Here is a 280,911-nt window from a genome sequence, read left to right on the forward strand (position 1 = left end):
GGAGTGATAGACGGTCACCGCTTTGAAACGTTTAATGAAGCAACAGATCTAGAGCAGCAGTTCTCAAAGTATGACCCTGGACACAGGGGGCCATGTGATCCTAGGATTTTCTTCATATATTTCAACCCCCAAAACATATCACAACAGATTGAATGCAGAAGCTGATAGGACAGTCCAGACGTTGAAGACATTTGCAAAAATGTAAGACAATGCCATTCTTCTTCTTAAGTACTATTTTTGAAAATGGTTATTTTCATAAAATATGTTATTTTTGTTAACATGTAATACACTTACTGTTGTTATTTTTGAAAGAACTAATAGTTTTTAAATTTCTAAGTTTTAATTTCTAATAAAGTAAATGCAAATAGATACAACTCATATAAATAAAACCTCCTTGAGGCCCTCAATAATTTTTAAGAATAGAAGTATTCTAAAACCAAGGATTTTGAGAACCACTGATCTAAGCAAAATGTCATCAATGGTTGATAACATCTGAAGAAAGGCTTCGGTACAACTTACAAAGTATCTTGCCTAAATAAAACCTGAATATGATCATAATACCAATTTATAGGAAAAACAAGAATAAAAGAATGTATTAAATGACCCCACAGGGATGCAACTGAAAATATCCTGACTGTGAGAAACTCTACAAGACAAATGACCAGATTTCTTTAACCAAAAATTGGAAAGTGGGACTTCCCTGGCGGTCCAGTGGTTAAGACTCCATGCTTCCACTGCGGGGGGCACGGGTTCGATCCCTGGTGGGGGAACTAAGATCCCGCATGCTGTGTGTGGCACAGTCAAAAAAAAGAAAATTGGAAAGCATCTACAACAACAAAAGGAAATGGAGGGCAAGCGGGTAGACCTCATGCTGTGTTCTTATCACAATAAAGTAATAAAATAGAACATAAAATAAAATATTTTTTAAAAAGCAAATGAAGGGGAGCCTGTCTTGGGATCAATTAGAAGAGACAAGAGACATATCAACCAACAGCTATGTATGGACCACAGATGGATTCCAGTTCAAACAAACAGAGGGGGTGTTATGGACAGAATGTGTGTGTCCTCTCAAATTCATATGCTGAATCCTGAATCCCCAAAGTGATGTATTTGGAGGTGGGGCGTTTGGGAGGTAATTAGGTTTAGATGATGGAATGAGGATGCAGGTAGGGTCGTTATAAGAAGAGGGAGAGACCAGAGCTCTCTTTCTCCCTGCCATGTGAGGACACAGAGAAAGTGTTGGTCTGCAAACCTGGCAGAGAGCCCTCACGAGACACCAGATCTGCCAGCACCTTGATCCTGGACTTCCCGGCCTCCAGAATTGTGAGAAATGTCAGTTTTTTCAGCCACCCGGTCTGTATTTTATTAAAGCGGCCCGAGCTGACTAAGGCACCAGGGGCCTTGAGGCTGGGGAGATTAGAAAGAACCTGCTAGCAGAGACAACGCTTGCTCTGCGTTTTGAAAGATCAGCAGGAATTATTCAGGCAAAGAATGTTCCAGAAGAGGTACAAACTATCCTCATTCAGGGAACTGCAGTAGTTCAGTGAAGCTGAAGTGTAGGGAGCATTGGAGAGTGGAGAGGTGAGAGGGTGGGATAAGCAGGGCCATACCATGCAGTATGTGAGCCCCAGATCGGAGAGACGGGGTCAGCTGTGTTTCAGGAAGAGGGGCTGGGGTGCATCCCGCCACCCCACTGTGCTCCATCTCTCTGACGCCTGGCCATGCAGGGAACAGCCAGGTCCACATCTGGTCACGGTCACTGGTCACAGCAGACTGGGCCCATGTGACATCTGGCCATTGTTATAGAACCTTCAAATGGTGTGGCATGAGGCCCTGGTGGCATGCGAACAACTGTGCCGAGAATCCTAACCTTCAAGACGGGTGACAGTGTGCTTATGGCAGTTTGGGGATCAATATGAAATAATTATGCTGGAGTTTCAAGGTGATACACCAGGGGACTAGAGGCTTGATGAGCCCTCACTTGGGGTGTCCTATAGAACCTCCTTTGCGACAGGCTGACAGGTAGCCACCAACTGGAATATGTCCCCCAAGAACCAAGAGAGGAGCCTGGAGGAGCCGTATCTCACCAGCAGGTATCCTGGGAATCCTTTGCTGAACGTGGATCCTTCCCACTGGACACAGTAAGTTGCATGAGAAAGAAGTGTCTGAGGGTCACCTTCACCAGTCCTCGGTATTGCAGGGCTAATGTGAAGTGGTGGAGTGTAAATGGAGAGGTCAGCGAGGCAGTTACTCCCAGAGAGAACAGCCGGTGACCTGCGTGAGGGTGCAATCCTGGAGATGGAAAGACCTGGAAGGACTGGGAGCTATTTGGGTGGCCTGAATGTGGGGCAAGAAAGTTCTCCCAGGTTAGAGTGAGGTGTACCATTCATGCGAGGGGGAGCCTGGGAGAACGAGTGGGTTATGGATTTTTTAACATATTGGCTTTGAGATTCCTGTGGGACCCACACGAGGCTACTGGGAACAGAGATCTGAACCTCAGGCTGGAGATCCACTGAGAGAGACAGATTTAGCCATCGGCAGCCTCCGGTGGGTGGTGGTGGGGCTCTGGGTGATGTTCCAGAACACCAACCATATTTATTTTGTGAGGCTGCTGTTAAAAATTACCACAACTGGATGGTTGAAAACAACAGAAACATATTCTCTCAGTTCTGGGGCCAGAAATCAAGTTGGCAGGGCCCCTGCCTCTGGAGAAGCTGGGAGAAAATCTGTTCCATGCCACTCTCCCAGCTTGTGGGGGCAGCCAGCAACCCTTGGCCTTCCTTGGCTGGTATGGGCGTCACTCCAATCTCTGCCTCCGTCCTCTCACTGCCACCTCCTCTGCTGTGTCTGTCTCCTCTGTGTCTCTTATAAGGACACTTGTCACTGGATTTAAGGCCCACCAGGATGATCTCCTTGTCTCAAAATCCTTAACTTGAGGGGATTCCCTGGTGGTGCAGTGGTTAAGAATCTGCCTGCCAATGCAGGGGACATGGGTTCAAGCCCTGATCCGGGAAGATCCCACATGCCGTGGAGCAACTAAGCCCGTGTACCACAACTACTGAGCCTGCGCTCTAGAGCCCGTGCTCCGCAGCAAAAGCCACCACAATGAGAAGCCCACACACTGCAACAAAGACCCAACGCAGCCAGAAATAAATAAAATAAATTAATTTTTAAAAAAATCCTTAACTTGATTATATCAGGAAAGACCCTTTTTCCAAGTAAGGTAACATTTGCAGGTTCTAGGGATTAGGACGTGGGTGGACATATCTTCGCGGGGGGGGGGCCACCATTTAACCCACTACACCAGCCATTAAGGAGAAGAAACAGGCAAGAACTTGGTGAGTGGGAGCTCACCTGGACCCTGCGGGGCTGGACCTCGAATGCCGCAGGACTGCAGAGGGACCCACTTGGGGATGGGAGAAGGCGGGAGTGGATATTTCTGGTTTGTTTGCTTTGATGCTACTTCTGCTCCTTGGATTTATTTCCTTTGGTGTTTCACAAAGTCTCTTTTGAAAGTTCTAGTCTGTCTTGGCTGTGTTGCAAAGAAACTGGTTGTTGGACCAGAGTAACAGAGGGGGCTCAGCTCACCTGGGCCAAGGTGGTGTCAGCAGCCCTCAAAGGGAGACACTGGGGGAAAGGGAATGAGGGCATAGGCAGCTCCTTGAGGCCAACGGGCCTGCCCTCCTGGAAGCCTCCTCTCAGAGCCGAGCCTCAGAGAGCCAGGGTTCTCTTCCATCAGGGAAGTGGTGTCCTTTACACAAGGCCTCCAGCCTGGGAAGCCTCTGGGCGCCGGTGGTGCTGATGGAGAAATACAAAAGGCAGAGAAGAGGCAGGAGTTGGGTGGGCTGCGGAAGGGAGGGGAGGGAGGTGGAGTCCAGACTCTGCAGGTTCCGGCTGCCCCCCGTGCCCGGGGAAAAGAGCCTTCTAGACCGTGAGCCCCAAGAAGGCTGGGAGAGCCCCTTCCCCACCCCCGACGTTAGCCAGACGGAGGGTGGGCCAACGTGGCCCTGCGCCATGAGCAAGCGGTCCAGCGTGGCGTGAGGGAGGGCAGGCGCCCGGGCCAGCCCCGCCAAAGTTCTCTCTGAGCCGGAGGCTGGAGGCAGGCGGGGGAGGGGCTGACACTTGAGAACCTGGAGAGAAACGGACGGCCCACCTTCCAGATCGCCCCACCCCCACGGTCGCCGGTCGCCAGCCAAAGGATATAATAGTGCCGGTCTGGAGGGCGATTGTTGCGCGAGTGAAATTGGCTGTTGCTGTGAAGCTTTTAACACACACCTACTCAGTGGTCACTGATGGTATTAACTAATGGTCAGTGGTCGTAAGCACATGGGAGGTGGCAGTAGACTGAGGTGGCTCGCAGGGAAAGTCGAGCACCTCTGCAGGGACAGGGTGACAGGAGCAGCGGTGTGGGGGATGGCGCTGGGAGGGTCTGGGGTGATAATCCATCTCTCTGAGGTCCCCCCCTACCTAGAAAAGTGGGAGTTCATGTCCTGAAAGCAGAGAAGCCCCTTGAAAGAGGAATATCTTAGTGAATCTCACAACTCAGGTCATGGGGGCATCGTCCAAATTAGTGGGTACCCTAGGGGAAGACCCGTTGGTTGGATTCTGATTCCCCAGGCCTGAGAGTGCTTTCCAGAAGAACTTAGGGAGGAGGTGCCACGCCCTTCCTTACCTTCCAGTTGCCTGTCCTCAGGAAGTTCTGCTTGGTATCTCTCCGAAGGCTCTCGTGCTGCAGCCCTGGCAGATGCCCTGTGTTGGGCTGGGAGACGTAGGCAGAGGGTCTTTGGGGGGCAAAAAAAGAGACAGACAACAGAATTGGAGAACTCTGCCCAGCTCCATGGTGACAGCTATACACCCTTGGCTTTGGGGGGCAGGCAGGTGGGGAGGTGCCTGCCCGCCTGCCCCCCAGGGACTCAGTCTCTGTCAACTTCAAGAGCAATTTCCTTTATTGCCAGCACCATTGGCTGGAACCCTGGATGAGCAAATGAAGGTTGGAAGCAGGTGGGCACAGTTAATGCCTGTGGACGGCTTTATGTTCTCTCAGTGGTAAACAAAGATAATCTGAACTCTAAACAGCTAGTCCAGGCTGCCCACGCAGTCCTCGCCACCCACAGCAGCCCTTGCTCAGCAGATGATGGGCTTGTTTGTTTGAAAGACGCCAGGGCCCTTCCTTAACTCTGTCCAGATTCAGGGCGGTGGAATCACAGGATTCCACGAGGAGGGGCCGCCCTCACCCTGCCAGGGCCGCAGCTCTGCGAGGAGGATCCTCCTGCCACTTCCCGGCCCCTCACCTACTCCAGCCTCTCGCTGCCCCGCAAACAGGAAGTCCTGCTGTGCTGCAACCGCCACGATGATCTTGTGACACCCAGAGCCTCCAGGCCAGACTGGCAGAAGGGGTAGAGGCACCTGGGCACCCCAGCCCCGACTCCCCCGACATCTGCTGGGCAGGGTCTGCTCCCTCTTTCTGCTGGGCCAGGACTGGCTGGGCTCCTGCAGCCTGCGTTCAGGAATATCTTAGTGAATCTCACGGCTCAGGTCATGGGGGACATTGTGCAGATTAGTGGGTACCCTGGGGGTAGGCCCCCTTGCTCGACTCTGATTCCCCAGGTCTAAGAGTGCTTTCCAGAAGGACTTAGGGAGGGGATGGCACGCCCTTCTCTGCTTTCAGGACCTGAACTCCCACCTTCCTAGGTGGGGGGGCCTCAGGCTGCTTACTGCCCCAACTCCCTTCTCCCAGACCCCATGGCTCCGAGGGCAGGACACTGTCATAGCTCAGCAGGCCTTTCCAGGGGCCGACAGTGCAGAGCCCCTTAAGGGCACCCTGCAGCATCCGAGGCTGACCACATGGGGGTCCCAGGGCAGGGCCCCCACTACTGACGCCTGGAAGTAAGAATACCCATTCCTAGCTTTTGAGCACTTACTATGTATGTGCTGAATTGCCTCTCATACTGGGGCTCACACAGATTTAAGGTGGGTCCTGCAGGAGAGGTGGTCTGGGGGTGGGTCAGGAAGCATTGAGGCAGAAGAGTTGGCGTGGGCAAAGCTGAGGCAGGAACACGGGGTCTGGGGACCTCTGGCCAGGAAGGGGAGTCAGAGCAGGCCCTCAGAACACAGGAGTGGACACTACCCTCCCTAAAACCCTCAGGAGGGGCCTGGAAGCCCTGGAATGGCAGATGAGAAGTGGGGTGTATTAAGGGGTTGCAGTATTGACAACCTTCCCTCGGGTGGAGGTTTCGAAATACCTGAAGGGTGATTGAGGGTCATAGTCTAGTTCCATCACTGGGTGTTACTAACCAGCTGTTACCTTGGTCATGTCATTCTGGTCGCTTAGTCTCAGTGTTCTCATCTGTAAAATGGGGGCATAGGTTGGGGCAAACTAAACCACTAGTCATTTTTCCAAATTTTTTTAGCATTAGAGCCTGGAAGCTTTTCCTTAAAGGAGGTCTTTCTTGGGAGGCTTAAGAACAATGGATAAAAATGGAGCTGTGCCAACTGACAGTGGGAGGGAGAAGCCCAGGGTCTGATCAGGTTCCCCTCTTGTGTCTGCCCTGGGAGGCTGTTTGACAATCTCTGGGTTTGGTATCTGTCACGATAGCGACTCCATGGTCGTGACCCCACCCCACGATGGTCCCCTGACCCCCACCGCACATCCCCAGCTCAAGCAGGTGACCCCGTCTTCACGCTGGCCTCTCCCGGTCTGTTGCTGGCTTTGGAAGAGGGACAAACGCCCTAAGTCCCAGTCCTGGAAAAAGAAGGAGGAGTTGGCCCGGCCCCCAGTCCCCTGGCATTAGTACTGAACTGTCCGTATTTCTGTGCGCCCAGAACCCCTGCACCCCGGAGCAGGGGAGGGGAACAGCCCTCCAGGGACCTAGGATGTAGTCACAGGACCTGCCCAGCCTCCGGAGCCGCCCTCAGCCCTGCCCCCAGCAGACCCTGGTCCAGGGGCAGTTGTCCGATCTCCCAGGGCTATGCCCGAGCACCTACTACATACACGACTGGCTCGTTGGCATTTTTGACACTGTGTGTGGCTTCTGTGATATGAACCAGTAATGTTTTAAATTTGCACACCCTTTGACATATACATATATATATATTTATCAAAATATATCTTTTTAAAAAAATACAAGGGGGACTTCCCTGGTGGTGCAGTGGTTAAGAATCTGCCTGCCAATGCAGGGGACATGGGTTCAAGCCCTGGTCCGGGAAGATCTCACATGCCGCAGAGCAACTAAGCCCGTGCGCCACAACTACTGAGCCTGTGCTCTAGAGCCCGCGAGCCACAACTACTGAGCCCACATGCCACAACTACTGAAGCCCGCGCCCCTAGAGCCCGTGCTCCACAACAAGAGAAGCCATGGCAATGAGAAGCCCGCACACTGCAACAAAGCGTAGCCCCTGCTTGCCGCAACTAGAGAAAGCCCACATGCAGCAACAAAGACCAGTGCAGCCAAAAATAAATAAATTTAAAAAAACCAAAATATGAGGGACTTCCCTGGCGGTCCAGTGGTTAGGACTCCATGCTTCCACTGCAGGGGGCACAGGTTCATCCCCGGTCCTCGGGGAACTGAGATCCCGCATGCCACGGGGCACCACCAAAATAAAAAATAAAAAAAAAGAATTTGTGTAATAGCGGGAAATTGGAAACTGCCCAAATGTCCTTAAGCTGAGCTTGATAAATTAAGGAATAACCATAGGATGAAATACTGCAGCAACTAATTGTCATATAATGTAATCTTGCCAAGAGGGAAAGCTTACTCAGTGAGAAAAGTGAGGTACAAAACAGTACATACAAAATGGTCTCTTTTTTTAAATTATTATTAAAACAAAATGCACGGTGGAGAAAGACAGGGCGAGCCTGCATTGGGTGGTGGTCCATGGGTGGTGATGGCGGCTTTCTGGATTCCTCTTCGTGGTCTTCTCTGTCTGCAGTCTAGGGGTTACTTCTATGATGGAGGGGCAGCAAACATTAGTTTTAAAAGAAAATTAGAGAAAAAGGAAAAAAACAAAACCCCAAAGCCTCCAAACAAATTCTGCCAGGAGGCACACCCATGGGCCTGGCATTTCTGTGGCTGCCCTCCCCTCCCCTTTTTCCTCTGCTTCTGTGTCACTCAGGTAATGTGACCCTCCTGGTGAGGAGGGTCTCCATTCCCTGGGCTCCTCTTTCTGAGGCCAGCTGCTGTTTCCTGGGCTCAGGGCTCAGGCCTGAAGAGGGAGATGCTGCCTCAGGCTGTACAGCGAGCCCAGGCCGTGGCTAAGAGGAAGATCCTCTAGTTCAACACTCACTGCGTCCAGGAGTTGGACTGGGTCTGCAGGACCTTCTGAGTTTGTGTGGGCGGTCCTGTCTGCCAAGGGCTTCTTGCCCTTTGGTTAGTTATCCCGTAGTGAGACACTGGAGATGGCCCCTGGCCTTCAGAGACAAAGAGGAGAAACCTATTTCAAGGGTCTCCCATTCCTGTGCCCTGTGCTCAAAGCTCTACATAGATCACTGAAGTTAAGTCTAACGTTCCTATGAGGGGGATAAACTTTTATCCCCATCTTCCAGATGAGGAAACTGAGGCTCACAGAGGTGAGGTAGCTTGTTTCAGGTAACAGCAGCCACAAAAGCTAGCAGACGCTCCTAGCCGCTGGCAGGGCTCAGCCCCAGTCTCCCAGGCTTGTTCCAATGGGGCCAGGTCTTACCCCCTTTCCTGGGTCAGGAAGGCAGTGGGAGGTCCCTTCTGCTGCCGCTCAGCTGGGCCCCCGGGTGGGACACGTCTGACTAGGCCCTCTGCTCCCAGGCCCAGCGAGCTCTGCCATAGGTGGGTGGGGCCTGGGAGCCTGGCCATGCACAGGCTGTTCCTGCTGCCTGCCCCTCACTGGGTGCAGAACGGACAGTGTTTACCCCTTTAGGGCGTGTGCCCAGCTGCCCTTTGGATGGGCACCAGCCTGTTCCAGTGTGAAGAAGGGTCTCCCGAGAGGCTGTGGGTGGTGTGTGGCCTGGAGGCTCGGGTTTGTGTTCCTCACATCACGGGGAGCCGGGCCCGACCCCCCGTACTCCCTTCACCCTCCGGGGTCTCGCCTTCCCAGCTGTGTGGACTGCCCTTTGGGGCATCCTCAGCAGCGGTGTTCTTCGCTGTGCTGTCCAGCGTCACCTAGGAGGGCAGCGGGTGTGTGCAAGGGGGGCCGAGGGGGGAACGTCTGAGACAGACAGCAGAGGACAGGAGGGCAAGATGGAGACAGAGCCAGCAAGAGCAGGCAACAGAAAGATTCAGAGAGGCTCAAGGAGAACACAGGGGACACCCACTGGGCCCAGCAGCTTTGGGGACTGGGGGTGCAGTGGGGGATGGAGGCCAGGTGGAGTTGCCAGATTTAGCAAATAAAAATATGATTCCCAGTCCAATTTCAATATCGAATAAACAATGAATACTTTTGGGGGGTATAAGTATGCCCTATGCAATACGGTTGACCCTTGAACAACACGGGTTTCAATTACATGGGTCCAGTTACAGGCAGATTTTTCTTTCCCTCTTCTTTCTGCGGTACGTGGGCCTCTCACTGCCATGGCCTCTCCCATTGCGGAGCACAGGTTCCGCACGTGCAGGCTCAGCGGCCATGGCTCACGGGCCCAGCCGCTCCGCGTCATGTGGGATCTACCCGTACCGGGGTACGAACCCGCGTCCCCTGCATCGGCAGGCAGACTCTCAACCACTGCGCCACCAGGGAAGCCCTACAGGCAGATTTTTTTCAATAATAAATCCTACAGTACTACACCATCTGTGGTAGGTTGACTCCTCAGAGAACCTCAGATATAAAGGGCCAACTATAAGTTTTCATTGGGCAGAGGGTCGGCGCCCCAACCCCCAGGTTGTTTAAGGGCCAACTATATTTGGGACGTATTTATACTAAAAAAAAAAAATGATTCATTGTTATCAGAAATTCCAATCTGACTGGCATCCCCTGTTTTATCTGACAACCCTAAAGCCAGGGCCTCTGTTTTCTTCAGCTGAAGAGGCCACTCAGAAGGCACTGAATTGCTCCCTCTGGCCACTGACCCCCAACTTCACACAGCCGGGAAAAGGCCTCCCTGTCCTGGGACGCGCTCAGTCTCATGGGGGTCAGGCCTTCCCTCAGGGTAGGGATATGCTGACCCACGACAGGGCGCTCCCTTCAAATGCCGGCTCAGACTCAGAAGCCACTTTACCCTGACCTGTGACGTAACATCCTGAGCTCCCAGAAACCATGCTGTGGAGCCCAGGTGGGCTGAGGTGGGTTCCTCAGGGATGAGTGGCAGCAGATGGTCTGGTGCAAGTGCCCAGAGGATGCGCAGCTTCTGCGAAGGGTATCCAGGGGCCCAGGCATGGGCGCGGAGACCAGGGAAACACCCCAGCCCACACCAGGCAGTCTCTCAGGACAGCATAGAACACCTGGGCTGGAAGGGAGTTCCAACTCTGCTTTAGGCATGAGTGCCCGGAGGCCCAGAGAGGCCGTTCTGGGGGCAGAGCCCAGGCCCCTTGGCCCTCACAGCAGTGCTTTCCACTGCGGTGTGGAGTGTCACCACACCACTGTGGCCTGTGGCCATGACATATTACTGCCCCTCGTGGGGATCCAGCATTTTCTACTTAGCAAAACAAAGTTCTCTCCCCTCCTTTGTCTCATTTGGGGTGCACAGCCACCCTAGATGCCGATGGAACCACCAGCATTGGCCCTGTTTTATAGATGCAGACCCCGAGGCACGTATATGAAACTAGCCCAAAGTCTTCCAGAGAGGTGGTGGTAGAGCTCCAAGTAGAACCGGAGCCATCTTTGCTGCAGGCAAAGTGAGGAACCCCAGGGCAACTTGTTGCTCATTCTTCAGCCAGTCTGGGTAGGGACCCAGAGAAGTTACCTAGCTTCTGTAGACAGAAACTCATGTTAATGGGCATGCTTGGATGACGGAATATTTTGTGTATTTGCAAACAACTTCACCCAACCCCGAGAGTCTTGGTAGATTCCAATTCACGCAAGAAGGGACTCTACAAACTTCAGAAACATAGCAGAGGTGCCTCCGGCAGCACCTCCACTGCCCCTCGCTGGCAAGCTGAGCCCCACCCTGCTCTCTGCGAAGGTGTGGGCTGGCCTTGGAGCCCAGGGCTCTGAACTCCCCACTGCCTGCCCGGCTTGAATGGATTACTTCTGATCCTCCCCTGCACCTCAGTTTCCCCACCAGTGAAGTGGGTGGAAATACGCTGTCATCTCAGGCTCGTAGGGGCCCAGAGTGATGCCCTGTTTGATTACAAAGTGGATTAAAAGTCTTGTGTACTTGATACAAGTAATTCTATCCTGTACATGGATAGTTTCATTGAAAAGCAGCCTCAGGTGGCCTTTCACCAGCCTCCCTGCCCCTCCCTTTAAGCCCCCATGGAATGGGCTGTGAAGGAAAGAGAGAAAGATGATAGGCTCCTCCTGGTGCCCTGAGGTATCACTGTTGCTGTTCTTTCTTGCAGAGGGCTCCCAGGAAGACCCAGGGGGGCTGGGTGTCTAGGCCAGGCAGGCCCCAGTTCATACCTCGTTCCTCCCAAGCTGGAAGCTTGTCTCTCCCAAAAAGGGCCATAATGGCTGGACAATGGGCTCAGAGCGGAGGGCCAGGGTTCCTGCAGAACACATGGAGGCGCTCAGGTGCCCAGATGCATAGCCCAAGCTCAGATCTGGCCTCTGGCAAGACCTGGTCCCCTCCTGTCCCCCGGACATCTAGGTAGAGGGAGAGTGTAAGCTGCCCCAGGGGAAGCTGCAGTCCTGTTGCAAGGCCACCCTTACTCTGTTCCTCACAATGCAAGTAGGAAGGACTCAGCTGAGGCCCTGAGGTTGGTGCCTAGGTAAGCGTTCGGTCACCACTACATTAGCTGTTGGTTCGGTGTGTTTCTGTCCCCCTCCTTCTGTGAGGGTTTTGCTGTTCGTTTTCTGTGCACAGCTCTTCTGCTGACAGTCTTTCATCATCTGCTCCTTCTGGAAGCAGGCCTCAAATCAACAAGTGCATAAATGATATGTATCCTGGTGGTTTTCAGGAAGTTGAACGTTAATGGAGTAGCATTCCCATCCCCACCATGACCACCATCTCCCCCTCCCATAATGCTGATACCCAGGCCTCTGGTGGCCTTGACCAGTCCAAGCCGCAGGCTGCAAATAGCTGTTGTGTGCAGCCCGCTGCCTGCACGAGCTGGAATGGCTGGGCTGGCCTGTTTGATTTCAAATGGATAGAAAGACTCCTGGACTTCATACTTTGGAGCAGAGTGATACTCTCCTTCGTTATGGCTGATGCTGGATTCGGAGACACAGCTCTAGAAGAAAGTTTGAAACTCATAGTTTTGTGAGCAGTGACTACCTTCACTGGCATAGTTGGCGAGATGGGGCCAAGGCCCGTCTGGAGCTCAAGATGTGGGGCTGCCTCTCTGCCCACTGGAAGCCAGAGGGTCCCTCCAGGGATATCCACACTCACTGTCACATAATGGCACTCAGACAGACTTGGTCCAAGTCCTGGCCCCACCCCATCCTGGCTGAGAGACCAAATTCCTGAACCTCTCCAGCCACAGTTTTCTCATCCATAAAATGGGCATAATAATGCTAACCTCACACAGCTGTGGGGAGGAGTGTAAAGCGCCCACGCAATAAGTGTGATTTCCTACCTCCTGGGTTTTTAAATAAATTACAGATCAGAAAAAGAAAACATGTTCATTAACAAATGCCATTTATATATTCAACAAACATTTAACAAGTGCCTACTATGTGCCAGAAAGGTACCGTTAGCACCTGAGCTCTCAGACAATTGCGGGGTGGTGCCTGAGCTTGCAGGTAGGAAGTACACACAGGGACACATAGCCTGTGTGGTCATGAGGCATTTTGCGTTTGGATTTTCATGAGGGAAATGGAAGGTTCAGCAAATGTGACAAGAGTCTTCAGGAGGAATTTCATGGTTTTCTAACCTCTAGACTGAGGGCAACCTGAAGCAAGATGTCCAGGAGTCTTCAAGGCAAGGTCAAAGCCACCATGTTAAGAAAACAGTCCTATAAATGTGGCTCAGCGAGAACTAGCTTGGGGCTGGCTGGGGCCTAGGGCAGATGGCCTGAGTAAGCCCCTACTGAGGCCTCCAGTAGACTCGAGTGGGGCAGAGTGGATTCCTGGGATCCTGACAGCCAAAAATCTAGGGTTCAAGTTTCAGCTCTGCCACTCACTAGCTGTGGGACTTGAGTGAGCCAATCTCCTGGAGACTCAGTTTCCTCATTGGTGGAATAGGGTTGTCCTGAGAATCCGATGAGATGAAGTGTGTAAAAGCTGTTTGTAAACAGCCAAAGTGGCATTATCGGGCTTGGGAGTGAGAAAACCTGGGTCCGAGCCTTCGTCTGCCAAGGGCCCTCTTAGTGAACTTGGAAAAGGCACAGTCTCAGCAAACCTCAGATCTTCCCATGCCACCGAGATCTGAGGAGGAGAATTCTGTAAGCCGTGATCTATCAGGTCGCAGTCAATCCGTGGCCCAGGCGCCCCAGGTTTCCCTGGTGGCTCCAAGGTGCCTGGAGCCCTTCACTGTGGCGCTGCACTCAGAACATTTCCTCAGTGTAGAGAACAGATCTGTGGTTTCCAAGGGGGACACAAGAGTGAGGGAGGGATGGATTGGGAGTTTGGGGCTAGCAGATGCAAACTATTGTATACAGAATGGATAAACAACAAGGTCCTACTGTATAGCACAGGGAACTATATTCAATATCCTGTGATAAACCATAATGGAAAAGAATATGAAAAAGAATGTATATATAACTGAATCACTTGGCTACACAGTAGAAATTAACACAACATTGTAAATCAACTATACTTCAATTAAAAAAAAAAGAAGAGGAACATTTCCTCAAAACACAGAGCCAGGGAGTTCCCTGGTGGTCTAGTGGTTAGGATTCGGCGCTTTCACTGCTGTGGCCCGGGTTCAATCCCTGGTTGGGGGGAAAAAACACAGAGCCAGGTCCTTGTTCCCAGCCCCCTCAAAACTTACCCGTCCAGGCCAACAAGCACATGAAAAGATGCTCGACATCATTAGTTATCAAGGAAATGCAATTTGAAACCACAAGGAGATGTAGCTTCACACCCTCTAGAAGGCTAAAATGAAAAAGACTGGCCAATCAAGTGTTGGCAAGGATGTGGAGCCACAGGAACTCTCAACTGGTGGCAGCACGTTGATAGTTTCAAATTGCCATGATGGGAGTACTCATACCTCAGAAACCAACAGAGGCTGCAAATCAGGGCTTCCCTCCATTCCAAAGAGCTGGTTGTTAAACATTTACCAGCATAATTTCTGATGGAAACATGCCCATAAAGAGACTTGTACATGAATGTTCATAGTAACATAGTATTCATGATAGCCTCAAATTGGAAATAACCCAAATGTCCACCACCTGGTGAATGGATGAACAACCTGTGGTACATCTAGGCAACGGAATATGACTCAGCAATAGAAAGGAGTGAACTAGTAACACACATAACAAAGTGGATGAATCTCAAAGGCATGCTAAGTGAAGGCAGCCAGGTTCAAAAGATTACATATCATAATGGCATTTAGATGAAATTCCAGAAAAGGCAAAACTACAGTGATAGAGAGCAGATTAGTGGTTGCCAGGGGTTGGAGATGGGGTGGGGGTAGGGAGGCAGAGGAAGGAGGTTGACCTGGAAGGGGCATGAGGAAAATTTTAGGGGTGATCAAAATGTTCTATATCCTGACTGTGGTGGTGGTTACATGGGTGCATATTCTTGTCAAAGCTCATCTAATTGTATGCTTAAATTGATTAATTGTACGAAAATTATACCTCAACAAAGTTGTCCAAAAAAAACCAATACCAAGACTTACCCATTCTGTGTCCCACTGCTTTAGGTCCCTCTCTCTGCTGACATATATGGGATACTGTGGGTTCATGGGCTGCAGGACCAATCTTAGGCAAAACTCCTCACCTGATGTCTACAGGATAGGCCGATGGGAAAGCGATTCTGAAGCAGGAGATGTACCTCAAGTTACACCTCCTCCGAGGTGGGCCAGGGCCTGCTGGAGTCAGGGAGGGCAAGACTGGGCACAGGCTGCTGTCCCTTTCAGTGGGCGTCCTTGCCACCTTCTGCCCCCCACATGAAGTCACTAACCTGTGGAGCTGACTGACAAAACTTATGTTTCCCCCAAAGCCTAGTGGAACTGAGACAACTGGGGTCATTGACGCTAGAGGAAAGATGATGGGAGGGGGGTGAGGGCAGGGAGGGACCAGGACCATGTCATTATTTACCACGTGTGCTTAGAGGGTTAGCATATGGCAGATAATAACCAGCTGTTCTCTGTCGGTTCCAGATGGATTCAGAGAAAAATGGCCTTCGTTGGTAGCATGAAAGATTTAGGTGGGCCACAGTGATGAACTTCCTGAGAGAGTTCTTGAGAAAGTGGACACGTGTGTGCTCACTCACGTAGGTGCGTGAGTGTGTGAGGGTGCATGCGTGTTGTAAAACCAGAGCAGGGGAAGCAGGCACTGGGTGTACATAACTCCTTTCTCTGCAACATTTTAGGAATTGGAAAGACCAACCTCATTCTGAAATGAGCCTGGGTCCCTCTGGGCTGGGGACAGAGCGATGGCCTCAGACCCTTTCTCTAGGTACCTTGGAGGGCAATTAGCTAGCTTGTCCATCAGTAAGACCCCCAAACCAGAAGTCTGTGGAGCCAGATGGGTACTCACTTCCATGGCCCGACCCCCCTTCCAGACGGCCCTGTGCACTCTCTTCCCCATTAGTGCAGAAAAGACCATCCATCACCAGCAGGGATGGTGATGTCACAGCTGCAGGCCTGCGAGTGCACAGGAAGACTGCTCCAGCCCCTCCAAGGTGCTAAATCATTCATGGGGTAGAGAGCCTGGGTGGCAGGAGATTTACTGCTGAGGAAACACTTTAGGGACTAGTGGAAATCAATTCTTTAAAGAGATCCCATCAGCTAGCAGGTGGCCTAAGGCTGAGGCTTGAGCATGTGATAGGGACCCAGTGAAGTGGGAACTGGCAGCGGGCGGGGGCAGCTTCCCAATTCCAAAGCAGAGGATGGAAGGGAGACCAAGGCTTGGGGCCCAGGGTAGGTCCAAAGCAAAGGCAGATTCCCAGCACCCTGGGGCGGGGGTGGTGGTGGTGTAATGGGAGGGCGGCTCTCAGATCTCCAGCTCTGGCTCACATACTCCTCCTGTCACCCCCTATGGGGCTTCCGCGCCCGTACCCACAGGGACTCTGCAGGTCAATAAGACAGAATAAGGAACATTGTTGGAATGTGTTTGCTGAGACGCTTGGCTCTTCCATCTTGGACTACCTCATCCCAACCAGTCCCTGCCGGAAGGGGAGTTCTAGGCCAACTTTGGTTTCTCTGAAGTGGAAGTTGGAGCATTCCCTGGCATTCATCTTCTTGTCTCAAAGAGAATGTGAGCTCCTAGAATGCTCAAACAGTCTGTTTTATGATGTAGAATTCCAGGACTTGATTCAGCTCCTGGGGTACCATGTGTTAATTTATGTGACATCCAGAAGCAGCCTGGGACTCCTGCTGCCCCACACCATGCAGCACACAGTGGGAGCTTCATATCCAGCACAGTAGGGCTCTTCTGGTCCAAGTCCAGCCCAGCTCATTTCTATAGCCACAGCATACTTCCTCCATGTGTCTGTTTTTTTTGGCTGTGTTGGGTCTCTGTTGCTGCGCGCAGGCTTTCTCTAGTTGTGGTGAGCGGGGGCTACTCTTTGTTGCGGTGTGCGGGCTTCTCATTGCAGTGGCTTCTTTTGTTGCAGAGCGTGGGCTCTAGGTGCGCAGGCTTCAGTAGTTGTGGCACACGGTCTCAATAGTTGTGGCTCGCGGGCTCTAGAGCACAGGCTCAGTAGTTGTGGCGCATGGGCTTAGTTGCTCCACAGCATGTGGGATCTTCCCAGACCAGGGCTCGAACCGGTGTCCCCTGCATTGGCAGGCAGATTCTTAACCACTGTGCCACCAGGGGAGTCCCCCTCCATGTGTCTTGAAAAAGAAAAACGAAGGGATGAAGGAGAAAAGGAACAGTATTTTTAGATCAGCTTTGGAAAAGCAGACATAGCTCTAGGGTTTCCTTTACAGATAATGAAACTGAAGCCTAGAGGGGGAATAGACTTGTCCAAAGTCCATGAGATGGGAAAATGGAAAGAGAAAAGACCCCCAGAAGTCATGCTGAGCAGTTTCTACCTCCCTTGAGATGACCTTGGTCATCGCTAGCTAAAAGGGGTGATGTAGAGCAGGCAGCTGTGATGGAGAGAAAGAGACCGGGACAGGTTCTGGTCTTGTCCTGCTGCCTGGCTCCTCTGCAAGATGGGTCTCACTGTGCTGCAGGGGGATTCCTGTGGGACCCTGGTTGTGACTGCACTCTGTACCCTGGCTCATTTATTCACTCAAACACATATTTATGGAGGGCCTTCCAAGAGTCGGGCATGGGGATACAGCAGTGAACAAGACAGATGTGGCCCTTGCCTTCCTGAAGCTTGCATGTTATGTTACCTGGGACTAGTGCTAAAGGCCGGGGCAGGTAATCTCCCCAATCCAATCCACCCAAGGAGGCTGGGCCCAGCCCTGATCCAGCTCTACAGGGTGCTCATAGCAGCTCCACATCCTTGCCTCAGGCCAAAGGCTGCTCCCTACAGTAGGGACCCCACAGTTTTCAGGGCAGGGCTTCCACTTACTGTATAAGCTGCATCTTCACCACTTTGGCCAGCCCCTCCCTCAGCTGCCCTCAGTCTCAGGAGGGCCGGTCTGAACTGGTTCCCACATGGCAGGAGCCAATGCTGGACTCTGGTTCTAGGTAGAGCTTTGTGTGAAAAGCAGACTCCAGGAGAATCAAAGAGATTCAGGAATTCCTGATCTGCCCAGTCGCTACTCCCCACAGCCCTGCATCATCTAGGGCAGGAGGGAATCTTGGCTTGCAGCCCTTGTAGCTAGGGACCCAAGATACCCTCCTTCTAGACATCCCAGCACTTGCTTTGTGCCCACCACCCCTCAGGTTTGTCCCCAGGAAAATCTCTGCAGCTTTGCAGGACCCCTCAGCCCCCCGCCCTTGGCTAGATGCCCAAGCCCACCTAGGGGACCCGGGTGTTTCTGAGGCCGGGAGCTCCGGCGGGCGGTGGGGGGGAGTGCACCCTCAGTATTTCTTAACCACTGTTCTAGGAGTTCTCTCTGGATCCGCCCAACTCAGCCCAGAGGTAGAAGCCCCCAGGCAAGCAGCCAGAGAAGTGTGCTCTGGTCGCGGCTCTGGCCCCAATTAGGGGCCTAGCTGGGTCTCTGATCCCTCCCGTGAAAAAACTGAGGGGTTGGGTCAGACAACCTCCACAGCCCTGGGAAGGTCGGAGGGGACGCGCGGCAAACCAGAGGGACCCCAAGGCCGACAGCGAGTGTCCGCGAAAATGCGGAGGCTGAGAGGAACCCGAGCGGGGGCCGGCTGGGCGCAGGGCGTCCGGGAAGCGGCTGCGGGGAAGCGCGCACCGCAGGGAAAGGGCCCAGGCGGTGCGAGCCGGGAGACGCCTCCCGCTAGGAGCGAGAGAGGAAGGACGCCGTGCCCCTGAACGGAACGCCTCGCCCCCTCCACAGCTGTCTGCGAGCTGGGAAAAGACCATTTCGTGCCCGTGCAGGTGCTCCGGGCTCTCAACCAAGAAAGGCGGACAACCTGACCCCCTCGAATTGGGGTGGTGGCTGCAAATCTAATTTGGGAGGACGAAAAAGAACTGTCCCCTGAACAAATACTTTGCAACTTCCAAAGCGCTTGCAAAAAAACATTTCGTTATTTGATTCCCCCAGCAGTTCTCTGACTTGAACAAGCTCCCAATTTACAGTTGAAGAAACGTTTAGAAAGGTCAGGCAGGCGCCTAACAAACACAGACGTGTTAAGTGGTTAAAAATGCAGGTTCTTCTAATTTGAGACAATTAAATCCTCACTCTTGGAAGCATCCCAAAACAGAAATACAGGTAAAAGCAGTATGCCTGGTTTGGGGGCTGAATTATTCAGTTAAATTCTGCTTTGGACGTAGGAAGTGAAACATAGCCCGTGGCCAAAACCATTTCTGGGTCATCGACCTTTGGATAATCTGCTGAAGGCCTCGGGACCCCTCCCCCACCAACTGCAGACACAATCTCTCACAGAACCTCGGAGTTCCCGAGCCCTGGAGACGTCCCCGGGCCTCGGATTGGGGTGGGAAGCTAGATTTCTAGCCAGGAGAGACCCTGGCCGAGCTCTGGCCCACAGGGCTCCTCTCCAGGGCCATGAACCGATTTTCTCCCTCTTTTCTCCAGAAGGAAAGTGCGGTGGGTGTTCTCAGCTTATTTCGCAGAAGAGGAAACCGAGGCTGTACTCAACCCCAAGCGGTGAGCTCCCACCCAGTGCTCGGTCCCCTATCCCCGCCAGCTGCCTCCTCCGCTGACTCCGGTCAAGGACACCTCTGAGGTGGGCGCTCAAGCCTTGGCTGCCACCGGGGCCAAACTCAGCCGGGGTGTCACCTGGTGGGAAGGTGGGAGACGGAATGCTGCAAAACTGCACTGGCCGTGCCCGCTAGCTCCCCTCCCCCGGTCGCCCTCGCTCTGAGCACGCGTTCTGCACCCGCATCGCCCCGGAGCCGAGAACCCCGAGGCGCCCGCCCCGCCCCCCGCCTCTCTCCGCCCTCCGCGCCCCAGTTCGCTGTCTCTCGGGCTCAGCTCTCTCTGTGATTGACTCCTCCAGGCTTCAGCATCCCGAATCAGATTTTTAAAAAACCAATTCCTGCAGTTTCTTTTTTAACTGAAAGTTTAATACAAGCATGTGGTAAACACATACACTTCAGATAGTCCAGAAAGACGTACAGCAGAAAGTCCCCTGCTCTCTGGTCCCCGGTTCTCCTGCACGGAAACCACCCCTATTTGCTGTGTCTTGGGTCTCCGGGCAGAGGCTTTTTGCGCATAAAATAACCGACACCTAGACACCCCCTCATTTATATTTTTACACAACCAGAAGCCCATGTGTCCTTTGCGTTTTTCACTTAACATCCAGGATATTTTCCAGAATATATAACGACTATATATTTTTTCCTCACTCTTTTTAAAAGCTAGATAGATTAATTTCTATGACAGGATCGCTTTTCACTTGTCTATTTTTCTCGTTGTTTCTCCATCCTTTCATTCACTCCCCGCCCCCAGCCCGAGCTGAATCTTGGGGGTTCCCCGCCCTTTGAGAACCTTACAGAGACATTGTGTTGCTCGAAGAAAAAACGCACAAACGCACAAAGACACCGTTTTTCGAAAAATGTCGGGGGATTAGTTGGGTTTCGAACACCCCTGCGAGTGTCGACCGAAGCACATCACATCTAAGATTCTAGAACAAAGCCCCGAGGGCTGGGCCTGGGCTAAGATCGAAAGACAGCGCGGCGGCTCCGCCAGGGGACTGGAGCCCCCGGCACGTGGCCCTGGCGTGGCGTGGGTGGTGGTGGTGGTGGCAAGATCTCGAGGGGCGGCACCAGGAGCCTGGGATGTGGCGGCGGGGTGGGGTACCGGGAAGGCATCCCACAGGCCGGGATGCAGGGTCCGCGCCAGTGATAATACGGGGTCTGTAGTTGGCAGAGATCTACGGGTCACGAAGTACGCGCGTGCCTACACGTGCATTCTTTTTCTTCCTGAGAGGTGGGAGTCACTCTAACCATTTTGCAAATGGGGAAACTGAGGCTCTGAGAAGTGAAGTGAATCACTGAAGAACGCCCAGCTGGTAACTAGCGTGCAGGAGGACCCAAAGCCGGGGCTCGGTCTCACTGGGGAGTACTAGTTACGCATGTCATGGGGCGGAGAGCCAGGGTCAGCGCCGGGACCCGACCAGTCCGAGCGAGGCTAGTGACAGAATTGCCCCTGTCAGGGCGGGTCTAGGTGGGGGTGGGAGGCCTGCCTCCCACACACCCCGCCTCCCAGCTCTGCCTTGTAGAGTGGGAAGAGAGCGAGAGGCCAAGGGTTGATGGATGACCTCTTCGCCCAACATCTTCAGCACAACGGGAACTGCCATGGAGGGGGCGAGGTTGGGGGTAAGGGAAGCAGAGTGGGGCAAGGGCCAGGAAAAGAACTAAGATGGCCAGAGAGGAAAGTCGAGACGCCAATAGAAGGAAAAGCCGTGTCCGGGGTCAGAGCTAAGGGCGCCGAGTCCTCCAGGTTGGAGTAAGCAAGGCAGTCCTTCCTAAAAATTTAGGGGTCCTTCCTAAGCCCGACCCGTCGGGGAACCCAAAACTACACGTCGCGGATGCACGGCTTCGGACGGAGACGGATGTCGGTGGCGAAGCGGAAGGAGTCTCTGTAGGGGGGCGGACGCCGCCGCGGGCCAAACAGACGTCGGACTTGATGAGGGAAGGCAGGAAACGGGCGTAGGGTGCGCGGGACAGAGCAGCAAAGTGAGGACCTGAGGTCGGCCGAAGCCACCTCCTCCCCCGCCTGCGCCCGGAGCCGAAAGGGATCCGGGGTATCGGGTCCCCAGGGGCCGCCCCTTCACCGTCGAGGTCCAGCTCCGGTTACCGGCCCGGCCTGCTCCCTAAAATATGTATGAGCACTTGCGGGTGCAGTTTCGCTGCCCCTCCCGGAGTGGGGCTGGGGGCGTCGGGGTGCTCGGGGAGCCACGGGGGGAGAAAGCAACGCTGGCTCCTGAGGCCGGGGCCGTCTCGATTTCAGCCGCGCATTTAAGAAAAGGTGGAAACTGGATCCGTCTCGGCTGCGCCCCCGCCCTGCCAGCCCCGACGGCCGGACCGCGCGGCCCGGTGGCTCGCTTTGCGCTGTTTGGTGTCTGGTTCTCAACAGCAGGTGAATGGGCTCGGGCGGGGCGCGCCGCGCACGGGAGGCGGGGCGCGCGCTATAAAGGGGGCGCTGCAGGCTGCGGGGGCCACTCGAAGCCGGCAGGGCCTGCGCTCCCGCTCTGCGGTCCCAGGCACACCGCGAGCTTACCACCCAGCATCCTACAGTCCTCGGGGACCAGGTAGGGCGCGGATGGGGACTCAGCTAGGGAAGTTCAGGGCGACCTGGCTGGGTGAGGGAATGCGTGCGGGCCGGGGAGGGGTTAATGTGGAGCCAATCACCTCCCCGCTTTGGCCTGTTGGGCCCTGTGCGTTGCCCCTGATCTCCCCAGTCCCGGCCCTGGCGCACTGCGCCCCATCTCTGGCTGCGCTGAGAGCGACACCGAGGCTGCGCGACTCGCCTGGCCAGCGCACCTGGGGTGGGGGTCTTGCCTCCTCCTCTGGCTGCGACAACCAGGGCTGGAGCAGGCCCCACCCAGAAGTCGGACCTATTGAAGGGTTCGTATCCGCACGAGCACTCTCGGCCCCTCCCGGCACGGAAGGGGCGGAGGTGGGAAGGACCGTAGACCTCCACCCCCATCCCACCACCACTGCCTACTCCCGTCCTTCGCTCGAGCCCAGGGCACGGTGCTAACGGTCTTCCATCTTAATACAAGAGACCTTTAGATTTGATGGGGCACCGGCCAGGAACCTTCATCTTTAGGGGCTTCTCAACCGCCAGACATTCAGGGGTCGATCGGGAGAACTAGGAGCTAAACGGGAGGAGGTCGGATTAACGTTTTATTTTAATCTTGTTTTGTACCGTGGTTGCCGTCTGGGGCAGCCAGGCGGGACTGAGACAGGGAAGGGCGCCCAAAACAGCAGGGGGTGGGGGCGCACGGGTGCTCAGGATGCTGGGGAGGGAGGAAGAGGCCACCCCAGCGCTGACAGCCCGGGAGTCTCCTAGCCCCTGCCCCGCCCCTCGGAATGCTCCGGCTGGTGTCCGAGCGAAGGATGGCTGAAAAGGATCTAATCCACGCCCGCGCCCCAGCATTTGCCCGCCCCGCCCCCTCCTGGGGGAGCCATTGCCGCTGTGGGGGGGAGGAGGAAGGGGGATGGGAACGGGTCTGGGGGCGGCTCCCCTCCCCTCCCCCTTCTGGGACAGGCAGCCTTTGTTCACGGCGGCGGCAGTGGCCAGACACCTGTGGGGCCGCAGAGCTGCCCGAGCGCAGGTGGGTGAGGCCGTGGCGTAAGCCCCTCGTACCCACTCCAGCCCTGCGCCCCCGGCGGGTCCACTGAGACAACTCAGCCTTGCGCACCTTTCTGCGGGGGAGAGTGCGGAGATCCGTCCAGCGGCCCCACAGTGCGTCCCAGCTCCAAACGCACTTCCCTTCCCCCAGTCCAGGATCGGATTTCCAAGCTTGCTTGCTACGCTACACACACCTCGGCTAGCTCCCGGCTCAGAGGGCGGTGGGGTGGCAGGGCGCTGGGGCGCACCTCGGCCAGCTGCACCCCGGCCTGAAGGCAGGAGGCAAGGAGAGAGGGCGGACGGCAAGACCCCTTGTGTCCGGACCCGGACGAGTTGGGCGAGCAGGCGGGGCTCCCGGCGTCTCCGCAGTCTCTGTCGGGCGTTCCCTGCGCTGTGCACCAACCGGAGCCACATTCAAGGTGAATCATCCCGGGCCCGCCCCCTGCCCCTCCCCCGCCTCACGGTACCTGAGCCAATGGCGCGGCGCAGGGGGCGGGCGGGGCTCAGGGGGCGGTAAACCCTCCCAGAGTCATTATCTCTGCACTCGGCGTAGCCCCTGCACCTCTGTGCCGGAGCCTGCGAGCCTCTCTGGCCTCGCCGTCCAGGGCACCCTGCGCACACTTTTCCTCGGGCTTCGGGGCCCCCATGCCTCTCCTACCCTACCCCGCCTGCCGCGCGGAGGCGGCTCCTCCTCAGGTGGCCGGGCCGGGGCCTCCCCCAGCAGACCTGTCACCCGACACCCAGGAAGCGCGCGGCCCCATCCCGGCTCCTCTTTGTTCCCCCGCCGGGCTCCGCGCTCGGGCGCCGCCGCCTCCAGCGTCGCGCTGTGGAGGTTCGGGGCGCCGCCTTCGGTGCGGCCCGGGCGCGCCTTGGGTTCCGTCCATTGGCCCGTTCCGAAACAGGGAACTTTTTGCCTTGTTTCTCCGGTATGGACTTCTCGCGGAGCTGGAAGGCGGCGGTGCGCCCAGCCCGGAGCCGGCGCAGGTGAGTGTCCGGGGCGGGGCCAGGTGGAGCCAGCGCCGGGAGAGGAAGAGAAGGTGGAGGCGGGCGCCCTGGGGCGAGCAGTGCTAGAACCCGAGTTGCGGGCGGGTGGCCGGGCGGGCAGGGGCTGCCCGGCGCGGGCGGCCTTCGGGGATGACGCGGCAGTGCGGCCTCCTGGCTCTCGCGCGCCTTCCGGAGTCGCCCACGCGACCCCGAGGTCCCGGGTCCCCCAGTGGAGATTGCTGTGAGCCCAGGGCTGTGCCCCGGACTTGGGGCGGCAGCGCGGCTTGAGGGCGGCTGGTGTTTAGCGAGGTGCTGATCGGCGCGGGCCCGCGCACCTCCCTGGGGAATCGAGCGGGGGTCATGTAGGCTTTTCGCCGCCCTGGTGGGCTCCGGGGGAAGCGCAAGGCTGAGAGGAGGGCTGCAAACCAGAGCCGGGAGGGAGTTCCTGCTCTGAGAATTAGTTTCTTCAGTCCCTTCTCAGGGCATCACTGCAAGTCGTTACCACTTTTGTGGCCCCGGGGTGGCCCCGCCCAGTCTCAGGGGGCAAGCAGTTCTCGGACCTTCTGCTTCGCTGCCACCCATCCTGGGAGCCTCGGAGAACGCGGCTGAGACATTCTGCCCCCTTGCCCTTACTCCCATCCCTGTTTGCTCTAGGAGCACCCGAGGCCCCTGAGCTCTGCTCTGGGGTGGGCGGCGCGTCTCCAGCGCCTCACCGGTGAGCGCATCCTACGGATTGCGCTGGGAAGGTGCCGCCCCGGAGTCTGGGATCGCCCCATTCCGTGGCCCCCTCCAGGCTGAGCCATTCACTCTCCCTTCCCCCAGCCCTGGCATCCCTACGCTGTGTATAGACGTACCCTCCAGGGGCTGGGGGTGCTAATACTGGCTCAGAGAGATTAGGAACTGGAAGCCGGCGGTGCCCTAATCAACCTCTCCCCACCCCCATCGCCACCCCCATCGGTTAGGTGAGGACCGAGCCTCTCTGCATTCTGCCCGGCTTTGCAAAGCTCTTGAGGATTAAAAGCCCGATTTTCCTCCTGGGGGCCAGGTGGCGGATGTCTGCATTATACTCCTGGTTCTCGGGCGAGGGGGGGGTGGTCACTGGGCTCAACCGGGTGCGCACCACCCTCTGCCCAGCCCGCAGTGGGCCCAACGGGCACCGAGTCGGCAGGTCTCCCAGCCGAGAAAGAAATCTATCCTGTCTGTGGACCGAGCGCACCCAAAGGAACGTGGTGGCCCCATGCCCAGCTCTTAGCTGCAGCCGGCCAGCACATTCCCCGTGAGGTTGGTTCTCGGTTCAAATTCTGGCTGCTGACCTGCAGCCTCCGCCGCTTGTCTCTTTATCATTCATGACCGCCCCTTCCTGCACTGAAGACCCTGGCCCTGCTACTGGGAGGGAAGGGGGAGCCTCTGGAGTCGGTCTTATGCAAAGAAGAAAAAATTCCGGGGTACCAGTCTCGCTTGTAAGAATTTTGTTTATGCCTTTTCCTCTACGAAGTGGGTGAATGGGGCGCAGTGGCTCCTGGCTTGAGCCCACACAACTCCTGCCACCGTGTTAATGGTGGGTGCACTGGCGTCCAGGACAGCGAGGAAAGCAGCTTTGGGCCCCTCCCCTGCGACCTCATGGGGAGAAACGGCGGCAGGTACCGCATCCGTGGCATGTCTGGGGGCCCCAAACACTCCTAGCCTCCAGCCCCTTGGACCTCGGGGACATTCGATGGAGACCCCGTCGCTGCCGGGAGCGGGTAGCGCAGCTGGGATCCGGAACTCCAGAATCACTGTATAGAAGTCAAGGGGAGAGCCTGGGGGCTTTAGGATGGTCAAAGACCCGGAATCTCGGAGGGCTCAGCCTCTTGACCTCTCAGGAGCCCTTAGCACAGGAGGGGAACATGGGACCTGCTCTGTGCTCCAGGGCACCTGCGCTGAGAGAGGGAAACCTCTAGGGGAAGTGAGACTCGGATGTCAAGAGGTCCTAGTACAGTGCAGGATGGTGGGGCTGAGACCACCGGGGAAGGGGTTTGTCAGCAGAGACCTTGTAGGGTGTGTAGGATACAGGAGACCCTCAAGTATTTTGGGCAGTTTGCTGGCACTGGTGTCAACCTGCCCCCCTCACCCGCCCCCCCCGCAGGTCAGCTCTCCTTTTGACCTGTGCCGGCCCTTGGGTGTTCTTTTCTTTGCCAGGAGCTCACTCACGGCCAGGGTGGGAGATGGGGACCAGCCTCCTCGGGGACCTTATCTTCATCTTCCCACTCCCAGAAGTGGATTTCTGTGCCTTTGGATTTCAAGGTCAGGGCTGTGTCGTCCCCCCCACCCCGCCCCCCAGGGAGGGAAGAGGGGGTGGCTCCGAGGACCCCCTCAAACCGCAGTTTTCCCTCTTGACTTTTCAAATGAGATTTTTGTTGCTTACGACCCTCCCAGCTCTCCTTGCCCCCCCATTTTCCACAGAGCGGGGAGATCCTGCTTTCCCGGGGGCCAGGCCTGAGCCCACCTTAGTTGAAATTGGAGACGTACTGCAGGGCCCTGGGGCTTGACCCCAGCGGGGGTGGCAGTCGCGGCGCCACCCAGGCACTGCGGCACTGGGGCCTGACGCACTCCCGTTAGCAGGGGTGAGGCAAGCGCAGGGGAGGAGCCTTGCCCAGGTCTGCGCTGAGAAATGGAGGCTGGAAGGGGATTTGGCCTTGTAAGCTGTTCTCTGCAAAGATGAGGAAAACGGAGACCGCGTGTCTCCAGAGATGCCCCGTTAGTCAGGAGAGCACCTAAGAACCTGGGGACCTGTTATGGCGCCCTTACCTGTGGTTGCTTTTACTTCCAGGGCTGGGGGGAGCAGGATCCATAACTACAGTCCTCTCCCCAGACCTCTGCCTGCTCCTTCGTTGCCTGGTGCCAGGCTAATGCCCAGTGTTGCCCCCCAGAGAAAAGAAAAAAGGAATTCGGGGTTCTGTTTAAATACCCCAGGTAAGGCTTCTCATTGCTTAGAGTGGAGGCCTTGGGAAAGAGCTCCCGGACATTTCTCGAAGAGGGTCTGCATCCCCTGCAGTGGAGTGGCCTGGGTTCCTATTAACATGCAGATTTGTGGGTGGGCCTCCTAATCTACATTTCAACGGCCCCTTGCCTGAGTCTGCAGGTTACACCCAGGGCGCCGTTGAAAACTACCTCCCCTGGACACACCGTCTTTGCTAACAAAGCTTCCCCAAACCCCCCTCCCGCCCCCCAGGCTGGGAGATACCCTGTCTCTTCTTTTCTTTAGCAGAGTTCAGAGTTGTAGTGGGGGAAACTGAGACAGACTGCCAGGCAGTGACTTCTAAAAACCTCCTTCCCACCGGGCTGGGCTGGCTTCTGGAAGACCAGAGCCCAGCAGTGGGATGTGTTGAGGCAGGACTGGGGAGTACCTGGGGGTGGGGAGGGTGAAGCGTAGAGCAGTGATTTGGGCCCCCCTGGGCACAGGTGACAGGGGCAGAGTTGGGTGAGAACTTGGCGTAGGTGCAAGCCGCCCTGAGGTCACTGGGAGAAGCATTGCCAGGGGTTTTCAGGGTTTCCAGACCAGACAACGCTGGGGCTCTTCTAGCCACTGTGCCTCTGGGCTCCAGGCTGCCCCGGAGTAGGCTGAATTACTGCTCTGCTGAGCCCCCAGCCCTCTGCCCTGGGCACCAGCTCCCCTGGGGCCGACCCTCTCTCCCTTCCTCCGCCTTCCCAGGGCGCCTGGCACCAGAGGCAGGAGCCGCCACAGTGACTTCTCTCGAGGTAGCTGCTCTGGCAACCACTGATGCAACCTCTCCTTGCCCCTCCCTCGCCTCTGCTTTCCTCTTCTGTTCCCTCAGAGCCAGCCAGAAGCGTCTCCCCTTGCTGGAGGGCAGCTGTGCCTCCAGCTCCCTCCGTGCTGCCTGCCTGGCCGTGGGTCTTCCGGCCCACCTGCCGTCCTGTCCTGGCCTTCTCCTGCCTCGGTCCTAGCCACAGGCCAGAAGCAGAGATGCCCAGCCTGGGCAGTTCACGGTCTGATCTGGTTTGGGATGGGAATCCGGGGAGCAGCAGGTTTGGTTTGCCCCCTGGGGCTCTTTCTGCCATTACGGGGCAGGCTGGGGATGGAGGATGGTGGAGACCAAGGCCTCTTGGAACAGGACTGCTGGTGTCTATGCTCAGAGGCCAGGAGAGGTGCCCTGGATGTCCTGCTGGTCACTGTTCGTTCGGGTCCTGGCGTGACGGGCAGAGAGGAGGCTCTGGGCAGCTGCTGGCTGCTCTGAGCTGGATTTACTCCATCCCCAGCCTGAGCCAGGGTGGGCCGGGGGATGGGGCAGGGGCTGTGGTGGGCTTTCAGGTCGAGAGACAGGAAACACCTTGATATGGACATCTCCCCCACCCTTTTCAAAGCCAGGCGTTCGGCCCTTCTCCCCTGCTGTCATTGTCTCCTCAAAGGTCAGCTTGCGCTGAGTGGCTTGTGAAGGTGTGGGCTGCGGGGGCTGCTAAGCAGGGGTGGGAGGCTGGGCCTTGGGAGCGGGAGTCTCTCCACAGGGTCGGCAGGCTGGAGAGTGCGACTCCTGTTCTGTGTATGGCACTGGTAGAATTCACTGTGAACAGTCTCAGTCAGTGAATTACCGAAGGGCCATAAACAGAGCAGAGACAGATCGGCGAGTGTCTCGGGAGCACCTCACCCCACTCTGGCCTCCCCAGTGGGCCTGGACGTCGGAAACGGGCTTCTTCCAGGGAGTGCAGGGATGCTTAAGATACCTACCCCTCCAGCGGGTCCCCAGAGGGTCCGCACCACTACCATCTGCTTGGCCGATTTTGGCACTAGCACATTTTTGCTTGTGTCTCTCCGCTCTGAGCAATCATGTGCAGTGCCAATATGGGAGAAGCGGGATGCTGCAGCCTTTCACCTCCCCCCGCATCTTGTGTCCGGGCCCCAACGCTCCTTGCTGTCTCCCTGGCCCATCTGGCTCAGCTGCCGCGAGGGCCATGGCCGGTGGGCAGCCAGATCGCCTTACACTGCCTGGGGCCACAGCAGAGCTGGAAGCCCAGCAATCTGAGCTGGGCCAGCAGATGGGGCTGCCTGCGGCAGTGGAGGGGGTGGGTCACCATCTGTAGGGCCAGCCTGGGTGGTGCCATGGGTTGGAGAGGCTCAGCTCGGCTCCCAGCACACCCTTGGGGTGAGACCTGGGCTCAGGGCCGGGCCTTCTGCTGCAGGAACTGAGGGAGGCAGCTCCTGGCACTGGGGTGGCCTTGAGATCAGGCTGGGTGTTTGCGGGGGGCTGTTGTCCCTGGGGGAGCGCCTGCCATGGACTGCGTCATCTGGATAGCGCTAAGAGCAGGGTACTTGGTGAGCTTGGAGTTGGAGTGTGGTTCAGGCCCTGCCTCTGGAAGGTTCTGGGACAGAGGCCAATGGTCCCCTTCACACACCACAGACAGGAATGTGGCTCCCTGGCTCCCTGGGTAGGGGCTTTGATTATTGAATCTTTGCTGTCGTTGGTGTATCAGGTGACATCACATAAGTCATCTCGTTGATCTCCACTACAGCCCTAGCCCTGTGGGGTGTGGGATTTTTAAAGTCATGTTACGGACAGGGTACCAGGCTCTGAGAGGGAAGGGCCTGGCTGAAGAGCCCAGTCAATGAGTGGTACTTCAGCCACCAGCCACAACGTGGGTGGGGTCAGCCCCATTGATGGGTTTTGTGCTGTGGGCCCCCAAGGCCTGCAGGCACCTCAGCTCTTGAACCTATCGGCCTGGGCTCCCGAGGATGCCCCCAGACAGCAGACATTGAGGCTGAGAGGCCCGGACCCAGGAGGCCTGCCAGCTGACCTGGGATACTGAGCACCTGGGAGCTGTCGGGCCTGAAGTCACTGTCCCTGTCCCTGACGGAGCTGCTTCTCCGTGGAGGGGTGAGCCTCAGGCAAGGGCTGGTGACTTAGTCTGTATCAGCAAGAGCCAAAATAAGAGGCAATTTTGGTTTCTGGGCCAGGGAGTGGTGGGGGGAGGATGCCTAGTTGAGGCTGTCAGTGGAGGACAGCTGGATCCAATGGGCTGCTCCCAACCGCCCCTCAGGACCACCTTGGATGGGCCAGCCCATTTCCCTGCCTGTTTCCCAGCAGGGAGGAGCCCCTTCCTAGTTCCTCCTGGGTGTGGTGATGGTAGTGCCATGCAGCAGTTCTTACGAGCCCTGCAGAAAAAAGGAGCTGTTGGCTTATTTCAGGGTAGACGGGGAAGGGGACTTCTGCCCTGGTTAGCTGCCCCTGCAGCTGGATCTCCCCTCTGACAGCCCAGCCCCACACGGGGCGGGCTGGCCGGTGCTCTCCCTGTCTCTGCTCCAGGCCTAAAATGGCTGACCTGCCGGAGAGCTTCCCCGCCAGAGCTCGGGGCTCTAGGTCTGAGGGGCAGGGAAGAAGGGAGTGACCCCTGGCCAGCAGGGGCGTTGGAAGCCCACTGGGTGCGACAGAGCATCTCTGGGACTTCTGGAGGGTGGCCCTTGCAGCTGCCCCTCAGATCCCGGGTGGTCTGCAGCTGGGCTCCAATTCTTCCCGTGGCTTTGCTTCTGTGCCTCACACCTGCCCAGGTGGGCACCTTTGCTGAGCCCTGCCTAGCAGGTGCCAGTTAGGGGGTGGAGGGACCAGTTCTGTGTCTCCAGCCAGCCTCCATGCCCTGCTGCCTCTGGGGGCCCAGCTCAGGGGTCCCCGGGGAAGACCGCAGGCCCCAATTAGTTTTAGTCAGCCCCTCACTTCTGGCTTGAGAGATGAGTTCGCCCACAATAGTGATGACCCCAGGATGGGACCCCTGTAGCCGGCTCTCCTCCCCGAGATCAATTTCCCGGCAGTTTGGGGTGGAGGGGGAAGGCTTTCCTTTGCCTCCCCACCCGTCTGTCCCGCCTTTGTTCCTCACCACCCTGTACAATGGGGCCTGAATCCTTTGCGTGTTTCCCAGGGGAAATGGGCAAAAGGTTTTACCCATTCAACAGGAACCTCGGAGTCTGGGAGATGTTTAATCCATCCAACGCCCTGTGCCCCACAGGAATTCCTACGGTCTGACTTAAGTCTCTCCCGCTGCAGCTGAAAGCATTTTCTTGTCAGAGTGGGAAGGTGTCTGGGAAGCACTTTGCTCTGGTTTCGGGTGTTTTTCAAGAGCAGCCGCTCCCGGGTGTCTGCCTCCCAGTGCGGGGCCCCTCGCCCGGGGGGCTTGGAGCCGCTGGAGCTGGCAGCTCCCTGGAGGGGCTGTGTGAGGTGGATTTTCCTGACTCCCCGCCCTCCCCCGCACTCCATTTCCCTAGGCAGTCCCGGCCATTATCCCAGTCCCTGCCCTGGCTCCGCGAAATGCGATCCGGCTCCATTGATTGCCCGTGGGGGCCGCAGTGCTGCCGGGCTGGTGCGCCCGTGGCTGAGAAGGCCCCCCTCCCAAAACGGCGTCCACAGGCCCCAGGCTGCCCTGCGGTGTGGCCCCTGCAGATGGGAAGGGCGCGACCCTGCCCACCTACACACTCTTCTGGGAGCCCCCGGGGGAGCCTGCCTCCTGGCCGAGTCGCTGCCTGGGCAATTCTCTGGGACCAACAGCCCCGTTTGCTCTGGTGCCTCCAACAGGGCTACCCACGCCCACAAGCCGTGCCCTTGCTCAGCGCTGTGACATTCACCATCCAGCAGATTTCTCTCCGCAGGGGAGCCTCTCCCAACAGGCAGGCCCACTGGCCCCGCCCGGAGCTACAGGCACCCCTCCCCAGAGGGGTATCTGTCCTGGTGAGTCACAGCTGAGGATGGCCTGGCTCTGTTGTGTGCATCTCTCTTCTTCCCAGTGGCGGGGCTGCTGTCTCCCGGCCCCTGCGGAGGGCCACAGCCCTGTGGGATGGAATCGGCTGCTTCTCCAGCCTGGGCTTCTGGTTTGGAAACAGGCCCACCTGTGATTTGGTCTTACTGGCCAGGGGCCTTTAGGGCAAATAGATCCTTCCAGCCTTGGAAGGCTGGGCTGCCATGTGGACTAAAGACGTGAGGACCTAAGGGGCTTCAACACCCCTTAGGAAAGGACCTGACTACATCTGGGGGATGTGGGGCACAGGTGTGTGCTGTCTTTGGGGTAAGTTACCTGGAGGCCTGAGGAGGTGCTACTTTGCGGAACCAGACTGCACTAACCCTCCACGGTGTATGGAATGGAGGGGCTGGTGTGGGTGTATGTGGCGGGTTCCTTGGTGTACATGGAATGCTGTGTACATGGGATAAGCTGGCTCTGGCCTGGCCCATTCCTGCCACTGACTGGCCAAGATGAGCGAGGTCAGTGCACCCGGAGGCTACCCTAGCCCAGTCGTGGGTGGAAGGCCCCGCCCAGGTGTTCACGAGCATCCTCAGGGAAGAGGCGGCAGCAAGTGGAGCGAGTTGCCTCTTCGGGGCTTGATAGGGAAGAGTATTATGTACAGAAACTCGCCTGCCTCCCTGCGGAAGGAGGGACTGCCATGGAGGGGTCTTCCTGGATCAAATGGGCCAGTGACACGGAGTGCCTGGTAAACGGCAAAGCTCTGCCACTTTAGCTGGCTCTTCTCTAGAGCCCAGGCAGAGGACTCCCAGGTTTAGAGAGGTGCCCCAGTCCCTGAACTCCCCCCACCCCCTGCGGCACACCTGTCCCCTGCTGAACCCCTTGCTGGTGGCCTGGAGTAGAGATACCCGGCCTGGGGTTCCCCCGAGAGCAGGTGGGCATAGCCTCGAGGCCTGGGCTGGGTCCTAATGGCTGCCCCCTCCATGTCCCCTCCATCCTGTCCAGTGGGACTGCACAGGGACTGCGAGGAGAGGGAGGGACCGAGGAGGGGCTGGGCTCCCACACCAGGGCAGCCACCAGGAAGAAGGACGTAGTGACGTCGTCCTAGCTGTGGGGAGGGTGCCTCCCTCCTGGCCCTCCCTGGACCTCACTAACTGTCCCTGTCTCTTCCCTCAGCACAGGCCTCGGCCTCCCCAGCCTCCGGGGTCCCGGGTCTGCCGCCGCTTGCCTCCCACTGTTTTTGGCAATGGTAGAACTCACACTGGTGAGGTATTGGGATCCGGTGGTTCTAGACTTGCCAACTATGGTGCGAGGGCTCAGCAACTCTGCAGCCAGCCGCCGAGGGAGGGCCCACGCGCTACCAGGACCTGCTGCCCCGCTGGGACAGAGGGGACTCGGATCCGCAGACCACCGGGCAGTGGCAGAGGGCAGGTGCAGCTGGAAGTGACACTCGGTGTTTCCCTGCATCCCCCTGAGGTCACAGGTCTCTGAATCAGCGGGAAAGCTGTTCTCTGGCCCTTGGAGCTACTGAGAGAGCTTGCGGTCCCGGCCGAGGTGAGGGGGTGGGTGGGGTGCCGGGCTTAGGAAGGAGGGAACGCTGGGGTTCCGGTGCCCTCATGGCTCTTCTAGGTGATGAGCCTCTTCGCTCTCTGCGTCGGAGGCCCTGTTCAGGGTGGGCTCTTGAGGCCCCTGGGGAGGATCTCCTCTTCCACACTGAGAGCAGGTCTTCCCATTGGGCTGTTGGCTGGGGGTATGATGGCAGAGGGAGGGCTGGCTGTCCATCCACAGGCATCCAGTAATCTTCCTGAGGCAGTGGAGGGACAGACGGATGGGACAAAGGCCCCCGAGATGTGATGTTTAAGCGGCTTGCATAGGTACGGGACTGGCTCCTTGTGGAGCTGGTGGCCCGTGGGCTGGACCGCTGCCTCCAGCTGCAGCTCTGTGCTGGGTGGATGGGCTGCTGATGCCTCAGAGTCTGGTAACAAAGCCTGCACCTGCCTTCCCAGAGCCTGGTTGCAGCAGGAGCTCCTTGAGACAGACCACGGGGTCAAGGACGTGGCTTGGGTCAGGATAGGTGGGAGAGTGGGGTGAGGCGTGGCTGTTGGGGAACCTTCTGTGCCTACAGAAGGCTCGGGGGCAGCTGGACTAGAGCTCCAAGCGTGTGCGTGCGCGCCTGCCTCTTCTGACTCACGGGGAGCCATACAAATGCAAAGTCCTGCCCCCCTGCTCCCCAGCTCCAGGCCTGGCCAGCCTTCCATTTCTGGGAAGACCCCATCCCCTGCAGCTCTAGCTGTCTTTCCCTCTCACCTACCCTCAGAGGGTTGTCAGAGGTTCCAAACACTGAGGCTGATGGTGGGCATCGCCAGGCAGCCCGCTCTAGGCTTGCCCTGGTCCATGCAGCTGCAGCCTTTCAGGAAGAGATGGGCCGAGTGAGGAAGTCTGAGGGAGAAGAAGGCTGTTGAGCGTGTGTCCCCCAGAAGAGGGCATTGAGCCTATAGCTCTTAAGAACGAGAAGGGGACTGTCCTTTCGTAGGAGTTTAAAAACCTGATAAATTATGGCCAGGCATGGGGAGGTCGTGGGTTTGTTCCTTGTGCCACACGTTTATTAAGCACTCACTGCGTACCACAGTGTACAGCTGGAACAGGCAGTGTGAAGGGTGTGAGGGGGCACTTGCCGGGATGTGGGAGCCCTGGAGGATGAGGGACATGGAACTGGGATGAGGGAGAGGAGGAGGAAGGGAGCCGTTGGAGAAAGTGCAGGTTTCCTTGGGGACCACGCCAGGCTGGAAGGCAGACCATTGTTGAGGGCCTTGGAGGCTGTTTGTCCTTGAACCCGAGGGCAGTGGGAGCCGTGGAAGGCAGAGAGAAGGGATGTGATCAGGTGTGTGATTTGGCAAGATCACTTGCAGTAGGCGGAGGTAGAATGGAGGGACGAGACGGGCACGGGTCCCTGGTGAGGGCGCTGATCCGCGTGTTGATCTGAGGGGGAGATGGTGGTCTGGATGAGTGGAGGCGGTGAGGTTGGATTGGGGCGAGAAGAGTAACCAGAAACAGACCCCTTGGGAAGGCGAGTGAGCGAACATGGGTCTCCTGCCTTAAACGAGTCTGTTCCTAAGCCTGTGAGCGGCGAGGCGAGGGTGAGCTGTAGTAATAACACCGCAGGCACCTTCAAGGGGCAGCCCGTGGTCCGCTGGGCGTAGGCCCTGTGTGGTGCTCCAGGGCAAGCTCTGGGCTAACGGCCTGATGAGAATAAATTATCATCAAAGCCAAGGAGGTGGGCAGAGCAGGAGGTCAGGGCGCCCACATCCAGCACTCTGGGCCTCTTTCCTGCTCCAGGGAATTTTGAGGCCTGGAAGGGCAGACAGGAATGGGATTATTCTGGGGCCTTGGTGGGGAGTTGAGGAAATCGGGGGGTGGGGGGCTTTGGGCAGATTTAGTCAAGGTGAAAGCGACCCACCTTTGAGCAGCTTATTATGTGTATTTTCGTGATTTCAATTAATCCTCACACTCAATGGGCCAGCCGGGATCAGGGTGGATGAAGCGCCTTGACCTCAGTGAGGGGCAGGGAAGCCCACCCCTGGCCATCTGCCTCCCGAGGCTGCGAATGAATGCTGCTTTGCATGCCGGGAAGGAGCTGCCGTGGGCTGTGGCCCCTTTAACCGCTGCAGGGTCCTGCCCTACCCTGGGAGCCATGGTTGCCGGGGCGATGGAAATAGCCAGGGCTGATGGAGGGGACCTGGGCACCTGGGCACTGTCACCACTGCTGCCTCCCAGCCTGTTCCCCAGACCGTCCTCAGCGCTAATCTGACCATCGCACCCCGCCCCTCCCCCACCCCAGGATAAAGCCAAGCGCCTTACCTGGTTTACGAGGCCGGCCCCCTGTGACCTGGCCTGCCACCTTGTCGCTGCTCCTGGTTTCCCTTCGTGCTCAGCTAGGAGGGGAGTCCCCGTGGGGGTCTTGCCCCGCCCCTCACCTTTGTCGGTGTCCTTGAATCTACATCTATGGTCTGGCAGTGACCCAAATGCCCGGGACTCACCTCTTCCCCAGTCCTAGCCGCCTCACTGAAAGCATCTGCTAGCAGATCCACTTCCCAGGCCCGAGCCTCACTCATACTTTTATGCCCAGGGCCGGCAAGGTGTGTAACAAGGCATGTGACAGGGAGGCCCTGGAATGACAGGGCATTGAATTGTAGCTTCCACACTCTGCATGACCTTGGGCACCTCCAGGATCCTGGTCACCCCAGAGCCCCAGTTGCCCACAATTGGAAGGGACACTCATGGCACAGGTAGCCCATCAGCCCCCTTAGGTCGAAGGGAGGTGCTCCAGTGAGCCAACTGATATTCCTGTTGGACCTTAACGGCAAAGGGCTGGGCTCGCTGCTGGAGGGTGTAGACGGGGCCTGTCCTGCCATATACAGCTCAACTGGGGTGGTAGGACAGGTACAGTAACAGCCATGTAGATGGAGGGCAGGTCCGTGCAGTGGAGATGGTAGGAGGCACTGGGCCCAGAGGAAGGAATGGCCCCCAGGGCAGGGCTTTGAGTAAACGCAGTACCTAGACTGAGCCTTAGAGGAGAGGATCACATGGAGAGAGAAGCGGGCAGCAGTGGGCTACAGGGGGACAAAGCCATAGCCAAGAGAGGCCAGAAGAGTCAAAAAGGAGTAGTGGGAGATGAGGCTGAGGAGCCCTGGACTCACCCCTCAGAGTCTGCTCAGCCTGGAGGACGTGATCCTGTTCTCACCACAGTCACTGGCCACAGGCTACCGTCAGAGCATGTCATTGACACAACCAGGACAGGACAGAACAGTGGCCTCATGGGGGCAATTTTTGCCCCGCTGGGGGACACTTGGCAGTATCTGGAGACTTGATTGTCACGACTGGAGTGGTGGTTGCTACCAGCATCTAGTGGGTGGAGGCCAGGGATGCTGTTCAACACCCTACAATGCACGGTATAGCTTCTCACGACAGAGAATGATGGGCTCAAAATGTCAAGAGAGGTTGAGAAACCCCAGTACGGAGTGATAGATGAGAAGCACCAAGTTGGCATCTGAGAAGAATAAGTGTGAAACCCTATGTTTCAGTTAGAAGAAAAATCAGTTGTACAAGGGCAAGAGTGGAGGAGACCAGACTGCTGAAATGAAGGTGGAAGAAAGCACTGACGACTCTGGTTAACTACATATTCATCTGGGACGGCACTGAAGGAGGGACTGCAGCAGGTCATGTGGGCGTGGTGGGGTGGGAAGGGGATAGGGTGTGTGAAAAGACCATATCTGTGCCTTGGTCAGGGGCTGGTGCAGTCTTCAGAGCATCTGCATCAGAGATCTGGATAAGTGACAGTCCAGGGACCCAGGTTCCCATCTGCAGACTGATTACTTTAGGGCTAGCTCGTTGATACATTTAAAGAGGTATTAAAAAAATATATTTTTTAATGCAGTTTTTTTGGTTTTCCCTGGGAGGGTCCTTCAGGAAATCTAGTCCACTTTATAATTAGAAACAGCTCACCAATCTCTAGGAAATGTCGGAACTGGAGATTTTAGCTATGAAAAGGTTTGGGTGGGAATGTGAAGGCTGTTTTCAAGTATTTGAAGGCATGGAGACCTTCACAGTTCTCTGTGGCCCCAGAAGCAATGGGTAGACTTTACAGAGTAGCAGATTCTGTTTGTCTCACAGAACTTCCTGACTGGTGTGTCGGGCTGTGACTTAAGACGGGTTAAGTCCCCATCTCTGGAGATGTTCTAGCCAAGGTGCTGGGGGGCTGCAGGGGATGGCAGCCTTAGAGGGGGCTGGACCAGATGTCCCTGTTCCAAGTGTCAGTTCAGGCTTAGGCTGGTTTCTCAGTCAAGGTGGGAGTGGGGGGCCTCTTGCACCTCCTTAAACTTCCCGGCCACAATCTAGGCATTAGTCAGCTCACACACAGCTTTTTTTTTTTTTAAATAATACTTCTTTTCTGTTTTTATTTATTTATTTATTTATTTATTTTTTTCGGTACGCGGGCCTCTCACTGCTGTGGCCTCTCCCGCTGCGGAGCACAGGCTCCGGATGCGCAGGCCCAGCGGCCACGGCTCACGGGCCCAGGCGCTCCGCGGCATGTGGGATCTTCCCGGACCCGGGCACGAACCCGCGTCTCCTGCATCGGCAGGCGGACTCCCAACCACTGTGCCACCAGGGAAGCCCTAAAGGAGGCTCCCTCTTTTGAGGGCAATACTTTGTTTTTTTTGGGATCTTCCCGGACCGGGGCACGAACCCGCGTCCCCTGCATCGGCAGGCGGACTCTCAACCACTGTGCCACCAGGGAAGCCCTAAAGGAGGCTTCCTCTTTTGAGGGCAATACTTCTTTGTTTTTTTTTTTTTTTTTGGCGATACGCGGGCCTCTCACTACTGTGGCCTCTCCCGCTGCGGAGCGCAGGCTCCGGACGCGCAGGCCCAGCGGCCACGGCTCACGGGCCCAGGCGCTCCGCGGCATGTGGGATCTTCCCGGACCGGGGCACGAACCCGTGTCCCCTGCATCGGCAGGCGGACTCTCAACCACTGCGCCACCGGGGAAGCCCACACACAGCTTTTTAAATGTGTGTAAGTGCTGTTGTGATGAACAAACTACAAACTGATTGAGTTTTGCATTCATGGTGGCTGTATCTTTTCTCAAACACCAGATACTGGAAAGTTAATTGCTGCAGTGGTAGGGCTGGTGGGCTATGGGGTTTTGATGGTGGCTCGGTCCCATATAAGGATTCTCAAAGCTCCGCTCTAAGTGTTGGCCGAAGCCTGACTTGAACCTTCTGGGAATGAAGGTCTCCCCCTGCACTGGCTCCACTGGGGTTTCTCAGGGTGAGAGGCCGGCTAGAAGAGGAGGCAGCCGGCCTTGGGGAGGGCGATGGAGGTGGCAATGAAGGCTCCCTCTTCCCAGTCTGGGCCCCCTGCCCAGCACCATTAACAGAGACGTTTCTGGAGGGTCTTATTTGTGTGCTCCCCTGCCCACCAATGTTATCTGCCCTGCCCTGCCCTGGAGGTCCCTACCTTCTGCCTCCTCAGCTCTCCTGAGAAGGCGGCATGGGGGCAGGATGGGGGCTGGAAGTCTTTAGGACCAGAAGAACAAGGACAGCTTCCTGTGGAGATTATCAGGGGAGGTGAGATGCAGGCAGAGGCGCTCCTTGGGAAATAGAGCCCTTCGTTGCCACGGATGGACCGGCAAGTCTGAGGTGTCTTCTCTTTATGAAACCAAAGGCATCTTGCCTTGGTGGGTTTAAATACAAAGCGGTTTTACTTTCTGCAGTCATTGCCTTTACGATGTTCTGTTGACTCTCCCTTCTAGTTCCTTAATGAGGTTTTGAGTGAATTCCATAATTTTGTAAATACGGTCCATCATTAAGTCCAGACCATTTGAAGCTTCAGTCTCAATCCTGAGTTCAACTTCACCCTCTTCCATGCTTGGAGGGAAGGCAGGACCTGCAGTGTTTGGGGTGGGGTGTGGTCCAGATCCTCCAGGATGGGGGGGGTGGGGTGGTGGAGCGTGGTTGGCAGGCAAGGAGGACGGGAAAGGAAAGGCAGAGATCCTGTTAGCTATAAGCACTTTCCTCAAGACCAAGGACCCCAATAGCTCCTCTCCAGTTCCCTGCAGGTCTTATACAGACTGGGGAGGGACCAGCTGGGGTGGCAGCTGGAGGCGACAGGGCTGTTTTTGCCTCTTAGTGAGCCCTGGTGGAGGAGAGTGGCTCCTGTGATGGGTGATTTTCAGCATATCACTATGCTGACTCCACAGTTGGCAAATGTGTGGCCTCCTTTTATTTGGTCTTGATTTATTCTTTTTTCTTATTTCACTGCATACATCCTTCATGTAAAATGCTTCAAATTATTTTTGGAGAAAAGTGTTAAAAAGAACCCCTTTCCTTTGGGGATGACGATAACGTTCTGAAATTGGATTGTAGCGATGGCTGCGCACTATTGTAAATACACCGAAGACCCTTGACTTGCGCACTTAATAGTATGTAAATTATATATCATTAAAGCTGTTTTTAAAAACCTCGAGGTTATTGGGGATAGCGGGAGTGGGGAGATGGGCACACAGTTACTCAATGATCCCTAATTTTCGGACTAACGACATTCAGACTCAGGAGGATCTTTGGTAGAGGCAATGAGGGGCAGTGGGAAAGCTGTTATGACCCCAGCTTCATTGTTCCCTGGTTGCTGCAACTTCAGTGGAAATGACGGCAACTCCCTTTTGGTGGACCCATATTCCAGCCCCTATGGGGCTTCTCTACCTGTGGGATAGGCCCCCACCGCCCATTCCCCACAGCCGGGTTTGGGTACCCCGCCCCATCCCTGATTAGCCCGGAGACAGACACGTGACCTCAGCCGGCCAATCAGCTGTGCCCTCCTCCCTGAGACCGCAGCTCCCTGTTGCGGGGTGCGAACTTGGACAGACCGAGGACACCGGTCTGTCTTTGTCAGGCACCTCTGGGATTTCTGCTGTTCACAACCGGAAAGGTTTTGATCACTAGTGGGCACCAGGAGCTTTCCGGCATCATCTCATTCCGTCTGCGCAGGCGGGCGGGCAGTGCCAGGGCATGGACAGCACACTGAGGCCAGGACTCACAGCCAGGATACTCCACCTGGACCAACCCAGCTCACGTGGCTCATCTGTGGAACAGGAGTGACACTAGACTCAACTACTTCATTGGGAGAAGCAAGGGACTCCACTTTACGTTGGTGATAGGGTCCCCAGAAATGTCCATTGTCCACGGAGTTTAACCAATGTTTTGTATAGATGACAACGGTGGGCCAGGATAAAGAACCCTATTGTGTGATTAGTCTCCCTTAACTTTTCTCTTGTGAATTAAAAAAAAAGAAAAAAAACCCCGCTGTCTTTAAAAATAGTTCTGGGGGGACTTCCCTGGTGGTCCAGCAGTTAAGGATTCGCCTTCCAATGCAGGGGATGTGGGTTCAATCCTTGGGCAGGGAACTAAGATCCCATATGTCGTGGAGCAACTAAGCCCGTGCGCCGCCAAGTAAGAGCCTGCGCACCGCAACGAAAGATCTCGCATGCCACAAGGAAGATCCTGCAACTAAGACCTGACACCACCAAAAAATAAAAAAATCCCAGCAGGATTAAAAAAAAAAAAAGTTCTGGGGATTTCCCTGGTGGTCCAGCGGTCAAGACTCCGTGCTCCCAATGCAGGGGGCCCGGGTTCGATCCCTGGTCAGGGAATTAGATCTCGCATGCTGCAACTAAAGATCCCACATGCCAAAACGAAGATCCCGAGTGCCAACTAAGACCCAGCGCGGCCAAATAAACATTTAAAAAAAAAAGTTGTAATGAGAGCCATACCTTTCCAAGAGTGGGCTTCGTGCTAGAATCATATTGAGACAATGCTTAAAAAAAAAAAAGAAAAAAGCGTAATGTGACTGCTCACGCCCAAGAATGTGTTCAAGCACCAGCAACTTCACTGCCTTTCACCCTTGGGACAATCTCACAGGGCCAGTTTTTCTTAGGAATAAAATCAACATTATTTTACATCAAACAGTGTTAAAACACTTAACACTGGATTTTTGCAGAAATATTTTGAGTAATGAGGATGTGTGGGAATGGATGTTTTGGGTTCCGTGGATTTTCTGATTAAGGAATCACTGAGAAACTAAGGTCTCTCATTCGATGGGATGTACTGGGCGCCTGCTGTATACAAGTTCCTGTGTGTGTTTGCGTGTGTGCATGCATGTGCCGAAAAGGCCCAGCCACTGGGAGGCTGCTCTGGGTGTGGCAAGCCCTGGGCAAGGACCACAGCCTGTCCCTTACGACCTGCTCAGAAAACACGGACCACTGGGAGAGGCTGCACATAGGCTGAGCTCAGGACTCAGCTAGAGGTTACTTTAAAAATGAGAATCCAGGGACTTACCTGGTGGCGTAGTGATTGGTTGAGACGCTGCGCTTCCAATGCAGGGGGCCCGGGAACGATCCCTGGTTAGGGAACTGGATCTCACATGCATGCTGTAAGAGTTCACATGCCACAACTAAGGAGCCTACCTGCCACAACTAAGACCAAATAAATATTAAAAAAAAAGAGAATCCGGATGTGCAGGCCGTTTTCTGTCACCTGCCCCGAGTGGTTGGCACAAAGGGCAAAGCTTCTAAAGGCAGACATATCAGAGTCTGACCCCAGTCCTCCATTTACTAGTTCTGCATTTACCTTGGGAAGTTGCCGAGTCTCAGTTCCCACACCTATAAAATGGAATCAAACCTCCATCGGAGGTTGTGGAAAGGATTAGAAATAAAGGCGTAAAGCATTTTGCATAGTGTCCTATGCAGAGCAGCCATTTAGTAACTGATAATTGTAACTATTAGTTTCTTAAAGGGTAAGTTCAGAAGAAATTTGAGTTGAGACCCAGTTAATTTAAGTTACACCAACAATTTTACTTATAAATGCATTAAATTTGGGGGACTCTTTCTAGCTTTCTTCCCCAAATATTAAATAAGCTACCTCTTAACCTCTCTGTGGTTCAGTTTGCTCATCTGTAAAGTAGTGACAATAACAGTACTTTGTAAAAACTAGTAAGTTAATATATAGGCAAATCTCTTAGAACAAGGCACATTGTAAGGGCTGTATAAGTGTTAACTATTATTATTGCTACCATATAAACACTCTTAATTGCAGATAAGCCATAGTTCTCATAAACTAAAGCTAGAAACGCCTCTGAACAGGGCTGGGGGCACAGGCCTGTCCTTGCCTTATAAGTTGGCGCTGGATAAGGCCCGGGTTCTCGGGGGATCCTCATTCCCCCCCCTCTGCAGATGAATATTATCCCTGTTCCTTTGCCTTTCCCCTCCCAACTCTGCAGAAATACACTCCAGTACTCAACAAATATTTGCTAACAGGTCAGCGGTTTTCAGGAGGGAGAAACTCAAATTCAGGGTGGGTTGGGGACTCATTCAGGGGCCCAGCAGCACCAGGAGCTGAACAGCAGGTGGAGAAAAGCCTACGTTCTCCAGCTATTTCAGGGTCCAGTCCTAACGCCATATCTCCCCGCTCAGTGCACCTCCTTCCTCTGTGCTGCCTCCACCGTCCTGAGTGGATCTTCTCCAAGAGCTGCCAACCTGGAGCAAACAGCAGAGGCCAGGTGGGAATGCACTGACGGGTGCCCCTGACTCTGGCATCTGAGCATGAGCTGTGCTGAGGCCACAGGCTGGCTTGGGCTGATGACCTGGGCAGCCCACAGCCCACTGAGATGGAGGTGAGAGCAGAAATGTGGGCTTGTCTTCCTCACCCCACGTAGCCTCTGCTCCAAATAAGCTTTGAAGTTTCCCCTGATTGGTTTTGGTGCCGACACCAAAGGGAGCCACCACGGGCCTAGTACAACTCCATCCATAGCTAAGGCTTTGGGGGCATGATAGAGGAGGGGAGAGGAATGGCGGCAGGTAGGGAGGAAGGCGAATGCAGGAGCAGGCCCTCTTCCACCTGAGAAGCGGCTGGAGATGAGCCTTGCTTGGGTCTGAGTGAGGCTAGCGCGCATTGGCAGCCTGAGCTCTTCTTACAGAGCGAACAGTCCCTTCTCTTCCCTGCCCTTCTGGTTCTCCTCGGCTCACTTATCTGAGTTTGGAAGACTCCAGTGGTCACCAGCATTGTCAACAGATCTTCTCAAATGCAGGACTTAAAGCCAAGAATTGCTAGCCCAGTATCTTGGTTTCGCTGAGCACCAGATTCTTGTCTGCAGCCTGGGTGATAAACTACTTAATGCAGAGGACCCTTAAGGAGATAAAATGAGATAATATAACTCACCCTGCCATGGCACTCTGTCCAGACGGCACCTTATCACACCGGGCTGCTGCGATCTGTTCACACGAATATCTCCTCATCTCCTCCCGTTTCTCAGGCAACTGCCATGACTTATTCACCTGGCAGTGGTAGGCATTCACCAAGTTAAACAAAACTGACCTACAGGCCAGAGCTGGTCTACAGGTGGGTTTTATTTTGCCTGCAGAGTATGTAAAGGAGTTTTGATTTGTTGTTGAAATCAGGAGATTCATACACAAACCTGGACTGCCCAGTTTCTCTGGAAAATTTAAAAGATGGGGCTTCAGGGCCCATGTTCCTCCCGCTTGGAGACGATCTGCTAGCACTCAGGAGGGGCTGCTCCCTTTAGACAGATGCTCTCCACTCTGTCCTCTCCATCACTCCTCCTCCTCTCACCACTGAATGGCTTCCACTTTACGCATTGATTCCACCTGCCTGGTCCCTGTAGGCAGCTGAGTTCGCAGCTCCTGCTGGTGGTTTGGGCAATAATGAAAGCAAAGGTCTCCACCTACCGCACCAAAGAAAGTTTCGATACATGCTTGCTGAAAAGGCAGCATCTGGGTCTTGCCAGGCAAACAGAATGTACTACACCTCTGGAGAGAGGCCATCCCCACAGACGTACTCTAGACAACCCAGCTGCTCCCTGGGTGGCCAACGGCAGTGATGTTTGGTTCATCTGGCTGCCATCAATCCTTCCTGGGGTCCACCCTCTCTGGTGACAACAGGTGATGACGTGCCATTTGTTCAAGAAGAGAGGGAAAAGGTGGCACTGGCTTTATCGAGCCCCTGTCAGGCAGCAAGGAAAACACTTCTGGCCTTCACATGCAACTGTTCTAGTCATTATCACCAGGAAACCGACCCAAACATCCAAGGACAAAAGGAAAGAAAGGGGTGGCGGAGGCGGCAAGGAGCGCATCACTCCAGGCTGAGGCTCGCAGTGGGCACGAGGGGCACAACGCGGAGAGGCAGACTCAAGGGGCTTGGAAGGGCCTGAAGCTGGGGCTGTGGCAGGAGGCACGGGCGCAAGAAGGGCAGCTGCCACATTAAAGTAGCGAGCTGTGCGCGAGCCCAGGGAGTGAGGGCCCAAAGAAACAGTTAATGGCTTGGGGCTCCTACTTCAAGAAGAACAAGCCACTGCAGTAGTGAACAGCACTCATGTGGGGAGGACACAGATGGACGGGCACCACCACCCACCCTGATGTTTAATGTGGGATGCAGTTAACCCCTAGAAGGGGGACTCCGGAATAGAAGTTTTCAAAGTAGATCCCCCTAATCCCCCAGGACAGCATTTTACAAAACTGATTCAACAGAGCTGCTCTGGTGATGGGGGACGGACAGGAGGCCCCAGCCTCACCCTAGCACTCCCCTTACAGGGCTCCACAGCGCCAAGGAGCACAGTTCAAAGATCACTGAGCTTGAGTAAAAGCACCTCTGCCTTTTACAAAGCAGAACAAGCCTCCCCGAAAGAGAATTCCTAAGAGGCTAAGTGTTCCTACAGAGATGAACAGTTCCACTTCCTGTTGCCACTTTGTTACTATTTATTGAATGAGGCAGTAATAGACAGAATGGAAAACGACACAGAATCCATGCTCTGCTACTGGGGTCTTGCTTTTCTTCTTCTTCTTCTTGGCAATTTCTCAAACTATTAGGAGGTTATTTCACCACAAAGGAACACGGACTTTAAAGCCCCTGGACAGTTTCACAACGACGATAAAAAATAATAATTAAAAAAATAACAAATTGTAGAACTAGGGCTGTTTTATGTAAATTTCCCCTCCCTCCCCCATTACGTACAGAAAAAAACATACAAAGAACATTGGATAGTTTTATATAAAACAAGCAAATACAAGAATCTGAAACTTTTCTCAAAGGCTGAGCAAGATGTGAAGAATCTTTTAATGTCGCATTAAAAGAAAAAAAACATTAAATACACTATCACACATGGGGGGCCCGGGAGGAGGGAGGAAGAGTTGTCCCTGTACTCAAGGAGCAGAGATTTGGCCTGTCAAAGTCAGGTGAATTTAGCCGCTGGAGACTTGGGGCTTGCAGCTGAGAAATCACAGAATTTAGTTACAAGAACACCCAGACCAATCAACACCTGTGAGAAGGAAGCTGTGCGGGGACCCAGGCCCAGCAGGATGCACCTGGGAAAACTGCAGGGTTCCTTCTGAAACAGGGCCTGATCCAGGAGTGCAGGAAGCACCCTCAGCCCTCTCTCTCTAACTTCCCCCAGCGTGACGGCCAACCTTCCACGAGCCAGGTGCCCCCGTCAGTTTCAGTCTCCTCTGTTAAGCTACAGAAAGTTACAGGAAAGGAAAAAATTGCTCCCATTGGTGTAACCTGGTCTTTGAAGATTTTTCTCTCCCTCCTTCCTTTCCCCTTCCAACCCCTCCCACCCCCCCCATTCTCTCCCCACCACGCACACACTCACAAGCACACTTAACATGCACGCACTCCTCAAACCCTTAATACTTCTGTTACCTTCAATTCATATACACGACCAATTCAGGACTGACCTTAAAACCAAAGTGACATGTTAATAGTCATGAGATCAAGAAGGTTTCCTCAGGAGGGGAGGAGATGGGAGGCTGAGGAAAACCCTCTCACCCCTGCCTGGGAGTTTTAAGGACGTTCACTTGCCCGTGGCAAGGTCAGCACCTGGGCCAGCCCGAGGAGCATCCCAGCTGCCAGACCACGAGGCCCTGGACCCTGCAAGCACAATTTCTGGACCTCACCCCATTCTGGAACATCCTTCCTCAGGCAAGTCCAGCAGGGAGAGTTCTGGGTGGCCACTGGGAGGCAGCTTTGGTGAAGGGCATGGTCACCTCTGCCTGAGTTTGTCAGTAGCTCAACGCATGACCCTGGTATGAACAAAAACCGGTGGCTGTGTCTGGCCACGTACCCAACACCCACTAAACTGGGTGAATTATTTTTTCCACAGCTCACCTTGATCTCATACAGATAATTCCATGCGGGTTTCATACATACATTATATATATATATATATATATATATATATATATATATTTATATATATATACATATACATATACATACACACACACGTATACATACACACATATACATACACACACACATATATATACTTTATATATATATGTAAATGCGTATATCCATATGTACACATATACATATATTCACACTCACACATACAAACACGGAACTATACACACGTTTTCGCAGAAAGAAGTCCTTGCCACAATTTGGCTTTTTGGGGACAGTGAAATTGACAACGCAGTATCTTGTTCCACCAATCCCAGAAAATCAAGAGTGGTGCTTTAAAAAAATGCAATTCCAAAATCCGCTGCCTTTCTTCCTTTTTAAAAAAAAGGTTAACAAAACTTTTCTTCCAAAGTCGAGAGACTTAATTTCATTTGATTGCACCTCTGCAAACGTGTAAAAAATTTTGAAGTAGACTAGAAAACGATGCCATGATATGGCTGCATGTCACTGTTCCAACGTCACCACCTCCACAGCCTGGCCGTCCATGGTGACTGCGCTGTCCGATATCCTGGTGGTCACAGGGGCCATGGCCACCTGCACTGGCCCATTGCCCTGGGCGAGGCTGGTTACCACAGTCTGGTACATGCTCACAGGGATCTGGACCAGTCCTGGGGAGACAAGGGGAGACGGTTGGTGGGGATTGGGTGCAGCTTCCCAGATGCTGGCTGGACAGGGCAATGAGCTCCAGCCCTCAGAGTATCACTGTCTGCAGCCTCAGGTAATTGCACACCCACTGTCCAGGCACGAATACAACCCTTTTCTCACCCCATTTTAATTCTTTAAAACAGACTATCAGGAAAGAAAATTTGGAGAAATTGTAGAAACATGACTCAGAACAGGGCCTCCCCAACTTGCCAAGAGATGACCCTGCCTGCCGGCCTACCTTCAACTTTAGGAAGCATACACAGGCCCATCAGGTGTGAATTCTCCTCTCAACAAGTCCATCTCTTCTGACTGCCTTCTTCTCCAGGAAAGGCCACCATTAATTTTCTCTGATATTCTGCTACACTGACTTCTTCAACCCTCTGGCTGCCTATGCTCGTTTCTCTCAGCTTGAAAAAACTTCTCCCTCAATCCTTTCCTGTCTTCTGGCCATTATCCCTCTCCTCAGAGTCAGCTTATTTAAAAGAGAGAAAAAAAAAAAAGCCTAGGTAATTAGTTTTCTGATATTAGATTTCATAGACCAGTAAAATTTTTAAATACGTTCTGGGGTCAACTTTAAAAAAAAAAAAGACCTCCAACTACCTCCTAATATCACTATTATTTTAGAAAGGAGGGTTTAACAGAAAGAAAGGAGGAAGCAAATAATTTCAGAAAAGGGCAGTCCTCCCTAAGAAAGGAAAGTTGATAATTTTATATAACATTAAAAAAAAGATTTCCAATTAAATAAGACAGAATAAATGCACATATAAAATTCCTCTTCCTTCTAAAATAAAAATTATAGTGAAGGAGGAAAAAAAGATATAAATGAGGGATGTCAACATATTTCTGGAAGATGCAAAGCAAACGTAAAGGGGTTCTGACTTATCAGAGAAGGGGAAGCTGCAACTCCTGTGTCCCAGAGAGCTCAGGACATGGAGGCTCAGCCACTGCAGAACGAGAGGAAGAAGCCAAAAACAGGCGTTAGCTGACAGCTTGTATTCAACTGACTGGACCAGCGGGTCCCACCAACCCCAACACCCAGACCTTTGTTGACAGGACATCTGAAGTTCACCCACTGTATTGAGAAACTGACCCGGGGAGGCTGCAGGGAAGACCTACGGTGACATCTGGTGGGTGGGGAGGTGAGGGGAGGGGGGTGCGGAGACAATGAAAAACCTGGCTTGCGGCCCTAATATTTACCACCCCAAGGCCTACAGGCCACCCAGCTCTGCCCTGCATACCCCAACTATCAGTGTTTCAGTGTTTCACTCTTAGGGAACACAGAGGGAACAGAGACGATGTGGGGAGCAGAAAAAAACAAAAACGAATGCCCCCAAACTCTAATATCTTCAGAGAGAAAAGGCTTGTATCATAAAAGTGGACAGCTTTATTAAAAAGGAATGAGAGAAAACTTCTTTAAAAATCAAATAGATGAAATCCATGCCACAGAAAGATCAGAAGGTTAAGTCAAGGAAATCTAGAGAGCAGGAAAGGTTAAAAGGTGGAAAGCAGGAGACCTTAAGAGGTCCAAGCTCTGATAAAAGAGAATTCCGAGACCAGAAAAAACAGAAGGTAGGAAATCATCAGACATGTTGTAAGTAAATTTCAAGAACTGAAAAATGTGAGTTTCAGATTGAAAAGGCCCACTAGGTGCCCAGCAGGACAGATGAAAAAAGATCCAGACGCTAAGACACAGCTTTGCAAAATTTCACAACACCAGGGATAAAGCAAAGCTCCCAAAAGATTTAAGGAAAAAAAAAAAACGTCATATACAAAGAACTGGAAATCATAATATTGTGGGACTTCTCAAAAGCAAGCCTGGAGGCTAGAAGATGATGGAGCAATGTTTTCAAATGTCTGAGAGAAAATGCTTTCAGCCTAGAATTCTCTCTCCAGACCATATATGAAGTGACACCCAGGTCAGTTAAGCGTGGGGGCAGAATAAACACATCTGCAGACTTGTACGGGCTCTAAAAATTGGCCCGCCACGCACACTTTCTTTCGAAGCTCTGAAGGATGTACCCTACAGAAACGAGAGAGAAAACTTAAGAAATAAGTGGCCGTGGGGTCTAGGAGACAGAGAATCCACTGTAGGGAGCGTGGGGGCAGCAGGAGGGCCCAGGAAGGGGGCTGTGCAGCACGTCTGAGAGGACAGGGGGGAAGTGGCATGAGCTCGTGGGATAAAGTACCTCGAGGGGTCTTCCAGAATTGGGTAGAACCGGTGATTACTCCTTAAAAAGTAGAAGAAAAAAAAAAGCAAGGATTAACCATACCCACTCGTCTTGGCAGTGAACAATTTTTACGTTTATAAAATTTTATGTTTCTAACATTATAAACATAGAAACTGAGTTATCAAAAATTGATAACAAATAACGTCTCAACTCAAGACTATTGTTTAGAGCAATAAAGATACATACCAGAAAAAAGAGCATGAAGTGTTGCCCTTGGGGTACAAATATTTTTTTTTAAAGGCTTTTAGTCCTTTTTGTCATTTAAAACTATATATCACTTTGATGAAAATAAAAATTAAAAAATTTTAACAGAATATTTCCTAATGCAAAAAAAAATCAAACATAAAATAAAATGTTATTTTACAATGTCAAATTGTATCTAATTGTTTTTTAGGGGTAAGTGTTGCCAGTTTAGAAATAAGTATTCTATGATGCAACCTGAAATGGGGCTTGAGGTTCTGCTTTGTCGACATTTTTGGAAATCCAGGCTCACCCTGGTGTGTGTTAATGGAAATGCAAGGCATGGCCCACCATCCTCACACTTGAGACGCTGGGACCTAAAAGGAGGAAGGAGGAGGCCAGCTCAAGCAGGCTGAGGGGCCACGGCACGCACTGGCTTCAGAAGGCTGTCGGGTTCAATTTCTTTCATCTAGCCCTTTGCAAATGGCTCTTACATGTCTCTAATCAATTCCTCTTTCCGTTCACCCCCCTTCCTGCCACCTGTTATGTTTCTATAACTCGTCATTCCCCAACCTCAAATTTTCAAATCCCCTGATGTTAAAAAGGTTCACAAAGCCTATAATAAAGTTCAAATGTTGGGTATGGTATTCAGAACCTCTTGTGATTTGTCCAGTCTCATTTCCCTTACTCCCTGTGCTCTGGGTATCACCCTGGACTATTCTCAGTTCCCCAACATATTGGTCACATTCCTTTCTCTGGGCCTTTGCTCAAGTTGTACACTAACTAGAATTCCCTTACTGCCCACTCCTTCCCCTTTAAAACCCCTCTTGGAAGCCTATCCCAGCCCTAGTCAATACTGATAGCAGCCTCCTTGGGGTTCTCAATAACCACTCGACAGTGGGGTATAATCTGGCTTGGCCCAGTTAATGTATGTAGATAGGCCTTCCCACTAGACTGAAGGCTCCTTCAAGGCCAGGCTTGGCTCTGGTTCATGTTCTATTCCCCACAGTATGAGGTACAAGGTGTGCCAAACACTGGCATCAACACGGCCTCAAGGGCAGCAGGCCAAGGGACTCTATTGTTGGCCTCGACCAACATGCAGCTGGGCTCTACTCCCCAGTGTCTAGACTCCAGGCATGGGCCTGAGTGTATCTGAAGACCAAATGACCCCCTTCCATCACCCCAGTGTATCTTGATCATCTTCACTTTCATCCTCTCTTCTGGTCACAACAGAAAAAGTTAGTGAAATAACCCAAAATGCCCTGTGGCAAAACCAGGACACCTCCAAAGAACCCACATGTTAGTAAACAGCAACCAAAACCAGAAGCAAAGATCAGTCTCATTTCACTGTTGTTGCTTATGGGCTTGATTCAGTTCCAAAAGCTCCAAGCTTGGGGAACAAGTTACATACTTTACAAATACAGTGAATACTATGGGTGGGGAGCTTCTTCCTGACTATGAGCGACCGTCCTGGGTTAGTGATGGGGTGGAGAGAACCTTGAAGAACTGTGAGACTTAAATCTCTTCCACCCTGGCTTACGATGTGTTTGGGTTACCTAGGGTGCGGGTCCATGCCCAACACTGTTGTTAAAACACTTTTTAGTATCGTGGAAGATTTTCCCCAAAATAAAATGGAGAAAGGTTCAAATGCAAAACTACAACACTGCTATAACCAGAATGATCTTTTGAACACAAACTGATCTTGTTGAACTCTTTTACAATTCTTCAGTGGTTTCCAATGGCCTGTGTGGGATGTAAAGTCCAGATCCCTTTGCAGGTATTTCAACCCTTCACATCAGCCCCTGTTGCTCAGTTCAGCCTGGTGATCCATGAATCCTCACCCACTGTACATTCCAGGCAGGTGAACTATTTGATTGAGGTTCTCTCCACACACACCTCCATGGTGTGCACACACTGTGACTTCTGCCTGGAATGACTGTCCCTGGCTTGTTCCTCGAATGGGCTTCTATTCTTCCTTCAATAGTCAGCTCCAATCTCTCCTCCTCTGTCTTAGCTCCTCTTTCCCCAAGGGCCCACAGCACTTTGCACTGGCATCCATGGAGGCAATGGTCATATTCTTTATCACTGTTTGCATGTCTTATCTCCAAGGAGACTGTAAATTCCTTAAGGGAGAGATGGAGTCTCCATACCTGAGTCCCTAGCGATCAGCAGGTGCTCAGTAAATGTTTTCTACACTCATGAATGAAACCTGCCTTCTGAGGTTTCACAGGTGTCCTCGCCTAGGGACTAAATGACTGAAGTGGGTGAGTCTTCAGGTGATCAGGCTGTTTCAGAATGGGAGCTCTCAGTCCAGAGAAAGCAATACAAAAACAACTACACTCAGAGCTCATCCAAATAAAACCATTTTTAAAGATTTCACCTTCTGTCCTTCACCTCACATCAGGGAAGGAGTAAATTTGACCTCTACAACTGGGTGATAAAATGACTCCCATACAAAGCTGTCTCGAGAGTGAGTGACTGGTGACAGTGACTACATATCTAAAAAGCTTCTCGGAGGTAGAAATTCCATATACAGGGTCATTTCGTAACCTCTAATGCCTTGAAATCCCAAGTCCGTTATTTTCTACATGCAGTTTCAGTCTACCTCTACCTTAAATAAGTGCATTACCATCCCATTGTGGGGATTTTAGAATCTCTCTCTCACACACACAGCCATTCTGACATGGGATTAGATTAAATCGACTCAGTGTCTCTGACCTAGCAGCCTTTATGTCTGTGGAAAGGGGGAGGGGGCTAGAGGCTTGGAAACCCAGCGTGCACTAAATCGGCGGCTGCCCTTGGAAGAGAGATGATTAAATGCTGAGGTTCAGTAATCAGGCCAGGATTGTCCCTGCATCTGCTCAGCCTGCCCCTGATTAGCCCTAATCTAGAAGGCGTATGTTAATCTAAGCTTGTATTCGGGGTCATTTTGATTGATTAGGCAACAGGAAGCCCCTCCCATTCTACTTTAAGGACTTGAAGTTCCCCTTCAAGAGAACTTCCTAGTAATAAGACTAGCACAATCCTAGTAATAAGACTCTCCTGGCATTTGTGCAGCACTTTTCAAAGCCCTCTCACACCCACTGCATATCACTAGATTTCTGCTAAGACTCTGTAGCAGTAGGCAGGGCAGGTATTCTTCGCTTTTGCAAATGATAGGCAAGTTCCTTTGGCAGAACTACGGACTTATAAAGGCACGTACTTAACAAAATCCTGAAGATTTTAGTACCCCAATCTCTAATACCCCCATCTTTCAAAGCTATAAGAAACCTTAGAGTTCTTCAGTTTAGAAAATCTAACCCCCCTTTTCTTTAAGTTCAAAAGTAAACAGATAAAAAGTTTACTTAAACAAAACAAAACACGGACTGAGAGAGACTGAGTGACTTTTTTCCCCCTCAAGATGACCGAGTTTGTGGTAAAGTGAAGCATCTGGGAGCCTTTGCACGCACTAGTAAGCCCTTACCATCGAACACTATGTCCAGCAGGGACCCAGAAGGGAGAGGACTACCCACTTTGGGCTCACTGCTGCCTCGCCTCTCAGGCTTCTTGGTAAGGTTTACAGAATTGGCCAAAATGGAAAAAGAGGCCAAAAGAGACTCAGGAACTTCACGTCCCAGCACAAGGATTTCCTTGTCAAATAGCAGTCAGCCCCAAACCCTGGAGGAACTGCTGACTCCAGCACCACATTCCCCTGTAAAAGAAAATGAGACCTGACCCTGCTCTGTTTTTCTACCAGCTGGGTATCATTCTTGAACCCAAATGGTCAAACACACTCCTCCCACTCTTCTCCCACCTCAACAAGTGGCGATTACATCCTTCCAGTTGCTCAGGCCAGAAACTTGGAAGTCAAGCCATCTTTGACTTCTCGTGCAATTCATCAGCAAATCCTGTCAACCCTCCTTTCAAATATAAACCCAGGATTCAACCACGCTGACTGCCACCATCCTGGACAAACTCCTATCCTCTCTTGCCTGGACTACATTTTAGCTTCGGCCCTGGCCCCACTGCACCCTGTTCTCCCCTCCACAGAAGCCAGAGGGATCTTCTAAAACTTCCACACGAGGTGATGGACATGGAGGCACATTCTGAAAATTCAGACATTTGCTTGGCCTTGTTTTCTGCACAACAGGAGGTCATGAGGTTCTGTAGTGGTCTGTCTCTGATGGTGTCACCAGGGGAGGCTTTGTGGTAGACCATGGGCACCAATGAGAGTAAATTAAAGGTTAGTGTCACAGCCTTGCACACTCTGGATTTATCATTCATGAGCTGATCTACTCTATTCCTGACCCCTCGTGAGGTAATGAGTTTCGTCACTTACCTACCATGTAATGGATCTCTCTCACACACGCGCGCGTGTACACATACACACGCACACACAAACGTATGCGTATAATTGGAAGTTACTTAGGGGAATTAATTCATTTTTCCCAAGACTAACTTCTTTTAGTATTCTGAGATTTGATGAATAAATCTATACAGCACAGTTAGCTAAATCTTCTTGAAATATTGTTTGGCAGTGGCCACCCCACCACCTCTCCCTGCCTTTTTGGCGGCTCTCTACTAAAGGAAAAATAAAGTCCAAATAGCTAATAGATGAGGGATTACACCAGCCTTTCCCATAAATACTCTATATTACCCCTTCATCACAACCATATCTGTCCTCTCAGTATACCCTAACCATCAGATGTATTTACTCAGGCAGATTCCTCTGGCCTAGAATTATCCCTGCCAACCTAGGTCCTGTTCAACAATTTCCCTGTCTTTCAGGGGTTCCCCTAGACACAACAGCCCACCAGGTTCTCTCCTTCAGGGGATTTGACTGCCTCACCATTCATTCGGCACCAGATCTTTGCTAACCTGTTTCCAAATAATTCGGTTTTCCCTATACAAATCTGCTTACTTAGATTGTTGGCAGGACTATGTCTTTGAATACTGAGCAACCTGAACATAGTAGATGTTAATAATTGAATATGACAATTGATCATGTTCTTCATGATTTTCAGAAACTTGATTACATTCCCATTAGCCTTGGCCTCTGCAGCCTGAAGAGGCTTAGAGCCTTTTACTCTGCTCCAGAATGAGTAGGATTTTCTCCACAACATTATTAAGGTAGCACAGCCAAATGCCGTATGGTAGTTCAGGTGCATTTTATGTGAGGGTAAAATAGAAGGTTTTATTTCCATTAAAGGCTTCCCAGGCAGAAAAACCTACGTGTGAATCCTGGCTCCTTCACTTACTGGCTTGTGAGCCTCACTTTCCTCATACATAAAATGGTCATTACTAATTTCACAGCGTTGTTGAGAATTAGATGTGCTGACATAGATAAAGTCTGGCACAGTGCCTGGCACACAGTAGGTGTACAATAAATGTCAGCTGCTTTCAAAGATGACTTTGAATAAGAGGTTTGATGAAGTCTGGCTAGGGTCACAGATGGTAGACTAAAGCTCTCAGGAAGCAGAAAGGAAAGCAGAGACAGCACAGATCTCCTTTCAGCAGCAATTTGCTCCTGCCAGGAAGCACATCATTCGCCAAAGGCCTTCAAAGATGTAAAGATTAGAGATAAAAACCATGAAATCAGGGCAGATGGGCTGGCAGGCAGCTTCCTTTCTGAATGCAGCTATGGTCAGAACAGGCACTGGAACTGCACCATGACATATATGAAATAGCTGCTGATTCAGTGCATCAGTAAATAAAAAACCTAGGCTAAACCATTAATCAGTATTAAGAATGTTAAATATATGATCAGGGACAGTATGATATGATATCATCATGCTGATAAACTTCTAAACCCAAAAACTAGTAACACAGGCTAGAGCCCAGTAGAGCACAGAGCTGCAGGCCTAGTCAGGGTCACCCAGAACCACAGACTGCCCTCCCCCCACCCCACTCCATGACAAGATAGAGCAGGACAGACGGCCTGAGGAAGAATGGGCCTTTCATTTGCCCTCACAATCTGGGAAACCTTTGGGAATTGTTGTTTGCTGTAACTGAATCTTTCAGCCCAAAGGCCTTCCAAGTTGGTCATGGAAATATCTTTAGCTGGAAGAAAAATATTGATAGTTGTGAGAGAAAAACAGCTAAACAAATAAATTATCAAATAAACACAACAGTTGGTGGAAACGCAATAATTCTTAAAGCCCAAAGGAAAAATTCACAATGTAATGCCTTCTGTGGCTTATGGACATGAAAGCGAACTGTATGTATCAATATTAGGAAAATGCTGGCTTAAATGGGGAACCAGAAGACTGTGACTGGAAGGGATCAGAATAAATAAGAAATGAAACCATGTATTGTATCACCTAAGTCACTTCTGCAGTTTTTAAAGAGCCATCGAGGGTATCTATAAGTGTTTTTAGGGATGACAGGCAGGAGGGAAGTCCTTTAAAAAATCTTATCTTCAGGTCTGGAAAGAAGTTTACATCAGTGCCTGACATCTCAGGAAAGCCACTATTATATGAAGAAAAATAGGCATGTTGTGTTCTGGTATAGAAATGGGAGAATATGAAGGGAAATCAGGTAAAGAAGCTAGTGCAGTAGGCAGGTGGCAGGCAGATAAAGAGGCTGAGAATAACAAACATGGACCAGATGGAAAGAGGACAGACGAGGGCGAGAAAAGGAAGGTCATGAAAAGAATGTCGATATCAAATGAAAAGGAGCTCCAGGTAACCCTCATAATAGTAAGACAAGGGGGAAACAGAAAAAGCATTTCTCTCCCAGTGGTTCTGTTTCTGTTATATTAGCTGCTTCTGGGACATTTAATCTTCCTTTTCCGTGTTCTTTAAGTCCGTGGCTTTTGAGGGCATTTGAGGGATTTATGGATTAAAATATGTATTACATCTGGCAAGTACTGAATATTCTCATGAAGCCAATAGCAGCCTCACAGGTACCCTGGTGTAATAGGCACTTCTCAGCATCCAAAGTTTTCTCCCCTCTCTCTGGGTAGGACAGTGTCACTGTGTCCTTAGCCTTGATTTTGCAGACCACCAAGAAAATCCTCTTGCCTGTATCCCATAAGCCAAACGTTAAAAGTGAATTCATTTTTACTTTATTAGTGAATGTATTTCAAAACATATTTTGGAGATATAATTTCACAATTCCCTCTTGAAATTACTGAAGTGCCCAAGAACATTAACGAAATCAGGGTTTAGTGCTTCAGAGTTCAGAATCACCATGGTTTATATCCTGGAGACTGAACTCCCAATGTGAGATTGAACAAGCCGACTCCAAGGCCTGTTGTCTGACCAAGAGGGCTTTAAACTGAAAATGGCAGGAGAGGAAAGTGTTCAGCTAAAGCCTGTGGGACATGTATATGCTAGGGAGGACATCTGATTAGAGATGTACAGAAAAGGGCAGGAGCTATACAGTAAATTTCCAGAGATCACTGGCAAGGGAGGTAGGGAGAACACCCAAAGTCTCCAAAGTCTATGTTGTGGACAGGGTGTGAGCAATATGTGAAGAGCTGATATCTTTAAACAGGAAATAGAGCCCACATGACAGAAACCTCAGGAGAAAGCTACCAAGCTGTTTAAGAGTTTGCAATAGTCACATGTAGAAATGAATACGAGGGCCAATCAGGAGTCATCCAGAGTTAAGAATGGAGTGTTATTTATTTTTCTGTTATTATTTTCAATTTTTTTATTATGGAAAATTTCAAATAGGCGCAAAAGGAGAGAGACGAGGGTAAGGACCCCCATCCCCAGCCCCATGTGCCCAGCATCTGGTCCTTGCCTCCTCTATCTGAACAGGGAAAGATGGAGGCAAAAGGCTTCCAAAGATGCTCTCCTGATTCTTCAAGCCCTCACTTAGCCCAGTCTGTAGAGCACCATTTAGAAAGCAAGCAAACAAACATCACTAGAACTTTCTAAGAGCATGCAAAGGGCAGAATTAAATTTGCTTTAGGCAGTAAGACACCTGAAGACAGCATACTGGAAAGTGGAAATAAACAGTTATGGGGTTTGACGGTCACAAAGAAAGAAATCTATCTTATAAACTTCATTTTAATCGATTATTTATCCTGCCTTTCCTACCTGGACTGTATTTAGCATAACCAAATTGTTAATGGGAACAAGTTCTTTATAAAAGAATTCCAGCTAATAAAGGCAGAAGGAATAATAACACTAGAGAAATCACTATTTTGAAACTCTTGGTGAAATAATGGATCTACACAAAGTCATCAATGGTTACTAAAACCATTAGGTGATCGGGTGATGAAGAGTGTAGAACAGAGGAATCCCACCACCCAGGCAGGATGCAGCACCTGGAAGGGTATAGCCTCCTAGTTACTCCACCCTCTAGCCGCTTCCTTCCTTCTGCAGAGATGAACCCCCTGTGGCGTTCTGTCAGCATCCACTCGCAATGGGCCATATGCCATACAGAGGCTTGACAGGAATACAGAACTTTTAAAAAGCACTGAGCAGGAAGGGCCCCCAGAAAGTGGTGTGGAGAGGCAGCGGCAGGAAGACTGCCTCCACCCACACCCTGGTGCCTGGGCCACAAAGGTGTCTCTGACATCCACCTGTGGAGGTTTACAAATCCTTCGGCAAACATGCCAGCACAATGAGCGCCGATGATGCACATGTGTCTAAAAGCAGATCTTACAGTCGGCTCTTAGCTGAGCCAAAGGCAGGAGAGGTCATTTCCTCCGCACCACGCCGTTACACTGGAACTTATGATGTGCTTTTCTTGTAGCAGACTGACTTTCTTTCTTTCTTTTTTTAAATATCTTTATTGGAGTATCAGACTTACTTTCTAATTATGTCTTCTTTAAGCTAATATGAAAACTAATTTGTATTCCTTAAGAACACAGCAGCTGGCTGGGGGTGAAGGAGATGGGCCAGGCTTACCCTAGCTTCCTTAGAGAAACTGTCCAAGGATTTAAAATGTGTCATGGGTCATCTGCATACCAGATAATCTGTGTGTGGCAACTAAGAATTGACTATGTTTACATTTATAAAAGTGACAGGCCATTTCTGTCTCATAGGGCTGCTCTGAGGATAAGCAACATTATATTTATATGATTTAAGTTCCTGAGAAAAGAGGTACTATTATTTCATACAGGTTTTCTCCCAGGAGTCAAATCAACCATGTAGTAGCTACTAGAGGCAGACAAATGGAAGAAACAAGCTTAAAGGTCCTGCCCTTGCTCCCCAGAGGAGCTGAAAATGGAAGATGCCACCAGCTCAGTGCTCCACTCCCGGGAGTGTTGTTCACGCCCCATGTCGTGCACAAAATGAACAATCCATATACACGCTCTTGGCCCCTGAGTGTTCACACGCCCTCTTGTCCATGAGAAGCTCTGTTTAATGAGAAAAGAACTCTCAAGTCAAATAGTAGGGAGGGATGTGAAAGCTTAAGGAAGGGAAGGCCAGGAAGCAAGTCAGCTGTAAGTGGGCATTCCTAAAATTAAAGTCCTTTCTCATGGTTACAATTCATTATTATCATCATTATTATTGTTTTATGAGGAGTGAGCAGGGGGTGGGGAAAGGACATGAGATTCTTGGAGGAAAAATAATTTTAAGGTGAAAAGACAAAACTTATAGTCAAGTAACATGGCTGGAAGTTGTTCCAAAAACATTCAGGCAACTTCCTTTTCCCCCCCTTCCAGCAAGCCTGAAATTCAAAGTCCAAGGCTCACTTAAGCAGTCAAGACATTTCAGGAGGTACAGACCAATCTCTGAAACAGTCCTGTACACAAGAACTCACTGTGAAGATGGGCACACTGTATTTGTGCACTGACAGTAAGGTGGCTATAGAGTACTTGAAACGTGGCTAGTGTAACTGAGGAACTGAGTTTTTAATTTTATTTGATTTTAGTTAATTTCAGTTTAGAGAGCCAGGGCACAGCTCTAAAACCTTCCCAGAGCTTCCAGTGAGCCAACTCCACACCATAAGCATGCTTCAGTTACACACACACTGTAGAACATAAGTGTTGCCTTTGTTTAGATGGAAACTCAATCTGAAATTGGATGCTCTGCACTTGCCTAAAATATATTTCCCTGGCATTCCTCTTATTTATATCACAGGTTTTTTCCTTTGCTGCCCTACCCCATCAACTTATTTTAACATACCCTACCTCCTAGGCTTGTGGGTGAGAAAATTTATCAGCATTTGAGAGTACTATAGTATAGCTATACATTATAGCGCTACAAGTAGTAGGGAGAGGCTGGGCTGGGAAGAGTCAGAGAATTGCTGGACGCCTCTTTAGTGAGCCAATCTGATAGCAGTGTCTTTGTAGTCTCGCTCAGAGCAGTGTCTCAGTTTCCATATTTAGACCCCTTCAATGATTCTCAGATCCATTTGCTAGCTTTACAACGGAAAAGATGTTTTTACCAATTCTACTTTTGAAAATCTCATTTAGGCTCTGAAAATCTCTAAATTGGGGCCTTTCTAATAATGAAGATTTGGTATAATTATAATGTCACAGGCAATTGTGCTGACAAAGTAAAACCAATATGTCTCCTTGCTGGGCCTTTGCTCTCAGTCTGACCAAGAGGAGGAGAAAAGAGGCTTTGTCAGGAGCAGATACGCAGTGGGAGGCGCCGGGAAAGCAGATCTGCTGAATGAAGCAGGTGCCACTTAGACATTCACTTTACTGACTCCGACCACAACCTCCCTTTCATTTGATAGCCTGCTCTTGGCAGGAGGATGGGGAAAGAGCATCACACAAAAAGGAAGCACGTTCATCCTGTTCAGTTTACTGCCCTGCTAGGCTGCTGCTGCGGGGTTCTGCACATTTGCTCTTTATGAAGCAAACGGTAGAGCTGGGAAGTGAATCCCTGTATTTATACAGGTAATCTGAGAGCCAGAGGGCCCCAAACCATACTGGCTGAGCTGTGCAAGCTATTAGAGTTAATAACAGTGTGCTGACATTCCTTCAAAATCCTAATGGAAGCATAAGTAAAAAGAGGAAAGTTCCCTTTACCCAAGAACCTTAAAAACTTTATTCTGTAAGAATTTTTCCTGTTATGATATTCTGTTCTTGTGTGAACAGTGATTAATCCCCTTTTTACATGCTCAATTAAAACCGTTTTTTCATCCACATATTGAATAGAAATGACTCCAGTTAAACTTGCCCAATTATGGCTCTGGATTTGGTATGCAAAAAAAAAAAAAAAAAAAAAAATCCCTTTACAGAATATTACCTGCAATGACAGGCACCAAGATTCTGTCTTGGTTACAAGGAGCTGGAATCATCTAAGACCAGAATCTGTCTTTCGAATACAAAGACTCAGAAAGATCTGGGGACCTAAAGGGAAGGAGAATGAGATAACGAAACATGTAACTTGGCCTTGAGGACACAGGGGATGGAGAGGATACCATGGTCAGTGGTATCCATCTGCCTGATGGCAGGCACCTTCTTGGGAATCTCTGCTCTGAAGCCCTGACCTGAGTCCTCTGCCCAGAATATCCCTGGCTTGTCAAGTTTCCCCAAGCTGAGAATACCTGATACAGTCAGACCAACCTGGCTTCACATGTGTGCTAATTCCCTCTGGGGCCCCGAGGAGCCAACTCTGAAGACATTCAGCTTTCAACATGTGAAGTATCTAAAAGCATCTGAAAGACATGGCCATGGCTCAGATGAGTACTAAGAATAGAGACCAAAGTATAGTGGTCATTCCATTGTAAAGGCCCTCTTTTTCTCTGCAGGGCCTAGATTAGCAATTCCTGGTATAAAATGATAAATGCCTGAGGCCACCCTGGTGTAGTGGAGACGACACATCCCCTCTGGACTTCCAGACTCTGCAAGGAGAAAGATGAATCTAAACATCACGACACATTTTTTTTTTTTTGGCCGCACCACGCGGCTTGTGGGACTTTAGTTCCCCGACCAGGGATTGAACCTGGGCCCTCGGCAGTAAGTGTGGAGTCCTAACCACTGGGCCGCCAGGGAATTCCCCACAATGAGAGCTATTCTGGAAGGCCTTTTGGACTTCAGGAGGTCACAATGAAGGGAGTAGGAAAGGAGGACAAGCTTCTATGCTGTGAAAGGGCTGGGTGAGTAACATACATAGGGCAGAGAACTGTAACCCCCTTTGGGCTCTAGAATCAAGAGCCCCATTACACATCTCCATGTTCCCATTTCTCAAAAGCAGCCATGTTTTCTTGTGAAATCTGGAATTCACCCAATGGTAATGGCTTCTTTCAGCCTGTAAGCCACCAGGCTCTGGATATTTAATTCTTTTTGGGGTCATGATAAATCCATTAGAGCACCTGACCTGAAGACAGCTGTAGGTGAGAAGAGAAATTTGCACTTGCGGAGCATCCAAGTGGAAATGGCCAAGTGGCCTAGGTCATGAATAAGGCGACGAGGAAGTGGGTGTAGGTGTTGCCACTGCCTCCTGGCTCAGGTTTTCCTGCTCGGAACTCTGCAGTGCACAAAAATAGGCCAGTTCTTCTTGCAACCCTCTGCCCAGCTGTCCACTGGCTGCGGATTACTGTAGTCACGTGGCAGTTTTTTAGCAAAGGCTGGCTGTCTCTGTGCTGAGGTCACTGGGAAGGGAGGCTCATGACGCATTTCTGCTGCCCTCCCCTGTGCAGAGGGGCACAACTTGCCAGAAGACTACAGTATTCCTGCCACAGTCTTTAGATTGGCGCTGTCCAACAGAGCGTTCGGCAACGATGGAGATGTTCTGTATCTGTGTGGTCTATTAGTAGCCACTAGCTACATGTGGCTATTTAAATTTAAATGTGAATTAATTAAAATTAAATAAAAAATTCAGTACCTCAGGCCACATACGGTTATTAAGCACTTGAACTGTGGCTAGTGTGACTGAATAACTGAATTTTAAATTTTATTTAATTTTAATTAACTTGCATTGAAATTCAAATAGCCACATATAGCTAGTGGCTACTGTATGGGACACACTTTTATTTTATTTTATTTATTTTATTTTTAAAACTTTTTGGCATGGCTTGCAGGATATCTTAGTTCCCTGAGCAGGGATTGAACCCGGGCCCCAGCAGTGAAAGCACCAAGTCCTAATCACTGGACTGTCAGAGGATTCCCGGGACACACCTTTAGATCTTGGGTTTTGATGCCATTTACTTATTGGCTTCTGTTAAGATTCATCATGACACTGACTTCTAAAGTGAGCAAAATATGGCTATGACCATTCTTCAAAACAAGCCTGCAAAAACAGTGAGCCACATCAAGTAATAGTTTAATCAGATAAACAGTAAAGATGATTTTCATTTGTTTTATACCTTCTTTACTTTCTTGGTTGGGTGGATTGGCAAGATGGAGTGAAGGGGGAAAAAGGGAGCCCACAGAGGCAGTAGAAACAGTCCTGGAGATCTGGGTTTGGTTTCCAGTTTCACTATTTAGTAGCTGAGTGACCCTGGGCAAATCCTAGCTTTAGCTGCCTCTGCAAAACAGGGCTATAAGCTCTGTTCTACCCACCTTACTGGGTGAAGGTAGAACAATGCAGACTGCTTACTTAGTCAACTGCAAGGCAGTGGTAGTAGTAGTAGTAGTAGTATTGGTTAAAAAAAAAAACACAAAAAACAAGAAAGGAAGAAAAGGAAAGGAAAGAATGTAGAAAGAAAAGAAAAAGATGAAGGCCCTAAATAATAATGCTCAACGCATACAGTCAAAAGGCAAATAAAGAGCAAAACTGAAACAGTTATTTTCCCGGTATGACATCTACCAACATGCTTCTCAGAACGAAAACTTCATCTCAGGAGAAAAGTTAGCTGGCTGAAATGGGGAAAACCCTGTCTGCAAACAAAGTGTGTTTCCCAGAGCAGCCCGGGGAGGACAGGCTGTGAGGCGTGCTGTTCCGAGCGCTGCCCTGGCTACTGCAGTTCCCCAGTGTGGCACCGGCTTCTCAGGCAGCCTCAGATGCAAGTCCCGTTCATGCACTCAGCCCTTACCCTTCTTCTTTCTGAGCCACAGCTCAGAGCTCTCCTTATCTTATTTGTTCTAAGAAGTAATCTTTTCAGGTCTCTGAGTATGTCCCACTCCCCCTCCACTTAAAAAAAAGACATGATTCTGAAGGGGAACAGTTGTATTACAGATGAACCTTCATGTGCTTTTTCTTACAGAACAGGCAATGCCTCAGCTTGGTCTGACTGACACCATCCTAGTATCTTAGCTTCCCTTCAGGTCTCCCTGTCAGTGGAAAAGAGGGCCATTTACTTTACAGGAGGGTGGCCTGCAAACCCAGAGTGCCATAGGCGCTGCTCTCTAGGGACTGTCAGGGTGCGGGGCTTGCAGCCTGGGACTCTCAGCTCACACTAAACACTGGTGCTCAGGAGCTGCCTGCTTCCAGTCCCGGAGGCACTGAACTCCCCGTCTTTGCATTAAAGGTACAGTATCAAAGAACACAACAGTTCTTTTCAAGCTATTATCATGCTTTAATGGTGACTGAATATGCACATTTACAGTAAAACTACACTTAATACCGTGGACACATTTCCTAAATTAATTTAATATTTACATCTCCACTGACTCATTTAGGAACAAGTCCTTATACTAATGTGTCCAGAGAATGAGGAAAAGGGAGAATGAGAGATGTATTTTATAGTTTATCAAGATGAAGACTGGCATTTTCTCTCTTATTTTTAAAGAAGAGCTGGAACAGAAGGACATGCTGTAAGTAATAATGGATGATGGTGGTGGTGATAATAAGGAAAAAGTGAAAAAAAGTCACCTTTCATGATGGAAGTTGAAATGCTGCTGGAAGAGAACAGCAGCCCTGGCCCAAGGAGAGTGATATAACCAAATGCAGGAGCCATTAAACAATATCACCTTCAATTTCCTTCACTCAAGCTTATAGAAAAGGCTATGATCTATTCCCATTTTTACAGTATTCATCTCTGGAGCATAAGTTCTTCAACTGCATAAGGTAAGCATTTAGATCTGTCCTAAAGACAGGAAAGCAGGGTCTATGACAGTACTATGCACTCTGTACAACTTAACATATCTGGGGCAATGCTGGAGAAGAAAGTGATGCTGACAGCTAATAATAATTTCGTGTTTACGATGGCTCTATAGCCATCGTACGATGCCAAGCCCTATGCTAAGCACTTCACAGGACTCATTTTGTTTAATGCTCACAACCACCTTATGAGCATGGAACTATCATCATCCTAATTTTACAGCGAAGGCTCAGAGAGGTTAATGTGCTGAACACAGAGCTTGGTAGTGGTGCAGCTTTCAGAGTATCCATCTAGGTCTGCAGGTCCTCCCATCTCCCTTGCCCCTCCTTTTACTCTCAGTGCCACACCAGATACTCACAAAGTGAAATGACCCTAGCCACACTCTCTATAGCAGAGGTTCTTAATTTGGGGAGGGGGTGGGGAAATGGGAGCTCTCTCTGATCTATTTGCACATCTGATCAAAGCTGTGGACCCCAGAAAAATATAAAACTTTTCTGCAGAATTTCTCAGGGTCCACAGACCCAGGTTAAGGATGCCCTAACATTCGTATAATATACATAAAGTAGGTTTCCACAGAAAATTAAAACACACACATGTTGCCCCCTTCAGGTCCAGCTGGGCTTACCTCTTTATAATAAGTACAGGACAGACCTTTCAGCCATCCCATCTCATTTGGGAGGCCTTGCAGGATAGGAATGTGTGTTCCTCATGCAAGGGCCCCACCCAAAAGTCCTGCTCCCTTATCTGAACTCCATGTTTCTGTCCTCATCCACCTACTCTTTTATCCCCCTTGTTAAGAAGGCCAATTTTTTTTTTAAAAAAAGGCATTCCAATGAGCATGGTTGAGATTAAATTCAACTTGGAAAACATATATATATATATATTTTTTGTTTGTTTGTTTTTGTTTGTTTTTGTGGTACACAGGCCTCTCACTGTTGTGGCCTCTCCCATTGCGGAGCACAGGCTCCAGATGCACAGGCTCAGTGGCCATGGCTCACGGGCCCAGCTGCTCTGCGGCATGTGGGAGCTTCCCGGACTGGGGCACGAACCCGTGTCCCCTGCATCAGCAGGCGGACTCTCAACCACTGCGCCACCAGGGAAGCCCCATATATATTTTTTTAAAGTTTATAAAAAGGTCAGAGGAAAACAGGGAGGTGAAAGTGATAACATGGTCAATGTGAAAAGAAGATAAAGTGTTTTCTCTGAAAGAATCTGAAAATTGATTTAGTTTGATCTGGCAATTGGGATGGGTAATAAAATGTACATGTGTTACACAGTGCAGCAAGACTGAGTGGGGTCTTTGGGTTATAGGAAATTTTATATCTACGAACCTTAAGGGGGAACCTCAGCAGCAGGACCGTTGCCAGGGCCAGGCCAGAACAGAGAGGGATGTATGGCACTGAAAGAAATGAGAAGGGCTGCTCTTTCTGTGAGTATAATGTGAATGCCCTTGTAACCAGCTTCAATTTTTAAACAGACCAGCCCCCTAGTCCACTTCTCTTCATTCAGGGCATAAGGAAGGTAGCTGGCCCCCGGTCTCAACCAGGACAGAGCAGGTAGTGGATGGTCTCCAGGTGTCGGACAACAGAGAAAGATGTACTTTACGAACGCTCTGGGGAATGAAATCAAGGGCTGGAGGCAGAGCCAAGGGGAAAGCTTCAGTGAGTAGCAGGGGAAGCAAATTAGCCAGTCAACTTGCTCTAAGCAGAAATGTAAACTCCCCTGAGCCCTTTCCCACATTCCCCAACCCTAACACCTCACTCTCTATTTCCCTGGAAACAGGTGGGGAGGCTGAAAGAGCCCTGGCATAAATTGAAGGGCAGTAGGAGGGCTTGGGTAGAGGATTCTAGAAGGTGAGAAAATAACTCTTCAGCTGCATTTACTCCCTTCTGACCATCATCTACTTCCGCCCCAGACAGTGTCCCCTCGTTCTAAACAGCACCCACCCGGGAATTCCCTGGCGGTCCAGTGGTTAGGACCTGGTGCTTTCACTGCCGGGCCTGGGTTCAATCCCTGGCTGGGGAGCTAAGATCCCACAAGCCGTGTGTGCGTGCCAAAAATAAAAATTAAATAAATAAAAAATAAACAGCACCCACCCATCCCTCTTATGTTCACTAAGTGCAAAGTAACCAGCTCACTGAAAATACTTAAATCTGACGGCCAGCTGCTGACTGCTTCTGTGACTTCCGGAACCAGAGAAACACACAGACCTATAGGCTTCTCCAGGCGAGCAAAGGAAAGCCTGTGTGTGCATGTGCGTGCATGCGTGTGCAGTGGGTGGGGATGCTAGCAGGGGAGCACTTGGCATCAGAAACCACCAGAGGATCCCTACAGCCATGAGGAACAGCTGGGGCAGATGGGCACTGTGGCTAGACCAGACAAAGGCAAGTGGCCTTCAGCAGAGATGGGAGAAAGGCCCTGACATTTCCAAACTTATTTGTTCAACACTGGGAGACAATCATCACGCTGTATTTGTGGAGTCCAGACAGAAACAGTTCCCATCAAAGGGAGGCAGCAGAGCAGAGCGGTTTGGAAACAAACTGCCTGAATTCAAATTTCACTCTGCTACTCTCTGTGTGAACCTGGTCAAGTTACCAAAACTTTCTGTGTCCCAGTTTCTCCATATGGTAAATGGGGATAATAGTGTTTACCTTATAGATATATTCTGAGTTTTAGATAAGTTAATGCATGTAAAACACTTAGCAGAGTGCTTGCATAAGCAAGCATTATAGAAATGTTTGTTAAATAAATAAAATTAATGGGACAATGGGACTGAGAGACAGAATGCAAGGCTAACAGCAGAAAAGAATGCTATGTCCTACCTTGCAGTACACCACAAGTGGGCAGTGCCCCCACCATCATCTTTAATACAAAAATGAAATTGAAGTTGGGGAAAAAAGAGAAATTAAAATTTCAAAGTGCAAGAACTGAGCCTCCATAGAATTCTGCATAAACAGAATGGATGGCCACAATTTCTTAGTCTAGAAAGATACATCCGGTTTGGTCTTAAGAGAATGAACATGGTTGCAGCAGGGACAATGTATTCTCCAGCAACAATTACTGTCCCATTATTCAATTCACTGGGGCAGTATTCAGAGCACTTGTCTCCTACTCCTGGTCCATCTTTGTCATAATGAACACTCCCCATGTCCCCTGTTCCAGGGAAAACTGGGGCAGAAGGAGAAGAGAAGCCTCAAATTAGTCAATTTTAAAACTTCTTAGCAGTTCTGCTAACAGGCTTGGTAGGATTTTTTTCTAGGATGAGGCTTAATTTTTCCAGATGAACTTAAAAATTATTGTGAAGTTCACTCTGCAAAAAAACTCTTTGGAATTTTGATTGAATTTTTTTCAAATTTGGAAATAGGCCTTTCACTAGCTGCTAAGAATAACATCACAATAATAAAATATTACAGTATAAAGAACAGAACAAACAGATGAATAGAAACAAAAGACCCCCACACAAGACCTTACACAGTCTACTTAAGAATTCTGCATAATAAAGATGAGATTTCAAAACAGTTTTTTTTTTTTTTTTTGGCGGTACGCGGGCCTCTCACTGTTGTGGCCTCTCCCATTTTGGAGCACAGGCTCCGGACGCGCAGGCTCAGAGGCCATGGTTCACGGGCCCAGCCGCTCCGCGGCATGTGGGATCTTCCCGGACCAGGACACGAACCCGTATCCCCTGCATCGGCAGGCGGACTCTCAACTACTGCGCCACCAGGGAAGCCCTCAAAACAGTTTTAAAAGGATGGATTTCAACCTTTTTTATAGGATAAATGATGCTGGAATAATTAATTATGTAGGGGAAAAAATGATTCAGAGTCCTACCTAATGCCATATACCAAAATAAATTCCAGATATTTTATAGTATTTAAAATGAAAATTGAGTCCATAGAAGAACGGGCATATAAATATTGATCTGACTTGGGGCCTATGTAAACATAAAGGTAAAAAGAGAAACAATTAAGGAAATAAAAGTGAAAGTGGGACTTCCCTGGTGGCGCAGTGGTTAAGAATCCGCCTGCCAATGCAGGGGACACGGGTTCGATCCCTGGTCCAGGAAGATCCCACATGCCGCAGAGCAACTAAGCCTGTGCGCCACAACTACTGAGCCTGCGCTCTAGAGCCCACGAGCCACAACTACTGAAGCCCGAGCACCTAAAGCCCGAGCTTGGCAACAAGAGAAACCACTGCAATGAGAAGCCCGCTCACCGCAACGAAGAGTAGCCCTGCTCGATGCAACTAGAGAAAGCCCGTGTGCAGCAACGAAGACCCAATGCAACCAAATAAATAAATAAATAAATAAAAAATAAAAATTAAATAAAAAGTGAAAGTAACAGAAGTGAAATAAAAATAAACAGGGAAAGCTTGCAACATATACAATAAAGGGATTACATCTTTCTCTTATTGATTTGGAAAAACTCTTCATATGTTAAAGACTTCAGCAGAAAAACAGGTGAAGAACACGAATAGACAAATACAAAAATACACATGTGTAGATAAAATCATGAAGGAAAAAGTAAAATTATCTATCACTAATATTAAAAAATGCAAATTAAAATGAAATACAACTTATTGCCTACCAAATAGGCACACACACACACAAAGCAAATTATGCTAATATCCAATTTCGGTGTAGGGTAACGAAGCAGGTTCTAAACAGTTCTATTGTAAGTATAAGCAAGTATGAGCTATGTAGAGAACAAAGAATCAAAGGTATGGACAAGATTATCAACAATAGGGAATTGGTTATTATGATGGATAATATGATGATATATTAGCAAGTATTAAACATATATTAGCAAGTATCAAAAAATATTTAACCACATGAAAATGGTGAAGTTATTTCAAAATAAGTTATGAAATAGTACAACATGATCTTAATTAGGTTAAAAAACCTTATGAATGGGGAAAAAAGGCCATATTTTAAAAACTCAACAAAAACAAACCCTCAAAATATTAACATTCTATGTAGTGGGATCATAGATGATTTTTATAATCAGGACCAAAACAACCAAAACAAACACCCCCAGGAAATGCTATGCTCCCCTTTTTTCTTGTGGTGTTGTCAGAAAAAGTGTCAGCCATTTTAGAAAATGTTGATCCTTTCTCAGCAGCTCTGGTACGAAGCTTGATGGACAATAATTGAAGCAGATGATTCCCATTACCTTTATTGATTAACTATGAACTTCAATTATTTGTTTTGTTTTCCCCCTATCTAGCTTTTTTCATTATTTTTTGTAGAAACAGGAAGAAAGCTGAAAGATCTGTGGATCTGGTTCCCTAGAGAATTTCTAACAATGGATGGCAAGGACGGATAAGAGGTGAATATCACTTGAGAGTTCTTCAACCCGTGTGAGCCTGCCTTCATTGGTTCTGGAGTCCATTAGCAAAGGGAGTTCTAGGGTACAGAGGATAGCAGAGTAAAAGGAAACCAATGGGCAATTTAAAATTGTTCAACCTCTTAAGATGTGTTGGGGGGAAAAGCAAGGGATAACTGTTAAAAAGAAAAAGAAAGAAGAAAGAAAAGAAAAGGTAAAGGAAGGAACTCAACCAGAGGCCTTTCCCAGACTTAGGCATTTCAAAGAGAAAGGCACCTGTGAAAATCTCTGAATTGAACCAAACCATGAAACACCATCATAAAAGACCAAAGACTCAATTACCACTATTAAAAAAGGGAGAGACTTCTGGGAAGATGGCGGAAGAGTAAGACGTGGAGATCACCTTCCTCCCCACAGATACACCAGAAATACATCTACACGTGGAACAACTCCTACAGAACACCTACTGAACGCTGGCAGAAGACCTCAGACCTCCCAAAAGGCAAGAACCCCCCCCCCCCACCACGTACTTGGGTAGGGCAAAAGAAAAAAGAATAAACAGAGACAAAAGGATAGGGACGGGTCCTGCACCAGCGGGAAGGAGCTGTGAAGGAGGAAAAGTGTCCACACACTAGGAAGCCCCTTCGCGGGCGGAGACTGCGGGTGGCGGAAGGGGGGAGCTTCGGAGCCTCGGAGGAGAGCACAGCAACAGGGGTGCAGAGGGCAAAGCGTTAAGATTCCAGCACAGAGGATCAGGGCCGATCGGCACTCACCAGCCGGAGAGGCTTGTCTGCTCCGCCGCCGGAGCGGGCGGGGCTTCGGTCGGAGCTCAGGGAGAGGACTGGGGTTGGCGGCGTGAACACAGCCTGCAGGGGGTTAGTGCGCCACGACTGGCCGGGAGGGAGTCCGGGGAAAAGTCTGGACCTGCCGAAGAGGCAAGAGACTTTTTCTTCCCTCTTTTATTTCCTAGTGCGCGAGGAGAGGGGATTAAGAACGCTGCTTAAAGGAGCTCCAGAGACGGGCGTGAGCTGCGGCTAAAAGCGCGGACCCCAGAGACAGACATGAGATGCTAAAGCTGCTGCTGCCGCCACCAAGAAGCCTGTGCGCAAACACAGGTCACTATCCACACACCCCCTTCCGGGGAGCCTGTGCAGCCCGCCACTGCCAGGGTCCCGGGATCCAGGGACAACTCCCCCGGGAGAACGCACTGCGCGCCTCAGGCTGGTGCAACGTCACGCTGGGCTCTGCCGCCGCAGGGTCGCCCTGCACTCCGTGACCCTCCCTACCCACCCCGGCCTGAGTGAGCCAGAGCCTCCAAATCAGCGGCTCCTTTAACCCGGTCCTGTCTGAGCAAAGAACAGACGCCCTCCGGCGACCTACACGCACAGGCGGGGCCAAATCCAAAGCTGAGCCCCTGGGACCTGTGAGAACAAAGAAGAGAAAGGGAAATCTCTCCCAGCAGCCGCAGAAGCAGCGGATTAGAGCTCCACAATCAACTTGATGTACCCTTCATCTGTGGAATACATGAATAGACAACGAATCATCCCAAATTAAGGAGGTGGACTTTGAGAGCAAGATTTATTATTCTTTCCCCTTTTCCTTTTTTTGTGTGTATGTGTATGCTTCTGTGTGAGATTTTGTCTGTATAGCTTTGCTTCCACCATTTGTCCGAGGGTTCTATCCGTCCGTCTTTTTTATTTTCCTTAATAATTACTTTTTATTTTAATAACCTTATTTTATTTTACTTTATCTTCGTTCTTTCTTTCCTTCCTTCCTTCCCTCCTTTAGACAACGAATCATCCCAAATTCAGGAGGTGGACTTTGAGAGCAAGATTTATGATTTTTTCCTCTTTTCCTCTTTTTCTGAGTGTGTATGTGTATGCTTCTGTGTGAGATTTTGTCTGTATAGCTTTGCTTCCACCATTTGTTCCAGGGTTCTATCCATCCGTTTTTTTGTTTTTTTTTTCCCTCTTAATAATTTTTTTTATTTTAATAACTTTATTATATTTTATCTTACTTTATTTTATTTTACTTTATCTTCTTTCTTTTTTTCCTTCCTTCCCTCCTTCCTTCCTTGCTCCCTCCCTCCCTCCCTTCCTCCTTTCTTTCTTTCTACTTCTACTAATTCTTTCTTTCTACTTTTTCTCCCTTTTCTTCTGAGCCGTGTGGACGAAAGGCTCTTGGTGCTGCAGCCAGGAGTTAGTGCTGTGCCTCTGAGGTGGGAGAGCCAACTTCAGGACACTGGTCCACAAGAGGCCTCCCAGCTGCACATAATATCAAATAGCGAAAATCTCCCAGAGATCTCCATCTCAACGCCAGCACCCAGCTTCACTCAACGACCAGCAAGCTACAGTGCTGGACATCCTATGCCAAACAACTAGCAAGACAGGAACACAACCCCACCCATTAGCAGAGAGGCTGCCCCAAATCATAATAAGTCTACAGACACCCCAAAACACACCACCAGACGTGGACCTGCCCACCAGAAAGACAAGATCCAGCCTCATCCACCAGAACACAGGCACTAGTCCCCTCCACCAGGAAGCCTACACAACCCACTGAACCAACCTTAGCCACTGGGGACAGACACCAAAAACAACAGGAACTACGAACCTTCAGCCTGCAAAAAGGAGACCCCAAACACAGTAAGATAAGCAAAATGAAAAGACAGAAAAACACACAGCAGATGAAGGAGCAAGATAAAAACCCATCAGACCTAACAAATGAAGAGGAAATAGGCAGTCTACCTGAAAAAGAACTCAGAATAATGATAGTAAAGATGATCCAAAATCTTGGAAATAGAATAGACGAAATGCAAGAAACATTTAACAAGGACCTAGAAGAACTAAAGATGAAACAAACAATGATGAACAACACAATAAATGAAATGAAAAATACTCTAGATGGGATCAATAGCAGAATAACTGAGGCAGAAGAACGGATAAGTGTCCTGGAAGATAAAATAGTGGAAATAACTACTGCAGAGCAGAATGAAGAAAAAAGAATGAAAAGAACTGAGGACAGTCTCAGAGACCTCTGGGACAACATTAAACGTACCAACATTCGAATTATAGGGGTTCCAGAAGAAGAAGAGAAAAAGAAAGGGACTGAGAAAATATTTGAAGAGATTATAGTTGAAAACTTCCCTAATATGGGAAAGGAAATAGTTAATCAAGTCCAGGAAGCACAGAGAGTCCCATACAGGATAAATACAAGGAGAAATACGCCAAGACACATATTAATCAAACTGTCAAAAGTTAAATACAAAGAAAACATATTAAAAGCAGCAAGGGGAAAACAACAAATAACACACAAGGGAATCCCCATAAGGTTAACAGCTGATCTTTCAGCAGAAACTCTGCAAGCCAGAAGGGAGTGGCAGGACATATTGAAAGTGATGAAGGAGAAAAACCTGCAACCAAGATTACTCTACCCAGCAAGGATCTCATTCAGATTTGATGGAGAAATTAAAACCTTTACAGACAAGCAAAAGCTGAGAGAGTTCAGCACCACCAAACCAGCTCTACAACAACTGCTAAAGGAACTTCTCTAGGCAAAAAACACAAGAGAAGGACAAGACCTCCAATAATGAACCCAAAACAATTAAGAAAATGGGAATAGGAACATACATATTGATAATTACCTTAAATGTAAATGGAGTAAATGCTCCCACCAAAAGACACAGATTGGCTGAATGGATACAAAAACAAGACGCATATATTTGCTGTCTACAAGAGACCCACTTCAGACCTAGAGACACATACAGACTGAAAGTAAGGGGATGGAAAAAGGTATTTCATGCAAATGGAAACCAAAAGAAAGCTGCAGTAGCAATTCTCAATCAGACAAAATAGACTTTAAAATAAAGACTATTAGAAGAGACAAAGAAGGACACTACATAATGATCAAGGGATCGATCCAAGAAGAAGATATAACAATTGTAAATATTTATGCACCCAACATAGGAGCACCTCAATACATAAGGCAAATACTAACAGCCATAAAAGGGGAAATCGACAGTAACACATTCATAGTAGGGGACTTTAACACCCCACTTTCACCAATGGACAGATCATCCAAAATGAAAATAAATAAGGAAACCCAAGCTTTAAATGATACATTAAACGAGATGGACTTAATTGATATTTATAGGACATTCCATCCAAAAACAACAGAATACACATTTTTCTCAAGTGCTCATGGAACATTCTCCAGGATAGATCATACCTTGGGTCACAAATCAAGCCTTGGTAAACTTAAGAAAACTGAAATTGTATCAAGTATCTTTTCCGACCACAACGCTATGAGACTAGATATCAATTACAGGAAAAGATCTGTAAAAAATACAAACACATGGAGGCTAAACAATACACTACTTAATAACAAAGTGATCACTGAAGAAATCAAAGAGGAAATACAAAAAAACCCTAGAAACAAATGACAATGGAGACACGACGACTCAAAATCTATGGGATGGAGCAAAAGCAGTTCTAAGAGGGAAGTTTATAGCAAAACAATCCTACCTTAAGAAACAGGAAACATCTCGAATAAACAACCTAAACTTGCACCTAAAGCAATTAGAGAGAGAAGAACCAAAAAACCCCCAAAATTAGCAGAAGGAAAGAAATCATAAAGATCAGATCAGAAATAAATGAAAAAGAAATGAAGGAAATGATAGCAAAGATCAATAAAACTAAAAGCTGGTTCTTTGAGAAGATAAAATTGATAAACCATTAGCCAGACTCATCAAGAAAAAAAGGGAGAAGACTGAAATCAATAGAATTAGAAATGAAAAAGGAGAAGTAACAACTGACACTGCAGAAATACAAAAGATCATGAGAGATTACTACAAGCAACTCTATGCCAATAAAATGGACAACCTGGAAGAAATGGACAAATTCTTAGAAAGGCACAACCTGCCAAGACTGAATCAGGAAGAAATAGAAAATATGAACAGACCAATCACAAGCACTGAAATTGAAACTGTGATTAAAAATCTTCCAACAAACAAAAGCCCAGGACCAGATGGATTCACAGGCGAATTCTATCAAACATTTAGAGAAGAGCTAACACCTATCCTTCTCAAACTCTTCTAGCAAGGGAGGAACACTCCCCAACTCATTCTACGAGGCGACCATCACCATGATACCAAAACCAGACAAGGATGTCACAAAGAAAGAAAACTACAGGCCAATATCACTGATGAACATAGATGCAAAAATCCTCAACAAAATACTAGCAAACAGAATCCAACAGCACATTAAACGGATCATACACCATGATCAAGTGGGGTTTATTCCAGGAATGCAAGGATTCTTCAATATACGCAAATCAATCAACGTGATACACCATATTAACAAATTGAAGGAGAAAAACCATATGATCATCTCAATTGATGCAGAGAAAGCTTTTGACAAAATTCAACACCCATTTATGATAAAAACCCTCCAGAAAGTAGGCATAGAGGGAACTTTCCTTAACATAATAAAGGCCATATATGACAAACCCACAGCCAACATCATCCTCAATGGTGAAAAACTGAAAGCATTTCCACTAAGATCAGGAACAAGACAAGGCTGCCCACTCTCACCACTCTTATTCAACATAGTTTTGGAAGTTTTAGCCACAGCAATCAGAGAAGAAAAGGAAATAAAAGGAATCCAAATCAGAAAAGAAGAAGTAAAGCTGTCACTATTTGCAGATGACATGATACTATACATAGAGAATCCTAAAGATGCTACCAGAAAACTACTAGAGCTAATCAATGAATTTGTTAAAGTAGCAGGATACAAAATTAATGCACAGAAATCTCTGGCATTCCTATACACTAAGGATGAAAAATCTGAAAGTGAAATCAAGAAAACACTCCCATTTACCATTGCAACAAAAAGAATAAAATATCTAGGAATAAACCTACCTAAGGAGACGAAAGACCTGTATGCAGAAAAGTATAAGACACTGATGAAAGAAATTAAAGATGATACAAATAGATGGAGAGATATACCATGTTCTTGGATTGGAAGAATCAACATTGTGAAAATGACTCTACTACCCAAAGCAATCTACAGATTCAATGCAAACTATCAAACTACCAATGGCATTTTTCACAGAACTAGAACAAAAAATTTCACAATTTGTATGGAAACACAAAAGACCCCAAATAGCCAAAGCAATCTTGAGAACGATAAGCGGAGCTGGAGGAATCAGGCTTCCTGACTTCAGAATATACTACAAAGCTACAGTAATCAAGGCAGCATGGTACTGGCACAAAAACAGAAAGATAGATCAATGGAACAGGATAGAAAGCCCAGAGATAAACCCACGCACATATGGTCACCTTATCTTTGATAAAGGAGGCAGGAATGTACAGTGGAGAAAGGACAGCCTCTTCAATAACTGGTGCTGGGAAAACTGGACAGCTACATATAAAAGTATGAGATTAGATCACTCCCTAACACCATGCACAAAAATAAACTCAAAATGGATTAAAGACCTAAATGTAAGGCCAGAAACTATCAAACTCTTAGAGGAAAACATAGGCAGGACACTCTATGACATAAATCACAGCTAGGTCCTTTTTGACCCACCTCCTAGAGAAATGGAAATAAAAACAATAATAAACAAATGGGACCTAATGAAACTTAAAAGCTTTTGCACAGCAAAGGATACCATAAACAAGACCAAAAGACAACCCTCAGAATGGGAGAAAATATTTGCAAATGAAGCAACTGACAAAGGATTAATCTCCCAAATTTATAAGCAGCTCATGCAGCTTAATAACAAAAAAACAAACAACCCAATCCCAAACTGGGCAGAAGACCTAAACAGACATTTCTCCCAAGAAGATACACAAACTGCCAACAAACACATGAAAGAATGCTCAACATCACTAATCATTAGAGAAATGCAAATCAAAACTACAATGAGATATCATCTCACACCAGTCAGAATGGCCATCATCAAAAAATCTAGAAACAATAAATGCTGGATAGGGTGTGGAGAAAAGGGAACCCTCTTACACTGTTGGTGGGAATGTAAATTGATACAGCCACTGTGGAGAACAGTATGGAGGTTCCTTAAAAAACTACAAATAGAACTACCATATGACCCAGCAATCCCACTACTAGGCATATACCCTGAGAAAACCATAATTCAAAAAGAATCATGTACCAAAATGTTCATTGCAGCTCTATTTACAATAGCCCGGAGATGGAAACAACCTAAGTGTCCATCATCGGATGAATGGATAAAGAAGATGTGGCACATATATACAATGGAATATTACTCAGCCATAAAAAGAAACGAAATTGAGCTATTTGTAATGAAGTGGATAGACCTAGAGTCTGTCATACAGAGTGAAGTAAGTCAGAAAGAGAGAGACAAATACCGTATGCTAACACATATATATGGAATTTAAGAAAAAAAAATGTCATGAACCTAGGGGTGAAACAGGAATAAAGACACAGACTTACTAGAGAATGGACTTGAGGATATGGGGAGGGGGAAGGGTAAACTGTGACAAAGCGAGAGAGAGGCAGGGACATATATACACTACCAAACGTAAGGTAGATAGCTAGTGGGAAGCAGCCGCATAGCACAGGGAGATCAGCTCAGTGCTTTGTGACCGCCTGGAGGGGTGGGATAGGGAGGGTGGGAGTGAGGGAGACGCAAGCGGAAAGAGATATGGGAACATATGTATATATATATATATATATAACTGATTCATTTTGTTGTGAAGCTGAAACTAACATACCATTGTAAAGCAATTATACTCCAATAAAGATGTTAAAATGAAAAAAAGAAAAATACTGCAGCCAACTGCGAACTTCAATATCAGAAAAAATTAATAAAAGCACAGCCAACTTTAAAAAAAAAAAGATAACCGACTTAAGGGGGGGTGGGGGAGGGATGGATTGGGAGTTTGAGATTAGCAGATGCAAACTATTATATAGAGAATGGATAAACAACAAGGTCCTACTGTATAGCACAGGGAACTATACTCAATATCTTGTGATAAACTATAATGGAAAAGAATATGAAAAAGAATGTATGTATATATATTATAACTGAATCAATTTGTTACACAGTAGAAATTGACACAATATTGTAAGTCAACTATACTTCAATAAAACAAATTTTAAAAAATAAAATTTTAAAATAAGAAGAAAAAAAAAAAGCGAGAACATAAATGAAATAGAGTAATGCTAGTGCTTGAGTAGTCTCTTTAGTGTTGGGGTGAGATAGGGTCCAGAAAAAAGAAGTCTTCAGATACAAGATCTCTTGTCCAGTCTGCCTTGGTAATTTGGAATTTAAACTTCTGCCATGAAGGTATCATTATCCTTAACTTGAAAACCACTGACCTACACTGCCCCAGCCATCTCACATTGGTTACTGTACTCTGTCAAGCTTCACACACAATGGTCCTCCATCCCCTCTAGTTCCATCCCAGAAGATGCTGAAACTCCTGCTTCAGGTCGGAACAGGTCAATATCCGCATTGTTCTTAGAAGAGTCATCTGCTAGAAGGATTTTTATTTAAGCCATATTTTGGAATCTGGGATGTATTTTTTTCCCCAGTAGTGTCTGTTACCAAATAGCACCTTGTTCTGCTGTCATCTTCCTGATAATAAACTCTTCCTGATAATAAATTTAGTCTACTGGCAGATACCATAAGCTTGTCATGACAAAAGTGACAAACAATGCCAATAGGACACAATCTGAAAGAATAATGAAAAAAGAACCCTTGAAATTCCAGACAGATGAACTAGTTGGTTAAATGAGCATATTTTGGTTCCAAGTCCCAGAGTAAATCCTATAGCACTCTGGGTAAAAATGCTAGAAGGCAGAAAGAGCATCAGAATTACCTGGATCATATCCAATATTAGATTCATCCTCTGGATTCCCAAGGGATAGATGACATGATATGTGCCTTCACCTAATATTACTAGGATAAGGCACAACTCAACAGTCTGATTTGATATAGCACCAAGAAAGTGGTAAATCCAACTCTCAAGTCTGAGTTCACACATGTTGGCAGGTCACAAACTAGGGAATGGTCTGCTTTGGGGAACCACTGGCTTTTTGGATGTAGATCATAATTTTCTCTTATCACAAATGCAGCCAACAACATGAAGTCAACACAACTGATTCACACAACCCAAGCTACTGAAAAGAATCAGCTTCCAGGAATCAACAGTAGTGGTATGGTTGACCTTTATCTCATGGCTGAATAGATCTACTTGGCGGGAGCCCCACAGAGTCCTTACACTTACCTATAAATTCATCTACCTGAAAAGGTGAGGCTAGGGAGGAGCCAGAACTATAAAGCTTCTCCTCACCCGGACAGGTCAAGACCACTAGAAGGGATAACAAAGTCTCCCATCAAACCCACACAGGGAATTATTTTTAGTAGTTCCATAGTGAATAACTGGAATTGCACTTCAGAAGAATGTCACACAGTCAGATATCTTCTGTTCAAGGTAGATGAGGACTGAAATGAGGAATAGAAAAAAGATAAGGAAATAGGGGTAGGATTCAAGCTCAAGAGGGAGGTTTTCCTTAATTCCAACTATGGTCCATTTCACCCTGGACATACATGGCCCTTTACCTTGCAGTGTTCTGGCTAAGATCAACTTTATCTCTATTTGGGTTAGTTCATGGAAGCCCCTAGCGCTACAGAAAAAGCAGGCTGTAGTTTTAATATGTGATTTTTTGTTTAAGAAAATGATTCTCAGAAACCACATGGCTCTTTACATTTCCTGTTATTCTTCTCTGGGAGACAGAAGTGCTTTCTTCTCCCCACTTTTGAAGGAGGATGCAGCATTGTGTCTTTCTTCAAAGACTTTACCAACTAACACGTTATTTAGTTGTTAGGGATCTACCCTAAAAAAAGTGCCAGGCCTTCAGCCACTAAATGCCATTAAGGAACAGTCTGCCTAAATAAAAGTATGTCATTATCCATCCTCTTTCCAGGACTTTAAACTACAAATCTCCAAAAACCATAGAGTAGTTAATTTGTCCTACTTAACCTAATTATATGTATATTTTAAAAGCTTAATAAACAGTCACACAGAGTCTCACAGAACAGGACTGGTCTTCCTCTTTGACTCAGACTTTTGAGGCACTTCCCAGGCAGCTCAAGACTTCGTTACTGACTCCCAGAGCCTGCTGAAGTAGATCCAAAGAGCTGGGCTGGAGCTGTAAATTTTTGTCATCATATTTCTATGAACTTTATCCCTCTTGTTTATTCAGGATATCACCAATATCCAGGAAGTCAAAGAGCCGGGAAAGAAGGGCAGGGTGGTGGCAAGTTATTGGCTCAATCCGGAGGTCCTTGGTGAGGCCACATTTAACAGGAAGCAGAACCCAGAGCATCAATCAGAAAAGCGCCTTTATCACAGCCTGCTGGCTGACCTTGTGGTGAGATGGTGGTGCCCTTCTCGAGATAGTCAGAACATTCCTTGCTACCACAATGCACTCGCCCACAGGAGAGTCTCAGCTATAGTAAAGGACACTGATCTACCCCATGGGAGAAAATGGACAAAATGTACCCCACGGAAAATTTAAAAATCCCTCTCAGCAAGTACTGTCACAGCAAATAGTCACTTTTCAAATAAGTCATTCAGTTAGGTAGCCATTATTATGGCTTTTTTTCCCTCCCAGGAAACCCCAAGTCTCCTACTAGTGAAAGGAATCAGAGGCTCCTAGAATTTTCCTAGGTATCAATTGCCTACCAATATAAAAAAACTCAAATCAAAGTTCAACCTGATTCTGAAGGGTTTGTTGTCAGTCATGTCATGAAGGTTTAAGTGGAAACAGGGAAGAAATTCAATAAAATATTTATGCTCTCTTACCATTAGCATCTTGGACTCCAGTAAGTGCTCCGACAGCTGCTGCGGTTTCCCCAGACAGGACTATCTGTCCCCCCCCTTGCAAGGTGGCCTCAGCCAGGGTGGCGACAGCATGGGCGGCAGCTTCGCTGTGGGTATAGAAAGAGGAGGGGGGAATTTATGAGTTGAATAAAGGTATAGCACTGCAGCAAGACAAACCAAACTTTCAACCTTTCCTAGGATCTCTCCACTGACTCCATGTTTGTGAGCCTACCAGCACATAAGGCTATTGACAGAATCAGAGCAATTTTTAAATGATAATAATAAATAGCTAGAGAAATCCCAAGTCTTTCACGTTTATACAGCTAATGTGAGATTTTCTTTAAACCTAGGAAATGGGTGTTTAAGGACAGAAGGCACGCATTCCCAGTCCCTTCTTTATCAAGATCAATTGAGTGCCTGTAAGCCATAGTGGAAGCTCTGATCCATATTCAAAAGCCATTTTGGTTGTCAATCACAATGTTTTCTTTTTCTCTTTTCTCTTTACGGTAACACAAGGCAGACCATCTGAAACTGCCTTTTTGTTTGTTTTTATTTCTTTTTTGTGGTACGCGGGCCTCTCACCGTTGTGGCCTCTCCCGTCGCGGCTCCGGACGTGCAGGCCCAGTGGCCATGGCTCACGGGCCTAGCCGCTCCGCGGCATGTGGGATCTTCCCGGACCGGGGCACGAACCCGTGTCCCCTGCATCGGCAGGCGGACTCTCAACCACTGCGCCACCAGGGAAGCCCTGAAACTGCCTTTTTATAGCTAAGGATGGATGATAATGTGAGGAGTCAGCAACCTGGACTTGCTATTCAATTAATATTAAATAATAATTCTACTCAATACTCTGCAATAACCTATATGGGAAAAGAATCTGAAAAAGAATAGGTATGTGTATATGTATTAATCACTTTGCTGTATACCTGAAACTAACACAACATTGTAAATCAACTATACTCCAATATAAAATAAAAAATTTTTAAAAGATACATAAAAATATATCAAATAATAGCAATTTGGTTTACATCCATGATTCCAAATACAAAGTAATGGCTGACTAATATCTTGCAAAGTTCAGCCCTTCCTTTTGCTTCATGTACACGTAGGCAGAACTAAATTAACACTTAAAAGTTTAAATTATCACCAGAAGCCCAAAATCCTTGACTCTACAAACAAAATGAAATAATAAACCTCCCTTCACTGCAAACCAAACACTCTGCAGAACAGAAAGATATTAGCCATCTATTTATAGTAAACACTATTCTAGCAGTTTGTATCCCATTTTTCTTTTCCTTATTGTATGCTTTTACTATATGCATAAATACCCACTTTTATTGATTCGATGATGATACAAACTATAAAATGTATTACTGTTTCATGTGCCAGCAAAAAAAGAAAAGTTCCTGGGCATTCCCTGGTGGTCCAGTGGTTAGGACTCCATATTTTCACTGCCAGGGCCCGGGTTCGATCACTGGTCAGGGAACTAAGATCCCCAAGTCCCACAGCACAGACAACAAAAAAGTTCCTGACAATTGTAATCGTAAGATTATAGTTTACCATCCAAACTTCAGAGATGTTAAAATGTGGAAGAAAAGAAAAAAAGAACCCACCAGATAAATTCATCACCTCTCCTGGGAAAGTACCAGGTACCACTCTGCACAGTTACTGAGGGAATATCAAAAGTGGGCATGGAGAAAAGGAGGTGGCGTCATTTAGTTTATCAGAGGTGGACAAAGTCCTGGGTTTGACATCGAATAAGCCAGTTGATTCAGCTTTGTTCTGAAGCTGCAGACTTTGCCACAACTATGGCAGTCATCTTGCAAAAACAAGCTGTAGGGGAGGATGGGGCGGGGGGCAGCTGTGGACCGTTTAGGGCAAACGTGTCACGACTGTGGGCAAAGCAATGTGTACCAAACTTAACAGCGTCACTTTCATCTAAGAGAGTCAGCAAACAAGTAAAGCAACTGACATAATCATTCTTCTGGGGAAGACTTCTTGGTCACTATAAGGATGTTAGGAAGCAGTTTAAGAAGTCCAATGGACAGAAAAGTCTCATTAAATAGAGAATTCTCCCCTTCTTGCTAACTTGCCTTGCTTTTTAAACTGTTATGTGTGTGTTTAAAAAGTTATTTTTCTCTGATAATAAAATGCATGTAGAAACTTGTAAAAATTCATTAAGTATAAAAGAAAATTTTTAAATATCATGCAGAGATAAGAGCTATTTTCCTTCTAATCTTTTTTTTTTTTTGCGGTATACAGGCCTCTCACTGTTGTGGCCTCTCCCGTTGCAGAGCACAGGCCCTGGACACGCAGGCCCAGCGGCCATGGCTCACAGGCCCAGCCGCTCCGCGGCACGTGCGATCTACCCAGACCGGGGCACGAACCCGTGTCCCCTGCATCGCCAGGCGGACTCTCAACCACTGCGCCACCAGGGAAGCCCCCTCCTTCTAATCTTAAACACAACTTTAAACAGATAATCAGGATCATACTGTACACACAGTTTTATAGCCTGCTTTTCTTACCTAACTTGGCATTTCCCCATATAAATATTCTTTGACATTTATTCAAAATAATAAGTTAAATGTAAAACTGCTGATTCCCCCCACCCCCTTTTCTAGTTGTTCAGCTGTGGTAACTTTTAATTTCCAGGCTTCCTTTAACTTAGTTCAAGATCATGATTACATATTTCAAATTTATTTACTTCCTTTATAAAAAACTTGGGGACGGAATTGAGGTTGAGCAAAAAGCTGAACAGAATCATAGAGTTTCCACGCAGCCCCTTTAAAAGCTAAGATCAATCTCTGTGCTAAAACGTACTTCCGATGTGATACCCACAGCCAGTCATTCCATAGTATCTGTAACATGAATTCAGAGCCAAAGTGGACCCTGGATCTGGAATTACTACTAAGGCTATTCTTTACCTTTTACAAGGTAGATTTTAATTTTAGGATGCTTTATAATTATTTGAGATAGTAAAACGAATGATTATTTAGTGCCTAGACCCTTAACTTTTAATATTTTTCTGAGAAACTTGTGTCAAATAATATTACCAGCCAATTCTGCAGTGTTCAGCTATCACGGATTAACGATAAAAATATTTAACACTCTGACCTGAGACTTCATGGAAAGCCAAAAAGGATATTCTTTGGAAAATGCTTCAGCTGTGTGGTATTTTGAAAAAGAAAGCTGGTATATGAGAACTGTTTATATGGAAATAGGAGCTGTGTTTACAGGTTACCTCAGCAACTGCTCATTTCCCCACTGTTTTTATCACAATCTACAATAATCTTATTTCTATGACCATCAAAGGTGACGTCCTGCCACTCTTGGACACATGCTTGCAGGGTGAAATTTCACAGGCTATGAGGGGGAGAGCAGCCACCCAAGCCCTGACCCGGAAGAGTCCCTGTATCCAGTCATACCCATTTTATAATGTCTGAAGCTCTAAATATTTGAAGTCATTTTCTTTAGTGCCTTTCTAAAATACGTTATGCTGGAAGAAAAGCTGTGAAGCAGCACAACTAAAGCAATCTGGGATGCCAGGGATGAGGGGTCCGACAGGGATGACAGGTCCACAGGTCGGTGAGGTTAGTTACTGCATGCCCTGTTCAGGGGCCAGGGGCAAAGCAGCAATGGATGGATCTTTTACATGGTGCAAAAGACAATGGTGACGCCTGTGGTCAGCAGACTATCATTCCCAAGCCTATTCTAACCATTAGACTTCATGGGAAGTGATCAAACTGTACTGCGAGAAAAAGGTTACCTTCACTTAAAAGGTGAGTAGGGATCAAAATGTCTCTAAGCTACCACTTAGCAATTTTTCGACAAAAGTCATTTCCAAACCAGTTACAAATGAGAAGTTTCTAACAAGCTCCCCCCCACCTTTTTTTCTGTCAACGTTTTATCTGCAAGGGTCCCACCTTCACCTATAGGAAAAAGAGGCACTTGCATAGTCCCTGTCCTCTATTTCCAGAGAGGCTTTCTGATCTAGGTTGTCCATCCCATGTTACTGGACAAATAAATACAAGTTCATATATTAAAGCCATGTTTTATTTTAGTAAGATCTCTAATTTTAAGTCAATATTTTCATTTTAAAAAATGGTAAGAGTTGGGCTTCCCTGGTGGCGCAGTGGTTAAGAGTCTGCCTGCCGATGCAGGGGACACGGGTTCGTGCCCCGGTCCGGGAGGATCCCACATGCAGCGGAGCGGCTGGGCCCGTGAGCCATGGCCGCTGAGCCTGCGTGTCTGGAGCCTGTGCTCCGCAACAGGAGAGGCCACAACAGTGAGAGGCCCGCGTACCACAAAAAAAAAAAAAAAAAAAGGTAAGAGTAAGTTTTTCTTTAAAAATATGATTCACTTCTTTTCTTTAAGCAAAGTCTCTTCACAGCAAAAGAACAGCAACTCTAACTTTCTTGAGCATTTGTTTCCCCATAGCACTGAGTCACAGCACTACACACAGTAGACACTCAGTAAAAACTGTCTTCCTGTCAACAACATCACATAAATTTCTACCAGAGCAAATGTAGATTCAGTCTACCAGTATTTATCATGTATCTGTCTCTATGTGCAAGGACTGTACTGGCTTTGCAGGACTTGTGTAAGAGGGAATGTAAGTCTAGGACAACTTAACCAACGACCTGAAACTTCAAATTAATCACTGTATTGCAACAAGCAAATGATGATTTCATTTCCTGTCTGGTTGTTCAGGGTGAACAGGTCTGAGGTGTGACGCTCTGCTTTTCATTTGTCCACTTTGATTCTCTCTCCATCTCCTTCCTAAAAGTGTTAATTTATTCTGTATTTTGAAAATAATTAAAATTAACTAGCTTCTAGATTTTTAAATGACAATTTCTCCATACCACTTTTGGGTATGGAGGGTGGGCTACAGGTTGTCTGAGCCCAGGGCCCTCATTCTAACTTGCTATACAAAATTCTTTTAACAGCATGGTTGAAAAAAAGGTCTGTCCTGCACCTGTCCTGATCCCCTTCCCCCTCAACAGTTGAGAGAACCCCTCTGCCTTCTTGTTCTCCAGCTGCCATTCCATGTAGCCTGCCTCTCTCTCTTTGCTCTGCACCCACATCTGCTGTCTACAGTGCAGCAGAGGTGCAGGTGATTGTTAGAGAACCATGCTTGTTCCATCTGCACCTGAAAAAGAGAGGCTGGAAGGGAGCAGCTCTAGGAAATCGTTTTGTTACCACAGGAACAAAGTACCACGCAGTGTACTTTTCACTAAGACGACTTCCAGCAACGAATTCTTTGGAGAGGCTGGGAATGGGTCTCATCCCATAGAGAAGCAAACACAAAGGGCTTGTGTCTTAAGTCCAATCCTCCTGACGTTAGACAGTGGGTTACCGCTCCTGGAATTAGAAGCCCATGATGTTCCCCTAGTAGCCTGCTATAGTCTAGTCTTCACTGCCAGGCTTGGTTTCTTCACCCTCAGCAGAGGCTGCAACACACCATCCCCCAACACTCATCGGGGTGTTGAACTATCTGATTGCAAACAGATTTCAACATCTCTTTACTCCTACATGCCACAGTGAACCATATTCTCCTTCCTTTGGAGTAAACACTGTAGCCACCTCAGCTGCATCTGAGTGTGTTAACAAGCCCTCAGGGGAAACCATTACCCTCCTTGCCTTTAGAAATAAGCCCTGGTCCTTACACTAAAGAGAGCCAGAATGTGCCTCATGTTTTCCACTATGTACAGGGTTCCCAGGACACTCCCACTTCACTGGAATAGCAAAGGTGCTGGCTCGATGAAATGAAGTTTTTCTGGTATTTGATGGTGGCCTTTTAGACCCCATGCTACAGTGAGGGGTTACCGGACCAAAAGGAAGGAGGGTTTCACTCTGGCCATAGCTTTCAGGAAGTTTATCTGTGTGTCCTCTCTCAAAGGTACAAGTAGGATTGAGTCAAAGTGCAAGGAATCAAATAAGACTTTCATGTTACTGAAAAGTGATATGGTTCAATGGGCTAAGAAAAAAGTTTCTATCCCAGGTCACTCAGGGACTCACTGGTAACTCTGGAAGGAGGAGCGTTTGTGTATGTTTTAGTTTTTTATACCTGACCAACCACCAAGTCCTTACCATACTTCCTTCAAAATCAGTCACTTTATCTCCACTCTTACTACTAGTTTCCACGCCTTTGACAAGTCATACCTGGACTGCCTCTTCTTAACTGGCCTTCTACTTTTAATCTCTTCTCGCTGTAAACAATTCTAAGTAGACAAATTTTAAAATATAAGTTAAATGATAATAAGTATAATTCTTGAAATGCTAATTACAGGCCAGACACTTTGACGAGACTTTTATATACATCATTTCATTGAATCTTTATGATTCTACATGATGAAAGTTATCCTTATTATAATGATGATGAGACTAATGCTCAGGGGTTAAATTTCTCCAGATCAAATGGCAACTAAATGGCAGAGGTAGGATTCAAACCTGAATCTATACGACCTCAGAACCCTCTTCTCAGCCACTATACTATACAGCTTGATGGAAATCTTCTGTACATAAGCCTATCAAGGCTTTCTAGTGTCTACCACAGCCAACCTAAACTTCAGCTGATTTTTACATTTTGGAGGAAGTGATCCCCTTACTCTGAATTCCTACTATGTTCATAGTCTACACCATACATTTGGACAGTAAATACACTCTGAGTAATATGTTTGCTAAATGTTTTACTTAAATCAATCTCCCCATTCACAGTATGATTTCTTTTAAGGCAGACATTATATCTTAGAGCATTCTTTATTTACAGCCTTACCCAGCAGAGTGCTGGCATGTCGCAAGAGTTCAAAGACTATTTGAGGCTAACAGCTGCTGCACATAATGTTAACAGCAACCTTACCATATGCTGGGCACTGAACTAAGGATTTCACATGCATTGACTTTTCCCATTCTCACAGCACCCCTACAAAGTAGGCACTGTTTTTACCCCCCCTCCCCCATTTTACATAGAGGAAAGCCTTGGCACTGAGCTCAAGTAAATCACCCAAGGTCAAACAGCTAGTAAGTGACAGAGCTGGGATTCAAACCCAAGTAGCCTGGCTTCAAAGCACACACTCTTAACCATTAGTTAAAAGGTCTGGGTCCATTGAAAATAAAATTGTGTAAGCAATGAACAACAAGAATAATAATATGGGGATGATTTTTTTCTGTCAACAACGAATAGAAGGAACCAAGCACGGAACAAAACAATTTAGTTTTGGAAATTACCTCTTACTAGAGTATTCCATTCTGCAGTATCCTTCCTAAACATATCTGAAGAAAAAAAATTCAGTTTCTCCCAATAATCCAAAACTTATTTTATTTCGAAGTCACTGATAAGCAAGGGAAACAAACCTCCTGAAAGTCAGTAAAGTCGGCTCCTGACCAGCTAAAACATGGATTAATAGCCATAACAAAAAGCAGTTTCTTAGTAGGATAAAAGGAAATCAATCCTGAAGCTTCTTGATTTTTTATTACATCCTTTGGCCCCTTTAAAAACACAAAGTACTTACATCTTGCTGCTTTTGGTCTGTTAAGGAGCACAGAATAGGATAAAGCAAAAGGGACCCATGTCCCTTGACCAGAAGGCTTGAGCTGGAAGTCAGGCTGGACTGGTTGCTGGGGATGGGATAGGATGGGAATGCAGTAGGTGAGGGCTGATTATAAAACAACTTACAGTATCCTATGGGTTAAGGGTATTAAGTTCCAAATGCCAATTGTGACAAACTGAGGTACAACATTTCTCTTTACATCTGTATACAGGGACAGATTCGACCTCCTCTTTTATCGCCCACCCCTGCCTCCACCTGTTGAGTGCCATGGTGACTGTGGCTCCCTGCTGCATCTCCTGAGAAGCTGCCACTGCAGCCTCTGCCAATGATGCCACTGCCTGGGTAGCCTCTGATGCTTGTGTCGTCTGGATGGTCATCTCACCTCCTTGTAACGTGGCCCAATTTTGTTCCACCTGAGGCAGAAAAGGACATGATAGTTAAAAAATCAAACTCACAAAAGGATTATGATTTTTAAAAGTCATTTTTCTAAAAAACTGCTACGTGCTCAGCCAAATACATACATACTTTTAAATTAACATGAATTACAACGTATAGAACAGGGTTTTTAGCATATCTTTGGTGTTAAAAAGGGGGGTATTAGAATATATATTTGAATTTGCTTATATTTGCGTAAAGAAACTCTGGAAGGAGTTTCACACAAAAGAAACCATTGAAAATATTTTCCTCAGTGTGTGCAGAGGGAGTTGTTGTGGGAATAGGTTGGATAGAAGGCAGAAAGAAGATTTTCCATTGCATCCTTTTACATAAATTTTGAAATATCTGAGTCATATCAATATAGTACCTATTCTAAAATTAAAGTTTCTGAATAAATCATAAGTATAATTCTAAAAAAATTCAAACTGTACCAAAGGGAATATAATGCCAGTACTCCAGACCCTTCACCCAAAGGCCACTGTTGTTACCTATTTCTCTATTTCTCATGCATCTTTGCAGGGATATTCTCTTGATATGTGAGCATATTTACACATACACATACACACACTCAAGAAAAATGGCAGTACTTGCTACATGCTTTTTGTACCTTGCTTTTTTTCATAAACAATACAGCTCTGAAATGATTTTACTTTGGAATGTATCAAACTGCTTCACTCATTCATGATTCATAATAATGGCTGCATAGCATTATATTATATGGATACACCATAATTTACTTAACCAGACATCTTTTAATGGGCATTTAGGTAGTTTCCAGTGTTTTGCTATTACAAACAGTACTGTGATGAATATCCTTATACACTAACTTTGTATAGTTTATGTGAGTCTACTTACTGAGTAAATTCCTAGAAGTGGAATTATATATCAAAATTATTTTGTATTTTTATTTTTGATGGAAACTGCCAAATTCAGTAAACAATTTTTTTAATGTAGCAAAACCTGCTTTTCTTTTACTGGGGAGGAATTATGAAGAAACGAAACAAGCAACAAAACAAACAAACAAAAACATACTATCTGGTTATATAGAGTAGATTAGAATTCAGCTTTTCTAGATCTAGAACAGGGTTTCTCAACAATAGCACTATTAACATTTTGGGTTAAATAATTCTTTGTTGTGAGGTTTGTCCTGTGGATTGTAGGATGTTTAGCAGCATCCTTGGTTTCTACCCGGTAGTTGCTAATACATCCTCCGCAGTCATGATAATCAAAAATATCTCCAGACATTTTGCCAAATGTCCTCTCTGAGGGGTATAGGGGTTGCCCCGGGTTGAGAACCACTGACTTTAGTACAATGCTTTGCCATTTAGAGATTTTTTTCAGTCCTGGATACCTGAATCTAGCTACTTTAGTCCATTTTGCTCAATAAATACTGGTTAAGTATCCCCTCGTCCCCCGCCCCCACCCCTCCACCCAAAACCAAAAAGCAACAGGGGTAGTGAAAGCAGTTTTTATTCTAAAATACGGTAGGTGATAAATCAAGCAGCTCATGTATACTATTTCTACAGACTCAGGTCTCAGGATGTTAGCTGTGTTTACTGGAGCTCTTTCTGGGGCCCAGTGAGTGGTAAACTTGTGCCTTCATGTTACTGTGTCCCAAAGAAAGTGTCACAAGCTCTAGGAGACACAGATACTTAAAATGCCTCCCGCGGGACTTCCCTGGTGGTGCAATGGTTAAGAATCCGCCTGCCAATGCAGGGGACACAGGTTCGAGCCCTGGTCCAGGAAGATCCCACATGCCGCGGAGCAACTAAGCCCAAGCCCCACAACTACTGAGCCTGCGCTCTTGAGCCCGTGAGCCACAATACTGAGCCCACGTGTCACAACTACTGAAGCCCACGAGCCTAGAGCCCGTGCTCCACAGCAAGAGAAGCCACCGCAATGAGAAGCCCGCGTACCACAACGAAGAATGGCTCCGCCCACCGCAACTAGAGAAAGCCCATGCACAGCAACGAAGACACAACACAGCCAAAAATAAAATAAACAAAATTTAAAATAAAATAAAATAAAATGCCTCCCGCTTTGGCTCTACTGCTATACTTGGATTGTCACAGTGCTCCTCCAAATGTTTGTCAAAAGCTCCCCAGAGAATGAGACATTCCTTTGAGCTACATTAGTATTCGCCCTGAGTTCTTATAGACAGTGGGCTGTGCCAGCAAGCCTCCAGGGCCCAACATTAAGAGCCAGAGATACCCTACCTCCTTCCTGTAGAGCTGCAAAGTTGCCCACTCAGGAATTCACGAAACTCTTGCTTCTTAAGGTATTACCTCTTTGATCTCATTATTCCAATGAGCATCACTGCAAACAACGCCACTTTAGATGGCAAGTTACACTGCCAATCCATAGATGGTTGATGATTCCACTCAGAACACCAGCTGAAGCTGGCCAGCCCTGTAGCATTTTCCTCTTTCCAGATCTGCCCCTCTATATTTCTGCCCATCCCATTGCTGAGTATGGCCTAGTGCAGCTCTCTCAAGTACTCATACTCTACGGCAGCAACTTAATACATATACATTCGGTTACAGCTGTATTTGTAGTGAAAATGGTATTAGAATGTTGCCATACACAGTATACTTTAAGGAAGTTAGATTAATGGATGGTGATAAAGGGTGGAGAAGTGGGAAGAAGCAGATGAAGAGATTTCTGTTCAGAGTAATGACAGGTAATAAATAAATCAGCTTAAGTGTTAACGCTTCTTTGGAATTTCCTATTCTTGAGTCTCAGTGCTTTAGAGTTGTGTTTGCTTGAGCTCTTGCTGTGCTCCCTTTCCATCTTTTGGGAGCCACTGTGTGGTTATCTATGCCTGGATGTCACCATGTCCCAGAGAAAGGCCACAAACTCTAGAAGGGAAAGATATTCAGAAGATGTACAGTTAGCTTCTGTGCTTTTCTGAGAGAGACCCACTACAGTGAGGCCCTTCAAACTGTGGCTATCCTTGTCTCTCTTGCTATCGTGAACCACCTTGGCTTTTCCACACTTTCACACTGTGATGCACTGCATGTGATGCTCCCTTTGAGAGGAACACAACTCCCATCCTTTGCTTCCTGTTCACCCCTCTAGTCTGAGCTCAGGTGAGATTAGAGCCAAGACAACTCCACTTAAAGACAACTCCCTATAGTCCAAGGCTCAGGACCTCTCCTCTGGGTTCCACAGTACCCTGGGCTTGCTTCTACTAGATCCTTATCTGATTGCCATTTTCTCTGATGTGTTTTTCTCTACCACCTACCTGTGTGCTCCTTAAGAGCAAGAATGGTCTTTTTTTTTTTTTTTTTTTTCCAGTACACGGGCCTCTCACTGTTGTGGCCTCTCCCTTGCGGAGCACAGGCTCCGGACGCGCAGGCTCAGTGACCATGGCTCACGGGCCCAGCCGCTCCGTGGCATGTGGGATCCTCCCGGACCGGGGCACGAACCCGTGTCCCCTGCATCGGCAGGCGGACTCTCAACCACTGCACCACCAGGGAAGCCCAAGAATGGTCTTTACTCTCCTCTACCTATAGTATACATAGTGTCTGGCACAGGGCTCAGAAAGCATGTACTTAATGGATAGATGAAGAACATGTTCCTTTATTCAGATCTCCCTACTTGCTCTTCAGCATACCTATATTTCAAATAAACTGATATTCAATTGATATTCATAAATTGATATTCAAAAAAACCCCACCTAAAATAAGCTGTGCTACTTCAAAACTGTTACATGTGTTGATGGTTCAGTTTAAAATTCATGTCTCTAATGTCTCTGTACTTTGGTTTCTTCTTCTAACAGAAGCACATGTCCTACTATTATCAGATATCATTTCTCTTTCAAATTTCAATTTTTCTGACACATAATGCAATTAATATCACCCATACCAATTGGTGGTCTTACCACAGAATAAATTCTCAAATCCATTTGTACTGTAAATATGCCATCAAAATGGAAATTGTGTATTTTGAAATACATATAGTTTATTTCATATTATTTTGAAATTCTTTCCTTATTCATTTCTAAATGTTTATGTAATTTGTTCTGTGTCCCTAATTAGTTTTAAGTTGCATTAGGTTAGAGATTCTTTTGGTTTCTTTATAACTACTTAGATCATTCGATAATCTCAGCACACAGAGTACTCAGAGTTGGGAGACCATTTTATTACCAGAAGAGACAGGCCCACAGAAGGTCCTTCTTATAAATGTAACCAATTGCAACTGGATGTTAAATGCAGTATGATCTAATGTAAGAGCTCTCACTGGCAAGGCTAGGATAACAAAATAACCTTAAAACTTCCAGAAGTATAGGTATTGTTTATTTTTGTAAATAACTTTCTGTTCCTTGGAGAAACAATGCTACATACAGGCAGTAGGATGTTTCTACTGAGGCACCTGATGCAATGCTTTGTTGGCTTGATATGGTCTTATCTGTCCCAAGTCAGTGAGATATTCTAATTACAGTCCTCATGGCTCAAAACTAAGATGCTGACAACCATGTCAACATCTAATCAGATGGCACATAGAAGCAAACTATAGACTCTAAAACATTTAGCCACTTTCTGAGACAACCTATGCTTCTTTTCTTCATATTTTTGTTTCATTGTAAGTGTGGGGTTAGAATTTTTTTAATCTGACTGAATCTGGGTATTAACCAACAGGTTATTTGTATATATCATTCACACACTTCCACACGATGACTTTAAAACGACATCAGTGTGCTGGAAAAGCCATAGATATGTGACTAAGATTTTTGTATCCTTCATATTTTCCATGAACTTTTGGATACATTGGTTGTGTGAAGTTATTCTGTAAAATGGGTTTCAAAGAATTAGTCTCTAGAGAAGTGTTTAAGCAACTCAAAGTTACTTTCTTTAAAAGAGTACCCAGGAAACATTCAGTAGGGAGATGCCTAAATAACTTTGAGTCAAAAAGTAAAAAGTAACAAATCCCATAAATGTACCCACCACTGTCTTTGCTACCTCTTTCACACTTCAAGGAGTGTCTGTCCTCTAGTTTTAGTGTTTGGGGACTGACGAATTTTCCCCTCAGCTAATCCATTCTCTTTCATGATGTTTGTATACCTTTAAAAGTAAATCTGTTGACTTCTACCTTTCTATACTGGAACAGCAAAGGATAGCTCCTGCCCCAAATCTTCCCAGGCTCCCTCACTGGAAACTCTCTTGAAGCTACAGACCACTTTGCAGCCTCTCTGACAGCAGGAACCACAGTTCATTTATGCAGATGCTTCTCTCTCCCTGAGAGCAGGGTTCCTGTGTAAATCAACGCTACATATCTAACACCTCAACTGCAGCACAGCGGGGGGGCTCAACACATGCTGGCTGACAGAAGCCTGCTGTATTTCTCTTCACCTTGCTAGCCATGACCGTGTATCAGTTCTCTCCCTTTCCTGAGATGCACAAATGATAGTGATTTTGTGGTGTTCTGAGTGGAAATATTCCATGGTTTTGAACAAGGGTGAGATAATATTTTTAGCTTTATTTCTGATATTGCTCTTTGACATTTGTTGACTATTTTTCAAATTTCAGAAGTATAATCTTTAGGTGAAAAGTCCACAGTGACTTAACGAACCCTTTCCTGAACTTCACTAATGGCTCAGAGCTTAGACAACATTTTTCTAATTGCGTTACCCAGCTTCAACACTTACACTGTGCCTTTGGGCAAGTCACCTAACCTTTCAGTTTCATCATGTATAAAGCAAAGATGATAACAGAACCTATACTTCCTAGGGTTGAGGAGTGCTTAGTTTACCGAGTGTCAATAAAGGTTAGCTACCTTCCTTTAAGTTAACATCCCATAATTATCTCAGTTTTGATAGGGAAGGATTTTCCTGTTCCTTTTTTTTTTTTCTTCTGGCCGTGCCACGCAGCTTGTGGGATCTTAGTTCCCTGACCAGGGATTGAACTCAGGCCACAGCAGTGAAAGAAAGCGCTATGACCGAGTCCTAACCACTGGGCCTCCAGGGAATTCCCAGGAAAGGATTTTCTTGTGAAGTCTTTTCAAAGGCTCATTTAAAATGCAATAAGTCATGTCTACTGATTTACAAATATATATATCCCTTCAAAGAATGTTTTAGTCAGCTTTAGTTTTAATGATCTGATTTTTTTCATAAAGTCCAAAGATTAAATTCTTTGGGATTCACAGCATAAAAGTACTAAATCCTATGTTACAAATATACAATTGTAAGTTCCTGACAGTTATGCCTGAATCGTAAGGATCCATAAATTTCGATTGTTATAATTAACATACACAGGGTAAGCTACTTCACAAAACTGACATGGTGTGATGTCTTAAACGGTTTAAATAAATCAATGCTACAGACGTGTAGGCTACTTACAGTCTCTTCATCTTCTGGACCCTCCCTCTCCCTCACCTATATATTTGAGTATTTAAGTGGAAACAGACAGAATCCTTTCTTACCTCTCCATCAGCCACAGCAGAATAATTCACTTGGGCAACAGTGACTGTGGTTGGCAATTCTGAAGCATCAGCCAATGTGGCTACTGTTGCCCCCGTACCAACCTAAAGAAAAAACATGGAAAGTGATGTGTCAGTGGATGGATCCTCCAACCTCTCCTTTACTCAGAAGTTAAGATTCAGATAATCCCAAATTCAGCAGAGGTAATGATTAATATGCCTTGTAATACGAAATGAATTACTAAAATCACATCTCAGACACTAACATGAGTTTCAGAGTTTTACTTCAACCATATAAGTCACTATGAGAAGCCATCATGTTTCATCATTGGTGCCCAGTGTCAGTCAACCAACTTTCTACTCTCTCCCCAATCTGAATTTTAGACGCTCCCTCTATCTACCAACAAATTGCGTTTCACCTCAGAAGTGGTAATTCAGAAGGAATATTTCCTGGCCACTGAGCGAGTGAAATGGTAAAAAAAAAAGGAAGCCATTTTTACAGTGCTTTGATTTGGAAATGTCTAGAAATGCTACCTATAGCTTTGTATTTAGCAAAATGCAAACAATTTAAAATATTATTCAAAAAATAGAGTTCAGGTAGGAAGATCTTGGGGAGCTGTATAAAATTAATACAAGAATTTATATAAAGACAACTTTCTTGGGCTTCCCTGGTGGCGCAGTGGTTAAGAATCCGCCTGCCAATGCAGGGGACACGGGTTTGAGACCCGGTCTGGGAAGATCCCATATGCCGCAGAGCAACTAAGTCCGTGTGCCACAACTACTGAGCCTGAGCTCTAGAGCATGCGAGCCACAACTACTGAGCCCACATGCCACAACCACTGAGCCTGTGCTCTAGAGCATGCGAGCCACAACTACTGAGCCCACGTGCCACAACTACTGAAGCCCGTGCGCCTAGAGCCCATGCTCCGCAACAAGAGAAGCCACCACAATGAGAAGCCCACGCACCACAACGAAGGGTAGCCCCCACTCGCTGCAACTACAGAAAGCCAGCACACAGCAATGAAGACCCAACGCAGCCAAAAATAAATAAATTAAATAAATTAAAAAAAAAAAAAAAAAAAGACAACTTTCTCCAGTCTGAGGTGAGGTGCCCACTGATCTGCCTCAGAAATCACAATCTGGTAACCAGAAGGTTTACTCACCTGGATAAGCGAGACAGTGCCATCAGGGTTACTAAAGGTCTGGACTACAGTCTGTGATGGTACAAGATGGGCTATACTGTGTGTGGTTGTGGCCTGTGTTTGTGTTTGCTGATCTTCAAAAGCATACAAAAGGTCCTCCCGCCCATGCTGTTTATAACAGTTTTTAACTATGGTCCGTAGTGCCTGGGTCCATGAAACCTGTCATCAAAAGACCAGAAAAGCACATTAAGTCACAAAGAAAGTTGGTTATTCAGTTCTACTGTGGAATAAGCAGCTGCTTATTTATCAAACCAAACCAAACTTGCATGGAGTAACTCTCTCAGGATTATTTCCCACAGACCGATTTGGACATAAAGAAATTCAGCACCAAGTACCAACAATTTCACACTGGTTTCCTTCCTGATCAAAGTCGGGTTTAACTTTTGGGTTTTCCTGAGGCCAACTGTTAAACTTCTCACAGAAGAAGGTTACTCTTTCGTCAAGAGTTTCATTTAAGATTTTAAAAAATATTTATTTATTTATTTATTTGGTTGTGCCAGGTCTGCTGTTGCGGCACGCGGGATCTTCGTTGCAGCATGTGGGATCTTCAGTTGTGGCATGTGGGCTCTTAGTTGCAGCATGAGGGACCTAGTTCCCTGACCAGGGATCGAACCCGGGCCCCCTGCATTGGGAGTGTGGAGTCTTAACCACTGGACCACCAGGGAAGTCCCTTTATTTGAAATCCTCAGTAGATTTTTAAAGCTAACTGAAAAAAATGAATATGCAGAACAAGTAAGGGAGGACACCTGGTTTAGTCTTTCTTCTCTTTTAAAATATGTTTCATTATCAGCAGACTTCACTAACTTCACATCTCTCTATATTTATATTTTCAACAGTGATGCTTGCTAATCAGAAATAAGGACATTTCAAGTCTTCAAAGTGATTAATACCTTTTACTTCAAGTTTCGTTAGTTTTTCCAAGCACCTTATAAAATTAAAACTGCTCCAAAAGGCAACTATGTAGAGAGAAGTGTAAATTCACAGAGCCATCCCAAGTCTTTACAGTGATGGAGTGATGAATGGGAAAGGCTATAAATCAGAGAATATCAAACCTCTTTTGGGGGATAGGTTTGACTATTACACAAATGTTTTTAGACTTTATAGCATAAGAAGTAGAATAACAAAAATGAGGTGGTTGATTCAGAATGGAAAAGCAATAGGAAACTCAGGCCAGAGGAACCCTCACCCTCTGCTTTTGCTCTTCTGTGCGGACATCGCTCCGAACGTTTGCCCATGGGATATCTTCAGGCCACCAGATGGGCTTGCAGCTTTCTTTACCCCAGCCTGGTTTTCCCCGACCTGTGGAGTACTTCAGCATCTCTGGAATAAATGCCCGAAGCTGGGCCTGGAAAACAAGAGTGTGGTCATCAGCAGTCATGAAAGACGTCTGGGATGTGTTTGTGCCTCCCAACAAATTCTAAGATTATAAAAGAGAGCCTTCCTGGAGGGTTATGGAGAGCCCCAAAATGTGACTGTGAGAACCGTCTGTTTCTCATAGGTCACTATAGCTCCATGGGTGATGGAGAATTATACATACGTTGGTAAAGTACATCTTAAGCTGTATTTCATACACTTGCTCCTATAAGATCAAGAATATCTGCCCCCATGTTTGATTTCCGCCCCCTAAGGTACTATTGATGCTATAGCTTATTTCCCTTCTAGAACGTCCATGCATTTATGGTGTCAAGGTCAACATGTTGTTCTGGAGGTAGTAATCAGAACAATTAGATGAGAGAAATAAGAGGTGACGAACAGATAAAATCACCACTATTTGTAAATGGTATGACTGTGTATCTGGAAATCCCCAGAGAATAAAATGAAAAAACTACTATAAACAATGAGAGTTTGGTAACATGATTGGTCACAAAATATATGAAAATAAATGGGCTTTACTTAATAAAAAGGGAAAATAACCCTAAAACTCTTCTAAAAAGTTTCTAGTAAGATAGTCCAATGTCTATGAGTCTGACATATAGATATACGTAATGAAGCATGTGTTGATCTTAATGAATTTCATTCAAATTTATTTTACAAATCAAATCCAGACCAGACAGATGTTAAACCACAGAAACAACTACCTTTCTTTATCTCCTGGCATGGTAGCCACGCTGTGTGTGTATACTGGGGGAGAAGGGGAGCCTACTTTGTGAATATTCTCAATTGCTGACAATGATTTTTGGCAAGAGAAGCAGTTTATCAAGTTATAATCTTCCTCCTCAGACCTACTGCTTTCCTTTGAACCTGGTGGTCTATAGTATACCAGAGATAAGCATCCTTCATCTAAGAACACACTCATAGTGCCTCTTAAGACCAAAAGGAGAGGACAATTTTAGCATGAGTCACACGCAAGGACACGGGCTTGTAGCCGTAAAATAGAGAAAGAAAAAAAATAGAAATGGGAATACTTAAGTATTAATGAGTACAGCAAAACTTGTATTAAAGAGCCTATTTAAATATCAAGTGTTCTCATTTAAATACTATTTTACCAGAAGATGACAGAAATTAGTACATAACAGGGAAGCATGAAACCAAATCAGTAATGTTTACCTAATAAAGATAGTTCTTGCTGACTGTACTTACATTGTTAATTCTTGCCCCAAGCCTGCCATTTCACCTCCTTCTAAGTACCCCCCATCTCCCAGACAGTCTCCTGCCTGCAGGATAGGGTATTATATACTCCGTTATATATTTGGCTCTGTGGCATCAAGCAGCAGGCTAATAGAAATGTATCCATTTGCAAACCCAGGCTATCAGCTGGCTCATGAGGTCACTTCTTCAGTTATTTTAAGAAAGTGCATCTCAAAGTCATTTTTCCCTTTATCCTGGCTTCCTGGGAGTGTCTTTTTCTAGCCTCAGTTATATAGAGAAGGAAAAGGCTTAGTCCTCACACACAATATTTATATTTCTTCATATAAAGAAATAATAGCTTTCTCAGATGCATAAACAAAATAAACTCATACCACAGACTTTTATAAGTCTTCCTCTTTCTTTTAATCCCATTACCAGTCTCCAAAAGGAGAGTTCTTTATATCCACGCCCAGCAGAGTGAGGAAATAATGAAATAAGAAGGCCAAATATCTCTAAATTAACAAAAAATGAAAGTTTTTAAAAGATGTTTTATGTGCTAGAATTTCTGGATGGGAAATGTTTCAAAGCCCCAGGAAGAAGACAGTAGAGGCTAATATGAGAGGCAGGAGAAACGGAAGCAGCACAAAGGAAAGGTTACTTCCACAGGCAAAAACCTCATTAAGTTAAAAAAATGGGCCCAGAGTGAAATTAATAAGTTCTAATTCAGAGTCAGATCTTAGCTTTTTAAAGTACTAACTATCAACTGTACAAAATTTGCCCCTACATCAAACAAGAGGCAAAAAGCACTTTCTACTACAAAAGTTAACTTTTCAAGACTGCACAGTTTAGAGATGAAGGACAATCTTTGCTTTTAAGTGCAAAGATAATGTGACTTCACTGAAAGAAGCAATTTTCCACCAGATTATTTTCATACTGTCCCAAATAACTAGTGCTAATAAAGGGATATTAATAAGGGTAAATGAGCTGTCCAGTATAGAAAGAGTTAAATGATTCCTTTCCAGAATTCAGCACTGTGCTCTCATTACCAGTTGGATTAATTACTGGTCCTGGAGAGTTTTGGAAACCCAAGCTACTCAATGCGCTTGTTAAGGAAGGTTTGTCTTTAATCCGCAGGGGAGACAATCAACAGGATCAGCAAAGGTAAAGCCTATCCTCTCCGGCTATCCTTTAATTGGGCTGCAACAAGCTTTCCCGGCCTCTCATTCTAATTTAGGGCTCTAGATGGGCTTCAAGTGCCCGGCGTGGTCAGTAAGCCCACCTCAAACCAGCAGAGAGTAGAAAATACCACTCCTTCCAGGGCACACTCAGCAAAGAAAAAAGATATTAAATTCATGCCAGTGGCAATCAATAGTAAAGATTATGTGGAAATCACAGATGGTTTAAAAAAAAGATTTTCTAAAACTGAAAGTTTTAATCTGGCCAAAATGAAACAATATTTCTTACTATGCTAGAAATTTTCCACTTGTAAATTTTGTTACTCTGCTGTCCAACAATGCATTATCCTTATATATTCCCAAGTACCCTTCTCCTCCCATTTCCTCTCTCTTTGCTCTGCATGTACCCGAGATGAGGAATTTTGAGGCTCCAGATGTCCATTTAGGTTCAGTAACCAAGAAACGGCCTTTCAAAGCAAAATGTTTGCCAACTCCATATCTACTGAAGAGATCAGAGAATATGTAACAGATTTAAAGAGAAGGTAGCTAAAATCAAACCACACTGAAAGGTGATATTTTCTATACCCTACAGGAAAACAGCAATGTAGCAGGGAAGGAAAAGTGAAGAATTTTTGGACTGTGGCTTCATAACTGTAATTTAAAATTATGAACTTCCAGGTTGACAGTCCCAATCATACTCAAATGGATATTTAAAGGGCATTAGAAAATAAAAGCAAAATGATTTTTTTGCTCACTTTTGGTAATTATTTGTACCACTGACCTCTGTTCACAGAGATAATGAAAGTGGCTTTCCTTACTAGAAACACCAATCCTATATCCCCATGTTCGGTAGTAGTGCTAGCAGAAACACTGGTTTCTCTTAATCGCATTTTCCCATAAAACACATTCCCATAGAAACATGGGAAGAGCAAGTTTGGAAGGAAAGATAAAATTAGAGAATTCAAGGGACAGCCAATGAAGACACTCCTCTCTCAGGCCAACACTTCTGCTTCTCTATCTCCATACCCCATCTACCCATTACACTGTCTCCCTCCCATTAATCAAAATGCTCTTAAAATTCCACCCTCTCTTTGAAGGAGTCTCAGATTAGTCAGTTTCTGCTACCTTATCCTAGTTGTACTCTTTTGTATAAAAATTTAAATAACACAGATGAAGTCAAAGCTCTCTTTTTGATCTACCCTTCCCCAATCTAGTCACCTGTCCAGAGGCATCCATTTGATGAACATCCTTTCGTACAGGCCAAATTCTATGCATTTACATAAATACATGCTGGAAAGGCAGTTTTATGTGATGAAAGAAAACACACGTATTCACATATTTTAGTATAACTCACTTTTTCTACTCAACATTTTGCCATAGAGATCTTCTCACAGTAGTACAACTAGAATAATCTCATTTTTAAAGAAACAGTTGCTTAGTATCCACAGTATAGATTTTTCCATTTTATTTAACCATTCTCCTATTGATAAACTTTTAGGTTGTTTACAGTGCTTGTACATGCTTCTTTGAACACACCTGTGAGTATTTCTGTAGCAGAAAAGTGGAATTGCTGGTTAAAGTGTATATGCATTTTAATAGATACTGCCTAACTGTCCTCCTAAAAGACTTTGTCAGTCCTATTCCCACCAATGGTACAGAACAATACCCATTATTTCAAAACCTCCCTTCACACATTAAAAAAAAAAAAAAAGCTTTAAATCTTTAATTTGTTTTCATGTTTTTCCTTCATTTTGCTTCCAAAAGGAAATGAGAGCATAGCTCTGTCACCTGTATATTGTCCACAGCCTCTAGGCTGGGGCAGGTCCTGACCCCTGCCTGCCGGCTGCCTCGAGGCCACAGGGTGCCTGGGGGTTCACGTGCAGCCCCAGGGGTCGCCTTCACATTTTTTAATTACCCTGCTTTCTTATTTTGGCTCATCGGATGTTAGGGAAATGATTTAATTTTCATTACCAGTGAGGCTGAGACTCTTTTTATGTTTACTATTTTTCCTTTTTACAACTGTTCGTAATGCTTTGCTTATTTTTCTAATTTTCTTATTAATTTGAAAGAAATATTAATCTGTTCTAGATATTCTGTCATATAATATGCAACTACTTTTCCCTAATCTAGTTCTGTCCTGAATATGGAATTTATATGCGTGCTCCCTGCTCTTGGTATTCCTGAATATACCCCTCAATTATTTTACTCTCAATATATGCTGCGTTCTATTATATTCCCTTAATCTCATTCTGCTTACCTAAAATTTACAAAATGTGGAATGGCATCATATACATCAACCTTTTTTGATCATTTCAGACAGTAAGAAAAGCCTACTCTGCACATAGATTCTGACACAACAGTAGGAGAAACAGCTGGGAACTGTGATCTACAACAGTGGTTCTCAAAGTTGGCTGCACACTGGAATTGCCCAGGGAGTTTAAACACTGCAGAAGCCTATATCTCATCCCCAAAGATTCTGACTTAATTGGTCTGGAGTGTGGCCTGGGCACTAGGATTTTAAGTTCCCCAGGTGGTTCTACTGTGCAGCCAGTTTAAGGACCACTGAACTAATTTAAATACTTTTTATCCAGCCCTTCTTCTTTAAAAAAATTTTTTTTAATTGTAGTAAAATATACATAACATGAAATTTACCATTCTACAATGTACAATGTATAATTCAGTGGCACTAAGTACAATGTTGTACAACCATCACCACTATTTCCAGAACGAATTCATCATCAAACAAAAACTCTGTACCTATTAAACAATAATTCCCCATTTCTACTTCCCCCAACCGCTGGTAACATCTATTCTACTTTGTCTTTATGAATTTGCTCATTCTAGATACCTCATGTAAGTGGAATCACAAAATATTTGTCCCTTGTGTTTGGTATATTTCACTTAGCATAATTTTCTACTCTTTAGGTAGAAGAGGCCAGATCTATGCTTTTTCAAAACAAAACAATACTCAAAAAACCTAAACTGATAACTGATGAATGTTTTCTAAGTAAAACATGTCAATCCCTGTGAATAATTTCTTTCAAAGAAACAGTCGCTGTGTTGAGTGCTTCTGAAGGTTTCCCCTGAAAACTTGTAAAGAATTTCTATCCTGTTGCATCATCACTCCAAGGGAATATTAAAGCAACGAAGATTGCCCCAGAGAGAGTAACAGGAGGGCAATAAGTTCAAGGGAGGAGAGGAAAGGGAGAGGCGGAAAAGGAGTGGATTTTAACCAGTAATACTGGACTGGTCTTTCCAGAGATATTTTTTCTATAATTATATTCTTTGCCTGGATCTCTTCTAACACAAAGTCCAAAAAGATTAACAACCTCCCAAGAACAAGAGACTCCCATAGGACTCAAATGTCGTAAAGAACATAACTGATTTTCCACTAGCAAAATCATAATTATTGCTTAAAGACTCTATAAGAAACAATACAAGTCCTTTAACTCAAAATGTAGTCTGTCGTAGAGAATGGACTTGAGGACACGGGGAGGGGGAAGGGTAAACTGGGACGAAGTGAGAGAGTGGCATGGACTTATATACACTACCAAATGTAAAATAGCTAGCTAGTGGGAAGCAGCCGCATGGCACAGGGAGATCAGCTCGGTGCTCTGTAACCGCCTAGAGGGGTGGGATAGGGAGGGTGGGAGGGAGACGCAAGAGGGAGGAGATCTGGGGATATATGTATATGTACAGCTGATTCACTTTGTTATAAAGCAGAAACTAACACACCATTGTAAAGCAATTATACTCCAATAGAGAGGTTAAAAAAAACCCAAAAAAGTGTAGTCTGTGAGTCAGCAGCATTGGCATCACCTAGAAGTTAGAAGGCAGAATCTCAGGTCCCACTCCAGTCCTACTGATTCACAATCTGCATTTAAACAAACAAGACTCTCAGGTGATTCCTATGCATACTGAAGTTTGAGAAGCACAATTTAGCCCATCCTCTGGTCTCTGGTCTGAAGTATCCAAGAAAATTTTGCTGACCTGGCTTTCAAAATCTCTGAAAAAGATGACTTCATTATTTCATTGTAAATGCGATTGCAGAATCTATACCATATTAATGATTTCTTCTCCTAAGCCTTTTCTCAACCTCCTTCAATTCTTACACAAAAGAGGCAGACAGAAATGGGATAAGTTCTAGCCACTAGCCACTATTCTTAAAGGTGCCTAGAAATTCAAGTTTTCATTTTTTCACTAAAAATACTGCAGAGCTATGTGTTTTTTACCACATACACCAAAAAAGACTTTCTCAGAATCAAGATATATTTATAATAGTAGAAACAGAAGCTTTTCAGGTAAACATTTTATTTACTCGTATAGAATTACACTTTTATCAAAACCAACAAGCAAAACACAACAAAAACCACAACTACAGAGCCGCTTCCTGAAAGAATCAGGACATTCAGCTCACACAGAATTTAAGATACTATGTTATATGTAACTTCAACCTGTTGCAGAAGACAATTTTGATAGTTGCTGGAGCAAGTCAAGAAATTCTTTTACAACAGTTAACTGTCCAGTGTAGATTACCAGAGATACTCAGTCTGAGCGATGATGGCAGTATAGTTTCATTGAAAAAAAGAGGGAGAGACAGTAATGGGGGCAGGAGGAGAGAGAGAGGCAGAAGAAAAGCACTGCCAGTATGGACTCCACCCTAAGTTCTATTTGTTTGTCACTAGCTTGCTTCATAGGTTGCTTCCTCTCTTTATGCCTCAGTTTTTTAATACATTATGACCTGTATTGGCCACTTCACTGCTGAGCAAAAAAAAAAAAAAATCTAGGTTCATTAACTTGCTCTAAGTGAAAAATGGGTGAGAAATGGTATGTTCAGATTATTCAAAAGTTAATATAGGTAACGTATATAACTAGTATTAATAATTAGTAATAACATTTGTGTAATTCCTTCGTTTTCAAAGTACTTTCCAATATAACATCTCATTTTTTCTTCCTCCAACTCCATAAGGTAGGAGGGCAGGTATTATTCTCACTTTCATAAGATGAAACTGAGAACCAAGGCTACTATGTAGTAGAACGGGGATTTAAAGACTAGATCTTCCAGCTAACTTCCTAATTTGTAAAGAATTAAAATAATGGGACACATAACTTTAGAACAATATTGAATATAATTTACTCTCTTTGGATGATTCACAACTCATCTTAGGATTGTATATGGAATTATACTTGTAAATTAGGGTCATCAATATAAACATTAGTTATCTCCATAGCATTCAGTGCAGATAAGATGATTAATAGAGCTGTCTGGTTAACCCAAAGTCCATCTCTATTCCAGTGCACTTTTATAATTCTGGAATTTTATCACTTCAAGGAAGTCATGAATTATCCATATGGTTTCAACTCTAGAATTGGTGTCCACTTAAACTTACGTTGTCCTTTATGGCTACAGGCCATATCTGAGCTCTTCTTCCTTGACTATAATAGAAATTACACACACACACACACACACACACACACACACATTCTCTCTCTCTCTCTCTCACACTGGAGAGCAAGGTTTAAATGAGATACTCCCGTAAAGAACTTAGTGTTGTGCCTTCCAATACGCAGTAGCTACAGAAGAGAAAAATAACAGAGAGAGAGAGAGAGAAAAGAGTTGACATCTTCACTGGAACATTAAAAAATCATTGGACAAAACAAAGCAGAAACATCAACAAACTTACACTTTAAAAAATTCAATTTGGGGTTTCTATGGTTATAAAAGAAATTCATGCTTATTAGACAAAACACTGAAAATCACCCATAATGCCACCACACATATATAATCACTGTTAATATATTGGTGTATATCCATCTAAAGTTTCACACACACTCACACACATACAGGCAAGTTTCGTGTGCATGTTTTAAACAAATGAGATCAATTAACTCAATCTTGAATTCCCTGGGGGGGGGGGGGGGAATCTAGCCGTCCCCGCCCCAAGTAGAAGAAAACAAACAAAAATAAAACCCTAAACCCCTCAAATTAGAGTACATAAGAAATGCTATTTTATAACTAGTTTTTAATTTAATATACCACAGTATTATTCTACTGCAATAGAGAGCAAATCATCATTTTTAGTGTCTAATATTTCACTGCACAGTCACTAATAGTCTCTTTTTTGGGCTAAACTGCTCTTCTTTCCATGTAAATTCTAAACACCACTATTATAATTTATTCAATCACACTGTTCTCAGACTTTCCTACTGTAAACAATGCCATGAGCATACATCTTTGCTTACTTGGAGGGCACGACATGCACATTTAAAATTTTGCCAACCTGCCCTCTGGAAAAATTGTACCAATGTAATTCTATTGATGATGCTTTATATTGCCATAACCTTGCCTATCTAGGTTTGGTTTGAAATAGAACCCTGCTTTTACTACCATTAATAGTGAAAGGCTTTAGGATCAATAAGTTTAAAAAAAAAAAAGGTGTTTTGCTAACATTAAGAAGAAAGCAAATATTTAAGGCAAACAAAATAAAACACAATTAAAAAAAAAAAAAAAAAGGGTTGTGGGGGGAGGAACCGCTGGATCCGACTCCTCAGAAATTCCTGTTCAGCTGGAAGCTGGGTTCTTCATCACCCTGCTCACTCCTCCTCACCATGTTTGTTTTATTTGTTATGCATTATTTTTTACTCGTCATCTGCGGTGAGACGGGTAAGGAGGGAATGTACAACAATAAAGAAGATGCATCCAACAAGACGCATCCAACAAAGTACCTCTGAGACCGACTCATGACTTAGTATCAGCTTCCCTTGGATGTACCACTGCACCAAGCTCTACTGAGTGCATATTTCATAAAAATGGAAAACAATAGTTTTAAATGTTTTACCTCCAATGTGAAATTAAACTGTTTGCTCTGACTTCTGTGACCATCCCCAAATTTTCCTAATTATCAGTAGCCATGATTTAATATAATAAAAACCTCAGATTATTTCGACCTAACACGCCAAATGTGACAAAGAAGCAAAACATGCCCATCGCAGGAGAGTTTACCTAAACATAGTGTACTCCTTCTCCTTAATGATGACTCCTTACTTCTGATTAAGTAAGCTTCTTAATCAGAAGCTTAGTTAGCTTTAGATGTACTTTCTATCTGAGATACCGAGTAGATTCTGTACATTAATCAGATAAGATTCACTTTATGTTTTCTTTAACCAGTCAGAATGGTCCTAGGGATAGAATAACAGCAGGTATGAAATGACAGGAAAAAAGTTTGGATAACGCTTTCCTTCGGAACCATTATCCAGATACTTCAAGTGTCCACAGAAAGATCTGTGAATCCAACAATCAAAAGATTACAATTCAGCATTATATTTCTAAAATACTGCATTACTTCAAACCAAGTTGTTAGTTCAGACTTAGGTAAAAATAAAGCGCCATCTCCTGAGCTGCAGCATCAATGTCTGCAGTGAGTGAACACCCACTCAGGAGACTTGTGACCCAGTTACCCACGCCCTGGATTCATTTCTGCTCTGCCTCTTAGGTCATTTACTGAACAGATATTGACTGAGTACTACAGTCACCCCTAGGTATCTGCGGGGGATTGGTTCCAGGACCCCACCACAGATAGCAAAATCCGAGGATGCTCAAGTCCCTTATATAAAATGGCACGGTATTTGCACATAGCCTACACACATCCTCCCATACACACATCCTCCCATACACTTTACACCATCTCTATATTACCAAGATACCTAATACAATGTACAAGCTATGTAAATAGGTGCAGCACTGCAAATTCAAGTTTTGCTTTTTGGAACTTTCTGCAATATTTTCCCCCCAATATTTTTAATCTGAGGCTAGTTGAATCCACAGATGCAGAACCCACGGATATGGAGGGCCAACTGCATTTAGAATACAGATATTATCTGGTGCCAGGCAGCTGTACTGGACAGCAGTGAAGAACAGAACTAAGCCCTTGCTCTCAATTCTAGCTGAAGAGACAGACCACACAGAAGTATAAATGTTAACAAATAAGATAATTTCAGGTAGTGGTAAGTGTTACAAAGACAATAAAATAGGGGATGTATTAGGCTGTAACTTGGTGGTGAGGAGAAAGCTTCATTAGATGGGATAATCAAGAAAGGCTTGTCTCAGGAGGTGATATCTGAGTTAGACTTTGAATAAGATAAGATCAATCATGCAATGAGTTGGGAAAACAATGTTTCAGGCAGAGGAAATAGAAAAAGTAAAAGAAAGAGCTTGGAGTATTTGACAGGAAGAAAGAGGGTGAGTGTGGCCAGAGCACAGTGACTGAGGGGGAGAATGAGAAATGAGGTTGGAAGAGGCCAGGTTAATATAGGGTCTCAGAGGCCATGGCAGAGTCTAATTTGATTCTAGGAATAGTGGAAAGCCATTAAAGGGCTTAAACAAGAGGGTGATATTACCTGATTTAAGTTTTTTAAAAAATCTCTGGTGGCTCTGTAGAGCGTGGACTGCAGTAGAAAGGAGATCAATAGAACTGATCACTGGAAACAGTCCATGCATGAGATGCTAAAGGCTTGGGCAAGGGTGGTGATGGGAACTGAGAAGAATGGTCAGATTCAGAACACATTTCAGACATGAAATGACATGACTTGCTAATGAATTAGATGAGGTTTGTGGGGGAGTGAGGGCAAAACCAAGAATGACTCCTATGCTGGGACCTGAGCAACCCGATGGACCGTGGTGCCATCAGCTGATATGAGGAATACCAGGGGAGGAACACATTTGGAGTGGAGAGTGGGGGCAGTCAAAGGTTCTGTTTCAGGCATGTTAGGTACTGGAGATCTAACAGTGGTATAAGCCGGGGTACAGATAGCATACGGATGGGATATAAAGCTCACAGGACAGGATGAGATTACTTGGAGAAAAACACATAGAGCCCTGGGACTTGCCAATATTGATCAGGTGAGAAGAGGAAGAGGAGCCAGCACAGAGCTGAGAGGGAGCGCCCGGTGAGGCAGGAGGGTATTCAGGAGAGGGTGGGGTACAGAAGCCAAGAGAAGAAAGTATTTTTAGAAGGAAGGAGTAATCAACTACGTTAAATGCTGCTGGAAGTCTGAACAAGATAAGGAAAGAAAACTCACAACTGAATTTAAAGCTAGAAGTAGTAATAAAGAAATAAGGTAGAAAGATGTCATAAAAAAGGCATTTGATCTTGATCAAGCTATCACTTTTAAAGTTAAAAAACTTATAAGGGACAGTCTCAGCAAAATCCCTGAGGTATGTTGATTTATCAGGCTGAGTACATTTTGACTTCCCCTCTCAAAGGGAGAGGAGGAAAGCAATGACTCAGGAGGGTGTCCTTCTGAGTTTTCCATTCTTATTCCCTGGAGCAGCGAGCCTTCCTTGGCAATAGTGTGGTGGTATTCAGAAGTTATATGGAAAGAGGAGCAGCTCAGCCCAAAAGAGACTGAAAGTTTACTTGTCCCCCTGATTGTGATTCATCAAAGTCCTGACAGTCTCCTGTCCAAACCAACTCCAGCTAAAAGTTTCTTTATCTAACCCAAGGGCCCAAGTGAAAGGAAAAAACTGCCAACAGAAGTAGAAGACCATATCCACGCCCTCGGCTGGAGCATTCTCCTGGCACTACATTTTCTTTTCCAAGGCTGCTACTGTTTCACTATCAGACTCCAGCCTGTGTCTCACTCTGGTGGTATATCACTGAGGACAAAACTAAAAAAAGTGATCTGAGGCCCGCCCACACCTGTGCCACCTCACTCCCTGCCCCTTACCTGAGTCATTTTGTCCACAGAGACTGGAATTCCATCGATGGTGAGAGGCGGCAGCTCTGAGTTAACCTCCTGTGGCGCAGGGGCGTGCTCTGCCAGGGCAGACTCCAGGTCTTCCAGGATCATGCTCTTGTACTTACGGACCTGCAGGGAATTAAGGGCAGAAGTAAACAAGATGCCCAACAACCAGGGAGGGTTGGTGCCAAGCAACCAGAGAGTGGGTGGGGTGGGCCTCCCTCAGCCATTGCAGAGCCCTAAGAACAAACACGTCCACAGCTAGCAGATAAAAATACCCGCTGGCCCCAAAGACATCACATTGTACAGAATTAAATGAAAAGATGATGAAATTACAGGTAACAATTGTAGAAAGAAGCCAGAGGAAAAATCTTTTACAGAAATACCGCTCCTCAGTTAAAATCACCTTTTCTCCGTAAATGCTGGCCCCAATACCTGTTCCAGATCTAACAGGAATGGCATTCGTTATTCTGCATTTCCCAGGCCATTTGATAAAACCTAGCTGTGGCAGTTAATTACCAAAATCATTTTCAAGATCACTGAGGACTTATGTCTCTGAAACTCTAAGAAACTTATTTGAAACTTTCCTATGCCGTTACTTTCCTACAAAGCTAGACTACCAAACAAATAGGAGATTCAAGTGTACAAGAGGCTGCACTGAAAGGCATCAGAGAAAAAAAACTAGCTGGGTGTCATAGGTGTCACTATCAGTAAGGCCCAGGGCCAGAGAGAGCACCACAGGTCAAGTCCTCCTCCTTTCTGGTACTCCCTGGTGACAGAGGTGAACTTCAAACCCATGTAACTCTGACAAGCCCAGGTCTGAAGCAGATACTGTTACTGACTCCATTCCTTCCACTGCCAGTGAAAGGTCTCTCAAAAAACAGAACTTAACAGCAGCACATTGTACATGTACACATTCTTCTATCATGAGCAGAAATGGCAGACAGACACTGGATCCTACCACCACCAATAATGGGTTCATTCACTTACAAGAATACACAAGGGGGATGAGGATACCTTTGGGGATAACAAAGAAGCCATGGAATTATAGAAATGTGACAAGATGGGATAGAAAATTAACTTGCTTTCAGGGCTCAGGCCATTATCTTAGGGAAAAAAAGGGTAAGAGAAAATGAGGTTTACCCAGAAGTTATGACAATGTCTGAGTCCTGGGTTTTCTGCTAAGTGGACTGAACTCCAATCACCACACACTTCCTTATAAATATCTCACTATGAAGATTAAAAGAGAAAGATTCCCATACTCAACCTCAAGCATATGGAAAAGTAAAAATTATTGTTGGCTATGATGTACAACTTTTACAGAGTTTTCCTAATAGATCAACCATAAAAGTGATGAAAGAAAAATAGTGCAAACATGTAGCATCATTATTATCTCTAGAGATTCAGTTTTACCCTGGTTTCCAATAAAAGAGAAAGTTTCAAAAATTACTGCTGATATATTTATTGTAACTAAACAGCTGTGTTGTCATGGCATCTTTAAGGATACATATTTTCTGATTTCTAGGTTTCTATATCCTAAGTAGAGTTTTTACACTACCAACTCACAGAAAAACTGAGTAAGCCTAGTTTATGGTCTTTGAACTTTAATGTATCAGGTTAAATCATTATATTAGTATGTATTCCCATAGTAGGAGTGAATGAAAATAATATAAGGGTAAATTTCATTGTGCAGAAACACCTGGCATTCAAAAACAAAAAATCATTAGATTATTACTATTATTACATTATTAGCTAGTTTGAAACAATTTCAGCCATTTGTATGGGTCAGCAGAATTCTAGGAATTCAGATCCAGGCATTTTGCTAAACTTACCCGTGCTATATAATTCCTTAAAAAAATCTTGATTAAAAAAAAAAAAAAAAAGAAGCTGGTAAAGCATCCCTCAGAGTAATTTACAAATTCAGGTGTGAACACAATATTCCTAAGTCTGCTTAGTAAAGTTAACTAACTTTCCCAGAATTAAAAAGCTAGGGCTTCAATTCTACCTGATCTATCAATCCTGAGATGAACCCCACCACCACCACATTTATCATTCCTCTGAAATTGGAATACATGTTACAATTGCTGTAGACCAGGTGTTATGGGGCATAGCAGTCACTGACTGCACATATGTGAACATGGCTGTTATCCCTGGAGGCATGACTGTAACCCCTGGCCTTTAAAATCAACAAACCATTTAGCACCATTTCAGAAAGGAATGTGAGTCTTGGCTGTTGTCTGATAACTTCCCCAGTGATCCTTCTGGTAAGACCAAAAAGCACCAGCATCAAACTTGTCGCAGCGTGGAAAAAGTCTCAGAGACAACAGTAGAGCTCTTTTTAAAGAAATGAAGCACCATCCATGCTCTTGATGGCACAGAGGACAATATTACATGAAACCACACATACAATGATGACTCTGAAACAAGAAGTAATCCAGAAGAATTGGACTGTGAGTGTGAAAAAGTTTCAGGAATAGCTAAAAAGAAATTTAGAAATAGGAAATTTATTTCACTTACATTTTCCTTTTCATGTATTTACAAAAGCAGTATGATTAAAATCTGTATCTAAGTAAGCCTGAAAGAACTCTTTCAATAAGTATAAAATAAAAATTCTAAGTGATAATAAGCATTGTGTCAGAGTTTGTCATTTTTTCTTTTTTTGGTGCTACATAAATAATGGTGCATCTTATAATTGATGGTATCAGGGAGATGATGAAATACAGGTTTGTTTGTTTTCCAACTTCCACCTTCTATTCCGAAAACCACAGCTAAAGCCTTTGTCACTTCACACCAATGTCGCTGTCAACTAACTTGTTTCACAATTAAGGTTAAAATCCACTTAAAAACAAAATCAGCGGTCTGCCTACCAATCTCTCCTCCCCCAATTCATCCTCTATACTGCTGCCATTTAAAATTTCTGAAACACTGATAAATTATAATCAAATACCATTTACTGAACACTTGCTATGTGTCATGCACTGCATACATTATTCAATTAATTCTCACATAATTCTATAAAGAAACTACCATTATATCCATTTTGCAGATAAGAAAATTCAGGCTTAAGTAACTTCCCCAAATTATATAGCTAGTATATAGGAATATAGCAGAAAATCAAACTAATTTTTACGTAGCTTCAAAGCCTATATGTTCAGCCACTTCACTATCATTTATCTTTTTTCTCAAAAATACTCCTACAGTTCCCCACTTCTTATAGGATGAAGTCCAAACTTCTCAGTCTTGCATTTCAACTGTTCTGATCATTCCCTACTTTCCCAATACTCTCCACCAGGGCCACCACGTACAGCTGTGCATGCCCAGCTCTGAGAACTATGTGAATAGCACCCTCCTGAGTTCCCAGCGCATAACCCAGAGTCCTACTGGGCAGCTTTGCTCACCATCCTCCCTCTTTAGCTGGCCATCCTCCTCACTAACTTCTGCATCTAGCAAGTTCTTTTGTCTCTGGGTCTTTAATTCTGCTTCTTATCCAAATATTATCCATCTTTCAAGGCCCAACTCAACTAATTCTGCTTCTTATCCAAATATTATCCACCTTTCAAGGCCCAACTCAACTTCCACTTTCTCTGAGAAAACTTCCCAAGTGTTCTTGCCATAATTATCTTACTCCTTTAAACGTCTACAGATTCAAATAATCATGTGTCACTTACATGTTATTTCCAGGCTACACTGTACACAACTAGTGTTATGAAATCACTGAGCACAGGAACCAGGCCTTTTGTTTATTTTTAAAATATATATTATGAAACATTTCACATATTCAGACATGTACAGATAATACATTAACAAACATCCTCATAATTAACAGAGATGAGAGCGTTTGGGGTGTTTACAGGAGCCATTAGAGTTCTGGGCACAGAACGCGCTTGTTGAGGATTTAGGAATTGGCTGCTACAACCGTAAGGTCAATGGGCCTTTAGTGAGGTTGCAAAAACAGTCCCAGACAAGATATGATTATTTTGCATACTCAAAGCTTTTCTGGATAAAAGAGGAATCTTCAGGAAGGTCTCAAAATAGATTTTTAATATTTTTTATCTATGAGCCCCTCTGAGATTAAAAATACATTGTCATCTGAGGTATATAACAAAGAGATGCTCAAGTGCAAAGCTGCCTTCAGACCTGTGATCCTGAAGCATGCCTGGCACAGAGCCAGGCCACAAGCTGTGGCCCAAGAAATCTGTTGGCTTCATTCTGTTCTCTCTTCAGTCCTAATGTCAGCCTCTTCCCTCTCCTGTCTCAGTCCAGATCTCAAGTTTTCCCCTTGCCCCCTGGATCCCTACTTTTGAACCTTGAAACCTCAAAGGACTTAGATGGATGGAATCCTTATCTCGTACTTTGTATCTAACAGTGTTAGTTATTTGTTGAATAAGTTAATAAACAAACAATATGGCTTTTCCTTTACTACTTTTTAAATATGCTTCCACATTTCATGTAACTTGAAGCCATTTTTTAAAAACCTATCTAAATAAGTGAATGACTTAAAACAAGAAATCATGAGAGTATTGGAAAGGTGGAATTAAACAAAGGCAGAAGGATGACTTCAAAGAAGCTGGTGATAACCCCAGAGCTACCTCTTGCTTCTGTGACTGTGACTAATATCTGTACCTTAGAACTGGTTAGTCATACCCAGAGTAACCCCATCTAAATGCTATGGATTATTGACTCTGAGGAAAGAACTCCACCTTCAGAAACTCCCATGGTTCTTCTGAAAAAAGATGGAAATTCTCTCTGTCCCTCAATAAAATTTTTCTAGGCCTATTCTACAAAGCTCATAAAAGTATGTGATAAGGCAGTAAGCCACCAAGACAATGTCCTTAGGGCACAGCAACTTTAAAATCTACCATTTGCCAATGCCTTTCATGCCAGTTCTCTGTAAACATTACATATAGGGGAATGATAATAAACTTTAATTAATTTCTACTGCTCCCCAGTGAAGTTGGTATTATCCTTATTTCACACATGAGGACACTGAGCCACATATAGGAAAAATCAATGTGGGAAACCACTCAAGAAATCAAAGCCTAAACAGAGTTTTCACAAAAGGGAAGTTTTTAGCTACATATGCCCACTCTAGTTAACATCAACCCATGGGCAGGATTGAACTAGCCTGTCTAAATGTTGATAACTCTATGTGTTACTATGGGAGCCACACCTTCATTCACTAAGAATGATACTCAAAAAGACCAATACGTTCAATGGAATTATTCGGGAGGTCTTTTAACTTGCTTTGTTTTAAAGAGCAGAGGCTTAAAAAGACAAAAGTTTTAAACTGCAGAGGACATTAGATCTGAAGGTAGTAGATCCCAAGCAGCTTAGCGAAATCTTAAGTTTCTAGGTTAAGGAACTCTCATTCTCCATCATAGTCAAAGGCCCCTGAGAGTTTGCCTAATTTTAAGTTATTTCACTACCCCCATGTTACATATATAGACATGGCATATGTAATCTCTGAACCAGTAGCTTCTCCATCCAAAAAATATTTATTATTCATTTGTATGCTAGGCACTGTGCTAAGGAAAGGGCTGGGGACAAAATGGTAAGCAAAGTTATCAGTCACAGTGCCCCACTGTTGTATATATTCCAATCTAGTGGAGAAGACAAACACAAAAATAATCACAAAAATAAATGTGTAATTACAAACTGGGACAAGTACTATAAAAGATGACACAATCTAACTTAATAGATCTTTACTTCTCAAGATCTCAATTTTGATCCAATGCAGGATCAGAATTTAGAAACCAAATCTGCATTCTGAATTTCTGAGTGCTGCCAAACATTTAGGATGCTTCATTCATTCAACAAATATCATTGAGCAACTGTTCATGGCAGGCACAGTACTTGCACTGGGAGCACAATGGAGAATAACGTAGATCCAGTCCCTGCCACCTTAAGAGCTCACAATCTAGCTGGGGACAGACATTAATCAAATAATCACACAAATCGGTAAATAATAAAGCATCTATAATAAGTGCTCAGAGGCGCTGTGAGAGTCTTGGATAGAACAAGGGGCTTTAATCTGCACAGGGAGGTCAGAAAGACTTCACAGAGGAAGTGTCAACTGAGATGAGTTCTTAAATATGAGTCAAAGTTTAATAAGGTGAAGAAGGAGGTAAGAGAGGGCAAATCAGAGGGAAGAGCATACACAACAGCTTTGTGGAGGGATGAAGCAAGGGAGTGAACAAAGACTGTGGTTGGAGTAGAGAGAGAAGCTGGGGAATGGGGCAAGATGAGGCTAGAGACAGGTGGGAGTCAAGCAGAGGGCTCCTGCCACCGAAAAGGGAACTGGATGGACACCAAGATTGGTAGCTAGGGTCATGGCAATGGAAACAGAGAAAGTGGGCCAATTTCAGAGATATTTAGGAAATGAATGGAGAACAAAGTAATAGATGGGGTGTGGGGTGGAGAAGAGGAGAGGGAGGTGCCAAAATGGCTCTAGGTTTCTGCCTTGAGTAACTGGATGAGGAGGACAGATATTGGAAACAGACATTAATTTCTTTGGTTGGGGAGGAGAAGACTTTAGTTTTGCTGAACTTGAGACGCTATTATATATCCAGGAGGAGATTTTTCTCTTTCCTATTCTCTTTCAGTCAATCATTTGAAAGTATTTTTGATAATGTCTGTTTTGTGTTATTTGCATCTTCAATATACATGGAAATGACTTTCTCCCTTAAAAACTACATACAAACATATGCACATATAGATGAAGTTTCTCTCTCTTACTTCCTACTCTCTTTCACCTCATCACTTACTCACCCCCAAGGTTCTCTGGCCTCTTCTCTTGGTTCTGCAGGTCTGACCAGGAGGAGCGAAAGGGAAAGCGACCTTTGCTGTTCAGTGGCACCAGAATAATGACCGTTATACTGCCTCTTTCCCTCCCCAGAAAGAAGCTAGCAGTAGCTATAGTGGGTGGCTTGCTTATAGCAACCATACTGACCTTTCACAGAACTGGGAAGAACTGGAAGGTATATTTGTCCCCCTTTAGAGGAGTGGGGGAAAGACTAAGAAAATGAGATTAAATTTGAAACTCCATATTCAATATCCTAGACAAACCTATGGGAGATGTTGGGCCCTGGCTCTACTATTCAGAAATTGGGGAATCTTGGGCAAATCACTTAACCTCTCTGAGCTAGTATTCTCATCTGCAAAATAAATACCTACATCTCAGCGTTCCTGTCAGGACTACTGAGAATATAAATCTGCTATACTATACAAATGTTAGTTACAACAATCCTCTGCACTCAGCAATTTCATAAACATGTAGAAAATGCAGATTTACTTTTAAAGTAGGATCAAATTCTGTATGGTTCTATTAACCTGTTTTCTTCACTTAATAATTCATCATCAGCATCTGAAAATATTAGAAAGATCTATGTCATCATGCTTAATGGAGTGTAGCAGTCCTATCTATGGATGAGCCATCGATTTATCTGACCAACCCCGTATCTTTGAACTTTTAGGTTATTCTCAATTTTTAAAAAAATACTATAAATAGTACAGTGACTGATATCTTTGCTCATTTAATCAATTATTTTCTTAGGAGAAAATTTCAAAAGGAAGCTGGATTAAAAAGTGTACACTGGGGGCACTTTTTATCCCAGTTGCCAAAATGCCCTCCAGAAAATTACACCAATTTACATTGCCTGTCTGATATGCCAACACTGCAAGTTATATATCTTTTTCCTGTTTGCCAACATGAGCCATGTAAAATGACTTTTTGTTTTAATTCCCATTTCTTTGAAAATTTCTGTGGTTGTTAAACATTTGTAGTTTCTCCCTTTATTTATGTTCTTTTGTCTTTGGGTATTTTAAAAAATATAATTTTTAAATGAAAAAATTTAAATATACAGAAAGGTGGAAAGAACAGTAAAATAAATGTCTGTACATCCACCACTTAGATTCAATAGTTGTACATTTTGGCATAATTACTTTATCTGCCATCTATACACACACACATTTTTTGGGCTAACCACTTAAAGTATAGACTTTGCAACACTTTTTAAAAACATATCTATCTATCTATCTATCTATGTATTTGCGCCAGATCTTAGTTGAGGCATGCGGGATCTAGTTCCCTGACCAGGGATTGAACCCCGGGCCCCATGCATTGGGAGCTCGGAGTTCTTTAACCACTGGACCATCAGGGAAGTCCCAATACTTCTTAATATTTCAACATGCATCTTGGAAAAATAAGGGCATTCTCATATACAACTACAATACAATTATCACAACCTGCAAAAATAACGTACTTCCTTAATATCATCTTCCAATATCTGACCCATATTCAAACATATCTTTGGTTCTTTTTTATTCATTAATCTGTTCCTATTTTTATTGATTTTTGAGAGCTCTTTTTATACTAAGAATGTTAATCATTAGTTCACTCCTTACTGTGTGACCCTGGACAAAATACTTAAGCTCTTAAACCTTCAATTTCTACATCTGTAAAGCACAGATAATAACAGATATATATATACATCATAGGGTTGCTGTAATGATTAAGTAAAAATCATAATGTGCTTAGCAGAAACAGGCACATTGTAAACACTCAGTAAATTGTAGTTGTTATTTTGAAAAATTTTTTTTCCAGTTTGTTGTTTTTGTTTTTGTTTACAGTGGCTTGCCATACATCCCAACTGTGGGCAAGGAGGTAATATGGGCAGAACACAGTATGGAGAAATAAATGAAACCCTAGAAAATATAAGAGAAACCTCAACACCACCTATTAAAAGACCCAGTAGGGACTTCCCGGGTGGCACAGTGGTTAAGAATCCGCCTGCCAATGCAGGGGACACAGGTTCAATCCCTGGTCCGGGAAGATCCCACATGCCGCGGAGCAACTAAGCCTGGATGCCACAACTACTGAAGCCCGCACACCCTAGAGCCCGTGCTCTGCAACAAGAGGAGCCACTGCAATGAGAAGCCTGCGCACCACAGCGAAGAGTAGCCCCCGCTCACCGCAACTAGAGAAAGCCTGCGCACAGCAACGAAGACACAACGCAGCCAAATAAATAAATAGACAAAAGTTAAAAAAAAAAAAATGGCCCAGTAAAGTTTTCAATCCCCCTTTGACAAATTTGTAAAATAACTGACAATCTTGAATCTGAAATCCATATTCCAAAGATGAATGGCCCTACTGAATTTTAATTTTCCAGAGTTCCCAGCAGCCTCCAGAAAGAGGAGCAAGAAGGAATATTAATGATGGCTTCAGGTAGGAGGACAAAATGCAAATATCAAAATTTTAATAATGTTTAATGAGATAATACATGCAAAGTGCTTATAACATAACCTAGAACACAGCATTCAATAAATGTTAGACATTATTACAAAATCCAAATCATTTCTTTTACTGTTGTTAATATGAGATTATGTGGAATACACTGCATAATTGATTATGGTAAACATGAGCTCTGATTCTTTAATACCACACTGTGTACTGGTATATATATAAGATTAAAGAATATTCTGTACTTTGAAGGTTTACCAGAAGTCACCCCAAATAATCAGAAGCGTAGTGTCCCTTTGAAGGATATGGTTTAATTACTTTTTTAGTTTTGTACATGTTTATTATCCTACTGAGGTTTAGATATATTTTCGTTATTTTATTTTCTTACTGAATTATCCACTTAGGATTTTTAATTTAAAAGAACAAAATTAATGCATATCATTTCCTTACAATGTTCAATCTATTCTTATCTGCAATTATAACTCTTATCTCACTTCTAAGACTGTATATTTTTCTTCATCCTTTTTCTCAATTAGCATGCTAGAAGTTTTTCTATTTCATTGGATTTTTCATAGTACCATTTCTTGAATGTAACAATTCTACTTCTGTTTACAAAATCATTAATTTCTTCCTCATGTTTACTTACTCTATTTCTTAGACTTATTTTCTTGTTCCCTTTCCAGCTTCTGGCTTTAGATGTAGTTTCTTTTCCTTCTTGTGTATAAAAAAAAAAAAATCAAGGCAATAAACATTCCTTTGAGCATCAGTGTAGATCATAATTTTTAAAGTTTTTTAAAAATTGTTTTTAAGTAGTCTGCAAATTAAGTTGTTTTTTCAAATTTCCATGTGGCTGAAAATTCCTGTCGCTCTTTTTTATATTAAGTTCTAAATTTTCTATACTTTGGTCAAAAACATGGCCTGTGTAATTTTCTGCATTTTACAATTTATTAAGATTTTCTTTGGGGCCTAATAATAACATATGGTCAATTCTTATAACCCATTCATGTAATTTTTCAAATATGGTATATTCAAAAATATATTTGTAAGATATCAATGTTAATATATCTATCCTTTATATTAACCTTATTAATTCTAATATTCAGATCTCTATGTTCTTATTTATATTTTTCTTCCTTGATCTGACAAAGATAGCAAAGCCTCCTACTACCACTGTAGTTTCTTTTTATTTTTTTCTCCCATTTCTAACTTTTTGATCTACATTCTTTGCTTTAATGTTACTTGAGACATAAACTGCTTATCAACACTAGAAGACCTATGGTTCTCAGTTAATACTCATCTGTCTTGAGAATCTGGCTTTGTCTGATATTAATGCTGTGATCCATGATTTATTTTTGTAGGGATTTGTCTGACATACCTTTGCCTGTTATTTTGCTTTTAAAATTTTAACACCTTTACTGAAATATAATTCATATACCATACATATTAGTTTCCTATGGTTGCCACAAAGTATCACAAACTTGGTGGCTTAAAACAACAGAAATTCGTTCTCTTAGTTTCACAGGCTCAAGCTGTTGGCAGGGCTGGTTGTTCTGGAGGCTCTAGGGGAGAATCCATTTTCTCATCTTGCCTAGCTGCCGTCTAGCACATATTCCTTCACTCTTGACCCCTTCCCTGCACCCACCCTCTTGCTTCTGCCAACACATCTCCTACTTCTACATCAATCTCCCTTTGTCTCCCTCTTATATAAAGACACTCTGATTAGATTTAGGGCCTACCTGAACAATCCAGGATAATGTCCCCATCTCAAAAATCTTTAACTTAACCACACCTGCAAAGTCCTTTTTGCCATATAGTAACACTCAAAGGTTCCAGGGATTTGGATCTGTATATCTTTGGTGGCCGTTCATTAATCAGCCTACCACACACACCATACAATTCACCTGTTTAAAGTGTACAATTCACTCTTTTAAATATCTGTAGGGTCATGTAATAAGCATTATCATAATCTATTCCCCCTAAAAGAAACTCCATACCTACTAGCTGTCACTCTCCATTCCTTCATCCCCCTTCTCCAACCTGGCAACCACTAACCTACTTTCTGTCTCTATAGCTTTGACTATTCTGGACACTGCACATAAATGAAATCATACAACATGTGGCCTTTTGTGAATGGATTATTTCACTTAGCACAATGTTTTCAAGGATCATCCATACCGTAATATTTATCAGTACTTCATTCCTTTTTATTGCTGAGTAATATTACACTGTATAGATAATACAACTTTTTTTAATCCATTCATCAGCTGATGGACATTTGGGTTATTTCCACTTTGTGGCTATTATGAATAATGCTGCTATGAACACTGTTATATATTTTTGTATGTAAGTTTTGCTGCAATGAACACGGTGTGTATAAGTTTTGTTTTCAGTTCTCTTGGGTAAACGTAGGAGTAGAATCGCTGGGTCATATGTAACTTTGCTTTTAACATTTTGAGAAATTGCTGAAGTTTTCCAAAGCAGCTGCATCATTTTACATTCCCAACAGCAATGTATGGGGCTTCCAATTTCTCGACATCCCAACACTTATTATTGTCCATAATTTTTCCAACACTTATTATTGTCCATCTTTTTTATTACAGTCATCCTAGTAGGTGTGAAGTATTTCATCGTAGTTTTGATTTTCATTTCCCTAATGATTATTTATAAAGTGCTCATGTGCTTCCTGGCCATTTCTATATTTTCTTTGGAGAAATATCTATTCAGATTCTTTGCCATTTTAAATTGGGTTAATTGTTTTTTGTTTTTGTTTTGGCCGCACTGCACGGCTTGTGGGATCTTAGTTCCATGACCAGGAATCGAACCCATGCGCCCTGCAGTGGAAGCACAGAGTCCTAACCACTGAATCACCAGGGAATTCCAGGTTAATTGTCTTTTCATTGTTGAGTTATAAGAGTTCTTTATATATTCTGGATACAAATTCTGTATCAGATACATAATTTGCAAATATTTCCTCCCATTCTGTGGATTGTATTTTCACTTTCTTGATGGTATAGTTTGCATCTACTTTGAACATTTGTGAGTCACTGTAAGTATGTCACATAAATTAAATAGAATTGGGTTCTGATTCGGGTTGTTGTTGTTCCAATCTAAACGTAAATCTTTATTTTTAACAACAATATAAATATAGTATTTATATTTATGGTTTATAACAGAATTAATTGGTCTCACTTATATTCCTTTGTTCTATACTTTGTGTTTTTTTTTTTTTTTTAATTCCTCCCCTTATTTTCTATCTTTTGTGTATAGACTTTCTTTCCTCTTTAGTGGTCTGGAAGACATATTTTGTCTCTAATTCTACTGGCATTTATTCTTTAGCCTATATTTATCAAGTGTCAGTCAACAGAAAAATATCTCCTGCTTTTTCTCAGTTTAGGCTATCATATGACCATTTTTTTCCTGTTTCATAGAGTGTAACTTTTTGTATTCTATGGAGGACTCCAACAGTTTTCTAACACTTTCTTTTGAATTTTTCAGTGAGTAATTTTCAGAGGTATTTTTCTGAGTCTTTCAGATGAGGCTTTTTCATAGATCACATTATTATTAGTAATAGTAATACTATCTAAAAATTTTAATACTGAAGAAGACATGCCCAGATTTCATGTTTGTCAACTACATGAGGGCTGCCTGTTAGGTACCATTTTGCACTAGAAGCCATCTACCATATTCCTGTAAGAAAAGGTCCTAATATGCATCCTATTCTTGGGCCTCGGGAATTTAAAGGAAAACTCAAAACAAAACTCAAAAATGTTAAGAAAGAACTACAACATCTGTGTGTGTGAAAAAAAATACACTAAAATCTCAACTGATTACTAATTCTGAACTCTTGAAATGTCTGTTCAATGTGGGAGATCTAATAAATGTTATTGTAAGCTAATAAATCTTATCCTAGTAAAAATAAAATGCAATTTAAATCTGGACAGATCATCATTCTACAAATGATTCAAAGTTATTTCAGCCAGAAATGAGTAGTTCACATAGTATAAGTATGCAAGGGTAAAACACTATTTTTATAAAGTTAGCTATGGATAAATATATAATCAAAATATTCAACTATATTTCAAAATTGAAGCAGTGTTAAATCAATTCTTTGAAGAAATACAAGAGATTTAAAATATGCAACTCAGACTTGCCTGGTGTTGCAGTGGTTAAGAATCCGCCTGCCAGGGCTTCCCTGGTGGCGCAGTGGTTGAGAGTCCGCCTGTGGATGCAGGGGAAACGGGTTCGTGCCCCAGTCCAGGAAGATCCCAGGAAGATGCCGCAGAGCAGCTGGGCCCGTGAGCCATGGCCGCTGAGCCTGCGTGTCCAGAGCCTGTGCTCCTCAACGGGAGAGGCCACAACAGTGAGAGGCCCGCGTACCACAAAAAAAAAAAAAAAAAAGAATCCGCCTGCCAATGCAGGGGACATGGGTTCAATCCCTGGTCTGGGGAGATCCCACATGCTGCAGAGCAACTAAGCATGTGCACCACAACTACTGAGCCTGTGCTCTAGAGCCTGCAAGCCACAAATACTGAGTCCACGGTACCACAACTCCTGAAGCCCACGCACCTAGAGCCCGTGCTCCGCAACAAGAGAAGCCACCGCAATGAGAAGCCCGTGCACCACAACGAAGAGTAGCTCCCGCCCGCTGCAACTAGAGAAAGCTCGAGTGCAGCAACGAAGACCCAACGCAGCCAAAAAATTAATTATTTTTTAAGTTAAAAAAATAAAATAAAATATGCAACTCAGATATCAGTGATCAATAAAATGCTCCCAGGTTTGCCTCATGAAGTTCACATCTTGAGTAAACACCATTTGTTTCTGACATAATCAGTAATATTCTTACAAAATCTTGCATTGGTTTCTTAAAGAACACAATGTCATTTTTTCCATTGCATCTGATGAGGTAAAATACCTTGTTATGGAAAGTAGAAACAGAAATGATCTTTTTATTTTGATCTGCATAAAGGAGTTTGAAAACCAGGCCCAACTCCAACCTCTGGATGAAGGGAAGATAGAATACTATTGTGCTAGACTAAGGATCAAAAAAATATGAACAACAACCCACAGAAAACAAACGGTATCTGAGAACACAACTCAAGTTTTCTTACCACATTCTCCAAAGGTGCTGCACCGAACACTTTAAAGACAGGGTTGGGTTTGGAGGGTGAGATACAAAGGACAATAGCTTGCTGTCCTACTCGAGTAGTATATTCATCTAATGTGGCTCGAAGTTTCCTGAATCAGAGAATGAAAAGAAACAAAAACAGTTAAAGAAGGTAGAAATTACAGCGATACAGACACAAGATTTACTTTGACTTGGGACAATTTATTCTGATTAGATATGTTTCTTTTACCTGAATTGTGAAAAGGAAGCGTGTGAGGTTTAATATCCTGTTCAGCAGAAATATGCGCATACCTTTGTCCTGAAGACCCACGATTAGCTCACTGATAGATATAAGGGTCTACCTCAGGTTTACCTCAGGACACAGCCATGACACAATGCTGAACACAGCGAGTATCATACTTCCTGATCTCATCAATACCAAAGGGGTTTTCTCTTACTGCTGCAAAGATTAATGCTGAGATATCCTCTTATAGACTTTATTATATCAACTCCATGTTTAATGAAGGGGCCTTAAATCACCTGCTTCTAATTTCTTTGACCGATATAATCATTGTTTATGTCTTACTGACATAATTTTATCCAAAAATACTACTTCAAAAATGTTGCCATTTGCAGATTTTCATTGTGATATAAACAATAATTCTTAGTCCCGAAGTATTTTACAAATGAGGATGGAGTAAAAGAGCTTTTTCAAATATATCAACATTGGATGAAAGAGAAACACTGTCCTTTCCCTCTGAAATCATGGGAGATTAAAGTTCTACATCCTATAATTCTTCTGGGAACTTGGTCTACCCTTTCAAGGGACTGGTGAGTCATGCCAATTCAAATGAAGCAAAGCCAACATATCACAAGAAAGTTTTCCATCTTTCTCCAAAAGCATGCACTATTGTGTCTATGCCCATTATAGAAAAAATATTTCTATAAATAATACATTCTAATTCCTCCTGCCTGTACTATCATTAAAGGAAATGGAATTTATCATTAAAGGAAAGGAAATTTTTTGGCCCATCTAGTGGTATATAACTTCTTTGCTGAAAGCTACTGTTAAATACTTTCTGGATTTTCCCTTCAGTTTCTTACTTATGTTCTTAATATAGACTATATTTTCCAGCTTTTGTCACATATCATTTACATGGGCTGGCACTCTGAATTCAACATTCCAGTAAACATCTTAAGTATTTGGATATAGTATTTAAAACACTACAAGAAGAAACTTCTGGAACATTTTATAGACTAAATTTCTTATCATATATGAATACATGTTATGCAACCTGTCAAAATATTAAGTCCTCCATGCACCACATCTGTGTAATAATCTTTCTTTGCAACCTACAAACTCTTCAGAAGAAATAAAACTGAGCAAAGGACCACATACCAAACAAGAAATTTGGTGGCATTCCTTGAAGGAATGAAGATCGAAAATATATTCACTGTCTCTAATTCCTCTCTTCCCATTCTGTCTTGAAGACACTCCAGTCCTTTCATCCTTACTACTCCTTTGAAAACACCCTTGTCAAGTTCAATCATGACCTCCATGTTGCTAAATCTAATGGTCAATTTGCATCTTACTCAACCTGTCAGCAGCATTTGACAGTGCTGATCACATGCCCTCCTTCTTGAAACACTTTTTGCACTTGGTTTCCAGAATACCACTCTCTTGGTTTTCCTCCTGACTCACTTCTTAGACTCCTTTGATAATTCCTCTCATTTCTCTAACCCCTAAGGGGTAAAGTACTTCGGTCCACACTCATTCCCTAGGTGGTCTCTTCCAGACTCATAGTTTCAAATACTACCTATGTGCTTGTATCTTCAGCTAAGGTCTCTCCTTTGAATTATAGACTCATATACCCAACTGCTTATTCTGTATCTCCACTTAATGGTTAAGAGGTATCACAGACTTAACGTGTCCAAACCAAATTCCTGATTCTGCCCTACCCTCACTCTCATACTTGATCCTCTTCCAGTAAGTGTCATCTCAATCCTTCCAGGAATCAGACCAGAAACCCTGAGGTCACCCTTCACTCCTTTTTTTCTCTCACACAGCACATCCAATCCATCAAGGAATCATATTGGGGTTACTTTTGAAATACATCCAGAACCTGACCACCTCTTGCTGCCTTTGCTACTGCCACATTGGTTTTTAAGACACTGTCATTTCTGGCCTGGATTACTACAATAACCACCTAATTGGTCTCCCTGCTTCCATTCTTGTACCCCCAGAGACTATTCTCAACACAGTAGCCTGAGTGATACTTTTAAAACATAAGCCAGATCATATCATTGCTTTGACCAAAAGTCTTCATTGACTTCCTATGTCACTCCGAGTAAGAGTCAAAGCCCTTATATTGGACCAGAAGATGCCATGGTGTGGCTCTCCACTACTACTCTGACCACACCTCCTCTCATTCTTTCCCTAGTTGTTCCTCAAACATGTCTAACACATTCCTTCCCACTTCAGAACCTTTGCTCTTACTATTTCCTCTGCCCAAAAAGTTCTTCCCCTAGAGATCAACATGGTTGCCCTTATGCTTACTTCAGGTCTCTGTTCAAAGGTTGGCTTATGAAAGAAGACCATTCCTATAGAAAAAGAGAAACTACTATATCCCCCCTAATCCCCTAAACCTTTCTATTTTCCTTACTCTGCTTTGTTTTTTCCCATAGCACTTTCATCATCTGACGTATTACATACCTGTTTATTTTCTTTTTTCCTCCACTAGAATATAAGCTCGTTAAGGGAATTTATTTTGTTAACTGTTGTATTCCCAAGGCCTAGAACAATGCCTGGCACATAGCAGGCATATAAGTTTTCTCTGAATGAATTAATGTGATACTACTCATCTGTTAATCATACTTCTAGTTTCATTTATTTATCTTGCAAGAGTACTTTAAAGTCTAATTCTGTCATCAAAGAATTTAACTTGGTGTCCCTGGATGAACCTAATAAGGTATAGTCTAACTCTGTCATCCACTCCATAAAGTATTTGAGGAACAGCAACAATATGAGAAAGGAAGCCCTCACCTAAGCAAACGTGTTTGCTGTCTCTTCCGGATAGACGGATTAGACTCAAACACATGAGGCCGTTTCCGTTTCTTTCCTGTTGCCACAGCAGCAGCAGCAGCCATTCCCACAGGACCTGAAATAAGAAGGGATGCGCTGAGATTAGGCAGAGCCTGTTAGCTATACAAGGCAGAAAACAATTAGAGGTACAAAAAAGTAGCACTTATTTCCTCATATGTTATCAATAAATATAGATACTCCTGATATCAATATACTTCACCACTGTTCAACATGGATCATTTTTTAGTTTACCATTAAAACTTACAACAAATCTTTTTAAAAAGTAAATGACTTATACTTCCCCGCCACACACCAGCTTGAATTTTTATATAATGTGTTTTTTTGTTTTGTTTTGTCAGCATACCCATACTGTTAAGGCAATATTCTCCAAGGTGCTAGATGAAATTGCAGCATTGAGAGGAACAGTTTGCCAAAACAAAAAAGTCGCAGATTTCAAATTTCGTTTCCATCCCCGTGTCCCTCTATCCATTACTCCAAGAAACTGCCAAGTTAAGGAAGTCAGAGAAAATCACTCATACCTGGAACTCCAATACCACCACACCACATATAAGAGAAATATCTAGAAGGATACCATCTTAATCGGAAATTTTTTTTTTCTATATCTGAGAATTATGCCCTAAATGGAGCTGTTGACCACAAGGTCATGTTGATGAAAGCATCCTGGCAGGAAAGAGATGAAAACTGTCCCACTCTAAGGAAAAAATGTTAATAAAATTTGGTCTGGTTTGCCCTGAAACTAATAACTGAAAGAAAGGGTAGGCGCCTCAAGGAATTATTACAGTCTCCGATTCATGCAATCTCAACATATCAAGGGCATTCCTTTTTTTAAACAAAACAAAAAACCCGACAATCCACCTTCATCCCTATTTGTGAACCTGTAAAAGGCTTAAATGAAAATTAGGTTTAAGTGCTCACGTTATCCTAGCATATACGTTCTATAAGTGGCTCAATTAAAATAGGCCTCCCTATTTTAATCTAGATGAGCCTCTCTACATGTTGTTTAGTAGTATACTCAGTCTGACTTAAATAAACTCCTCTAAAGAGCCCCAAAGTAATTAAAAAATAAATTAATGCCTTTTACCTTCCTTTCCATCATAAACAGCTGGAAGAGGAAAAAAATCTTATTGATGCATTTTTTCCAACATTTAATTTTTTAAAAATTGAGGTAATAACACTTAACATGAGATCGACTGCCTTAACAAAATTTTAAGTGTACAGTACAGTACTGTTAACTATAGGCACAATGTTGTATAGTAGATCTCTAGAAACGTATTCATCTGGCAGCACTGAAACTTTATGCTGTTAACAGCAACTCCCCATTTCCACACCCCAGCCCCTGGCAGCCACCATTCTACTCTCTGCTTCTAAGAGTTTGAATATGATACCTCATATAAGTGGAACCATGCAGTAGCTGTCCTTCTGACCTGGTGTATCTAACTTAGCATAATGCCCTCAAGGTTCATCCATGTTGTCATATACGGTAGGATTTCCTCTTTCTTTAAGGCTGAATAATATTCCATATATACATACCACACTTCCTTTATCCATTCATCTGTCAATGGACATTTAGGCTGTTTCCACATCTTGACTACTGTGAATAATGCTGCAATGAATACAGGAATGCAAATATCTCTACGAGATCCTGACTTCAATTCTTTTGAATAAACATCCATAGGTAGAATTGCTGCATCATATGGTAGCTGTTATTTTTAATTTTTTAAGGAACTTTCATACTGTTTTCCACAGGGGCTGAACCATTTTACATTCTCACCAACAGCATACAAGGGTTCCAATTTCTCCACATCCTCGCCAATACTTATTTTTTGGTTTTCTGATAATAGCCATCCTAACAGGGGTGAGGTGTTCTCTCAACTGTGGTTTTAATTTATATGTCCCTGATGATTAGTGATGTTGAGCATCTTTTCATATACTTACTTTTTGGCCATTTGTATGTCTTTAGGGAGATGTCTATTCAAGTCCTTTGTCCATTTTAAAATCAGGTTATTTGTTATGCTATTGAGTTGTGGGAGTCCAACATTTTATTATTAAAACTTTAAAATATATTAAAAAAACTTTAACATATATAGCAAAGTTGAAAGACCTTTACAGTGAACATTCATATATCTACCACCTAGATTCTACCATTAACATTTTAGTATATGTAACTATCCATCTTTCTACACGTTCATCAACCCATATTGGGTTTTTTTTAATGCATTTCAAAGTAAACTGCAGTATGATCCCCCTAAATACTTCAGTAGGAATATCATTAGCTAGAGTTTAATATTTATTCACAATTTTTTTCTTTTGAGGTAAAATTTACATATTACAAAATGTACAAATCATTCAATAAATTTTCAAAAATGCATACAACTATGAAATCCAATCCCCTACTAAGATATATAATAGTATCATCACTACAAAATTTCTCTCATGTCCCTTCCCAATCAGTTCCCACGGTACCTCCCACCATAAGAACACAATTATTGTTTTTTCACCCTACGTTAGTTTTGCCTATTCTAGAGCTTCAAATTAATGGAATCATACAGTGTCTACCCTTTTGTGTAAGATTTCTTTCAATTAGAATAATTTTTTTAAGATTTGTCCATGTTGTTATATGTATCAGTAGATTGTTCCTTTTTATTGCTGAGTAATACTCCAGAGTATGAATAAACCACAGTTTATCCATTATTCTACTGATGGTCACTTTGGCTATTTCTAGTTTTAGGTATTATGAATAAAGCTGCTTAACTAAATTAATTAATTAATGCAGTTTAAATAAAAATCCTCATTTTTTTGTGTGGAACTTGATAAAGTTATTCTCAATTTTAAATGGAAGTGCAAAGGCCTAAGAATAGCCAAAACAATTTCTGAAGATTTTAAAAAGGAGGCAGAGGCACTCATCCTACCAAGTATCAGTAGTTACTATAAGGCTACAGTCTTTAAGACAGAGTGGAACTGACTGAAAGATAGACAAATAAACCAACACAACTGACTCGAGAGTTCACAAACACCCTTCTGTGTCAGAAGACAGAGGTGGGAAAAGGATGGATAATTAAAAGTATGGTGCCGGAGTAACTGACTGTCTGCATGGAAAAATAATGAAAGTAGATTCATACATCATACTATACACGAAAATAAATTCCAGGTGGATTAAAGGGCTAAATGTAAAACAAAAACATCAATAAAACAACAAAAATAAACTTTATAACTTCTACAATAAACTACTGGAAAGTATTTATAAACTCAGGGTTAAGAAGAACTGCTTAAACAAGACTCCAAAAGCATAAACTGTAAGGTAAAACACTAATAATTTCACAATAATATAAATCAAAACCTTTATGGACGAAAAGAAGTAACAAAAAATTGGGGAGGGAGTGGGCAACAAACTAGGAGATAATTGCAATACATATTACCAAGAAAACACTAGTATTAAAAAATATCAATAACTGTTTAAAAAAAAAAGACAATACATTTCGAAAATGGACAAAGGAAATATGCAAAATAAGAAAAGTTAATAGTCAATAAAGTTCTGACATGATGCTCTATCTTGTCTTCCCTCACTGGCTGGAACCTCTTGCTCAGACAAGCAATTTAAACCAACACTGAGACACTGCTTCATACCCATCGGACTGGCAAAAATGAAAAACAATTGACAATATCAAATGTGGTGAGGATGAGAAGCAACAGGCACTCTAGTACACTGCTTGTAGGAATGCAAATGAATAAAACTATTTGGAAAGACACTTGAGATATCTAGTAAAGTTGAAAATGTGCCTATCTTTGCCCTCCAATTCCCCTCCTGGTTATACCCTCAAGCAGTGTTTTTGTTTTGTTTTGTTTTTTTAAGCAGTGCTTTTCAAACTGCGGATTTCCACCTGTTGGTGGCTCATGAGTAGTTTTTGTTTCTGTTTTTTTAATAAAATGGAATAAAGAGATTAGAACACATGAGAGTGTGTCACTTGCAGGAGGAGTAAGTATTGCTTCATGAGAAATTGTTATTTTAGTTATATGTGCATCTGTTTATTCTAGATCACAATGCATTACTGTGGGACACTGTCAAAAGAACTTTGAAAACCAAAGCCAAGAGATCTCTCAATGTGTACAAGAAAACATATAAAATAATTTTCATTTGCAGCAATTGTAAATACCAAAAAATTATAAACAACCTAAGTGTTCTCCCAATATACAACATACTTAGATAATGAATGGAATACTAAATAACAGTCAAAATGAAAACATCTAGCCACATTATCAACATAAATGAATCTCAGAAAAATAATACTGAATGAAGTAAACACTGTTAGACAAAAAATATCAGAGTGATACCATTTATATACAATTTAACACATGCAAAAACAATGTTAAATATTGTTTACTGATAAAACACATACAAAAAAATATGAAAGACATGTAAGAGAATGATAAAGACCAAATTCAGAATAGTGGTTACTTCAGTAGAGAGAGAGAAGGAAACAGGATTAGAAAAAGCAGTAACCAGCTACCCCTCCTGCTCTGTTTACCTTACACTTCATTATATTCTTCAGAGCCATCAGTGCTTTATGAAATTATTTTACTTTATATTTGTACCCTTCTCTCCACCACTGGTCTGTAAGCTCCTTTAGGAGCAAGCTCTTGCCAGTCTTTGTTCACAGTATCTATATATAATAATATAAGGCATATAATATTGATAATTCCTCAATAACTGTTGAATGATTCAGTGGTAAATCATTTCTACCAGTTGGGCCTCAGTTTCCACATCTGCCACATGAAAGGGTTAAAGTTCTTTTCTAATCTTAAAACTATGACAGTGCAGTACAGTAATGTCGCAAAACTGTGCCTCAAAAGCATCTTCCATCCTAGGAAAGAAGTTGAACTGGATTTATTGTGTTAGGATGCCCTCTTCTGGGAAGTATAAAAATTTCAAAACAAATATTTCACAAACATTTTATGTGTGTTTTGTCACTAAGCCTTATTTTTAAATTCACCATTACAGAAATACACAATAGATAACACCTGATAGGAATAAGTTTATTTTCATTGCAGCTGTCTTCTTCACCTTAAATACAGCATAAACTAAAAAAAAAAATGTAGTATTTTGGCCATTTCTGATCATTGATTTCCTGTCCAGCTTTTCCTAAGTATCTTCTAACATCAGTGTTCCTTATACAATATTAGACCCATCCAGGCATGGTCTACATGTAGTCTTCCACACAGTGCTAAATATACGATGTAAATAGCAAAGAGAATGATACAAAGTATCACTCAGCTTTAAGTCATTTAGAGGCCCAGAAGAAAACCTCAAAACCTGGGCTTCCCTGGTGGCACAGTGCTTGAGAGTCTGCCTGCCGATGCTGGGGACACAGGTTCGTGCTCCCGTCTGGGAAGATCCCACGTGCCGCAGAGCGGCTGGGCCCGTGAGCCATGGCCACTGAGCCTGCGTGTCTGGAACCTGTGCTCCGCAACAGGAGAGGCCACAACAGTGAGAGGCCTGCGTACCACAAAAAAAAAAAAGAAAAGAAAAAGAAAACCTCAAAACCTTAAATTGGATTAAGATGATCCAGGATTGCTAGTGCCCTCAGGCATTTGGTAGACGCAAACAAAAATCCTCTCTAGAGGCGGATAATATTATTCTAGTTCCCAAATTATTTCTAAAAATGGTTTTCCAAACACACACACATCCAGCATTCATCCAAATATAACCAATATGTGAAGAGAAAAACCAACATGAACAAGAAACAGCACTAGTAACATATCACAGGAACAGACCCATAGGCACTTCAGAAAGTAAAATGACTAAATGGCCTGTAAAATCATAACTCTTACTTTTCTCATAGATATTAACAAAAAAAATATTTTTTCTATAATAACTGAAAACTGTAATACTGCAAATTTGGGAGGGAGAAAAAAAACACTAGAAATTCTAAAACTAGAAAACAAAACCATTACCAAAACTAATAACTCAATGGACAGACTTAAAATCACCTTAGACATAGCTGAAGAAAAAAATTAATAAACTGGAAGACCGTCTGCAGAAACTACATAGAATGAAGCATGAAGAGACCAAAGGGTAGTAATACAGAACAGAAGGAAAGAGACATAAAGGCTTCAATATGAAGACTAATATATTTAATTGGAGTCAAAGAAGGAAAAGAGACGGAATGGAGGGGACGCAAAACTGAAGCAAAATGTATGGCTAAGATTTTCCAGAATTGATGAAAGACATCAATCCAAAGATTCAAGATGTTTAAAGGAACTGTAAACAGAATAAATGAGAAGAAATCCAGAGCCAGCTATATCACAAAAACTAAAGACAGAGAAAATCTTAAAAGCAGTGGAGGAGGGGTCTGTGTGGGAGATAACCTTCCAAGGAACAGCTGTTAGAATGAAAAAGCTGAATGCTCAAAAGCAAGAATGGAAACCAGAGACAGTGGAATAGCATCTTCAATATGAGGAGAGAAAATAACTGCCAACCTAGAATTCCACACCTAGGGAGACCATCCTTCAAGACTGAAGGTTAAATAAAGACATTCTCAGGTAAGCAAAAACTAAGAGACTTTACTACTAGCAGAACCACGCTGAAGGAAATAAAATGGTATCTTTAGGCAGAAGAAAAATTCTCAGAAGGCAAGTGGGATATAAGGGGGAAAATTAACATTGACTATGTATAAAACAAAAATAATGTCATATAGGGCTTAAAATATACAAAGAATTAACACACAGAACAACAACAGCATATAGGTCAGAAGCAGGGGAATGAAATTCAAGTGTTCTAAGAAACTTGCATTATCCCTAAAAAGAACAAAAGTACCATTTACATAAGACTCTGAAATAAGTGAAGGGTGTATATTTCTAGGTGTACCACTAATAGCAAAAGTATGCATAACTTCCAAACTAACAAGAAAAAAATGAAACAAAAACTTTTCAATCACTCCAAAAGAAAATTGAAGGAAAAGTAAACAGAACAAGTGAGACAAAGGGAAAGCATATAGTAAACATGATAAATTTAAACCCAAATATATCAGTGATTACATTTAATGTAAATGGACTAAATGCTTGAGTTAAAAGTGAAGAGTGGGGACTTCCCTGGTGGCACAATGGTTAAGAATCTGCCTGCCAATGCAGGGGACACAGGTTCGAGGCCTGGTCTGGGAAGATCCCACATGCTGCAGAGCCACTAAGCCCGTGCACCACAACTACTGAGCCTGCGCTCTAGCCTGTGAGCCACAACTACTGAACCCGCATGCCACAACTACTGAAGCTCACGCACCTAGAGCCTGTGCTCTGCAACAAAGAGAAGCCACTGCAATAAGAAACCCATGCACCACAACGAAGAATAGCCCCGCTCGTGGCAACCAGAGAAAGCTCGCGTGCAGCAATGAAGACCCAATGCAGCCATAAAAAAAAATTAATTAATAAATGAATGAATTTTTTTAAAAAAGTGAAGAGTGCTGGAATGGAGGAAAAAACAAAACCAAAGTTTTTATCACTAATAGTACATGAGCCTGCAACTTAAGTCTCAGTGTAATACACGTACAAGTTATAAATTTAAGGCTTAAAAAGAAATCATGAAGATATGATGACAATAAATGTGAGTGCCTGTATCCTAGGTTCTTTCAGATAAGCACAGTATCAGAGTTAAGCCAAAAATGAAGAGCTTCCAATACAAACATTACCTGCAGCAGCCAGATGGGCTGTTACCTCATCAGCCGCTGTGGAGTTGAGTATGTCTGAATCATCATACGAGGTGTCTTCAGGAGAAGAAGGTGAGTCTTCATCAGCACTCAACATACTGTGTTCAGTGTAGGTAGCCACATGGACCTGCTGAACTTGCTGCGCCACTGCATGGGCTTCTATGGTAGCCATGTGTTCAGTTTGGGTCACTCCGTGTTCCTCCATGAAGATCTACTGTCAGAAAAAAGGCAAAGAACAGGATTCAGTGTGTAATATATTCCAATGCTTAAAATAAGAGATATTTTCCTCAAGAGCAGAGGAACTCTGACAAGCCTTTGATTTTACTACATACCTCACCACACCAAGTCGTAGGAAATGGGGAGCATCATTCCAATGACATAAAAATAGAATATTTTCCTTGTGTGAAACTATTTTGATAGTTTTTTTTTAACCAACTGTGTGATTTTTATTGATGGGCAACAACTTTATACTCCTAGCTATCACTAACTGTGTACAATTAGAGACGCGGCATCGTAGAAGAGCAGACAGCAGAATTAGACAGCAGACGCAGGGAATTATCAATCTTCATTATTTTGCCCATTTTTCATTATGTGTACACAGAAGCACGAATGCAATTTGAAACCTTTTAATGGCAATAAAGTTACAATCACCCACCTATGTGACTGACATCTTAACTCCAAATATTTGATCTGCAATGTGTACGTAAGCAGCTTCTCGTCGCACAATTATTAAAATGTATTTTTCCTATTAGGAACCAGCAACTTATTTTTTGTGTTTGTTTATCTTTTGAAGTAAGAACTATTTCTTCTCTGATAACTGGCTCATTTTTATCATTTATGAAAAACTAAAGGCTGGACTTCCCTGGTGGCGCAGTGGTTGAGAGTCCGCCTGCCGATGCAGGGGACACGGCTTCGTGCCCCGGGCCGGAAAGATCCCACATGCTGCGGAGAGGCTGGGCCCGTGAGCCATGGCCGCTGAGCCTGCGCGTCCGGAGCCTGTGCTCCGCAACGGGAGAGGCCACAACAGTGAGAGGCCCGCGTACCGCAAAAACAAAACAAAACAAAACAATACAAAAAACTAAAGGGTGAGGGAAGAAAGTGTGATGGATTACAAATTTTATTTTTTTAAGGAAAGATAAAATTCATTTTCACAAATTTACAAGTGTTGCTGCTGGTGCAGGATTTATCCTACTATGCAGTTGGACTGGGAATCAAATGCAAGTTCCCCTTCTTACTCAGGAACGGCATTATTTCGTAAATGTGGGTTTTTGTGTATTTGCTTAAATCAAGTGACAGTCTGTCTCAACCAGATGGAAATTCATTGTGCTAATTTTATACCTCAAGTCACAAAACAATAAATATCCTTGATATTATATATAATGATAAAAAAGATATTTAAAAGATCCTGGTGACTAGCATATGACATTGTGGACATAAAAACAGTAAGTAAGGGCTTCCCTGGTGGCGCAGTGGTTAGGAGTCTGCCTGCCGATGCAGGGGACATGGGTTTGTGCCCCGGTCCGGGAAGATCCCACATGCCGCGGAGCGGCTGGGCCCGTGAGCCATGGCCGCTGAGCCTGCACGTCCGGAGCCTGTGCTCCCCAACGGGAGAGGCCACAACAGTGAGAGGCCCACGTACCGCAAAAAAAACCCCAAAAAAACCCCCCAAAAAACAGTAAGTAAAATACTTAACATTTTCTTTATATTTCAAACACAAATGGGAGTTAAACATTTTGTCCCCAAAATGTGATTATTGAAATTGGTTTTTCTGCTTATAAAACTGTGTTTCTTATAAACCATGAAATGATGCAGTAGCAAGATAAAGGTTTGCTCTCCTAGTGTACTTATGATCTGTCCCCTCTTCTTCCTCCCTAACCTACAGAGAAGTATATTAACCTTAAAAATTTTTTTGAAGCATACGTACATACATATGATTTAAAATAAAAAGAGGTTCGCAATACATGTATTATTCTTTGACAATATATCTGGACTTTTTTTTTTTTTTTTTTGCGGTACGCGGGCCTCTCACTGTTGTGGCCTTTCCCATTGCTGCTGAGCACAGGCTCCGGACGCACAGGCTCAGCGGCCATGGCTCACAGGCCTAGCCGCTCCGCAGCATGTGGGATCTTCCCAGACCGGGGCACGAACCCGTGTCCCATGCATCAGCAGGCGGACTCTCAACCACTGCACCACCAGGGAAGCCCTATCTGGACATTTTGACATGTCAAAACATACAAATCTACCAGACCTTTCTAAATAGCCAAAGAACACTTCACTGTATCGATGTGCAATAATTATGCAACCAATCACCTACTGATATATAGGAAAGCAGCTTTCAAATTTTTGGTATTGTAAACAGCAGTGAAGTGAACATCCTTTTATATCAAACTATGCATACTGGTCCTCAAAAAACTTTAAGAAGAATTACCATATGATTCAGCAATTCCACTTCTGGATGCTATGCTGGGAGAACTGAAAGTAGGGTCTCAAAGGGCTATTTGTACACCAATGTTCATAGCAGCATTTTCACAATAGCTAAAAGGTGGAAGCAATCCAGTTATTCACTAACAGATGAATTAGTAAGCAAAACGTGGACATACATACAATGGAATGTTACTCAGCCTTAAAAAGGAAGAAATGGAAACTAGGAAGAGAGGGGATCTTCCTCAAATTGATAAGAAAAAATCTACAAAAAATCTACAGCTAGCATCATACTTAATGGTGAGAAACTAGAAACTTTCCCGCTAAGATGAGAAACAAGATAAGGATGTCCCCTCTCATCACTCCTTTTTGACATTGTAGTGGGATTCCTAGCCAATGTAGTAAGACAAGAAAAAGAAATAAAACTGTCTTTGTTCACAGATGACATGCTTGTTTATGCAGGAAATCCAAAAGAATCAATAACAATTAAAAAAAAAACCTGGAACGAGTAATTATAGCAATGTTGTAGGATACAAAGTTTATATACAAAAGCCAACTGCTTTCCTATATACCAGCAATAAACAATAGAATTTGAAATTAAAAAACCACGATTAACATTTACATTATCAACCAAAAATATGAAACACGTAGGTATAAATCTCACATAACGTACAAAATCATGAGGAAAACTATAAAACGTTGATGAAAGAAATCAAAGAACTAAAATAGACAGATATTCCAGTTCATGGATAGGAAGACTCAATAATTTCAAGATGTCAGTTCTTCCTAACGATCTATGGATTCAATGCAATCCCAATCAAAATCCCAGAAAGTTATTTTATGGATATTGACAAATTAGTTCTAAAGTTTATATGGAGAAGCAAAAGACCCCGAATAGCTAATACAATATTTTATTTTATTTATTTATTTATTTTTGGCTGTGTTGGGTCTTTGTTGCTGCACGTGGGCTTTCTCTAGTTGCAGTGAGTGGGGGCTACTCTTCCTTGCCGTGTGTGGGCTTCTCATTGCAGTGGCTTCTCGTTGCAAAGCACGGGCTCTAAGTACATGGCCTTCAGTAGTTGGGGCTCACGGGCTCCAGAGCACAGACTCAGTAGTTGTGGCACACGCAGCATGTGGGATCTTCCCGGACCAGGGATCGAACCCGTGTCCCCTGCATTGGCAGGCGGATTCCCAAGCACTGTGCCACCAGGGAAGTCCCTAATAAAATACTGAAGGAGAGGAATAAAGCTGGGAGACTGACACTCCTTGACTTCAAGACTCACTATAAAGCTACAGTAATCAAGGCAGTGTGGTACTGGTAAAAGAATAGACAAACAGATCAATGAAACAGAATAGAGAGCCCAGAAACAGATCCCCATAAATACAGTCAACTGATCTTTGACAAAGGAGCAAAGGCAATACAATGGAGCAAAGATAGTGTCTTCAACAAATGGTGCTGGAATACTGGACATCCACCTGCCAAAAAAATGAATCTAAACACAGACTTAACACCTTTCACAAAAAGTAACTCAAAATGGATCATAGACCTAAGTGTGAAACGCAAAACTATAAAACTCCAAGAAGATGACACAGGATAAAACCTAGATGACTTGGGTATGGTGATGACATTTTAGATATGACACCAAAGGCACGATCCATGAAAGAAAGAACTGAAAAGCTAGACTTCATTAAAATTAAAAACTTCTTCTGCTCTACAAAAGACACTATAAAAATAATGAGAAGACAAGTCACAGGCTGGGAGAAAATATATATATTTGTAAAAGACACATCTGATAAAAGACTATGTTCCAAAATACAACTCTTAAAACCGAACAATATTGAAAACAAACAACCCAATTAAAAAATGGCAGAAGACCTGAATAAGACAGCTCACCAAAGAAGATACACCTATGAAAAGTGTGTGAAAAGATGTTCAGCATCATATGTCATTAGATAATTGCAAATTAAAACAATGAGATAACACTTTGCACCCATCAAGAATAACTAAAATCCAAAACACCAACACCAGCAAATGCTGATGAGGATATGGAGGAACAGAATTCTCATTCATTGCTGGTGGGAATGCAAAATGGTACGGCCACTTTTGAAGGACTGAGCCTCAATTTCCTCATCTTTAAATTAGACATCCATCTCTGAGGATATGGTTTTCTTAATTGTGTGCAAAAGATTTTGAGTCAGGCATCTAAAAAGCCTTTCTTTATTCTATTAATTCCAACGGCTCAAATACCGCTCTCTAAAACATTAAAATAAGGAAATTATAGGGAACCAATGCCCCTAACATAATTTTATGAGAGTGCACAAAATGGAGAATGGACCCGACAATGATTCCTCTGAACAGATATGAAAAGCAAGATGAATGCCCGGGCAACATGTAATGAACTGTGATTCTAAACATCACATCCAAATAAAAAGGCATATCTGTCTATTATCTGGAACCAGTGATGTTCAGCAGATTAGTCAACACTCCATTTAAAAAAAATCATCCCCCCAAACAATAACATAACATGGTAGCAATTTTACTAAAACCTGTTTCTTAGCCTGGATCATCACCTGGGATGCAACAAATACTTCATCTAAAGGTTCTTCTTTAATATATGATCTATAAGGGATCGGAGGAGGGGCAGTTTTGTACAGAGGAGTTCCTACTATTGCCATTATCGACCAGCAGGCGTGGGACTAAAGATAATGGAAGAGAACTCAGAAAAACAGATTTTCTGGTCAGGAGCACGCTGGTAGCTATAGTCAACAATACCTAAGGAGCTACTGGAATTTGGATAAAATATCTAAGGGTGCTAAATTTAGTCTAATCCACACATAATGAGATTAAGTGTAGAGTATTTTAAAAATCAAAGTTGGAAGAGCAGTTCAGGATACCCAATCAAGGTATAACTAAAAGTAAGAGAAAGCCTTAGTCTCATCAATAGCATTACCATATCAAAAGAAAAGCTGCAAGAACAGCCTAGCGGAAAGTCTCAGAGCAAGACAGTGTCTACAGCCAAAACGAGGGACAGGAAAACCAAGAGGCTCAACTTAATTCCTAGACATGTCCAGAATCTAAATTTCATAACTAGGATAGAAATTTTACTCAACACAACAGCCTTTCCCAAAAAAGCCTAAAGCCAAAGACAATATTTGATTCTCGGGCAGACAACGGGTAATAGGTCAAAATTTCACCAGAGCAGGAAAAACTTTAAAACAACTGCACAGGGGCTTCCCTGTGGCGCAGTGGTTAGGAATCCGCCTGCCAATGCAGGGGACACAGGTTCGAGCCCTGGTCTGGGAAGATCCCACATGCCGTGGAGCAACTGAGCCCGTGAGCCACAACTGCTGAACCTGCGCTCTGGAGCCCATGAGCCACAACTACTGAAGCCTGGGTGCCTAGAGCCCCTGCTCCGCAACAAGAGAAGCCACTGCAATGAGAAGCCCGCACGCCGCAACTAAGAGTAGTCCCTGCTCGCCGCAACTAGAGAAAGCCCGCGCGCAGCAATGAAGACCCAATGCAGTCAAAAATAAAAAACAAACAAAAACTGCACAAGAAAGTTTAGAAATAGTCTTGCCAGTTCAAGTTTAGAAATAGTCTTGCCTTGAGTGAGGCTAACTTCCTAATTTGGAGCATCTAAAACTAATTTATGACTGCAATCACACAATATTTTTCATTCCAATGTTGATAAAATTTATAAATGTTCATTAATAACAACCCAAGAAACCCAGTTAATAATAATGCTTTTATACAATATGTGAGAAAAACAAGCTTTACCACACAACTTCATAATGACTTGAGTGTGAGTGGATGGTTTTGTGAAAACAATATTCTAAGTTCACTGAGGGCAGGGCCTGGGTACATAAAGTCTCTATGAACAGCAGCCATCATAATTTGTTCCTTAATAAATGCTTGCGGGTAACTGGCTGCACATTGTACTTAGTAAAGCTAGACCCAGGCAATTACAGTTTCCACAATTCTCCATTAAGGTTGTGCTGGCCATTCATCTCATCTCTCAGCTTCCAAGCCCTCTATTCTATACTTGTTCTGAACTGCTCTATAGCCATCTCTGGGTTGGGTCAGCCAACCTTATTTACCAGACTTGTCTGCCAGCTTCACGTTAGGTTTAACCAAGGGGAGGCAACAGGTTAAGATGGGAAGAGGCGGGGAGAAGAGATTTTCTTGATGTTTTCATTCTTATTAAAGTTGCTCCAACAAGAGAGGACAGCCTCATGTGCCGACTCCAGCTGTGTCTCTTCTCCCCTGCTGGTTGAGTACCAGCTGCCTGGCATCCACGTGGAGGTGAGATTACCTGCTGTGTGGGGGCCCCTCCGAACTCCTAGGTTCTTCTATTCCATTCCCCCAGCCCAAGGGGTGGTTATTAAAATCTGGATTACTTTTGCTCTTTTAGTCTTCCAACACCTGTGTAACCAATTACATTCTCTGAAGTACCTCACATGGTTTACTGACTGATACAAAGGGAAGAAAATATGTACCTTTCTTGAAATTACTCATAGAGTGCTGGTAAGCAGCAAAACTTTACATTGATTTATATAAGTCAATACAATAAAATGTATTGACATTTTTATACTATCAGTAAAGTGATTCTAAGGACATTTTTATGAGGCTACCACTTGGGTTTGTTTCCATATGCCAATGGAAGTTGAATACAAAATCTTGAGTTTGATTAATCATTAAAAAGAGGCTAAGTTAGAGAGTATAAAATGCCTCAGGAAGAGAGAAATGGGACACAGAAGTGAGAAGAGGGTACAGACAGAAAAAGAAGTAGGAGATATACAAAAAAACTTTGATCTGTTTATGAGTCTGTCTTACCTGCTCTTTAAATAAGATACTTAATAAGTCTAACATTCCAGCAAACCACAAAATCAACATCACAGTAATAAAATAAGTGCTTTTTTATGGAAATAATAGTGACAAACAATCACAAAAAGATTTTTCATATTATTCAATGAATATACTGGGTCTGGTATTTGGACAAACCAAAGAAAATTGTGGTAGCAATGGCAGCTTTGACCTTCATCTACCACTCTAAGTTCTTGGCAGACTATATGGAGAGATCTATGCATATCTGCTGAAAATCAATAGTAGGTACTAACTATAATTTCCAGTGTGGCTTGAAGAGATTTAGAGTTTTGTTTTCTTGTTATACAACTAGGCCCAAAGAATCTAGTACAAGAGCATGCCAAGAGTATGCAAAGTGTCCTCTCCAACCCACCTCATTCCTGCTTAAAGGCTTATCCTCACTTCCATAGCAGGGTGGTTAAGAGTGCCAACTCTGGAGCCATAGTACTGGATTCGAATCCTTGCTCTGCCACTCACTACCACCTTAGACAAGTCCCACTTGACTCCTATGCTTTCGTTTCACCACATAAAAGGGATTAAAACAGGACATGTATATTATAAGTGCTAGATAAGTGTAACCTATTACTAGTAGTAGTACTATTCCACATAAAGACAGATAAAGCATAGAAATGTCAAAGGGAAAGTTACATGGGAGAAAAAATGCTTATAAATTGGGAGAAAAAAAATTTATACATTGGGAGAAAAAATGCTTATAAATCACAAACTAGGAGTTTTGACCATACAAGGACCTGTATCAGAACATAGTTATTTTCTGAAGTACAGACCCTTTTGAGGATGTGTGAAAGCTACAGAACTCCTCCCTAGAAAAATGCATATACACACAAAATTTTCCAAAATATTTCAACGTTCTTGGACTCAAATCACAAATAGGTTATTTCATGATGATATAGCTATACCAAAGCTGAAACACTAGAGGGTGCCACAACCAAAGAAAAATGTAAAGAAAGCACAGGGAATTTCAAGCTGCTTAAAATTCTTCAACTGGAATAAACATCCTTCCACAGAAAATAGTTAGGTGAATCTACTTCACCAAATACTTCAAAATACATCAACTCTTCTATAGGCTCTAGATCAGCACTGTTCAATAGAAATTTCTGTGATGATGGAAATGTTCTAAATTTGCACTGCGCCAAACAGCAGCCACCAACCAATGTGGCTACTGACATGAAATGTGACAACTGCGACTAAGGAACTACTTTTTTAAATTTTACTTAGTTTTAAATAATTTTAATATAAATAGCCACATGTGGCTGTGCCTATCACAATGAACAGCAGCTCTTCTACATTCTAGTTGTAAGTTTTGAAATTACTTGCTTCTAATTGTTGTTAAAGAAATTTCTAATACAGTAGGTTCATACAATATTTCAAGCAAATCCATCCCTTGGTGAAAATTCAACACTGCAAAGATAGGAGAAAAGGCTGTCCGTGTCTCTCCCTCACCCTGCAGGTGTTCACAATCAAAAGTAAAGCTTTCTTTTACTGATTATAGAAACCCTGCCTACCCAATTCCCTGACTGTATTTCTTAAAGACCCTGGGTTAAAAGAGCTTAAAAAAAAAATAAGTACAAATTGATAAAGTTAACTTAGAAGGCTTTTGCCTTTAAAAAAGCCTTTTCCAGGACTTCCCTGGCAGTCCAGTGGTTAAGACTCTGTGCTTCCAATGCTGGGGGCGAGGGTTCAATCCCTGGTCGGGGAACTAAGATCCCACATGCCATGCGGCATGGCCAATAAATTTTAAAAAATAAAATAAAAAAGTCTTTTCCTTAACAAATAAAAAAATCATATTCGAGTGATAATATCACCAAGGGCTAAAGGAGCACTGGGAAGAGAGGACTACAAGGACATCGAGTAGGTACCATGATGAAAAGGAGGACAGGGGCTTCCCTGGTGGCACAGTAGTTGGGAACTTGCCTGCTGGCGCAGGGGACATGGGTTCGAGCCCTGGTCCGGGAAGATCCCACATGCCGCGGAGCAACTAAACCTGTGCACCACAACTACTGAGCCTGCGCTCTAGACCCCGCGAGCCACAACTACTGAAGCCCGCGTGCCTTGAGCCCGTGCTCTGCAACAAGAGAAGCCACCTCAATGAGAAGCCCGCGCACAAAAAACGAAGAGTAGCCCCCGCTCACCGCAACTAGAGAAAGCCCGCACGCAGCAATGAAGACCCAATGCAGCCAAAAATAAATAAATTGAAAAAAAAAAAAAGAAAAGAAAAGGAGGACAGAGTCTTTAGCCAGGAGTTCGTCAGGTGCCACAATGAAAGGAGACTGCAGGCTGAGGCAACAGCTTGTGAAAGCACATGGCGCAGCAAGAGGACATGAATGAACACCCAGACTCAGGAGGAGTCTGGGGACCAAAGGAACAGCTCTCAGCTGCCTTTACACCAGAATCTTTCTTTACACTGTAATTTAACCTTCTAAAAATAAAGTGATTCTAAGAACACTGATGCTGACCCACCTGCCAAAGAGAAAAGTGGTCTCCACATTACAGCTTACAACCCTGTGTCTGTCACAGTGCCCTGAGTGAGAAGGTACCTAATGAATGTTGATGACAATGATAAAAATGATTAGAAAATGCATTCTCAAATATTCAGATGCTTATTAACAGCTACAAATATAAACAAAAAGCAGGTGAGTTGCAGAAGCTATCCCTGGATCAGAAACATGGTGGATAGGAAGTTTAGTAATGCCTAGGCATTTGCAAATGGGTAAGAATGCAGCTGGCTCTCTGCAGAAAAATCATTTCTCCACAGCTGCTCCCCAAATTACCAAAAAATAAGGAGCTGTCATGTGATAGCAGGATTAGAGGCTCCCTCAATTTCCATTAAGGAAAAATAACACAAATTGCCCCAAGACTCACCCCTCAAGCTCATGAGCACAAAGGACACTTCTATTCAAATCCTGCTTACTGTGAAATGTAGCATTGTTGCCTGGCTGCTTCTGTGGTGGGCCTCAATCCTGCTGGATTTGCCTTTACACAACCAACATTCAGTTAAAGCTGTTTCTTAGATTCTTCAATACCTGATTTTTCTTTTGAGATAACTGAACTAGGATAATATTTCTGGATAATATTATGAATGTATAAGTGTCAATACTATGGATCTAGGAATCTCTGCAATTCAATCATTCTCTCATTCATTCCACAAATATTTACTGAATTCTTATCAGGTACTCCTAGATTAGTTTAACATCAGTATTCCAAGAAAAACTATGACTGGCAATTCTAATTTTTTATCTTTAGTTTAAGAAATGTATTATCATAAAAGTGACACATGTTCTTTTTGGGTAAATGAGAAAATACAAGTCAGAAAAAACCAAAAAAGAAACAGAAATCACCACCACCTGAGATAGCTACATTACCAAATTAACAATTTGGTATACATGCTTCTAGCATTTTCCCCCTGAGTTTCTTAGATGCTTTTTTTTTGAAACAAAAGTGAAGCTGTTGTGTATATACTGTTGTAGAAATATTTTAAAATTTAATATAGAACAGAAATTTTCATGTTATTAACATTTTACATCATTTTTTAATGTTTACAGAGCATTCCCTATAAAAATGTACAGTAGGTATTTTACTAATTCCCTAAAGTTAAATCATTTAGGTTGTTTCCAATATTTCACTATTATAAATACCACTGTGATGACAAGTTTGATATTCAATAAATATCTGTTGAATAAATAACTTTACTAAGTTAAGTCTTTAAGTACATACCCAATTATTTCCTTAGCTTTTAAGAGACATAAAACTTTCAGTAGGTCTTCCCTGGTGGCACAGTGGTTAAGAATCCGCCTGCCACTGCAGGGGACACGGGTTTGAGCCCTGGTGCGGGAAGATCCCACATGCCAAGGAGCCACTAAGCCCGTGCGCCACAACTACTGAGACTGCGCTCTGGAGCCCGTGCGCCTAGAGCCCGTGCTCCACAACAAGAGAAGCCACCGCAATGAGAAGCCCGTGTACCACAACAAAGAGTAGCCCCCGCTCGCAACTAGAGAAAGCCCTGCGCAGTAACGAAGACCCAACGCAGCCAAAAATAAATAAGTTAATGAAATAAATTTTAAAAAAAAAACAAACTTTGAGTAATCGTATAGTTATGATTCTGGACATGCTATTATAGCAGGCACAGAAAGGTAATGTGGTAAAAACAGTAATCTAAACATAAAGGTGAGCACATAATACTTGGGGGATGCAAGACAAGATAAAAATATTAACCTTAATGATGTAAAAGTAGAGTATGGCTCCCAGAAGCTGGAATATAGAAAGAGGGTAGTGCAGGAGCACTTATAATGCCATTCTACAAAATGGCAAGTTGAGAAAGTTTAAAGTTGGTGGATCAAAAAATAAAAGTTTATCATTTATAATTATAAAGATAATTATTTAAAAACTTTCAAAAAGAATATAAATATCAAATAATGGGAGATGGAGAAAGGAGGGAGCAGAAAAAGTGACTTAAATTCTTATTTTTCATATCAAAAAAGTCCACAGATATTGTGTAAAGTTGATCAATCAAGAAACAGAAGTTTACACATACTATTAAGCTTTATGGAAGTTAATTCCAAGAGAAGCTAAAAACAGAAATAGTGAAATGGCTTTTTTCTTTTTTTTTTTTGCAGTATGCGGGCCTCTCACTGTTGTGGCCTCTCCCTTTGCGGAGCACAGGCTCCGGACGCGCAGGCTCAGCGGCCATGGCTCATGGGCCTAGTTGCTCCGCAGCATGTGGGATCCTCCCAGACCGGGGCACAAACCCATCCATCGGCAGGTAGACTCTCAACCACTGCGCCACCAGGGAAGCCCAGTGAAATGGTTTTTAAAGGTGGTCTCTGGACTGTAGGGCTAGGGATGGAAAGGAAAGAGAAAAGGCAGGAGACATTGTTTTTTTCATCATCAACTCTCCTCTGCTATTTAATTTGTTAGGAAGCACAAAGAATACCCTGATAAAATTGCCTGAAAAACCTGTAATTATTCACTTTGGATCCCCTAACTATATATATATCTTCTTACCTTGATAACCAGTCAGACGCAGCTGCTCACAGAGTTTTCCTTTAACCAGAGGCAAACTTAAAATGCCTAAGACCTTGGAGACTACCTAGTCTGATTTTCTCATTTTACAGATTAATTTGAGACCCAGAAAGACTAAGTGAGTTACCCAAAGTCACAGCTCTAGTTGGCGGCAAAACCAAAACTCGAACCCACATTCCCTGCCTTTTAATCAAGTGCTCCAACAGCTCCATCAGAGACCCACCCTTTGTGGGTCTCTAGCCATTACTGGCTTGGGCACGTTAACTTCTATCCCACACTATCATGTGTATATCTTCAACCCAAGGGTTTAACTGAGGGGCCAGTGAATTTGTATTATAAAATAACATGCATACTGAACTGCAGTGATTTTTCAAACTGCCCCTGCAGTAACCCATCCCAGTCCCTCTAACATGCCTTCCGTTCCCTTCACTCTTCAACCCTCACCATCACTGCCTTAGAGGATACAGCTGCTTTGAGGAATTGTTCCTATAGACTGAGAGGCCTGACAGCATGCTTCCCAGCCACAGGAATAAATGCAACTCATGAAGTTGCCAAAAAACAATGTCTTTTGAAGCTACTATCTTCTGTGAGCACCAGGGCAGTCAAATTATTTCATGTTTTTCTTCACCCATATTACATGTGTTTATCTAGCTAATCACACACTCCCACTTCCAATAGATGGAAAGGGAACAAAACTTTTTTTTTTAAAAAAAAGGAGGACAAGGGACTGACTTTTTTTTTTTTTAAATGTAGAACTGCGCTCACATTTTAATGTTTGTAATCATTATACCATTTTATAAAAATTATTTTAAAATGAATTTTAAATGGTATGAAAGTCCATTTATATAAATTATTATTTGTATAGATTATTATTTACATAAATTTAGAAACAATAAAAAATAAGTATATGCAGAAGAGTCAAGATCTAAAAACCAAAACCCCGGCTTCCGTGGTGGCGTATCGGTTGAGAAGCTGCCTGCCGATGCAGGGGACACGGGTTTGGGCCCTGGTCCGGGAAGATCCCACATGCTGTGGAGCAACTAAGCCTGTGCGCCACAACTACTGAGTCTGCACTCTAGAGCCCGAGAGCCACAACTACTGAAGCCCACGTGCCACAACTACTGAAGCCCAGGCGCCTAGACCCCGTGCTCCACAACAAGACAAGCCACTGCAATGAGAAGCCCACTCACCGCAACAAAGACTAGTCCCCGCTCGCCACAACTAGAGAAAGCTCATGCACAGCAACAAAGACCCAACACAGCCAAAAATAAATAAATTTATTTTAAAAATAAATAAATAAAAACCCAAACCCCAGTATTGACTGTTTTTTCCATAAATTGTGCACAATTTATGGACAGCGTATGTCTCACTAATTTAAAATAAATAACACTGAATGTTTAAAAGCATGCTTTCACACACATGGAGCTGTGCATAATGGGATCAGCGGGGCAACAGCAATACAGATTAATATTGAAAAGCAGGCTGAGCAGTGAGCCTAACACTTATCACTTCCTGGTTTACTTCCTGCATTTTACTTCTGATCCACTGTGAAACTGAGGGCTAAGGGACACATACATACAGTTTGATGGTGGCAACATCAATTGAGGCTTTTAAAAAAGTCAAACAATGTATATGAAAGCACCTTGTAACTGCAACATGCTAAAGAAACATAAGGCATTATTTTACTGTATTTTATTGTGGAGCAAGAAAGTGATGCAGAAGAGGAAATGATTGCTGCATCCATCCAGCATTTGAGTACCAGGATCTTAAGGGTTGGACCATAAGCAGCTCCAGGTCTAGTCAGAGAAAAACCATATAAACCAAAGCAGCCCTTCATACCTGTTTTGACTGGTCTGCAGTGTTTTTTGTTTGGTTTTTCAATGTGAATGAATTGCCAACATTTTAAAATAGGGAAATAAGAGTAAAAGTTCCAGACTTCTGACTTCTCTTGAAAAATCAGGAAGATCTGGGGACACCAGTAAGCAGTACTGTGTTAGAAGCTTGGGCTGGAGAGTCAGTTCTGTCATTTGTTAGTACGGTGATACTCAACCTCTCTATGTGCTTCAGTCACCCTATTTATAAACTGGTGATAATGTATTAATACCTTCCTCAAAGTGTTAGTGTGAGGATTAAATGAAATGAAGTAATTAAGTAAAGGACTCAGCAGAGTGCCCCGCCACCCCCAATAAATGCTAATTGTTATTATCATTTCAGATTGGCAACAACTGACTGGCTAGAGGGAGAAGAACATGCTCTTATCAACAAGATAATAGCAACAAAGACTCTACAATGCAATGTATAAATGCTAAGGAAGAAAATTACAGGGAGAATGGGGCTCAAAGGAGAGGGATGATAATCCAATCAATCAACAAATATTTAAGAAGGCATACAGATGGCTAAAAAGCACAGGAAAAGATGCTCAATCTCACTAACTGTTAGAGAAGTGCAAATCAAAATTACAGTAAGGTATCACCTTACACCGATCATAATGGCCATAAAAAAAAACCTACAAACGATAAATGCTGGAGAGGGTGTGGAGAAAAGGAAACCCTCCTACAGTGGTCGGTGGGAATGTAAATTGGAGAACAGTATGGAGGTTCCTTAAAAAACTAAAAATAGAGCTACCATATAATCCAGCAATCCCACTCCTGGGCATATATCAGGAGGAAACCATAATTCGAAAAGATACATGCACCCCGATGTTCACTGCAGCACTATTTACAATACACATGGAAGCAACCTAAATGTTCATCAACAGAGGAATGGATAAAGAAGATGTGGTACACATATACAATGGAATATTAGCCATAAAAAAAAAGAACGAAATAATGCCATTTGCAGCAACATGGATGGACCTAGAGATTGTCATACTGAGTGAAGTAAGTCAGACAAAGACAAATATCATATGATATTGCTTATATGTGGAATTTAAAAAAAGGGTACAGATGAACTTACCTACAAAAAAGAAATAGAGTTACAGATGTAGAAAACAAACTTATGGTTACCAGGGGGTAAGGGTCGGGGAGGGATAAATTGGGAGATTGGGATCAACATATACACACTACTATATATAAAATAGATAACTAATAAGGACCTAACTGTATAGCACAGGGAACTCTACTCAATACTCTGTAATGGGGGCTTCCCTGGTGGCACAGTCGTTGAGAGTCTGCCTGCCGATGCAGCGGACACGGGTTCGTGCCCCGGACCGGGAAGATCCCACATGCCGCGGAGCGGCTAGGCCCGTGAGCCATGGCCGCTGAGCCTGCGCGTCCGGAGCCTGTGCTCTGCAACGGGAGAGGCCACAACAGTGAGAGGCCAACGTACCGCAAAAAACAAAACAAAACAAAACAAAACAAAACAAAAACAAAAACAAACTCTGTAATGGCCTATATGGGAAAAGAATCTAAAAAAAAAGGGGATACACGTATAACTGCTTCACTTTGCTGGACACCTGAAACTAACACAACATTGCAAATCAACTATATTCCAAAAAAAATTTTTTTTTTAAATTACTGAGGACCAGGTTCTAGACAAGAGACACAGTGGTAAGCAAGAAGGCAGAGTCCCACCTCAAAGAACTTACATTCTGGAGGAGGGAGCCATGACAATAAAGACATAAAGGAATAAACAAGAATTTCTGGAATTGACGTGCTATGCAGAGGATAAAATAAGGCAATATGATAAGAAAATGCCTGGGGAGAGGGGTGGTCTCTGATGAGGCACATCTGATTTGCGACCTGAATGGGTGAGAAGAAGGCAGTCACAGGAAGAGCCTGGTAAAAAGGGAAACGGTGGAGGGAGACAAGATTGGAAAAAAATCACATAAAGCCTTTGTAGGCCTTGGAAAGGAGTTTGGATTTTATTCTGATCAGGAAAGATTTTACGGGAGTAGCTATTTGAGAGGTGCCGCTGGGAGCTGGGAAGGAGGGTGGGGTGGAAGTATTCGGAGCAGAGGAAACAGTGTGGCATATGGAACATGACTAAACATGGAGTACACCAGAGGTTCAGCTAGGGGGAAACCAGATGGTGGGGGCCTATGTGCTGTGCAAAGTAATCTGTACTTCATCTTATAGCTCAGTGGTACTTAATATTATGAAGATCCGTTTATAACAACGGAAGGAAGGAAGGAAGGAAGGAAAGGAAGGGAGGGGGGAAGGGAAGGAAGGCGGGAAGGGAGGGAGGGGAACCTCTACTACATGATAATTGTATTTATTCAGAAAACCAGATAATGAAAAGAGTACACTATAAATTACTTAATTTATTTAAAACTCAAATGTAAGCAATACTTTTGAGAGACAGTATTATCTACTCAGTCTACAAATAACCACAGGTCACAAAAGCCCACTGCTATAACCCCTGGCCACCCTTAGGGTACTAGGTTATAGGATGAAGCACTGCTAAAGGTGATAAGGAGCAAACATTCCTCCCAGCTGTGTGAAGAATCGCTTGGGAAGGACTGAGCCTAGACTGACTAGTTACCAAACCAGTCAGGTAACTAATTCAGTGGTCCATGAGGGAGCACTAATGGGGGCCTGAACTAAGACAGTGTGGTGAAATATTTAGGGGGTGAAAATGGAAAGGATTTAGTGAACAACTGGATGTGAACAGTGAAGGAAAGGTAAGTCCAGGATGATGCCAATGTTCTGGCCTGGGTTAAAGAGTGGCTCATTAAACAAGACAAGGAATAGTAAAAGAGCAGATTTGCAGAGGACGACAGTGCGTAACAATATTTATATGAACTGTCCAATGAGATACCCAGATCTGGAGCTGTGATGCAGGAGCCTGTGATGCAGGTGTAAGTTGATCTCCATCAACAAGGAGATGGTAATGAAAGCACAGAGCATGAATAAAATTGACCAGGAATAATATGTAAAATGGGACGATAAAAGAAGCAAGGAAACTTAGGGATATTCAAAGGAGCATATAGAGGAAGGAAAAAAACAACAACGTGTGAACACAAATGAGAAGTTGGAAGGAGAAATGAGAATCAGGAGATAGTAAGTGTCATGGTAGGCAAATGAAGAGAGAAGTCAACAATATCAAATCTGGTGGAAGAAGAATTGAGATAACGACTTGCCAAGAAATTCAATTCATTCATTCATTCATTCAATACATACTTAAAAATCACCTACTGTGTGTCAAGCATTGATGTAGACACAGGAGACAGCAATGAATAAAAAAAAAGTCCTCCCCTTCTTGGATTTTACATCCTACCAGAGGGAGATAAACTAATCAAATATATACATAATATTTTAGGGAGAGGAGAGGTACGGACAAGAGAGGGTGCTGGCCAAGAAATGCCTTTCTGACAAGATCTCTCAGTTCACATCTGTAGGAGTGAGGGAGACAGCATGAAATACTTGGGCGGAAGAGTATCCAAGGCAGCAAGAACAGCAAATGCAAAGATGCTGAGACAGGAGCATGCTCGGTGTGATCAAGGAACAGCAAAATGGCCCGTGTGCCTGAAGCACCCTAAGCTAGGGGAGAAGAAGCAGATGAGGTCAGACAGTTTAGCCAGGATCAGGCCTGTGGGACCTTGAGGGCTACTTAAGACCTTTGGATTTTATTCTGAATGAGATGGGAAACCCTTGGAAGATTTTGAGCAGGGGTTAAGATGTAAACTGATTTTCTTATTTACATTTTTAAAGGGTCACCTGGGCTGCTATATGAGAGTAGACTGAAGGGAGGAAAGGGTGGGAACGGGAAGACCAATTATAAGGCTACTTTAAGATGAACATGGCTTCAGGACTTCCCTGGTGGTGCAGTGGTTAAGAATCCACATGCCAATGCAGGGGACACGGGTTCGATCCCTGGTCCAGGAAGATCACACATGCCACGGAGCAACTCAGCCCGTGAGCCACAACTACTGAAGCCCGCACTCCTAGAGCCCGCGCTCCACAACAAGAGAAGCCATCGCAATGAGAAGCCCACGCACCGCAACGAAGAGCAGCCCCTGCTCGCCGCAACTAGAGAAAGCCTGTGCGCAGCAACGAAGACCCAATGCAGCCAAAAGTAAATTAAAAAAAAGATGAACATGGCTTGGACCAGGGTAGCAGCATCAGAGGTGATAAGAAATAGTTAGATTCTGCATGTTTTAAAGGTACAGCTGCCAGGATTTCCTGACAATTGGGATGCATGGTAGAGTGAAAGAGAGAAGTCTAAAAATGACTCCAAGGTTTTTGGTTTGAGCAACTGGAAGAACTTAATAGGCATTTACTGGGATGGGAATGAATGTCAGAGGAACAACTGAGATGCCTATTTTTTTAATATATATATATATATATATGTATATCTCCACGTGGAAATGTGAGTAGGATATTGTGAATTGGAGGCTTAAGTTTTCTATTTTTAAAACTGCTTTTAGATGCTTTTAAATGCTTTTTAACATTTGTTTTTGCTCCTTTTTGGAAGAATATAATTAAGAATTGCACTTATATTCTTAGAAATATTGAGGTAAACATTTATTATTTAGGTTCATTCACTTCTGGACAAATCAGCTATAGAAGTGCCACTATTACCCTTTCTAAGGTAACAATGTAACACTAGGTCACAATTATCTATCATATCTCAGATTTCTGTCAAACATTTTTCTTTACGGATGTCAAAACAGTCTATGAAAACAAGATAACTAAGTTAAAGTAACTATGTTGGAGAGATTCAAGGATGTGCTCTATAAATTACTATATGAATACTCTTTCTTTCTTCATTTTCCTTTTCTTTCTTTCCCTGATAGCTGTAGTGCAAGGAGAAAGAGGCCAGAACTTGGAGTGAGAAATGCGTGGTTTTGATTTCTAGTTGCATAATCTTGGAAAATCATAAAATCTCTATGAGCTTCTGATTGATCATCTGCAAAACTGACAAGGATGATGCCTGCCCCATGGGTTAGTAATAGTAATAATAGCTAACACTTATTGAGCCTTTACTATGTGCTAGGTGCTTTTCTAAGTACCTTTACATATATAATCACATTATAATGTATAATGTAATCCTCACAACTCTAAGAGGTATTATTATCTTCACTGTCATGATGAAGTGAGGCACAATGAGGTTAAGTAATTGCTCTAAAGCAAACAGGAAATGAGTGACAGAAACAAAATTTAAGTCTTGTCAGTGTGCATAATAGTGATTTACAGTTTATAAAACATGTTCATATTTTGTTTGTGTTTTTTTTAAATTTATTTATTTATTTATATTTATTTTTGGCTGTGTTGGGTCTTCGTTTCTGTGCAAGGGCTTTCTCCAGTGGCGGAGAGCGGGGGCCACTCTTCATCGCGATGCGCGGGCCTCTCACTGTCGCGGCCTCTCCCGTTGCGGAGCACAGGCTCCAGACGCGCAGGCTCAGTAGTTGTGGCTCACGGGCTTAGTTGCTCCGCGGCATGTGGGATCTTCCCAGACCAGGGCTCGAACCCGTGTCCCCTGCATTGGCAGGCAGACTCTCAACCACTGCGCCACCAGGGAAGCCCCATATTTTGTTTTTAAAGGTAGGTACAGCACAGTATTAGAATGATCAATGTGAAACAGGTCCAAAACAGTCAAATATCATCAATTTCACATGGTTCAACCAAAACTATTATGCTATAGCCACTTAAAAAAATGAAACATGAAAATGTTTTTTAACTGTAAAGCACAATGGAAGGTATCATTTTTAAGCAACAATAAATAGAACCACACTAAGAATTAACACAATTGTGAAAATGAAAGTAGTATGAAAGGGAACAGACAGTAAATACAGGAATCTGTTCAAATTACACACCACTCAATGATGGATAGTCAATGTGAAGTCCGTTATATATCCAGCCCAGGTTTCCATTTGCAGCCTTGGTATTTTTGAGGATTAATCTTCTGAAAGATATGGAGACAATCTCAAGCAGACATCACCTTCCCCATGGCACTCATTACCCCCCGATGTAATATTTATTTACCTTTTTAGATAGTAAGTAAGCTCATGGGGGCAAAGATTTTTCTGTTTTATTCAATGCTTTATCCCACCACCTAGAACTGTTCAAGGCTCACAATAATCACTCAAATTTGTTTATTGAATGAGTGAGAAATTAGAACTTTCTAAGCTGGACAATAACATATGAAATACATTTTAAGACAAAGAGTACTCAGAGATTTTGTAACGTAAACAACAACAATAAATAAACCTTTCTAAATAGTATAATAATGGTCCCTACCATAAACACTTCAGAAAGTGTCAGACATCTAAATTTGAATAGTACCTATTCAAAAATTAAAATCCCTATATTTACTTTGTGAGTAAATTAAAACAAAGTATATCTTGAATTACTTCTAAAATTAAAATTAGAATAGCAAATAATCAAAGTTTCAGGCATAGTAGTAAGAAGGAAAAATTATCTTAGAATCCTGACAAGGAAAGGAAGTTAGAGAAAAGTAAAAAAGCACATGTGTTTCAAGAATAAAATTTACAAAGTGGTTGAATATAAAATTAAAATTCCTTAAAACTGGGAATAACATTTCCATTTTTGAATTTGTTTAACCTGTACAAGATTTCCCTAAACTTAAAAGGGGGAGGAAGAAATGCTATCCTAAGTTTCTAATGAAATATAAGCTGCTTAAATAACATTTACACTATATTTCCTGTTCAAAAAAAAAAAAAAAATCACCAAAATTTTTCCATGACTATGGAAATGTTACATCCATTTAGAATAAGTTATTTGAAAAATTACAGAGCACTACATAAAGAAAAAATAATAATCATCCTATAAGAATAAAAAACATTTTCCTCACTACCAATTTCTCAGTGTGATTGTTGATAAAATTCTAAAAATCAGAAGGGGAAAAGGGACCATCAAATGTAATTTACCACAAATATTTATCAGCAGCCACTTAGTCCTGACCACAACAGACGTCCTGCAGCTAGCTGGCTGTCAAACCACCAAAAGCTGCTTGTCATCCACCTTCCTGGCGCTTAGAACTAAGCTCACTTGGGTCAAAACAAGTCAACTACCTTTCTCATCAGTAGTAATATACTGGAATAAAAGTATAATTCTGTCTGCCAAGATTCTGTTCTTAAGAATAGTCTTGTAACTATTAAAAGGGGACATTAAATTAGAGCTATTGAAAAGGGTTATCTGCATCTGTAGCTTGACTGGGATAATACTTCTGAGGTCTTGATGTGTAATCAAACCAGAGGAAAGAGAAGTAACTGGAAAAATCAACAAATATCATAACCCCCAAAAAGAGTGAATAAAGAGTAAACTATCGAAAAAAATGCATATGCCAGTAGTAATATGTAAATAAAAGTAGGTTCATACTTTAGAATAGATTCCATGTATTGTGCAACAAGGAATATTCACACTGAGTATAGTTACAAATCATTAGTCAGAGAAATATTACATAAGTATTAAAGGATGAAGTAGACTGATGTGTACTGACACAGAAAATGTCCACAATATACAGCTGTAAACTGGGGAGAAACCCAACAAAACAAAACACCCCAGGTTATAAAATATGCTAGAATAAGTGTGGTCTCATTAAAATAAACAAACAAACAAATAAATTACAGATATGGCTATGGAAAAACAAAAGAATCTAGAAAGGTATACTGAAACTGTTAAGAATGCTTTTCTTCTGTGCATAATGGAATTATGAAGACTTCTTGTTTTACAGATTTTTTTTCTCCCTTTAAAACAATAAGCATGTAGTTACTTTTATAATGAGGGGACTGGAGGGGTGGTTAATCCCAGATCTGGGAAAGAAAAGACAAATAGTATAATAAGCCCCTCTACCCCTTCACCAAATGAAAAATCTGAGGGTGACCTCTAAGCTCATGGAATCAGAGAGACTCATATAAAGACCATCAAAGCTGCCCAATGTCCTCTGGGTACTCTTTCTTTAAAAAGAATCCTACGTAGAACCTCAAAATATAAGATAAAAGTGGAACACTTCTTATTGAAGGAGCTGGGGAATGCTGACAGCTATAGGCATTCATCCCCCTCACCTCCTGCAATACCCTCTGAGACTCAGGACTCCACAGAGCACAAGTGGAAACTCCCTAATTAATGCAAGTCTTCCATCGTGCAGTTGGGAAACTGAGACCCAAGAATTAGCCTCCTATTAAGATATCTGCCTAACAGACAGGCTCCAGGGTTATTTTATATACTAGGCATTATAGACACAGTCCTTGGGGCCTGCAAACTTTTCAAATACATACAGAAAAGTTTAGAGAAAGCTGAAAACACAAAAGAACTGGCTCCAAAATACCAAAAGAATGAATAATCAAAATTAATAAATGTCCAAAAAAAGAAAAAGAAGAAAAATAGATATAAAGCTTCTTTATATGTTCAACATGAAAGCACACTACAGCTCCCTAGTGGCTCTGCAACTGTACATGTTTTTCTATTATCTGAGGTTCCTGTTTAGCTATACATATCCATCAAAGTAACACAAGCTGGCATCTGCCACTGAGAAAAAGAAGTGGAAAAAAAAAGCAATAATGGAGAGACATTGTTTTGGAAACTGCAAAGAGACAGAAAAGATATGTTAATCAAATAGGTGGATAACTAGAGATTCAAGGGATAATGAAGTCTGTCCTCGGAGGGTAAAATCAAATTCCAAAAAACTCAAGCAGCTAAAATAATGAGCAAAATATCACAGGATAAATTTTAATAAACATAAACATAATATTCTGAACTTTGGCTTAAAAAAACCCATTGCAGAAGAACATAGGATGGTGAAGACTGTGTCATCACAAGAAAAAACAAAACAAACAAAAACTCAAGGGGTGCTGGAAATAATATGGAAATAGTATGGAAATAAGCACCATGCCAAGCATCATACGTAAAATATGGATAATGAAAGCATCAACCTGATCACACTTGTATTTACTGCTTGGCACTACACTTTTTTTTTTGAGTAAAATGTTTTTTATTCTTATCTGTTGATTAGAAGAAAATGAATAGTAATTTTAATATGGGTGTGAAAGGATACTCTACCTGCACTTTACCCTCCCTTCCCTTACTACTCAATATTCACCACTGTCTCTAGGTCAGGAATTATATCCTTTTTGGGATTATGTTTTTAAATTGTCATTTTGGGAGCATTTATATTACCTCAAGACCCAACTTAAGAACTAGACATTTCCTGTTGTCATTGTACTTTTTAAAGCCATAGATTATATTTCACTGGGACTGTGAAAAAGCCAGTATTATAAAGAATAGTTAGAAAAATATATATGTCTAAACCTAGAAAAGAAAGGGCTTTAGGAAAATGACCTCTTATTACATATTAAAGAATTATTATGAGGAATTATAAATATCATGTGGCCCCAATAAGAACAAATAGCCAAGAAGTTAGGGTAGACAGGGCAGAATTGTGGCCAATATAGATCATTCTTCTAACAGGGGTGTGAAAACAGCAGGTTGCCAGGAAGCAGTGAGCTCTCCCATCAATAGGTATCTTCATGGAAAGCAAAGACAACCACCTGGGGGCATGGGAGAGGTGGGCTTTACACATATACTAACAAGCCAGCATGCAGAAAGTAAGGGAGCAAAAAACAAAACAAAACAATACAACTCTAAGATTCTGCACCAGGAGATTTTGAACCACGGGGTCCACAAATGTGTATCAGGAAGACTGTCAGGTGAACTGGATACATACCCCAAAGAAGATTTGATACAGTTCTTGACCTTCATCTACTGAGAGAGTATAATCTATTGACACATAATTTTGCTGCAGTTTGGGGTATGTACAAATGTACACACAAACAGAATTACACAGATACTATAAAACAAGCTTTAACTAAAGGTTTTGTCCTCTTTGAGAACTGTAACAGCAGAAACTGAAAGGTCTTCCTAGAGAAATGTAGGGAAAAAAACAAAACTCTTCTGCTAGCATAGACTTAAACCATTTTAAATCAGTTTCCTTATTTTTAAATTATAAAGCAAAGAAGGTTTTATTAATGTACTGCTCCTCTAATCCCATCTTGGAAGATCTGTACAGTGAAGCTAATCATGCAACAACTTTACTAAATGCTGCAATCGTAACCATCCATAACATGGTTATGGGAAAGGGTTTTAGTTTTGTCTTATTTGCCTTTTATATCAGTACACTAACTACCAAATGTAAAATAGATAGCTAGTGGGAAGCAGCCGCACAGGGAGATCAGCTCTGTGCTTTGTGACCACCTAGAGGAGTTGGATAGGGAGGGAGGGAGGCGCAAGAGGGAGGGGATATGGGGATATATCTATACATATAGCTGATTCACTTTGTTATACAGCAGCAACTAACACAACAATGTAAAACAATTATACTCCAATAAAGATGTTAAAATAAATAAATAAATAAAAATAAATCACTACACTATTCTAACAAGCATAGCTCTCTCATTCCCCAGGCCAAAGCAAGGAGAAGCAGTAAGGAAGAATAAAGAGTAAGAACAATAAGGGAGAACAAATAAAACAAATAAATAAAAGAAAAAGCAGACAAGAACAAAGTGCAAACAGCTGGTATTATTTATGAAGGGACAACCAGTCCTAAGACCTCAATTGCTTGTAAGGGCATCATCCTATCATAGGACAGGCATTCATTCCTTTACATACCTGACAAATGTGCTTTTGAAAAAGCATAAGCAATGTAAAAATACATATGTCAGTCACTTTGGAAGACAGTTTGGCAGTTTCTTACAAAACCAAACATACTTTTACTATATGATCCAACACACTCCTTGGTATTTAGCCAAATAAGCTGAAAACTTATGTACATGCAAAAACCTGCACACGAATGTTTATACCAGCTTTATTCATAACTGCCAAAACTTGGAAGCAATCAAGATGTCCTTCAATAGGTGAATGGATAAACAAAATGTGGTATATCCATACAATGGAATATTATTCAGCACTAAAAGGAAATGAGCTATCAAGCCATGAAAAGACAGGGAGGAACCTTAAATGCATATTACTAAGTGAAAGAAGCCAATATGAAAATGAAAAGGCTACATATTCTGATTCCAACTATATGAAATTCTGGAAAGGGCAAAACTATGGAGACAAGAAAAAGCAGTGATTGCCAGGACTGGGGGTGGAGATGGGGGAAATGAATAGGCAGAGCACAGAGGACTTTTAAGGCAGTGCCAATACTCTTCATGATATAATGATGGATATGTCATTATATTAATACATTTGTCCAAATCAACAGAAATATACAACACCAAGAGTAAACCCTAAAATAAACTACAGGCTTTGGGTGATTATGATGCGTTAATGTAGGTTTATCCTTTGTATATAGGAAATCTCTGTACCTCACTCTCAATTTGTTGTAAATCTAAAACTGCTCTTGGAAAATGAAGTCTTAAAAAAATGAAAAAGAAGCCTACAATGACTATTTGTGTGCCGTTTACACCAAAATACTAGGTACTGATTATAATTTTATCTTTTCTTGGCAAATAAATGTCATGGTGGAAAGCACTGATTACTGAACAGTTCTGAATTTCTTTTGACCTAAGTGCCTCTGAACTCCTGTGCACTTTTAGTTAGACCTTTATTAGCATACCATTCCACTGGGAGGAAGGAAACAGGAACAGCATGACACAAAATTTGAGACAAATGCCATCACAGGCTACTGCTGGCAAACATTAGCTCCATCAAATTATTATTTAAAGTGAAGAAGGAAAAGTCATAGGCATTTCTCTCACCAGGGACAGTGTTAGGAAAGCTCCACCAGCAACAGTCTCTTCATTAGATGAAGTTGACCCACCCCCGATTTCTTCAGTCTTTCCCCACCACCATGCATCCTATACATTCAAATGTATTCAACAGTATATAACTATTATTAACTATACATTATGTATATTATATATAAATTATATATTTACATTTATATGTAAATTGTAAAATATATATACCATAACATAATATAACTATAAAGCTATTCAGCATTATCTAACTACAGGTTATGATGATTTAGTTTGGAGGAGTTCCTGACTACACCTGAAAATCCCTGTACCCCACCTCTACCATGGAACATTGGTGTTTGACATATGTATTTTTCCCATTAATATATTTTATTTTTAGAGCAGTTTTAGGTTTATAGAAAGCTGAAGCAGAAAGTACAGTGAGTTCCCATATAACCCCTTCACCACTTCTCCCTCTCCTATTAACAACCTGCTTTTAGAGTGGTAAATTTGTTGCAGTTGATGAACCAATATTAACTAAAGGCCATAGTTTACATTAGAGTCCACTCTTTATGTTATACAGTCTATGGGTTTTGACAGGTGTATTATCACGTACCCTCCATTTGAGTATCATACAGAATGGTTTTACTGCCCCCAAAACCCCATGCTCCCTCTCTCCCTTCTCCCAAACCCTGGCAACCACTGATCCTTTCACTATCTCCACAGTTTTGCGTTTCCCAGAACTTCATAAAGCTGGAATCATACACTATGTAGCCTTTTCTGGTTGGCTTCTTTCATTTAGTAATATGCATTTAAGATTCCTCCACGTCTTTTCATGGCTTGATAGCTAACTTCTTTTTAGTGCTAAATAATACCCCATTGTATGGAGGTACCAGTTATGAATTCTTTCTTTCATGGATCATGGCTTTGGTATTGTATCTAAAAAGTCATCACCATACTCAAGGTCATCTAAGTTTTCTCCTATGTTATCTTCTAAGAGTTTTATAGTTTTATGTCTTACACTTAGGTCTGTGATCTATTTTGAGTTAATTTTTATAAAGGGTATGAAGTCTGTGTCTACATTGATTTTTTGGCCGGTAGATATCCAGTTGGTTCCAGCACCATTTGTTGAAGACACTATCTTTGCTCCATTGTATTGCCTTTGCTCCTTTGTCAAAGATCAGCTGACTATATTTATGGGGATCTATTTCTGGGCTCTCTATTCTGTTTCATTGATCTGTTTGTCTATTCTTTTACCAATACCACACTGCCTTGATTACTGTAGCTTTATAGTGAGTCTTGAAGTCAAGGAGTGTCAGTCCTCCAACTTTGTTTTTCTTTAATACTGTATTAGCTATTCTGGGTCTTTTGCCTCTCCATATAAACTTTAGAATCAGTTTGTTGATAACCAGAAAATAACTTGCTGGGATCTTAATTGGGACTGCACTGAATCTTCAGATTAAGTTGGGAAGAACTGACATCTTAATACAATTGAGTCTTCCTATCCATGAATATGGAATATCTATTTTAGTTCTTCTTTGATTTCTTTCATCTGAGCTTTGTAGTTTTCCTCATATAGATCTTGTACATATATTAAATGCATACCTAAATATTTCATCTTTTTCATTTTTAATCAAAAAGTTAAAACCAAAAAAGTACTTAATGTTTAAAGAGATAAGCATCAAAATCTGATAATTTTGTTTACTAGAAAAATCTCTCAGATAAGTTTAAAAACATGTTAAACAATACTACCTAACTCTTCCCAGATATCACTTACACAGTGTTTCCATACTAAGAAATATGCCATCAGTATTCGATATAGATAGTAAATTTACCAGGTATATGTGGAATACCTGGTATATGTGGAATACCTAATATGGAAAGCTCATTTTCTTTTCTTTTTCAACTAAAATACGATTACAGCCCTTATGTGGCTGTTTTGCAATTTTATGTAATCCATAAAACTGTGTCCCATTCATATTAAAAGGTACCCAGAAAATACATAAACTTAAGTGGGGGGGGGAATCAAAGGAAAAAAAATTAACTGTGGTATCTCTGGATGGCAGAGCTACAAATTTTTTCATCTTCATATTTTCTTTTATTTTCAAACTTCTCTACAAAGATCATATATTACTTTCACACTCCATTAAATCAAATATTATATAGCATGTAAAATGAGTAAACTATAACTACATGCCTCAATAAAGATTAATCTCGGGCTTCCTTGGTGGCGCAGTGGTTGAGAGTCCGCCTGTCGATGCAGGGGACACGGGTTTGTGCCCCGGTCCGGGAGGATCCCACATGCTGCGGAGCGGCTGGGCCCGTGAGCCATGGCCGCTGGGCCTGCGCGTCCCGAGCCTGTGCTCCACAGCGGGAGAGGCCACAACAGTGAGAGGCCCGCGTACCGCAAAAAACAAAAAAACAAAACAACAAAAAAAATAAAGATTAATCTCATATAACTTTAAAAACATACGAAACAATATGATATCTTTCCTATGGATACAACACATAAAGGTATAGTTTTTCTGTTTTTGTTTTTTGATACAGGGGAAAGGTAAACATCAAATTCAGAATAATGGTTACAGCTGGGAAGGGAAAGGATGAGGAAGGAATGCCCAGGAGGCATTATTATCTGTGATTTTTTTTAAGTTGGGTAGAAGATACATGGTATTCATTATATTGTTCTATATCCTTATTTATGCCTGAAGTATTTAACAAATTTTTAAAGGTAGCAGCTATAGAAGTCATACCAAAGTAGTAGTACTTAACCCTAATCTCCTCAAACTACTTAACTAGGATATGGTACTAGAGGAATAATAGATACAAATATATCTTCCATAAAGGATAAAATTCTTTGAAAAATTTAAAGTAGGAGTCCTGAAAGTGGGTTTTCATGTGTATATTTACAAGCAAATAACAATCTGAAATCTATATTCCATAAAATATCTGCAGCAACCATTCCAATCTGTGCCTTGCACACAGAGTTCAAAATTAAATCTGTTCAGGAAATGTAATAGATAAATTATTTTTAATTTGACCTTATTTTACATTTCCACTTACAACTCTGTTTGAAAGCAGACATTTTACTTTGGTCAGTTTTAAAACAGTATTTAGTCTTTTAAGGATGTCATAAAAATAACCTTATTTTTATGACATCCTTAAAAGGTGACTGGTATTTTCCAGTTTGATTTTACATGGTTTCTAACCAGGACATGGCACCTATGACAAGAAGCACAAGTGGCTCTCACATAGTAACACACCCCTGTACTAGCTGAATCCTCTCATGCTGTTACATAGGTATGATGATGACCAAAGTTTAGGTAATGCCTACCCTACCCAACTTTTTGGGAGTATCCATTGTAAATTGAAGTAATGACCTTCAGGGACAAAAGGTAAATTCACAAGATGTTTGAAGGAACTTCTTAAAGTAGACTCAGTAACTTTTAACATGAAACAAAAAAACTGTGTGGTTTTGATTGTTAGAAATGCCTTAACTTATCTCTTACAATCTTTACTTGAAATAGGAGTAAAAAGTTTTTTAAAAGTTGGGATTGGGGGTGGGAGTAGTGGAAGGCCTGGGATGGTTTAGAACTAATACTGTTCCTTCCCATTTCCACCCCCAATTTACTACCCATTCCTACATCCTAGCCCTAAACTAGAAATAGACTGTAACAAACAAATCACTTGAAAACAAGAGGAGGAGTATTATTTAACAAAATTTGAGATTATCAAAATGTAGCTAGATGAACTGAGGCTTAACACACTAAAAGAGGGTATATCACACCATCTTATCACCCAATTTCTTGCCCCAAAAATACATAGTAGGGTATTAACAGGACAGGTTTCCTTAAAGAGGAAAATGACTACCTGGGTCTGCAGTTTATATAGACCCAGGACTTTTAGTCACTATTCTTCAAAAAAAGTGATTTGTTTTTAACATTCACTGTCAGTAACTCTTTTTGAAAAGACTTTACTAGATTAAGCACAACCCACGACCTACTGAAATTTAAATGAGATGTTTGCTTTTCAGATAAGATCCATCTTACTTGAGGATCCTCTCTTAGACCGCTACAAATTAAAGGACCCAAAAAGTAGAGGACTCATTAACAGAAACCTAACAAGGCTGAAATCGCTGGCTGTGTAGGAACTTGTACATGTGTATCCTTTTCCTGTGCATTCCTGAAATCAGTTAGTTCTAATTTCAACATCACCTTATTTGTAGTTATTTCATCATTTGCATTTACCAAGTATATTATCATCCACATTCCATTAGCTCAACTTATTCTCACCAATGTCTGTGGGAAAGCTGCCTGATCAAGATTGCTTGGATGGATGTAGGCTGCTACATAATTTTACTCACCAAGTTTTGTCCTGTTTAAATGTCATCAAATCACATTCATAAAACAAATATATATTGAGCACCTTTTCTGTGAAAAATCCTGGATCAGAAACTGAAGGGGGATATGTGGGGTGATTAGTCTAACCCTCAAATAGCTTACAGCAGCAGTTCTCAAAGTGAACCTTATAACCCTGGGAATCCCTGTGATTTCTTCAAGGGATCAGTGAGGTCAAAACTATTTTCATAATAACTAAGACATTCTTTGCCTTTTTTCACTGTACTTATATTTGCACTTAGAATGCAAAAGCAATGGTAGGGTAAAACTACTGGCATCTTAGCACAATTAATTAAAGGCAATGGCACCAAACTGTACTAGTCATCATTATATTCTTCACCTTCATGTATTCACAGTAAAAGGAAAGAGTCAATTTCATAATTTAAGAATGTGCTGATGAAAGAGTAAAAATTATTAATTTTATTAAATCTTCACCCTTGAATTCATGTCTTTTTACTATTCTGTGCAATCAAATGGAAAGTATACATACAGCACTTCTGCATTCGGAAGTGTGATGGCTATTTCAAAAAGCACATAAACCATGCTTTGAGTCGCAAACTGAATTACCCACATTTTCCCCCAAGGAATACCATTTTTACTTGAAAGAGTAGCTGACAAACTGTATGGCTATTCAGACCTGGGTAACTGATAGTTATTTTCTCAAAAATTAACAAAGTGAGCCTATCACTTCAAGGAAAACAACTGAGAGCATTTGTTGTCAATGATAAAACTGGGTACTTCAAGTGATAATTAGAATTTTGGAAAACTTGTATCTGCCACAGTGAGCTTGATAGCCTTCCATTCTTAAAAGTCTTTTCTAAAAAAAAAAAAAAAAAGTCTTTTCTGATGAGATCAGTGGTAGTGTTAATGAATGTGATTTTTGTGTCAACATTTAGAAGATCTGCATAACTCAGTAAACTAATATTTTCCAAATGATCAATGTATGATGTTACAAAATTATGCATGGATTAAAAGATCCATTCAAAGTGCATGATAAACCAATAGATTTTAACATAACAAAGCACAGATATGGTTTCAGATTCCACATTGCAATTCACCTTTAAGAAATTAACACTGCTGAGTTTTCATGTAATATCAAAGAATATCATCCACAGTAATCTAAAAAGGTTCTTAAAATACTCTTCCCTTTTCCAAACAGATCTTCTTATACTTTAACCAAAGCTGTAACATACTGCAGCAGACTGAGTGCAAAAGCAGATAGGAGTATCCAGCTGTCTTCTAACAAGCCAGACACTAAAGAGATTTGCAAAAACTGTAAAACAATATCACTCTTCTCACTAAATTGTTTTTGTTTCAGAAAATATAGTTTTTTGTTTTGTTTTGTTTTGTTACGGTACGCGGGCCTCTCACTGTTGGGGCCCCTCCCATTGCGGAGCACAGGCTCCGGACGCGCAGGCCCAGCGGCCATGGCTCACGGGCCTAGCCGCTCCGTGGCATGTGGGATCTTCCCGGCCTGGGGCACGAACCCGTGTCCCCTGCATCGGCAGGCGGACTCTCAACCACCGCGCCACCAGGGAAGCCCGGAAAATATAGTTATTTTTAATTAAAATGTTTCATTAACTTTAACATGTAGTGGGTATATTATTTTAAAATTAATAAACATTTTTAAAATTTCTCAGTTTTAATTCCTAATACAGTAAGTATCAAAAGTTATAACCCATATTAACAAAAGCTCTTGAGTCCTCAATGACTATTAAGAAGGGTCCTGAAACCAAAGATTAAGAACCACTGGCCTGGGACTTCCCTGGTGGTCAGTAGGTAAGACTCTGCACTCCCAGTGCAGGGGGCCTGGTCATGGAACTAGATCCCTGGTCATGGAACTAGATCCCGCATGCATGCTGCAACTAAGAAGTCCATGTGCCACAACTAAGACCTGGCAGAGCCTAAATAAATAAATAAATTTTTTTTTTTTTTAAAAAAAGCACTGGCTTACACTGTAACAAAAAGGAGGAAAAAAAACCCCACATATAATAACCCAAGGTAGACTGTCCATCAACAGATGAATGGATAAAGAAGATGTGGTATATACATACAGGAACATTACTCAGCTATAAAAAAGAATGAAATAATGCCATTTGCAGTAACATGGATGGACCCAGAGATTATCATACTAAGTGAAGTAAGTTAGAGAAAGACAAATATCATATGATATCACTTATATGTGGAATCTAAAAAATGATACAAATGAACTTATTTACAAAAGATATACAGACTCACAGACTTAGAAAACAAACTTATGGTTACCAAAGGGGAAAGGTGGGGGGAGGGATAAATTAGGAGGTGGGGATTAACATGTACACACTGTATATAAAATAGATAATCGACAAGGACCTACCATATAGCACAGGGAACTCTACTCAATATTCTGTAATAACCTATATGGGAAAAGAATGTGAAAAAGAATAGATATATGTATAACTAAATCACTTTGCTATACACCTGAAACTAGCATAGCATTGTTAATCACGCCCTATACTCCAATATAAAATAATAATTAAAAAAAGAGAAACATTGGCTTATACTTTAACAAAAGAGGGTGAAAAAAAAACCCCACAGATAATAACCCAAGGTAGAATGTTATGGCTACCATAGTCCTCTATTCTTGAATTTTCTAGCTCTTTTTAAACTAGACCTATATTACCTACCTGGCTCTTGAAATAATTTATTTCGACTTGCTGTCAATATAATCAAAATGAGTAATTCACTTAGCAAGCATGAAAAGGCCTCAGGCAACACCAGGATGATGTTTTAAACCAATTTCATGAGTTTTTCTTCAGTCATTTTCTAAATAAGTGGTCTGAATTAAAACTGGTTTTATTTCCCTGGTATAAACAGCCTATAAAGAGAATTCTTTCACAAAGAACTATATAATATACAACTCTCTTCGAAAGGCATCCCACACAATCAAATCAGTAATAGAAAGCTATGAAATTTGGTTCCCTGTCTCTCAACAATAGGGTAAAAAAACTAGAAATCCTACACTGGTGCTGAGGGTCAGGATACAAAACGTGACATTCAAAAACAAACAAAAAAAAACACTTTCTAGAGGACCATATGCACATAAGCAATCATTTGTGTTTTTTAAAAAGGACACACACACACACACACACACACACACACTTTTGCTTACCCTACCTTGAAGATTACACAAGAAAACTGATAGTGGTAGTTGTTTTGGGGGTGGGAAACTGTGGGAAACTCACTTTTCATTGAATTCCTTTTATATTGTTTGATCATTTAACAATGTGCATGTAATACTCTAAAATAACTATTTTAAAAACACCATTTCTACATCATCCATTTCTCCAGTGTTTTATCTCAAATGAAAATTCCAAATACTAGCAGATATGGAAATAATTAAATGCATATTTGTTAAATAAGCAATGGACACATATCTCATATACCTGATGGCAGTATCAAAAGCAACCCATCCATCAACCTGGAAGTGATCAGCCATTGATTACCTGAAAGGGTATCTAGTGATGCCATCCATCTGCCCAATATAATTGATATAGTTGCTACTTCAATGGTAACTCTCTTCCTTTTTATATTCACCCCAGCGTTTGTTTTAAGAAATGTTCTCTGAACAACACCAAAGTAGATAGTTTGAAGATTCCTTTAGGGAATTCCCTAGCGGTCCAGTGGTTAGGACTCTGCGCTTCCACTGCTAGGGGCCTGGGTTCGATCCCCGGTCAGGGAACTAAGATCCCACAAGCCATGCAGCACAGCCAAAAAAAAAAAAAAAAGATTCCTTTAAACCATGCAGCAACATTAAATTCAGCATAAATTTTGCTCCCATTATGCACTAGGCACTATGATTTGATAATGTAACGCTTATAACATACAATGTAATGTGAAAATGTACACTTGGTTCTAAACACCTAACTACACAATAGAAGTTTAATAATTACACCAATGAAAAAGAAATGGGTTTTAATCAATTCTAAATTTAATGAGGTAATCTTATGATGTGGCTACAAATAAACATAATTCAAACTTGGACTACATTAATCATAGTGGCTATACACTGCCCCAAAAAACAGAAAAAAATGGACCCACTGTAGTTTGTACTTATCAGACCAGTTGCACTTGTGCTGGGTTCTAGGCCACGCTTGATATCTAGGGGCCCTGAGAAAGTGCAGTAGGGTCAGGGTAGTTTGATAATATGGAAGGCAACATGTAGAGTTAGTTACCATGTGTCAAGTACTTCACCTGAATTTTCCTTAAATCTCCTCATATCAATGATACAAGTATTATTATCCTTGTCTTAAAATTAAAGAGATTCAGGCTCAGAGAGATTAAGCAACATGCTCAAGGTTGCAAAATGCTAGGAGGTAGCATTATCAAGATTTAAACCCAGGAGCCCCTTTAGTGGGTTGAATGGTGGCTCCCAAAAAGATATGTCCACATCCTAACTCCTGGAAACTATGAATGTTATCTTATTCGGAAAAAGGTTCCTTCAGATGTAACTAAATTAAGGATTTTGAGATGAGGAGATCATCTGGGATTATCCAGGTTGGTACTAAATCCAATGACAAGTGTTCTTATGAGAGTGAGGCCAACAGAGATTACAGAAGAGTAGGAGACAGTGTGCCCATGAAGGCAGAGACTGCAGTGATGTAGCTACAAGTCAAGGAATGCCAGCAGCCACCAAAAGCTGTAAGAGGCAAACAACAGATTCTTTCTTAGTGCCTCCAGAGTGATTGTGGTCCTACAAACACCTGATTCCTGACGTTTGGCCTTCTGAATTATGAGAGAATAAATTTCTGTTGTTTTAAGGTACCAAGTTTACGGTAACTTGTTGTAGTAGCCCTAGGAAACTAACATAGCCCCCAAACTCTATCCTTCCGGCATATCTCATTACCTTTCCAAGAAGGTTTAAGGATCTCGGGATATTTAAACTAAAAGAGAGATGACTGAAAGGACTTTATTTAAAACAAAACAAAACAAAAAAAACTATACTTATTTTTGGAAGTCCTAAAGAGCAAAAGTGAGACCAGTAGGTAAAAATTACAGGGAGAAACTTCAGTTGAAATTAAACTTTCTAACCATCTAAAAAAGTATTAAAGACCAAACCGAGTTTCAGTAGTTAGTACCCACCAAAATGATTTCCTATCACTGGATGTGTTCAAGAAGACTGATGACCATGTAACTTTGGGGAGCTGAGCTGGCTTAGATGACTTAGAATCTCTTCCCATTCCCAAGTTCCTAAAAATTATAAAATATTAGATGCTACCACAAAAACCTAATAATAAGATAAAATATTACAAGTGAATTTTGCAAGGTTTCTACTATCATGTATTCAAATAAATACTATTAGTTAGTTATGTGTCAGGCACTGTGCATGGTGATGGACACAAACATGATGTCTACTTTCATAAAGCTTACAATCTGGTGGGAGGGACAGACATATATCAAGTAATATATCAACAAATGTAAAATGACACGTATAGACATAAATGGTGAAGAAAAAGTATAAAAATAAGGGAAATGTGGTAAAACTTCCCTGAGGAAATGATGCTTGAGACTTGAATAAAATTTACAAGATTTTACCAGATAAAAGGGAGGAAAAAGCTTTCCAGGCAGAAGGAACAATAGGAAAGGTCTAATGGTTAGGGCAGCATGTTCGATAGAAAATGAGTCCAAAAGGTAAGTACAGCCACATTAAAGAGCTTTGTCTTCATCCTAAATGTGGGACATGATCAAACTTGTGTATTTAGAAAAGATCAATTAATTCTGCCTGCAATGAGGAGAATGGATTAGTGCTCAGCCAGAGTGGATGCAGGTGGACCAGTGATAGGTTATTTCAACAGTCCAGAAAAGAAACAATAGCAATCCAGACAAAAGTGATAATGGTGGAAATGAAGAGGATAATTTGAGCTTATTTAGAAAGTTAAACAGGATTTGACAATATGGAAAGACCAAGTTTCTGTTCTGAGAAAACAGATGAAACGGTGATACCCTTCACTGAGGTAAGAAAGAATGGAACAGGGCCAAGTTTGAAAAGGGAATCTCATTTTGGGATGAAGTGCATCTGAGGCATCTGAGAGGTGTCAATTAGGCCATTGGATATGAAGTTCTTAAACTCTGCTGGCAGGCCAAATCTGAGTATACATATTTACATGGAACAGCTGCATATTCTTTTACCTTTAAGGGAAAACAATTATTGTTATAAAATAATCATTATTCTTTAAAAAAAGATAATTTCAAAATTGTGCTAGCCTAAAACACAAGAATCACTACCTTACCAAAGACCCTAAATTAATACTAACCAAAGATTACCTATTTAAAGGACATTAGATATATACCACTCATTTAGCTACAAAATGGATTTCTTCAGAATGAACACAATCCATCTTGGTGGATTCTCAAGTTAGGATTAGTGACTGCTCTCACATCTTTCAAACACAAAAACTGAAAAAAAAGTTTGAGGCAAAAAGTTTGTACTTTTTATTCCCAGATTGTCCACCTCTCCCTATGTCTGAAAGACACTGACTTAAGCATCTTAATTGTCAAGTATAAATGATAACGTTTTTCTCCTGGAAAAGATTCTAATTTTCAAAGTAGAAGGGAAGAGAATAAACAAATCAGACTTTTTTTCTTCCAATACATACCTCCGCAGGCTTTGTATTATACTTAGATGGAAAATGACTAGACTACTTTAGATATTGTGATAACTAAGGAAATATTTACCCTAGATTTGTTTCCATGTTGTATAAACAAACAAACTAGCTACCAGAAAGATTAAAGACAGAACTAAATGAGTAGGCAATAAAATTGGATTATATTACTAACTTTTCTAAAGAAAATCTACTGCACAAAATCTTTGAGAAAGAGCCAGTCTTCTTTTTTTTTTTTTTTGCTGGCCTCTCCCATTGCGGAGCACAGGCTCCGGACGCACAGGCTCAGCGGCCATGGCTCACAGGCCCAGCCGCTCCGCGGCATGTGGGATCTTCCCGGACCGAGGCACGAACCCGTGTCCCCTGCATCGGCAGGCGGACTCTCAACCACTGCGCCACCGGGGAAGCCCAAGAGCCAGTATTCTTTACATAAAACTAAAATTATATATATCACATACTTCATTGAGGCAGAGGATGAACTAGACTACATAGCATTTTATATTTATATATTTATATTTTACGTACATAAAATCTTTTGAACTCCCCACAAATAATGCTTTAAAAAAACAAACAAACAAGCATTTTTAACACTCCTGTATTATATGACAGCTGTTACTAATATCAATTTGCTCTCAGTGGGAATATAACAACTCAGAAGGTCCCAGGGTAAAATAAAAGACTAATAATACTGAGACAAACTTGTTTGCTTTAGAAACTATCCTACAAATAGGCATCTTGGCTCATGAAGTGTGAGGGCAGAGTGGAGAAAAAGCAAGTTAATATGTGAATGAAACTGAGGTTAACCCAGGATTTAGCTCTCATTCTTCACTAAGTAAGCTTTCATAGGCAAGCCCTTCCGCCCTTACTCCAAGTTACCCTTACCTCAGCAAAACCACACAGAGCATGAAACAGAGAGTAAGCATTTCCTGGACTAATTTGTATTTGGATAGAAACTTTAATATCTTTTATATTTCATTAAAATGGATTTATAACTGCCCCATTAAGAATGTTTCAGGGCAAAAATAGACAAATCAAACACCCTTAGACATTTTTGGTTCAAGACAATATACAGAGTATTATTTTATATTATCATATACAGTATATCCATGCACAGTGTGTGTGTGTGCATGCAAGTACATACATGTACACTTAGGAAAATATCTAAAACCATATAATTAAAATATTGTTAAATATGTATGACTGATATACAATTATTTTAAATTTTCTTCTCTTCGCTTTTCTATAATAAACACATATACGTACCTTTTTACATTAAGAAAATATATTTGTTGTTTACCATGTCATAACACGAGACTCAGAACTAATTTTAGAAGGAATTTTTATTTAGAAGAAACTTTACCATTCTGTCCTCTTCATTTTTCAAATGGGGAAAAAGGCCCAGTGAGGATAAGTGACTTGCCTGCCCAAAATCTGATAGTTGACTCCCTATGGCCATAATTATATTATTCATACTTATGTTTATTTTTTCTAATTATGAAAGTTAATGCATTTTCATTAAAAATAATCTGAAAAATAATGAAAGCTATAGGAAAGAAAATGAAAATCACATATATGCTTATAAACCAAAAATAACCATTGATTTGGGGGATTTTTTGTTTCCTTTCTAAAAATTTTCACTACAAAAATAATACATTTTCAATGTAGAAAAACTTTAAAAATATAAAGATAAAAATTAAGGAAGAAAGACAAAAATTTTAACACTCAATCACATAATTGGTGATACTGGAATTGTTTCTTTAGACTTAGTTCCTAAAGCCAGTTTGGGGTCAACAGACTAGTTCTATGATGGTGTTTTTATGTAGTAAACCCTGGTTGATTCTTTAACTTGTGATTATTTTTATATAAAAGATCTATTACTGAAAATTTTATTTTACAATTGTTTAATGAAAGACAAAGGACTAAAAAAAGGTGAACAAAGAAAATACTCCAGTTCTATTTAGGGACAGATTTAGTGAATGTAAACATAATCCACAAACACAAGCCCAATTGCAAGCTGCATAACACAAATTTTCTTAAGATTACCCAATATGTTTATTCATGTAATTCTTGTATTTACCAATACTTTTACAGGGTAACCTATACAGTTGCCAACTGGCATTAATTACAGGAAAAAAAATGAATTATGAGCAAATATATTTATAAAAACAAGCAAATCAAACTCATAAATTACTGAACCATCATTAACTCAATCAGCAAGACATTTGAAAATATTCATTTTTATCTGACCCTTTTAAAATTTCTACCTTCTACATATTTTATAATGTACATAAATGTATTAGTACAATAACAGGAATACCATTTATAAATAAATGTGATTCAGAATGTGTGCTCAAAATTTACTTGTAAGGGTGACAATAAAATTTGGAGATCACTGCCCAGAATCCAGGGCCTAGCTGACAAAACTGTCTCCTAATGCAATTTCAAAGATCCGAAGATTAGAAGAAGAAAGTAAAAATGACCAATTATCTAAAACTTCATATGAAATATTTTAGGAATCAAGTAAGTTCTAGTATGAAACATTATTAAATAATCTGCTTAAATTTCCAGATTGTGGGACTTCCCTGGTGGTGCAGTGGTTAAGAATCTGCCTGCTAATGCAGGGGACACGGATTCAATCCCCGGTCCGGGAAGATCCCACATGCCTTGGAGCAACTAAGCCCGTGCGCCACAACTACTGAGCCTGCACTCTAGAGCCCGCGAGCCGCAACTACTGAAGCCCGCACTCCTAGAGCCCATGCTCCACAACAAGAGAAGCCACGGCAATGAGAAGCCCACACACCACAACGAAGAGCAGCCCCCGCTCGCCACAACTAAAGCAAGCCCATGCGAAGCAACCAAGACACAACACAGCCAAAAATAAATAAATAAATAATTTTAAAAATCCAGGTTTTATCAATGGCTTAAGAAATGTGAACACTAGCAATCTGTTACCATTATATAATTTTAGACCTCAAAACATTTCATAATTGTCATATTTCACATAAACCCTATAAGACAGGCCAATGGTATTTTCATTTCATGGTCAGAAAAATTAAGCAAGGAGAGAATAAATGCGTTGTCCCAGATCACTGGATTGGTACATGTACCTTTTAGAAGTTTTCCGAAGTGCATATAAACAACTACCACCTTAAAAATGAATTTGACTTTGCTGTACACCTGAAACTAACACAGCATGATTCAACTATACTCCAATATAAAATAAAAATTAAATTTTTAAAAAATGAATTTGAGTGCAGTCTAATGAACCATTTAGCTTTCTTTCAAAACTCACTTTCTCTTTAAAACAATAGTAATTTGATCCCCACACAAAGCCTATTGTATAGAGTGCATGAATAGTCATATACAGTGTGAATTCTGGAATATAAAAAAGCAAGGAATTCAGATGACTTGACAAAATCCTGAAGCTGGTTAAGCTGTGGTTTGGCATCCCTCCCACCTTCCTTCTGGTGCTCCTACTCCTATCTCCGAAAGGTACCTTACATCTTCCCAAAGTTCCTCACCCCAGACACCTACTCAAAGTTTCTTTCCCTTGCTTGATCTAGCCCAGTCAGGATAACTGATTTCAGCCAACTGACACAACCAACATTTGACTTAATCATTAACATTACCAAAAAGGCCCTTGACTTTTCTGTATGTCAACAACCCCTTGAGAGGGTCCATAAAAGTTAAGGACCCTCTCCCCAGAAAAATCATATAGGCCCACACAGTAGTTTTCAAACTATTTCAAGATTCAGGATCACACAGCCAAAATACATCCATGAACCCCAGAACTATAAAACCCAGGTTAAAAAACCCTGCACTTAACCTATAAATATCATAAAACTTCAAAATCCTTCAAAAGAGATTATAAACTTTAAAGATTATAAACTCAAATATACGATACTATATATACTCAAATACATAAACTCTAATTGTTAAAATTTAAGTCATCTCCCAAAGTTTTTAATGTTGTAATTCCCATGAGAGAAGGAGAGTAACAGGACCTATTTCTAAGCACGGGTCATCTATTAAATTGTGTTTTAAGGCCCTACCCCTATATTCAATAAGACTCCAGAAATCTATTGTGTTTATCATGATTCATGGCAAAACAATACATACATATACACACATAAACACATTCAGAAAATTTACTTTATTTCTTAATTGCCAAATCCAGTTTTTATCCCAGTGAGCTCCGTAGTATTTCACATTGCTAAATCCTGTTAAAATTCCATTAATCCCTATCCTCAGCTTCTTCAACTCTATACCATTTATCTTATCTCTTCAGCCATTGTTTTTCAACTTCCTTCACAGGCCTCTCTTCTTCCACTTGACCTTCAGATATAGATGCTACCCAAGGTTGCCTTAGTTGTTTCCTCACTCTTGATATTATACTCTTTTGCAGTTTCTATATGACATTATGCCAATGAATACAAACCTCGTAATAGATCCCCTCTTCCCCTTGAGCTCCAGTCCAAGTCTTCAGGTACCTAACCTATTTTGACATATCTTGATTCCCACACCTAGCATCATACCCTATTACCTTCCTCCTCAAATTCTGTTCTCCCTATACATTCCCTACCTTATTAAAGGCATCATCATCCTCATCCATTAACCAACTATAATCTTTAACTCCCCCATGCTCTTCCCAATCAGGCCACAACCTCATCAGCTTCATTTTCCTCTACTCCCCAAGTACAGCAAAATCTGCTTGCTTTCTAAAATCAGACTATCATTCCCTTCATCTAGCCTCTTCTTTTTCATCAGTAAAACAGCTACTCATCCTTCAAAGTCCTACTTAAGCAACCACTACATGAAAAGTCTTCCTTAACCTCACTTACTCTCCCTGTATCACTCACCCCTTCCCCCAGAATTCCCTCCCTCCTTCTATAATCCCACACCACTCTTTCTTTATTTTAGTTCTCAACAAACTGTATTATAGTTAGTTGCACCCTTATCTTTCTCCGCTATAGACAAAGCCCACGGTTTATTTGTTACTCTTGCACCTAGAACATGACTGGAATATAGTATGTCTTTAATCAGTGTCTGGTGAATAAATGGCAAAACTCCAGAGTGAGGACACACTTAAGGTTACTTCTCAGTGGAGGGTACGCCTCATCCTCTTTTGAACATAAAACTAATTAAGTCCCCTAGTCTCTAGCTCCCCATTTCTAGTCCACTGCTTAGTTTTAAGCAATGTTTCATGGGAACATTTCCTCACTTCCTCTTGTTCTTTGTAGGTTTAGCTGCCAGCCTAACCATATTAGCATTCAGTGGCAGCAACAAAACAGACTCTCCAAGTTCTAAAAAGTAGACTTTACAACTACCAACAGTAAAATATAAGCTCTTTTTTTAAAATGGTCTAAATATTTATGCATACATAGTTCATTCTTCATGATTCTGAGAAAGGCTTGTCATAGTTTATCCAATAGGCACCATTTAAGAGTTCTGAAGAAAATGTCCACCTAAACTGTCAGCCAAACTTTTCACATTCGTAACCACAGACATCAGCATACATGAACTAATCTAAATACTGTGCTTATATACTAAACAATACACTACAAATGGCAGACACTGTATATCACCAAACTGATAACCCAAACGAAAGTAGCTCTTTTAGCTTCTTTTAAAAATACTACATCTCCAAAATTCCAGCGATCATCCCAATCTGTAAAACTAGATTCTTTTACCAGTATCATCTACCCTTTCCCCCTCTCCTCCCCACCAACTCTCCCCCAACACCCCCCCCACACACACACACACCCACACCCCCCCACACACACACCCACACACACACCCCTCCCTTACTAGACATGGCTTCCTCAGAAATTATCTGATGGCTCGGGAGCAGTTTGATAACGAAGGCTACCAAGTCTGGAATTCTGGAGAAGATTCCTATGGTCGGTTTATTATCTAAGTGACTGCTGCTGATGACAATACAGATTGACCTCAAGGATCACACATGTGGTAGGCCTGCCTTAACCACCCCCTAGTTTTGCTTTGGTTGTTTTTGTTTTGGGGGAGGGGATCCTTTTAAAAATATACTAGAATATCTCTATGAAGTTGTATTTCTGATTTTTCTTCAGTTCATATAAATGTTCACATTTTAGGACTAAAGACCACATGATGAAATCTTTTTGAAGCTTCAGTTACTAAACTGCACTGAGTGGGGTTGAAATCATTTTAGCCTAATTATGAAATGCACTGCAGAAAAAATATATATATTCCAAGGTATATATAATCCACTTATTTTCCTTGAGCAATCAAAAATTCTGTTTATTTTCTAAGTTTTGTCCTCATTACATCAAAATAACTTCAGACAAAGCATTCTTGTTGCTCCAGGATTAAAAGTTTCCAATAGCTCAATGTGGTTATAATCTTCTGGAAACACCTGAAATTGATTTGTTTCACCTCCTTTACTTTTTCTCTTCCAGCCTGTTCTCCTTAGTAAAATATTGATGGATAAAAGCACTAGCTGAAAAGCCAAGAAAGTGGATAATCCACTCCCTAGTTAATAAGGAAGGAACTATATGATACATGATGCTCAAAATTTAACATGTATCCAGAGCCTAAAAAAATACTGATTGGACTTGGTCTAAATAAAATGTTTCTAAAATAAACTTAACAAGTGGGTTTCTTTGTCATTGCTGTTTTACTAAGCATTCATGGAAAATTATATTTGGGTAAGCTCAGGCTGAAAACACTAGCTTTAGCTCTCAAGGAAAACATGAAAGAACAGAGAGAATTTCCTTCAGTATAAAACATTTTCTTAAATGTTTTTTACAAAACCAAAAATTGATATTTACCTGTAAGACTGATTTTCCAAATACTATTTATATATGTATTATTAAGCATCACACATAGATATACATAAACGTCTAAATTCAAATATCGAATTTCCTGGATTAATTACAGCCCCAGAGAGAGTAATGCCAAAACTTTTGAGGTTAGAGCAGACACTTCTGAGACTCAACAACCCACAGAGCTCCCCTTTACCCTCCAACTTTTCAGAGTGGCACTGAGTAGATGAACAAGCCCACTGCAGCGTGAAGGACTGGGCTTGCCTAAAGATATCTGACAGAAGCTGAACCTATGCAATAACTTCCTGTTCTCCAGAGACTGGAGGGTGTGCTTCTAAAGGCTGACAGTTTACAGAACTTCCAGAAACCAAAAAATCAGCATACCTTTTCAAATATTTGTGAAAAAATTTTAATTTCAATAATACTGTTCATTATTATTATTCCCCAACAAACATTTACTGAATGCCTTATTACATATACAGAAAGAGGTATAAAAAATTTAACCCCAGGGGCTTCCCTGGTGGCGCAGTGGTTGAGAGTCCGCCTGCCGATGCAGGGGACACGGGTTCGTGCCCCGGGCTGGGAAGATCCCACAAGCCGCGGAGCGGCTGGGCCCGTGAGCTATGGCCGCTGAGCCTGCGCGTCCGGAGCCCGTGCTCCACAACGGGAGAGGCCACAACAGTGAGAGGCCCACGTACCGGGAAAAAAAAAAAAATTAACCCCAGACTACAAGGAGCTTAAATTTCCCTTAAAAGTCACCATTTTCTATCATTTCACATAAAATACTTCTTCAAGTAAGTCTGCTTGAACCTATGATGTATAGGCAATGCAAACTCAGATATTTAAATCATGGGAAGTTGGTCTCTAGCTCCCTAAAAAATTAGAGATGGATACATAATTGTGACTTAATAAAACCAAAAAACCGTACAATTTTGGGTTCCATTGGAGTATACATGAATTGGGAGGGAAACCTGAAATCCTTTCTTTAATTCCCTCTATATCTGGACAAGGGCCCTCGTTATCTCCTACTCCTATAATTACTTCCCTAAATCTGCTGAATTTCCTTAAAACCTGGTAAGAAAACTCCTGTCTTGGGGATAAGAAACCTTTTTTTTTTTCCCCCCTAAATGAGAATATACAAAGACTCCCAAGCAAAAAGTAATTTTCCTCATGTATACTGAGTTTGAGATGGGGTGGGGGGAGGAGGAAGGCAGGCAGATGAAATCAAAGGACCTCAAATAAAGATGAACCAAAAGATAGTAAACAGTAATTCTTATTCTGATGGACCTTGTTGAAAGCCACATCTAACTCCTGTCAAAAAAAAAAGCCCCACAAAAAAGTCTGCACACAATTCTGGACCCAAGTTAAGAATAGTTATACTACATTACATTTACATTTGATAACTGTATGTTTGCCTTTGCACTCATAAAATAAGGAAATTACACTCGGATGCACAGGTGGAGCTAGTCATATTTTCACTACCTATGCAATAACACATCAAGAACTTTCAAACACAATTCTAGGGAGTCAGGCCACTACTGAATTAAGGGAAGGAAAAAACCCCAGCATCTCCAAAGTCGCCCCTCCCCTGAGTGAGGAACAACTCAATAACTTACTGTTCAAGACCAAAGGAAAAGGAATTTTTTTAAAGGTTGGGCGAAGGTGAAATGGGGAAAGGATCACTGTGAGCTGTGACAGCAGATGATGCCCTCGACAAAAGGTGTAAGATGTGCATACCCATTCTCCCGCAGAGCTGACAGTCTCACTCACACTACCTTTCACCTTAAGAGTTTCCAATACATTGTCTCTACACACTTAAGAAAATGTGAATTTTGCTCTGACCACAGAAAGAATTAAGCACAAGTGACATCAGCTGTAAAGTAAGCAATTAATATATGCTAATCTAATGTTTAAGAAGGGATGGATACCAGGCAACAGCTCCTCCAACTGGCTGGATATCATTTGAAGCCCCAAAAATATTAAGATTTTTAAACAACTTCAAGTTCTGATGGGCACAAATAGACTGTCGAAACTTTAGGACGTACAGCAACGACACAACAGGTGAGAGAGGTGGTGGACATCATCGCCCAGTTAAGTGGATCACATGCAAAGGGCAAACCCTTGAGTTCCCCGAAAGGCTGGGGATGTGGGCTAATACCCATGCACAAGGCCATCCAGAGCCCCTGTCGTTCCAGTGGCAAAGGTTCAGTTCCTTCCCGAGGTCGTGCCACTCCCCCTGTCCCTCACACAGGGGACCACCACCCCAAGCACAGGAAGAACCGAGCCCCCTCCACGGGCAGCATCTCTGCTAGGGAAGAAAACACAATGTCGCTCCTTATTTCTGCGTACAAAAGGACTTTGCGCCCTCCTCCTCGAACCGCCGCCGCTGCCGCCTCCTAACTTGCAAGAAGGTGGGCAACGCGCCATATTCCAGCGTCCCTCAGTCTACCTGGGTAACAAGCCCACGCCACCCCGGCGGGAGGGAAGCTTCGGAGGTTGCCCGAAGAGCCAGCCTCCTCTCCCGCAGGAGACAGCAGCTCCCGCGCCCCGGCCCAGCCCGCCGCGCCGCGCCGCCCGCGGACCAGACCCGGGAAGGGCCAAGGAGGCGAGCTGGGAGCCGCGGCCCCCGTCCCGCGCAGCCCGCCCACCTCCCGCTCCCAGGCCGGCGCGCTCTCCCGGGCCTCCTGCTCCCGAAGCCGCGGGAAGGCCGGGCCCGGGCCCCGGGTTCCACGGCGGCGAGGAGGCCGCGGCCCCGAGAGCCTCAGGCGGCGGGGGAGGCCGGAACCCTGGGGCTCTCGGGAGGGCAGAGCCTCCCTCCCGAGCCCGCCAGGACGCCTGGGGCCTAGTGAGGCCTGTGCATCCTCGGGGTGGCGGTTTGACTGGGCCGGGCCGGGGCCCCCCGCCCGAGGCGGGCCGAATCCGGCAGGGGCCCAGGCCTGGAGCCGGGGGCGGCAGGGTGCCGGCTGCGGGGCGGGCCGGCCGGCCGGCAGGCGGGCGGCGTGTTGCGGCTGCGCCGGGGCTGAAATAGCTGGAGATTGCGCGGTAGGGCACTCACCTCAGAGCGGCTGCGCTACCGTGGGCCTGCGCCGTGGAGACTGCGACCGCGCCGGCTCCTCGCAGCCTCCTGCCACCAGCGGCAATGGCGAGCGCTGCCGCCTAAGCCGCCGCCGCCGCCGCCGCCGCCGCCGAGGAGGGGGAGGGGAGGGAGAGGAGGCACGCACGCTACGCACGGGCTCGGCTTCCCCGCCCGGCCGCCGCCATGATGGGGAGGTCGGCACTGTCTCGGCGGGGCATCTCGGAGGGTGTTTGGGCTCGGCCCCCGGCCGTCCCCCGAGGTCTTCCCGCGTTCACATTTCCCTGTAGAGGTTTGGATGGAGCCGGAATCACGAAAGCAACTGTATTAGGGAAATGTGCACGCCCCGGGGAAGTAACGCAGGCGACCCAAGATGGTTGCTAATCTGTAAATAGTCACATTTCTCGCCCCCAGCCCCGGGAACTAGGACCTCCTGAGCGTGCCTCGATAATCGGAGAGGGGCTTCCCCTCCTTTTCCTCCGCGCTGACTTGCCAGTCGCTCCCTCACCCTTTCTTTGAAATCACCTTTGCTTCCCTATTTCAAACCCTAACCAAGTATTTAAAAGCTAAAGTTTTTGTACAAAGCAATATATAAATGTTTTCTCTCATTCATTCGTTTGGCAGACATTTCCAGAGGGCCCATTCGGTGCCAAGTATTTTTCTGGGCGCGCTGGAGATGTACCTGTTAGGAAAAGGAAGTCCTTACTCTCATGAGCGATGAGTGGAGGGAGTCAGAAGCAATAGGGACCCCCCCAAGCAAGTGCCTGAGAAGTAGGGAGGGGTGGAGACTAGAAAAACTACTGTTAGAGACACAGGAGAGGTAGTTTTTGTTGTTCTTTGTTTTTTAAATTGTGATTTGGAGAGTACCTGCATCAGAGTCATTCAGACTGATTATTTAAATCCTGGAGTCCAAATGGTCTCTCCAGGATCTTGGCTTCTTAGCCCAGGAACCCGCATTTCTAATACACCCCCCCGTCCCACCCCACCCCCAAATACACACATTCTCCTGGGGATTGTCATACATACCCTAGTTTAAGAACCGTTGCTTTAGGGAATTACTAAACATCCCAAAGAGTGTCAAAAAACAATTTGACAAAACCAGGATACTTTAATTTTCAAGAAGGTTCCATTTACCTCAGAATTCAACATAATTAAACACGGAATGTCTCTTTTGTCCAGCGTGTCTAAGAGATTGTCACCGCCTACCACCCAGGTGTTCAAGCCAGAAACCTAGGAGTGATCCATGACTCCTTTCTCCCTGAAGTGCCATTATCAGTTAGATCCTTTAAAGCAGTTGTTCCCTGTCATTTTTACCTTGGTCCAGGTGACTCTCATCTCTCATCAAGATACTGCAATAGACCCTTCATGGTCTCCCTGCCACAGGAATTGCCTTCCCCAATCCATTCTCCACCCTCCAGCTTGAATGGTCTTTCAAAAAAGTAAATCATGTCACTTTTCTGCTTAACAGGCTTAATAAGGTCCCATTACACATAAGTTAAAGTCTACAATTCTTTGAGGTGCCTGCAGGGCCCTTCGTGATCTCAGCCCCTGCTGCATCTCTAACCTCATCTGTCACAGACTTCTCCCTCAGGCTGCAACCAAACTGGGAAGCTCTCAGGTCATACAAGACAGGAAGTTCTAGCACCTCGCAACTTTTGCAAGGGCTGCTCTCTCTGCACAAAACTTCTCTGTCTTCTCCTTCTATTCATCTGCTTAAACCTGCCCCTGAATAATTCCTACTACTCCTTAAGGTCTCCTCTAGGAAATGTTCCCTCATTTCTCCCTTCCATCATCACACCCAATATTTACCACCTATGTTTATTGAGCCCTCACCTTGTGTCAGGCCCTATTTTAAGTCCTTTACACACATTATCTCCTTTCTTATTTAATTCTCAAGTGGAGTCCAAGAGGTAGGTACTACTATTATTATTATCTCATTTTGCTGATGGAGAAACAACGGTATGTAGAGATTGCTTGCTAAAACCCAGACAGTAAAAGGTGGAGCCAGGTCTGAAAGCCATCAGCCTGGCCTCAGATTTGTGCTCTTAACCATTACCATATTTTTTCAGACTGCAGGTTGATACCCACTGATGAAGCACAAAATTAACTTAGTGAGCCATGACCAACATTTCATGAAAGAAATAGAAAATATCAGAGAACGTCAAACTTAGTAAGACTCTTGTTCTATGAAACTCATTTCAGATATATAAATGTATGTGCATAGGTGTGTGTGTTTATGCTAGATCATGCTATAAAATGCACTTCTTCTTGGATTTCAGTTGCAAAAAAGTTTGAAAGCACTGCGTTATTCTTTCTACACAGTACTTCTCCAACCATGTATCCTCCACAATCCAGAAGCTGCAGGAGGGCAGGGATTTTGTTTTGTTCATGACCATATACCAGCATCTTGTGCAATGCCAGTCTCATAGTAGATATTTAAAAAATTTTTTTATTATCATTTTTAATTATTATTATTATCATTTTTAAATTTTTTTAGGCCATGCCGTGCGGCATGCAGGATCTTAGTTCCCCAACCAGGGATCGAACCCGTGCCCCCTGCATTGGGAACATGGAGTCCTAACCACTGGACTGCCAGGGAGGTCCCAGTAGATCTTCAATACTCATATGATAGAAGACCTCTGTGTCTACCCTCCTCAGAAATACAAATTACAAAAATAAAGAAAGAAAAAGAAATACAAACGACATTGGCTTATGGCCCTCACCATATGAGGGGGTATAATTCTAGGACCTCCACAGATACCAAAATCCCAAGATACTCAAGTCCCTTATATAAGATGGCCCACGTAGTATTTGCATAGAACCCACCCACATCTTCCCATTCTCCTGTATACTTTAAATCATCTCTAGATTACTTATAATACCTAATACAATATAAATGCTATGTAAATAGTTGTAAATACAATGTAAGTAGTTGCTAGTGCATGGCAAATTCGAGTTTTGCTTTTTGGAATTTTTTGTATTTTTTCTCCACATATTTTCGATCTACCGTTGGTTGAGTCCGAAGATGAGGGACCTGTGGATACAGAGGACCACTGTACTTCCCTAGACAAGTGAGCCTGGGAACCCCAGTTGCTCTATTCAAAAGACTCAAAATGACCTGAGATTCTAGAATCAGTCTCAGAAAAAATGCAGAAAAATCTACCGTAAGAGAAGAGCTAGATTCCAACAAAGTTGGAATGGTCATTTGATTGACTGGTTACCTATAAAAAAATTATACTGTGTGCTAAATACCAAGTGAGTGGTGATACAGATAGTAAGCACTCAGGTAATCAGAATTGAAGTCATGTGAGAACTCCTAGGGGGAGATAGAAACAAAGAGAGATGAGTTGGGGCAACTGGGGACTCTTCAGGACCCACTGATAAACTGCGTGGAGTTCCAAGAGCAGCAGCAGCTTCCCCATCTCTGCTTAGGAATGTGCACAGCCCCAACCCAATAAGGATGGATGGGAACCTGACACTGTGGGAGCAACTTCAAAGGAGTTTTACCTCTTTGGGAACGTCAAGGACTGGCCCAAGCAGGGTCTGCATTTTCACAGAGTGCTAGCCCAAGTGGCCAGAGCACATGCTTTCAGAGGCCACAGGCCATTACTGGGGAGGCATGTTGCATCATAACATGGGTGCTGCGGTCAAATTCTTGGTTTAAAGCCCGGCTGTACCACTTCCTACCTGTGAGACTTTGGCAAGTGGTTTAACATTTTAAACTTCCTTTTCTTCACCCATGACATGGAAATAAGGAGATAATATTCACAAAGGATTTAACGACAGTACCTGGCACCCAGGAAGCACATAGTAAGTGCTGGGTATGACTAGCTCTTCCCATTACCATTAATCATGTAAATTGCTTGGTACAAAATACAGGTATGATAGGTGGTGGCTGCTGTGATGCTGACGATGATGATGATGAATAAGTGTTCCTGAACACATGTTTCTATCCCTGGGGACTCCCCAAAAAAGTTGGGAAGAGCTTTCAAGGGATGCCAAGACAAGGGATTTGTGTAAGGGAGCAGTGTGTAACAAGGTTAGAAATGTCAAGATGAGTTCTTTTATACCTAAGGGTGATTTGTGGGAGAGGGGACAGAAAAGACTATTTATTGTTACTTGTTTTTTTTAAATTAATATTTGCTATATTAAGATAACAACTTAAAAAACCCATCTTTCCTTACACCTTTAAGCTTAATTCATTAATCTCATCTATTTATATATCTAGGGAGTTTTAACAATCATTTTCAAAGGGCCCTCCTCTCACTGAACCCAAGCTCTGCTGATGATCCCCCATAATATATATCTCCTGTTCCAAACTGTTTCCCGTGGGTCTGCCCTACACATGAGACTTCAGACTGTGACCAGGAGCTCATGTCATACAGCAGCCGTAATTTCAGTAGGTTAAAGCCTGTCCCCTATATCTTCCCTCAAAGCTCCTCCTCCTGTGGTCCCTGTCTGAATTCACAGTGTCTATGGGTTATACCATCTTAGAATCTCTTTTTTACATGACTTGTCAGTTCAATTCAACACATATGTATTGAGCACCTATTAGGTACCAAATGCCTTGGTGCTGGGGTTACAGTGGGAAACATGGACCTTGTCTTTCTTGCGAAGAGGCTGATTAATGCTCCTTCAACTCAATTGGAATACACTAAGGTCCCTTAAATAACTACTTCACTTACAACATTGTCAATAAATTTCCCTAAACATTTTAATCAGCATTTATATACATAGTATATTCACTTTGCCTTTTAAATATGGTAATTAAATGCCTGATCTAACAAACAAAACGTCCTCATATACTTAGTAACAATAACAATAACTTATTTATTGAGCATTCATTAAAAGTCAAACAGTATTGCAAGCTCTCGTATGAATTCATTCATTCCCGCGCAACAACCTTATGAAACAGGTACTGTTATCATACTTATTTTACAGGTGAGAAAACCAAGGCAAAAAGTTCAAGTTACTTGCTCTTAATCAGATATCTAGCAAATAGCTATTAATCGAATACTCTTATAAATCTAATATATTAAACTTATAAAGAACGTCAGATTCTCTTTCAATATTATTTGCACACTAGTAAAAATCTCTAACACGAGTCCAAAATCAATTATTCAGTTACATATCTTACGTTGGAATCACAGGCTAATTTGTCAGATTCTCTAATTAATACATTATCTAAATCTTACAAACATTGAAAATGCCAAATTACACAGAATACTACTAAAGTTAACACAAAAATGAATACTATGGATTTGGTGTATTTCATCTTTCTCATATTTAATTCTAAACTGTCTTAGGATTAAATGACATTTACCATCCCGAGCACATTGAGGGTACTGCGTCAAGCCTCCTGGGCTTATCTTCGCAGGAGAATGGGGAGTCCTGTCTCAGCAGCCTGAGGTTGCTTTTTGGCCAAGATGTGTCAGATTCTTCTGCCACCACTGTGAACACGCCAAGTCCCTTCTGTGTGATGCTATGTCAACAGGGTTCTCCAGACCCTCCTGTACAGATTAGATTCCCATGATGCTTTACCTAGTTCTTTCTGGACCTGTTGGTTAGGTTATGAGGTCTGGAAAAAAATCTGGTAACCACACAGTTTCCCTCCCTTCTTGATTAGATCCAACTGACCTCTTTATTGGATGATTATATTTGCATTCTTTTCCTATTTTTGCTCTGCATGCCATAATCCTAAAATCATTCTAATGACAAAAAAAAAAAAAAAGGTCGGTTGAGACTGTAGAGGGTCCTAATGGCCTCCTTAGGAACTGGTTCTTAACTCAGTAGGCAACAGATAGCTTATGACAATTTTGAGCAAGGCACTAACAAGATCAGAATAGTGTAGATTCGCTAGAATCCAAATATGAGTTGAGCCATTGGTCCCTAGAGGGCACTCAAGACTCTCCCCTTCTTCACCCTCTTTAGCATGAAGTCAGGGTGAGAAGCAAGAAATTTCACCCCACTCCACCCCACCCCCATGAAGGAAGAAAAGCTTGCTAAAATTGGAGAATATGGACAAGTTACATTTTCTAGGGATAGAGCCTTTAAAGGGTAAAAGGTTCAGCACGAGTGGCTACAGTCTGTCTCCCGTCTTCAATATATCCTGAGTGGTAACAAGGGCTGCCCTTGCCCTGCTGGAGGCACCCCAGCCAGCATCGTCTCTTTTCCTCTTCCATGAGCTTACCAGGCTCTGGGACTACTGCCCACCTCTGAAGGCTTGGGACAGACCTAGCCTTTGGGCAAAGAGACTGCGGATTTGTCTTTCGCTTCACTTTCTCTGTTGAGAGTGGTTTTCTGTCCCACTAGGCAGTAAGGGTCTAAGACTCATATTTGGGTATTGATGGGGGAGAATAGGCAGACAGACATGACCAGAGTCCAGCCTATCTTTCCTGACTTCTGCATTGTGGTTTGAGGCCAAATACCCAGCTAATAATAAAGTTCTCTTTTGCCTGGTTGTGTCATTGTTCCCTGTACGTGTAAGTCCCCCCAGGACCTCACAGGAAGGGAAGATGGCTGGCCAAGGCAGGATTTAGGCATCCCCAGATCCCCAACCAGATATCTTCTCCTTACTATCCTAATATCAGTCCCTGAAAGATAAGCTGAACAGGCCAGAATTAAGCTGGAGATGGCTAAAATAAATGGAAAGAAAAGACCAATGAGGGAAATCAAGGAAAATTCCACACTGCTTGATAACTGATGAGATACTGAAGGACTAGGAGGGCAAAGGTCAGAGGTAATTCCAAGGTTTGAAGAATTAAATGATGAAAAGAGGGTGATGTCATTGACAGTCATCTAAAGGGACAACCTATTTCGATGGAAAGAGGGTGTGTTTGGTTTCAGACAGAATGAGTGACGGGTGGCAACAGAGAAGCTGTGTGTTGTGAGACGATCACTCTCCGTCAGCAGCATGGAATGGAGGCGGGGAGGCTGAGGCAGAGCAATCAGGCGTTGAGTGCAAACGCCCGTGCGTGGAGGTGTCATGCTGGAGGTGCCGTGGAACAGAGGGGAGGGAAGGATTTGAGAGACCCTGGGAAGAACGCTAAATCAGGGCTTGGAGACTGATTAGATTTTGAGAGTGACGAGTGAGTGAGTTATCCAATCACTCTCTAAGACTTACCTAGTAGCTTTGGATAGTTGCTCTTTTTAACGGGATTATTCACTCATTTCATTTATTTATTCAACAAATATCCTGTAACCGTCAACTTTGAGTGTGACTTTGGGAGGGACTAGCTCAACAGACTCCACCTTCTCTGGAAACTGCCCCCATTTACAGAATGGCCCCCAGAAGTCACACCTGTACTTCAGAGACACCTGCCCCATCCCTACTGGTGAGGGGTGCATACATAAAATCATCTGACCCACGCTGCGCCAAGTTTAGAAATTTAGAATGTTTGGCTAAGAGACAGAGACTGGAAGCGTGCTAGAGGTGGGTCTCATTAACGATGGAGTTACAGATAAAAAGTCCATGAACACCACTGAGGTCCTCAAGGCTGCAGTATTCCTATTGTGTCTTCTGGCCACAGATGATTAGTCCAGAAGCAGGTACCTGACTAAAGCTGGACTAATCAGATCCTTTCATGGAGACATTGAAATTGAAATTGTAATCTCTCTCTCTCTCTCTCTCTCTCTCTCTCTTTCTCTCTCTCCTTGACCAACAACTTACTTAACTTTGGGAGCTGGAGACAGAAGCCATTTTCCACCAAATGAACTGGGAAACAGACAGTAGTGAGAGAAGAATGAGGCAGACACACACAGAGATGCCAACATTACATAGAATTTCTCAGGGTCCCCACAGTGCTCTGGTCTCTGGTTCTCTTCCTGGGACCCACCGGATCCCCGTCCTGGGGTTCCATAGGTTCCTGAGTATTCTCCTAACAAATTGCCTTTTATTGCTTAAAGCACTTTGAGTAGAGTTTCTAATGGGCAGACACTCCCAACCTAGAGTTCTAATGAATACACATCTGCTGTTTATGAGACTCTGGGCAAGGCACCAGGGACCCAACATGGATCAGGCTTGGTTCTCTACTCAAGGAAATTTGAGCACTGGGGAGAAGATAAACTCTGTTATCAATAACTATGATACAGGTAGGAAGAGAAAGCCCACGAGAGATGTACGAAGCAAGCTCTTTGGGGGTTTAGAGGGGTGTGGCACTTGTAGAACCTCAAGAGTGAGCCCCTCCTTAAATTCTGCACCTTAGCTGCCTTGCTAGGCTCACCCCACTCCTGGCCCTGGCTTATAGCGAGGGTCAGGAGAACTTCATAGAAAAGTTAGTTAGCTAAACCTAGAAGCAGGGAGGATTTGGACTTAGTGTCAAGGTCATGTACCTCAAGATAAAGTAACATAATAGAAGATACTCTCATGAGAACTCACAAAGTCTGCTCTAGGATAATCAGACTCTTAAGTATGACTTAAGTGTTTACAGCATGAAGGAAGAGGGGATAGTAAGAAAAACGGAAGCATCATAGAGTCAGATTCTGCAGGCACTGAGAAAATAGTGATGACTGTGAAGCTGGGAAATGACATAGACATAGAGTGGTGCTTAAGAATATTAAGTGAACAGAATAGCATGAACTGAACGAAGGGCTAAGGTTGGGGCAAACAGTGGAGGCTATTGTGTTAATCCAGGCAGAAAGGTGAAAGTCTAAATGAATTGACACTGAGAACGCACAGACTGTAGGAAAAATAATATACAATTAATATAACTTGGCAGTTGATTGGATGGTGGAGACAGGGGAAGAGAGAAATCAGAAATGCTGTTGAACTCTATGCAGCTAACAAAGGATGAAAAAGCATTTGATGAAACAGTGTCCAAGACATGTATATGAAAAATGAAAGGAGTAGAACTATATATGTGATATTCTACCAGTTTTGTTTGTTTGTTTGTTTGTTTTGGTTTTTTTTGCGGTACGCGGGCCTCTCACTGTTGTGGCCTCTCCTGTTGCGGAGCACAGGCTCCGGACGCGCAGGCTCAGCAGCCATGGCTCACGGGCCCAGCTGCTCCACGTTATGTGGGATCCTCCCGGACTGGGGCACGAACCCGTGTCCCCTGCATCGGCAGGTGGACTCTCAATCACTGCGCCACCAGGGAAGCCCCTACCAGTTTTATTTTTAAAGCAGAAAAATATCTAAATCAACATATTTGCTTACATATGCAAAATATATGTATATATCTTTAAAGGAATACACACAAAACTTACGGCATTAGTGGCCACTGAGAGGGGAAATGGGTGGCTGGGGTCAGTGGGAGAGCATCTTTTCAGTTCACCATCAAACCTTTTGAATCTTGAACCATTTGGTTGTATTACCTAATGAAAACAATTGCTTAACATTGCTAAACAGAAACAACCCTAAAGCCCAAAGATGATGCTGAAGTATGGGGTTGGTGACAGTAGCTCCATTAACAAAAATAAGGGAGGCAGGAAGAGAAGTTCATTTGAGAACACCTCTGAGGCCATGTGAGTTTTTGTGGGTTATATGGAGTGCAAATATCTTCTCCTTCTCTGTGATTATCTTTTCACTCCTTCATGGTGAATTTTGGTAAGCAAAATCAATCTTTTTCTTAATGGTTAGTGCTTTGTGTCTCCTGTTTAAAAGATCTTTGCCTACCCTAAGGTAATGAAGAGAGTTTCCTATATTATCTTCTCGAAACTATATTATTTTAATTTTCACATTTAGCTCACCACCTACATGGAATATATGTCTGTGTAATAGTATGAAGTAAAGGTCAAGCTGCTGCTTTTTTTTAAACATAAGGATTTCCACTGGACCCAGCATTGTTTATTGACTGCCCTTTTCTGCTGTGTTCTGCATTGCCGCCTCATCACACAGTGATTGTTTATGTGTGAGTCTGTTTCCAGATTTGGGTTCTCTATTCTGTGCCTTTAGACTTCACAGATTGTTTTTAATTCATAAAAAAAAAACTTTAGGAGGGAAAAAGGGACAGGTTGGGGCATTCATTATAAACATATGTAAATAGGGCTTCCCTGGTGGCGCAATGGTTGAGAGTCCACCTGCCGATGCAGGGGACACGGGTTCGTGCCCCTGTCCGGGAAGATCCCACATGCCGCGGAGCGGCTGGGCCCGTGAGCCATGGCCGCTGAGCCTGCGCGTCCGGAGCCTATGCTCCACAACGGGAGAGGCCACAACAGTGAGAGGCCCGTGTACCTCAAAAAAAAAAAAAAAAAAAAGTAAACAGTAAAATCATTACTATTATTTTATTTGTTTTAATTTCAAAGTTATCTATTTTTTAAAAACAAACATTCAAAACTGCAACATAAACTGTCAACCACTTAATTTTTTTTTTCACTTCTATAGACCATTATAGATGAAGGGGTGATGAGGTCAAAGAGAGCAGAGGTCAAACAGAGCAAAGTTCAAAATGGTTCCCCACTGGAGTACTTTGTACCAACTGTTTAAGGCACTGAGCTTTGAGTATGATCTTTCAAAATTATTTCAACAAAGATTACATGCTTTATTAGAGACTTGTTTACCTAAAAACCATTTGATATACAAATAATTTTTAGACTCCAACAACAGCAGGAGCATACGTTTCATAGTTTAAATGTACTTGTATATGAAACGTGGAATTCAACTTTGGTTTGTATCTTTGCAGGGAAGTATCAGGCACTTAATTTTTAAATTTGATTTAAGTTTTTGGATATATTACTTGTGGTTCAAACATTAAAATGTATATAAAGGCATACAATGAAAAGTCTCTTTCCACCTTGATCAAGTTTCTATCTAGTTTCCATCCACCCCAAGAAGTAACTACTGCTAGTAGTTTCTTATTTTTCTTCCAGATATTTTTAATGCATATATAAACTACCATGAAAATATATTTTTCACTTTTTTACAATGATAGTGTGCTCTATACACTCTTCTGCACCTTGCTTTTTTAAAAAACTTAACAACATATCATAAAGATTTTTCCATAATAATACAAAAAGTCTTCATTCTTCTATATAGCTGCATAGTGTTCTATTATATACATGCGTCATAATTTAATTACCCTGGTGATGGACATTTTAGTTTGTGTTAGTCTTTTGCTGTTATAAATAATGCTACAACGAATAATCTTGTCTGAATGGCATTTTACCTGGGAGGGAGTAAAATTGCAGGATACGTTCCTAGAAGTGGAATTGTTAAGTCAAAGAGTTTCCTTGATCAGATGCTGACAAATTCTCTTAGAGATTGTTCCAGCTTATACTCTCCCAGCCACGGATGAAGGTGCCTCTTTTTGAAGAACTTTGCTAACATATCATGGTTACTTGTTTATCTGGAATAATGCAGAGTAGTAAAACAATCAAATATATGTAATCACATTACATGTTATCATTTTTAAAAAAGATTTTTTATGGCCACTTACTGCAAAAAAATAAAAACTTTATCCATAAGTGGAATATGCTACCTACCCCAAATCTTAAGCTCTTTTTGTGCTCCATTTTTCCTTTCTTTTCATATTGATGATTCTTTAGTTCCCTGTAACCCCAAAATAATTTTGACAACTATTTTATCAATTAAAAAAAATTGATCACTTTAATAGCATCATAAGCCTTAAAATTGTTTTTATTACATAAAAATGATCCTCCCGTTACCCAGCTTCAACTCAATTCATAGCGGATCTTATTTCATCCACATCTTCTCTACTCAGGACTATTTCACAGCAAATCCCACACTTCATATCATTTCTCTATAAATATTTCCAGATGCATCTATAAAATATAGGAACAGAACCACACTAGCATTACCCTACCCTAAAAAAAGTAACAATAATTTCTTAATATCATTAAATATCCCATCAGTGTTCATTTTCCCCTGATGTCTCTTTAAAATTTTTTCTTGGGCTTCCCTGGTGGCACAGTGGTTAAGAATCCACCTGCCAATGCAGGCAACACAGGTTCGAGCCCTGGTCCGGGAAGATCCCACATGCCGCAGAGCAACTAAGCCCATGCGCCACAACTACTGAACCCCATGCACCTACAGCCTGTGCTCCATGAGCCTGTGCTCTGCAGCAAGAGAAGCCAGCAACGAGAAGCCCGTGCACTGCAAGGAAGAGTAGCCCCTTCTTGCCACAACCAGAGAAAGCCCGCACACAGCAATGAAGACCCAACACAGCCAAAAATAAAATAAATAAATCAAAAAATTTTTTTTTCTCATTTTTATTTAAATCTTGATTTGAACAAAGAATATATATTATGATGGGTTGCGTTTCTTTTTAAATCTTTAATTTCTTTTAATCTATAAGTTCTTCCATTTTATTTTTTCTTGCAATTTTTGCTTGACACCTGATCTCAGATTTCCACCCTCCAGAACGTGAGAAATAACTTGTTGTTTAAGCCACCCCCAGTCTATGGTGTTCTAGCATTCCAAACTCCCTAAGAAATCTCCACCCATGAACTACTCCCTCCCTCTTCCCCAGGGAAGGAGGTGACACTCATTCATTGTCAGTGCTGGAGAAGGACCTTTTAGAGAGGTTATCTTCTGGATGAGACGACCCTGGCCTCCATGTGGTCAGCTCCAGAAAATGATCTGTCCCTGCAGAGGGCAGTTCTATGTGGTGACTCTAATATGCGGGAGGGACCCAGCAAGAAGTGTGTGGCTACAGATCTAAGTCCCGTTCTCCAAACTCCTTTATCTAATAATGTTGATATTTTGCCTCTATTTCTGCACTGCTTCTACACTCAGAGGGTGCTATAGACTGAATGAATGTGAGTCCTCCTCAAATTCATATGTCGAAAACTAACCCCCAAAGTGATGGTATTAAGAAGAAGGGCCGGGCTTCCCTGGTGGTGCAGTGGTTGAGAGTCCGCCTGCCGATGCAGGGGACACGGGTTAGTGCCCCGGTCCGGGAAGATCCCACATGCCACGAAGCGGCTAGGCCTGTGAACCATGGCCGCTGGGCCTACGCGTCCGGAGCCTGTGCTCCGCAATGGGAGAGGCCACAACAGGGAGAGGCCACAACAGTGAGAGGCCCGCGTACCGCGCAAAAAAAAAAAAAAAAAAGAAGCAGCAGGTCCTCTGGGAGGTGATAAGGCCATAATAATAATAATAATAGATGGGGCCCTCATGAATAGGATCAGTGCCCTTATCAAAGAGACTCCAGAGAGCCCCCTTACCCCTCTGCCATGTGAGGACACCACAAAATGATGGCTGTCTATGAATGAGGAAGTAAGCTCTCACAAGACACCAAATCTGCTGGCACCCTGATCTCAAACTTCTCCACCTCCAGAACTGTAACAAATAAATTTCTGCTGCCTATAAACCACTCAGTCTATGGTATTCTTTTATAGCCGCCTGAATGGACTAAGACAGAGGGAAATTCTAAACACAGCAGAGTATCTAATATGTTTGTATGAAAAATTCAATTGAAAGTCTGTTGGAGGGTGCGCTTCACAGAAAACAAATTAAATGAGAAACCAAGGTAAATATTAACTTAGAAGGTGTGTGTGGAGAGGGGAGATTGTACAAACAATGAAATTAAAGCACAGTAAATCAGCAGGCTCAGCACTCACTCACTCCAGGTGCTTACTGATGATAGCGCTCTACATGCCAGACATGCTCCTAGCCCGGGGGGACACAGTGGTAAACAGCGTCCCTTCCCTCAACAAATATATAATCAGTATTTAAGTCAATAAGTACATAAAATAATATCAAGGTGTATGTGTGATAAGTTTGTGAAGAAAAGTAAAGCTGGGAAAACAGATGGAGGGGGAGGGTGTTATTTTAGCTAAGACAGGCTGGAAAGACTTCTCTAGTCAGGTGATATTTGAGCAGATTCATGACTGAAATAAAGAAGCAGGTCAGACAAACATCAGGGAGGAGTGTATTTTGATTGAGGGAAGAGCAAGTGCAAAGGCCCTGAGATAGGAATGCACTCAGCGTGGTCACAGGTTTGAGGAACCAGGGAGGCCACTCGTGCTGGGGATAAGTGATGGAGAGGGAAACAGCAGGAAGAAGAGGAAGCCAGGGGCCAGATCCTATAGTGCTTTGCAGGATGTGGCAAAGACTTGAATGATTCATTAGCGTGATAAAGTATGCACTGAATATTGATGTAACTAAAACTCATGATAAGAGGATGGAGGTTGTGAAAAAATGTCAAATCCTCATCTACCATAACGGAAAGTCAATAGATAACATCTAAAATTGGTAAATCAAGCAATATAAGAATTAGCATATTATTTGGAAATATAGAGAAGAAACAGCTAAAAGAGTTGACAGTGGCTGCCTCCAGAGAGAAGCCAGGCTGGATGGCAAGGGAGTGGGGAAGGAGACCATTGTTTATTATTTTAAGGCTTTTAGTATAATGTAATTTTTAAAACGATATGCCACATTGCTCTGACAAAACCAAAAAGCAAAACAGTAAACCAAAACCACCGAAAAACCAATGAGTGACCTCTCACGTCCTAGTGTCACAGGCAATGACAAGGGTAATCTCCTTCTATTAAGTTGAAACCTGGATCCCTGTAATTATCACCCAGTGGCCTAGTTCAGCTGTTTGGAAAGACCCAGAGAAGGCCCCTCCCTCTTCCCCATGAAGGGCCTCAGGTATGTGAAGCAGATCTGTCAGGAGACACCCTGGGACGGCCCAGCTACTTCCACTCTTCCTCCCTAGACATGGTTTCCTCACAGAGCCAACTCAACTAGGCAATAAGCAGCAGCACAGATGGGCAGGCTGGGCGCTAAGATAAGGCATGGGACAGGGTCTGAACTTAAAACCCAATCGACCAAGGCATTCCTACGCAGCTTCGCCACGCTGTGGGCCATGTTTAGTGGGAGAAGTTAGGAGGGAGGAGAACCTACACTCGCTGAGTATTCACTATGCGCTAGTTTCAAGTGCTAGAGGCTTTACATACGTTATTTCATTTAATCCTCAAAAACAACCTGGTGTGTTTAATATCACTGAACGCCACACTTAAAAATGGTTAAGATGGATGTGTTGTACAACATGGGGGATATAGCCAATATTTTGTAATAACTGTAAATGGAAAGTAACCTTTCAAAATTGTATAAAAATTTTTAAAACATTTTTTAATAAAAATAAGAACTAAAAACAATGGTTAAGATGGTAAATTTTGTTATGTGTATTTTACCACAATTTGAAACAAAACCTTGTGTGGAAAGTATTGTCCCCAGTTTTCAGACGAGGAAACAGGGACTCAAGAAATTAAGCACTTGTAAAGCAACTATACTTCAATAAAAATTATTTAAAAAAAAAAAAGAAAGAAATTAAACAACTTGTTCAAACAACCCAAGCGGTAGCTGTCTGAGCTAGGTGTGTCTGGCTTCAAAGTCAGTGGCTTTTTGCCCTCTGGGAGGTCTCGGGCGATAAGGTAAATGCCAAATGAAATGGAAGGAATCAGCTCCAGGAGGGGATCGTGGTCTTTCTCTAGAGTCTCACAACTTTGCCGGCTGCCAGCTTGGCACTCCTCCGTGGAGAAGTGAGCAAGTGCCGACGTGAGGCTCATTAATTAACATTCCCCCACGCTCAGCAGCTCTGGGAGGGGGGTCCATCAGTCTGTTTCTCACCCACGAAGGCCAAGTCCACGAGGGCCCGCACTGTCTGCAGCAGGGGATAATGCAGGTCTGAGACTTCTCAGCTACTCTGCGGGAGGCTCCTTTCACTTGATTTCAGGTTCCGAATTAGCTGAATTTTTAGATGATGCAAATCCAATTCTTTCCCTGCAGGAGTTGGAGGAAATGACAAGTACTTGACAGAGGGCAAAGAGAGAATAAGCATATCATTAAAATCCAGGTGGGAGAGTGGGGGTTGGAGGAGGGAAGGCTTAAGAGGACAGGTGAAGGTGTGAAAAATACTTACTATAATAATACCATCAAACACTTTTATAAAGCATGCCATGTGGCAGGCACTGTTCTAAGCACTTTACCTGTATTAATTCGTTTAATTCTCATAACCACACTACGGGGTTATTATCAGTTAGCTAAAGAGTACACAGTTTATAAAGCATTGAATTATCCCGTATGCCAATTTCCACCTGAGAAAGTGGGACAGTACAATTTATAATAGACAAAAACTAGAAACCGCCTAAATGTCCGATAATAGGGAATATTAAAATCATGGAATTTATGCAGACAAAAAGGATAATAATAACCATTATTTAAGTGCTTGCCATCTCCACACGTGCTTTACATATATTACCTCTTTTAATCTTTAAACAACCCTTTAAGGGAGACCTTATAGGAGCCCATTTTACAGGTATGGAGACTGAGGCTCAGAGCCTTAGAAGGTTAGCTGGAGTAGATTTGAAACCCAACCCCATCTAACTTCAGGACCCAAGCTCTTACTTATGACATTATCCTGCCTCTGAAGACTGGAAGGTAAAAAAGATTGCACAAAGCTGCTACTCACCAGGATTACAATCACATAAAACCTGAGGCCGTGGGGAAATGCCAGTCGTGACTACAGTATGTGAATTCAGTAAGGGGGTCACGAGTAAAATGAGTGGAAACTGTTCTCTCTAAACACAATTGTTAAGGGAATCCCAGAACAGGGCATTTTCTTCTCTGCTTTCGTAGGTAACAGTCCCCCATTAGCTGTCATCATACTCTGTGCCACTTTGAGCATCTGGGCCTTCGTGTTCTGGGTTCCAAAGGAAGAGAAGTGGCAGAAAACAGTATCGAGTTGGCCAAAAACAGCTTACGGAAAAACCTGAACCAATTTTTTGGCCAGCCCAATACTTTTCCTTTCCCGGTTTCCCTGAGGCCTGCGGACCTGTACTGACAGCTCTTCACTGAAGTCACACCTGCTTGGAGCAGAAGACTGTGGCCCAGGTGTCTCTGGGCCCCGCATTTCAGTTGAGTCCCAAGCCTTCTGGGAACCCAGGACTCCCCACTCACACGCCTCCTCTTTGCCATGGGCACCTGTGTCCTCCTATTATGATCGATGGCCCAGGGTGTCTCAGGGCTGAAACTTGGCTCCTTCCTTGACTTTCACAAAACAGACCACTTTCCCAGAGCTTCTGTTGGTGGAGCAGAGTTTCCTGATGATTTCAGAGGGCAGACCAGAGAGGTTCACATCGGAACCACACAGCTGTCATCCCTTTCTCCAAAGTCCTTTGCCTTTCTCACCTGTGCTGGCTTCTGGCCACCTCTCTGGCTCCTCTGCGTGTCTTCTGCTTGCCCCTCTCACTCATCTCTCCTTTCACTAGCCTGCTGCCTGTTCAGGAGCAAAGCCAGTAATTACCCCCTGGCCTCTTGCAAACCTCTTCCCCTCCTCTCCCTGCTAACTCCGTTCCCACAGGTCACACCAAATCCCCAGGAGACTCAGCAAGGTTCTTTTCCTCAAAAGACACCTCCTTTCCGAAGAGGAGTTCTAATAACAACTGTTCAGAAAGAAAATTTGTTAAAAGCAAAAAACAAAAAAACCCTTGTTACACTTGAGATCATCAGAAAACAGACTGGGTAAGACAGAGATTTGTGTGCAACAAGTTGATTGGGACGTGCTCCTATAAGGCGTGGGGGAAGCAGGACCGAACAGAGGGGGAAGTTAAGCTCCAATGCCACTGCAGTAAGAGTCTTCACCCAATCCTGCAGAAAGTTCTGGAACTAGGATGGCCCTTTGGAGTTAGGCCATTGAGGCAAGGGGACCAGGCCTTTGTGCTCCTGTCTCCTCATGCATACTGGCGGTCAGTGCCGGAAAGGGCCCTCGGAAGACTGGTCCAGATGGGGACAGAGCAGGCAAACTCCCAGCAGCCGAGGGAAGGAGCACCTGACTCCTAAAGGGGCCACGTGGATGGCAGACATTGCGGTAATAATAATTTTTAGAAAGTATGAAACAATCTAAATGCCTGTCTATTGGGGATTTTATAAATCAATAATGGTACATTCACACCAAAGAATACTATGAAGTTGTGAAAAACTCAGTCTATTTACTGATGTGGAGTGATATTCAAGATATATTCTTAGGTGAAAAAACAAGCTGCAAAATTGTATTATCTTATTATTCCATTTTTGTATTTAATAAACACATATTAAAAAATATATATGTAGTCTAAAAATATCTAGTCCAAACTTTTAATACAGACTGCCTCTGGAGAGGCAATTATGCTAAAAAATTAACAGTAAACATTTTTATTATAATAATCTTGAGCATAAAACTCTTCTGGAAAAAAAAAACAAGTCCTAGACAAATGAAACCAGGTAGCTGTTGATCAAATTTAAGCCAAGGAAGTGACTTTTCTTGCTGCTGACTTGAATTTCTCTCTCCATCAGTTTTCTCTAAGAAATGGCATTTCTCTCCACTTCCTGCCTTAAATTGTGCTGCAGCCTGAGCAGCTGTTGAGCAGCTGTCACATCCTGTTCCAACACAGAGGTGGCTGTGAGCACCTATTAGGAAGGCTGTTGGCTTGGCGTCCAGTGTGGGAGGAACAGGAAGAGCTGGGGTTGCCCAAATTCCACAGATTTGTTGCCATGCAACAAACTCCCAGGCTGTGGCCATTGCTCAGCGTCCCTCAGTGGAGGAACTCCAGCGGCTCTCTGTTCATCCGTCATCCTAGTCATCATCATCGTCCAAAGAACAATGACCACTTAGGGAGAGTTTACCGTGTGCCAGGCAATGTACTAAGCGCTTTATATTCACCATCTCATTTCTTTCTCACAGCAATCTTATGAAGTTACATACAATTATTCTGTTTTACAGACAAGAAACAGAGGTCTGCACAACTTTGTGAATATACTAAAAGCCATAGAACTGTACTTTTATGGCATGTGATTACTTTCTCAAAGATTTTTTCTTATTTATTTATTTAAATAAAAAATACAGAGCTTTTATTAGGTACCTTGCCCAGTCTAGATGTATAAGATACAGTGATGACCAGCTGTGTAGAAGGTTATCAAAGCTTTTTTAAAACAGAGAGAACTGGGGCTTCCCTGGTGGCGCAGTCGTTGGGAGTCCGCCTGCCGATGCAGGGGACACGGGTTCGTGCCCCGGTCCGGGAAGATCCCACATGCCGCGGAGCGGCTGGGCCCGTGAGCCATGGCCGCTGAGCCTGCGCGTCCGGAGCCTGTGCTCCGCGACGGGAGAGGCCGCGGCGGTGAAACGCCCGCGTACCGCAAAAAAAAAAAAAAAAAAAAAACCAGAGAGAACTAAAGTCCACATAGGTTTGACGACTTGCCCAAGATCACAGAGGCAGGTTGTTGTCGGCAAGAAAGAGGCAGGTGGTGGATGCTTGCAGTATCTGCTACACCAGAACCCCCTGCCAGCATGCTCAGTGTCCCTGACAGCCTGAGTCTGTGGGGACCCCGGGGGCTCTGGAGTGGGCAAGCCCTCTGGGCAGTCCTTCTAGCTGTGAGCAGTAGCCTCTGAGCTCCTCAGAGAGTGGCCCTAGCAGCGTGGGTGTGGGGAGGCAGTGGTAGGAATGGGAGTGAGAAAAATGAGCGCCATCTATCACAGGAAGTCCCCTGCCTAAAATGCTCCACCGGTTGGCTGGCTACATCAGTAGCTGCTGCAAATCAGCCAGGCACAAGATGGAGAAGGGGCCGGAGGAGCTGCAGGGGGGTTTATGTTTCAGGTGCCCTGGGACCCTGGCATCCAACTAAGGCGATAGAGAGCGCGGGTGCAGGGAGGCGGCCGGGCTGAAGGGGCAGCCCCAGGCTGGGTCGCAAATCTGTCTTCACCCATGCTGGAATCTGTCCTTCTGCACCGATGTGCCCTTCCAGCTGTGTATCTGAGACAGCTGCGTGAGGCTTGCGCTAAGGACACGTGAATGTGCTGTTAACTAGACCGGCAGCATTATCTTGAAATAGTATGGAAAAGTTTGATGGGTTTGAAATCCTTTGCCTTATCACAAGAAATTTCCATAAGAGCTGTTAAAGTCTTTAAAGATAATTTTAACTGCTGTAAAACTTTGAAGGGTGGTAAAAACACTTTTCAATTTTTTATCTGCTGGTTGGGCAAAACTTCTCACTGATGGTGATTACTAAGAACTCGAATAAATCATTATTCAAAAACCTTCATTAGCAATTATTTATCGCCATTGCGAGCATATAAAAAACGTTTGAAAGAGTTATGTTCGTGCTATATTTACCAGCCTCACTGCAGAGCAGTGCCACCCAATCAGACAGCCACATGGGGCCATCGAGCACTTGAACTGTGGCTGGTTCAAACGGAGATGTGCTGTAAGTGAAAATACACAACAGATTTCGAAGACCTAGTAAGAAAACAAGAATGTAAAAGGTCTCATTAATAATTTTTATATTGATGACATGTTGAAATCATAATACTGTGGCTATATTAAGTTAAACTATGTTATATAAAAGTTTTAAAAGTTATGTTCATGGAACAAGCTCAAATTTCTCATTAAAATTTGAAAATATTTTATTTGGAAAATTTTATACAAATGCAGTATTTAATATGTTCTCTAATTACTTTATATTTTATTTTTATAATTCTTTAATATAAAGAAAACATAATTACTTTTTCTATCAAGCCCCGTACAGATGTCCTCAAATCCCTTCCAGTTCACTTGAGCATGCCATAGAAATGTGAATGCTTCTTGCGAGTGTGATGACATGAAATAATTTAAGAGAAGGTATTTTTGAGCATCTTTCAGGTTTGGAAAAGGCATTTTTGAGCATCTCACCATGCCCGGAGCCATGCTGGATTCTTACACAGAGCTGTACATATGGTATGTTGTATAATATACACAGGGACAATTATTCACAGGAAGTCTTTGTTGTTCCACTAAGGAAAGAACACCTGGCAAGAAGCCCCCAGCAACTTGCTCTGTTGGCCGCAGAATTCATGGGCATCTTATCGAGGCCTGGACCAGCCACAGAGCAGCAGGCCAGAAGGCCTCAGTCTGAACACAGTGCCAAGGAGAGGTGAGGCCCTTTGCTTTTTTGAGCTTTATGTTTAAGTAGAGCCTCTGGACTGGTTCCACATTGCATGTTTCCAGGACACGAGGCTTCCTCTCTTTCCTTCTGTAAACTCCAGAAGCCCTGGCTCAGCTGCCGAGCATCTGTGGGCGGGTTTCCTATAATCCACATGCTTGAGGCCAGGCGTGTCCAGAAGTCAGAGGCCAGGCTACCTGGGTGATTGTAAACTTGTTTAATTTTTGCATGTGTGGCTTTGGCAAACTGTTTAGTCCTCATTACGGGCCAGCTGAATGCCAGGGCTGACTTTCTGTGTCCAGCCTCACCCCCTTGGGTGGAATCCTGCCCTCTCCATAGAGGGCCTCCGCAGTGCAGGACATCCCGTGTGCCCCCACTTGTGTTAAGTGGAGATGATGGCATTTTCTCAGCTCCTCTGAGGTGAAGTCCAGGACAGTCCATTTAGAAAATCATCAGGAGGACCTCCCTGGTGGCGCAGTGGTTAAGAATCCGCCTGCCAATGCAGGGGACACGAGTTCAAGCTCTGGTCTGGGAAGATCCCACATGCCGCGGAGCAACTAAGCCCATGTGCCACAACTAGTGAGCCCGCATGCTGCAACTAGTGAAGCCCGTGTGCCTAGAGCCCGTGCTCTGTAACAAGAGAAGCCACTGCAATGAGAAGCCTGCACGCGGCAACAAAGACCCAAACACAGCCAAAAATAAATTAATTAATTAATTTTTTTAAAAAAGAAAAAATCATCAGGGAGCTCTGAAGGTGATGGAAATCAGTGTTAGATCCCAGACTTTAGGGTCACTTCCCGTAAATGCAGAGAAGCAATATGGCATCTGTTCAGATGAATATTTCTTTCTCAAATTCTGTGTGGCTTTGGGGCTGTTCTGTGATATAACTGTCATAATTTCTCCATCTTTGCCCCAAAATACCTATGTACTTGTGCCTAAAGCAATTGATATACAAGCATAGGTGGTACATATTACCATAAAAACTATGCATATGTGTGGAGGGGAAGTACTTAGCTATAAGAAGTGTTGTACTGAGATGACAGGGGTCAAGGGTGTTATTTACTAAGTTATTTAAATATTAAATAAACATTTAAATTTTAAAAAACTGTCCAATTTAAAGGGGAAAACTAATAAAGTCCTTTGAAGAAAGCCTGTTAAAAGCATTTCGACCATTTAAATGTCCAACAATAGGGGAGTGATTAAGTAAATCACAGTAATAATGAGTAACCACTTACTGTACACTTTACTCTGTATTAGGTACTAACCTAAGTGTTTTATATGCATAATTTCATTTTGTTTAAGTGCTCAAAATAACCCAACAAAGAGGACTATAGTCATCACTATTTTCATTTTCTAGATGAGAAAACTGGGGCATAGAGACATTAAGCCACTCACCAAAGACCACACAGCTAGTTAGTAGCAGGGGTGGGATCTGAACCCAAGACTCTTAGGTCCTACCACCAACTGTCAACCACTAGGTTACCAGACAACCCACTATCACACAACCATGGTAAGTTTTCATAGCCATGCACATTACAGGTGGGACTATAATGGTTAGAACCTTCTAAAAAGATGGCAATTTTGCAGCCTCTATCCCAATGTTAAGGTGCACATACCATTTGTCATACAGTTCCACTTCCATCCAAGAGAAACTGCACATACATAAAGACAGTTGCACAAGTGGTTGGAAACATTGTAAATGTCCATTAACAGGAGAATGGCAAAATAAGTTTTGGCACATCTATAGATGAACTATGTGGCATCTTTCTTAAAATGAAGTGGATTCCTATGGAATAAGGAATATGTCTTCAAGGCATAAAAAAGCTAGTTGTAGGACCATTTTTAAAGAGCTGTTTTGTATGAGTATAAAGAAAGGTCTGCAAGGATAAAAACTAAACTGTTAAAAGTGGTTTACCTCTGAGGCATGACAGGAGAAGTAGGAGTGGAGGGAACATCTTACTTTTTCCTTTATATATTTCTAAATTTTTAAATTATTTACAGTGAGTGTGTATTACTTTTGTAATTAAAAAATAATACAGAAAATTTTTAATGTTCTCAACCAATTTTTAATGATATGGGAAAATATTGTAACAAGTAAAAAAAATTAGAGCATGAAATTATTTATACTGTATGATCTCAGCTACAGAAAAATGCATTTAAAATCCAGGAAGGAAATATATCAAAATGTTAATAGGGACTGCATCTGGGTGGCAGGATTAGAGGTGGGTTTTTTTTTTTCTTCTTCTTCTTTTTTTTTTTTTTTGCTTTACTTTTCTATAGTTTCTAAATGTGCCTTATTATTTTTGTAGGAAAAAAATTAAGCAGATCTGCCAAAGGTGCACGGCAGGTTGTAAAACACAAACAGCTGCTACCCATGCTGGGTGGCATGACGACCTAAGATTCCCAGCCACCTAAGGAAAACTTCCTAACTGCAAGGGGACAGATGAGGAGAAAAGATGGTTTTTCTCCATCTTGCTTTTCTGATTAAATTGCAAGGGGGAAAGGAGGGGGAGATACTAAAAGAAGGTAGAGTGTCCCAGCAAAAAGAGTGAGACTTGGAAATGGGGCCAGAATGAGGTTGTGAAGATGAGAGCACTGGGTCCCCAAGGGAAGGTTTCCGATCCCGGAGGTCAGTGATGGCTTTTGCCGGGAATGGGGGGGATCACTGTGCCTTTAATAGTTTCTGCATTCAACAGCTGAGTGGTGGGAAGGCAGGCGCCACACCAGCTGAAGGGGCTTGTGCTGTTCCCAGAGACTGCCTGGGATGCTGCTGTGACACTGTGCAGAGGTGGGGGTGATGGCTGCAGGGGAAAAGCAGCTCCATTATTTGACCCATGAGACCCAGTGGGTCCAACATTTCTGAAGTATAGCTCTGAGACCGGGATACCTCCTGCAGCCCAGCAGTCATCACGGCAAGCTCTAATATTCCGGGGAAGAGTACATCTCTCTTTTTTTAAAAAAAAAAATTATTTTATTTATTTATTTTTGGCCGTGTTGGGTCTTCATTGTGGTGCACAGGCTTCTCATTGCAGTGGCTTCTCTTGTTACAGAGCACAGGCTCTAGGTGCGTGGGCTTCAGTAGTTGTGGCATGCAGGCTCAGTAGTTGTGGCTCGTGGGCTCTAGAGCACAGGCTCAGTAGTTGTGGCACATGGGCTTAGTTGCTCCGTGGCATGTGGGATCTTCCTGGACTAGGGCTCAAACCCGTGTCCCCTGCATTGGCAGGTGGATTCTTAACCCCTGGGCCACCAGGGAAGTCCCAAGAGTACATCTCTTTCTACAAGTAATCATTCTCATTTTGGTAAAGAGCTCATGGCTTATGTGCCCACTCTAGGGCTGTTTATCATTGGATGTCTTTCTTGCTCTTCTGCTCTGCTCCATAAATCAGAAGGGCTGCTCCCTGAAGGCTGTGTTTCCAGGACTCCTGTGTCAGCTGAATTCTGGCTTTTAGCGGATGGGAGACACTGTTGCTATCGGGAGATGGGAAGACAGGAAGTAGGGAGGAGTCAACGTATTTCTCCTCCTCCCTCTGCCTCAGGTGATGTCTCGGCAGCAGATGAGTTTCTTCCATGACACCAGCTGGGTAATCTTGGGCTCCAGTTACCCCACTTCCTCTCTGTTCCCCCTCAGCGTAGGGGCAGAGGCGACTTCTGTTGTTACCTCTGGCTTGTTTGAATTCACACCCCTTGTTTGGCTTCGCAATGCTTCTATCACACATGTAGTCTATTCCCTGCCATTAACTTCTCCCTCCTGAAAGTACTTTAAAGTGGTTTCTGTGGTCCTGCTTAGATCCTGAACTAATACCTTCTTGGTCTAGGTTTGTCCCCATAAAGAGAATCCCAAGACGGGAATATTGAACAAGACGTATTATGTGCCAACGGCTTACCCTCCCTCTTACCGTGTCCCCTGGGGAGTGCCCAGTGCTTCTTAGCTTTTACTTTACATACCTATAACCTGGGGATCTTATTCAAATGTAGATTTGAATTCAGTAGGTGTGAGGTAGGACCCGAGAATCTGTATTTCTAACATGCTCCCAAGTGATGCCAATACTGCTGGTGCAGACCTGCCCGAGTAGCAAGGCACAGAGGCATCGAGAACTATATTAGGGAGGGAAACACCAGTGTCCTTTCGTACCTCAGTGTCTGGCATCCTCTGTGGCACTACCACCAAGAGGCCTAACACTTACTGAACCTCTGTGTCTCTAAGAGGCAGCACAATTCCACATACGGATGTGCTGTTCTGACCTATTTATTGAGTAGGGGACAGAAGGTGGAAGCCAGCTACCTGGTGGCAGGTGTTCAGGTAGCTGCTAGCATCCGACTCCTTCACTGAAACCTTTCCCTCCCCACCACGGCCTCTCCGGCTCCAGCTAAATCATCTGTGTGGTGACTCCACGACTGAAAAAACAGCCCATGTCCCACACTCGATCAACCTGCTCAGCGTTGCCATCATCCTATGTCACGATGTTGTTACTGTTACTAACATTCCAAACTATAAATAAGGAAAATAAGACCAAAAAATGCTGAAAACTGAGCTGACAATTCAAGTTGCATAAATTAATTATACAGGGGAGACAAAGAGGGGGACCTGCTGGTGCCTGAGTGTCCCTGGATGGAAAGCTGCCTGCTCATTCCACCAGGGCCTGGAGAAGGTGGTGGGTAATGGGGCAGGAGAGCCCCCCCCCCGTTTCTGGCCTCTTCCCAGCCCAGGCAGCACCCACCCCCTACCCCAGCCCCAGCGAGCCTGCCACATGCACAGTGTCAGGAGAGTCAACTGCACACGAAGCAGTTTTCACGCCCAGACATGCTGGAGGCAAATGTGTTCTTCCCAGAGCCTCAGTAGAGTCGAGCAGGAGCTGAGGAGAGAAAAGGAAAATAGAGGAAGTGAGGTCAAGGTCATGTCCTGATCAAGCCCTGGGCCTGGCCTCTCCCTGAACCCAGACCTGGCCTTTGGACCTTAGGGGAGGGGTGGGGGGAGGCAGGAACCAGAGGGAGGTGGGAGAGCAGAGGCTGAGAGGCTGAGTGCAGGAGGATGAATTCTTGTGAGTGGAAGAGAGCGGGCTGCCCTCCCGGCCTTTTCTCTTCCCTCTTTGCTGCGTTTTAAAATGAGCGCAGGATCTTGTTTTTATTCAGGTATGGTGAAGCCAACAGACCAGGAGATGACTGCCACTGACAAAAGTTTGTTACCCACAGTTCCCAAGAGGAGGGGTTGCCACGCCACGCAGGGGCTCACAGCGGGGCCCAGGGCTGTCAGGAGTGAGGGGAAAGCCTGGGCCAGAGCCTTCACGGTGGTTTCTGTGGGTGAGGCAGGGCAGGTGAGCTGGGCAGGCTTAGGATGGGATGGCTGGGATAATTTGGGTGGGCTCTGGCTATAGGGGTATGATAAAGGAAGAAGCATGGCGGGGATATCAAAGATGTGCTCACAGGCAAGCTGTTCGCTATTTCTAGAAAACAGCTAACCTTGGGAGGGGCAGTTCCCACCCCCAAGGTGTCAAAACATCATAAAATACAGAACATAGAAAGCAGAATGAAAGAACATGCCAGAGCATCTGTGAGTCTTTGCGGGGGCTGTAACCTCTCCGAGTTCCCCACCCAGTGGGGTAGGGCACGAGAGCCAAAGTGGGGACGTGAAAGTCGGATGTGTCCAGGTTCCATCAACCACCCCATTCAGCCTGCAGTGGGGGAAACTTGTGCTTTTCCCCTTTTCTACCGGATACAGTAGGGGGTGGACTAGAGCTCTGGCATCAGACAGACCTGACCTGAATTTCACCTGGTCCTCAGGTACTGCTGTGTGACTGTGGGGAAATTACTTCACCCCTCTCTGCCCGAGAGAATCGTCTTACAGAAGCTTCTCTACTTTGGCTTCTGGCTGTGTGTGTTCCACCACTCCTGCCTCAGAGAGCCCTCTGGCAACAAAACGCAGATATCCTGGCTCCTCCCAGACGTTCTTGCGGCCAGTGCCTGGGCGACACTCAGTACATGGTAAAGAGATAGCCAGACCAGAGTGACTGTGTCAGGGAGAGGTTCCAGGGAGCCAGGGGGAGACGCCCGGGCAATGCCGGCTCACTCCAGGCGGGCGGGGCCCGGCCAGGCTGGGTGAGCCTCATCGCTTAGGCCGGAAGTGGGCTCCGAGGTCCCGGGACACAGAGCATGAGAAGCTCTCCCTGGTGCCACTCGCAGGGGGCCAGCACCCCTCGGCTGGGTCCACAGACTCACTGGAGCCTCAGTACTGAAGTCAGGTGTTCAGTGAACTCAGGACAAAGACCCATTTGCAGCTCTGTTAGGCCCAGGATGAGAAATAAATCCACATCCTCAGAGGAAAATGGAAATATCACATCCTTTTCAAGTTCCTGGTAGCACCTGTATAAACTGTGGAGAATGGACCATTTACTTATTTATTTCTTTAAGAATGGACATTTTAATTAATTAATTAATTAATTTTTTTGCGGTACGCAGGCCTCTCACTGTTGTGGTCTCTCTCATTGTGGAGCACAGGCTCCGGACGCACAGGCTCAGCGGCCACGGCTCACGGGCCCAGCCGCTCCGTGGCATGTGGGATCCTCCTGGACTGGGGCACGAACCCGCATCCCCTGCATCGGCAGGCGGACTCTCAACCACTGTGCCACCAGGGAAGCCCAAGAATGGACATTTTTAAAAGTAAGCTGGTTTTTCCTGGTCATCTTTTCTCAACAAATTCCATGAAGGCTGAAAATTTAGAGTTCATCTCCTCTAATACTCCTTAATCCTGCCTACTCCCAACACAAAGGTATCTTTGTATAATTTCTGATGAGAGAGAGTTTCACTAAGGTGATTTCACAGAATTCTGGAGCCAACGTGCTCTCGGCCCCCGTCTCCCAGCTGTGATGGAGCAAGCTCAGACTTGGGGCCCCAGGGCACCCCTGCTTTCTGAAATGCCTGACTCATCCTACCCCACTTCACTTGAAGAAAGTGAAGTGAAATTATACCCTCCCACACTCCTTTAAAAATGTATACTCTAAATTCCAGTTGTCGTAGTAACATCTTCACGCTGCCCTAGTGTCTTTTATATATTTCAGCACCGATGGACCATCAGTTACCATGAGAACAGGAGTGGTTTCCAACACAGCGAATCTTGTGGTGCTTATCTTTGTGTCTTATAAAAAACAAAACCCTCGTCCACAGGGACAGCCTCAGCAGAGCTCAGGTAGTTTACCGATGGAAGGACGCCATCCTCAGTCAGTGGATCCTAGAAACCACTAGAGGTTCACTTTATTTGTTCTCTGAATTGTATTTTGAAGAAAAGGTGTGTATGGGTTTCTTTTAAAGATTCAGCTGCTCTATTAATTATCATTCTTAAGTGAGTAGATTGGTTTTAAATGTATATTCCTCCCCTCAGCCTTGAAGACAAATTTATCACTCCCACCCCACAATTGTAATCATTCCCTGAGCCATGCTTCGCTCTACTCCCCCAAGCCCAACCCGGCAACCCACTGGTGACCAGGCAGTGCCAACTGATCAAGTGTTCCCTGCTATTTCAGACCCAAGGTCTGTGCATTTATCTTTTCTTTCATAGCTGAATGTTTGGAAAATGTAAACCCTTTGAGTTCAAGGACATAACACATGACTCTTCAGAACTCTCTGCACAGTCCTATCTGTTAATTGATTTGACTTTAAGCTTTCTATTCTGATGTACAGAATTAAGTTTCAGCTGAGAATTTTAAGTCATTTCAGAGGATTTGTGTGTGGGTACAAACTTGAAGGGAGGAAGAAACCAACCCCACAGTCTGAATAGCAGGCTGTGTCAATGACACATTCTTTAATTAGTCCTATCGATATAACTAACTTGTATTCTGTGCTTACCACATACTAGGCACATGGTAAAACACGTGACACGTATTATCTCATTTAATCCTCATAATACCCTATGATGTAAATTCTGTTTTTAATCTTTCATTTAACGAATGAGAAAACAGAGCCACAGATATTAGACAGCTTGACCCAAGTCACACACTAACTACCCAGTGGAGCTGGGATTTGATTACAAGCATCTTGCTCCACAACCCATGCACTCGATCACCAAGCCAAGTAAATCTACGTTCTACAAAGACATCCTCAATCCAAGGCCAGCTGTACATCTGTGCAAACTCAGCAGCACAGAGACCCTATTGTAACTAATCATTCCCTGCGTTCCGTCTTTCTGTGTTACCACTTTGCCACTCCTGCCTGGGCAGAAGCAAACCAGGCTCCACTACAAGTGTGCGAATCATTGCCCCGTGAATCAATTCCTGGTCTTCTGGGAAACAAGGTGGCCCCTAAAAAACCAAGTCTCCATAAAAGGGTTTCAATTTTTGACCCAATACTCCCATCCATGGGAATTTATTCTAAGAAAATTATTCAAAACAAATCTATAGGGACTTCCCCGGTGGTCCAGTGATTAAGACTCCACGCTCCCAATGCAGGGGACATGGGTTCGATCCATGGTTGGGGAACTAAGATCCTGCATGCTGTACGGTACATCCAAAAAGAAAAAAAAAGAAGAAGAAGAAGAAGAAAAATAAGCCATTCATTTTGACCAGAAGCTGAAACCAGAAGGAGAAATTAAGCTGATCCACCAAACAAAGCAAAGCTGGGCAAAGACTTTTTTCTTCCCACCACTGCTTCCATAGTAACCCTTTCCCCTCTTTTCATTGTCTCTCAAGGTCAACAAGTAGCTACACCTTCACCTTCCATATCTTCCTTCCATGATTGGACAGTGGTTTCCATCTGTGCCCATGTGGTGGTCGTGTATACACACACACACACACACACACACACACATGGCCTGGCTGTACTGTAGCAACATAGCAACAGGCTGCTGTCGTCGCCTTGGTGGGTTCTTGGAGGTTGACTTCAGCGGTGTGGATGGAGCTCAGAAGAACAGAAGCCTACAGACTGCTGGAGAGTTCAACGTGAAGGGCACAGGGAGACTGAGAAGATACCAAATGGCTCTGGTCAGCTCAACTCCCACAGCCAAAGGGTGGACCCAGATGGATAGACGGTGCTGTTTATAGCTCTCCTGCTGACCTATCTGTGGCAAGTACAATGGTGACTGTTGCCCCAGAAGCCAGGGACCAGGAGGCCCAAGAAGACGAGGTCTGAGGGACCCCCATGGGGGCAGCAGCCCTCAGTCTGCACTCTCCTTGTGCTGAGACTGCCTCGAGCCTGACCTCTCATTCACAGCCTCTCTGCCTCATTTATCATTAATGCACTTTACATCCTAAGCAGGGAGAGAAAACACAAGGTTGAAATATCTGGGGAAGGCTGTTCACGGAGCAACAGATGCAGGTGCAGATGAGCAGGCAGGAAGTGCAGACTCCAAACCAGGGAAGGCAAGAGGGGAGAGTTTTCTGAGGGAGGTGGTAGAGGTAGATGCAGGGTAAAGGGGAGGGTGGTCCCGTGGCAGGTAATGTGGTTCAGGGCCTGGAGAGCGAGCTGTGCAGGAGGACGCAGAGAGCACCGTTCTCTCCATATCACAAGGAAAAGATGAGAAGTAAGGCTGCTCGCAGAGTGAGTGAGCTGGGTGAGGGGTGGTCCTGGAGGGGGGGTCATACCTGCTCCCACCATGCCCAGCTGGAAAGAGAAAGTCTTTTGTGGGGGGTCTGCCCTGCATACGCCCTCCCCTCCCACCTCTACCACAGATCTACAACAAAAAGGGAAAATCCTTGATTTTTGTGGGTTTTATTGTGGTAAAAATATGTAACAGTTATCATTTTAACCATTTCCAAGTCTACATTTTAGTGGCATTAAATACATTCACGGAACTTCCCTGGTGGTCCAGTGGTTAGGACTCCAAGCTTCCACTTCACGGGACACCGGTTCGATCCCTGGTCAGGGAAATAAGATCCCGCAAGCCGGCGCAGATAAATAGATTAATTAATTAATTACTTAATTAATTCACAATGTTGAACAACCACCACCACTATCCATTAGAACTTCTTCATCAACTCAAACAGAAACTCCACACCCCTTAAACAACAGCTTCCCATTCTGCCCTCCCCTCAGCCCCTGCTAACCCCTATTCTACATTCTATCTCTATAAATTTACCCATTCTAGACAACTCATGTAAGTGAATTATACAATATTTGTCCTTTTGTGCCTGGCTTCTTTCACTTAGCAGAATGTCTTCAACATCCATCCACATTGCAGCATGTGTCAGAATCTCATTCCTTTTCCAGGCTAATAATCCAATGTATGTATAGACCACATTTTGTTGATCCATTCCTCTGTTGATGGACATTTGGGTTGTTTCCATCTTCTGGCTATTGTGAATAATGTTGCTCTGAACACGGGTGTACAAGTATCTGTCTGGCTCCCTGCTTTCAATTCTTTAGGGTGTATACCTAGAAATGGAATTGCTGGATCATATGGTTATTCTATGTTTAACTTTTTGAGGAACTGCCAAATTTTTCCACAGTGACTACACCATGCCTTGAGCTATTTAAATGAAAAATGAATCTATTCCAAAAGCCTCATGTCCACTTGGCCTGGAAGCATGGTCTAACGTCCAGGTTCCGGAAGGCCACAGCCTCACTGGGCTGTGAAATGTGGGTGCCCCATCTTAACGACAGGGTCAATGGAGAACAGGTGGCATCCAGGAGAGGGTGACCAAGAGGGGTCATGTCAAGTAAAAGTGGTTGATGGGAATTCCCTGGCGGTCCGGTGGTTAGGACTCCTCACTTTCACTGCTGAGGGCTCGGGTTCAGTCCCTGGTTGGGGAACTAAGATCCCCCAAGCCGCACAGCTCAGCCAAAAAAAAAAAAAAAAAAGTAAAAGTGATTGAAGGGACTGGGTGTTTGGCCTGGAGAAGAACAGGTGCTCCTCTCCACAAGGAGCTGTCTCCAGGCGTGTGAAAGGCTGTGACATGGCAGAGTGGACAGGCCTTTCTGTAGCCATGGAGGGAGAAGCGGGCTGGGAGAAACCCACCAGGAGACCAACTTTGGCTGAACACTGCTCTGAGGGCCGGAGCCCACCGTGGCAGCAGTGCCCGCACCCTGGGCAGTGGCGGCAGGTGGGAGAGGGGATTCCTGGGATGGGTCATCACTAAGGCTCCATGAACTTGGGAGGCCAGAGAAGAAGACAGCACAGAGCAGTAGCTCACACTTCCTGGGCTTCTTTCATTGTGGTTGTTCTGCCTTTGAACAAATGGGAAGGTTGAGCTGGGAGGATTTTTTGCAGTTGAAAAAATCTCACACTTTCCTTTTTACACAGGAAATCAGGAAGCACACAGTCTCGATACAAATGTAATTGCTGGATTATGGATTTTGCTTTGATAAATTTAAACAATCAAAATAAACTACTGGGGCTTCCCTGGTGGCGCAGTGGTTGAGAGTCTGCCTGCCAATGCAGGGGACACGGGTTCGAGCCCTGGTCTGGGAAAATCCCACATGCCGCAGAGCAACTAAGCCCGCGCACCACAGCTACTGAGCCTGTGCGTCTGGAGCTTGTGCTCCGCAACAAGAGAAGGCCGTGACAGTGAGAGGCCCGCGCACCGCGATGAAGAGTGGCCCCTGCTCACTGCAACTAGAGAAAGCCCTCGTACAGAAACGAAGACCCAACACAGCCAAAAATAAATAAGTTCATTTAAAGAAATATATATATCTTAAAAAAATAAACTACTGAAGAAGAGTCATCTTATTTGAATGGTTTCTCTAGGAGCTGGAAGTGCAGAAGAAAATGGTATCAGAGATAAGAGTTTTGAGACTGAAAGCTGCTTACTCGGGTATCCTTATGGCTTTGGACACCTCTACGGGTGGCTCAATAAATAAAACCTGAACACACAGATGCAGCATCTTGAGGATGCATTTCTTCTTTTCTTTTCTTTCTTTTTTTTTTTTTTTTTGCGGTACGCGGGCCTCTCACTGTTGTGGCCTCTCCCGTTGCGGAGCACAGGCTCTGGACGCGCAGGCTCAGCAGCCATGGCTCACGGGACCAGCCGCTCCGCGGCATGTGGGATCTTCCCAGGCCGGGGCGCGAACCCGTGTTCCCTGCATCGGCAGGCTGACTCTCAACCACTGCGCCACCAGGGAAGCCCTTAACTGTATTTTTAAAGAGCAGTGACTAACACGGGATTTGTGTGTGGTAAGAAATGTCAGATGGGGAGAAAATCAATCCCTAGTTGGCCCTGACCCGCAAGACAAAACACGGACGCAGCCCCCAAACCCAGCAGCGGTGGCTCTACCTGCAAGTGGACCCACCCAGCCGCCAGGAGCCTCGGGCCACTGCAGTGACCCTGCTGCAAGCAGGCGGCGTCTCGGGCTGTCGCGGCTCAGGGACACACGCTGCATCCTCCCACCACCAGGGGGCGATGAGAAGACGAGGGCTACAGCCTGTCGGGCGGGGCGCAGACCGGGATTCTGACACCAGCAGACTTTGGTTTGTGCGCCACGGAAGCCCCCGTCCCTCCCTTCTACATTTACTCTCATCTCCTATTTGGTATACCTCCTGAGACCAAGAGGACCCCTTGTCCAACAGATCATGGTCCGTGTTCCCATTCCCCATCCTCTCTAACATCTCTGCAGCGTGCAGCCCCACAGACTCCCTTTCTCCCAGGTTTCCTCTCCCTTCTCGTTCTCCGACTCCATCTGTAAGAGTTCCTCTTCTTCCTTCTGCTGCTAAATCAAAGGAGGCGGTCCGCAAGGTTCCCAACTCGCTGCTCCTTTCTTACCTCCGCACTATCCTGACAAGCTCTCGGTCCCAACCACGTGCTTGCACTGAAGTTGCAAACGTCTAAAGCTACACTTCTGGCCAGTCGCTCTCTTCTGAGCCCTGGTCCCCAAATCCCGAGTGCCTGCAGGGCATCTCCCTGAGTTTTCCACGCCACCTCACGTCCCCAGGGAGAAGGTCTGATTCACCTAGCTCATGCTTTACAGCCAGGTGACCAACCCTGGTGCAATCACGGAGGGTGAGAGGTAGTGGGTGGGAAGGGGGCGAAAGAGGTAGAGAGTACAGCCAACGTGGGGAGGCAAGGGGAGAACCAACATACAAATAGAGACCACAGGAAGAGGAGAAGTAAAACAGATATAGAAGTACAGGCAGAGCTAGAAGGAGAGGCAGGAGCGACAGTGTCAAAGAAGCCCAGACACAAGAGTCTTGAGAAGAAGGGAATGGACGCAAACAGGCTTTGGCAATTACCAAATTCCATCCACTCAAAGGCACTTCCCCACCCCCACCCCCACATTTGAACACAATGTGTCATACAACTGGCGGCATTTCATTGTTAATTGGTGGTGAGTCTCCCACCTCACCCCACCCCGCCCCCGCCTCGTTCTTAGTTGTACAGAAAATGGTAGTATGGTTTGCAATCCTTGGAATTTTAGAATTAATGGAACAATGACATTTATCAAGCAATTTAGCTGGAGCAGTGGAGGCAGAAGTCTGAATGTAATGGGTTGAAAAGAGGACATTCCACAAAACAACTGGGTCTAGGGAATTCCCTGGTGGTGCAGTGGTTAAGAATCCACCTGCCAAGGCAGGGGACACCAGTTCGAGCCCTGGTCCAGGAAGATCCCACATGCCGCAGAGCAACTAAGCCCGTGCGCCACAACTACTGAGCCCGTGTGCCACAACTACTGAGTCTACGCTCTAGAGCCCATAAGCCACAACTACTGAAGCCCACGTGCCTAGAGCCCATGCTCCACATCAAGAGAAGCCACCACAATGAGAAGCCCGCACACCGCAACCATGAGTAGCCCCTGCTCACCGCAACTAGAGAAAGCCCACGCGCAGCAACGAAGACCCAACGCAGCCAAAAAAAAAAAAGGGAACATCGAGGAGTTCCGTGGCCTAGTGGTTAGGATTCCGGGCTTTCACTGTCATGGCCTGGGTTCAGTCCCTGGTTGAACTGAGATTCTGCAAGCAGAGCGGAGCGGCCAAAAAAAAAAAAAAAAAGTCAACGTCATAAAAGGCCCCCCCCACCCCCGCGAAAGGGAGGAAACTGTTTTAGATTAACAGAGACTACAGAGACACGATAGCTAAACACAATATGTGATCCTTGATTAGATCACCGATCAAAAACTCATCCAGCTAACTGGGATAATTAGGAAAAAACGAAGATGGACTGTACTGATGTCAATTTCTTGACCATGAAAATCCTATTGTTGTTATAAATGAGAATGTCCTTGTTCTCAGGAGCTAAACTATTTAGTAATGAAGGATAATGATGTATGCAACTTACTTTAAAATAGTTCAGGAAAGAAAAGTGTATGTATATATGTATGTATATATACACTTTTACATATTTTAACATTTTGCCACATTTGCTAGGCATGTAAAATACACATAGATGCATATATACTACATACACATTATATGTATATGCTGCTTTATGTAGAGATCCACAACTTAACAGTTTGCCACATTTACTTACTCTGATTACCTGTATATAAGAAATATATATGTAGATATACATATGTTTACATGTATGTATATATTTGTATTATATATATAATATATACACTTATTATATGTGTATACACACACACACGACAAAATGTTAGTTCCTAAATCTAGGTCATTCGTTCTCAACTGGGGATGACTTTGCCTCCCAGATTTGACGATGTCTGGAGACGTTTGTGTCTGTCTCAGTTGCAGGGGTGCTACCAGCATCTGGTAGGTAGAGACCAGGGATGCTGCTAAACATACCACAATGCACAGGACCGGCTCCCACAACAACGAATTATCCAGCAGCCCAAAATGTGAATAGTGCCATGGTTGAGAACCCTGGTCTAGGTAAAGGGCCTGGGTGTCATTGCACTTTCTTTCAACCTTTTGGTAAGCTTACAATTTAAAAAAATACAAAGTTGATTTAAAAAAAAAAAAAGCGAGAGAGGAAGAATATGTGACAGAAAGGTAAGGAGGTGAAGAAAAAAGTGTAAGCAGATTCTTTCCAGGATCTTGTCTATAAAGGGATGGATTACAGCTGGAGGGAAAGAAAGAAGGCACTCCTGTCCACCACACTGCCAGTCCCGCCATGAAGAGTCACCCTACATGTCCTGCTTATAGCACCTGACCAGCAGACCTGCACCATCCTCAGGCACAGAGGTCAGACCAGTGGGACACTCCAACCCCTGACAGCTCATCCACTGGCTACTACCACAGAGCCTGGTCTATGGTAAGACGAGGTGGGTCTCTGATTCTCTCACCTGTAAAGACCCCGAAAATGAGGCCCTTAGGAAGCTAACGCTTGGAGGAAGCACAGAAAGAGACCACGGGGTAGAGCTGGAGTCACAGGGCTCACGACAAGCTGAGGTTGTAGAAAAACAGAAACCTAGGGTAAGCAGAACTTAAGAAGTTGAGAAAAGACGTGTGCAGCACGGGGTGGGGGGCGTGGGGACAGAGGTCAGCAGCTGGTAGAATCACTACAGCGGCACAGGAGTGAGGATCACCGCCAGCTGCTGAGCTCCCTGACTCCGACCTGAATCCTGGCCCCCGAGGGTCCCACTGGACCCGCAGGTTCTCATCTCCCGTCTCCCTGGTCTCTGTGCTCTTGTTCAGTTCCTGTGACCTGTCATGCTCCCCCCCTGCCTTTGCAGAGGCTCTGCCTCCTGTCTAATTTAGTCCTAGTTAACGCCTTCCTAGGACAGATCCAGGTTTTGTGGCACCCTCTTTAAGAAAAAACAACAGCCAGAAAAAAGATCAATAGGGCTTCACCAGCTCTCCCTGACACCACCTCTTCCAGTCTCAACTCTAGCATCACTTCCTTGGTTACATCTACTTGCTCTCTCTCCCTCCTCCACTAGGTCAAATCCCTCCATATGTAATTCTGTGCTGTCCAACCCAATGGCCACTGATTACATGAGGCTATTTAAATTTAAATGAATTACAAGTAAATCAAATAAAATATCCAGCTCTTCAGTCTGCACTGGCCATATTTCCCATGCTCAAGAGCCACAGGTGTGGGTGGCCATAGTGTTGGACAGAACGAATATAGAACATTCCCATCGTTGCAGAGAATTCTGTCAAACAGTGCTGGTCCACGTTGTCATAGCACTAACCAGTGACCATTCACCCCCATCCACTGCAAGGCTGAGCCCCATCACACGTCTGTTGGCCTGACTGCTGTCACTCCAGGGCCTGGCACATAGCAGGTCCTCCATAAACATTCATTAAATGATTTGATGACTGTGCCATTCTTACTGTTACAGGCATCTCCTTTCAAACCCTGTTTCCAGACTATGGTGAGCCCCCATCTCTGCTTTATAAGGTGGGGGAGCCCTTCCTTTTCTAGGCTGAGGGAAAGGAACTGGCAGAGAGGGAGAGCATGAAAGTACAGGAGAAAGACCTGTCCTAAAACAAAAATACACACTCTCGGGCTTCCCTGGTGGCGCAGTGGTTGAGAGTCCGCCTGCTGATGCAGGGGACGCGGGTTCGTGCCCCAGTCCGGGAAGATCCCACATGCCGCGGAGCGGCTGGGCCCGTGAGCCATGGCTGCTGGGCCTGCGCATCCGGAGCCTGTGCTCTGCAACGGGAGAGGCCCGCATACCGCAAAAAAAAAAAAAAAAAAAAAAAAAAAAAATACACACTCTCCCACATATGGAGATATATTCATATCACCACGTAAGAAAAAGCCCAAGAATATACCAAATATGCCAAAATGTTGGTAGAGCTTATCTCCAGGTGGGTTAATTGGGGTGAATCTAATTACCTTCTTTGTGATGTTTGTTTTTCCAGAGTGTTCCCTGCGTACGTTATTAAAGGGATAATTAAGTAAACTCTACACCCAAAAATGGAAGGGAAGGGATTCAGAAGCCTAGTGGAAGTAAGTCCAAACATGCAGTCTTCCCCGAGGACTATGTGAGGGTGGACAGAAGGTTGAAGGGAACTATTCAGCCCTGAGAGCCTCTGATTCCCCATGAAGGGGAAGAGGAGGTGAAGGATGAGGCTGGATAAGTGGCTGGGACTAGAGCTGCGGTCTCCCTTCTAGCCCCGAGTCTAGTGCCTGCCAGATGGGGCTGCTGAAAATATGTTGTTGAAGGATGAAACCAAGAATAAAAAGAGGATGCAGAAAAGGCCACTGTCCTGGGCACCTGTTCTGGCAACTGGTACCCACCCTCACCTCCTTATCTCCCAGGCTTTTTGGACCTTTGCTAGCTAACTGTCATCAACTTGTTAAAATGAGATATAATTCACATACCATAGAATTCACTATTTTAAAGTGTACAATTCAGTGGTTTTTAGTATATTCACAATGTTGTGCAACTGTCACCACTGTCAGTTCCAGAACACTTTCATCACCCCAGAGAGGAACCCCTACCCATTAGCATCACTTCCTATTTCCCTGTCCCCCTAGCAATCATTTATCTACTTTCTGACTATGGATTTGCCTATTTAGGACAGTTCACATGGAAAGAATTACACAAGATGTGGCCTTTTGTGTCTGGCATATCTCACTTAACACAAGGATTTCAAGGTTCATCCATGTTGAAGCAGGTATCAGAATGTCATTCCTTTTATTTTTTAAAATACTTATTTATTTGGTTGCACTGGGTCTTAGTTGCGGCTCCCTGGCTCCTTAGTTGTACCATGCGAACTCTTAGCTGTGGCATGCGTGTGGGATCTAGTTCCCTGACTGGGGATCAAACCCAGGCGCCCTGCATTGGGAGCGTGGAGTCTTAACCACTGTGCCACCACAGAAGTCCGTCATTCCTTTTAATGGCCAAGTAACATTCCACTGTATGGACAGACCACATTTTGTCTAGCCATTGTTAATGGACATTTGGGTTGTTTTTACTTTGGGGCTATGAATGTTTATATACGAGTTTTTGTGTGAATGTATATTTTCAATTCTCTTAGGCATATACCTAGGAGTGGAATTGCTGGGTATATGGTTTATAGTAACTCTACTTATAACATTTTAAGGAACTGCCTGTTTTCTACAGCAGCTGCACCATTTTACATTTCCATCAGAAACGGACAAGGGTCACATTTTCTCCACATCCTCGCCTACACTTGTTATTGTCCTTCTTTTTAATTGTCATCAATTTTGCAAGGGGCACTGTCATTCTAAAAAATGCCCTCTCTCGGGAATTCCCTGGCAGGCCAGAGATTAGGATTCTGGGCTTTGACTGCACAGAGGGCCCAGGTTCAATCCCTGGCTGGGGAGCTAAGATTCCTGCAAGCTGCGTGGCTCTTGGTCCTCTCTCCACAGGCATTGCCAAATCCTCCTTCCTGCTCTGGGGACATTGTGCTTGTCCCTGTATTCACTGTTCATGGGGCGCTGCCTCCTCCCCCCACACTTGAGCAGAGCCTTCCTCACAGCAAGGATGCTTCCGCCACAGACCACGTGTGGCCTGTGTGTAGGCTTTCCCATCACAGCTCCTTTCACACGCTCCCCTTTGAATCCTCATCCACAGGAAGGATCAGGATCCTGGCCGACTTGAGTTTGGCGAAATAAAAATAGCAGCGTTCAAGGACCTATTTTATCATCAGAGGCGCTCCAGGTGTCCTAGAAGGGCAGTCCCACCCTCCTCTTAATCACCTTCATCAACTGTATGATGCTTTATCGAAGCTGAAATAGAAATGTAGCTGCTGTCACAATGGAACCTGGGCATCAGCCCCCTTCACCAGGCTGGGAGCACCTGAAGGGCAGGAACCCTGTCTTATCCTCCTAATGCCAAGCATAGGAGATACTCAATAAATTGTTAAAATGAGATAATTTTGTTGAAGAAAGTTTTAAATGGAATATTTCACCAAAAAAATTGAATTTCTCTCGAAGTAAAATGTGCCACCACAACTTTTATATGGCTTGCGTGTGACAGTTCATGTCATATACACTCACTATACCACCACCATAGTTATTTAATTCAAACTTCCTAACAGCTTCTCAGAACCCCAGCGTTGCAATGAGGACAATACTAAATAGCCTTTAGCCACTCTGCTAAAACCTGGGTGGAGACCCCGAGTGCGCAGCGCCCCATCCAATCAGGTCAGTACTTCTTCTATTCCAATGCTTACAGTCCTTTCTGCTCATCATTTAACCATCTCAAAAGAAGAAGGCATTGCCACCTCCAGATGATCTCCTAAGCCTGTAGAAGTCTGCTGACTGGCATGTCTGTCCTCCCCTCAGCGATGTTATCCTGCTGTGGACAAGATCAGAAGGCAGCAATGCACATGCCACTTCCCCAACGTTCCCATAAACACAACTGCTCAGACACGAGCTCCTGAACCCAGCCAGGTGAGGCAGAGGAGGGCCTTAGACATCCTACACGTTCAGAGATTCATCAAGTCTTTCAGCATCTGGTGTGTCAAGTCTTTCAGCATCTGGTGCGGCAGCATGAACTAGAGCAGTATCTCCAAGGGTCTGGTCCAGCAGCAGCTCAACGTGGGAGTTTACCGGAAACACAAATTCTTGAACCCTGCTCTTCCTACTGGGTAGGGCCCAGCAATCTGCGCTTTCAGGAGTCCTCATGTGACCACGGTGCACACCCAGGTTTGAGAAGGACTGGACTAGAGTTGGTGTGTCCACAAACAGAAACTGCTCGGATCCAGCCCAGCAATCTCAGCAGAGTGGGAAGGTGGCCCTGTTTCCCAGGTCTGTAGACAGAACAGAAAAGATCCCTTCAGGTTAAGAGGAGGACCAAGTTTCACCTGAGCTGAGCCAGTGCTCCTCTGGCAACCAGCCAAGGGCTCACATTCACTCCGCACAGATGGTACAGCTAGACAAGTGTCATCCCCAGCAAACTCATGTGGGTTCTGAGCACCTCACTTCTCTGGCACAAAGATTCACGGGATTGCCTTTTTTCTCTGATATTTATAAAATCCTGAGTCCTGGGTTATAGACTTCCTTAGCAAGCTTCATGAACGTTTGAGATCCTCACAAGGCAGCCTGTGACATTGTTATAAGTAATTCAAACAAACTAGATCGTCTCTGGACTGGTGCTGCCTAGAGGAATCAGCTTCAAGCTCAGAATTGTGAATGGAGACAACAGCGCAGGTGTCAGCGCCAGGGGAGGTGGCAAGATGTGCCAGGAAGACAGAGCAGGAGGCAGGGATGGGAGGCTATGTGATTTAGAGATGGTGCTTACACTTAAAAATGCCTTTCCTTCCAAGTTTCACATTTGGGGCTGAGCAGAACCAACTGCAGTTTTCTCTTTTAAGTGTCTCCACACAGGCTGGGGAGATCCCAGAATATCATCAGCAGAATGCCCAAGGCAGGCTTCCCTGGTGGCGCAGTGGTTAAGAACCTGCCTGCCAATGCAGGGGACACAGGTTCAAGCCCTGGTCTGGGAGGATCCCACAGGCCGCGGAGCAACTAAGCCTGTGTGCCACAACTACTGAGGCCGCGTGCCACAACTACTGAAGCCTGTGCGCCTGGAGCCCATGCTCCACAACAAGAGAAGCCACCACAATGAGAAGCCAGCACACAGCAATGAAGAGTAGCCCCCGCTCGCCGCAACTAGAGAAAGCCCGCGCGTAGCAACGAAGACCCAATGCAGCCAAAAATAAATAAAATAAAATAAATAAATTTATTAAAAAAATAAAAAGAATGCCCAAGGCACATTTCTAGCACCAAATCCAAAACTCAGAGTCAGCCAAGTTTAAAAGAAAGTCTGCAGAAGGTGGGAAGATGTAAGTGTGTAGAAAAAGACAAAGAAGAGTCGGGTGAAAGAGAAAGGAGAGAGGGACCAGTGCTGACTGGTCCCCTTCTCCCTGTGCTCCAACCACTGACGCTATCAGCTCATTTGAGCCGCTGTTCCTGCACACTAGCAGGTTCAGAGCAGGACTGACAACCCTGGTCTCTACCACTGTCTGTGGCTAATTCGAATCAGACAAGAGTCAGACCTCTGAGAAGAAAATTATAGAAACAAAATATTTATTATTTTTCCAGAAAAAGATGACAAAAGGAAACTGTGCCCAAAAGAGGGACACATAAGCAAATTCTGTGCTTTTTGCCATGTCTTCTCTAAATAACAGACCCCCTTTGGTAAAAGAAAACAACTCATGCAAGCTAGAACTGCCTTTGGAGAGCGAGGTTTAATTCTGACCCAGACTTATAATAATTTTTTAAAGTCCTATCAATTCCATCACCGTGTGGGAATTACTTGGATTTTTTTTCCCCTCTTCTAAAAAACCAAAGTGGCTCACCATACCCGGGTTTAGCTGAGGAAGTAAAATGCATTTAGCATTAACTACCACTGAAAAGCACACTTAGCTTGCATCTCAAATTGTCTTCAGTAAAGTCTGTTTTGCTTGCAACAGTGGTATTATCCTGATTTCTCTTCCCCAAGTTCTGTCCTCTGTAGTAGAGAGAAGCTGGGAAACGGTCTGGCTTAAGTCTTGTTTTTCCCCTTCTTTGACTTGGTAGCGCCTGGCCAGCGGAAGCCGCGCAGGTGCAGGCAGCCAGCGACGTTGTGGGCAATGTAGTAGAGGTTCAGCATCGCGGCGGGGCTGAGGATGTCCACTTCCGGTTTCTTCTGCTTTTTCCCACGGGGCTGGCTTCGGCCTTTTCTTTTCCCTTTACCTGGCTTTCAAAGACAGGTATATATACGGGGCGAAAATTAGCTTTTATAACATTGACATTATATAATTTTCAACATTTCCTACCGAACTTAAGAAAAAAAATTCCTAAAAGGAAAAAAACTGTGACAACAACAAAAACTTGAAGTGGGAAGAGAAGTCATATGCAGTCTGATTCAACAAATGCCTTTTAAGACCCCCAGTTTAAAAGAGATCCAACCTGATTCAAGCGCCCAGAGACTGGGAGAGCAAGGCGGAGAAACTGAGGTACGACTCAACACCTAGATATTGTGGGCTGTGTCATTCAACGAGAGGGTGAACTATAACGAGGTGACCCAGGGCGAGGAGAGAAGGCGAAGGGACAGAGAGCTCCGAGGGGAATGAGTGTATGGGGAAGGGAAGGCTGGTGCCAAGGGTAATTCTCATGGATCATGGCTCCCCAACTCTCACACACCTCCCCAGAGAAGACACTCTTTTAGCAGAGAAGCAGCATTCTCCTGTTTCCTTTCTTTCAAAAACAAAACAAAACAAAAACTAACCACCCCCTGCCGCCAAGAACACTAAAAAAAAAAGACCCAACCTAATGCAACTAATGTGTGGACCCTGCATTTTGATTAGAACAAACAAGCAATGAAAAGACATTTTTTTAGGCAATTGAGGACATTTGACAATATCGAGTAATTGTTAATTCTATTAGGTCTGACAATGGCATTGGGTCATGGAAGAAAATGTTCCCACATTTCAGAGATGCACACTAAAATCTGTAGGCATGAAATGAAAGAAGGCCTGAGATTTGCTTTAAAATACTGCACCTTCCTCATCCCCCTCCCCCCCCAAATAAAGTATAGATGAAGCAAATGTGGCAAAATGCTTATAATTTCTGAATCTGAGATATGGCTATATAGGGATTCATTTTAGTATTCTATTTTTGTGCATGTTTGGAAATTTTCCTAATAAAAATTAAATTAAAACAGATAATTAGGATCAAATACATCTTTTGGCATTTGTTATGCCATAGTCTCTACCTCATTAAACAGTCACGAGGATTAAGTGAGGCACGAACATAAGGCACTTACCCCGTGTCTGACACAAAGAAAGCACTCAGTGAAGGATGTTGCCATCACCTTTATCACTGCTAATCCTCAGAGCTGTGTTTCAAGGGAGGGAGGTATCATTTCCGTCTTAAAAATGGAAATGCAGAGGCTCTGCAAGGTCCCAGTGCAAACCAGCATCCACCAGGCTCAGGGGTTGTGCTCTGGCCACAAGCACACTGCCAGGTTAATGCCCTCCCGGCAAAGGAATGGCTACCATCCTAACTGGGGAATAAACTATCTCCAAGGTTTTGCTAGAGCTGCACAAAGCTGAATGGAATTCTCTATGTCCTATGACCCACCCATACAGAAAATAAATGATGGGAATGCATTATTGAAAAAGTGTCTCTTCTAGGCAAGGGAGAGGAGGAGTGTATAAGTTATCAAGAATGCCTGCAAGGGCTAAATGTTTGTGTAAAATAGATGTCCTGTTCATAGCATCTCACTTAAAAAATGTCCCAAGTTAAACAAAGAGAAACATAGCCAATGTGTTAAAAACACTAAAATACATTTTGTGAAATGAAATGGAGGACACTCCTAGATTCAAAACCCAGAAATGAAGATGAGATATATCTTGCAACACAGTGGCCCAGCTTCTGTGAGGAAATCCAAATGAAGAGAAACAATATGGAGTCCCATATGATAACTGCATCTCCTGATAAAGCATCACCTTGGGGTGTGGGATGTGCACTGCCATAAGCTCTTAAAGATTTTGAGTCTTGGCTTCGTTTCTGATTTTATACTTTTTTGCATGTCAAACACGCTTGACCTGGAATAACTGCCCCCAATAATGTGTGTGTTTTAATCTCTAAAACGGTTTGAGAACTAAGATCCACACCAAAGTTTGACATTTTTATTCAAAGTTCTCTTCTTTTTGTAGATGATTCTAAAATTCATATGGAAATGCAAAGAACTCTGAAAAAGAACAAATTTGAAGGACTAATACTACCTTATTTCTAGAGTTATTATAAAGCTTCAGGATGCAGACAGTATGGTATTGGTATTAAGATTAATAGAATAAAGTGTCCAGAAATAGATCAACACATACACAAACAATTGATTCAACTGATTTTCAACAGAAGCGCCAAAGCAATTCAGCAGAACAAGGATAATCTTTTCAATAAATGGTGCTGGAACAATGAATAACCATTTGCAAAAAAATGAACTTCGATCCATATTTGCACCATATGCAAAAATTAACTCAAATGGCTCATAGACCTAAATATAAAACCCAAAACGATAAAACTTATAGAAGAAAATATAGAAAAAAACCTTTGTGACCTTGGGTTAGGCAAAGATTTCCTGGGTATGATATCCAAATTGATGTCTGTGAAAGAACAAATTGAATTCAACATCAAAATTAAAACTTGTGCTCTTCAAAAGATATAGTTAGAAGAATGGTAGACAAAGCCACAGATTGGGAGAAAATATCTGCAAATCATAAGTCTTGAATGTGGGTGATGGCTTAATGAGTGTATGCCTATGCCAAGCTGAAACTGTACATTTTAAATATGCACAATCTATTGTACATCAATTATACCTCAATAAGTCTGTTAGGAAATTTTTGTAAGGGAGTGAAAGTTTTCAGTTTCTGAGCTGGTTGGTTGGTTGAACACAACTCCATAGCTCTTGACTATTCCTGGGCGCAGAACACAGAGCTCCTGACTTAAAACTCTCCAAACTCCTTAATGAAGACCATTCCTTCTTTCTAGTTCCCAAACTCCCCAAGCTCTTCCCTGATCCCTCCTCTTCCTGCAGATCTTCACAGAGAGCATAATTTGTTTCTTACCTTTGTGCTAGCCTCTGCTCAAAAACCACCTCTTCAGAAAAACCTTCCAGACATCATGCCTCTATTCTATCTATAATTAGGGTGACCATAGAATTTATTGCCCAAAACAAGGCGCTTCAACAAACATTAACTGGCACTGTCCCAGGCAAAGGGGGAGGAGGTATAGATGGTCTCTTAAAAACCCTCCCAGGGCTTCCCTGGTGGCGCAGTGGTTAAGAATCCGCCTGCCAATGCAGGGACACGGGTTCAAGCCCTGGTCTGGGAAGATCCCACATGCCACAGAGCAACCAAGCCCGTGCGCCACAACTACTGAAGCCTGTGCGCCTAGAGCCCGTGCTCCGCAACAAGAGAAGCCACCGCAATGAGAAGCCCGCGCACCGCAACGAAGAGTAGCCCCCGCTCACCGCAACTAGAGAAAGCCCACGCGCAGCAACAAAGACCCAACACAGCCAAAAATAAATAAATAAAATAAATTTAAAACAAAACAAAAAAACCCTTCCCAGCAGTGTCACTTTCTATCTCCTTACCCTAAGCATTCACTATTTAATAATATTTTTTTGTTTGTGTATTTATTGTATGTTTCCCTAACCAGAGGTTTTGTCTATGAGTTCATTGAACTTTCAGGACCTAGAACAATGTCTGGCATATTGTAGGGATGAATAAAATATGCTGAGTGAATAAAATGCAACTCAGGGAAAGCAAATGTAGATTTCTCCTTCTCTGGATTTTAAGATGCCTCCTTCATTCATTTAACAAATTTTTAACAAATACTTCCTGTGCATGAGGTCTCATGTTAGATGGAGAGAAAAGCAGATCTGGGCTCCCGCCCTCAAGAAACTTACAGTCCAGTGAGGGGGAAAATCACAAACACATTTAGTCACCAACTATGCTGTGAAGGAAGCCCAGGGTACATGGCATTATGATGACATGGGATGGGCAGGGAGTGACCCTCGTCTGGGACATGAAGGAAGAAGGATTCCTGAAGAATGGCCTGTGGGCTGAGGGGTAGGGAATTCCCAGGCAGAGCAAACAACCTTTCAAGTCAAAAGGACCAAAAAAAAAAAAAAAAAGGTCAATGTGACTGGCCTGTAAGCAACAACCATGGGGGCAGTGAGAGGAGTTGAGGCTGGAAAAGTAGGCAGCGTACAGCTGTGGCCTGTAGGCCTCGCAAGCTAAGGTTTGACCTTTATCCAAGGAGCAGTGAGAAGCCATCAGCTTAAATGGCTTTACTTATTAAACCATTCTGCTTCAGTTTCCTGGCCTCTGAAAGAAAATGGCAGTGTCAACCATGTGAAGTAACCAGGGAATAGCTCTCAATTTAAATCAAGAGCTATTTATTTAGTGCTTTTACATGCAACACACTGGGAAGAAACACAGGTTTACCAAACACATTTCTATACTACAGTCTAATGGGGGTGAGGATTAAGACTTTCCAAGAAACAGGCAAAGCACAGTAAGTGAGGTGCAGGAGGCTACGGATGCTTAGGAAGCAACAGGGGAACAGGCGGTACTTCAGAGGTGGGTCCGTCTTTAAGTAGATTGATCATTCAAGGTGGGGAAGCTGCAGAAGACTTCCAGAAGAATGTAGGTCTATGTGGGATGTGGTTTTGTTTTTGTTTTTTAAAGCAGAGAAGATAATATGGTAGATAAAGCTCAAGTGGTTGAGGCCCCCTTACCAAGGGCTCCCAGCGCCAAGCTCAAGCAGAGCAGTGCCTAGTTCAGCAGACAGTGGAAGTCCCTGAGGACCTGGTCACAGCCATTATGGGTTGATCAAACTGGCAGGGAAGAACAGGGGAGATGGACAGCCCCTGAACAGTGATAGGGGGCTACTGCCAGAACCAGGCAGGTGGTAGTAAGGAGGGCCTGACCAACAGTGGCAGGCAGGTCACAAGAGACTGGATGAGGACTCGGGAACAGGAATGCTTTCGAGTTTGTGGCCAGGAGGATGAACGTGCCATTGGGAAATGCAGAGATGGTAGTGGTTAAAAGAGCTGGATTTTGAACACAGTTTGAAAAGGCTCTCTGATGGAGAGATCCAGCAGGAAGTTGGAAATGAAGGTTTGGCGTCAGTGGGGTTTGGTTTAAGATGTAGCTCTGTCAGCCAACGAACTTGGGGTTCAGATGGAAGTAAGGATGTTGCAAGATTTCCTGGGCAGAAACCCAAGAACTCCCTGCACAAAAGGTCTCCTTCCAAAGCCTTTCCTCAAACTGAGGTTGGAAGGAAGAATCACTCTCTACAGCGGGCACTCTGAGTCCCACCAAGGCTTATTTTCTAATTCCGTAATCCACCGAGAGGAATCCCACCTGGGACCCTAGCGGGGGCAGCAGAAGCTAGATGCCTGGCAAGTCGCCGTTGGCACATACTGGCGCCCTGGGCATTTATTTTCTGGGTGTGAAAATTGCTCAACAGAACCAAGGGACTGCAACCAACCAACCAACCAACTTTCTCTCTCTCTCTCTCTCTCTCTCTCTCTCTCTCACACACACACACACACACACACAAAGGGCTCAGCCTGATTCTGCGGTTGCCATCCCTTTGGGTGGGCGCAGACCACCTAGCAAACCCCTCTCCCACCTCATCTTGACCCAAAGCGTTCAGATCACTGGACTGGACACCACCACCAACGCGAGGAGATAAAGGCACCAATCTCGTGGCGCGGGCAAATCTTAGTAAAGCGTGCCTCTACGAGGCAAACGGTATTAAACTAATTTAACAAGAGCCTGGGAACCTCTTACACTTAAATAAGACGTGTATTACCATGGTAATGCTTTCTCAGTTGAGCAGGTGAGTGTGGCATAGATTCCTAATCCTGAAAGAGACCCCAGTTCTCCGCGTCGCTTGGGGTCGGCGCCCCCGCGCCCATTCCTGCGGCTCACGGGACTGCCACCTCCGCTCTCGCCCCCGAACGGCCGCAGGCCCGGGACCTCGCCACGCTTCTCAGGAGCCCGCTCCCGCGGCGCGGCGCCAGGAGGCCGAGGCGCTCAGGGGAGCCCGGCGGGGTGAGGCGGCAGTCAGCCACTCGGCCGCCGCCACTACACGCTGGGACACCCACCGCAACGAGTTGCGGGCTGCGCGTCTCTGACGAGCGCGCCTCGCGGGCTGAGGCGCCGGGCTCGCGGGTCCCGGCGGGCGGTGAGCAACACGCCGCGCGGCGCGCGCCGCGGGGGGCGGGGCCGCTCAGTGTTTACCTGTTGCCAGGACACCGGGGCCTGGCGCCCAGCCGTTGGACTGAGCCCGGCCCGCCCGGCCCGCCCAGCCCGCCCGCAATCGCCTTTGTGAGAGCGGCCGCCGTCCCCTGCTGGCCGCGCCGCCCTGGCTGGGCCATTTCACCTCGCACGACTGCGGCTAAGGTTGCGAACGCCCGGAACCCGGGCTCCGCGCGGGGGAGGCTGGCTTTGGGCGACCGAGGAGGGCGCAGGCGAGCTCCCGGCCAAAGCCGGCCAGGCGGGCGATGCTACGCGTGTACCGTACTGACCTTGGAGTGGGCGGACTCGGCTGTGCGTGAGAGCTAGGTCACTCACTGGCTGACGTTGGAGAAGTTATCGAAGACTCCATGACCGTTTTTGGAAAATGAGATAAAGCCTTTGAGGATTGAAATGAAAATAACATGGGGAAATGTTTGTAAAAGAGCCTGTAATAATACAAACATTACAAAATGTTTTGTTTTGTTTTGCGGTACGCGGGCCTCTCACTGTTGTGGCGTCTCCCGTTGCGGAACACAGGCTCCAAACGCGCAGGCTCAGTGGCCATGGCTCACGCGCCCAGCCGCTCTGCCGCATACTGGGATCTTCCCGGCCCAGGGCACGAACCCGTATCCCCTGCTTCGGCAGGGGATATCCTCTCAACCACTGCGCCACCAGGGAAACCCTACAAAATATTTTTTAAAGGCGCCTGAAAAAAGTTCTCATACCCGTCGTGGGATTACGCAAGGATACAGTAGATTCAGTTATGCTTCCAACCTTGAGTTCATCCTGACATCCTCCTCCCCGCAGGAGAATATACAGTTTAGGAGCTGGACCCTCATTCATTTTAATGACTCATTTCTTTTTATTCACGTTATTAGGCATCTATCATGTGCCTGACACTCAGTTTTGGGCCCTGGGAATTCAGCCCCGAACACAGAAAAGTTTTTTTTTTGGTGGGGATGTCAAATGGGGGACGTGGCAGACATTAAAGATGATAGGTGCAACAGGATGTATTACATTGGGTGTATTAAATTGATACGATGATAGCTGACTACTCTTTTAAACTGGTGAATGGGGAAGGTCTCTCTGAGGTTTAACTGAGATTTGGGTGATAAGGAGGAGTCAGCTATGCCAAGGTCAGGGGACAGGACATTGCAGGCCCAGGGCAGGAGGAGGAGACTGGACCCAGAAGCAGGGATGGGGTCCTGAAAGGCTCTGCAACCAAGGGTAAGGTGTTTTTTTGTTTTCCTTCTTTTGATTGATGACCTCACTTCCAAAGGGGAGTATTTATGTACCAGGTTCTCATGCATTTGCTTTCTCTAATCATCAACAAAGCAAACCCAAGTTCCAATGACTTTTGTCTGGTAGTTTTTTTGAATACATAGGCCCTTGATATGGCAAATTCTCCTGCCTTCTGCCTGTGCTTTCTCCTCTGCTGGCGCCTTACTCCCTGGGTAGGGGTGGCTCACACTCCCTGTGTACACTTCTTTGGGTCATCACAACTCTCTCAGGTTAACCCCTATCGGGCTCACTCCCAAATCTGTTCTAGTCCTGCTTTTCCTGAGTTCCAGATTGGAGGTCTGAAAAAAAAGACAGAAAGCACAAGAAAGCACGATTTGTCAGTGGACAGGTGAAACATAAAATGAACGGTCTAGTGACAATTGGTACAACTTCAATGGCAGCACCATCTTCCATTGACCAAATGGGTCTTCAGCCTTTGCACTGGAGAAAGCCCTAGCATTGACCTGAAGGGAGGTGAGGAGGGCTGCTGGGGGGTGGGGCTGAAAGGCTGACCTCCTTATAACAAAGAACGCAGGTTACTGTTAGAATCAAAGGAAAATGTCATTGACAACATAAGCATTTTTCTTAAACACCAGTCCACTTAAGAATCTCTTTATGTTTAGCACTTAAGATCCGTTTATTCTACAAGAACCGAAAAAATCTTCCTGTATAAATTGGAAGATGATGTTAAATTTAGATAACTATTCAAACTCACATTGGAAAAGTACTAGTTAATTTTATGTTTATGAGTACACATCCTTATGTCTTCTTTATAAATAGTAACATTAACTGTGCTGTTCTTTAAAAATAAATTACCAGAATTAAAGTGCACATTCTTAGAATATTCAAACTTAGAATATTCTATCACTATCTTTGTTAGAAGTTACATTTAAAAATTCCTATTTATTCCTCTCTACTCTGGTGGTCGCTCTTCCTCCCTCCCTTCCTCCTTCCCTTCCTTCTCTTTTTCTTTTTATCTCATTAAGTTCAACAGTATAGCACTGTTCACTTCACCCAGTATAGCCCTCATTTTGAAGAGGAGGTTACAGAAAAAATAAAATGTTCTTTGTAGATAATCTCTGGTCAGTTACTAGGGTCCCAGCAGTGAGAACCTTGGGGTACAGTAAGACCAGGCGGGGCAGACTCAGGAAACTATCTAGAGCAGGGGTTGGCAAACTCAGTAAATATTTTAGGCTTTTCAGTTCTCATGTCCTCTTTTTTCCAACTACTCAACTCTGCTGATGTAGAATGAAAGCATTTTATAGACAACATGTAAACAAATGAGTGTGGCTGTATTGCAATAAAACTATTATGGAAACTAAAATTTGAATTTCATAGAATTTTCATGTGTCATAAAGTATTTTTTGTCTATGGATTTTTCCCCTCAACCATTTAAGAATGTGATAAAAAACCATTCTTAGCTCACAGGCTGTATAAAAATGTTGGTGGGCCAGTTTTGGCCCATGGGCTATAGTTTGCTGATCCCTGAGCTAGAGAATTTAAATGCTATTTATTATTCTTGCTGGGGGATTCTTTAATAGGGAGGGGAATGAGGTGGAAATAACCAGCAATTTTTGAACACTCATGTTTAACAAGCATTATTCTAAGCACTATTATATTGACACATTTAATCCTTACAACTCTAGAAAGTAGGTAGTGTTATTATCCCCATTTATGGATGGGGAATCTGAGACATAGAGAGATGAAATAACTAGTCAGTTATCACACAGCTAATGGAGGCAGAGCCTGGGTATAATAACTCACCAAGTTGGGTCCAGCACTGTCAATCTGAGCCCTTATGCTGCACGGCCTTTCTGGGTAAAACATCTCACATCTTCCAGCAAAGACATATTTTCACAGGCATCCACATGGAGAATCTTTGTCCTGACAGCTCCATTAAGCATTTGAACAAAAAGTTACAGAATGTTCAAAGTAATGTTTCCATTTGGAGGCAAGGGGACAGATGGCGCTATCTTATTTAGTAAGAAAGTCACAGTCACCAAAGGTGTTTGAGCAGAGGTGGGATGACTTTTGTACTCTTGCAGTTCCTTTGAAAGACTTTATTTTCTTTTCTATAAAAGTAAAAATTTTAAATTCTTCCTTTTTGAAATTTAAATCTGGCTAATTACTGAAGGAGCAAATAGGCTGAACATCTCCCCATAGCCCACTCAGGCCCAATCTCATTCCATTTACAGGATCTGGGGGTGTCTGAATGGCCAGAAAAACTGCTTGTAGGAAATTACATTTCAGATTGCTTTGGCCTATTGCTATGAGAACTGAGTGAATCTCCCTTCACCTCATCCACCACCACAACATACACACATGCAGACGCACACACACACACCCTATTCTTCCCATCTATACCCTTTCGTATAACATTTCTTCCTAGCTAGAAAATGTCTGAAAGCAGTGTTAGGGAAGAATTATCTGATTTAATTATTTGATATATTAAATTTATAGTCATAGAAGAGAACATTGATATAGAAAAATAGATCTCCAGGATAAATGATAAGAGCAAGAATAGAACAGTACATTGTGCTTCTAATTGTAAAAAAAAAATGTCGATGAGGAGGAGATGGGTATTATCATGGGGATTTTCTGAAAGAATAAAAAATAGAAAAAAATATTGGCAGTGATTACTTCTGGGGAATGAGACAAGAGATCTGGGTTGGGAGATTACATTTTTCTTTGTGTACTTTGAAAATCATTTGAATTTTTTGCATGTATCTTAACAAAAATACCAATACATAAATGTATTCTTCAGTTTTACACATGTTCCCTCATGTCATATCCTCTACCCAAGCCTAAAACTCTTTCTTTACTTGAATCTCCTTTGACTACATCAATAGCTGCAAGTATTTTCTGGATAAAAATAACTTCCCTGGGTCTTGCCTTAAACCTCTAATACTGATAAGAGTAAATGAATCAATATTGCTATTTGTTAGTGTCTGATGAGTTTTAGTGGGTTGAATGGTGGCCCTCCAAAAGGTATGTCCATGTCCTCATCCCTGAAACCTGTGAATATGGCAAAAGATAAAGATATTTAGATTGCTTCCCTGTTGGCGCAGTGGTTGGGAATCTGCCTGCCAATGCAGGGGACACAGGTTCGAGCCCTGGTCCGGGAAGATCCCACACGCCGTGGAGCAACTGAGCTCACATGCCACAGCCGCTGAGCCTGCACTCTGGAGCCCACGAGCCACAATTACTGAGCCCACGCACCACAACTACTGAAGCCCACGGTCCTAGAGCCCGTGCTCCGCAACGGGAGAGGCCACAGCAGTGAGAAGCCCTTGCATCGCCATGAAGAGTAGCCCCCGCTCACCGCAACTAGAGAAAGCCCGTGCGCAACAAAGACCCTATGCAGCCAAAAAAAATAATTAGAAAAAAAAGTTAAGGATATTTAGGTGGTTACAGAGCTCATCAATTATAGCATCCAATGAGATCAAAGTCGTGAGTTTGATTGTTGTATGAACAAGTGTCATTTTTGTTCCAAAAGCACAGGTGAACTTTTTTTGGGGGGGGGGGCGGTGCTGCACAGCTTGTGGTGTCTTAGTTCCCCAACCAGGGATTGAACCCAGGCCCTGACAGTGAAAGCACCGAGTCCTAACCACTGGATAGCCAGGGAATTTCCCCACAGGTGCATTCTTAATCTCAGCTAGTTTTATTGTAAATATGGGTCATCTCAAGAAGGACTAGAGGAATGAATTCTAACTTACCACTACTTGGGGGAAAAACAGAAACCATCAAAACACTTGTCTTTATATAACAATGATTAATAATTGTTAGGTGGAAGAGCTGGGGATCTATGGGCAAGAAAGGTCAAGAAAGCCACACTGCAAGTATCAGCATAAAGCACTGAAATGAGTGTTTTCAAATATTCACTGGAAAGCTGTTGATATTCTCAAGAAGAATCTCTAGGGAGTTCCCTGGCGGCATAATGGTTAGGGTTCCGGGTTTTCACTGCCCTGGCCTGGTTCAGTCCCTGATGGGGGAACTGAGATCCTGCAAGCTGTGCAGTGTGGCCAAAAAAAAAAAAAAAAAAGGAATCTCTCAGATAGTCCCACCACCAATCTCAAGAGCTCCCTGGGAAGCTGCTCTGACTCACTGTCTACCCATATGCAACTTGCCTCCCTATAGGTAGTATGCTTCTCTGGACCAATGTTAGGCTCACCTACGTGAACTGCTTTTTGCCAGTGGACTATGAGCAATCTAACTTGTGCCACATCCAAGCAGGAGCTTTATTTATTTATTTATTATTCTGTGAGTAGTGTTTGTTCAGTTGGAATTTCTTCTTTTTTAAAAAAATATTTATTTATTGGCTGCGTTAGGTCTTAGTTGCGGTGCACGGGCTCCAGAGTGTGTGGGCTCTGTAGTTGCAGCACGCCGGCTTAGTTGCCCCGCAGATTGTGGAATCTTAGTTCCCCAACCAGGGATCGAACCCAAGTCCCCTGCATTACAAGATGGATTCTTAACCACTGGACCACCAGGGAAGTCCCCAAGCAGGAGCTTTAAATGTGTTTTCGTGGTACGGTTTGCTCTTTTGCTCCTGCCCTTCACTATGAGAACAGTATGTCCCAGGTAAGGGCTATTCCATCAGCCTAGTGCCAGAATGAGACAACATACAGAGCAGAGCTAATCTAGCAAGTCAATTGAGTTGAGTAGAGCTGCAGCTGCTTGCCAGAACCAAGAACAAGAGAAAAAGGTTTGTCATAAGCCACTGAGATTTTGCAGTTGTTTATATCAGCCTAGCCCCAGGGAATACTAATGCAAGATTTTATATATTCATCTCTCTAATTATACCCTTCCTTTCTAGATCTAATGTCTTGATTCTCTTGTGTTGAAGAAGTTAAAGACCAAATTTCTAACTCCAGTACAATTCTTTTTATTAAAGTACTTCAGTAGAGAAACAGTGTTATCAACAATCAACACAAACTTTACTGAAATATTCACAAATAAAAATCTTCTACTTTATAAATCACTCAAATAATGTTCTTCTGTGTTGTAACAGTAATCACCATTGGAGGTTGGTTACTCTGATTTATTCCTAACCACACACATGTATTCTCAAATTGGGAGATTCAAATCAGTTACTGTAACATATGGGGCTGGCTATCAGTACCTGAATGCTAGTCCCAGAAAGTCAGTAGAAAAATGATGTAATTTGAAACTAATCATTTATCTTTGGTGCCTCAGTTTTTCCATCTGCACTGAGAATTTCCCTTAGAGAAGATTTATTAAAAAATATGAAATGTTAAAGTTTAGCATACATCTATGCCTTGGAAAGAATTCACGTGCTTTTTTTTTTTTTTTTTTTTTTTTTGTGGTACGCGGGCCTCTCACTGTTGTGGCCTCTTCTGTTGCAGAGCACAGGCTCCGGACGCGCAGGCTCAGCGGCCATGGCTTACGGGCCCAGCCGCTCTGCGGCATGTGGGATCTTCCCGGACCAGGGCACGAACCTGTGTCCCCTGCATCAGCAGGCGGACTCTCAACCACTGCGCCACCAGGGAAGCCCACGTGCATATTTTTAAGAGGATAACTTATCTGCTCTTGATTAAATTAAATACTATATACTATTTATTCAAAATAAATAGACTGATAATTGTTCTTTTCTTGAAAGTTGTCTTTTCACTTAAATCACATTGAAATCATAGGTTAATAGGGTTCAATAGTGTTCAGTAATGATATACTCAGTAAATTACTTTAATTGCAATGAGGACTGCTGTCCTACTCAGACAAAATTTACAGACTGTTTTAAGTTTCATCCATTACATACTTACATTCTTCATGACCTCACCATAAAAACAGAAATCCTGCTACCCGTAAAGCACAAAGGGGTGAAATTCAAGCTATAATCAGAATTTTGGTATAGTTCCTTTGGAAATCATTAGCAATCTATCCTGACTTCAAAAGAGACTGTGGTTGACAAAGGATGGAGTAAATAAGCTGATTTTGACTAGACGTCCTGGCACAATTAAAGTGGCCTGGTGCTATCATAAAAAACATTCAGTAGTGTCCATGTTGCAGGGTGGGGGCATTTAAAGTAAAAAAGCTTGAAAGTATAGATGCCATAATTCTGAGGACGGAAGAGAAATAAGATGATCCTGATTGAATCAGAAACTTTTCTAAAAACCGTGTTTCGGTTGGGAAGACTGTGATTCTGCTGTAAAAGGGAGAAGTTTAAAGAGGTTGGTACAACAACCCTTACATTTTCAAAGAAATGTGTAATACTTCTAGGTAGAAACAGTATTGCTAAATACCCACATGACACTTTGAAACTGTTAGCAGTAAAAAGGGAAAAAAAATCATTTATCAACATAGGAGACAAAGAAAAATGGTAACCTGTGATGCTCTCGCTGTTCTATTCAATTAAAAAAATAAATCGATCACAAGCACAAATGGACATGCCATCTCAATAAATAAAACCTTCTGTAGATAACTTGTCATTTAAAAATGAATTAGATGAAAAGAATAATTTTCTGCAATGTACTCAAGTCATTTTAAGACTGAAATAGTTTCAGAAAAACATGAAACATCCTTAGAGGAGGCCTGACTGTTTTGTACTGGTTGTGGCAGAGCACTCCATGCCCTATACAGAGTACACAAGGAAATACTTTTCACACTGAACATAGATCTCTTAATAAAGAAAAACACTACACAATATACCTTTCTATAACATGCAGTATTTAGGTAATAGTAAATCATCATCCTTCACAAAGAAGATGCAGTTGCTCTAAAAATCATCTCAGAGCTAATGATTTTAGAAAGAGGTGAGCGTCAGAATTTTAAATTTAAAATACAGACTTAATTTCAAAGTTGGGTTTGCCAAACCTCTGGTAATCCAGGGTGAGCAAGAAGGAAATGTTCTCCCTATTTTATGACCTGCACTTCCCATTACCTATGATGAATGCCATGAGTCAAATGCCATAGTAAACTTATTCTCACTTTTGGGGCCAGCAAAGGCTAGCGTGGTTCTAGGCAAGACGAAAGCAGGGAGCAGTCCCACAAAAGAGCCTGTCCAGGACTGATCCAGCAGGAGATTTCAAGGGCAACTGGGCACCCAAATGACCCCAGGGCAATTAGATCAATTTTTTATCACTCAGGCTCCCAGCCTTGTATTATATCTCCAGGCCTAACTGCTCCCATAATAGTCCTGAACTACACTGGATGTCCTAAGGCTGGGTCACTGCTACCCTGGACAAGCACTCCTAGAGCTGGAAACAAAGGCTGAGTGGGCAGGGTAGGCAGAGCACCATTTATTGGAGCCAACCCCCATCTATCAGATGCCTGTTGACAAGAGCTCAGTCAGTGATTCTGGAGCAGCTCCTCCCAACAGATGGGCTGTGAAAAAACCTCTCTCTCCAGCCAGAGCTCATATGAGTAGTGGAAATCCTCAGGCAGATCCAACCTCTGCCCCAGCACACTCTGCAGGCAGTTATCCACAGGTGAAAACTCAGAGTCCTGGGGTCTGTCATACCGGCGGCTGTTAAAAGCCTCAATGTTGGCCCTCAAGGTGCATTCTTCTGCTTGGAAGTCCCACGGCCTGGCATCGATGTCTGTGTTGGGAAGATTAGAAAGAAAAAGATGTATACACCTCAGGACACTGTTCCTCTTAGCACAGAGCATGGTCTATGGGATACCAACAATGCAACTGCTCAGAATTTCCTTTTTTGTAAAAAGCAATGTACAAAGTAAGTATATAACACGCTGCCAGTCAGGTTTAAAAAATATACACATGCCCACATACATATGCTTATATATGCAGAGACTATCTTTGGAAGAGTCTAGAAACTGGTTAACAGTGATTACCGCTGAGAAGGAAATGAGGGCCCTGAGGGAGGTAGACTTCTTTTTATTGTATTTCCTTTCCATTATTTCACTTTCTTGCTAGTTATATGTATTATATTTTCCAAAACAGCAACTCGGTTCCCTTTATTGAACTTTCCTTAGGAATAGGAGTTTCCCACTTGAACAAAATCACAGTTTTCAAGGAATGGTAAGAGGCAGGAAGGGGCACAACAAGGAGAACCAGAATGAACCAGTTACTGAAGACTTTCCTGATTCCATGGAACCTCCTCCAGCACACAAAAAATCTATATGCAGCTTATGTTAAGATTATGAGGTGGGGCTTCCCTGGTGGTGCAGTGGTTAAGAATCCGCCTGTCAATGCAGGGGACACGGGGTCGAGCCCTGGCCCGGGAAGATCCCACATGCAGAGCAACTAAGCTCGTGCACCACAACTACTGAGCCCACGTGCCACAACTACTGAGCCCACGCGCCTAGAGCCCATGCTCTGCAACAAGAGAAGCCACCACAATGAGAAGCCCACACACCGCAACGAAGAGGAGCCCCCGCTAGCCACAACTAGAGCAAGCCCGCGCACAGCAACAAAGACCCAACGCAGCCAAAAAAAAAAAAAAAGAAGCAAGCAGACAAATCCAGAAGGTGGATATTCTGCAGAACAACTGGCCTAGTTCTTCAATTATGTCAGTGTTATGGGCGGGGGAAAAGAACCCTGCTAGATTCAAAACAAGTAAAAGGATATAACAATCAGATGAAATTTGCGGTCCTGGGTTGGATTATGACTTGGAAAAGAATAGCTTTAAAGAATATTTTGGGGCAACTGGGAAATTCTGAACATGGACTTGATTATTAGATAAAATGAAAATGTACTGATATAGAAAGGTAGAAATAATGTTAACTAAAAAGAGAAAATTATACACAACACTGTAAAGCAACTATACTCCAATTAAAACTAATAAAAAAAAGAGAAGATTACAAAATAGCATACACAATTTGCTTTCACTTAAATAAAATGTAGGGCTTCCCTGGTGGCGTAGTGGTTAAGAATCTGCCTGCCAATGCAGGGGACACAGGTTCGAGTCCTGGTCTGGGAAGATCCAACATGCCACAGAGCAACTAAGCCCGTGTGCCACAACTACTGAGCCTGTGCTCTAGAGCCTGTGAACCACAACTACTGAGCCCACATGCCACAACTACTGAAGCTCACGCTCCTATAGCCCGTGGTCCACAACAAGAGAAGCCACCACAATGAGAAACCCACACACCACAACGAAGAGTAGCCCCCGCTTGCCACAACTAGAGGAAGCCCATGCGCAGCATGAAGACCCAATGCAACCAAAAATAATAATAATAATAAATAAATAAATAAATAAAATGTATGTGTATATGTAGAGGAAAAAATCTGTATGAACATACAATAAGATTTTGGTGGCAATCTTTGGACGGTTCAAATATGGCATAAATATGGTAATATTGTAAAGTGTTTGCTTCCTTGTTTTTTCTAACTGCTTTGTAATAATAAAAGGTTATTTTATTTTTAAAAATCTCTCAGAGAAAAAAAAAAAAAAAAAAAAAAAAATCTCTCAGAGAGACTGTCATACACAGTGAAATAAGTCAGAAAGAGAAAAACAAATACCGTATACTAACACATATATATGGAATCTAAAAAAAGAAAATAAATGGTTCTGAAGAACCTAGGGGCAGGACAGGAATAAATACGCAGATGTACAGAATGGACTTGAGGACATGGGGAGGGGGAAGGGTAAGCTGGGACGAAGTGAGAGAGTGGCATGGACATATATACACTACCAAATGTAAAATAGTTAGTGGTAAGCAACCGCATAGCACAGGGAGATCAGCTCTGTGCTTTGTGTCCACCTAGAGGGGTGGGATAGGGAGGGTGGGAGGGAGATGCAAGAGGGAGGGGATATGGGGATGTATACATATAGCTGATTCACTTTGTTATACAGCAGAAACGAACACACCATTGTAAAGCAATTATACTCCAATAAAGATGTTAAAAAAAAAAAATCTCTCAGAGAAACCTGTCACTTAAAGGAATGTTTTGAAAAGGGGTAATTATCCCTCAATTGACTTGTTCTATAAAATGGATTTTCATAGTTTACATGGGACAGGGTACGTGCTGGAATTTGAGGCAGCGCCTTAACGTTTGTTGTAATAGCGCCTGACTATAATCATATATTTTCTCATCTAAAATATGTAACAATTCATACCAAAAGAGTAGAGACGCCTGTTTAGTTTTGTTTCAATCCTGGGCAACTCCCAGAGGTCAAAAGCTCTGAGAATACTCACCATTCCCATAAGCCCAGTCATCATTCATGCGGTGGCGTACTTTCTGATAAATGGCTGACATGGTTTTCATGTTGCTTTTCCTCCACTGGCGCCCGAGGTACTTGGTCTGTATTTTTAGCAGCTTCAGCACATAAAGTTGCAGCATGGCCTGTTTGACCTTGAGGGCCCGCTTTAAGATTGGAGCAGATTTAAACACTACCAGCATCTGCCCATTTAAAGAGGGATAAGAATGAAGAAAGATATGGATCTAAAGTTTCTTTGGAATTTCCAACTCACAGAAAAATTAAGCCAAACCTGGCTAACCTCAGACTACCCTGGGGAGCTTTGGAAAATCTATGGTCCAAGCTCCACTTAGACTTAGTCTTTAAGAACAGAGGAAGCACTCCATTTATATTTCACAATTCAAAATTTCTAATATTCAAAGTGCAAAAAAATTTTGTCAGCCACACATCCCCTTTCCACTGTTACCAGTTTTCTGTGTATCCTCTGGAGATAATTCTATGTATGTGTATGTTACTTTTATTAACAAAAATGATAGCAACTACATACCCTTTCACCTTGTTCCATACCTTGATTTTTTTTGAATTTTATTTATTTTTATTTTTTATACAGCAGGTCCTTGATTTTTATTTAACAATATATTTGAAAATTATTCCACAGCAGTACAGAACCATCGCATTCTTTTTAATGATTGTATTAATATTCTATTATAAGGATGTACATAAATAATTTAACCAGTTGGTATTAATGAGCATTTACGTTTTTTCCAATCTTTCATGATTACAAAAACTGCTGCAGTGAATAATCTTAGACTTGTATCATTTGAGATGCGTGACTATAATCCAAAATACAATGCTAACTTCCCTACCAGAGCTGCCCTGAGGGAGGGTCCATATTCAGCTCCCTGAAAAGAAATGGACCAGTAAATAATTATCATAGAATAAGTAACCAGAATTAGGAGGTGCTAAGTCTTATGGAGCGTTCAGTGTCTATCTATAAAGCTCGCAAAGCGAGAAGTCCATATTTACTAAAGATAAAAAAAACCCAATTAGGTGGACACCATGATCTGAAGCTCCACTCACCATGGTTCTGGAATGCTTCCATTTGGTCAGTTTATTGAGCAGCCTCAGAAGGTTGATGCAGGAAAAGAGGTTCCTCCAGCAGAACTGGTTGTTGTCTCCAGCTTCCTGTAATAAGGCATGCTCATCATTATCTCAACACCTATAAGGCATTCCTTCCCACAGAAGTATGGAAGTCACTGTTGGTCAGTTTAGGTGAGGCCTTCCATATGAAATGCTACCTCCTTTCCATCCCGCTCTTCACACAGTCAGGCATGCAATATTCTTCAACTGAAAACACACAGCTGCCAATCCTGGAAGACTCTGTACCTAGAGCAAGTACTGGCTAGAAAGATGGTACATGAACATAGAAACTTCATTTAAGCAAGCTTTCTTGTGTAGCTTTCTGCTTTAACATCAGAAAAGAGATGATAGAATTTTGCCCCCATATACTCTACACTTAATTAAGCTATGTTTATAATTGCTAAGAGTTATTCTGGTAGATTTCAAACTATTGGGTTGGCCAAAAATTTCGTCCGGGTTTTGTAAGTTACAGAAAAACCCGAACGAACTTTTTGGCCAATCCTATACATTGTATGGATCTGATATTCATTACAATTAATTCTTGAAAAAATCAACCTCCACCCTCCTTTATCAAACCATATTGCAGTAAACTGCTTCATTCTCTAGCATGGAAGGAAAAACGGCAGATGGCTTATTGGAACCAGGTGTTTCTCTTGAATGTTTCTTGATAGCTTGTGAGCACCCAACCAGAGATAACAGATGGATGTCAGATCAGAAACAGGTAACTACTCATAGAAACATCTTTCAGGGACAAAAATAAGAGTCTGGGCTTTGGGGCTTGCACCTATATACTGGTGTCAGAAGCTATATAAATCAATTAACACACTTGGTGGTCAAACTAACATCTTGGAAATTTCTCACGTCTACAATGTGAGAGAATGTAGGAGTGGGAGATGTGTAGAAGTGAACTGCTTACTGATGAGTGGAAGATTACCCCCTCCTCTCCCAAATTAATTTGAAGCAAGCAAGGCAGACATACATCAACTGTGGAATGAACAGCCAAGACTTTTGAGAATATTAGGCTCTCCTAAGAAAGAAATAAGACTGAGGATCAAAAAGGTGCAGGGAAACTTTTCAGAAATATTGGTTAGAAATAATGTTCTCCTGCGAATTCCCTGGTGGCCCAGCACTTAGGACTCACCACTTTCACTGCAGGGGCTCAAGTTCGATCCCTGGTCAGGGAACTAAGATTTCACAAGCCGTGCGGCACGGCCAAAAATAATAATGTTCTTCTTCCTCTAGCAAATGTTCAATATTGTGTTTAGAACTAGTCCCAGGAAAGCTGTTTTTTCTTTTTTTTTTTTTTTTGCGGTACGCGGGCCTCTCACTGCTGCGGCCTCTCCCGTTGCAGAGCACAGGCTCCGGACGCGCAGGCCCAGCAGCCAAGGCCCACGGGCCCAGTCGCTCCGCGGCATGCGGGACCCTCCCGGACCGGGGCACAAACCCCCGTCCCCTGCATCGGCAGGCAGACCCCCAACCACTGCGCCACCAGGGAAGCCCGCTATCTGTTTTGTTCTAAGAGAGACTTCCATGGGAGCCTCCACTCTAGTGCAAAACAGATCAGGTTTTATAGATGTTACATTTTGTGTGGCTAACAGAGGAGACAGACTCCTAAATGCTTATGTTTTAAAAAGAAGCAGGGGAAACAAAAACATAAGAGAGAAGTAAGTATATTTCAGCTGTGAGCTTTCTTCATCCTGACTTCTAATACGGTAGCTGCATAAAAAGACTTGCATCCCTTGTGGGATATGGGAGTAGTGGCATGGTCTTGGAGAAGCGGCACTGGAGTAGGCACCAGGACACACGGGTTATGGCTTCAGCCCTGGCTGTATCACCTTAGGCAAGTAATTTCCCTGTTTCCTGTAAGAGGCTGAACTAAGATAACCTTTAAGATCCTTTTATCTCTGACCATTCAATAATTCTGTGGCTTACTTTCTCCAGTTGGCTTAAAAGTTAAAGTTTTGAGGGAGAGAATGCTGATTGTGGCTGCCTTTTTCTCAGAGCTGAGTCTCAAGAGTCCCAAGAGCTGCCCCAGTCCCCTTCTGAAGGTAGTCTCACCTGCCCAGGGCCCTTCCCTCTGATAATGCTTCCCTGATGTCCATAACTAGCCCCACTTCTTGCATCACCAGATGCTGCCTGGAGTGGGCACTGAAAGCACACACGCTGGTCAGTGGCTCTCCCTGGAGAGCTGAGTCCAGGCTTGTTGTCTTCTTTGCTGGAGCCCTGCTCAAACCTTCTCCCTTCTTCCAACCCAACAAATAATCTTTTTCCCAGAAAAAGGTCCATGGGTGCCCTTTCAGAATTGCCTGTCTTGAGAGTTTTTTCTTTTTATGTTCATTTAAAGCAGGTTTGGGCTTCCCCGGTGGCGCAGTGGTTAAGAATCTGCCTGCCAGTGCAGGGGATATGGGTTCGAGCCCTGGTCCGGGAAGATCCCACATGCCGCGGAGCAACTAAGCCCGTGCGCCACAGCTACTGAGCCTGTGCTCTAGAGCCCGCGTTCCAAAACTATTGAAGCCCGTGCACCTAGAGCCCATGCTCCACAATAAGAGAAGCCACCGCAATGAGAAGCCCGCACATCACAATGAAGAGTAGCGCCTGCTCACAGTAACTAAAGAAAGCCCGTGTGCAGCAACGAAGACCCAAAGCAACCAAAACCAAATAAATAAATTTATAAAACTAACTAACTAAATAAAGCAGGTTACCTTCTTCCTTCCTCTTTTTTTTTTTTTTTTTTTTCAGGACTCAGCATATTAATTAAGATGCAAACTTCTTCATGGGGATATATTTTGTGAACAGCAGCACTTGGCTGTATTCTCTTGTTCCTGGTACTTAGCAGTATCCAAAGCAAGACCTTTACTCACTTTCAACCAGCTAAAATTAAAAAAGAATTGCCCTGGGGCTTCCCTGGTGGCGCAGTGGTTGAGAGTCCGCCTGCCAATGCAGGGGACGCGGGTTCGTGCCCCGGTCCGGGAAGATCCCACATGCCGCGGAGCGGCTGCGCCTGTGAGCCATGGCCGCTGAGCCTGCGCGTCCGGAGCCTGTGCTCAGCGACGGGAGAGGCCACAGCGGTGAGAGGCCCGCGTACTGCAAAAAAAAAAAAAAAAAAAAAAAAAAAAAAAGAATTGCCCATGTTCCACTCTCACAAATAAATATTTGTTTGCATACACATTTGGTCTGAAGATTCAGTTTAGCAACCACATCCTACCCTTTCAGAGCATTTCTAAGGCCCTACAAGGGTTCTACTCTCAAAGATCCATCCATAGCTCAGCTGAGTGAGCCAAGCCAAATAAAAACCCACGCTCTAGACTTCCCTGGTGGTCCAGTGGTAAAGAATCCGCCTTCCAATGCAGGGGACGCGGGTTCGATCTCTGGTCGGGGAACTAAGACCCCAGATGCTGCAGGGCAACTAAGCCCATGCACCACAACTACTGAGCTCTGGCGCCTCAATTAGAGAGCCTGTGTGCCACAAACTACAGAGCCCATGTGCTCTGGAGCCTGCGTGCCACAACTAGAGAAGAGAAAACCCACACGCCACAACTAGAGAGAAGCCCGTGCTCCGCAACGAAGAACCCACGTGCCACAACGAAGGATTCCGCCTGCCTCAACGAAGATCCCGCATGCCGCAGCTAATACCCGACACAGCCAGATAAATAAATAAAGTTAAAATGTTAAAGAAAAAGAAAATATATTAAAAAAAACAGGCTTAAGACAATTAAGTGGATAATTAACTCAGACGACTGTGGGAAGGAAGAACAGAGTGTTTCTTCCTTTTGTACTGAGGAAATCAGATTGGTTAGAATCTGAGCACTGGAAGAGACTTAGCTGTTCTAGTCCAATGCTGTTATCCATAGAAGCAAAACCTGAGGCCCAGAAAGAGGAAGGTGGTCTGGCCAAGGTCACATGGTAAGTGGCCCAACCAGGGCTTGAACATAGATTTCCAGTATTTACTGAATTCTAACACTTTGTCTTTATTTACTGTTCATCTTCTGATTAAGTTACTGCTAGGTTAAGGACCCAGATCTAGGTATCATAAGAGTTATGATTCTCAAAAGTGATGTGAGGACGTATGGAGGAAGGAGAAAAGAAAATTTCAGAGTCATTTGGGGAGCTTTAGCAAACTACTTGTGCCCTGGGAGGGACCTGGGCATGTGAGTTTAAAAAATCACCCCATTACAGAAAGGGTGACAACCAGGAAAATCGATAAAATGCAAAAAAACCATTTATCCATGGTTCTTCCTCTGTATAAATACCTCATGGAAAATGGATATATACCTTATGATATGTTCACATTTTGTCTAGGATAGAGAAACAATAATGCTAATGGTGATATTGCTTTTAAATAGTGATGGTGAATGTCAAAACAAAGACTTTTATTTAAGGAGGTCACAAATCACTGGTTAAATAATGCCTAAAAGGAATGCTAGAGACCTTAATACCTGAACAAAAAGAAAACAAAAATAAAAACAATAACAAAAATCTTCTGGAATATCTGTAAATATCTGGATTAGGAAGTTATAAAAACTAATAAAGATAGATGAAAGGATCAGGTATATAAATTTAAGTGATATGAACATATTTTTATAGGTATTTCTGAATATAAATCATACCCAAATTTGAAGAATTTTGCAATGAACTACCTTTTAAGAATTAACTTAATAATTTCACTTGCCTAGATCTGAAAGGAAATGACAAATATTTCTTTGCAAATGGCTAGGCCATGCAAATTCTTACCCTCTGCTTTGGACAACACTTCACCACTCCACCTGCTTCCATATCAGTAGAGGGTAAGACTGGGCAAGATACTAAGAAACTTCTAGGTCTGATACTCAATGACTCCAAAATATAATGTGTATTTAGTTAGAAATTATAAATGCATTGTTGTAATAACATGATATATATTATAAATTACATATAAAGTAAAAAAGGATATTAATACATACAAAAGGTCTAATATATCCCACCCCTAAAGCATCATGTTGCACACCCTATTTTTCATACCATTGGTCTAAACAACCATCCAGATGCTGAGCATCCTACAGTACTTGAGGCCATACCCACTGCCTTCGCTAGCAACCTCCTTCTAAAGACCATACCTAACTTCCACACAATCATACATTCACCATCCTTCTCTTATGTTTGGAATTTAATTTTTTCCTAGTTTAGTGGATTGAATTTGAATACAGACTTTTGGAGATCTAGAAATTGTAAGGCTTCCTGCACCAGGTAGGTGAGGAAACTCTTCAGTACATGAGTAAAGATGGCCTATTGTAGAGCTAGATATTTTGACAAGATGAGAAGACCATAGAAATTAATGTGCCATTAACTTTGCCTTTATTTCATGTCCATTATATGTGTAGTTGGAATTCCAAATGAAGTTGAACTCAGTTCAAATACAGAAAACTGAGAAAATATGAATCAAGACTACCTTAGCCAAGTAATTCCACTTCTAGGAATCTATCTTAAGGAAATAATCAGAGATGAGGGCAAAGATTCATGAGTAAGGATGTTCATTATGGATTTATACAAAGAACATTGAAATAAATGCCCAACAATAGTAGAAAAAAATCATTTTTTTAAAATTAAGTAGTGTAATATTATATGTAGCTATTAAAAATCATGTTCTAAGAATGTTTAATAAAATCATATTGTGAACATTTAAATTTTACTATGTGAATTGAAACATATGTAAAGTCCTTATTTTATTAAATAATATGTGTGTGTATATATGAGTGAATATATAAATATATATGGTTAACTGTAACAAAATATTAACAGTGGTTTATTTTCTTTCCCGTATGTTTCTGTATTTCCCCAATTTTCTGCAATAGTATATATCAATTTTAAAGTCAGAAAAAAAAATTGAAATGTTACTTAAAGAAAATCCTATACATTTAAAATGCCAGTACATTTTCTGTGCTTACAATTAATTCACTGAGCCTGAAAAAGACATAAATCTTACTCATATAAACACTACTCCTTTCTGAGTGCAGAAGCCATCAGTTTAGATAAACAAACCACTATACTGAGGATCTATGTGGAGTAAACTTGCTAGTTAAGTCCATGACTGAGCTCAGGGAAATACTTCTAAGTTCAAGTAAAAAATAAAAAAATCTGTGGTTACCAAATGAAACCACCAGGCGCCACTGTTGCTTCACAGAAAGGACAGGAATCCCTAGCATGAATCTGTTTTTCATTAAGAATAGATACATGCTTTTTTTTTAAAAAAAAAAATTTCATTTATTTATTTATTTTTGGCGGTGCTGGGTCTTCTTTTCTGTGCGTGGGCTTTCTCTAGTTGCGGCGAGCGGGGGCCACTCTTCATCGCGGTGCGCGGGCCTCTCACTGCCGCGGCCTCTCTTGTTGCGGAGCACAAGCTCCAGACGCGCAGGCTCAGTAGTTGTGGCTCACGGGCCCAGCCGCTCCACAGCATGTGGGATCTTCCCGGACTGGGGCACGAACCCGTGTCCCCTGCATTGGCAGGCAGACGCTCAACCACTGCGCCACCAGGGAAACCCAAGAATAGCTACATGCTTTTACCTACTCTTAGATAACAATAAAGTCTTCTCAGAGGCATAACAAGTATTTCAATAATTTTCTGTTCATATCCCAAAAAGTTAATCAGAAGAGATAAGAAAGTTTAGTTCCCATCAATTCCTACTTATGGGATTGAGAAAAGAGAACACATTGTATCAAGAAATTGATTCAGGTCATAAAAGCTGACTTTATGTTTGTTTGTTTTTGCGGTATGCGGGCCTCTCACTGTTGTGGCCTCTCCCGTTGCGGAGCACAGGCTCCGGACGTGCAGGCTCAGCGGCCATGGCTCACAGGCCTAGCTTCTCCGCGGCATGTGGGATCTTCCCCGACCAGGGGACTAACCCGTGTCCCCTGCATCGGCAGGCGGACGCTCAACCATTGCGCCACCAGGGAAGTCCGACTTTATGTTTTGAAGTACCCTACTAACAGTAGAGCTTTAATGCTATCCCTGTACCACTGTTTCTGTGAGAAAGTGCATTCCTCATTCCAACTCTGAATGACAGGGCTGCATGTCTCCACCCTGGCTCTGCTACTTTCAACTATAAAGTTTTGGCAGCTATTTAACTTCTCCATCTATAAAACACTAATACCAACCTCATACAGTTGTTTTAAAGATTGAGGAACATCATAAACAGGGTTAGACAACTTATTACCTCTCTCTGCAGAGGTAAGAAGCTCCCAGCTTCCTTGGCTGCTGAGACCACATCTAAGTAAGAGAGGGAATCTCTGCCCCGGTGCTTAAAAAGGTGCTAGACTTAGTGTCTCAGGACATGGGTCCTTCTCTAATTCAGGGTCTGTCATGAGGAGTGGACCTGACGAGTCACTTCATCCACTGGGCCCTCAGGTTTCTCATCTTTGAGATAGGGGGTTTGGCCAAACGGCTCTCAGGTCCCCTCCAGCCAAGAATCCTATGGTTCTGTAAAACTTGTGCCACAGAAGGTACCATTCTACTTCACAATAAACTTCTCTGATGTGACATCCTGCAGGTATTAAAGTTGGGGGACAAGGGGTTGGGGCACACACAGGTGCCATCATCTGATCATTTATTAAGGTCCTTCCGTGTACTGAACATGGTGCTCGACTCTGAGGATATAAAATGAAGATGATACTACCTCTTCCTTTAGGGAGTTTTCAGTCAAATGGAGAAACAGATACATATAAACAATTACAGTGCAACAGGGTGAAGGTATGGGCTGAGGTATATCTAAAGAGCTGTAGAGATGAGATAGACACTTGATTTCAACATGCTGTTCATCAGTCAGTTTCATGGGATTCAGAATAACTGAGGGACTTCTATGATTTGCCTAGAACTGTTTCCAGCATGAGGAACTTTCTGGGTCATCCTTCTGTGGCCATATTGAATTTTGCCTCAGAGAGACCTAGGTAAGGTATTTTCTGAAGTACACACCCCTGGGTATTTTCTGTAGCACAGCAGAAAGAAGACAGATAATTGATTTAGGCTAGACCAGAAGAGATTCTCCTGCCATTTATCACAGATGTTCACACTCAATTTCAGTCCCTTATCTTTCTAAATTTCCTCTCCTCAGTGTTTTTCACTGACCCTTTTCTCTACAAAATGCTATGCTTAGCTTTTCCAAATCTTTCTCAACTGGGTCAGCAGCTCTAAACCCCTACTACCTCTGTGCTCTTGCCAATATGCCTCTACTGATCTGAGACTCCCAAACCAGGGCATTAGGGGGCTAGAGAAGAAAAGGAAGAGCAAATGCCAACCTGTGCCACCTGGTAATTTCAAAGGGTATCAAATCTCCACTTGCTTACCAGACTCTCCGTAGTAAGCTCTGGCAAATCCTGGATGGTACAGCATGGGTAATCCAGGACCGAGATACTGCAAGATGCAGAGATAAGGACAGGCTTTAAGTAAATGGCAATGGCAGCAAATGGCTATATCTGAAAGGGCAGGAGGTATTTCTCTTCAGCAGGCTGCATCTATTTCCAAAACTGCTTAGTGATTTCAGCTGAAACTGAGGGTTCTGGTGCCAGGCAACTCCAGATCCAGTCTCCTCTCCTCATAGCCATGAGAGGAACCAACAGAATTCTTTCAGGCTGGCCCCTAACTGGCAGAGGCAAGAGAAAGCAGAAGGAGAGCCTCTGTATAGCCACCTTTCTCCTCCCTTCTTTAAAGGAATACATAAGCTTGTGTGCATTTGTGTTTCTGCATTTAAGTGTATGCTTGTGTGTATGCGTGTACATAAAATTGTGCTCCCAGAGATGCTGCCCAAACTCATCCCAATAATAACAACCTGTGGAAGTGAGAATGAAATGAAGACCTCTCCTCTGTCTCTTACCAGATGTTCCTGAAACTCAGGAGCTCTGGGGAATGATCACAGAAGCCACTCCTAGAGGAAGCTTGAGACAGAGGCAGCTTCCTGCAGCAGGGCCAACCTAGTAGCTCAAGAACGGTAATAGCATCTGCCCCCAAAACAGACAGTGGGGAACTGCAAGGGAGCTAGAGGCTCTGCGGTGAGCCCAGGGAAGCAGGCATGAGTCAGCAGGGGAAATAAGGCACCACATGATGACAAGGACACGGTCACTCGAAATGACGGCTCTCTTTCTTTCCTTTTCTCCCTTCTTCACTGGTACAATGCAGAATTTAGACTAGCTAATCTCTAATGCTCCTTCTGGTTCCAACACTCCATAGGTTTTAAACACCAATCCATCCGAACTAGAGTAGTTGGAAATGGGTAAAGGATGTTGGCAAAGCATAGGCTATAAAGAGGAATATGGGGTTCCTTCAACCTGTCTCTACATTTCAAAGTCAAAACTTCTATCCAAGCAAAACACAACAACTTATTTGACTAGAAATGTTGACCTTTGTTCAAGAAACCCACAAAGGTAACCTAAGGGAAACAAGGTAGGAGAGGGGAGGGCAGTGGACCTACCTACTGGATTCTCCCAGGGCTCTGCACTACTCCATTAGGATAAACATTCTTGGCTGGCTCATCTACTTATCTACCCACCTCCCACTGACAAAGCCCCATGGCAAAGTAGGTACTGGCAACCAGGAAATGAGGGTGGGAAATCAAGGATGGATTTGTCCCAATCTCATTGTACTGAATTCTAGCCTAAGGGGGCATAAAATAAAGTTACAAGTTTCTAGGATATCTAGATTGTAAGAGCCATGAGGAAACTGCAATAATGAGCTGTAGGTGCTCAAGTTCTCAAGATCATGCAACAGTAAAGCTTACAGGTAACGCATGAGAGGACCACTGTATCCAGGCCAAGCTTAGCAAACGGTGTAGTCTGGCACTACCACTCTTCCAACTCCAAATTGAACCTGATGGACACCTATTGGATTGTCTGCCCCTGCTTCTAGGCCCATGGTACAGGGGGCATTTAGTTCGTGAACCCCACTCCCCAGTCACAGTTGATTGATCCAAGGGTGGGCCTCTAACCCTGGGAATGTGGAACAGGGATTGAGAGCCAATTCAATCTCTGAAGTGGCACAGGAATATGTTTAGTTCATGTGGGCATATTTCACTAAGTGGCCTAGGAAGCAGACAAAACTATTTGTCAATGAGAGAGGAAAAACTGGAGTGGAGGTACAGAGGCTTGGTGGCCATAGATGGAGGTGGAGAGCTTCCTGGGCTCCTTATGCTACAGACCAACCCTGAGGTCCAGAGCTGCATCTCTGTCCTAGGTTCCTCGAGATGATATACTGCCCATTTTCTCCTAACAAATTCCCATTCTGTGTGAGCCAGGTCCAGCTCTTTTTGGTTCCTTATCACTAAGAGGGTTGACTGATACACACAGGTACCTTCATGAAGCTGTGACCCTTACCCAGCCCGACCTACACTTTTATTTTCCCCGGTAACCCAACTAGTATGTCTTAAGTGTCTTTTTTTTCTGGCCGTGCCACGCGGCTTGTGGGATCTTAGTTCCCTGACCAGGGATCAAACCCGGGCCCTCGGAGTGAAAGTGCAGAGTCCTAACCACTGGCCAGGGAATTCCCATAAGTGCCATTTTTAAGGGGGGTGGTGCCCAAGTCTCTCTGCAGTTAGGAAAAACCCATTCTCCAAGGCTTCCTCCAAACAGGAAAAGTAAAGCACTCTCATCTATGTTTATCTTAACTAATGCTTATAAAAGCTCTATGATATAGTCAGAGTAGGTATTATTCTCATTTTAAAGATGAAAATACTGTGTCTCAGAGAAACAAAGTGTCTTACACTTGAGATGACACAGCTAGCAAGTGGCAGATCCAGGTCAGGAATCCAGGTCCCGTGACTTCAGGTTCTGTTTGTGTGTTTTAAACTACATATAAGTAGGCTGCCTCTCCAGGGTGGAGTTTCTGGCCGTGCTGACAGACTGGTGGGGCAATATCTCCTAGCCCCTCTCCAGTCACCTCAAGTGTCAGGTCAGCCTTCTTCTACTTTACGAACTTTGCCTCTGGTAAAGCACTTCTGGTCAACTCTACTGATTATCATCCTTCTAGTTTTTGTGTAAGTAGCAAACTGAGGAACAAGGATCTACTCTGTTAACCCCCCAAGTCCCCACTTGGCTGGAGCAATCCATAGCAACTGTGATCAGAAAGCAATTTATGCTTTAACCCTGCCTCTGCTGCTTACTTAAGGGGTCTCACTAGCATGTTATCCTTAAGTAAGTCAATTAACCTCTCTGAATTTGTTTCCTAATTGGTGAAATGGGAATAAAACTTATTGTGATATGTCTTAGCACTACTGAGGAGATTAAATGAAATAATGGATGTGAATCTCCTGTATTTTTTTAAACTACAAATTGATCTAAGTAAGGTTCTATTATTTATCTTTAGTTACAAATTCTGTATAACACTTTACAAAGTAGTGTGATTGATCCAACTTATGATTTATACTAAAATTAGGGCTGACCAGACAAGTAGGATGCTTCACAAAAAATATTTTCTGGATCCTTCTGCCACAGGGCTGAAATTTCATCGTTGCAGTTTCATTTCTTTGAGTCATGGCATTTTCAGTTTTCAAAACTATTAAAATACAAATATCTTTGTGAAGAGGCCAAACCATACACCCCACCAGTAGCACTTCAAGGAAATTAAATTTGACAGTGACAGCTCTAAGATAGAAAGGACCAGGGACACCAGGAGAACAGAAACTCGGCTCTGCGACGATGTAACTTCTCAACCATCCCAAATATCCCTTTGAAATAAACCTGTCCCGAGTTCTTACCTGTTTTTGGCAGTGATGTAGGACAAGATATTTTGATTGAAGAACTTCAGGATCAATGGAATGCAGTTGGCAAATACCAAATGTTGTGATACATATTCAAACTAAATTAAAAGATCAAAGCAGAAAGGATGCTTATTTGGGGGAGAATAGAAGGTCTGTATGAAAAAAAAAAAAGAGGCAAGTACAATTCTAATATCCATTCCTAAGAATATCCACTGTCCACTTGTGTTATCAGTCTTCCTGTCTGGGAAGTGGGAAGAACCATCTTCAGCCAGCCCATCCTACAGAGAAGGGGACAATCTGCAGTGTGTGTATGTTGCAAGCACCTGACCAAAAGCACAAAACATAAACAAGCCAGAGAGAAAATCCCACTCCAGATAAATAGAAAGAATTGCTGTGAGATTTGTTCCTAAGCTCTACAGGAAAGGAAGGCTCCCTGAGGGAGTTGTCTTCCATACCAAAGCCCTGGCTCATAGGGTTTCAACTGCGATTGATATAGCAGGAACAGGTGCAGCCCAGCAACTGCTGGCATCACTCAGTCAGGATGGATACGGCACACAGTAACCAAATGAACCACTGGAATGTGGGCTCCAGCGTGAGTCTGGTTCACTATATTAGCCCCCATACTTAGAATATCAGTATTTTAATGAATGAATCAACAAGAGTCCTTCAGTCAACAGATACTACACTGAGAATAAGTCCAAGATCTTTTTGATGGGCTGAACACCAGAACATAGGGCTACATTTTGCTCTCTTGCATCTGGATGGGGTTTGCACCCAGGAAGACCTATTGGGGCAGTGTCATGGAGTTGTGTCACCTGGATTTTGCCCATGATACACAGAGGAACATCAGACACAGTTTGTCTCCAGATCCAGAACCTAGACTGCTGGGAAGTGTAGAAACTGGGTTGAAAAAGCAGAAAATTGTAGTGTTTTAAATCCCTTAGCTCTTCCTGATCACCGAGAAATAGCCATGGCAGCAAGCTAAGCTGCCCTTTGCTCAGGTGTGTGGTTAGCAGTGGGGAGTCAGGTTGTGTTGCCCATTTCTCTCTTCTGCCTTAATACTTTCTCCCTGGCAGCTGACCCAGGGTATTTTCCAAAGCCTCAGATGGAGAAGCCAATGCATACCTACTATCAAGCGATGGAAAACATTTTTCAGTTTGAGACATGTCTGTAGCCTTGTCAGGATGCACTGACCAGGGCAAGACCCATCAAGCCACCCACCTGTCTGGCTGTTGATCCACATATTGCCCACCAAAAGCAGCAGACAGAAGCACACATACACAGTTCTCTTTCTACTAGGAGCACTATTTCTCATCCATCCCTACTTCTTCCAGCGCTGCTGCTGCTCAGCAAACACTGGCAGAAGAAGTGTGAGTACTCAGGGCACCTAACACACCCAAAGATGTCTCTGAATGTATGAAAGTGGAGAAATATCCTGGTTGTACAGTCAAACCTGCCATGGACACATACCCTGGAGGGGCTTCCCTGCACTCTGAGGTCCTGCTCTTCTACCAGCAAGCTTGGTCCTTAGGAGGAAAATGAGGCAGAGGCCCTGTGCAGGAATGAGAAGGCTCCCTCTCCTCTCCATGTCTCACCACAGAGAACATCCATTCACTGCCCCCATGTTCTCCTATATCTTGGCAACACCCATAGCACCAAGTCCAAACTTTTTAGCATGGCAAACAGTGCTTTCATAGGGAAGCAGGTTCTTAACCTTTTTTAGCTTCAGTGGAATAAAATAAGACCCAACTTGTAGGGTTGAGAGAATTAAATGAGATCTTACATGAACTTAACAGAGTGCTGGCCACATTGTAAGTACTCAAAACTGTGTGCTAGCATATGTATTATGATCTGCTCCCTGCCATCCCCTCCAGCTTCATGTATCACCAGACGTCCCCACTCCCTCCACTCCAGGCAGAACTCCAGCAACATTTAATTAGTTTCCAAGGTACTCTGCTCTCTCCCTTCTGGACTTTCACAAATTAGCTTTTCTGCTTGAAATGCTTCCTGCTACCTTTCCCTGACAACTCCCGTATCCTGGCTAACATCTGTTTCTTTAGGACTCAGGTTAGAAGTCACATCTTCTCCACCTCAGGTTGGATTAGTGTTTCCATAGCAGCCAATGCTTACCTGTATAACAGCACTTATCACGCCATAATTGGCTATTTATACATCTGTATCCTTTACAAAACTTCAAAGCCCTTAACAGCCAGAAGTGTGTCTTATATAGAATTACATCTCAAATGTTAGAGAAGTGCTTCACGGGACTTCCCCGGTGGCGCAGTGGTTAAAAATCTGCCTGCCATTGCAGGGGACACGGGTTTAAGTTCTGGTCCGGAAAGATCCCTCATGCCGCAGAGGAACTAAGCCCATGAGCCACAACTATTGAGCCTGCGAGCCACAAGTACTGAAGCCCGCGCACCTAGAGCCCATGCTCTGCAACAGGAGAAGCCCACGCACAGCAACGAAGAGTAGCCCCCGCTCACCACAACTAGAGAAAGCCTGTGAGCAGCAACGAATACCCAACGCAGCCAAAAATAAAAAAAGTAAATAAATTAAAAAAAAAAAGTGCTTCACATATAGAAAAGTATGCTCAGCACTCCCCCACTTCCCCTTTTTGTGGCATGCTTGAATCCTGTGGTCCATTGCTTCAAAGCTGGCAGGGCATATTCCCAAGAAGCTAGGGATTCCTATGCACAACCGCTGGATAATGTTCAAAGGACACAGACATTTGCAACTTTCTAGGACAATTCCCCACTTCCCACCCCAAGCTTGTGCAACAGGTATCTGGATTCCGTGAGACAAAGGAAAGGCTGAAAGATGCTTAGCTGGACCTCAAAGGCCCTTTCGTTCCTCCTTTGGGAGACAGGACCTGGAGGACACCTGAGACATGTGGAGAAGTGCTCTAAGCTGCTCACCTGGTAGATATGATTCAGTTTGAAGTGTTTGAGGAGTAGCAGGAGCAGGGCAGAGATACTCTTTACGATGATCTCCTTGTGCCTGTTCACATCAATGCCCAACTTCATGCTCTGGAGAACAGTGATGCTACAACGGGGAAAGGAAGAGTCAGTGCAGAGGGTGACCTTAGAGCAAGGCCTACGAGGACCCAGGTATTTGGGTCAGATGCAATAAACACAAGAGAGCCAGAACTTCAGAAACCTGAACTGTGCTAGGGAAACCTCCAGAGTTCCCACTTATGAGTCAGGAGAAAAGCTCCTCTGATCTCTTTGTTTCTCTCTCCTTTGGCAAGCTCATCCCTTGGCAATGTCCACCCACATACATGTGCAGCCAGTAACTGGCACTGATGTTACCCTCCAGACTCTCAATTCTGAGCTGAAAAGAGCAGAGCTGAGAGCACTACAGTGGAAAGGGGCTACTGGTGGCAGAGAGGAGATCTCTTTGGAGACAATCCCTGTAAGTGTTAACAAGGTGAGGTGGGGACTAAAGAGACCCTGCAGACAAGGTAGCTAATATTTAGCAGCTGCCCCAGTTGAAGCACTCACGGCATCTCCTCAGGCAGGACATCTGCCAGGATGTTGATAGAGTCTGTCTTAGCCTTGGATGTAGGGGCTGCAGCCAGTAGAATCTTAAGTAGAGCAATCTGGGAAGTAGAAAATGAGGAAATCCCCCCCCATTCAACAAGGTTATTCTTCCACAGTTCAACAGCCCTAAGAGAAATGTTTTAAAGCCTTTCTCTAAGTTCTTCCCTCAATAACCAAATCTGCCCAGCCTCCAGAAGAGCAAACAGGTACCCTGTCCTGACAGGCTTGCCTGTGAGGCTAAGGAGCCAGAAGGGAGCTTATGGGCTGTTCTGCTTCAAGACTGCTCTTTCCAAAGAGGATTGAAGGAACAGAGTGAGAGGGGCAATGCCTAGAAATTAGGTGGGAGGTATAAGCAAGATCTCCCTCCCCAACCGTTTTCCTTCCTCTACCTCAGACCATCAGCGTCCTCACCATCATAGCCTGAGGCCAACTAGGACACCAGAGGCCACGGCAGACCTCAGGGGGACTAAGGCACTTACTTAGGAGGAGGGCCCCCTATGCATCCTGCAGGGACCCACCTCATTCTCCACCCCTCGCAAAGAAGGACTTGGGAATATAGCCAAGTCCTTCTTCCTCTGGGAGGAGCCCTGAGGAAAGCTCAGAGAATGCCTTGCCTGAAGGGTGAAGGCTCAGGAAGCAAGCTCAAATGACAGATGGCTCAGCTTAAGAGGGCTCTCAGCTCTCTATTCCTCACAGCTGAGAAGGGAAACTCTGGCCCAGCCATCTCCTTACCATGTACTGGGGGAGGCTATACAGCATGCCCTGGTAGAGGATTTCACACGGCGTCTCTGGTACTACCTCTTCCCCCTATGGCAAGAAACATACAGTTTGCCCAGGCCATTTTCCAGTTGACCAAAACCTATGTTTCCTTGGTTGTGGAGGGTGGGAGGAAAAGATCTGGGAGTCAGATCAGGATTCCTACCCTAGCTGTGTTATTGATTCATTGTAGGACCTTGGGTAAGTTACTTTCCCTCTCTGAGACCTAATTTCCTCTTCCTAGGATCAGTGGGCTGGTCTGGATGACCTCTGAGGGCTCTTCCAGCCCTGAGAATCTATGATTTTGGTTGTCCTGTCATCTGGAATCAATCCAGAATTCTCTCTATGTCACTCTTGCTAGGTCAGGAGTCAGAACTCCCAGCAACGCAGTGGTTAAGAATCCACCTGCCAATGCAGGGGACACGGGTTCGAGCCCTGGACTGGGAAGATCCCACATGCCATGGAGCAGCTATGCCCATGCACCACAACTACTGAGCCTGTGCTCTAGAGCCTGTGTGCCACAACTACTGAGCCTGTATGCCTAGAGCCCGTGCTCTGCAACAAGAAGCCACCGCAATGAGAAGCCTGTGCACCACAACGAAGAGTAGCCCCCGCTCACCGCAACTAGAGAAAGCCCACGGGCAGCAATGAAAAGTGCAGCCAAAAATAAATAAATAAATAAATTTATTTTTTAAAAAAAAGAACTCCCACCAGAGTTGGCTCAGACTACTGCTTTGCTGGATATACTTGGGCTTAGCTCAGGCCACAGGTACGCCTGGGACACTGGAACTGACACCCCACACAGAGGCACTTCCTATGGTGTCAATCTGAGGCCATCTGAGAGCTCTGGGCTGCTCCAAAGTCAGAAAGGAGAGGTAGGTGACTCAACAGAGAGGGTTAATAAAGGCCTGGAGAGGCAGGAAGGGGTATTAGCAGGGAAAATTTTAGGTGGAAACTATTTTCTTCCGTTCTCCACTACCCTCTACAACATCCCTTCCTCCTTTCTGACCAGGCTCCTCATGCACAGCTCTGTCCTTGTGATGACCCCACTTAAGCCCTTTATCAGAGTAGCCCTTTATCAAGAGGCACTCAGGCCACTGTCATCTTTGGCCAGTGCAGTCCTTCCTCCCCACCCAGGTCGCTCTATTACAGGACAAGGGTCACTGCCATGAGACCCTGAAGCAAGGAGGAGTAACCAGGCCCCTTCTATTCTGCTGCTTAAATGGATAATAACCCTGGCAATCCTGCATGTTTGCCTTGCTGTTCTCTAAAAGGCCTATTTCATACGTTCTCCCCTCTCTTCAAACCAATCCCCTCATCCCACAGCCCCTCAACAGTTGCTGACCCTAAATCTCACTTCACGGACAAAACAGAAGCAATCAGACAGGCACAGCCTCATTTTCTCAACACCAAATCTATCAGAGTCTCTACCTTCCTTCTTGACATGAAGGATGAACCACCCGTGCTCCTATCAAAGGCTACCCTCCGCTGGTGCTCACACCCTTTTGCTTTATCGAATGCATCAGTTCTATAATTATCTCCTTTCTCCTGGATCAACCCTTTTAGGACTCCACACTCCAGTATCTCCTAGCTATAACATTCCCTTGACCCACATCCTCCTTGCGCTACCACCCCATTTCTACCTTCCTTTTCACAACAGAACTTCTATGTGGTTTGTCTATGTTGACTAAGTCTACCTCCTTTCTTTACATTCCCTTTTCAATACACTCCAACTAGGCTTCTGGCCCCACCACTTCACTTGAGGTTGCTCTTATCAAGGTCACCAGTTATCACTATGTTGCCAAAGTCAATGGGCACCTAAGGTCTTATCAAGCACCATTTATTAGCAACATTTAACATAGCTGATCACCCCCTTCTTCTTGAAAGACTTTTTTTTTTTTAATAAATTTATTTTATTTATTTATTTATTTTTGGCTGTGTTGGGTCTTCGTTGCTGCACACGGGCTTTCTCTAGTTGCGGTGAACGGGGGCTACTCTTCGTTGCGGTGCACAGGCTTGTCATTGCGGTGGCTTCTCTTGTTGCAGAGCACGGGCTCTAAGCACGCGGGCTTCAGTAGTTGTGGCTTACGGGCTCTAGAGAGCAGGCTCAGTAGTTGTGGCGCACGGGCTTAGTTGCTCCACAGCATGTGGGATCTTCCTGGACCAGGGATCTAACGTGATCCCTGCATTGGCAGGCAGATTCTCAACCACTGCGCCACCAGGGAAGCCTTGAAAGACTTTCTTTGCTTAGCTTTTATGGCATCACAATCTCCTGGATTTCCTCCCACCTCATTGAGGGTTTTTCTTTTTTTTGGCTCCTTTCCTGAATCATCCCATCCTTGACATATTGGTGTGCCCCAGGGCTTTGTCCTGGGTTCCATTCTCTCTCTATCTTTACTCCCTCCTCAGGTTATCTCAGCCAGTTCGATGGCTTTTAACACTGTCCATGAGTCAACAGTTCCCAAATTTATTTCCCTAAGTCAGTCCTCTCTCTAGAACTCTAGACCCATATACCTAATTGCTTGGCTGCTCTGCATGGGTGTCTAATGGACATCTAAATCTTAGTACAACCAAAATAGAACCCTTGATAAGACAGAACTCCTAGGAATTCCCTGGCAGTCCAGTGGTTAGGACTCCATGCTATCACTGCTGTGGGACCGGGGTTCAGTCCCTGGTTGGGGAACTAAGATACTGCAAGCCGCACAGCACAGTGCCCCCAACCACAAAAAAGAAAAGAAATGAAAGAAAAAGAAAAACAGGGGGAAAAAAACACATTAAAAAAACCCAAAAAACAGGGCTTCCCTGGTGGTGCAGTGGTTAAGAATCTGCCTGACGAGCCCTGGTCTGGGAAGATCCCACATGCCGCGGAGCAGCTAAGCCCATGCGCCACAACTACTGAGCCCGCACTCTGCAACAAGAGAAGCTGCCGCAATGAGAAGCCCGCGCACCGCAATGAAGAGTAGCCCCCCGCTTGCCGCAGCTAGAGAAAGCCTGCGCGCAGCAATGAAGACCCAACACAGGCAGAAATAAAAATAAATTAATTAAAAAGACAAAAACAAAAAAACAGAACTCCTCATCTTGACAAATGGTACTTATTCTTGATTGCCCTTTATGTCTCTCTATCCACAGCCAATTGAACTGCAACTCCTGTCAGCTGTACCTCCAAAATATAAACCAAATTCATCCACTTCTCCCTATCTCCACACTTCCTACCACCATCTAAAACACCATCATCTCTCACCTTGACTATTTTAAGAGCTTCCCAACCTCCCTGCTTCCACTCTTTCCTCATCCAGCCTTTACAAAGTAGCCAATGGTTTTTATTATAAAAAGACAGATCATGTCACTCCCCAGTTTAAAATCTCCAAAGGCTTCCCTTTGTCCCTTGAATCAACTTCAAGCTCCCTATCTTCGCTTAAATGTCCTGTGTAAAGTGGCCCCAGGCCACCTCTCTGACCCCATCTCAGACAACCTTCCCCCTCCCCACCGTGCTCCAGCCACACTAGCCTTCATCCACTACCTCTAACATTCTGAGCTTGCTCTTACCTTCTTAGTAAGTCTGTTCGCTCTGCTTCGAATGCTCTTTCCCCTGATGTTCTTATGGCCAGCTCCTTCTTATACCTCAGATCTTAGGTAATTATCACCTTCTCAGAGGTCTACATACCCTGATTGCCCAATCTAAAATAGTCTACTACATGATATGTCACCCTATTTAAATTTTCTTAACCATATCTACCATTCTCTGAAAGTCTTCTCGTTTCCTTAATTACTTATCGTTTTTCTCCAACTTTAATGTATCGTGAAAGTAGAGACCTTGCTTTGCCTAGCATACAGTAAGAGTCATGCATACAGTAACAGCATGCACGCGAGTTATGCGACAGCACTGCAGACAGATTTCCTCCTGTGCAGGATTCCCCTTGACTCACCAAAGACATGGGGCACTTCTCTAGCTCTTCCTCATTCTTGATCTGAACATCTGCGATGGAGATGTACTTGTGCTGGGAAACATAAGACATCAACAAGGGGCTGAGGGCCTCGATCACATGTGTACCAGTGATCATTTTCCCAATGACAAGGAAATGTCCTGTTTATGGGTCTGTCAGCCCAAATACACTACGCACCCTTTGAAGGCAGGAGCCTTATTTACCTTTGCATCATGAACAGCAGCAAAGTGCTTCAATACAGTGTTTATTCCATATTTCCATGTTTGAAGGGCAGCAAATACCTTAGCATTTACCTTCAACCAAAGTGCAAGGGGAGGGACTTCCCTGGCGGTCCAGTGGTTAAGTCTCCGTGCTCCCAACGCAGGGGGCACGGGTTCGATCCCTGGTTGGGGAACTAAGATCCTGCATGTCGCATGGCGCAGCCTTTCAAAAAAACCAAAAAATCGTGCGAGGGGAAGCCAAGAATAGGCCCTTGCCCCTGGACCACTGCCCTGAGAGTTTTGCTGCATGTGCCTGTATGTGTGTCTGTGTGTGTACAGAGTGATGATGATGGGGTGGGGTGGGGATCAAGGTCTGTGCAAGGAATGACTACTCTTACTTGTGCACACACACACTTTGGATACAGAGCAGACTGCTACTCAATCCTGGGCCTGTGGAAGTTAGTGAGCCTCTAAGGAGAGAGAAGGAAAGGGAAGGAAGCAATAAGTGGGAAGAGAGAGAAGGGTGGGAGGAGGGAAAAGGAATGAGAGGAAGAAAGGAGAACTTGTTCATCTATCTAAACGTAGGACACTGAGTAGGTACGGAGAGACCTGATTTTTTACCTCTTTGGCCAAAATGCCTGCGGAGGAAGTACAGAATATCAGGTTCAGAACGTGTCTGGTGGAAAAGCACCACCCAGGACCCAGGACCCTAGTCATCCAACTTGCCTTGATGGCTCCCTATCCCTGAAGACTGAGAGCCCACCCTGGTCACCTGCTTGAGGGTCTTCACACTCTCATGGATGGGCCTGGGTAATCCAACCAAGGTATCTGTGTCCCTGTGAAATGCAAGACACACCAGATCATAAGGGTCAAAAGTAGAGAGAATTACCAATACCCCCTGGAGTCATGTGGACCATGCCACTTTCACCATCTGGTACCCTGGATCTTTCTCTGCAAGCTACCAGGTCCCCCATCGTTGCTTCAGGACACAAAAAGAATAATGGTACAGGGAAATGTCCCTGAAAATCAGGATTTCTGTATAGTCTTTTGGGGACTCACTTTGTCTGGGAGCAGGTTCCTACTTAAAAGGGCATGTTGCCCAACACTTTTGACAGTGAAACGGTAGTAACAATGGTTTCTCAGGTTTTGTAGCGACGAGTGAGGATTCAAGAGGGTGGGGGAATGGGGAAAGATCTGTTCCAACCATGTCGCTTCTTCACAGAATTCTGGCCCATTACAGAAGGGCTTGCAGGGACCATCTAATAACACTGACAAGGAGATTGATGTTCAAGAGGGAAATGACTTGTTGCTCAAGGTCCTACACCTGGATGAGAACATAAAAGTTCTAGGAAACTGGAAGGAAAAAACTCCATGGCAAGAACCCAAAGCAGTCACTGGGAGCTGCCCATGGCTCTGGGTTGTATAATCACGACCAGGCAACATCTCTCACTCTAGGCCACCCGCTCCCGTGGCCCTCTAAAAACCACTCTATAGCCAGTTCTGACCATCCAGTCACTTACTGCCCCAGAGTGAATCCGATGAACTTGTTCCTGCTCATCTCCAAGAAGTGTTCAATGTCCTTCTGTCTGAGAGGACGGTGGAGAGACAAATCCCAGAGAAGGGAAGAAAAGCAAACCTTGAGAGAAGGACCCTTACTGGGCTCCTACTCCTCCAGTTGGAGAACTGGAACAGTAAGGGAAGACAGCAGGGAACTTCAAACCCAGGAGTTCCGACTCCCAGACCAGCTTATTGAGCCTTGAATACATAGACCACTCTACCCTGGGCCTCCAGTGACTGAAACCCCGAAGCTCAGGGTGCTTGGTGTTATCAAACCTACCTGACCTTTGGGGTCCACGGTAGGCCCTTGGGAAAGGCCACCCGCTCAGCAGAGAGGGGTGCCTGTGAGGGTGGAGGTGGTACTAGAGGGTCCTGCTCTAGCAAGTCTAACTCTCCATCCAAGGTACGCTCTCCATCGCCAGCAGACTCCTCTTCCTCCTCTGTGGCTGGTTCCTCAGTCTTAAAGAGATCTCTTTCGTTGTAGATGTCCAAGCTGTCCTGCTTAGTAAGGAGTTGCTGGGGGGTTGGAGGGGAGTAGATGGAAAGAGAGAGGGAAGGTGTGCAGAGATCTCACCCTGGGCATCCTTGTCTAAGACCACCCCAACCCACAGGCTGCTAGACTTCAGGGAACATGGAAGTAAGAACCCATCTCTAGTGAGACCTTTTCCTTCCCATCTCAACCCTACTGTGCCCACCAGGCCCAATTCCAGGACAAGCAGCTCTCACACAACCACGCCAATGGCTGGGAAACAGAGCATTGATAATCCCAAAGTCACAGTTACTTAGCTTTCAGAAAGCACTGATGCCTTTTTTTTTTTGCCAGCACTTTCCTTCCTAATTATGCTCTACTTAGGTGAACATTCAATTAGTTTGCCTTCTGTGAGCATACACCAGCTGGCTGACTGAGGAAGAGGAGGACAGAAGCTTGCTGCTAGGCAGAGGGAAGCAAGTCTGGAATTTTAAATCTTGTCACAGAAAGAAAAAAAGATTGGACAGAAATAGGCCAAAAAGTTAACAGTGATTGCCTCTGGTTGTTAAGATTGTGGGTGACTTTTTTTTCTCCCTTCTTCACATTTTTATATTTGTTCTAAATTTTCTATAATGAGTAAGCATTACTTTATAAAACAAAAAAATAAAGGTTAAAAAAAATCACATTGCAGATAATGTAGACTAGATTACTGAGTGTGACTGTCTGAGCCTGTCACCTGTAGTCGGTGAACTCAAGTAGATCAGGCAGGTAAGTTCATGGGAGCATGGTCAGCTCTCAGCGCAACTTGTCATTGTGACCTTTCTAGGGATGCAGACTATAGAACCCTAACCAGTCATCTTGTAAGTGTAAGTCTCTGGTTCCAAGGCCAGATAAGAGCATGGCTGGCTCAGAGTAAATCTTACTGCGAAGACAATGATAAAGTGCCTCAACCAGGTACCTATGCCCAGGATTATACCCCAACTGTTGTTCAGGGTGCTAGGGAACTCCAGGCACTGAGGTCTAGGCCAATGATCCTTAGCGAGACATGGGTCTATGATGTGATATCACAATGTTACATCTTGACAGCCCAGGACCCTGTCAGGGCTCAGGAATAGAGGCTGAAGTATAGACACCAAGATTTCAGGTTGGTCTCAGGGCCAGTCAGGGGCAGGAGAGCTGGGTCATTTACTGCTCTTTCCTACCATATCCAGAGCTGCTTAGAATCTTGATTTTTGGCCAGCTAGTGTCACAACACTACTGTCTGCTTTAGTCCATACCCTTCGAGAACCACGGCGGCCTCGCAGTTTGGAGGGTGGTGGTGCCAGCTGAGACTCCCCCAGGTCGAGAGTGTAAGAGGGCGGGGAGGCAGCACGCATGCTCTTCACCACCTGGATACTGTCCTCAGCCAGTGGAGGCAGGCCCAATTCTTCCCGCTTCTGTACTTTGAGAGCCTGCAGCTGCTCAAATCCACCGAGGGTAAACTAAGGGTTAAACGGGAAAGGGGCACAGAAGAGAGGAAGGGAGGGAAGTCAGAGGGAGCAAGGTCAGGGAAGCATGGATGGAGAGGAAGAGCCACAACCTCCAGTCCCCTCAGACCCCCTCCTTAATTAGGAAGTAATAAAACAGGAGGAGGCAAAAAATGTGGTCACCATCCCCAGTCTCAGAGGTGGTTACTAACCCTCAGAGCTCAGGGGTCAGGATAAAGCATTATTTACCGACCCAGGCCTGGAAACATCACCAGAAATAAGGAAAAGGACCACTGGGGGCCTCCACTGAAAAAAACAGGAAAATGTACCCCCTTTTAAGGAGCAGATCTAGATACTATAACCCCCCAGAATCACTCAAGGCCTGCCCTGGAGGGTATGTAGTTCAGCCAGTCAGAGGAAGGATAGGGTTGAATAATTAGTAACAAAACTGCAACCATACACTTATGAGGACTTCATTTTTTAAAAGCAAATCCTCTATTTATCTGGATGGAGAGCAGGCACTAAACCCCACATTTTACAGCTAGAGAAACTGAGACACAGAGAATTGCCTGAGGTTTCTCAGTATCAGCAGAGGCCAGATCTCCCAACTCTCAGCCAGGGTTCTTTCCATGAAACGTTAGCTCTATCAGGGGAAGGTGCAATGACACCCCAACTCAAAAAGTGGCATCTCCCATCAGTCCAACAGAAATAGGTAACCTACTCTGAAACAGAACATCTGATTTCTCTAGGACAGCCTTATTGTCCCTCCACGGGCTAACAGCTTCCCTATTCTTCTGCCTAGCTCCAGTCCCCTGGAATCAGACTAGAAGAAACTGAGGTGGCAGAGGGCACTGCTGATCTGATGAGATGGGAGAGGGGTGAATCAGCCACTCACCATGACTACTTTCCAGAGCAGAAGCAGGACCTTCTTTATGGGGAAGTGGGGAGCCAGGCCGCTGCAGAACTTGGTGACCATAGAGAAAAGCAGAAGGGCAAAAGGCTCCTCATTATGCATGGAGAAGCCTGGGGGTTGTGGAGAGAGGCAAGTGAGAAAGTGAGGATGAAGCAGCTGAGACCCGGTCCCTGTAACCCTGTTTCTGGACGCTGAGGAAGGCACTCACCTTCCCGCAAAGAATCTGAGTACTTGGTCCTTAGAAGGAGGCTTAGAGAGCTCCCAGAGTGAACCCCCCGAGGGCAGGATAAGGGAGGTCATGGAGTTAAAATGGCATAGTTCCCAAAGCTTGGGGGTAGATATCAAACTAGAAGTAACAGTAATAAAGATAATCAACGGTAATAAAGATGCTTCCTGGCTGAGGAACTCAATGCATTTTGTAGATCACAACTCACTTTCCAACATCAACAAATATAGTATATATTTTAAAATCCCAAAGGCCTTCATATCTTATCCCTGACTGATGACAATACCAACTCATATTTTCAAGGTAAGTCAACTCATTTTTTTCATGTGGGATTTGTGATCGAATGGGAGAGGGATGACTATTCCCATTTATAACCAAGGAAACCAAAACCAAGATATAGAGAAGACATATGACTGGGCCTAGCTCATAGACACAGGGGCAATCAAGCCAGACCCTCAAGCCCACTACAAAGTATCTCTGTCCTAAAAGAAGGGATGTTAGCTCTAAAAAAAAAAAAAAAAAAGAAGACGAAGAAGAAGAAGAACTGTCTGTCTCTCCTAGGCAGATGCTATGCCTCCCCTCTGCCACAAGCACCTCGAGTGCCACTTCTTACTCAGTTCAGTGCGGAAGGTCTCCCGGGCTGTCCTCCACCCGTAGGAGTCTGTCTCTCGCTCCAGGCGGATATTTTCCACCATTAGGTACATGACACTCAGCAGCACCCTGAGGTTACAGAAGGGTCACAAGAGGTTCCCAAGGCAGTTTCCAACCTAAAGTCTGAGACCTCAGGGATGGTCTCTGTGGTGGCCCAACCCAGTGGAATTAGCAACTTCTAGTGTCCTGGGTGCGTCTGAAATTTGGGCAAAGGTAACCCATTGCTAACGATCCCCTGCTCCAATCCCATGGGCAGGCCCACTCACCGGAGCTCTGTGCTATCAGCAATGGAGATGGCTGGTTTCCGAAGAGCACTGCTACAGGCCTGGCTGTTGCTGCCACAGGGATGAGGGAGGAAACAGGAACCCGTAAGGCCTCTTTACTCCGTGTTGCACACTTATCATATGCACAAACATGAGTACCTGCCATTCCCTGGCTATGTAGCTAAAGAAATTGGTCTAAGGTAGAGAAGCCCATAGAATTCTCCTGCCACCTAGACAAACCCTTATCTGTGGTGAAGACAGGCAAGGGCAGGGTCTATGATATTTGCTCCTCTTAAAATCTCCACTGTTTCTAGTACTGTGCTGGACACAAAACAGATGCTAAGCAACACTTGGTGAATAATAAACAGAATTTGTCCCACTAAAACTCCTGGGTGATAGGCATGAGACAATATGAGGGGTCACTATAGTGGTAGCAGCAGATAAGGCCACCTCTAGAGCTGTAACCATGAGGGAAAGAACTGGGCACAGCAACAGGAATTGGTCCCATCCATCTTGGGTCATGTTCTCAGGTAGAACAACTTCCTTCATGGAGTCCACAGTTAGGCTAAGAAGGTATTTGGATACAAAAGCAATACAGGATCGGCCCCTGAGGCCCAGGATTGAAGCTGTAAGTGGGGCAGAGCCTGCTGATGAGCCCAACCTTAGGGAGCAGGACAGACTATCAGAGACCATGGCTGGATGGAGGGGGACTGTCAGTGAGCTTTGGAGGAGGTGTGAATAGACCCAGCTTTCACAGAGGGCTCTACAGTGAGGGAACCAGCATAGGAGATGAGGCACCCTTCAAGGAACGGGGTCGCCAGCCCTCCCCTAAGGCTTCTCACTCGATTTCCATGTGGAGTAGCTCCAGGAAGGCCGAGAAGGTCCCCATCTGATAGAGCAGGAAGCAGTTGTACCTGGACCAGTGGAGTACATCGACTTCTGAATCACATTCCCCAAAAGTGCCTAAAGGACCAGACAGTGCCGCAGGGGTTGAGGAGGAGGGGGTTATTCCAGTTCTTTCCACCCTGCCCCATGATCTGAAGACTATCTCCCAACACTCTGTCCAACAAGTAGGTTAACAAAGGACAAGTGCCCCCCAGAACTTCCTGGAATGAGGCAGGGGAGAGGAGAAGCAGTCTCCACGGTTAGGTCCAATGTGCTCATCACTGGTTTGTCTTAAGTTTGAGTTCCCTGAGAAGCAGATCCAGAGATAAGGATTCAAGTGCAAGTAGTTTATTTGGGAGTTGACCCCAGGAACCATCGGTAGAGAAGTGGAGAAGTGAGATAGGGAAGAGAAGGCAGCCAAGAGCTCAATCCCAAGTGGGGAGAAGCTCTGGAAAACATAAAACAAACAACTCAGAATCATCCCACCCAAGAGGGGTGAGGTGGTCAAGCTGCTCATCCACTAGCCTCTGGCAGTCACTGAGGAATGCTGCTGGACTAGGGGAGAACATTAATTCCCTAGCACTTCCTGGCTGCCCTATGTGGGCTGCACAGAAAGCCCTCAGGCAAAAAGATGAAGGTACTGGCAGCTGGAACTTGGCCAGAGTGCCAGACCCAAGAGATAGGCTTGGGCACTGCCTTGTTTACTGCAGTCGTCCCTTCACCAGATGTCCACTCTCTTTCCTCTCCATTTATGATTTTTCTTTTACAGTTTTTTTAGCTCCCATCTAGTTGGTTCTGCCAACAGTCCTCTTATTTCTGACCTCAGGGCTTTCTTTTACTACTCCAGCTAGGCTCATTTTTCTTTCCAACACCTGGCTAATAGGTCTCTTCTGGGAAGCTTTCCTCAGTTAATCTCATTGAGTTCTGATTCTCCAAATTACTCACAGCATCCACTCCTCCTGCTATGTTGGCTTGGACCTTCTAAATGCCAATGAGAAACAATGCAGCGGGTCCACGTGTAAATTGGTGGCACCCTCCCTGCCTCCTCTCAGTGTCAGAACCAGGCCACAGCTGGTAAAAGAAACCTCCATGCTCAGCTGGTGGTACACTGTCAGCTCTGGCCACAGTGACCCTCTTGCTAGTCTCCACATAGGATTACAGCCCAGGCTAAGGAAAAAAAGAACCCTATAAGAAATCCTGGCATGTCTGGAAAGAGAAAGGCCAATTCCAAGGGATCCAGAACAGTACCTACCATCATCTCCTCATCTTTCGCATAAGCACAAGGTTACTTCTAGCACATGACAAGATCTGTCCTCAAGAGGCAGGAACCTTCCCAGCGTGGCCTGCCTCATCCTAGTCCTGCTAACACCGTCTCTCTCTCTCTAGTGTCCACCCCTCTCAAGTTGGCAAAGCTGGCCACTCACCTTGGGCCAGGTAGAGAACAGCTCGGGCCACCTTCAGTCGCCGTTCCCTACTGACCACCTCCAGCCGGTCCAGAAGTCCCATCACATAGGCCTTCTGGGCATCTTCCTCCAACTCCAGCCACTCCTTACCCTGCACTGGGAACAGAAGGCCATACAGATCTAGTGTCAGCTGTTGCCTCCCCTTCCTGGAAAGGCTCCTGATGATAGCATATGTACTTCTGATCTCAGCCCCCCAATAAATTCTTCTCTTCGAAAGCTTTCCTTGTTTAGCTGAGAAAGAATAAGGGATGGAAAAAGTAAAAACCCCAAATGTTCTGGCCCACTCCAGAGCCTCATCTTCCTCCACATCCCCTCCATTTCCGCTTCCCCCTCCCCAGCCTATACAGTTCTATCTCTCTGCCTTTCCTCAAGGAGTTCCCTCTATCTCCCTATGTATCCAATTCCTATTCATCCTTATAGGTTCAATACAAAATCACCTCTTTCCCACTAATGCTCCAGCCAGAAGCTCTGTCCCCCATGATACGTTTTACTTCTCTAATGACACTTCCCATTTTCCTCTTGGCCTCAGCTAGTTTTGTGACGTACACATCTCCCCTCTGCTATCTGACTATAATTTCTTTAAAGATACTGTAAATTCACCTTCACCCCTGCCTCCTGCATCTCTGGCACAAAATGGGTACTCACCACACATTTGCTGAGTTGAACACTGAATTGCCACTGACCAAGTAAGGAAATGGAGGTCTGAGTGGATCACAGGGTGGGCACATGAAATTATTACCAGATGCTATGAGGAGTGAGGCAGAATTGGAGACAGGGATTGAAAACTAAGGTCGAAGACTAGGCTGGGCACAGGGTTACCAGGCAGCAGGGAACCAGTCCAGCCCCACCTCCCCATTCCTCTGTTCTCTGGGCCCTTGACATCAGGGAAAGGGACCCAGTTCAGGCTTCTCTTGCTTCCACTCCGTGACCTCTGCACTTGAGATATAGAAAACTCTGTGTCCCATATGCAAAAAGGAATAGAGAAGTTATATGGCTATGGAGAGGATGAAGAAGGATCATACTTTATTTTAGGCTTTTTCTAGATCAGCCTTGAATATCATGGAGAGAAAAAGCAGATCTCTATGAATAAGGATCTGGGATCACCTTGGGTCTTGAAGTCTTCTTCAAAGCACCTCCTGTTAGTGGTGAATTCCGGGTGTTCAGTGTAGCTATACAATTCTGTGGCAGGAAAGATAGGACAGAGTCACAAACATTCAGCAGATCCTTATAGAAGGGGCCTGGGGTGGAGAAGGTGGTATGAAAGAGCTAAAGCTTCCAACACATTCCTGTGTCCAATTCAATCCAGAGTCAGCTTCCTCCTTTTCAGAGCAGTTAAAAATAGCCACTTGTGTCCCTGGGTGATTAAACCATCAAACCTGTCCTCCTCCTGCCAGCTGGCTGCTACAGCAGAGAAGGCAGGCTCCAACATTTGGTGAGGGCCAGGAGGAGGGCTGGAACAGAGAGGGCTGAATGTCATCACTGCTGGTTCTTAGGGCTGCAACCCCTTCTGCTTGTCAACCCAGACTGGGACTAATCCTGTCTCTAGGGAAAAAGGGGGCAACACAACTCCTGAAGTTTAGAGGCAAGATCCTTGTGCTATTCAAGGAGCCAGTTCATTCTCTCCCTGCTGAGTTTCCTCGAAGGGTACAGAAGTTTACGTTCCTGCCCACGGCCACCCGGGCAGAGGCAGAATCAAACCATATAGAAGCAGCTTTGATTGCCAAAGGGCGGCCTGTGCCCAGGAAAATCTAAGTTTGCTGACAGCAGCCTCTCAATACAAAATGCAGACAGACACACACACACACACACACACACACACACACACACACACACACACACACACACACACACCCAGAACATTATACAAGTACGCTCACCTTACAGAGAACGAAGAAGTGAAGTCATTAAGCCAATAGGTGCTTCCTCAAAACTCTGCTCCCTAACTAAGACCCTTGCTGGAAATTTAACTAGGTCACAGATGATTCACAAAGCAAGAGAAATTCACTTATATTCCAGCCAGCTGTCTAATGGTCAAGAAATACCTTGTCTGGGAGCCAGGGCTTTTGAGTCCTGAGTTCCAGAATCCTGGAGTGACCAGAAACAAATCCCAGTTCTGTTTGTTAAATTCTTCAGTCATTAGTGAGTAGTGTAGATATATATATTTTAAGAGTAGGGCACAAACCCAGTTAAAACAGGGAGCAAGGCTCTTAGGTACTGAACTTTGCTTTTGTCTTATTTTTAAAGTTTAGATCATGAACTTTCATATACTACAGGTAAATACAGAGTACATAAAAGACACTGCGTTTATCTTCTACTCAGATTAAACAAATGTTAACATTTGTCATATTTGCTTCAGACAGCTAAAGTCCCTTCTTCCTTCCCAGTCTTATTTTCCTCTCTAGAGATAATCACTATGATGAAACTGGTATGTATGCTTCACATGCCTATTTTTATACTTTTAGTACATATCTATGTGCCTGTAAACAACACGATATTGTTCTATTTTTCAAGTTTTTATCCAAGCAGTATCATATTGTATAAATTATTTTTTCTTAGAAGCATTTTTTATTATGTCTTTCAATAGCTTACATGAAAAGCAGTGTGATGAACACATCCATTCACTTAACTGACACGGTTCTCAATCAAGTGTGCAACTAGACTTCCTAGAAACATCTTTTAGACTTGTGTGTTTAAGCAGTTTTTTTGATGCCTGTAAAAATTATTTTGTCACCGTTTCTTCTCCCCTTTAATATGTTTTTAATATTTATTGACATTGAAGCATATTGATATAGATCAATTATTTTAATGACTATACAGTAGCCTAAAATATTGATATACTGCAGTTTCTCCATTCCCCTACTAAGTTGTTTTCAATTTTTCACAGTGGCGACAATAAACATCTTTGTAAGTGTTTTCTTGGGCCCAAGAATTTCTTTAAAGTGTACATCTAGAATCGTTGGGTCATAATATGTGTGAATTCGACTTTGCTAGATATAACTAAACTGCTTTCCAATTCTATACTTTGTTCCCTCATGCCAAGCCATGTATAAAAAGTACTCATTTCTCTGTACCCTCACCAACCCCAGGCTTTTAAATTTTGCATCTGATGATTGTTGAATAATATCTCACCATTTTAATTTGTTTTTCCCCATTTCCTAACATAATTGAATATCTTTTCATATATTTACTGACCACATGGTTTTCTGTTCTGTGAATTCCTATTCATATTCTTTGACCATTTATCTATAGTCTCTATTGGGATGTTCATTTCTTTCTCTCTCTATGTGTGTGTGTATTCATATTTTGGATTCTAACCCTTGGTTAGTTATTAAACTTAGCTCTCTATTTCTGTCACTCATCACAAAATTTATTCCTTATGTTTATTCACAAGAACTTCTTTAAAAGCGTTTGTCTCTTTTCTCTGAAAAAGCCTGTCTTAAAGTGTCACTTTCATGTGACAGAATATTTACCTTTCACATAATTTCCACCCAAAGCTCATTTATTAATAATTGGCATTTGTAGCACATGTAACATGGAGGCCCTTAATGCAAGGAGATCACGTTTAGCCAAGCTAAAAATCCAGAGAGAAGCAGTCCAGCACTGAAAGAAGAATGGGATCACTCAACCCCAGCTCAGAAACATCCAAGCAGAGCTCCACGGTGATGGATATAGATGACATGTTCAGCTTTGCTCAGCTGGCCAGTTGTCTACACAGTTTTTCTTCAGACATTGCTGAGACTTTAATAAGGGGCAAGTATTAGGGGAAGGGGGTGAGATGGAGGTAGAAAAGAAAAGGAGAGAGAGATGGAATGGGAAAGCAATGGAGTGGGTGGCAGAAAGGGGCACCCAAAAGATATGGGTGACTATGGGAAGAGAAAGAAAGGAGAAATGGGGAGAAGGTGGAGAGAAAACAGATTTGAAAGTGCACCAAAAGAGAATTAAAGAAGGGTGAGCAGAAAACAGGGATAGAATGAAAGAATGGAGAATGCCATACATAGCCAAGGAAGCATTCACAGAAAGAAATGTGAAAGCAAACAAAGAGATACTGACCACTGGAAGGTGTAGAGAAGTGGGAATGTGGAGAACAGTCTGTGCTCTATAGCCACTTGCTGAGAACAGACAAGCTGCCAGGGGAGAGCACAGGTATCTTCCCTCTCCTCCTGGCCAACCTTCCACTCTTTACAGACCCATCTATCTCATACCTGACAACTCTGCTGCGTGCCCATCTGTGTCTCCATACTCAAATTCCAGGGTAGGGCAGTCCACAGAGCCCTGTAATGGAGAAATCTTCGTGGTAACTTGGGAAAAAGGCTGACAAAAGGAGATCACACCCTCATTTCATTTTCCACCTCTCTTGGAGGCCAAAGTTAGAGGAAGAAGGCAACTAGGAGGGTTCCATCTGGGCCTTTCATCCAAGAAGTACCCTCCTCCAAGCCAAAATTAGAGGCTCAGTGTGGGGCTGGGCTGAAGATTCCTATATAGAATCAGAAACTCTGGGCAAAGGACCAGGATCACGAACAGATATGAAAGCTACAATCTGTGCCCATATCTGATCTACATAAACACAGACCTGAAGAACATCTAGCTGATCTCTAGAAAAACAAGACGGATGAAAACAAAAGAAGTAAACTGGATTCTGACTTCAGCTCTGTCATTAACCCATTGTATGATTTTGTATGATTTCATTCTGTGGATCATAGTTCCTCATATATAAAAAGACGTCCTTAGTTCCAATATTCCACAATTTTAGGACTGTCAAATAAGGTAGCATTTCTACTTCAAATTGTACTAAAGGCTAGATTTCCTATGATGTTGTATGTAAAAATTTATAATACCCTTTTAAAAGTATTTTTAATATAATCCTACACCCGAACCTCTTTAAGCATTTTGGGATAGATTTTTCCTACCAATATATTAATAAATATGAATTAAAAAAAATTTGAATCCCAGGTCTTGTCACATACTGTGTGATCTTGAACAAGTTACTTAACCTCTTTGTGCCTCAATGTAGTATAAAAAATGTATTTGGTCTTTGCCCCATCACCCACCTTCCTGGCACAGAGCTCTTAAAACCTTTGGAATTTCCTGAGTAGTAGGAGTGCCTGTTATTCATAAGGAGCTCCTGTCAACCATACTTGAGGTTATGCTAATGAGGTGACTTAGAGTGAGAATTTCAAAAAAGGAGCTCCAGGGAGGGGAGGAGGCTGAAGACTGAGTTCAATCAAGTGGCCAGTGGTTTGACCAACCATGACTAGGTAACGAAACTCCATATAAAAACTCTGGGGCTTCCCTGGTGGTGCAGTGGTTGAGAGTTTGCCTGCCGATGCAGGGCATACGGGTTCGTGCCCTGGTCCGGAAAGATCCCACATGCCGCGGAGCGGCTGGGCCCGTGAGCCATGGCCACTGAGCCTGCATGTCCACAGCCTGTGCTCCGCAACAGGAGAGGCCACAGCAGTGAGAGGCCCGCGTACCGCAAAAAAACACAAACAAAAAAACTCTGAAACAATGTGATTTGGGCACACCAATGTGCTAGGAGGGTAATGCCACAGAGAGGGCATGGAAATTCTGCACCACTCCACCTCCATACCTTGTCCTATGCCTCTCTTCATTTTGTTCCTGAGTTGTATTCTTTATAATAAAATTGTAGTCATAAATATAGCACTTTTCTTAGCTCTGCGAGTTGTTCTAGCAATCTATCGAACCTGAGGGGGACAGTCATGGTAACCCCTGAATCTATAGTTGGCCAGGCAGAAGTGCAGGTAGTCTGGGGATTCCACTGTGGCTGACATCTGAAGTGGGGGCAGTCTTGTAGGACTGAGCCCTTAACTTGTGGGGTCTGTGCTAACTACGGGTAGTGTCAGAACTGAATTGGTATCAGGGAATTGTTGAAAAATGACGTACTCAGTTTTCTCATCTGTAAAATGAGATAATTCATAGGGTCATTGTAAGGACTAAATGAGATAATAGAGGAAAAGCACTTAGCACACAATCCAGCACCTGGTAGCACTATGTGGACGGTTACTCCAAGAATTTTACTTACTCTACTTATGATTTTAATATTATATTATAAAGGAATTTTTCTCATACTATTATTTTTTTAAAGATAAAGGTTCACTTTTTAAAAAATGAATATTTATTTATTTAGGCTGCGCTGGGTCTTAGCTGTGGCACGCAGGATCTTCGTTGCCACATGCAGGATCTTTGTTGCAGTTTCCTGGATCATTAGTTGCGGCATGCAGAATCTTTAGTTGTGGCATGCATGTGGGATCTAGTTCCCTGACCAGGGACCCCTGCATTGGGAGTATGGAGTCTTAGCCACTGGACCACCAGGGAAGTCCCTGTCTCATATTATTATAACTGTCACTTTAAACAGCTAAGAGAAGAGTTCTCTGATGGCCTAGTGTTAGGATTCTGGGCTTTCACTGCCACGGCCTGGGTTCAGTCCCTGGTGGGGGAAATGAGATCCTACAAACTGCACAGCACAACCAAAAAAAAAAAAAAAATTTATTAAAAATAAATAAATAAATAAACAGCTAAGTGGACAGATATCTATTGGCTTACTTAACCAATTCCCTATTGTTGAACATATGTTTTTAATTTTTCTTTACTATATACATGAAGCTGTAATACTCATAAATTTTTTTCATATTTAGGATCTTCTCTGACAGATTTTTATAACGGGAATGAATGCATCAAACCTTATGACAATTTATATGGCTCTTTGTACATGACAAGTTGTTTTCTAAAACCACTTTATGAATTTACACTGCCAAAAAGGTGATTCATGTTTAAATCCACTATAGCAAAGATTTCTAAACTTCTGGATTACAGGGACCAGTAAGAAAAAAAAAAAGGTGGATGGTGGAGAATGACATAAGGTTGTTGATGTTTTATTTTCTAAGTAGAAACTTTAAAAATCTCTTAAATATATATATAATTTTAAAAAATCATTTAATACCCCCAAAATCATATCAGAATAAGAGCCATTAAAAGCAGTGAAGCTTTTTTTGACTGTAAGTCAAAGTATAAGTAAACTTTACGTCATGTCCCAACACACACAAAACTGGAACAGAAGTTTAACAAAATAATATTTACCACTACTATATGTGATAAACCAGTACTTCCAATTAGTCTATTTCTTTAAAAAAAAGTTGGTCTCAACTCACAGGTTACTCCCTACAGTTTGAAAAACATTGTTTTAAATTACATACATCCTTTAAATTTAACGTATTGAACTACATTTTATGAAAAACTCACTTCAATGCCTTGAATTTTCCTCATTTTGCTACAAACCAGTTAAACTTTGTCAAGGACTTTGGGAACGACCTGAAGCAAGAAATCTGGCTGCAAGAGGTCTGAGGTGAATCTTTTGGTTAGGTTAAGAATCTTTTTATTAAGCAAACAATCATTCTCTAGCTTCCTTTTAAGGTTAGGATATCCATACACTGAGCCATTGGGAGAGGGTAGGTCAATGGTGCCCCTATAAACACAGTGATGTACGAGGCTCTGTTGACTTGTGCCAACAGTAATTCTCTTCCAGTAATTCCTGAAGCCCTAGAGAGGAAAGAAAATCATCCTCCCCAGGACTGTTTTCCACAGGAATGCAAAAGGAGGGAGGGAAGGAAAAGCAGATAGTCATCTATCTGAGAGTCAAGCAGAGAGTCTGGCACCTGGGTGTTGTGATAGGGGACGTATTGACAGGTAAGAGCAGCTCTCCTGCTGCAGTGGAAGGTGAAGGAAAGCTAATGTTTCCGGCCAACCTTTGGGCAGGCAATAAGCTCAGATGGTGAGGATCACTGCAGTTGTTCATTTCCACATGAAAAGTGCAGCTGCAGACAATCAGGCAGTAAACTGGGTAAACTGTGGTGCAGGTGGAAAGCTCTGAGTCTCTGGATACTGAACTCACTGGCAAGAGTAAAACTATCAGAGCCTTTTCCTGAAGGAAGACTTGATAGGTAGGGAAAAGGCCTCCTGGTTCAAGAGGAGTTTTAATTCACCCATAGAACATAACATTCCGAAATTATTTTATTCACTCCCACACTGTCTCTGCACCCCGACTGTGGAGAGACCGCTGTATCCCTAGCACCTAAAACAGTGCTGGGCATATAGAAAGAACTCAACAACTGTTGAATTAATAAAAGACTCATCCCCCTGCCCCACCCCCCAAAAACCATCTGAACAAGAACGATGTCTCTATGGGGGAAGGAGAAACAGGGTGCCCTAAAAGGCCAGATTCGTACTGAGGCAGGGAGGGTGATGAAATGGTGCATAAAACCCTGATCCAGTATGGCAGGAGGGCTGAGCTCTGCCTCTGAAAGGTGGTGTGATTTGGGGCCAGTCTTTTCACCTCCTCCACTTCTCTCTTTTATAAAATGGGATGGATTCCCGCTTGTCTGTATCAAAATGGAAAGCATACATGAAATCCCTTTGAAACGGAAATACAATTCAAATGGTAAACCGTGGACTGGGATGCCTAAGATCTGGCTTCTACTACCAGTTCTGTCCCTTGATGATGATGATAATATAGTACTAAGAGCTACTGTGCGCTAACCAACTACATGCACCGTGCCTGCACTGAATTAAACATTTCATATTCAATTATCTCATTTTGACTTTATCGCAACCTTCTGAGGCAGGTAGTATTAACCTCATTTTACAGAGGAAGAAACTGGAGCTCAGAGGCTGGCAATCTGCCAAAAGTCACACCAAGAGTAAATGGTAGGGCTGGGATTCAAAACCTCAAAACCTGCTCTGACTGAACCCAAAGCCTGGTACCCCTGGCCACTGTGCCAGATGAATGACCTTCGGCAAGCTACTTTTGTCTCCCACTTCCGTCAAAGCAAGGGCTAAAACCCGGTGACCTCTATAGACCCTTCCACACCTGACATTTTGTGGTCTGATTCCCCGCTCTGATCCGGTTCTGCTCTTGGCTAGCTGATGGAAGCTGGCTGGATGAGGGGGTTGGAGTGAATGTTAATTCACTCCTTTCATCCTCCTAGTTAGGGTTTCTTTTAAGAAGAGGGAACATTCATACTCCTCTCTGTGGGTCTGTATCGTAGCGGGGGGGGGTCCATCCACTCGCTCCGGTACTGCCCCGCCTGACTCCTGTATCATTAACCCTTACAGGGTGGGGGCCTGATGTCCGTGGAAAGTGCTCCCTCAAGGGCTGGCCAGCACACGGGGGGAAGGGCCCAAGTCACGCGGCTGCTCTGCTCGGCTCGGGGCGCCTCGGGGTGGGAGGGCGGCTGCCCCCACGCCGGCCCCTTTTCACTGCGGCCGGGCTCCGGCCTCCCACCCCTCAGGCCACTCACTTCACCTCTCCGCGCCTGTTCCTCCTCCGTAAATCGGCCTTACGAATTACCACTCCGGGGGGCTACAGCGATTAAGCGAGATAAATATGTGAAAGTATCCGGGACTCTGGCTATCAGGCTCTATCTTCGCGCCCCCCGAGGGAGGCCAGAGGGCTAGAAAGCCCCAGACCCGCGGCAGGAGACGGGCGGAGAGGGTCAGGGGCTGCAGAGCCCGGAGTTCAGGCTGCGGCACGGGGCGCGCAGGGGTCTCCCGGCGGCGGAGGGGCACGCGACCGAAACACCTCAGCCAACGCTTCTTGCCCCGGGCGTCTCCCGGCCCCGACTGAAAGCTCTCCGGGCTCCTCACCTCCGACTCCCGCCGCTGGCTTCTGAACGTTTCCCGGCCTTTAGGCGCCGCTGGCTTCCCTTTGCCGCCGCCGTTGCCGTTGCCATAGCCATTGGCAGGCGGGTTCCCGGACCCGGGTGCCGCGGGGTCCTCCATGCGGCTCTCCTCAGCAGCTCCCCTCTGCCGCTCTGCGCTCTCTGCCACGGGTTACCCCACAGCCGCCGCGCGCCGGGAGCCAGGCCCCGCCCCCTCCTCAGCTATTGGTTGAGACCTTTCTCCGCAGCCCCACCCTGCAGCGCGATTGGCTGTTCGACCTCTCTGAGCGGGACTTGGAGGGGGCTCATTCAAGGGATTTTTTTTCCCATTCCCGCGGCGTCGCTGGTAGCCTGACACTCCGCTGTCGGCTCTTAGCTCCACCTCCCACGTCCTGGGCCTTGAGCTCTAGGTGGTCAGCTCTGCTTCTCACTAGGTGTCCCTCAGCCCTCACCCCCTCCCAAATAGCGACCGTTTTGGGGAGCTCTAGTCTCCGCCTGCTGCTCCACTGCAGTCTTCGTTTCCCCAGTATCACA

At 44.0% G+C, this 280,911-nt stretch overlaps 3 protein-coding genes across 22 annotated transcripts; all 3 read right to left on the reverse strand.

Annotated features, from left to right (window-relative positions):
* Positions 1 to 45,017: 45,017 nt before the first annotated feature.
* On the reverse strand, positions 45,018 to 181,863 carry NRF1 (nuclear respiratory factor 1). Of its 17 annotated transcripts, none has more exons than XM_049714500.1 (15): positions 154,945 to 155,270; positions 144,630 to 144,706; positions 134,849 to 135,080; positions 127,113 to 127,227; positions 124,074 to 124,200; positions 109,716 to 109,856; positions 97,433 to 97,591; positions 96,208 to 96,405; positions 95,048 to 95,149; positions 88,448 to 88,605; positions 88,154 to 88,259; positions 86,805 to 86,863; positions 80,628 to 80,752; positions 49,353 to 49,394; positions 45,018 to 47,129 (listed from the first exon to the last, which is right to left on the reverse strand). In XM_049714500.1, exons 3-15 carry the CDS (start codon positions 135,069 to 135,071, stop codon positions 46,966 to 46,968), a joined length of 1,719 nt encoding a protein of 572 aa, XP_049570457.1. In that variant the 5' UTR covers positions 135,072 to 135,080; positions 144,630 to 144,706; positions 154,945 to 155,270; the 3' UTR covers positions 45,018 to 46,965. The 17 variants fall into 17 exon arrangements, 11 of the variants coding, with proteins under 11 accessions (XP_049570457.1, XP_033288361.1, XP_033288365.1 ...); XR_004484591.2 differs by lacking the exons at positions 144,630 to 144,706; positions 154,945 to 155,270 and adding exons at positions 47,405 to 48,110; positions 181,715 to 181,863 and having other exon boundaries at positions 46,976 to 47,129; XR_004484592.2 differs by lacking the exons at positions 144,630 to 144,706; positions 154,945 to 155,270 and adding exons at positions 60,716 to 60,819; positions 181,715 to 181,863 and having other exon boundaries at positions 46,976 to 47,129.
* Positions 181,864 to 219,968: 38,105 nt separating this feature from the next.
* SMKR1 (small lysine rich protein 1) lies at positions 219,969 to 230,102 on the reverse strand. Of its 3 annotated transcripts, none has more exons than XR_007479070.1 (2): positions 229,694 to 230,102; positions 219,969 to 222,132 (listed from the first exon to the last, which is right to left on the reverse strand). XR_007479070.1 is itself a non-coding variant. In XM_049714514.1 (2 exons), exons 1-2 carry the CDS (start codon positions 229,731 to 229,733, stop codon positions 223,869 to 223,871), a joined length of 231 nt encoding a protein of 76 aa, XP_049570471.1. In that variant the 5' UTR covers positions 229,734 to 230,102; the 3' UTR covers positions 222,142 to 223,868. The 3 variants fall into 3 exon arrangements, 2 of the variants coding, with proteins under 2 accessions (XP_049570471.1, XP_033288375.1); XM_049714514.1 differs by lacking the exon at positions 219,969 to 222,132 and adding an exon at positions 222,142 to 224,059; XM_033432484.2 differs by lacking the exon at positions 219,969 to 222,132 and adding an exon at positions 222,142 to 224,063.
* Positions 230,103 to 236,268: 6,166 nt separating this feature from the next.
* STRIP2 (striatin interacting protein 2) lies at positions 236,269 to 280,595 on the reverse strand. Of its 2 annotated transcripts, XM_004272206.3 has the most exons (21): positions 280,364 to 280,592; positions 274,909 to 274,978; positions 271,811 to 271,885; positions 270,668 to 270,802; positions 269,201 to 269,321; positions 268,362 to 268,430; positions 268,058 to 268,164; positions 267,201 to 267,328; positions 266,117 to 266,320; positions 264,651 to 264,886; positions 264,334 to 264,399; positions 263,586 to 263,649; positions 262,596 to 262,667; positions 258,646 to 258,720; positions 257,875 to 257,972; positions 257,290 to 257,416; positions 254,369 to 254,469; positions 250,971 to 251,037; positions 242,598 to 242,702; positions 241,516 to 241,720; positions 236,269 to 238,955 (listed from the first exon to the last, which is right to left on the reverse strand). In XM_004272206.3, the coding sequence occupies exons 1-21, from the start codon at positions 280,496 to 280,498 to the stop codon at positions 238,705 to 238,707; spliced, it is 2,511 nt and encodes an 836-aa protein (XP_004272254.1). In that variant the 5' UTR covers positions 280,499 to 280,592; the 3' UTR covers positions 236,269 to 238,704. The 2 variants fall into 2 exon arrangements, with proteins under 2 accessions (XP_004272254.1, XP_033288374.1); XM_033432483.2 differs by lacking the exons at positions 236,269 to 238,955; positions 250,971 to 251,037 and having other exon boundaries at positions 241,581 to 241,720; positions 280,364 to 280,595.
* Positions 280,596 to 280,911: the final 316 nt, after the last annotated feature.

This window comes from Orcinus orca, chromosome 9 (genome assembly GCF_937001465.1).
Source record: "Orcinus orca chromosome 9, mOrcOrc1.1, whole genome shotgun sequence".
Classification (NCBI taxonomy): domain Eukaryota; kingdom Metazoa; phylum Chordata; class Mammalia; order Artiodactyla; family Delphinidae; genus Orcinus; species Orcinus orca.

Excerpts from the sequence above, each read along its gene's own strand:
- NRF1 (XM_033432470.2), bottom strand. The coding sequence starts at position 135,071 with ATGGAGGAACACGGAGTGACCCAAACTGAACACATGGCTACCATAGAA. Across the intron at positions 109,857-124,073 it reads CAGCACCTTTGGAGAATGTG|GTCCGTAAGTACAAGAGCAT; the intron begins GTAAGAAAACTT and ends AATTCCCTGCAG. Across the intron at positions 88,606-95,047 it reads CTGCTGTGGCTGATGGAGAG|GTGGAACAAAATTGGGCCAC; the intron begins GTAAGAAAGGAT and ends TTTCTGCCTCAG.
- SMKR1 (XM_049714514.1), bottom strand. The coding sequence starts at position 229,733 with ATGCCACACTCACCTGCTCAACTGAGAAAGCATTACCATG. Across the intron at positions 224,060-229,693 it reads ACTGAGAAAGCATTACCATG|GTAAAGGGAAAAGAAAAGGC; the intron begins GTAATACACGTC and ends TTTGAAAGCCAG.
- STRIP2 (XM_004272206.3), bottom strand. The coding sequence starts at position 280,498 with ATGGAGGACCCCGCGGCACCCGGGTCCGGGAACCCGCCTGCCAATGGC. Across the intron at positions 269,322-270,667 it reads TGTTCTCTACCTGGCCCAAG|GCACTTTTGGGGAATGTGAT; the intron begins GTGAGTGGCCAG and ends CTGGTCCTTTAG. Across the intron at positions 257,973-258,645 it reads ATAGCCTCCCCCAGTACATG|ATTGCTCTACTTAAGATTCT; the intron begins GTAAGGAGATGG and ends TCTACTTCCCAG.